Source organism: Delphinapterus leucas, chromosome 18 (assembly GCF_059928025.1).
Source record: "Delphinapterus leucas isolate spDelLeu-1000000601 "Yukka" chromosome 18, BTC_Dleu_Yukka2, whole genome shotgun sequence".
Lineage (NCBI taxonomy): Eukaryota > Metazoa > Chordata > Mammalia > Artiodactyla > Monodontidae > Delphinapterus > Delphinapterus leucas.
Genome location: NC_143146.1, coordinates 54,811,827 through 55,100,184, shown reverse-complemented (window position 1 = coordinate 55,100,184; position 288,358 = coordinate 54,811,827). Strand labels below are relative to the sequence as shown.

Below are 288,358 nucleotides of genomic sequence, written 5' to 3'. Positions count from 1 at the left end.
AGCTGGGAGGAGGGTGGTGCCATCATTATAACAGAAGGAGGAGCAGGCTTGACAGGAATCAGAATGCAACGTGTTTGGTTTGATAATTATCACAATTAATTACTGTGACAGCAGCAGACCGTGATGGACCCAGCACTGACATGGGATCTAATTTTGGCACTAATGGTCATATGACTGTAGAGAAGCTACATCAGCGGTCCCTCTATTATAGATAAGGAAACAGAGATCTGAAGAGTTAAGATGTCCAAGAAGACCGCTTCCAGCTCTCAGGTGCCAAGGTAGTAAATTCACGTAATTTTTCAAAGCCACTACTCAATGTGGGTATGCATTATATTAATTCAGTGTTTGATTCACCGACCAAAGTACTTTTACAAAAGAAAGATTTTTTTCAACAAATCTTTTAGAGGATGCCCCAATTTTCCTCCATGTTTCTGCATTTTCTATGGCCTGAGCTATTTTCACTCCATGTCCATCTACTGGTTCTCATTTTTGGACAATAATTGGGTGGGCTACTGACGCTTATGACACTAAATCTTTCTGATAAGGCAGGAAATTATAGGCCTAAAATTACTTCCAACCTGTCTTCTAGTTTTATTCCCACGTAGATTATAATTTTCAATTCAACTCCTCAAACATTTACTAAATGCCAACACATAAGGCAGGTGAGGCACTAGCCCTTGGAATTCAAAGAATAAACAACCCAGTCCTTGCTCTGGACACTTTTACTAACAACAAATAGTAGCTGACACACATCAAGTACTTACCAGGCGTTGTTCTAAGGACTTTATATTTAATACTCATTTAATTATCACAACTTGTAAGGTAAGTGCTATTATCACCCCCGTTTTACATATGAGGTGAAGAAAATTACCTATGATGATTCAGCAACCAGGTGACAGAGCCAGGATTCAAACCCAGGCAATCCTCCTCCTGAATCCTTGCTCCTCACTATTATGGAGAGAAACCAACACGAAAGCTAATAAATTCCATCTGAGAGGGCTTTTCCACTCCCGTGGGGTTAGTAAAAACAGAAGCCAAGGCCCCACCCCAAACCCCCGAGTTGAAATCTCTAGCAAGAGCGTCCAGGTAGCATTCTATGTAAAAAGCTCCACGGATGATTTTGGTCCAGTTGGAAAACAGCATCATACAGACGCTAACAGACTAATAGTGGAATTGGAAGCATGGTGGGGACACCAGAGTGGTTCAATTAGGGGAGTTCCCGAAAGACTAGCCAGAGGAATGACACATGAGCAGACTCATAAAGAGTGAACAGGAGTCTGCCAGGAGGACAAGGAGAGGAAGACGAAGGAGGTCATGCGTAGACAGGCGCAGAGGTGTCCAGTATTGGGAGACTTTAGTGTGGCTGAGTGTGACACATGGGGGTGAGCAGAGAGGTAAGTTGGAGGCTGGCCAGGCTTGGAGAGCTGTCTCAAGAGGTTTGACTTTTTCCTATGGGCAAAGAGGGTTTTCAGCAAGATAAGATTAGGATCCAATCTGCGTTTTTGAGAAATGCCTTTGACCGCTGCATGGAAGGATTAGAGGGAAGGGAGATTGTAGATGGGGCAATCAGTCTATCAGAAGCCCAGGTGAGGAACTAACCTGGGCAGTCACTGCAAGCATGGGGAGGAAGGACTGTTCGAGCGAAGAATCAGAATCAGCACAACTTAGTGATGGGTTGGAGGTGAGAGGGAACGGACCAGTCTAAAAGGATTCTACATCTTCTGGCTTCGCTAAGTTGATGGTTGTTGGTGCTATGAACCAGAATAAAGGAGAAGAGATACATTCTGGGGCTTCTGGAGAGCTTCTAGAGAGCTCAGTTTTGTATTTGAGTTTCCACACCTATGCACGGTCTAGGCATCAGGCAGCCAGATGTGTAAGTCTAACACACAGGAAAATAAAGGATAATAAGTTTTCAGGGCACATTGTCTGATGTGATGGTAAGTGGATGGTCCAGTAGACCCAGAGATATCTGAGGAATATGGGGTCTCCTTCAAGCTCAACAAATCTCCCTATCCACCCACCTGTTAGAGAGGTTCTTGATACGTCCCCTCTACATATCAAAGACTTCACTTCTTAATAAGAAGAGTTGCAAAAGACTGTGGCCATTTTGGAAACTGACCTTAGAAGGAGATGGAAGGAATAACTGAGTTTTACCACGCTGCACTCAGATTGTCCTTTTAACTTATCTTTTTTTTTTAATTTATTTTATTTATGGCTGTGTTGGGTCTTTGTTGCTACACACTGGCTTTTCTCTGGCTGTGGCGAGTGGGGACTACTCTTCGTTGAGGTGCACAGGCTTCTCTTGTTGTGGAGCATGGGCTCTTGGCGTGAGGGCTTCAGTAGTTGTGGCACACGGGCTCAGTAGCTGTCCCCAGACCCCACTCTTGTTTCTCTCCCTCTGCCCATTGGCAACCATTCTGATTTCTTCCTGTGCATCTTTTGTTTGTATACATTCCTGCGAATAGTGTATTTGTGTTTTGTGTGCACGTGCTTTTACTTTATGTTAAAGGTATTTCGTGTGTATCTCACTCCGTTTCTTACTTTACTCAGTTCTGTGCCTTTAAGATCTATCTATGATGCTCCATCTAAGGTCACTCTCGTGTTTATGGATCTACCCCACTTGATCATGATGTATTTATAAAACCATTATTGGATTCAGTTAATGAACGTTTTATTTTAAGAATTATGCATCTACATTCAACAGTGAAATGGACGCATATTGTTTTATAGTTTTAGAACATAGTCTATATGATACTAATCCTTTGGTACTTATGGTAACTCCTTTTGTGGGTTAATAAATGTTCTATTTCTTTGCCAGTCTCTTCCTGTGTCCCTCTTATAATATGTCTATGTGTGGGGTTCTCCTTATCTTGATAATGGGTCTTTTAGTCTGTTCTTTCATCTGTAATTCTAGGAAGTTAGTCTCCAGGATTTCTCCGTACATTTCTCTTTCTGCTTTTTTTATATTTTTCTCTTTCTGGGACTCCTATCAGATGCATAATGGCATTTCTACTTCTGTCTTCTGTGCCCTTGGATTTTCTTTTAAATTTCCTATTTCTTGACGCTCTCTAGTTTCCTCCTAGGAGAGTCCCTCAATCTGATATCTGAACTCACAAGCTCAGTCTCAGCTGTACTCTTCCAAGTATTTAACCCTTCTCTGTGTTACTGATTTCAACTATTAAATTTTTCATACCTGCTTCCAATTTTCGTGTTCGTTTGCTTGGTTTCTTTACTTCTCAGTCAGTCTTATTTTGTAGTACTAATACTGTCCCTTATCTCCAGGTATATTCAATCATGTGTTATGTGTCAGGGACAGTTGGGTCTCTGTCATTATATGGTTAATGCCATCTGACTTGTCTTTTAGGCAGTAACTTGGGGGCTCATTTCCCCTGGGGCCATTAGGTTCTTTTTCTGGGAATGTGTTTTTGGGAAGAACCAAAAGCCCTAGTTTGTGTCACTGTGGGGATTTTAAGGGGGTGAGGGTGAGCCCCAAGTGGGGAGCCTCAGGCACCATAGAAGCATTGTTGTTTGCTCCCTCACCAAGCAACTACTCCAGCCAGAATTTTACATTTAAATCCTTAGGACGGACACAGCTGGAAAGACATCATCTCCTCAGCCCAGGCCCTGGAAGGTGAGGGCTAGACGTCAGCAGGTCAGTCTGCACCTGTTCCTTGCTTCTTCCATCCACCGGGGCTCTCGCGCTGCCCTGCAGTCACCCAGACCCCTGGTACAGCTCTACCACTGCAGAGTTCCCTATTGCTGCTGTAACAAACTACCACAAACTTTGAGGTATGAGACAACAGGAAATGCATCGTCATATATCTGGGGGTCAGAAATCCAAAATGACTTTCACAAGGCTAAGGTCAAGGTGTTGGCAGGGCTGGCTGCTTCTGGAGGTTCCAGGGGAGAATCCATTTCCTTGCCTGTTCCAGGCTTTTGTGGCTGCCTGTACTCCTTGACGTGTGACCCCTTTCTCTATCTTCAAAGTACATCACTCTGACCTCTGCTTCCATAGGCAGCCCTCTCCTCTGACTCCTCCTGTGTCCCTCCTATATATCAGGTGCCCAGGTAACCCAGGATAAGCCCCGCAACTCCAGACCCTTAGCTCAATCACATCCACAAAGTCCCTTTGCCATAATAAAGGTAACATAGATCCCAGGGGTTAGGACGGGGCTTAGGGGCCATCATTCTGCTTTCCACAGCTATCTCATAGGAGTAGGCTAAGGAGACTAAGAAGACGCTGACATCTGCTCTGTGTACAGAGCATTGTGCTAGGAGGGCTGTTGGGAAGCACAGAGTTTATAAACAAAAGTGAGATGGTATCCCTCCCTATAAAGAAATGTATAAAACGGAGGACATCTAGAAGACAGACATGGAGGTTAACAGGATGTGGGCTGTATGTGAAATTAACCAGCTCCAAAGTTCAAAATTGTCATAGTTCAACTCTGTCCTGGTGGCATGGCTGTGCCAGAAGGACCTTCAGATTCTGCGGTATCACTGCCCCCTCCTGGACTTGACCAGGGCGGGGAATGCTCTTCTTGCACTATCAGTCTTTTTTTGTTGTTGTTGGAGGATAGGTGATTTACAATATTGTGTTAGTTTCAGGTGTACAGCAAAGTGAGTTGGTTATACGTATATGTATGTATGTATATATATATATATATATATATATATATGTTCTTTTTTTTCAGTTCTTGTTATTGGGCAGACTCTGTGCTAGGGACTTGGGATTCAGAATCAGAGAAGTGAGGTAAACATGGATGAAGCCCACCTCCTATAGTTAAAAGGAGCTCCATCTATTAGGAGAGACACACACGCAATGAATAGTGGAGAATAATGCCACGTGCTGGAGCAAGGCCCTCACCAAGGACCAGGGAGGTCTGGCTCACCACCAGACCCCAATAACAGTGGAAGCCTCACCGGTTTCCCAGCTGAGGAGGAGATAAGGGCAGCCCAGGGCGAGAGAACCACAGCTACAGAGGCGCCTGAGGCATCCTGGAAACAGTGAGCAGCGAGGCACATGGGGCCATTTCAGTGCCTCTCCCCTCCTCCTGGGCTTGCTTTTCAGAGGAGATCAGCATCAAAGCCCTCCCCTCCCCTCCCCCTCCAACCTCCCTCCTTTCTTCTCTCCCATTTCCCTAGTGGGGGAATGAGGGAGGAAGCGTTACAGGCCATCACAGTACCTTTTTCTCCCCTCAGGTCCTTACATTACAACCAACCGAATGTCAAGGGCCTGGCAAGAGAGAGAAGGGGGGAAATCAGTTGCGCCAGCATTATCAGCCCTCAAAGGGTCTCCTGACCAGCGTTTCATCTCTGGAAACTTTTATCTCACATTCTTATAGCACTTGCATTCAAAGGCCCAAGAGCCGCCCAGACACTATCCCACCCCTTGAACGCCGGCAGGCGCTCAGCCCTCAGATCTTCGCTTCGAAGATGAGAAAGGAACCACGGGGATCTCAGATCTCCTGTGCTGGTCGTTCAGGGAGCTGCAGAGTGTTCAGACCCAGAAACACCCCCGACTCTGGGCACCGGGCCCTAATGGATGGCAGAGGACTCTTAAACTACAACGTTGTTATTATAAGACAGAATCTGAAAAATAATCAGGATTCTCCAAACTGACTTCTGCCTTTGTTCTTGCTCCTCTACCCTGTTGCTAGAAGGGAAGAAAGAGTGAAAAACACCACCATCTTCCATCTCCTCCACAATACTTACTTCCACGATGTCAGAGAGATTACATTAAATTTCTCAGAGAGTGGAAAATGAAATATGACTATTGTATGATACAAATTGAACCATATACCTCACCAGATATCTTAGACCATTAAGAGTACATCTCCTTCATAAACAATGACTCAGGAGATCCACAAAGACCAAACTCACGTCATCGTTCCTTTCTGGCTAATAATGACTCCTTAACCAAACTGAAGTATACGGCACCCAGCTCCTGGTGCTAAGCCCTGTGTGCACACTCTCTTGCTGGGAGGACACTGGGAGACTGACTGTGTGGGCTGGTTTATAGATTGCTTCCTTTGGGCACCGCAGCAAGGGTGAAGCAAGCATCTGCTGTGGCCCCTGCCCTGACCTTATGGGTAGTATTCACTGCAGGGGACATGCCAATGCTGAGAAAGCTGCTTCTGCTCTGTGCACACACAAGGCACCAGCAGACCAGCATCCAGGGTCCACGTGGATTACCATAAACCGTGCATTCGGGTCAGGGAGTGACAGCACGTTGGCCGTGATTCAAGACCAGTTCAGAAGCGGAGGGGACTCTGGCAGATCTCCCATTGTGGACTGACTGGTGGCATTCAGAAAACCACCATCACGAAGTCATTATGGTGATTTTATTCACAATTTCCGTGGCTTACTTGAATGGGCTATGTTTGCTCCATGAGTAATAGAGAATGCACTGCCATGTTTTCACCCCAGATGTGGAATTAAATCATCCTACTCTTTCAAGTATCTATCTCCTACGCTTAAAAACAGAAGGTTGTTTGTATCTCATAGGATAAACCTGGGGTTTCCAAAGAGTCTGTAATTCCTAAGCATTTGATACATATGCATTTGTTGCATCCAAGGAAATATCCGAGCCAGATAATGTGAGAATTTCTAAGAATATTGATGCTCTTTGGAAGCACATTTTGCAAATTATAAGAGAACAAGTTCAATGATTTTTCAGGCTATGGCTTACAATAAATTAAGAAAGAAAGAATTAGGGGGCACAGGGCGGGGTGGGGCAGAGCAATAAGAAAAGAATAATAATGAAAAAAGAAAGAATTAGAATAAAAGCTAATCTGTAACCTCTGTGAGAGCAGAGAACCATTCCTAACGTCTTCAATTCCCTTGCATCGCTTAATGTACTGAACACAATGGGTGCAAAGTAAATGTTGCCGACATTCATTCATTCAAAAATATTTTTTGAGCACTTATCGTCAGTCAGGCACTGTTCTAGGTACTGCAGATACAACAGGGTACAAAACAGACCAAAACCCTTTGCCTTGTAGATCTTATATTTTAATACTTTGCAAACCATCACCCAAAGGACAGAAATAAAGGATAATAAAAGCATTAAGGTCACAGAACGTGTGTTTCCTTTGACATCACCACTCTCCCTAGGACTGGTGAGGTGGAGGAGGGTGTGTGGAATGGAACTTAGCAGGGAGGCAATTGATTTACTGGGGCCTGAAATTTATTGCCCCCATTTACAAGATTGTTGTAAAATAAGTTACTGCTTCTATCTTCTTTTGAGAATCTCTAAATAATTTCTTTTTCTCTGCACAGTGCAAATGTAAATTTTTTTAAATCTTATTTCAGATAATGCACAGTAGCTTGGCTAGCTGTATGAATAAAACTGGATTGGTCAAGCGAAAGAACCCTAACTCAAAATATTTAGGAAAAAAAGGGGAACTTATTTGCTCACATGATGGGGACGGTTAAGAGGTCATGCTAAGGTCAGGCTATTGGATCCCAGAAGTTCACAAGCTTATCTTCAGGATGCCTGCATTTTTCCACAATCTCTCATCTCTGCGTCCTTCCCTCTTGGCTTCATTTTTGGCAAGCTCCCACCACACGGTGGCAGAGGCGGCCTCCTATGACCCCAGCTTCTTGTGATCCTTTTCCCGTGTCATCTCAGGGACCAAAGTGGCCTTAAAGACACCAAGGAGTCCAGAAGCGTAATCAGATCATTCACTCTCTGTACCCACCCCCACCAACCTGAGCTCTGCTTCTCTCTGTATAACAACCTTATTATCCCTGCTATCAAGGCACTTCCCCAGGCAGAGAGAGAAAGGCAGCACGGGATCATAGATAGTTCCAGTTTTACATAACCCCAGCTCAGCAACTCCGAGGGAAAGAGACAGCTTGCCGTCTCTGCGTTCATATAAAATCCCTGGAGGAGCTTCTGATTGCTCTGGCTCGGGTACTAGACCATCAGGCCAATTACCATGGCCTTGGGGACAGTCTACCATGATTGGCCAGGCCTGAGTCATGTGCCCATTACTGTAGCCAGGGCAAGGGAGAGTTAAGCTCAGTTGGTAGCCACATCAAATCAGATGCATTCCTCTCCCCTACCCCCATTGGATTTGCATTGCTTTTAGGAAGATGACCCAAGTCTCTCCTAGCCCCACCTCAGTTACATTAGCCCAAGTGTAACTTTCAATTGCTCAGTAGCCACCTGGAGCTCTGGCTACCATATTGCACAGTGTAGCTCTAGACCCCTGGCCTGGCCTCTCTTCTTTTCCTCTAGGGATCTCAAAGCATTTGCTTTAACAGGAAGGTATTGTACTAGCTTACTATTGCTGCTGTACAAATTACCCTAAACTTAGTGCCTTCTTCTAAGCTTCTTATATTACAGTTCTGGAGGCCAAAGTCCCACATGGGTTCCACTGGGCAGAAACCAAGGTGTAAGAGGGCCATGCTCCCTCAGGATGCTCTAGAGGAGAATGTGTTGCTTTGCCTTTTCCAGCTTCTAATGTTGTATTCCTTGGCCAGGACATCTTCCTCCACTTCAAAGCCAGATCATAGCATCTTCAAATCCCTTTCTGCTTCCATCATCACATTGCCATCTGCCTTCTGTGTCAAATCTCCCCCTGCCTCCTTCTAGTGATTTCACGTAGGGCTCATCTGGGATAATCTCCACATTTCAGACTCCTTAACCACATCTGCAAGCTCCCTGATACCATATAAGGTAACAGTCATAGGTTGCAGAGATTTGGACCTGAATATCTCCGGGGCCATTATTCAGCCTGCCACTGGGGAAGAGGAGGTAGAATGAGCATTCTAAACAGAAGGAACAGCCTATATTAGAACCCAGTTGTGGAATGGAGAAGGTAAGTCAGTGAGACTGAAGTGTAGAGAGAAGGGAAGGGTGGATGAGATGAGGCCAGAAGAGTGGGCAAGAACCAGACCATTGAGAGTCTGTGCCTTGAGAAAGATATGGATTTTTCCCTAAGATCAGTGTAAACCCATTAGGGGGAAGGAAGAGGAATGCATTTGCATTTTTAAAAGCATCACTCTGTCTGTGTGTGGCAAAGGGACTAGAGGAGAAAGGCCGAAGAGGATGGAGGAAGACCAAGTTAGGATGCTAACGCAGCAGACTTGGCGAGAGGTGGGCGTGGCTTGCACTGCAGTGGGGCAGTGGAAATGGAGAGAATGAGACAGAGGTGAGAACTAATTAATGCAAACACTGATAGGAATTACTAATGAACTGCAGCCAGAGAAAGAGTGAAGGAGAGAGCCGTCCAAAGGATGGATCCTGGAGTTTTGGCTTTCATCAGTGACATTATTCAGAAAAACTGGGAGAAAACCAGGAGGGGAGCATTGGGAGAAGGGTAGACAGTACGAATCTAGTTTTGGACCTGTATTTGTGGTGTTCTGGAAATGTCTAGTAGGCATACTGGCCCGGAGCTCAGAGATGTGAATTTAGAACTCATCAGTATAGAAGTAGCCCCAGAAGCCCTTGTTTTAGATGGTCATGCATTTGAGGAGAGAAGGAATGAAAAGAGGTGAGGGTCTAGGACCACACCTTAAGAAATACCAACACCTGATGGCTGAGTAGAAAGGGAAAAGTCTTTTTTAAAAAACTGAAAAGAATAGTCACACAGAGGGGGCTGTGTTACAAAAGTCAAGGGAAGAGTATATTTCAAGGAGAAAGTGGTCAACAGGGTTAAATGGTGGTGAGAGGTTAAATAGGAAGAGGACTAAAAACTATCCATTAGATGTGAATGCAGCATCTAAGTACCGTATTTCTACAACCTCTCCTCGCCATGGATAACATACACACATACAGCACCTTGCACATAGTATGTATTCACTAAATATTGATGTATCACTTTAACAATATGTACCTCAAAGTGGGAGGCAATGTGGTATAATGGAAAGAGCATGGGCTTTGAATCCCAACCCATCCACTTTCTAACTGCAATGTTTCAAGCCAGTCACTTCTGTGTCTTGATTTCCTCACTGGTAAAATGGGGATGGTAGTGATGAGTTGAGAACTAGCTCTTTATTCCTCAGGGTACTTTCTTGTGCATCACGTTATTTGATCCTTAGTGCAACCCAATGATTTTGGCAAACTACAGATTAAGCGAGGTGTCCAGAGGCTGAGAGCTGGTCAGTTTCTGAACCAGGGTCTCTTGACTGCCAATCTGGTGCTCTGATAAGGAAAAAGACTCTCAGGTTCTCAGAGTTGCTGTTTTTTCCTCCTGCAGATGGATGGCTGTTCAGCAGTCATTCCGAGGACCTGACATGATGGATTCCAAGTATGAGGCTGGAGATATAAAGATGAGAGATATAAAGATGAGAGAGATACAGTTCCTACCCTCTAGGGAGTCATGGTCCCATAGAGGAGACAGATACTATAAATTGATAATTTTAAAAACATATGATAAGCTCTCCAGTGTGGAGCCTTTATGGACAAAGGACTGTGGGGACACAGTGGAAGGAATGGTAAGCTCTGGAATGTGTGGGAGGAAAAAAGATCTGGAAAGACTTGGCAAGTGAGTATAAGGCTTAAAAATACATCCCAACTTAAACTATGGCTTTCTTTTTCTTTCATTAGAATCATAGGACTTCAGAGTCAGAAAAGACCTTTTAAAATTATCACTCTTATACCAGAGATGGTGGAATTGAAGAAAGGTAACATGCCAAGGTCAAGAGGTGGAAAAAAAATCCAGGAGTCCCATGTCCAGTGCAAAGTTGTTTATGTCAGGAATGTGGTCATCTAACACAGAAGGCTCTGCTAGGTGCTCAGATGGGCTGGCCTGTCAGTTGAGGCAAGAATGGACTGCCCTCATCTGAAAGGGGCCACTTGAATCAGCAGGGCCAGAACCTGGAGGCATTGTTGAGGATTCACTGGACAGTTGTAAGAAATACATCATCGTATGTCTATGAGAATCCAACAGTGGTTTCTTCTCTTGAATAACTATGTATCCTGTATTAGAAAAATGGAAGGATGGGGAGACCTACCAGAATTTTCATTAACACAGGGGACGAGGACAGATTATGAGTAAGGAGAAAATGGCTACTCACTCTGTATAGATCAAAGTAGGAACCATTGCAACCAAATATCCACATTAAAAAAAAATGGAAATTGAAGCTCCATAATTTCAAGACTCTTCAATACAGTAATTCACAAAATGGTATAAGCTATTAGCTAAATGAAACAAAATATTAACCTCAATAAGCCAGACCCATTTAAAGAATGACAGAGAGTTAGGAAGAAAAGCTGACTCTTCGAAAACACAATAAAATCTATCATTTCAAGCAGACTAACAGACTGTTGTCAAGTAAAGCCCTCGGAAGTTGAACAGGAAGATTAGGTAAATCAGTAATATCAGACCACATACCATTTGTTTGTGAACAAATACCTGTAGCAAAACTTGATGATCCTTAAGAAGTTAGTTTCCTGAAAGTTAAACCTAAGTCATATGTTTTGTAAATGCTGTCTTTATAGACGGTAAAAACATAAGCTTCTATCAACCACTTTTTGAACCGCAAAGTCCAAATGGAATTCAAATAAATTAATTTGGAAAGTCCCTTGAATTCTTTGGAAAGGAATTAGACCTGTGGGTCATTTTTCTGAGTCTTGTCATGGCCACTACTAATATTTTATAGTGATGCTTTCTTAGACAACTTGAACAAGGAGGGAAAGTATAAGAAAAGACAGTTAACCAAGTAAGAAGCAAACAGATTTGTCTGAAGATAGCATTTTAAAAAGCATACTTTTAAGAAGACTAGATACATTAAGACCTCGTTTATCCAGCACTGTTAAACAAGGAGGTTGTCTATACACGTGCATTTTCCAGATAGCAGCTGGTTTCTCCTTTAAGTGACACTTCAAAAATAATCATAATGAAGATTATTTTAACACATAGTACACATTTCCTCACTAGCTTACTTGAGCCAATTGATTATGTCTTTCCTAAGCCCTTTTGTCCAATGACTCAAGATTCCCAAATATTAATATTTATTGTGATCGCAGTGGTACGATTTGTCCACAAGGTCGACTGGAGTTCCTAGGGTTTTGGCTGTAGACCCAACTGCTATGCTTTCTTCATTCTTATGTGGCCCTTTCCATGGTTTGTCCCTTTCTCATGAAATTGTCTGTATGCCTTTCTCTAGCACTGTTTTTCCCCTACTAATCTGATATTAAAAAATGCCTTGAGAGACCTTCAAGATGGTGGAGGAGTAAGGCATGGTGATCACCTTCCTCCCCACAAATACATCAGAAATACATCTACATGTGGAACTCCTACAGAACACCTACTGAACACTGGCACAAGACCTCAGACTTCCCAAAAGGCAAGAAACTCCCCATGTACCTGGGTAGGGCAAAAGAAAAAAGGAAAAACAGAGACAAAAGAATAGGGATGAACCCTGCCCCTCGGGAAGGAGCTGTGAAGGAGGAAAAGTTTCCACACACTAGGAAGCCCCTTCACTGGCAGAGACGGGGGGTGGCGGGGGAAGCTTCGGAGCCACGGAGGAGAGCGCAGCAACAGGGGTGCGGAGGGCAAAGCGGTGAGATTCCCGCACAGAGGATCGGTGCTGACCGGCACTCACCAGCCCGAGAGGCTTGTCTGCTCACCCGCCGGGGCGGGCGGGGCTGGGAGCTGAGGTTCGGGCTTCGTTCGGAGCGCCCGGGAGAGGACTGGGGTTCGCTGCGTGAACAGAGCCTGAAGGGGGCTAGTGCACCACAGCTAGCCGGGAGGGAGTCCAGGAAAAAGTCTGGACCTGCCGAAGAGGCAAGAGACCATTGTTTCAGGGTGTGCGAGGAGAGGGGATCCAGAGCATTGCCTAAGGAAGCTCCAGAGACGGGCGCGAGCCGCGGCTATGAGCACAGACACCAGAGACGGGAATATGATGCTAAGGCTGCTGCTGCAGCCACCAAGAAGCCTGTGCGCAAGCACAGGTCCCTGTCCACACCTCCCCTCCTGGGAGCCTGTGCAGCCCACCACTGCCAGGGTCCCGTGATCCAGGGACAACTTCCCCGGGAGAACACAAGGCACGCCTCAGGCTGGTGCAACGTCACGCCGGCCTCTGACGCCGCAGGCCCGCCATGCAGTCCGTGCCCCTCCCTCCCCCCGGCCTGAGTGAGCCAGAGCCCCCGAATCAGCGGCTCCTTTAACCCCGTCCTGTCTGAGCGAAGAACAGACGCCCTCCGGCGACCTACAGGCAGAGGCGGGATCAAATCCAAAGCTGAACCCCAGGAGCTGTGCAAACAAAGAAAAGAAAGGGAAATCTCTCCCAGCAGCCTCAGGAGCAGAGGATTAAATCTCCACAATCAACCTGATGTACCCTGCATCTGTGGAATACCTGAAAAGAAAACGAATCATCCCAAAATTGAAGCAGTAGACTTTGGGAGCAACTGTAGACTTGGGTTTTGCTTTCTGCATCTAATTTGTTTCTGGTTTTATGTTTATCTTAGTTTAGTATTTAGAATTTATTACCATTGGTAGATTTGTTTATTGATTTGGTTGCTCTCTTCTTTTTATATATATATATATATATTTCCTTTTTCTCTGTTTGTGAGTGTGTATGTGTATGATTCTTTGTGTGATTTTGATTGTATAGCTTTGCTTTTACCATTTGTCCTAGGGTTCTGTCTGTCTTTATTTGTTGTTGCTGTTGTTTTGGTTTTTTAGTATAGTTTTTAGCGCTTGTTATCATTGTTGGATTTGTTTTTTGGTTTGGTTGTTCTCTTCTTTCATTCTTTCATTTTTCTTTTTTTAAATTACTTTTTAATGTTTTTCTTTTTAACAATTTTTTAATTTTTTATTTTAATAACTTTTCTTTTCTTTTCTTTCTTTCTTTCTTTCTCCCTTTTCTTCTGAGCTGTGTGGCTGAAAGGGTCTTCGTGCTCCAGCCGGGTGTCAGGCCTGTGCCTCTAAGGTGGGAGAGCCGAGTTCAGGACACTGGTCCACCAGAGACCTGCCGGCTATCAAACAGCGAAGGCTCTCCTGGAGATCTCCACCTCAACAATAAGACCCAGCTCCACTAAACAACCAGCAGGCTACAGTCTTGGACACCCTATGCCAAACAACTAGCAAGACAGGAACACAGCCCCACCCATTAGCAGAGAGGCTGCATAAAATCATAAAAAGGTCACAGACACCCCAAAACATACGACCAGATGCAGTCCCGCCCACCAGGAAAACAAGATCCAGCCTCATCTACCAGAAAACTGGCACCAGTTCGATCCACCAGGAAGCCTACACAACCCACTGAACAAACCTCACCCACTGGAGCAGACACCAAAAACAACAGGAACTACGAACCTGCAGGCTGCAAAAAGGAGACACCAAACACAGTACGTTAAGCAAAATGAGAAGACAGAGAAACACACGGCACATGAAGGAGCAAGGTAAAAACCCACCAGAACAAACAAATGAGGAGAAAATAGGCAGTCTATCTGAAAACGAATTCAGAATAATGACAGTACAGATGATCCAAAATCTTAGAAATAGAATGGAGAAAATACAAGAAACATTTAACAAGGACCTAGAAGAAGTAAAGAGCAAACAAACAGTGATGAACAACACAATAAATGAAATTTAAAATTCACTAGAAGGAATCAACAGCAGAATAACTGAGGCAGAAGAATGCATAAGTGACCTGGAAGATAAAATAGAGAAAATATCTACTGCAGAGCAGAATAAAGAAAAAAGAATGAAAAGAATTGAGCACGGTCTCAGAGACCTCTGGGACAACATTAAACACACCAACATTCAAATTATAGGGGTCCCAGAAGAAGAAGAGAAAAAGAAAGGGACTGAGAAACTATTTGCAGAGATTATAGTTGAAAACTTCCCTAATATGGGAAAGGAAATAGTCAATCAAGTCCAGGAAGTGCAGAGAATCCCAGGATAAATCTAAGGAGAAACACGCCAAGACACATATTAATCAAACTATCAAAAATTAAATAAAAAGAAAAAATATTAAAAGCAGCAAGGAAAAAACAACAACATACAGGGGAATCCCCATAAGGTTAACAGCTGATCTTTCAGCAGAAACTCTGCAAGCCAAAAGGGACAGGCAGGACATATTTTAAGTGATGAAATGGAAAAACTTACAACACATATTGCTCTACCCAGCAAGGATCTCATTCAGATTTGATGGAGAAATTAAAATATTTACAGAGAAGCAAAAGTTAAGAGAATTCAGTACCGCCAAACCAGCTTTACAAGAAAGGCTAAGGAACTTCTCTAGGCAGGAAACACAAGAGAAGGAAAAGACCTACGATAACAAACCCAAAACAATGAAGAAAATGGTAATAGGGACACACATATTGATAATTACCTTAAATGTACACGGATTAAATGTTCCCACCAAAGACAGACTGGCTGAATGGCTACAAAAACAAGACCCGTATATATGCTGTCTATAAGAGACCCACTTCATATCTAGGGGCACATACAGACTGAAAGTGAGGGGATGGAAAAAGATATTCCATGCAAATGGAAATCAAAAGAAAGCTGGAGTAGCAATTCTCATATCAGACAAAACAGACTTTAAAATAAAGACTATTACAAGAGACAAAGAAGGACACTACATAATGATCAATGAATCAATCCAAGAAGGAGATAAAACAACTGTAAATATTTATGCACCCAACATAGGAGGACCTCAGTACATAAGGCAAATGCTAGCAGCCATAAAGGGGGAAATCGACAATAACATAAACATAGTAGGAGAATTTAACACCACACTTTCACCAATGGACAGATCATCCAAAAAGAAAATAAATACGGAAACACAAGCTTTAAATGATACATTAAACAAGATGGACTTAATTGATATTTATGGGGCATTCCATCCAAAAACAACAGAATACACTTCCTTCTCAAGTGCTCATGGAACATTCTCCAGGATAGATCATATCTTGGGTCACAAATCAAGCCTTGGAAAATTTAAGAAAATTGACATCATATCAAGTATCTTTTCCAACCACAATGCTATGAGACTAGATATCAATTACAGGAGAAAATCTGTAAAAAATACAAACACATGGAGCCTAAACAATACATTACTAAATAACCAAGAGATCACTGAAAAAATCAAAGAGAAAATTAAAAAATACCTAGAAACAAATGACAATGAAAACACGATGACTCAAAACCTATGGGATGCAGCAAAAGCAGTTCTAAGAGGGAAGTTTATAGCAATACAGTCCTACCTCAAGAAAAATGAAGCATCTCAAATAAACAACCTAACCTTACACCTAAAGCAATTAGAGAAAGATGAACAAAAAAACTGCAAAGTTAGCAGAAGGAAAGAAATCATAAAGATCCCATCAGAAGTAAATGAAAAAGAAATGAAGGATACAATAGCAAAGATCAATAAAACTAAAAGGTGGTTCTTTGAGAAGATAAACAAAATTGATAAACCATTAGCCAGACTCATCAAGTAAAAAATGGAGAAGACTCAAATCAATAGAATTAGAAATGAAAAGGAGAAGTAACAACTGACACTGCAGAAATACAAAGGATCATGAGAGATTACCACAAACAACCCTATGCCAATAAAATGGACAACATGGAAGAAATGGACAAATTTTTAGAAAAGCACAACCTTCTGAGACTGAACCAGGAAGAATTAGAAAATATAAACAGACCAATCACAAGCACTGAAATTGAGACTGAGATTAAAAATCTTCCAACAAACAAAAGCGCAGGCCAGATGGCTTCACAGGTGAATTCTATCAAAGATTTAGAGAAGAGCTAACACCTATCCTTCTCAAACTCTTCCAAAATATAGCAGAGGGAGGAACACTCCCAAACTCATTCTACAAGGCCACCATCACCCCGATACCAAAACTAGACAAAGATGTCACAAAGAAAGAAACCTACAGGCCAATATCACTGATGGACATAGACTCAAAAATCCTCAACAAAATACTAGCAAACAGAATCCAACAGCACATTAAAAGGATCATACACCATGATCAAGTGGGCTTTATCCCAGGAATGCAAGGATTCCTCAGTGTACGCAAATCAATCCATGTGATACACCATATTAACAAATTGAGGGAGAAAAACCATGATCATCTCAATAAGTGTAGAAAAAGCTTTTGGCAAAATTCAACACCGATTTATGATAAAAACCCTCCATAAAGTAGGCATAGAGGGAACTTACCTCAACATAATGAAGGCCATATACGACAAACCCACAGCCAATATTGTTCTCAATGGTGAAAAACTGAAACCATTTCCACTAAAATCAGGAAAAAGACAAGGATGTCCACTCTTACCACTATTATTCAGCATAGTTTTGGAAGTTTTAGCCACAGCAGTCAGAGAAGAAAAAGAAACAAAAGGAATCCAAACCCGAAAAGAGGAAGTAAAGCTGTCAGTGTTTGCAGATGACATGATACTATACATAGAGAATCCTAAAGATGCTACCAGAAAACTACTAGAGCTAATCAATGAATTTGGTAGAGTATCAGGATACAAAATTAATGCACAGAAATCTCTTGCATTCCTATACACTAATGATAAAAAATCTGAAAGTGATATTAAGAAAACACTCCCATTTACCATTGCAACAAAAAGAATAAAATATCTAGGAATAAACCTATCTAAGGAGACAAAAGACCTTTATGCAGAAAAGTATAAGTCACTGATGAAAGAAATTAAAGATGATACCAACAGATGGAGAGAGCTACCATGTTCTTGGATTGGAAGAATCAACATTGTGAAAATGACTATACTACCAAAAGCAATCTACAGATTCAATGCAATCCCTATCAAACTACCAATGGCATTTTTCACAGAACTAGAACAAAAAAATTTCACAATTTGTATGGAAACACAAAAGACCCCAAATAGCCAAAGCAATCTTGAGAAAGAAAAACGGAGCTGGAGGAATCAGGGTCCTGGACTTCAGACTATACTACAAAGCTACAGTAATGAAGACAGTATGGTACTGGTACAAAAACAGAAATATAGATCAATGGAACAGGATAGAAAGCCCAGAGATAAACCCACGCACATATGGTTACCTTATTTTTGATCAAGGAGGCAGAATATACAATGGAGAAAAGACAGCCTCTTCAATAAGTGGTGCTGGGAAAACTGGACAGCTACATGTAGAGGAACGAAATTAGAACACTCCCTAACATCATAAACAAAAGTAAACTCAAAGTGGATTAAAGACCTAAAAGTAAGGCCAGATACTATAAAACTCTTAGAGGAAAACATAGGCAGAACACTCTATAACGTAAATCACAGCAAGATTCTTTTTGACCCACCTTCTAGAAAAATGGAAATAAAAACAAAAGTAAACAAATGGGACCTAATGAAACTTAAAAACTTTTGCACAGCAAAGGAAACCATTAATAAGACAAAAAGAGAACCCTTACAATGGGAGAAAATATTTGCAAATGAAACAACTGACAAAGGATTAATTTCCAAAATTTAAAAGCAGCTCATGCAGCTCAATATCAAAAAAACAAAGAACCCAATCCAAAAATGGGCAGAAGACCTAAATAGACATTTCTCCAAAGACGATATACAGATTGCCAACCAACACTTGAACAGATGTTCAACATCACTAATTATTAGAGAAATACAAATCAAAACTACTATGAGGTATCACCTCACACCAGTCAGAATGGCCATCATCAAAAAATCTACAAACAATAAATGCTGGAGAGGGTGTGGAGAAAAGGGAACCCTCTTGCACTGTTGGCAGGAATGTAAATTGATACAGCCACTATGGAGAACAGTATGGAGGTTCCTTGAAAAACTAAAAATAGAACTACCATACAGCCCAGCAATCCCACTACTGGGCATACACACTGAGAAAACCATAATTCAACAAGAGACATGTACCACAATGTTCATTGCAGCTCTATTTACAATATACAGGACATGGAATTAACCTAAGTGTCCATCGACAGATGAATGGATAAAGAAGATGTGGCACATATATACAATGGAATATTACTCAGCCATAAAAAGAAATGAAATTGAGTTATTTGTAGTGATGTGGATGGACCTAGAGTCTGTCATACAGAGTGAAGTAAGTCAGAAAGAGAAAAACAAATACCATATGCTAACACATATATATGGAATCTAAAATAAATAATAATAATAATAATAATGGTTTAGAACAACATAGGGCAGGACAGGAATAAAGACACAGATGTAGAGAATGGACTTGAGGACACGGGGAGGGGGACGGGTAAGCTGGGACGAAGTGAGAGAGTGGCAAGAACATATATACACTACGAAATATAAAACAGATAGCTAGTGGGAAGCAGCCGCGTAGCACAGGGAGATCAGCTCGGTGCTTTGTGACCACCTAGAGGGGTGGGACAAGGAGGGTGGGAGGGAGATGCAAGAGGGAGGAGATATGGGGATATATGTATATGTATAGCTGATTCACTTTGTTATAAAACAGAAACTAACACACCATTGTAAAGCAATTATAAATTTAAAAAATTATAAATTAAAAAATGCCTTATTATTCCCTTTTTTCATGATGAAATAACATATGTTCACTCCATAAAACTTGAAAGATTATGGAAATTTTTTGATTAATGGAAAATTTTAAAATATTTACCTATTCATACACAGATGTTTCTTCCTTGTCTTTTTTTTACCTCATGGATTCGTTTTAAAGTATCTTAAGAAAGCAACACTTTCAGTAATAACCAATAAAAATGTGTATTTTGCTTTTTGTGCTTAATATAACAAATTGTTTTCAAAAAATACATTTTAAGGGTAATAATATTCCATTGGAGAGATTTTTTCACTCAAAAAGTTTTTCTAGTACCTTCCATGTGGTAACTTCTGCTTTTCCATATACTACCTGGAAGCTGAATGCAACACTTCACATCACATCATATCCCCCAAAGTAAATCCAACTCACCAAGCCGGAGTGAAAAATGTAGAGTTTATGGGAAAACAGGGAAGAATTTGCTTCCTAATTTACAACTTGATAACATCCATCAGAATGAAGATGCATTAAAATGATCATTGGAACGTTGCTTGTAATACAAAGACTGGAAGCAATCTTAATATTACATTTATAAGGGACTGAGTTTATGTATATATGAAAGGACAGCTACAAACCAGGAAAAAATTTTGCAAATTTCATATCCAACAAAGACTTGTATCCAGAATATGTGAAGAATTCTCAAATTTCAGCATAAGAAAAATAATGACCCGATAAAATTTGAGGAAATATTTGAATTGACTCTTCACCAAAGAAGATATATTGATGGTAAGTTAGCATATGGAAAGATTTTCAACAACAAATTAAAGTGCAAATTTAAACATTAAGATACCCCTACACAACAGAATGGCTAAATGAGAAAACAAACACACAAACAATACCAATTGCTACTGCAGACGTGAAACAACTCAAATTCTTAGCCACTCCGGAAAACAGTTTGGAAATTTCTTATGAAGTTAAACATATACTTACTCTATGGCCAGTGTACAATATTTACCCCGAACAAAAGGAAACATGTTTATCTAAAAACCTGCATACAAGTACTTATAGCAGCTTTATTCCTAATTCCCCCAACCCTGGAAAGATTCCATATGTTCCTTTTTCCCTCAGCTTGACTGAGATATAATTGACATATATATATATGAAATACTATGTTGTCCTTTAAAAGAATTATATAGGTCCATATTGCAGATAGAGAATGGTCACTAAGATATGCAATAGTCTGAAACTATAAGGTGCAAAACAATACATATATGTATGTGTGTGTATGTACACATACACATACACACATTTATTTTAGATTCAGAGAGAGGGAGGCATGTACATATACATGTTCTAGAAACTCAGACTGATTCTGGAAGGATACCCGAGAAACGTAACAGACACTGTCTCAGGCTGGGGAGGCATTTGGGAGCTGGGGGTGGGATTTTCATTGATTCTTCACCCTCTGGTACTAGCAAAGGGTGCTAGTACCCTTCTTACTGTGGTTGTTGCTTCACCATGCATATGCATTACTCTTTCAGTTCTTTTAAGACCAATATGAATAATTCATTTCGTTTTCAAAATCATAATAACGATAGTGGAAACTTATTGTTTACACTGTGCCAGGCAGTAAGAGTTTTACATGTATAATTTCATCTAATCCTCACAAGAACCCTGAAAGGTACATACTATTATAATCTCCATTTTACAGATAAAGAAAGTAAGAAACAGGGGAGTTAAGTAACTGCCCATCATCACACCTCTGGGATGCAACAGAGCTGAGATTTAAACCCAGGAAGATTGGCCCCCAAGCCTGCATTCTTAAGCCCAAAACATACAGGCTACAAGCACAGAACAAAAATAAAAGGCATAAAGCCATTTATAAAGTCAAAACAGACTTAAATAAAATAAATTATTTTCAGGGGAAAAAAAATTCCACACAGGTTCAAGGGTACTTGCATATTTTTTTCCATATCCTCTAAAAAGTTCAAAACTGGAAGTGACAGTATAGTGGTGAATGATAACTGTCTTCCCCATGAAAAGATGTAGACTATTTCTAATGTATATATAAAGTACTTTCTCTATTGTTATCACTGGGATAACTGGGAAAACTCTCCTCCACCGTGGAAGGCCTTACCGTGTCACTCCTATATCCCTTCCCAGGCCTTTTCCCATGTCTCTCCACAAGCGCCACACAGAAGTAATCATGTGGATCTTCTCAGGATCCCTGAGGACAAGCCATATATGGCCCACTCCTGTGCTCTGCTGTGCCCAAACCACTCTTTCAACCGTATTCCTGCCAGCCACAGTCCTAGACATCCTTCAAGGTCATGAACACATCCCACCTCCCACAAGAAAACTCTCCTGATCGTCTACATCAAAGCTCCCCTTTCCCTCCTCTGGAGCTTTCTTAACACTTTGTTTACTAGAAGTGCAAACACTAATCAATAATGCGAAGGAGATGTAGATTATGAAAATGCCTATCCACCAGCTCCCTCCCCTTTGCAATGTGGGTCTCAGAAGAGCAAGAACAAAACATTTCCATTATTGGCACTACCATCCTCACACTGTCTGGCACAATATTTGAATAACGATTCAATGAAGGTTCCCAAGGAATGGCATACAGGGAATGGCATGAGTCATTAAGAAAACCTGGGGCAGGTGGAAAGGCGGGAAGTATGAGCAGTCAGCCCTGGGCTCTGGGTTGTTAAGTCATCTTTGCTCTGCTCCAAGGAGATGGAGGGGCCCTTCGTGTGAGAAGCAGGGACTTGCTGCCAAAGGAAACACGTGCTTTGAAAGAAACAGAGGTGATGGGCACATGTGTCCTGCTTTAGGGGGACATATATAATGCTGGCTCCAAAACTAGATAGACCTGGGAATCCTCCAGGCTACTGGGGAATTGCTAATGGCATAAGTGACCTTCTGCTCACCCCCACCCTCTCAACCTCACCCCAGATTTTGCATTGTGTGTGTTCTGGGTGGGAAGGTCTTGGCATAATACATATCAACTTGATATTAGCAAGAGGAGTTTTGGTGGTTGCTGTTGTTTTATCTTATGGGTACTTGGCTCTGAAGTATGTTAAGGATCCAGAGTTAACAGAGCTCATCCACATCTAAACAAGAAGAGAAGCCATCCTCACTACAGGGTGAAGCAGAACCCTGAAGGAGAGAGGTAGAAAGGGCAAGTGGGCAAAAGGTCAAGAGGGAAGGGGGCTCCTGGAAACCTGTGCAAGGTCAGCTTCCTTCGTCCAAAGAAACCTCGAGAGGACCGCCCCTTAAAGAAACGCCTGCACCACGCTCTGCCTCTGGGTGTGCTCCTAATTGCCCATGAGGAAGAAAAGACGCTTTGATGATGGACCAAGCCAGCCCACGAGCCTTGGCAACCACTGCAGGCTAAGACCCGAGAGCCAGGTCTCAGCGTTTAATGCTTAGCAGTTGAGTAGCACTCTAGATGCTCTCTGACAGTTTGGGAAGAAGAAATGGGTGAGGGGTTAGTGCAGAACCCCACTGAGACCTCCCAGAGGAAGAGAATGAAGGAGGTGACTGCAAGGTCAGTGCTGGGTGGCTGGAAGCCCAGAGGAGCTTCCTTGGGGAGCAGACAGGAAAGTACCTCCTCTGTGGGGGGTAGATCTGGAGAGGAACTGGCAGGCAGTACAGAGCAGCCTGAGGCCAGGAGGGAGGGAGGGCCCAGGAGAAACAGGCAAAGGGGCAGATCCTGTGCAGGAACCCTGGGTCGCCATCCTAGAGGTAAGACCCCAGCTCTGCCAAATGCTTTGTTCAATCCAGAAAGATACTTGAGGCTCTTTCTTCCTTATTTGTGTCTCCATCCATTTGACACCAGCCCTCTTGTAAGTCGGTTGCTTGGTTTATTTACGTAGATTCTCCAGCCAAATTATCCTTATACACTTTTAGGAGCTGTATGAGATTAAAGGAGAAAAAAAAAACACTCTTCAACATCAGTTTCCTCAGGCATAAAATGGGGTGGTATATCTACCTCATAAAGCTATTATTGTGAAAGCTGAACTAGGTGAAAGGGTTTTTATCAAACTAGACAGCATTCAATGAACATTTTTATTGCTGCTGTTAACATTACTTTTATTGTCTTTATTACAGACCTTGAGTGGAAACTCGAAGGAAGTCTTCCCACTGATGGATCTTTCTAGACATAGATAATCACACAAGTTGTTAGAATTGCTGTACTGGAGTTGTTGAAGTTGGTTGGCACACACTGGCATCAGGTTATTTCAGATGTGTTTGTTTTTTCTTCTTTACTTTAGGAATGAAATGACAAATTCCTCCCAGGTGGCAGCAAGGGAACTAAAAGCACAGCCCATCTGCACTCATGCCTCAAATGAAAAAAAAAAAAAGAGAGAGAGAGAAAGCCCATTTCAAATGAATCTTTGCCATAAACTCAAGCCCAGCAACAGATGGAAAAAAGCCCTGTGAGACAAAACACACCACCCGCAATCCCCCAAAAAAATAATGAACAGAGGCTAAAGAGCTAAAAAAAAAAAAAAAAAAAGACACCACAAGTGCTTCCAGAATGCTACAGAGTGTGGCAAGAATCGTACCTGGAAGATAGTTGCTGCAGACAAGGTACCCCGCCAGGGGAAGATTACCTGGAGAGAGTCCTTACGTGCCTTCCGCAGAATCGGGAGAGGATATATGTGTTGGAAGGAGGACAATGGGGGCAGGAAGAGTGACACGGGGTAGAGAGGAGAAGAATCATCAAAATGGATAATGTGGGGCTACACATAATAATAACTAGTGATTCCTGGCCGGGAGACCAGACATTCAGCAGCTTAAAAATGCTGTGATGATTGGGGCTTCCCTGGTGGCGCAGTGGTTGAGAGACCGCCTGCCGATGCAGGGGACACGGGTGCGTGCCCCGGTCCGGGAAGATCCCACATGCCGCGGAGCGGCTGGGCCCGTGAGCCATGGCCGCTGAGCCTGCGCGTCCGGAGCCTGTGCTCCGCAACGGGACAGGCCACAGCGGTGAGAGGCCCGCGTACCACAAAAAAAAAAAAAAAAAAAAAAATGCCGTGATGTCTAGGAGTATATGTAATTTGTTGTTATCACTAATTAGAAACACTGCCAGAGGCATTCTGAAAAGGTAAACAGGTGTTCGGCAATGGCAGAGGAACCAAGGCAACTATGGAAACCAAGGAAGAGCCAGGAAAAGCGGGAGCCAGTTGCCTCCATGCTGGAGTGGTTCTGGGTACTGTGGCTGCGTTTTCATCATCACTGTTCAACAAGATCCGGAAATGGGCACTGGATGTGCCCCCATGGATTCAGTGCGTTGACACAGCATGCACGTGCTTCAGTAACAAGCTCTTGGTCTAATCCAGTTATAAAGGGTAGATGGCTGTGATCAAGGAAGACAGAAGTGTTTACCCTCTGCCAGTCTGCGCGGACACACACACACACACACAGTATCCTGTGCAAACACGAGCCACTTTCTTCCCGTTCCTACAACCCAGGCCTTCCCTGTGCACCCCTTCTCTGAGGGACACCCAGCCCAACCCCACAGCCAACCCTCAGCTTTGCTGTCCGTGGGTCTTCTCTGACCCTCGCTCAGGGAAGTCACCAGCAAGTCCCAAGGAAGCAGCTGAGATGGCTCCAGATCCTCTTTGCTAGGGACTTAGATAGCTCAGATGTGCCCGTTGCCCAGAAGCCCTGTGACTCCCAGGAAAACACTTCACTGATGATGTCTCAGGTGTTTCCTAGTCTCTTGATTGGATTTGAATATGTGCCTCTCTCTACATACCCTGGCTTTGTATGTTACAGAATAAACTTAGAGAGATTTTGAAGACACAAATTATTCTGTAACTTTTTTTTTTAACTGCCTGGTCCCACGTTCATCAATAAGCAGGCCATTTGGAAATTTCTGGTTTCCATGGCTGGAAATGATAAATCTTGAATTTTAGAGTGTGTTGGTGCCTATTAAAAATGTGGATATATTGAGGACACGGGGAGGGGGAAGGGTAAGCTGGGACAAAGTGAGAGAGTGGCATAGACATATTTACACTACCAAATGTAAAATAGATAGCTAGTGGGAAGCAGCCACATAGCACAGGGAGATCAGCTCGGTGCTCTGTGACCACCTAGAGGGGTGGGATAGGGAGGGTGGGAGGGAGGGAAACGCAAGAGGGAGGAGATATGGGAACATATGTATATGTATAACTGATTCACTTTGTTATAAAGCAGAAACTAACACACCATTGTAAAGCAATTATACTCAAAGATGTTAAAAAGATGTTAAATGTGGATATATATATATATACACACACACATACCTATATACATACATATAACTGAGTCGCTGTGCTGTACACCTGAAACTAACACAACACTGTAAATTAACTATACTTCAGTAAAAATAAAATAAAATAAATTTTAAATGTGGATTCTTGGAACATCCTTTAGTGGCAGAAAGTCCCAGAAGTGCATCCACAAAACCACAACAATGGGGATACATCAAAGTGATACAGGAGTCAACTTAAAGAGTTCCCAATGGACAAAGCTGGAGTAATTTGATTAACAAACTGGTATTGGATTATATCCCAACATCCATGAGTCCATACTGATATAAATAAATGATTGAATAGATAAAGGAGGGAGAACAGACAAACTTACCATGCAGGAGAATCTCCAATGCTACTCCCCCACCAAGGAGGTAGACTATATATAACTCCCCACTCCTTAAGTGTGGGTTACCCACAATGACTACCTTGCAAAAAATACAGTATGAAAAGGTAGGAAAAAAGAATAACTTTACAGTGGAGAAAACTGTCAAAAGCATCTCAGCCAGATGATCAAGGTAAACATCAAGAGTGAGTCATGTTGATAGTAGGAACCCCTGATGGGATGTGATGGGAAGAGCAGTTTACCTCTGTGGTCTTCCTTCCCCAAACCCATAGCGTCAGTCAAGCCATGAGCAAAGCATCAAACAGATCCCAACTGAGAGACGGTCTGTGAAATACTCTCCAGGACTCCTCAAAACTCTGAAAGGTTATCAGAAACAAGGAAAGTCTGAGAAACTGTCACAGCCAAGAGAAGCCTAAGGAGACATTTACCTGACAGTCAAATGTAATGGGGTATCCTGTTATGGAAAAAGGGCACAATGTGAACAAAATGTGGACTTTAGTTAATAATCACGTATCAATATTGGTTCATTCACTGTAGCACGTGTACCATATTAGTGTAAGATATTAATAAAGAAAACTGGGTGTGGTGTAAATGGGAACTCTCTTTGCAACTTCTCTGTAAATCTAAAACTATTCGAAAATTAAAAGTTTATTTCGAGAAATTAGGAATCCTAGGCACCCCATCCCGAGGGGCTATGATTCAGTAGGTCTGGTGCAAGACTCACCTCTACCTGGGGCAGGTGATGCCACGGCAGATGCCTGTGTTGCCTTTTATTTATTTATGAAATAAATGGAAAATTGTATTTAAGCCAAATTTGAGGATTAGAACCCAGAAAGAGGATCTCAGAAAGCTCTGAGAACTGCTCCACCCATTAGAAGTCCAGGCACACTTATATAAGTTTTTGGTGCTGTCTTTTAAAAGGCTACCTTCCAGATATATTTGAGCAGAGAAACAAATGGCCAACAAAATGTCTACTTCCCTCCACACTTGAGTGCCAGAGGCTCCAAGGTTGAACATGACCAGCTCATGCCTGTCTGGCCCTTGAGTGGTGTTCCCAGTGCCCGGCCACCCTGAAAACATTGTCCTATTATCCCATGGCCATTCACCAGAGGCCACGTTTCCTCAGGTTTTGACAACCCCCAAGTACGATCACATTCACAAAGATAAGCTTTAAACTCTGATGGTGATAACACACTGTCCTGTGTCCTCCAGCTCTGAGAGCTAGGAAAATGAAGAAAATAAAAGGAAAAATAAAAGACATCGCTTCCAGCAGCGCTCAAACTGAACATAACATTACGTGGACAAAAGCTATTGGTTCACCAGGGAGGGACCAGGAGAGAGGGTATTCTGTGCACATCTTCAAGGCTTGACCAACTGGTGCTTAGTTGTACGTGGTCTAATGGTATTCTCCAAAGCCCTAGGATATTTACTCTATATTTGGTCAATTAAAAGAAATATAATTTTAACTAATGAATGGTCTTCAACTTTAAATAGAAGCCTTGGGACTATTAAAATTGTTTAGTTGAAGAGGATAAACATATATGGCTATTAGAAATCTTACCTGTAACATTGGAATGGGTTGCTAGGGTCTGCTATGGATCCGTTGGATTGTGTCTCTGTTATTTTCTCCGTGGATAGTTAATGCCTTGATCTCTTCATTTATATAGGCTGGTTTGTTTTGCTGGGCATGTTATTCATTTCCTGTGAATATGACATTTTCATATTGACAGATGGTCAGTTACTCCCAGCCCATCTCATTTGTCTTAACTGACAGACTTTCTTGAAGCATCAGGAAAAACATAACTCGTGTGTGTGTGTGTGTGTGTGTGTGTGTGTGTGTGGTGTGTGTATTTAACCAGACCAGCCATACTCTTTGCTGAAGACAGCCCTGTGAGCAGGGGCAATGAATATGAACACACACCCTCTTCAGTTACCTGGCCATCAGCAGTTTATCACTGGTCACCCATCCCATGCCCCAGCATGGGGATCAGACTAATGGGCTTGTCCTGTGTACCAGCAACAGTCTCTCCCCCGACAACGTTTTCATGACTGACTTGCTTTCTCACTCCTGGGAATAAGTTGTAACACTCTCTGTTCTGACTAAAAGGCAAAGAATTCCGAGCCTAACCAACCTCAGAGGAGAGCTAACTGGAATATCTGACAGGCCAGCGGTCTTTCAGAGGGCTTGTGAGTGCGTTTGCTTTTGGAAAACAGCCTAGAGTTGGAGAGTTGGGGTCTGAAATAGAGAACCACGGAAAAAAGTTCATTGAAGAAGTTTAGTCCAAATCCACGTTGCCAACCTCAAATGATGAGTTTCCATATAGAAAACAAAAATAAAGACAAGGACAAGATAAAGTTTATTCCCCAGACTGCTCTACTACATGAATCATCTGAACCAAGTAACCAGGATATTTCCGTCCACAAGACCACAAAACAGACTCAAATGGCATTAAAATCAATTGTATTTCCCCATTTCTAATGGCACAAAGTTCATCTGAGTTAAGCAAATGACATTATACAGGGAAAAAAAAAACCCAGCGACATTTAGCTTCAATTTACCATGGTGGACGCTTTCAAATATGGCATTTTGGACCTCTAACAGCTTCAGAACCCCAAAAGATTCTGCAAATGCCAAAGTTAGGGTTGCAGCAAAGCAACCGATCAGAATCCCCCATCCTGTTCCCAGATAATTTGTTTCTGACACCAATTATTCCTGACATTTAAGGAATGCTTCTAATCAGTCACTAATTAATTCTCACAGCACTCGGTACTGATCAATGTACACATTTGTCTCTTTAGGCAAGCACGATGAAGGGAACTACAGGGAACTAGATTGATCATGGGGCACATCAGGGGAGAACCAAAATTTCAAATGAAGCGTTTGTCTCCCGAGTCAAAGTGGCTCAAGCCACTTGTCTCTGCATTACTGAGGAGTTGCCACAGAGATAAGAAATAGGCTGAGCAGAAATCACTATATGGAATGCTTCTTGGTATTTGGGCTCAGACAACTGAGGCTGCCTTTTGGTTTCTCTTTTTGACATCTTTCTTTCCTGGAAATGCTAACAGACCCCATCCAGGATGGGTAAGGTAGGGCAACAAATACTGGCCAAAAGGGAAAAGACCTGTTTGTTGCATCTTGTTTTCTGTTAGACCACAGTGTCTAGTTCCTTCAGGACAATTGTTCAAGGCAAATATACCGTCCTGTTGTGCCTGGTCAAAGCACCTTCTAGGGTCAGCAGCATCTGTGCATGCTCTGCAAACAGTCTCAGCGTGTGCCAGCCGCCCTGCTAGGTGCTCAGGATGTAAAGACCCACACGGCACCTTCTCTTACAGGAAGTCCAGTACAGGAAGTTGCAAGGAAGCCTGACCTGTCCTCTTGGAAACCTATACCTGAATGTCACAGTTCACCACTTAGTTGGAGAACTGTCCGCCATGGAAATGACCATCTCTTATCCTTCAGTGATACTCTATAGCAGAGCTGATCAATAGAAGTACAGTGTGAGTCACAAATGCAAGCCATGTATGTAGCTTAAATTTTCTAATAGTCACATTTTTTTAAGTTAAAAAAAAACAGGTGAAATACTCTTGAATAATTTTAAAATTTAAATCAATATATCCAAAATAGTATCAACACCTAATCAATAAGAATAAATGATTATTAAGATTTTTTTTCCATACTGAATCTTCGAAATCTATGTATACTCTCCACTTAGTGCACAGCTGAATTTGGAGCAGCCCCCTTTTAAGTGGCTAGTGGCTACTGTATTGTAGAGCACAGCTCTAGATCCCTGGCCTGGCCTCTCTTTTTTTACTCTGGGGAGCTCGAAGCATTTGTTCAAACCAGAAGGTAATGTATTATTCTCCTATTGCTGCTGTAACAAATTACTACAAATTTAGTGGCTTCACACAACCCAAATTTCGCTGTCTCACGGTTCTGCAGATCAGAAGTTGACTTGGGTCTCACTAGGCTAAAATCAAAGTGTCATCAGGGCTGCATTTCTTTTGGAGACTCTAAGGGAGAAGCCGTTTCCTTGCCTTTTCCAGCTTCTAGAAGCTTCCTGCACTCACTGGCTCTCGGCCCCTTCCTCTATCTTCAAAGCCAACAATGTCATATGTCTCCAACTCTCTCTCTCTAATCACATCCTCCCCTGACTACTGCTGGGAAAGACTCTCCCAATTTAAGAAGATTAAATTGGCCCACCTGGATAATCCAAGATAATGTCCCTCTATCAACTTTATCACATCTTCCAACTCCCTTTTGCCATATGAGGTAACATAGTCACAGTTTCTGGGGATAAGGACGTGGGCTTGAGGGGTCACTATTCTACTTACCACAGGTATCAAGTTTTGTTCTTGTTTTTCTTTCCTTATTCTAGAGAAGAGTAAACTTTTAAAACTGAGGACTTAGGAAAATCTTTCCTTTTGCCCCCAAGCTCATTTAGATTTCCACCCTCAGAAAAGAAAGAGAGAACTACCTTCACGAAGTTCTACCTATATCTCAGGATGAGTTTTTTCTCTCACATGCCACTGACCATTCACTCAAAAAAATACTTGAAGGTTTTCTAGATACCAGACACCTGCCAATCCTACAAAACAATCACAACCAAATAGCAAGAGGAAAATCATGGTATATGGTGATCATTCTTTTTCGAAGGTAACAGTTTTTTAATTATTATTATTTTATTTCAAAACCTACTTACCTTGTTGGAAGTACACTAGAAGCATGATATCTTTTTGAAAATAATGTTACTAATTTTCTAAAGTGAGGAACCTGTAGGTGTGTCTGCTATAGAATATTCTCAACCCTTTAAATAATCATAAATTACTAATTAAAAGAAATAACCCAGGGCTTCCCTGGTGGCACAGTGGTTGGGAGTCTGCTCGCCAATGCAGGGGACACGGGTTCGAGCCCTGGTCCAGGAGGAGCCCACATGCCACGGAGCGACTAAGCCCGTGCGCCACAACTACTGAGCCTGCGCTCTAGAGCCCGCGAGCCACAACTATTGAGCCTGCGTGCCACAACTACTGAAGCCTGCGTGCCTAGAGCCCGATCTCTGCAACAAGAGAAGCCACTGCAATGAGAAGCCCACGCACCACAACAAAGAGTAGCCCCCACTCGTTGCAACTACAGAAAGCCCACGTGCAGCAACGAAGACCCAACAACGAAGACCCAATGCAGCCATAAATAAATAAACTTATAAAAAAGAAAGAAAGAAAGAAAGAAATAACCCAGGAAGATCCCCAATGAAGAACAATAACTATTTTAAAAAACCCCTTTATTTGTCAGAATAATCAGAATCATTAATACATGGAGCCAGAGGTCAAAATGGAAATATAAGCAAAGACCAATACAAGAGTTTCTTAAGAAAATGGTTTTTTAAAGGCTTAAATATTATGGAGCAATTATGTGTTTATCTATATAAATAAATGCATCTTTTGATGCCAAGTTATTAATTGCAGCAGCTTCTTGCCAAGAACGCATGTTGTCTGTCACCTGGCTTATAGTCTCGGCACCTTTGGGAAGCGTAATCATAAAACCAAAAACTGCCAGGGCAGGATGCAGATCGTGAAGTCCAACCCACTCGTGTTACAGATTAGGGAACAGGCCACCCTGGGAGATGCAGTGACTTGTTCAAAGTCCACCAGTGGTTCAGCTGGAGCCAGAACCCTAGGCTCCAAACCCCCAGAACACTGCTTTTCCTACTGGTCTGTTAGGGAAAGGCAGAACTCTCTATCCATTCATCCAACCATCTGTCTTATCCATCCATCCACCCACCCATCCACCCATTCATTCAAAAAACATTTGCCAAGTGCCCACCACACGCCAGACACTGTCCTAGGGCTGACACAACAGAGAACAAAACCAGCCAAGTCCCAGTTCTCAGGGAGCTTCCTCTCTAGGGAATGAAAAGATAACAAATATATACTTATCTCAGGTGGAAAAGGGGCTAAGAAGGAAAATAAAGCAACGTCAGGGGATAAAGAGTGCTGGGAGGTAGTTGCTGTTTCCCACACGAGGTCAGGGACAACCATATTGATAAGGTGAAACTGAGCAGAGACTGAATTTGGAGTAAAATTTAGAGTACACTTAGGATGAAAGCTAATTATAAATGGCAGGGACATGGTGAAATACTAACAGAAAGTTCCAGAAAAGCTCCTGAGGTGTGACCGAGGATGTATTGGAGGGGAGGCAGGTGGGAACAGGTAAAATAAGAAGGAAGAAGGTGGCTTGAACACCCGAGGAATGCTGGTGGTGACAGTCTGCAGGCTGCTCACCCGAGCAGGATGTGACTGCATGAGGAACCCCTTGCACTTATCTCTCCCGTGTGCCTGGTACTTCCAGGGGGTGCCCTTGATGACAGGTCCCTGAAACTGAGGGGTGAACCTGAGCAGAAGTGACCAAAGAATTGAGGAAATGATCCAGATTCTGAGCGGGGATGGAAGTGGAGAGACCAGCAAGACCCTAAAAACCAGCTTGTTTGAAACAAGGAATGCCCGCAAGAGACTAAGATATGGTTCAAGCAGTCAGGCTAACTGTGTCGCAGGAAGCATTTTGCAAAGTTCTCTTTAGGCTTTTTTGTAAGCGGTAGACTGTGCTGCTGCACCACCTAGAGGCTCAAAGTAAGATTGCAGCTTTGGGAGAGCAGAGTGGATCATCCATGTTTCTGGACCGGTAGTTTGGGCTTCTGTGGTCCCTTCCCAAAGACTACCTCTTGTTGTAATAAAACGCTATATGCTCCAGGGTTGGTTACCTGTGAACCCCGTGGGAGAGGCTGCAGGATATCTGCCGAAGGACTGTGCCTCCAGCCCTGCAGCTCTATGACCAGTCCAGCCTGGCTGGGGCGTTCATGGGTACCACTGTTGAGAGAAAGCTGCCAACACGACCGCCTTAATCCAGAGCTCAAGCATCTCAGTTCCTGTTTCTTCACACTGAATCACAAGGCAGCTTCTCAGGAGATCAGCATTTCCCCACTCCCGGCTGAGGACCACACTGGCCATGCTACAGCTGTGCCCTTCTTCAGCATTCCCTGGCTAAATGGTGTCCTTTCATCTCCTGGCATTTACTCCTGCTACTGGCTCTGGCTCTGGCTTAAAGCCTCCTCTCCCTCCATCTCCTTCCCTCCCCTGCCCCACCTCCCTCCATCCTCTCCCTCAGATCCAGTCGCTTTGCTGGGCAACAGGCACTTCTGGTTAAAACACCAGGGTAGGAGGGGATAACCTAGCTGTGTCAGGAGGTGGGGTGGGAGTCCAGATGTAGGAATACAGACCAGGAGATTCAACACAGACATAGAGATAAGACAGGCCGTGGCAATAACTTCTCTTTGACTCTCCGTGGATAGCAGTCTCCTCTCTCACCCTCACCCACCCCAACTCTAAAAGGCTGACAAGCAGAAAACCTAGGTAATGTGTATGTTTTCCAGGGGACAATTCAGGATACACAGAAGAGTTTTCTGACTGGTTTTTCCCCTTAATCTTCAGTTGTGCTTAAACATCATTTTTCTTCAAAGTTGTTTTTGGAAACATTTCAGAAAACACCTAATTAATACACCCCACAGCCCCTTTGAACAAATTCTGTTGAGTAATCTGATTTGAATGAAGTTTTTTCAGTGTGAAATTTTAGAGTGTCATATAAAGAATGTGTATAATTTGCGGCAAAACAATAAATTGAACATCCAGGGACCTACCCCTCATAAACAGAACATTACTGGAACCTTAGCAGGCTCTATTGCATCCTCTCCCTGGCCTCCATCTCCACAGGTAATTCACTATCTGGAATTTTGTATTAATTATTCCCTTATACTTTTATACACATATTTGACTATAAATGGATGTATGTTTTTATACATATGTGCATGTATGTATATATAACAATATAACACAGTCATCACAGGGGATTGATTCCAGAACCCCTGTGGATCTACAATATCTACAGATGCTCAAGTCCCTTATATAAAATAACATAGCATAGTATTTGCATTTAACCTATGCTCATCCTCCTGTATACTTTAAATCATCTCTACATCACTTATAATACCTAATACAATGTAAATTCTATGTAAATTATTGTAAACACAATGCAAATGTTATATAAATAGTTGTGAACACGTGACAAGTTCAAGATTGCTTTTTGGAACTTTTTGGATTTTTTAAAAAATATTTTCAATCTACAGTTGGTTGAATCCGGGGACACAGAACCCACAAATATGGAGGGTCAACTATACAGTTTTGCCTGTTTTTGAACTTTCTGTAGATGGACTCACTCTTTTATTTTTCTGTGTCTTGCTTCTTTTGCTATGTTTTTGCAGTGCATCTGTGTTGAAGCATGTGGCTATCATTCTTCTTCACCATTGTATAAAATTCCACTGAATGAACATATCACAGTTTATACTGTTGATAAATACTGTACATGCCCCCTGGTCCTCATAAGCAAGATTCTCTCTAGAGTTTATATCTAACATTGCTGTGTCATAGGGCACACACAAGTCCAACTTAACTAGGTAATAATCATTTTCTAAAGCGGTTGTACTAATTTCACAGATCAGGTTGCCCTGGAAACAAACTAGGGTGCTCCTGTGAAGGAAGTTTATTGGGGAATTTTTTTTCCTTTGTTCCTTTGTACAAAACTACGAAGGATGGAGAAAAAAATGCAACCACAACTCCCAAGGAGTAGCCTTCCTGCACTCTTTATTGTTCCTGCTGTAAACGATGCTGCAAAAGGCTCACAGCTTTTTACTTCTTGCAGAGTATCACCAAGAGTGACTTCTTCCATCTTTCATACTTTAAAAAATGTGAGGTAATTCTTCAAGCCCTGTCCCTCACCCCCCTCTCTATCCCAGCTAAAACACAGATCACAAATCATCCCAATTTGCAATGTGCAAAACTGTTTAAATGCCATTTGTCACAACTTCCCACTCCTTTTGAAATCTTTTTCCTTTTTAGAATTACAGTCTAAGGAATCTTGCTTACTGTTGCAAAGCATTTTTTTAATTGTTTTCTTGGTGACTGGGAGGCACTCGTACCCAAGCCATTATATGCTATCATTATTTCCTAGCATTCTGAAACATTCATGAAAAGCTAGAAAATCATTCTCTAATTCCTAGGCTTAAAATACTTACAATGGAGTCAAATTCCATTAGTAATAAACAACCGGCACCTTTCAAGTGCCTGATGCTGCATAGCATGACAAAGGTCTAATCTCTATATCCTATGGAAGAAGTTCTCAATCCAGGCCAGAGAGTTTCCTAACATGCTCACATTCAAGGCAATCACAATATTCCATTGATACTTTGCACTAAAATCCACAACAAATTGGGCAAATAGCCTTCCAAGTCATTCTGTCAGCATTCAGAGGCAACTGAATAAGAACTTAGGATTCACTGTCCTATTAAAAATATTCCTAGCTTCCGTTCTTCTTGAAAACCATGTTAGAAGCACTGAGGTTGTTCAATGTGCCTTCTATCACAGCAATTCCACTTCGATACCTTTGTTTTTTAGTTCAATACTGAGTATGTTAACAAGATACTACAGATTGATAACCAAGGCCAGGCATTTCTTAAGTTTATTGGGGAATTCTTAGTTGGGAGAGAAAGATCACAGACTTAAACAACTGGAAAAAGATAAAAGAACAATTAATTGCACATTATTACAAAAGTAATTTCTGAAATGTTTATTCTGAGCCACTGCTAAAACAAAATTTTAGTTCGTATTTTGGTAAATGAACATATTAAATTACTGAAAAGCAAGAAAACAAAAAGTTACTGTTATGCAAGATCTTAATGTAGTAATTCAACACAAACAGCTACAATTACTCAAAGCTGCTTTTGCTCTATATCTGGTATATTAAACAAAAATGTGAATTACTTTTAACACTGCACAAGTAACCAAAGGTAGTAAATCCAGAAATATTAAAACCTGATATTAAATAGTATTCAAACATTTCAACAAAAACAAAACAATGGACTTCCAGAACTATAATTCTACCCATGTGAAAGGAATGTACATGGATGGTTTAAAAAAATAAATAAATAAATAAAGTGACAAGAGTGACCAACACTGTGTCTGCATCTCCAGAACAGGAATACAGTGAGTGAGTGAGTGTGTGCAGGGTCTTCCAATGAAAACGAGGAAAAATGCATTTCATTTTAGTACAATTTCATAATTCCCACGGAAGCTCTAACTTGCATGTGCTGGTGACAGGTGGACAGGGTTTTAAGTGGAAAGTATTTTCCCTACACCCTGAAGATGGATGCATTACTTTTTTAAAATTCTGTGGAAAGTTTCCCTTGAAAAAACAAAATTTAAAGCAATAGACTGATGGGAAATTGATCACTTTAATTGTGGAAGAATAATATTTGCTAAATAATTAACTAAGAAGACATCTGCATCTAGACTCTGACGATGAGTCAAGGTTAAACTTTGCACTTGGGGAACGTGCATGATATCAAAGTCACGTGGGTAAACTAGCTTCCACTTTATACCTGGTGCATTTAATTAAGTAATTAACTTCTCCTACCAGTAAAATAAAACCTTTATTTAAGCAAAATGAAAGTATTATGAATTGAATTAATTCACATCAAATATCTGAAAGGGTAAGTGGAACAGTTTTCAAAATATGAAGATGTTATCACATATATCACTGAGTGAATATTCTTAAAGATTTTATTACTCCATTAAATTGTGTCACACCATCCAATAGATACTGTAATTTTCTTCCGTGTCATTCCTTTCGTATAAATCAGGAAATATTTTCAAAATCAAAATAATACCCAAAATATAAATGTAATTTAATCTTGGCTTGGGAAAAGAAGAATATGAAAGAAGTGCCCCATTTCAGTCTGAAGCAATGTTCTAAAAACCCCGTCAGAGGCCTCCTTCACTTTCTTTCCACAGATCCTTCAATGGTTCTGAAACTGATAATTCAGAGAATTCAGCCCAAAGCACAACACAACTTTAACAGTTCTGAATATCATATTTCACAAGGGCCAAAGTGTGCAGAATGGCAGTATTACACTGTCATAATAAATCTACTTATGCCAAGTATATTTTTAACAAAATAAGACAGAGTCGTCCTCAACACACAGACCTGTTCTGAAGGCTGAGCAACCAAATAGATCTACAACGTCTTTGGAAAAATCACAAAGTGCCTTTAAACAAAGTAAGTTTAGACTGTTCTTGATTAAAAGATACTGTTATAAACTCCAATGTTTTCTCTCTATATACGGAAGCTTAACTCCCATTTCTTTTCACATCTGCCAACACTTAATATTTTTCTCTACACCCCTGCACTGAACTGACAGAAGTGTGGAGTTCCACTGTGATTAGTACTATGCATGCTAGTGTCTAAGGACTGGTCTGTCAGTCCGCAGTGGCTGAATAAGGGAATTCTGAATCCATCACAGCTCCAGATAATGCAAAGAAAACAAAGATAGGAGGAAAATCTTACCATAAGAGAAATAAACAAACATTTTCAAGTACAGAAAGTTTTACAGAACTAATACATTGTCACTTTAGCTTAAAAGAAATTCAGAACTCAGTTTTGCTGTTAATAAAACCCGTACATACATCGAAGTCAACAAACACAACTTGATAGTTATACACTTGTAAAATTTCAATCTAAGCTTAATAACCAATCAATCTATGTCATAACAACCTGGTTCCTAACTTTAAAAAACCCAGTCCAGTGCTGCTGCATATCAAGTTCTGAGAAGCTAAAGACAGAATCAATTCTGGTTATATGCATTTCCTGCATTTCTCCACCTTAAAAAAATACCTGAAGAAACTTCAGGAAAATTTATTTTTAAGGCCTGCTCTATTTCTTTATCTTAAATTGAGAAAAAAACAAAGCTTACACAGTGTAACCTTGAAATATTTAAATAGAGTTTGGTATTTTTCTTAAAAAGCAATAAAATAATTTCTCTACTGTAATTATAATTCAAATTAATGTAAGTGCCCTTATTCCTTGTCCCCTGGTGGGTGCTATGTCTTCTATACTTTGTGCAGCTTCCAGAACAGTCAGTGTTCAAGAAAAAAGAAAATGTAACAGAGCAAAACCAAAGCTTCCCACAAAAAATGATTTACTCTAGGGTTACAAAATCTGCTAATGGAAGAACCAAAAATTCACACACACATACCCTCACATACAAAACACAATCCCGGTCCTCTATGCAGGTCAACTCGCAGTTACTAAAGACAAGTAGTAGAAAATGCAGAGCCCAGAAAGACTGCATCAGAGGACTTTACAAAACAGTGCAGATACACTTTACTGGGGAAGGGATTCAGGGGAGGGTCCCATTTTTTTCTAGAAAAAGCTTATCTTTGCTAAAGTGGGTTGTTTTTTTTTTTCCAAAATCCCAACAGTGGAAATAATTATTGGGCTTCTAAATGCATTTCCAAATGAACATTAAGTTTTAAAATGTCAACATGTTTTGCACCTTTATTTTCATTTATAGGATAAGTTGGGGACCCAAAAGAGTGAATAAGAAATAAAAATTCTTACTGCACAATCTTTGTAGACATTTTATTTTAAAGCACCTTTTTAATGTTAACAGTGGGTTTCTAACAAGAAAAGAGTAAAATAAAAGAGGGCACCAACCACTAGCAAGGTAAAGTTCTCCTTTACGCACACGTGCGCGCACACACACACACACACACTCGCTTTCATGCCAGAACAATTGGTAACATTAGCAAATAATGTCATTTGATGAAAGGCTGGGGAAACTACCACTTATGATTTATAGAAACCTAAACTACTCATGTTTCTAAGAAATTAAATAACTTGGGGGATTCAAAAAGCTACAAATAGGTGAACTATGAAAATAAAATTGACCCTTAAAAATAGGACAAAAGGTGTCAGAAAAAAAATTAGCCTCGATGCTATTTTTTGACGTGAGATTTGTTATTAACAGGATACCATTTGCTTGCAAAGGAGCAAAATATAACTCCCTATCCCTGTCACCCACCCTCAGCCACCTCAGTGCAAATTCTAGCAGCACTATTTGGATGCAAAAAGAATGCTGTCAGTGAATGTCCCTGAAAGCCTTCAAATACATGTTCTTAGGGTCTTAACACACTACACATGTGTATAGAAGAATAAACGAAGATAATATTTGAGAGATTACAAAAGTTTGAACTATATATACCATGTGATGACACAACGCACTTAAAAAGCTATATTTACCTTCCTCCCAATTCACTTTAAATGTTAATATTCACTATTCAAATTTTACCCTATGCATCTTTATCTGTTCCTTCCTCTCGCAAAAGAAATAATAAAATATACTGGTCTGGAGTTTGTTCTATGCATTTTCCAAGAGCCAATCAAACAGGGACTCAGATCTCTCATCGTTGGACGTCTTCTCCATCGCCTCATAGTATTTAAGCACAGCCTGCAGGAGGTCTCCCACTTTCCAGCCTTTTTCTTGTAATCGTCTTGAAAGCTAGTAAGAAAGAAAGGTTAAGTCAAACATCAGATAAAACTAAGAATCCTGGTGTTCGCAGTAAAATACTGTTTCCCAGTTGGAACAAGGTCTTTTCCCCTAAACCACCACTCTTTACACAAATTAAACAGTTTTCCTTCCTGGCTTTTATAAGTACTCTCCTCCACAGAATGACACTTTGGGATTGCTGGAGCTAGAATCCCACAAACCTCACCCAGCAGATATACGCCCTCTGTGTGGGCGTACAGAGGCTACATTTCTACAGGAAATTCTTAACCTAACTAAATACATCTGCCATACCCTCAATTAGGAACATAAAATAATAAAGACAATGTCAAGTTTAATAAAAGGATGTGGATTTTCCTTCCACAACACATAGTGTGTTTTTTTCCCTGGAATACGCACTCTAGCCTCAACGGAAACATGGCTTTCTAAGTTAAGAAATGTTAATGTTTCAAAAAAAAAAAAAAAAACCCAAAAAAGTAAATAACTATTAAATACTGTGGTGATCATTTTGCAATATATACCAATATCGAATCATGTTGTACACCTGAAACTAATATGATGTTATATATCAATTATAGCCCAATTTTTTTAAAGTAAATAAATGCACGTTTAAATAAACTATCACCACCAATCAGAACATGTCTTCATTCATTTTTTTCTACTTAGTTCTGTAAAAACTAATTTTTTGTAATATAAATAGGCTTAACCTTGTTAAAAATAGCTTTACTGCAATATAATTCACATACCATACAATCACTCATTTAAAATATACCAGTCAATGGTTTTCATTATATTCACAGAGTTGAATGCAACATCATCACAATCAATATTAGGACACTTTTATCACACCAAAAAGAAAGCCCTACCTGTTAATCATCGCTCCCCACTCCTCCAAACCCCCTCAACTCTAGACAATCACTAATCTACTTTCAGTCGATAGACTTGCGTATTTTGGCCATTTCATTTTAATGGAATCATAAAACATATGGTCTTCTGTGACCTGGCTTCTTTCATTTAGCATAATGATTTCAAGTTTCCTCCATGGTACAGCATGTCTCTACTTCATTCCTTTTTACTGACAGATAACATTCCACTGCATGGATATTCCACATTTTAGTCATCCATTCATCAGTTAATGGACATTTAGGATATTTCCACTTTTGGCCGATTATAACATTGCCATGGACATATGTTTTCATTCCTCTTGGGTATATACCTGGGAGTAGAATTGCTGGGTCATATGATAACGCTGTGTTTAACTTTTCGAGGAACTGCAAGAATGTTTTCTTAGGTTACGTGGGGATGAGGTTCCCTTACCCCAGCACCATTACACTCAGCTCTGCCTAAGGACTTCCTTAGCCCTCAGTTTATCCAAGACTAAATAACTTGAAAATGTTTGCCTCCCTAAGGTCAGTTCTAATACTTTCCCTACCCATTCTCTCTCCTTGACAATTCACGTCCTGAGCATCCCTTTCTGTCTTATTTTCTCCTTCTGCCTCAAAACAGAAATCTATACTGGAAAAATCCAAGAAGTATAAATAAAGACAACAAAAAAAAGATTTTACATAATATCTTTTTCACATACTTCTTTCACCAGTATCTTTGTAAATTCTGAACCAGGAATCAGGAGTAACTTGATTCTTCCTTTTTTGTTGTTATTGATCATCTTACATTGGTTATTCTTTGGACTACTCTATATTACATAGTAAGATTAAACCAAAGTTCTGATAAGGAAAATTCTTGGACAAAAACCTTAAGATTGTAAACTAAAGATCTTGACTGATAAGGTAGTTGGGGACTTCCCTGGTGGCACACCGATTAAGAATCTACCTGCCAATGCAGGGGACATGGGTTCGATCCCTGGTCTGGGAAGGTCCCACATGCCGCGGAACAACTAAGCCCATACGCCTCAACTACTGAGCCTGTGCTCTAGAGCCCGTGAGCCACAACTACTGAGCCCACGTGCCTAGAGTCCATGCTCCGCAACAAGAAGCCTGCACACCGCAACGAAGAGTAGCCCCCGCTCGCTGCAACTAGAGAAAGCCCGTGCGCAGCAACAAAGACCCAACACAGCCAAAAATAAATAAGTATATAAATAAATAAATTTATATAAAAAAGTAAGGTACTTGGCACACAGTAAGTTATCAACAAAAATATCCTATTAGTGCAACTAACCTGAATGTTCCATTATCAGAACCCTATTAAATGCTCAAAGTGAACTACTGTCCCTTATTAAATGTTTAAACGTTTATTGGCTTTTGCTTATGCCAGCTTCTCACACTAATGAAACTGGATTAACAGAAGAGACACACTAATTACTAGGCACAATTATGAAGCAATTAAATATAAAGAATAACTCTATCTTTTCATATGAATACATGAAATGCTTTTTTTAAAAAAATTAATTTTCTTATTAGCCATCAATTTTATACACATCAGTGTATACATATCAATCCCAATCTCCCAATTCATACCACCACCACCACCACCCCCCCACCGCTTTCCCTGCTTGGTGTCCACACATTTGTTCTCTACATCTGTGTCTCAATTTCTGCTCTGTAAACCGGTTCATCTGTACCATTTTCTAGGTTTCGCATATATGCGTTAATATATGATATTTGTTTTTCTCTTTCTGACTTACTTCACTCTGTAGGACAGTCTCTAGATCCATCCACGTCACTACAAATGACCCGATTTCGTTCCTTTTCATGGCTGAGTAATATTCCATCCTATACATGTACCACATCTTCTTCATCCATTCGTCTGTCGATGGGCATTTAGGTTGCTTCCATGACCTGGCTATTGTAAATAGTGCTGCAATGAACAATGGGGTGCATGTGTCTTTCTGAATTATGGTTTTCTCTGGGTATGTGCCCAGTAGTGGGATTGCTGGGTCATACAGTAATACTATTTTTAGTTCTTTAAGGAACCTCCATACTATTCGCCATAGTGGCTGTATCAATTTACATTCCCACCAACAGTGCAAGAGAGTTCCCCTTTCTCCAGACCCTCTCCAGCATTTGTTGTTTGTGGATTTTCTGAGGCTGCCTATTCTAACTGGTGTGAGGTGATACCTCATTGTAGTTTTGATTTGCATTTCTCTAATAATTAGTGATGCTGAGCAGCTTTTCATGTGCTTCTTGGCCATCTGTATGTCTGCTTTGGAGAAATGTCTATTTAGGTCTTCTGCCCATTTTTGGATTCGGTTGTTTGTTTTTTTAATATTGAGCTGAATGAGCTGTTTATATATTTCGGAGATTAATCCTTTGTCCGTTGATTCGTTTGCAAATATTTTCTCCCATGCTGAGGGTTGTCTTTTGGTCTTGTTTATGGTTTCCTTTGCTGTGCAAAACCTTTTAAGTTTCATTAGGTCCCATTTGTTTATTTTCATTTCCATTACTCTAGGAGGTGGAACAGAAAAGATCTTGCTGTGATTTATGTCAAAGAGGGTTCTTCCTATGTTTTCCTCTAAGAGTTTTAGAGTGCCCAGTCTCACATTTAGGTCTCTAATCCATTTTGAGTTTATTTTTGTGTATGGTGTTAGGGATTGTTCTAATTTCATTCTTTTACATGGAGCTGTCCAGTTTTCCCAGCATCACTTATTGAAGAGACTGTCTTTTCTCCATTGTATATCTTTGCCTCCTTTGTCATAGATTAGTTGACCATAGGTGCGTGGGTTTATCTCTGGGCTTTCTATCCTGTTCCATTGATCTACATTTCTGTTTTGGGGCCAGTACCATATTGTCTTGATTACTGTAGCTTTGTAGTATAGTCTGAAGTCAGGGAGTCTGATTCCTCCAGCTCCATTTTTTTCCCTCAAGACTGCTTTGGCTATTCAGGGTCTTTTGTGTCTCCATACAAACTTTAAGATTTGTTGTTCTAGTTCTGTAAAAAAACACCATTGGTAATTTGATAGGGATTGCATTGAATCTGTAGATTGCTTTGGTTAGTACAGTCATTTTCAAAATATTGATTCTTCCAATCCAAGAACATGGTATATCTCTCCGTCTATTGGTATCATCTTTCTTTCATCAGTGTCTTATAGTTTTCGGCATACAGGTCTTTTGTATCCCTCGGTAGGTTTATTCCTAGGTATTTTATTGTCTTGCAATGGTAAATGAAAATGTTTCCTTAATTTCTCTTTCAGATTTTTCATCATTAGTGTATACGAATGCAAGAGATTTCTGTCCATTAATTTTGTATCTTGCAACTCTACCAAATTCATTGATTAGCTCTAGTAGTTTTCTGGTGGCACGTTTAGGATTCTCTACGTATAGTGTCATATCATCTGCAAACAGTGACAGTTTTACTTCTTCTTTTCCAATTTGTATTCCTTTTTTCTTCCCTGATTGCCGTGTCCAGGGCTCCCAAAACTATGTTGAATAAGAGTGGTGAGAGTGGACATCCTTGTCTTGTTCCTGATCTTAAGAGGAAATGCTTTCAGTTTTTCACCACTGAGAACGATGTTTGCTGTGGGTTTGTCGTATATGGCCTTTATTATGTTGAAGTAGGTTCCCTCTATGCCCACTTTCTGGAGAGTTTTTATCATAAATGGGTGTTGAATTTTGTCAAAAACTTTTTCTGCATCTGCATTGAGATGATCATATGGTTTTTATTCTTCAATTTGTTAATATGGTGTATCCCATTGATTGATTTGCATATGTTGAAGAATCCTTGCATCCCTGGGATAAATCCCACTTGATCATGGTGTATGATCCTTTTAATGTATTGTTGGATTCTGTTTGCTAGTTACTTTGTTGAGGATTTTTGCATCTATATTCATCAATGATGTTGGTCTGCAATTTTCTTTTTTTGTAGTATCTGTGTCTGGTTTTGGTATCAGGGTGATGGTGGCCTCATAGAATGAGTTTGGGAGTGTTCATCCCTCTGCTGTATTTTGGACGAGTTTGAGAAGGATCGGTATTAGCTCTTCTCTAAATGTTTGATAGAATTCACCTGTGAAGCCTTCAGGTCCTGCACTTTTGTTTGTTGGAAGATTTTTAATCACAGTTTCAATTTCATTACTTGTGATTGGTTTATTCATATTTTCTAGCTCTTCCTGGTTCAGTCTTAGAAGGTTATACCTTTCTAAGAATTTGTCCATTTCTTCATGGTTGTCCATGTTATTGGCATAGAGTTGCTTGTAGCGGTCTCCTAGGATGCTTTGTATTTCTGCGGTGTCTGTTTTAACTTCTCCTTTTTCGTTTCTAATTTTATTGAGTTCTCTCCCTGTTTTTCTTGATGAGTCTGGCTAATGGCGTATCAATTTTGTCTATCTTCTCAAAGAACCAGCTTTTAGTTTTACTGATCTTTGCTATTATTTTCTTTGTTTCTATTTCATTTATTTCTGCTCTGATCTTTATGAGTTCTTTCCTTCTGCTAACTTTGGGTTTTGTTTGTTCTTCTTTCTCTAGTTCCTTTGGGTGAAATGTTAGATTGTTTATTTGAGATTTTTCTTGTTTTGTGAAGTAGGTTTGTATAGCTATAAACTTCCCTCTTAGAACTGCTTTTGCTGCATCCCATAGGTTTTGGATCATCATGTTTTCATTGTCATTTGTCTCCAGATATTTTTTGATTTCCTCTTTGATTTCTTCAGTGATTTCTTGGTTATTTAGTAACATACTGTTTAGCCTCCATGTGTTTGTGTTTTTTACGTTTTTTTTTCCCTGTAATTGATTTCTAATCTCATAGCATTGTGGTCAGAAAAGATGCTTGATACTTGATATGCTTTCAATTTTCTTAAATTTACTGAGGCTTGATTTGTGACCCAAGATGTGATCTATCCTGGAGAATGTTCCGTGCGCACTTGAGAAAAAAGTGTAATCTGCTGTTTTTGGATGGAATGTCCTATAAATATCAATTAAATCTGGTCTGTTGTGTCATTTAAAGCTTGTGTTTCCTTATTAATTTTCTGTTTGGATGATCTGTCCATTGGTGTAAGTGAGGTGTTAAAGTCCCCTGCTATTATTGTGTTACTGTCGATTTCCTCTTTTATAGCTGTTAGCAGTTGCCTTATGTATTGAGGTGCCCCTATGTTGGGTGCATATATATTTATAAGTGTTATATCTTCTTCTTGGATTGATCCCTTGATCATTACGTAGTGTCCTGTCCTTCCTTGTCTCTTGTAACATTCTTTATTTTAAAGTCTATTTTATCTGATATGAGTACTGCTACTCCAGCTTTCTTTTGATTTCCATCTGCATGGAATATCTTTTTCCATCCCCGCACTTTTAGTCTGTATGTGTCCCTAGGTCTGAAGTGGGTCTCTTGTAGACAGCACATATATGGGTCTTGTTTTTGTATCCATTCAGGGAGCCTGTGTGTTTTGGGTGGAGCATTTAATCCATTCAGGTTTAAGGTAATTATCGATATGTATGTTCCTATTACCATTTTCTTAATTGTTTTGGGTTTGTTTTTGTAGGTCCTTTTCTTCTCTTGTGTTTCCCACTTACAGAAGTTCCTTTAGCATTTGTTGTAGAGCTGGTTTCGTGGTGCTGAATTCTCTTAGCTTTTGCTTGTCTGTAAAGCTTTTAATTTCTCCTTCGAATCTGAATGAGATCCTTGCTGGGTAGAGTAATCTTGGTTGTAGGTTCTTCCCTTTCATCACTTTTAAGTATATCATGCCACTCCCTTCTGGCTTGTAGAGTTTCTGCTGAGGAATCAGCTGTTAAGCTTATGGGAGTTCCCTTGTATGTTATTTGTCGTTTTTCCCTTGCTGCGTTCAGTAATTTTTCTTTGTCTTTAATTTTTGCCAATTTGATGACTATGTGTCTTGGTGTGTTTCTCCTTGGGTTTATCCTGTATGGGATTCTCTGCATTTCCTGGACTTGGGTGGCTATTTCCTTTCCCATCTTAAGGAAGTTTTCGACTATAATCTCTTCAAATATTTTCTCGGGTCCTTTCTCTCTCTCTTCTCCTTCTGGGACCCCTATAATGTGAATCTTGTTGCATTTAATGTTGTCCCAGAGGTCTCTTAGGCTGTCTTCATTTCTTTTCATTCTTTTTTCTTTATTCTGTTCCGCAGCAGTGAATTCCACCATTCTGTCTTCCAGGTCACTTACCTGTTCTTCTGCCTCAGTTATTCTGCTATTGATTCCTTCTAGTGTTAGTTTTCATTTCAGTTATTGTATTGTTCATCTCTGTTTGTTTGTTCTTTAATTCTTCTAGATCTTTGTTAAACATTTCTTGCATCCCCTCGATCTTTGCCTCCATTCTTTTTCTGAGGTCCTGGATCATCTTCAATATCATTATTCTGAATTCTTTTTCTGGAAGGTTGCCTATCTCCACTTCATTTAGTTGTTTTTCTGGGGTTTTATCTTGTTCCTTCATCTGGTACATAGCCCTCTGCCTTTTCATCTTGTCTATCTTTCTGTGAATGTGGTTTTTGTTCCACAGGCCGCAGGACTGTAGTTCTTCTGCTGTCTGCGCTCTGGTGGATGAGGCTATCTAAGAGGCTTGTGCAAGTTTCCTGATGGGAGGGACTGGTGGTGGGTAGAGCTGGCTGTTGCTCTGGTGGGCAGAGCTCAGTAAAACTTTAATCTTCTTGTCTGCTGATGGGTGGGGCTGGGTTCCCTCCCTGTTGGTTGTTTGGCCTGAGTCGACCCAACACTGGAGCTTACTCCGGCTCTTTGGTGGGGCTAATGGTGGTCTCTGGGAGGGCTCACACCAAGGAGTACTTCCCAGAACTTCTGCTGCCAGTAAGACCCTATTTCTAATATGGATTGATTCATTCAGTTCTACATCAGTGACCCAAGCATTACAGAGTGTAAAGACCATAAGTCATATGACTCATCCTTTCCATGGTTTATTTCCACAAACACTATCACTTGCCCAGAAATAACTATAATTTTGTAAATCTCTTATTTCCCCCAAGTTCTTTATGATTGATTTCCTTATTTCCAGTGCATTTGACCTGAAGTCACAGGTCCATACAATTGATAAGACAGGAAACTCATGAAATGCTTATTAAAGGCACCTAACTGAAAATTTTGGATGTGCCAGGCAGTAGATTAAGCATTTTTTTTTTACAGTATTATACTTAATCCTCACAAACCTCTGCAAGGTAAATTCTATACTCACTTCCACGGTACAGATAAAGAAACTGAGACTGGTGAACTTACCCAAGGTTACACTGCTAGAGTGTGGCGGAGCTGATACCTGAGCCCAACCACTGGACTCTATTACCTGAGCATTTACCCACTTTCTATCAACCATGTGACACAGAACATCATATACCGTGTCCTCACAACCACCCTATAATGTAGGTACTTACTTGTATAAACTCCTTCTTTGCAGAGTCATGAAAATAAAGTTCTGCAACTTCGGCCTCAGAGGCAACGAGCCACTGAAGAATAATCCTTAGCTGGGGGTCTACTGTGCATGGCTCCGTGTCAACATTCGTAATTAGCAGAGTATTTCCATCTTGCTCTGAACCTAATATTTAAATTGAAACGATATGAAGTGAAACTCATCAATTCAACTCTCAGTGCTCTGCTTTCCAAGGACATATAAGCATTTTCCATTTGTTAAGATTCCAAGGAATTCTGGAAAAAAATTCATCTTTTCTTAATTGTACCATAACATCAACTAAAGCATTACTTTGAAAATGCAAAATAATGCTAAAACAAAGGAACAGCTTTGATCATTTGTGACAGCACAAAGGCAAAACTCTATTCTGAGGTATTGAATTCAAGAGCCAATTCACAAATACCATAATTTGTGTCAAAATATAATCTATAGGTAAAGCCAAAAAAAAAAAAAAAAACGAAAATGCTACAATGACAATCAAAATATAAATAAAACACAAATAAAAACCTCAAATAAATATATTAAACGGACTTTAAGAAAGCCTTCTGAACTAAGAGAAAGAGCAGCAGTGAACACCTGTATTGCACATATTACACCCTAAGTATTGTTTTAATCTCTTTACATATACAAACTCCTCTAATCCTCACAAGCACCCTGTGAGGAGGGAACTGCTATCATCTCATTTTACAGGTGAGGAATCTGAGGCAGAGAGAGATCCAGAGTCTCACAGCCAGAAATGGCTGAGCCAGGAAATAAACACAGGCGGTCTGGCTCCACGCTCTTAATCACTTCACTCTTTAGGCAAAATACGAAGAAAAAAAAAAAAAGTCATATGCAACCACTTACCTCCCAAAAGCTAAACCAGGGAATTTTCTGATACACCCCTATTATAAGTAAGACACTGTTCTCAAGTTTATTTTTTAATGAAAATTATGATTTCAACATAAAGAAGATGAATCCCTGTTGAATATAAAACTAATGCCCGTGGACCAGTATCGTGTGTTTAACACTGCTGCTTAGTGGTGGGCCTCCCACACAAGAGGCCAGCAGTGGGGCATGCTGGCAGACATGGCACCAGTTTGCAACAGTAATGGACATTTGTTGGTGAATGTCCCTGATTCTTTTTTTACAGTTTGCGGGGCATTCTAGACCACTACCAATCATTTTTAGGATTCGTATTGACCCCTAAAACTTTTCATTTAAAAAAATTTGTCCACGCTATTCTCTTAGCATAAATGTATTATCATTTCCCTCCTCTCTCCCCTCTGACTTTCAGTCAAAAATGGGTCTGGTAGGCGGCGGTACCAGACATAGTCTTTGGGCCATTCTGTAAATTCTGCAGAGGTCATGGGGTTGAAGTGTTTTCTGTACCACTGGACTTCTCAGTTCAGGGTTCCTGGCTGCCTGGCCTAAGAGTGACTTGTCTTTGGAGAGGTTACTCAACCCTAGCGAAAAGAGAAAGAACTGACATCCTGCAATTACAAACAATAACAAAAAAAATGAAGTTTGTTGCCTTAGGATTTCCATAATTTTGAATCATTTATAAATATACATCAATCCATCTAATTTACCAATTTCTAACTTAACAAATTTGAAAGTTAGCTACAATTTTCTATATAATGAGAGATGACTATAATCTCTAAAGCTGAGTAATGACATATCTACATATAATTAACCTCCCAGTTTATTCCTAGTTACAAAAAAAATACTGAACAGCCTGTGACCAATGGTATCTAGTATTTATATCTTTGGAACCATGTTCATCAAAGGAAGAAATGAATATTTTCTTCAAATATATGTGTGAGTGTAAGACTGGAATTGAGGGAAGGAAGAATCGATTTTAAAATATCTCTTTTATTTTTACTTCTTGATTTATGTAAGGTTGACAGCAAAACAAACTGACATGTGATATAATAAATTATATCTCATAATGTAAGAATTTTATATTTTGAAAAAGATAATTATATGAAGAGATTATCATGAATTTCTCTCTCAAATAATTGAATAATTCTTTTAAAGTAGTTCGGTCTTTACACTGATGAGTACTTCCTTAGTTTAGCAATCAAATAACACAAACTGCTCAGCAAAGGATCTGACACTGGTTAGATTAGTCAAGAATACCTTGATTTGGAATATTTCTTCATCTTTCAATTCCTTTATTTTATTATCTGTACAATAAGAAATCTGGACAAGAACTTCTCTTGGGTCTACTCTAGTTACAAATTTTTGTAATTTTAATGGAAAACAATTTAAAAATAAATCAAAGTTTGTTCCAACAAATATTATTTCAAGTTACATTGAATAGTTTAAATGAATAATATTGTATTGAAGGGATCCCAAAAGACATTAATAACCAAAAGGGAAGGGAAAAAATACCATTGTGAAATGTAAAATGATTTTTTTCTCAGTTATTATTAGAAGTCTTCAGTTAGTATTTCCCATTTAATCTGACTTCATATAGGTTATTATAAATGTCTTTTATTTTTGTATGTCTGTATTGCTTAATATTCCAAGTCTAGTAAAATCTTATAGCAAATAAATCAATGAATTTAAACAAAACAAAACAAAAAAGAATACCCTGGTTTATAATGTAAAAACCCTGATTTGTAACAACCCAGCGCCTCTCTGATGAAAATGTACAAACACAAACATTAAAAACTTTTCTAAAGAACCTTATAAAAAAACATGCAAAAAATTTGAAAAAAATATTGTCAGTTAGTTACCTTCTACATCATCCTCATGCTCTTCATCTTTATCATCTGGCCCATCACTTATCGAATGAAGTAGCAGAAGCAGTTAAAAAAAAAAAAAAAAGCTTTAATTAATAATGGTACTAAAGCCAATTCTTAAAACGTGGTAAAAAATGAATGATACAATATGACATATGATATTTAAAAAGGGGAGAAATGACGATAAAAAGGAAGCTTTGCTTCTCACACCATTTCATGTTAAAATCTCAATTGCAAATGATGCCTAAAGGTAAATTATCAATAACTGAGAAGTTCTACCTGACCATGATATCTATACAGCGTCAAGTAATTACATAATAAAATTTAATTTAAAATAATTTAAAGCCAAATATTCTAATTTGGTTTTAGATAACACAGCATCTGAATATTGCAGAATGCCATGAATAATTATTTATTAATGCTTCTGCTGATGCCATTTGTATATTTTTTTTAACATAGTAAAAAATCATTTTTTTCTATACCTCTCTTATAAATAAAACTGCAAACAAAAACAAAAAACCAAAACAAAAGAACAGAAATCCTGTAGGAAGCAAGCTCTTTTTAATGAAACAGTAATTGGTAGAATGAAAAATAGCAAGCAGTGCAACACATGCATAGAATTAACACATTTTGCAATTAGATGTCAGTCACATCTTAGCATAGTTGAATTTTTTCATTAGATGTAAATTTATCAAGCAGAATCATGTCAAAATATAGGAGAAAAGCAGGTTGATACACAGTGGCACTGTAACCCACATTTTTTAAAGAATATGACTTCATGCATTAGTGGTGAAAGACTCATCAGTGTTTAGGTTTCTGGACTGGACCAACCTGTCTGATGTTGGAAAGGATAAATTGTCCTCATACAAATCTCCTTCTAAAGCAAGACTGCTCCAGCTACTGCTGTTACCATTACTGCCAGAGGAAGAAAAGAACACAGCTGAACTAGCAAATGAATGGTAAAGACGACCCTGGTTTTCCTTGGAACAGCATGCGTCAGTGGTAACAGCAGATGTTCTGAAGCTGCCACAGTGGGTGCAGCATCTGTGCAGTTACGTAAAGACCATCGCTGCTACTGTACAAGGTATTTGACAGCTTCAGACATTCGGGAGTTTTCTTACTTGTCCTCAAAAGTTCACGAAAATTATTCTAAATGTGTATTTATTTTACAGATTAAGACAATGACTTTTAGGACAGTAAATGAATGCATGAACTAAGAAGTTTCACAATGAAATTACTGTCTATGGCAAAGCTTAGGATATAATTTGTAGAAAGCCAATCCTCTTCAGTTTGGATAAAGTTTAAAAACAAAAAAACCACAGGTTAACATTCTCTCAAGTCTTTAGACAGTGCAAACAGTGATGGGCCAGGGTGGTGGTGGAGGATGGGGAAAGGGATGGGATGGCAGACACCAAAACACAGTCCCAAATAGACCTTTTCTAACTACTGGGAGAAAAGCTGTCTTCTGATTTTAAAATACTCTTATTATGTCAATCACCCTCATTTCATTAATTATGTATAATTCAGTAGGTGGCAAATAATACACATTTTCTTCAGAATATTGAATAACCAAGGTCTAATCAAGCATTACACTTGTCTGATCAGCCAGTCACTGACGCCACACAGATACCTTCTCACGCTGCCTAATCAAAAGAAAGCAACTACATTCTACAAGTGCGGCAAAGCGATACAACACAAAAAGCAACTGCGTTCAGAAACAAAACTAAATTCAGTTTTTCAGATTAAAATCTAAACATGCAATTTAAAAAAATTCTAATCATTAAAATAATTAGTAAGCACACATTAGTTTGCAGTGATAAGCAGCTATATTTTCCCATATTAGGCTAGACAATTATAAAAATTAATAGTCACACAAACCAAAATTTTGGTTCTAAAAAATGAATTAACATAAAATCATCTTTCATGCATCAGTAAATGTTGACAAGGTTACCAAAAAAGGGAATGACTATTTAAAAGTTCTAAATACTTTCCAGGCCATCTCAATAATTAACATATCCATATTAACTCTAGCACTATCAAACTGTCACAAACCATAATGCATTACAGAATAAAAGTTAAAACTGATCAGTGTCTTTTCGACATTATGTTCCAACAAATATAGATCTATTATAAAACCATTAAACCAACCAGAGTTTTTGCCCATGTAGTCTGTTCCCAGACAAACCAAAAATGAGAAAATATGGAAATACAGAATGGATAGACAGCTGTGAGCCGAAGAGAAAGAGAAAATGAATGACCTCAAACACCATATTTACTTCTATCAATAGAATGATTATCTAAGCACAGGAAAAAATTACAAAATTAAAATTCTTACCCATTTCCACACTAAAGCCATGTATCTTAAGTGTGGTCTCTGAATCTTAAGTGTGGTCTCTAAATCACTTGCTTTAAAATACTCTGAGGGATTTATCAAGCCTACAGAATCTTGGGACCCTCCAATGACCCAGGGAATCTTAATCTCTGGGAGGCAAGCACACCACCAACCCTGGATGAGCCCCACTAAGTTTTTCTTTGTGCCCGAACCTTAAGGCCACACAGCATCATTAGTTCTTATTAATTCTATAGTCAATTAAAACCACAGGTGTTTTTCTGACAAAAGGCTATCAAGTCAGGTTTTCCCCATCCTGAATTCAAATAATTAATTTTCTGAACCTAAATGCATTTACCTAGGTTAAACATTATTAGTTTAGCCTCAGCCTGATTTGGTCTTTTTGAACCTTGGTTCTGTTAATGGGATTACCTTTTCATCTTTGTTTTGAGTCACTCACAAATACTAAGTGTTCTACACCACTAATAAAATAATGCTGAAGGGGAAGAACCAAGGACAGACCTTGGTAGGTGCCTCCCTCTTTTCATCAAATTAGATAACATTCCATATCAAGTCATTCAACCAGCTACAGTCCTCTTAATGCCACTAGCCTCTAACCCTTGTTCTCCCACTTTAACACCAGGATTCTGTAAGCAACAATGTTAACCCCCAACTGAAATTCTAGAAGCCTGCTTCTCAAAGATGAGAGAAGAATTTAAGTGTTTAATATTCTACTCTAAAGTTATGGGAAGGGCCGAATGATGATCTGTGATATTACCCCCACTTCCTGCTACCAGTTTTAAAGACTGCCTTTTTGGATTTAGATCTTGTAAAATACTGGTGGTTTACGTCACATTTTAAGAAATTATGACAAAATAGATACTTTGTAAAAATATTAATACTTACTGGTTAATCCAAGCATCAGACAAAATACTCTGAGATGATGTGTTCTAACAGGTGAAAAGCCGTTTAGGCCTTAACAGAGTTAAGCAGCTTCTCTGCTGTTCTAACAGGTGAAAAGCCATTTAGGCCTTTACAGAGTTAAGAATATAAGAAACAACTGTTATAATTAATAAAATATTCCAAAACTATTTTAATGAACAAAGTTAACTGAGAAAATGACATATGAAGTGACTTTTACTGTACAAAACCATGTTTTTATAATGAGTTTATGTATTTTCAGTCATTCAAGTATAAATTGCTCAAGTTACAGTGTTCCTGAAAGGACAAGTAAGGAATCCTTCCCCCCAAAAGATACTACTTTCATGTCAAGAAAATTACAGGGCCATTTCGATGCCTTTTACAGATAACTGTTCTTTTTCCTATCCTTTAGAGAAAAAAAAAAAGTACCCTCTTTAAAGTGAGAAAGAAAATTTTTTCCTCAAAAATTCATGAGAAGTCCAAGTAAAGCTTAAAGGGTACAGAATCAGATGTATGAAGTATTTTTCAAATCAACTATTGGCACATTCAAAGAAAATTAGCTCAGCTAGTTATTGTATTTAATAAACGTCAAAACCATTAGAAACATATTGTTAGCAATAAAATACACTTTGAAAATAACAGATTTTCAAATTCAGAATTTTAAAATCAAACTCAATGTAAATTTATAGCTTACTTCTGAGGTCTGAGTACCTGAACTATGCAATTACATGCAAAATCATAGTCACCTTTCACTTAGATGATGAAAACTACTGCTTTCATCCTGGTGTTCATCTTCAAAACTTAAATTGGACCAGCTACCAGTGCTGTCATCACCAATACTGAGATTCATCTGCTGGCTACCAAAAGACTCAGTTGACTGAAAGTCTTCTATTTCTTTTGGACTGGAAAAAAAAAGTAAGGAAGAAAGAAAGAAAGTCCAAAAGCATCAGATTCTGAATTATAGGACTATCCATTTGATGATAAAGATGACAAAAACAAGAAGCGATATTCAGGAGCTAGACCAGTGGTCCATCTAACCCTTGGTTTGTGTCTGCTAATAAAGACACTTGGCAGGAGAGCATACTAACTTCAAAGTTAGCTGAGGCACCTACACATCCTAACTCATCTTGTTCATCTATTATGGATCCATCCCAAGCGTACCATTTATTTAAATTCTCTTTAAAGCAGTTCATATTTTCAACTGGGACCTCTATGAAGGAGCACAAGTTCCTAAGTTTTTGTAAGACAGTATTTTATTTGTACCAAAGATTACCCCCTTTCTGGCTTAAGAACGAAAAAAAGTAGTTCAAGGAATTCTAGTACTGTCAAGCCTATAATCAAACTAGCCAAATCTCTTCAAGATTTTGAGCTTGGATCATAACCTCTCTCATTTTTTCTCAATGAAAAGACATTTATATTTTTAGTCCATCTTCACAAGGAATGTCATTCACTGTTCAATTACTGTATTTGTCCCTTCTGCATTTTATTCTGGAGTAACAGTTTAAAGTGATATTTTAATTTTTTATTGAAGTACAGTTGATTTACAATATTAAATTAGTTTCAGGTGTACAACACAGTGATTCAATATTTTGATAGATTACACTCCACTGAAAGCTTTTACAAAATAATGGCTATATTTGTTTCCCTGTGCTGTACAATTTATCCCTGTTGCTCATTTTACACATAGTAGTTGGTATCTCTTAACCCCATACCCCTATCTTGCCCCACATTTTTAAACATGAAGAGGGAAAATGCTGGTCTTCTGGTCAAAATCTTCTAGTGGCTTCTCGTCAATCAAAATAAGGGTCCAAATCCTTATAACATACATCAGGTGTGACAACCTCTCATAACCTCCACTGGTCTCCTACTCTCCCTGGCTCCCTTGCTTTAGCCACACAAGCTTCTCTGCTGCTTCCCCAACATGCACAGTCCCACTCCTTTGCCTGGAACCCTGTTCCGCCTGATTCCCACTTACCTTATTCTCTCCCCACCTTTGGCTCTTTGCTCAAATGTTACTATGTCAGAGCAGCTTCCCTGCTACCCACTGAAAACTGCACCGCACCCCACCGGCTGCTGCCCACTGCCACCCCCAGCACTAACTCCCTGCATCTCCCTATTCTAAGATGACCAAGAAAAGAGGCAGTGCTTGTCAAGGCTTTGACAAAAGCTACTAAAATATCCAGCACTATCGTGTGGCTTAATTAAATTCCTCCTCAACTCAAGAAATGTTCTCTTTCTGTGAGACTAACAAAAATAACCCTACAAACTAATAACACAAGATGGTCCTGATGTTTTCCCGGGGAGAAAGAAGGTTAAAAGTGAATATTTTAACTAAGGCGTTAGTATCGCTGAGCACAAGACACGGTTACTGAAATGCAGAACACTGCAGGACCATCAGAAAGAACTGTCCCCTTAGATGGTGGCCTATCAAGAGGAGTGATGGCAGGGGTGGAAGTATTTGGAGAATTTTTGCTTTCTTCAGAGCACTCTTTTTAAGAAAACTTACCTTTGTGAACAGAAATAAAAATTTAATCTCACAGTAGTACATTAACATGGTGATACTCAATATTTGCTGTACAAAATTCTCCAGCTGATTCTTTGATTCAGCTTTACCTACTTCACAGCTTTGTAAACTTGGGCAAAAGGTGATTATCCACGTTAAGCCACACCTTCCAGCTCAGTGAACGGTTCATACCTTCCTTCCCTCAAAGGGCTGTTGTGGGATAATGAGACAGTGTCTATGAAAGTAACAGGCAGGCTATAAAACAATACACTAATGTAATAGGGAATATTTTTTGTTAATTTAGGATTCAAAATAATCATATCTTGCTGAACAGGACCTAAGACACAAATGATCAAGTTAACTTTTCCCTTCAGCTTAAGACCCGAAAGAAATCGGAAACTTACCTGCTAACGGCCTGACCAACATTCCTCATCACCGACGTCATTATCTCAGCAGTGAGGCTTTCAGCAAAGATGACACCGTCCTGTCCGATCCCACCATCAGCTGCCAAACTGGTACTGCTCAGCTCTCTCTCTGCCTTTGCAATCGCTTCCGCAACTACCTTCTCAGCAGGCACTGTCTTCTTATCAAGATCAGTGTGAATTTGAGGGACATCGAGAGGAAAAATCCTAGATTTCTGGTAGACGTTGCTAAATTTTGAATTAGAAACTGGCTTACTACCAGCAAGTGAATCTGGTCCGGGAAAGTGTGGACATGAATTTCCAGTGCAGTCATGGAGCTCTTTCCCATCACAATACCTGCAAGTCTGACTTACCAGGGGTGACAACTTTTCTGCATAAGTGACCCTATCGGCCGCTTTTGTGGTCTCAGACACGTGGAAGACTGCAGATCCTGAACTCAGCTCTAAAGCGTCATCCACTACTTTGTTAGCGTACTGTTCTATAGCTTGAACAACAGTCTCTCCATAACCACACCCACTCAAGCTGCCGGTACTGTGGGAAAATCTGTGATTTTGTGAGGAAGGCTGAAGAGACGCGGGAAATTCTGGCTCGAAGTGAGACTCGGCATCTTCGTCGCATCCATTTTTTTCATAAAGGCAAGAATCTGTTAAGGATTTTGGCAAGCCAACTGTAGATGCCGTCAGCTCTTTTTTAATATCTCTTGTAACGTTGTGAGCGAGAGAGGTTGAAAAACTATACAGTTCCAAGCACTCATTTCTGCATGTATCCCGTGTCCATTCACAAGTTGGGTTTTTATGAAGGTAACCTCCACTTATTTTACTTTGTCTTTTTTTATCTTCTCCTTGCTGGTGTTCTTTACTTAAGAATAGTAACAGTTCATCATTGGTTTTCACCTGTGAGCTCTGCACAGGGAACATTTTTGAGTTGCACTTCGTTTTGGCTGTCTTAGATGCTTCTTGTAATCCTGACTTAACAGACCGATAAGCAAGTCTATTGGCATACTGGTCCATTATTAACTCACTATCACCACCTTCCTGTTTTAGTATTTGGATAACGTGACCTGCGTACTCATCTGTCACACTTTCGCAGCTGGGATACTTGTACGTCAGACCTGACAGACAAGAACTTGGTGGTAATGAAAGAATAAACGAATCTACTTCTCCTGGGTGTGCTACAGCCTCTATATCCGTCTTCTCTTCTGATCTATAATCTTGGTCACTATCAACATAACTATTCCTCTTCTGCCTGAAAAGCATACAACTTCTAACTTTTGCTATTTTTTCAGCTTCTGTAATGACTTCCGCTGCCATATCACCTGCAAAATTGCATAACGTTTGTAAGTTTTCATCTAAGCAATTTAAAAAAGTAGGTGATACGCTTCTTTGACTTTGCACATTTAAGCAAGGGCTTTTAACCTTGGGTTCTTGAATTATTTTATCATCCAAATGGGAAGCTGCCATCTCGGTTGCAAGAGAAATGATGTGTATTGCTAACGCATCTGCAAACTGCACTTTCTTCCCTGAGGGCTCTGACTTCAGGTCCACTTCTGGCTGCTCTTCATCTTCACTACTTTCAACTTCTTCTGAGAGAGATCGCATGAGTTTCAACATGAACTCTTCTTTTTCTATAGTATTTTGTTCATTTTCAGACAAACTGCCAACAGACGAGTTGTGAGGTGTAGAAGGTGGTGTGGCAGGTGCAAATTCTTTTGCTAATTCCCCCTTGAGCTTTTTGGTTAACTTCTTGATATCCCATTCAGAAGCAGCCTGGGATGGGACTAGAGGAGTTGATGGAGGAGTATCAGGTATCACATCCCTGTCTCTGATTTTCTGTTTATCTTCCACGTGCAAACCATCTGCACATGTGAGCACTGGGGATGAGAAACTATGTGAATGGGCAAAAGGGTTCTCCTGCCCCAAAGGCAAGGGCTCAAGTGCTGTATCATTCAAACTATGCTTTTTCACGGATTTGTCCTTAGCAATTTCCTTCAAATCAGGTTTCTGACCTGCTGCAGTTGGACAAGGTGGTAGTGTCTCTAAAGAAAATCCATGAGCCATATAACCTTTACATTCCAGAACACAATCCTTTCTTTCTGAAAGTGAACAGTGAGTTAAGTGATCTTGAGCTTCAAGAAACTTGGGGGACTTTTCCAAGGTCAACCATGACTCATCTCCAGGAACAGGCAAGGCTTCCTTGTGGAGTACATTTTTATCTGCATTTGGGATCACTGATTTGCTTTTGTCTATGGAATGTTTAACAACAGATTTAGATAATCGGTCAGCAAACATGTCCTTCTTGCTAGCCTCACTCTGTTGCAGTGTTGCTTGATCACAGTGAAAAGGAGGGGTTTTTCCCTTTACTGTTTTAGTTAAACAATCTTTGTGTTTACCCATTGTTTTTGTAACTTTGAATGACGCCACTGAATCTAAAGTTTCATTTACTATTGCATGCACCACTGCCACAGAAAAATTGCTAATAATCACAGGATCACTTGTTACTTTTGAAGAGCTTTCCATTTCAATATCATCATTAGTTGGTTTAACATCATTCTGGTTACCCGGATGGTGTTCTGAAGGTAAACAAATATTCCTGAGACAAGCTACCTCCTCTTCTTTGTTTTTTGTGCCAACCCCTGCTTGGGTAGAACCACCATTCAAACTACTATCATTAGATGATGGATGAGACTTTGCCTGATACATAGTAGATGAAATATGATATGGGAGAAGGGCACTTCCTGCCAAGGGCACTGGTATGGAAGTAACAACTCCAGAAGTACAAAACAAGGCCTGTTGTACTGTGTATTCCTTTTTATATTCCTGGATTGGTTTTGTCACCATAACTGTTTGACCATTAAAAGTAGGGGAAAATGCAGAAGTCTGTGTCGGTGGCACTACATTTTCTGCACTCACATACTTAATGTTATCTGTGGAAACACTGACTGCTGCCTTTGTTGTGAAGGTCACGTCAACCTGAGACAGCTCAATGAACGCTTCCTGTATTACAGATTCAGACAAGTCTTTTGCATAGGACTTCACTGCTTTGTCTTCATAGTCAAACGACCGACGCTGTGGAGATGCAGGTGTTGGAGGATACGAAAACTGACACACTTCCATGATGCCTTCAAAAACAAGTTCTTCAGCAAGATCTGCAGCAAACCTAGCAACAGTGTTTGTGAAGATCTGCTTCTTTACATACTGTAAATCTTTTAGAGCATTTGCAAAAGCTTCACTCACCAGAAAGTTAGCCAGACCACTAATGGCACGTTCTTTCAACGAAAACGCTCGCTGCCTTCTCAGTTCATTAAATGCCATCTGAAGAACGGATGATGTCAATTTGATGGCTAATTGGCACAAAGCATTGGTACATGAAAAGACTCCTTTCTGTAAGTCTTTAAATGCACTGCCAAAACTTTTCTCCACAAGATCTGCTGCAAACTTCTGAATGCTATCCTTAATCACTGAGGATTTATTTTTAGATTTACTTTTTTGATCAAGGCTTCCACACTTAAGAGCTACCATTTTATTTTCTCCCTTTTTAATACTATTAATGTTGGATGTTGCATTTGTATGTTGGGTATAAAGAACCGAGCCCAGTACGTCACATGAAAGGCTATCTGCATAATCTTCATAGGTATAATAAACAGAATCATGATTTTCATGAATCCTATCTTCACCAATACCTGTTTGGCAAAAACATTCAGCAGGGGTACAGCCTCCAAGAGGACTGAAAGCAGAGGATCGAATAGGGCTAAACAAACCACTGTCTTCCCCTGATGCCTTCACTGGGCGGGGAGAATCCGGAGCATCACACAGGTGACTGTAAGGGGATTCTGGCTTACGAGGAGTTGGCTTCTTAACATTAGCTGGGAGAGCTGGACGATCAAACTTGAATTTCTGAGGATTCATAGTAGTGGTTACAGAACACAATTTTTCATGTTTGTGCCCTTTTTTGTGTGACAGCTTCCTTATGGCAGGATCTTTTAGAAATGGACAAGCAGACTCCAAAGTTTGTTCTAGTTCATCAAACTGATCAAAACTGTCGAAAAACTCACTTACTTCTGAGTCTGAATCCTCAATATCATCCTTCATCACAGGAATTTTAGGTAACTCAAGTTTTGCTCTTAAACTTTTTTGATATCCCTCTTCATCCAAGAAAATAACAGGACTTGGACTTGAGCATTCAGATTCAGACGAGTAGGCAGGAGAAGAAGAGAACAACTGTTTCTGCACATCGGCATCACTATCTTTATCGGGAGCAGCAGAGGACCTATAGAAACTCCTCTGGACCCAAGGCTCAGAAATTGATGTCGTGACTGAAGCTTTCACAGAAGGCAGTTCTTTATGTCCCAGAATACTTATTAAAGAAGCAGAAGGTTTAGCCGATGACTTCTGCCACCCAGAGCCAACCAGAACCCTGAAATCATGGGTTTCTAAACGGTGACCAGAAATGGTCTGTGAAGCAGCATCACACTGGCTCCTTAGTGCAGAAATGTTTATTCCTACAGGAAAAGAATAAAATGATTATTCTTGAACAGAATTTTTTAATTAATTTAAATCAATGGGAATAAGTAGACTTGAAGCATGAGATATTTGTTTGTACTGTGTCTTCTACACTATGTTGTTTAACAGATTCATCCCAAATCATACTTAAAAGCAAGTACATGCTTTATTTTACCCCACATCTGGGAATACCTGGTCTACAGAATGCCTAGCACACTGTCGCATGTTAGAAACACTAATATCTAGGTGACTCTGCCAGCTAAGTCTACTCAAATTTGAACTTAGGCATGTTCCAAACGCTTAATGTAATAAGGGAAACAGTACTTGAACAGTACTACCTAAATAAGAAGAGAAAGAACAACACTAAAAACCAGGTAACGACGAACTTAAAATCACAAGGAAATTAATTCCTCAATCAGAAAAAAAGATTTAGATGCTTAAACTTGATCAAATTTCAAAATAAATTTCAACTGAACAAGTCTGCCTTAAAACTTTTAAACCTGAACTTTACACCTTAATTCTCTATTTCAAGAAATAAATCTACTAAACAACAAACCATCATTATATGGCTTTGAAGCCTCTTCATCCTCTAAGTGCTCAAAGGCAGTGACAAAGTCATCTTCGATGGAAGATACTGACTGGTTAGTATCGTCATCATCTTCATTAGTGGCCTCAAGCTGGCACTTCTGATGCAAACATGTGTCCAGGGTGTACCTTATACCCATAGCATATTTACTTAGGAGACTAAAGAGAAAATCAATTCTGAGTCTTGGTAATGTAGATGACACTCTCATGACACAAAGCATTCCAGGATGATGACTCTTGGGAAAGATAAAAGATGATAAGAATAATTTTAATTTCAAAATATATTATACTTATAAGACATATTACCTGGAAATGAAGCCTAGAAATAACATGATTCCATTTAAAGAAAAAAAAAAGAAGAAGAAAAGAAACACATGCATCCTGAAAGGCTCCCCAGTTTTGTAATGTTTAATTCTTTTCCTCATTCTTTCTCTACAATACTTCTCACTTCTCAATCTCTTTTTCTCCCATCTTTCTCTTATCCAGGTATTCAAATTCTACCTATTCTATCTCCTTAAATGTTAGAGAACCTGCTATCCATTCCTTTGACAATTATGTTTTCCTGTATTATTGTACAGTCCTGTGATTTTTATTTAATCATTCACCTAGTTCACCAACTACACTGTAAACTGCTTGAGGACAGGAACCAGGTCTTAGTCTTTCTGTATCCCATTTTCCTGTAGCTTTTAGCACGATACCACATTCTCTCCTATCATAAAAGAATCGTCCCCTCCTTTTACCTAAATTCCCCTAGTATTTCAATTTACAATCATGTTTATAGCTTTGATTAAAAATAAAAGTCGCCAGATTTTTCCACACATATTATTTTTAAAAATGTAAATATTGACAAATGACTTACTCAAAAAACTAGAAATTAGATAAAATAGCTAATCACCTCTTGTATCCTAGCAAATAAAACAAAGTAAATATAAATGAAAAATATAATTAAGGAAATGAGGAGAGCAGTTCTACTTTTACCTGTAAATCTCATAACGAACACAGTGGTATTTTATACTTCAAGGAATAAGTAATTCAAATTTTAAATATACTAATAATTCAATTTTCAGGAGGGAAAACATGCACTTCATTTTTCTTTGAGGTATTAACAACAAAGCTAACACTTAATAAAGAACTAAAAGCTCAATGTCACAGAACTAAGGACCTCTCGGAAATGATGACATTTTTGTTTATAAACAAAGAACATATCTTCAGATATCCATTTTACGTGGAATTTTCTAAACAAGAAAATGAGTTAAAGTATGTTCTCTAAAACATACAGCACAATATTTACAAATTTGAAACTGGAAATAAGAGGGAAAAATTCCTATGACTTATACACAGGTAGCAGTTCAAGAAATCCAGAAATAATCAAATTTTAGAAAAAAAATTAATATGTACTTGCATACCACTTATAGAGCTTCACACATGGAAAATCTAATTTAAAGCTATGACCAAAATTATTTTACCCTTCAGTGATTTCAAAGCTTCTTGAGTTAGATTTCTTATGAATCATATTTCCTTGAGATGGCATTAAACAAAAAGAAACTTCACCCAAGCATTTAAAAGTTTAATACACTAAATCAAATGTCACTGTAAAATTTGCCAACAAAAACTCATTAGAAATAATATATAAAAGTTACCTGGTTTAGAGGACCAGTGTTTATATCTGATGATTTATTTATATCCTTCATACAAATAATTTCATTTTCATTTAGACTGCAGAAGTGCAGTGAATTCAGAAGATCTGGGAGTTCCAAAGAAACTGCAGCCAAATCCTAATTTAAAGCAATAACACAATAAATAACACTGCAGCATAACACTTTTGTTAAAGTCCCTATAATGTGGCCTTATAAAAAAATCATAAGGTCTACTGGTTAATAAATTTTCCACTTCATAATAGTTAACATACGCAGTTTACTGGCCACAATTTTTTAAAAACTCAAAAATAAAATGTACTAAAATATTTTTAAATGACTATTTCTGTAGCCTTTTAAACATAATGATACCAAGCTATAACAAAATTTTACATGGTTATCTCACACATCCACGACAATTTAGGCATTTAATAGTTTTTAGCTGCAAATGTCAACCTGAAGTCCTAAAGTTTAACCATGGAATTTTTCAAATGGGATTCTTGCCTACAGAATATACTTCTTTGGAGCTTAAGTTACATATTTATAAAATCCAAGTCTATTTTTCTGCCTTTCCTCTCTAAGGTATTATATCAGACTTTACTGAAAATGTTATGAAGATGTAAAGGAAAAGAAACTGCCTTTGCTTTTCTTCTCATTTGCCCTTCTTATGTAACTGTTTTGCCCAGTGAAAAGAATTATTAACATCTTTGACCCTTCACAGAGTATTTTCCTGGTTTTATCAGTAATTCTTAAAGAGCAAGTAGAGTATGAAAGAAATATTTTAGATACTTCTTTCAGCCTTACGTTCTCGGGACTGTATCTTCTCTTGTGCCTTCTGTCTAAACTATTTCTTTCAGGCAAGAGCACAATCAAGACACACAGCAGAGTTTTCATTCGTCATCACCTGATATGCATTATCTTTATAAATAATGCAGTGTTGCTTCTTCTACTAGGAGATGCTTTACTGCCACAAAAGGGAGCACGGCAATCACAAATTTTAAGAAGCGGTACGAGGTGAAAAAAAGTACGCCTACCACATCTACACGAGCTTCAACTCCTCTTCACGTAACTGTGAAGCTTTCCTTTGCTGATCCTAATCTCAACTGTCAGTCCCTTTATAAATACCTGCCTAAATCAAACAGGCTAAAATTTTTACACTGGTTCATCACAACTTTTTACAAATTTTATCTTTTAAATTTAACTCTATCTCAATTAAAAACATAAGAATATGACTGTTGGAGTTAGATTATAAAAACATCAAAATAAAAAAATAAATCTTTCATTCTACATTATGACAATGGAGAAAACGTCAGCCTGTGGTTTGCAACCTTCTCAGATAAGTGACTTTTGTGGTCTCTTAACCTAAAACTGCTTTCTGTCATAACAAGAACGGCTCGGTGAAAACACTGAAAGTGAAAATGTCCAAGGCACACTCAAAAATTGATCTCAAAATGTCATCTTTTAACTTTAAATAGGAATAACAGAAGAGTTTAATGTAAATTTGGGGCTAATACGGCAAATTTTCCATGCTCTTAAAATTTGTTCCACATAATCTCTCAGGGCCCTTTCCAGTTCAATAAATCGACCATACCTGTATATGAGCAGCATCTGTTTCTTCATTAAAACCTAGAAATGTGACCTGAATAAAAAAGGAATAAAGATCCATTAAAATTTTAAAGTCTTATCTCAATTAGACAGTTGACAGAGCTGAGAAACAGAAAAAAAAAGCACACAAAGCATTAAAATGCTGCTGTTGTGAACAGCATGATTAATTTTTCAAAGATGATCACAAAGTGTTTTCACCAAAGATTTGGCTCCAGAATTGAGGCTCCTAAACCTCCCCCACAGCCACTTCATTAGCCAGTTCAACCAATTCTAGTCCCCAAACGTCTCTCACATGTGCCCACTTCTCTCCGTAGCCCCTGATGCCACTTCTCACCTGTGCACCTCCAATCCTCTCCCACCTGCCCCAGGAATTATCCTGTCATTTCCCTGTCGAAACCTTTCCAGGCTTCTCAGTGCAAAGTCCTAACACAGGGCCCAAGGCTCTGGCTTAGCTGGTGCCTTCAACTTTCCCTCGCTTTCATTCATACACGTGGGCCCCTTTCTGGGTCCAGAACACGCCAGAACATTCTTGCCTAGGGGCTTCAGAGTGGTGCCCTTTCAACCCGGATCTCTATTCCTTGGATGTTTACATGCCTAGCTCCTCCTCATTCTTTAAGTTCCAACCTGAATGTTGCCTCCTCAGAGACGCCTTCCCTGGGCAACCCCAAGGCTACCTCCTGATTGACTCTTTGGGATATCATCACTTTTTTCCTTCAATGCCTTTACACAGAGATTTCTCTACAAAACTTTATGTAAATTAAATTACTGAAGAAAATCTAATGGCCTGAGGAAATGTCACATTATTAAGTAAAAAGGACAAGTTACAGAAATATGATACAGACTATGCACACAATTTCAACCTTATTTTTAAAAACATACGCATGGAAAATAATACTGGATGATAATATACCAAATTATAAGCAGTGATTAACTCTCAATGATGGAATTATAAGTGATCTTATTTTTCTCTACTCTTTTCTCCCATGGCTTTTTCTTTCTTAATTCACAGGATTAATGACAGTCATTTTCTTTCTTATGCTTTCAGTATTTCTTATTTTTCTATATGGATGATGTACACTTTTATAACCTGAAAAAGTATTATTTTAAAAATTTATATTCCCTTTATGTCTTTGACATCATAAGGAGAAATTCTGGTCACTTGAAGATAGACTAGTAAACTGTCTACTAAGCAAGTACTGTGACTAAAAATATGAAGCGTTTAAATGGCAGCAATATGGATAATCAATTCTCAAGAATTACTGGAAAACAGCATAGTTGAAATACAAAGCAACACTAGATATACTTTTGATCTCTTTCTGATAATTAAAAAGCAAGTCAAATCTTAGATTATTCCAGAATCTTTATTCTCATTAATTATGGGTACTACTTCACAGAAACGTTACAGTTAATTTCCAGGTGCCTAGGTAAGTTATTAACCTGCAGGAGCTGTCTCCTCACCTATAAAACTTAAGGTAACACACCTCCTCTCCCACAGTTGTGAGGATTAATTAGATAATGTGAAGGCAAGTGCCTAGCAGCACATCATAGGCACTCGATAACAAAGAGACACTCAAATAACAAGTTTCCTTCCTTTCTTCAAAAAGATACTTGGAGATATCTATAGCCTAAAATGAGAAATTCCTTCTGTTCTTTCAAGTTTCCTTTTACTGAATACAAAAGAGAAAATAAGCTGGCATAGGGTGTTGAAGGTGCCAGTAGAAGTTTGAATTTCCCATTGATTAAGGAATGTGGGCTCAGAGGGGCACTGTGTAAGCAACTAGAGAGAGACGGCTGGAAAACTGTTTGAGGGCAGAGGACACAGAAGACTTGTCACGCTTGGCAACAGCTGAGGATATTAGGAGTGGCTTGGCTTTACTAAAATAAAGTAAAAAAGGATAAAAAAGAGGATAACAGCCAAGTGCCACAGCACTGAGCTGATACAAAAAGAAGAGGCACAGGTCAGAGACCATTACAGGGTCTGAAAGGTGTGCCCACCATCCTACAGAACTACTTCAAATACAGTTTCTCAAGGAATATGAAAGAAAATCATTCCCAAAAATAATAATCAAGATTTTTTATTAGAACCCTGATTTCAAAAAAATTTTTTAATTCACATATTTATTGGTTTTGAGCTTCAATGACCCAATACCCTATCTCTCTTCTTTGGTAACATAAATGTATTAATGGACTATGGCAATATTGTTGAAAAAACTTTACTCCTTTTTATAGTAATAAATTCAAACAAAGGCTGGAAACGCTGATGCAACAGAGAAATAGATGAGCAAGTAGTCTATCGCATCCTTAAGTGGTAAATATCTTAATTTCAAAATAAACGTACCACTACTTTTTCATTTTGAACCAAGGCACTGAATTTAAACAAGAAAACAATAACCCAAAAAATGAATATAAGAAATAAGTATACATTTTGTTTCAGAGTAGAAAATTTTAGCATGAAAGTCCCAATTACTGAACATAGCAGAAATCATCTAATATAGTGCTGTGTGTCTGATGAGTGGTCGGTAATGCCTGTGCACTGAATTAAATGTGCTCATTATAATACACTAATGTTAACAGGTATTTAATATTCAGAACAGGTACTTCTCACACATGTATTAATGTGCAGAGATTTTAGGCATTCTAAAAATAGACCATGCAGTTCTACAAAGGTACATGAAAATACATTGTGCTGTATTAGGAAAGGGTTAGTGTAATCTGTCAAACCTCAGTCAAACTGGCATGTTCAGCCTGCTTTAAACAGTCCTCTGCTGATACACTGCATAGCTCCTTCTCACTCTGCAATAAAGACTTTACGGACTGGAACACATCTTCACTGAAGCTCTGAAAATAAAAGATATTCTTAATTGACTTAATTCTAAGACAAGGTTAAAAAATCCTGGTGATGGATTAAATGAAGAGTCACTAACTTTCCAATGGATATTCACTGGAAACCTTTTGATGTAACAGAACTCAACTCAGCTGAGAGAAGAAAGAACAAAAGGCTAAAGTAGAGCTCCACATGTTCAACACACACATACCACAGCCCAGTCACTCAACCTATTGGAGACCACGAGGTCCTCAGCCAGGTTCTCTCACACTCACCCTGCACTAAAACCTAACAGATCACATAACTGATTTCCAAGTCATTGGCAGAACAGGAGCAACAATTTATATAAGGAGATGACGTGGAAGCTAACAGTAAGGTATGCTAACAACGTGATGACTCTCATAACAAAGTTGGAGATGGAAAAAAAGAAAGATATAATAACTCAAAACACAGCTTTTCAGGGGTCTTAAAGCAGCTGTATGATGAAAATGAAGGAAGGCATTTCAGATTGGAAAGAGAAAGATGTCACAAGTGTAAAGAAACAGAGGGAGGAAAAAGTTACATTAAAAAATGGGTATTAAATTTGGACATAAACAGAACATTAATTTCTCTCTACCTTCTGATTTGTTGATCTGCTCTTCTATCAGAAATGGCCTTACTCCCCAATGTTCCCCTGTAGAAATCCTACCCATCCCAAGACCTGTGAAGACTTTCCCATCCCTTAGTCATAATAAATCTCTAAGTTCCTACTGTATTGTTTGCACATTAAGATCATTTAACCTATATCACAACATATTATAATAACTGCTTTCATATATTTGTCTTTCTTACCCATTAAACCAAATTACTGAGGTCAGAGATTGTCTTTTACTCTATTTACTTCCCCAGATTTCAGTACCTCACATACAAGATGAACTCAATAAATGTTCGCTAATTTTAATAAATTAAAAATTAGTGGAAATCTTATCCAAGAGAAGGGATACAAATATGAACTCAAAGAACTAAGAAAAAATGCAATGTTAAATTTGAACCTTCAATATGAACTCAAGATTCTTTAGATATATGTACTACATTTTCCCACTGATCCATCATAGAAGCAATGACCCTCAGCAGCAATGAGCATACCCAGCACACAGATTTTGATTTCTAAATACCATTCACCAATTAAAAGAACTAGATCCCCCTTGACAGAATGGCTGGTTCCAGGTCTGAGGCAGAAATGTATGAAGTGTGGCTGGGACATCTTATTGTGAAAGAATGCAAGGACATGCAGATTAACTGGGTTATTTCAAAAGAACACAGAAGCCAACTTGAAGGAATTCCCATTGGCCAAATTTGGGATAATCTGAGCATCAAAAAATAAAAATGATAATGGAGTGTAACAACTGAATTAAAAAAAAAAACTACAAGTCCATTAAAAGAGACAGATAAAAAGGGTGGGGATTGGGGGAGTGCGCTACTTTACATTAGAATGCTGGCTAACAGATATGAACAGAATGACAAAATTTAAAAATTCCGTTTGTAACTCCCTCCAATGTAATTACTGACTTAGGAAAGGATCACCCGTTACCCTAATCCACTGGGTTAAAAGCTACTGGGGAACAAGATACACTGTTTTGCAACATCACCTTACAGATTATTTATTAATAGTGTTAATTACAAAGGGATTATGTGTCTTTAGATTGGAGATATCTGGTGGTTACAACTTACCTACCTGGTCAAGCCTGGCACTAACAATATGCACCGCCTAATCTGACAGAGTGGAATGACCATGACATCATCTTTGAGGTGTTCCTGCTGAACCGAACCACAGGGAAAAACAAATGAACTCAGAATATGGGAATGTTCTACAAGATAACTGGTACAGACTCTTCCAAAGATTTGCCATCATGAGAAAAGAATCTAGACCATTGAACTGGAGCAGACTGGGGGAGACCAAAGAAACACAATACCCAAACACAGAGTGTCAACCTCGCTTAGATCTTAGATGAGAGACAAGGAAAAAGTAACAAGGATATTTGAGACAACTGGGGAAATCTGTGCATGGATTGCATGTTAGACAGTGTTACTGAATTAACGATTTCCTGAGGGGTGGTAATAATGATGTTCTTAAGAGACACGTGCTGATATACTAAGAAGAGAAGTAAAATAACGTCTGTAGCCTACTCTCATTTGGTTTCAAAAGGGAAGTGTGTATATATGTACACACACAGAATGGGTGTGGCAAAATGTTAACAGAGAGTGAATCTAAGTGAAGAGTATATGTGGTGTTTATTGCACTGTTTATTCCCCCAATATCTGAATATTCAAAAGTTTAAGTGATTCTGTTTTCATTAATGAGTGGAAGTTTTCAGGCTAAGATATGAACATGAACTGAAAAAAGGAAAAAATATGAAATGTGAAATCTGAACATGAGCAATCATTATAAACTCATGACAGTGAAGGAACAAAGGGCAGATCTTGATTTCTAAATACTATTCAGGGGTTCTTTGGAGAAATAGCCCGTTCTAGGTCCTAGGAAGGTAAAGTAGAAAGTGAAACTGGGTCAATTTTGTCCTAGAAAGCAAGGAAGCAATCAAAGAATTATGAGGCTGTGCATAACACACATACACATCAACAGTATATAATATAATATTTACATTCATGTATTTTTATCTAAAAGGGTTTCCAAGTATTCAAGTGAATTCAAACCAAATCTTTATCATGGGCCTAATATAAATAATGGTCTGAATAAAAAAGACATGAAATTAATAGCATAAAGTTTCAGCTGCAGCCTAATTCCTTATCTCAGGAATATATTGGTAAATTCAAGTCAAATAGGTAGGTAGGTAGTATAATGTCTGAAGAACAAGATCACTAGCTCACTACTATATTTTGTATACATATATTTCTTAGTTCTAATTATTAATTTAAAGCAATCAGTACAATTTAAATATTAATTTAAAGCTACGGGTCCAATTGCTAATCTGAAAAAAAAGTCACAATATACTCTAGCTTACAGAAAGAAGAAATAGAGAAAATAGTTTTTATCGTACTTTTTTCAAATTAAAAAGGGGACCTACTAAGTTTAAAGGTACCTGGAAAACACATGGGGCATATTACTTAAAAGTGTAATTACTACACTGTTCCAAAATAAGTTTACTTTCTGTTTTCCAACTCCGCCGGCACCTTTCGATTTGACAATCGCTCTCTTCCAGTTAGCAGTCAAATCCAAACATTTCTCAGATCTCTGAAGAAATGAGGAAATAAAGGAAAAGGCAGGCCTAGCAGCTTACAAGGACACTAACAATTAGAAGCTGGAAAGAAGATGTGCAAAGGAGACAAGTGTTATCGTAAGAGAGAAGAGAAGAAAGAAGCTGTAACGAAAGAAGTCAAAGGCCGTCTTAACATGTAAGGACTGGTCAAGAGTGTCATATAATGGAGAAGATGAAGCTAAAAAAAGGGTTCACCAAGACTGCTGACCATCCCCCAGTATTCATCCTTCCTTTCTGCCTTTAAGTAACACCCCCACGCACACAGTTTTAGCAAAGACAAAAATGTCAAGAAATGAAAGGGTAACCAAATCGTCTCAAGGGAGGAAAAGAGAGGGGGCTCTTCCTCAGACTAGAAAGCAGAGACGATCAGGAATCACATTCAATTTGCTCACTACTGATTATCCAGCCAATACCTAACATGGGGCATGGCACATGAGCAGCAGTCAAATTTATATTATATTTGCTGAGTGAATGAATGGATGGTAATATTTTGGGGTAAAGCTAAAGATGTATAAGAAAAGTCACACCTGATGCTTATATTGCTAAAAAGAAGAGAGGAAACTATCGGCTGAGAAGAAATAGGGAGATGTGATCTTTGGGAAATAAAGTTCATTGTCTTCATGATTTCATATCACTATTTTCATATATGCCAATCTTTGCGGTATTTTATCATTATTCATTTCAATAATAAGATTCATTTTAAAAACAAGAATACCATAGCATAGCTGCTTACGAAGACTTCGACTTCAAAAAAACTGATCAGCATTTTTATTACAACTATCACTAAAAGGAATCCAATACAGTGAACTTACTTTTCTGACAGATGCTCTAGTTTTCATGTGACTGTTTCTGAAAGTCTGGAAGGTCGCCATAACGGTATTGCTGCTGTAGGTAATCAGTGAAGAGTTAGTCCACAAAAGACCTAAAGAAAAAATATTAAAAGAAAATAACTGTTTTATTGATCTTAGTGATTCAAGCAAGCATTTTGTGCTAAGATAACTTCTTTAAATTCAGTCATTTACAAAAAAAAAACATAAGAATTCTGAGACGTAAAAATTTATTAAGCAATCCAACATGAATATTTGAAAAATATGAATATTGGCACCTTAACGAGATACCAAATTATTACAAAAATCTTTTTAGGTTCAAAATGATTATAAACTAGTTTATCCTTATCTAGTCAATCTCACTGCCCTTTTTTATTACAAATAAGAAAATATTTGAAAGCCTCAATAAGAAATATTTCAAAAGCCTTTTAAAAATCTAAAGCAGAGAACGTCACAAAAAGAATCTCAGCCTTCTTGCCTCCTAAAAGTCACTCTATCCCTACAGCAACTGTGAATGCTCTAAACATTCTTATTTCTTGGGCAGAAAGGTTTAATAATAAACAAATGAGAATACGAAATCTGTACATATCAAATAAAATCAGATAAAAACAAAGCCCTCATATAGGAATCTCAACAGCATACCAATGACGAGAGTTCAAAAACATCCAAGTTAAATGATTAATACCGTAGTATTTAAAACACATGCACAGACATGTGTTTATACACACACACATACACATCCTCCTTGGGAGAAACTCTGAAACTAAGTCTCAGCTTTTTATCAATGCTTTAATGAAATATCTTTTAGAGCTTAAATCAACCTGGGCATTAACCACTCAATATCCACATTTGACCACAGTAACTTGTCCCTTCATTCAAAATCTACTTGCACTACATGCTATAGATACGGAGGAGAACAAGGCAAATATAGCCCATTTGGATCAGAGTCTTACAAGGAAAATGTTTTATTACAGTAAAGGGCAGGAGTGAGAACTGAATACTAAATCACTAAACACTAAAAAAATTGAGTCAATAAAGATTTGAGAAATGGCTAATTAGTTTCAATCAAACTGGTCTTCTCAAGAATTACCTAGTTGAGGTTTTCAAGACATTTACTTAATATCAATTTATACTATGAAGACATTTATAGGCAAAACCACAACCTAGTCCCCTGCAGAACTGAAAAAAAAAAACAACTAAATTTTAGTGGAGTTCTAATTTTATATTCTTCCACAACAGAGATAAAACTAAGTGTGTGTGCAGGCAGGCACACACATGCACCTCCCTTTAGAGATTTCTATATTCTGATTTTTCACAAAGAATTCTATTTTTTAGACAAAAAATTCCTATTCTATTCTGAACTAAGAAAAATCCTAGTGGTCTCTTTAACAATAAAATTTGATTCATGACTGGAATTGCAGCAAAATTGTCAGAAAGGCAAGGGAGGTCCCAATAGCACAAGATAAAGAACCATACACCAGGATGCAGAAAAGTCGCATTTGTGTCCCTGTTGTACCTCTCATTAGCTTTGTTTCCTCTAGGTAAATTGCAATATCTCTGCATCTGTTTCCTCCATGTATATTACATAGGTGTGTATGATGTATATTACCTCGATGTATATTACCCTACTTACTGGACAAGTTTATTGTAAGAATCAAATGGAAAATTTAGGGGAGGCACTTGGGAAACCATAAAACATAGGTAGGAGAAAAATTAAATATTTACTTACGGACCAAAATGATCAAAAGGACCAAAATTCTCAAAACAAGGTGTAAATACACAGGTTTATGTAACCAAGGCAAGAAAGTAATTCTTTTCTTTGTCCCAGGCCAAGTCGCTCTCCTTTTTTTTTCAGCTGCCAAAAACCCTCAGGGGCAAGTGGACTTGCCTCAAACTTCACATAAAACATATAAAATATAGAGGCCAACACAAGGGTGCCAGGAAATTGAAACACTCAAATTCATCTCCTGAGTAAACCGGCACCACCTTTCTGGAGGGCAATTTTGTAATGCATGTCAAAACCCTGAAAATATTCCTATCCTATGACACAACCGTTCTATTTCCGGGAATTCATCAAAGGAACTGATGCTCCTGGAGCAGCGAGGGTTCTAAGGAGAGTTTACAATGCACCAATTGCTGTGCTAAGAGATTTCCTTGCACATCTCATTTAATCCTTAGGACTGGCAGAGCAGTACTCCAGTTCTACCATGAGAAAAACAGAGGCAAGAGGAAGGGGTTAACAATTCACCAGGCCCACACAGTGAGCAGTAGAGGGCTGAGATGCAAATCCACATCTTCAAATTCTAGCACCCAGGCTCTTACCCTCTTCTCTATAGTGTATATAGGCTTGAAAAGCTGTTCATCACACTTCGTAATAGAGGGAAATAAGAAGCACTCTAGATGCCAGCAACAGGAGAGAGACTGAATTACCTAGAGTGCATTCCCACAATGACAGGAGGGCAGCCATTACACACAACTTGGAAGGACAGAGGACCAGCACACAGAGCATCTTTGCTTTCTCAGACCCCTAACCTTGCAGAGAGGGCGGTGTTGGGAAAAGAGATGAGAGACAGCAATGACCTTTGCAGCTGCTGACTAAAGTCAACAAGAGCAAAGATTAAACTCGAACTCACTGGAGGCTTCACCAGTCAAGAAACTACTGACCCATTACCTCACCTGAACGTGTAGGTGCAACAGGCCAAGCCCCTGAGGGAAGAAACAGTCACACGGAAGTAGGGGAAGATCAGGGGGCTCTGATACAACATCCCGGATCTGACACCTCAAGCTACCCCAGTTCATTACCTGCAATATTCCTGAACAGCCGACCTAAATAGAACACCCTTTTCAAAGCTGAGTACTAAAGAATCCAGTATGGACCTATGAAGAATCATTTAAAAACAAAACAAAACAAAAAACCACATAAGAGATATACTGAAGAAAGAAAAACACTCCAGACAAATATACTCATGCCACCCGAAACTCACATTATCTGTTTTTAGAATAGTACCTCAGAATTTATATTAATAAAAAAGAAACTAAATTTAATTCCACGTTTACACTCGCTTCACTCATTGAAGAAAAATACACTTACTGAATCCTACTCCATAGCTTTGTGTTCAACTTAAAACATAAGTAAAATATTAACCTCACAAAGAAAAAAAACCTATGAGAGAATATCTACACAACAGTCCATAAAAGTGAATCCAGCATGAGATGACATGACTCATACTTCTGATAAAGCAAAGAAACAAAAATCATCTTTGAAAAGATACAAAGGCAGATGGGGGGAGAAAGTAACACAGTAGGGTTCCCTCACCATCTTTTATAATTGGAGAGAATGTAGTTTTAGACAGATTTCACAAATGGAGCAAAAATACAGTATTTTCCCTTGGAACACCTTTATGTTACAATAATAAACTTTTCACTTAACGCTTTTTTGTTTTGTGTCCCATTCTTGGTGAGTAAACAAGAGTCCTAAATAGGGAATAACTAAGGGTGTTTCCCTAGAGTCAAATAAATTAAAGTGAACCTGGATAATTTTTTAAAAAGCAGATCAGAGGCAAAGTACAGATGGGCAACGCAGACAACTGAAAAGTAAGCTGCTGGAGCTCAGGGAAGCCACAGGATATAAAAACAACACCATAAAATAAATGAAATGCCCTGAGAAGCAGCAAAAAAGCAGAATAGATATTACAACCAAGAAAGTTTTAAGAAATATCACAGAACGTAAAAGAAAACAAATGAAAGATAGAGAAACAATTATAAACAGTAAATAGGTATTGGACACTTTGAATATATTACACCTAGCCCTTTGATCCTGCGATTTCACTTCTGAAAATTTATCCTACATGTGTACTTGCACAAAATTCACAAAGATATATGTGAAAGAATATTCACAAAAACAAAAAAGGATGAAAAGCTAAAGATAACCTAGAAGCCCATCAATTCAAATAAATTATAATACTTTCATATGACTATTACCCAGCTGTTGGAAAGAGAGCAACACATACTGATGTGACAGCATGTCCACAATATATTAAGGGAAAAAGCAAGTTACAGAACAATGTAAATAGCGTGCTCTCTACTTGAGATTTTTTATTTTTTAAATTATATACACACACAACTGACACTCATGTGTGTGTTTGTACAGGCCCAGGAAATACTATGACAGATACAGACTAAACTCATGATAGTGCCCACTTGTGACAACCAGGATTTTTTTTAATGTCATAAAATATCAAATACCTATAATATGGAAAGATGATAGATTATTAAATAAAATAAGGCAGGTTCCAGCATGTTCACATTATCCCATTTTGTGTAAAACCTCTATGACTACATGTGTGCATTTATATAATACATGCAATATAAAAGAGAACATACGCTAGATGGGTATAAACGTTGGCTTTATCTGGGTAGATGCAATTATGTGTTTCTAGATGTGCATAAATTCTTTTATAATAAGAAAAATATTTCCAAAGTCTTTCCTCTTCTCTCCTCTGGCCTAAGTATTCAGGTCAGCATCATATATTTCTTGATCTTTTTTTTTACCATGAGCTAACAGAGCCAAGGACTCTCTGAAATTCCTTCCTAGTCCTCTATCGACAATACTGTCCTATTTTGACCCTCCTCCTCCTGCACTAGTTCTCTGACTTCAGTACCTGTATGGATCAGCTTAAATCTATTACCTCCCTCCAACAAGATCTGAATTCAGGAAGTCTACATGGAACCCAGAAATCTGTATCTTTTACAAGTACCCTATGTGGTTTCTGACTGAGAAACAGCTGTCTATCTATCTCTTTAGCCATTACATTAGTCTCCTTCCAAAATTATTTCATAACTCGTTACTCAATGACTAATAATTCTAACCTCCTCTTTGGTACTCATTTTATTTAGTCTTCCAAGGATATTTTATTTCTACCTCTGGTTTAACTATGCAAATAACTCCCCAACATATATCTCCAGTTCAGTTCTTGCACCTGAGTTTCAGTTCCTTATACCCAATTTTCGTTAGATACTTCCAAGTAAATATCCCAGTTACTCCAAAATTAGCATGTTCAAAAACTGAATAAAACTTTCCTCTCTAAACAATCTCCTCCTGTTTTCTCTGTATCAGTAACACCCAGCAAACCAGTCAAGCCAGCAGGTCTTTCCCTCAGTCACTACTGACTATCACATCTAGTCAACAACCAAACCCTAACCCATCATCCTCCTAAACTTCCCTCAGACGTACCCTCCCCTCCATCAGCTGAACTGCTACTTACTCTTCACACATCAGTCCAAGGACCTCCCTTCGTGAGAACGTTTGGCTCATCTCCTGTATCCCTCCTTGCCGGAACAAGTAGCCACCTCCTTTATGTCCCCACGGTGGTTTGTCCTTTATTCCTTTGATGCCATTGTTTGCATGCTTCCCTCCTTTTGTGAGTTTTGAAGACAAGTGTTTTTTTATTGTATTTGTATTCTAGCACAGTAAGCATTCAAACGTCCGCTGAATAAATAAAAAGCAATTATTTTTAAAAAGCAAAGCTGACCTTTAAATGTTGGAATGGACACTTCTACATTTAATGAATTATTTGTGAAAATAGAATCAAAAGTTTCCAATAATTTCTACTTTTATAATATTTATAATAAATGCCCCAAGTACATATTTTGGCCAAATCCCAAATGTCCAAGTGTTAAAAATATTCTGTTGAATATAACTAAACAGGGCAAAATATATGAAACACTGCTTTTCAAACATCAGACGAGAGACAACGCAAGACTATGATCCCTGAGAGAAGAGAAACACTTCCAGGTCACAACACAAGGAGAGGAAAGCTAAGCAGTCTGCAGTCTCACCGAGCTGCAGAAACAGAGGTCATAGTTTGGGAAGGCCAAGGTGGTTAGAAATTGCAGGGCAGATATACTGGAGGGAGAGCTCAGAAAGAGTGAGAGCTTTAGAGATCTGCAGGTGGGCTTCCCTAGGGTCCCTGACCGAATGCTGATCTGTGCCGAGTAGCTGAGGTTGGGGAAATAACTACTAGAGAGCAGTAGGCCAAAAAATACCTGGAGCCAGACAGGGCTTGGGAACAGTCCGCATTCCCACCAACCAGAGTGGGAAAACTTTGTAATGTATCAGGTAATGGATGGACTCCTCAGAAGGGAATTGCTTCAGTTGAGGAACTAAGTCAGCACTACGCGGAAGGCTGTTCTGGACTCATCCTAACAAAGCTTAAAGGCGAGCCTCAAAACAACCCAACAGATTCCAAATAACCGACCTATTAACCCCAACTAAATCCAACACTCCTAAGGATTACAACAAACCTGAGCGAGCTATAGCATAAAATTCAATGACTGGCACACAGTCAAAAATTATCAGGTATACAACAGGGGAGAAAAATATGACCCATAAGCAGGAGGAAATAAGTCACTAAGTGCAGATCCAGAAACGACAGAGATGATGGAATGAACAGAAAAGATGTTAAAACTATATTATGGGAACAAGTGTGTTCCATACATTTAAGAAGGGAGAGGAAAACATGATCATGATAAGGAAAGAAACAGAAGAGGGAAGACACTCAAATTGAACTTCTAGAGATGAAAATAAAATACATACCAGATGCAATTAATAACAGATTAGATACTGCAAGAGAAAAGTTCAGTGAATTTAAAGATATAGCAATAGAAACTATCCAAAATGCTGCACAGAGAAACTTAAAAACAAGCAAAGCAGCATCGATGACCCACTGTAAAAGGTGAATAACTGGAATCCTAAAAAGTGTCGGGGGGGGGGCAAGGGGGCAATATATGAAGACAAAATGGCTCAGAATTTCCCAAAGTTGATGAAAACCAAAAACTGATAGATGCAAGGAAGATTAACAAACCCTAAGAAAAATAAACACGAGGAAGACCACACCAATACACATCATAACCAAATTTCTGAAAACCAGTGATAAAGAGAAAAATCTTAAAAGCAACCAGACAGAAAAGTACACATTACATACAGAAGAACAAAGACAGACAACAAATTTCTTATCAGAAACTATGCCAAACCATAAAATAAGACAATGGAGCAACATCTAAAAAGAGTGTCAACCCAGATATCCATACCCAAATATCTTTCAAAAATTAAGGCAAAATAATTTGAACTAAAAGAAGCTGTGAGAATTCATCACCAGCCAACCATCACTAGAATCACTGTTTAAAACAAAAAAGAAAAAATTCCACAGGGAAAAGAAAAACAATACCTGATGGAAATTTGGGTCTAAACTAAGGGTAATACCTCAAAGGGTCTATATGAGGGTAATACAAAAAAATATTTTCTCCTTTTTTAATTCCTTAAAGAATAACTTTAAACTGAAAATAACAATGTAATATGGGGGTTAGAAGTAAAGTGTATGATAAAATAACACACAGCATGTGGTGTGCTGGAATTGAAAAAACACTGTCCCTACACTATACAAGAAGTGATATTGCTAAGTTACCTTGTAAACCCCAGAGCAACCATCACAAACCAGAATAATACCTAATAAGCAAACAGTGGTGTAAAGGGGATGCTATCCCTTTTTTGCAGATAAGGAAGCTGAGGCTCATCTTCATAGGATGGCTATGAGAATGCAATTAAATAATACATTTAAAAACAGTACCTCATATAGGAGGAACTGAAATGTTAGCTTCTTCCTTGGGTACAAACCTGCTGTCTAACTTATAAAATCTAAAAATACCACAGCTATCAGTTACTACTTTGTCTTTCAAAACAATAGTCAATCATGTAAAAAAGATGTGACTGTAACCTAATTGATTATCTATTAAGATATTTGCTTCTCTATAGTTTCCTGTATACCAACAATAAACACAACTTTAAAAAAAAAAAACCCTAAAATATTGAGGCTGTGCTTTCAATGTGAATATGCTTCCTAGAAGGTAGAGTAATAATATTCTTAACCTTATGCATAACTCCCACCTACAAGATTATTTTTAACAAAAAATATGTTCAGAATTTTAACTCAGGAACACAGTTTTCCTTATCAGTAACATCTGTGATGCACGACTCTAAGAGTATATTGCTGAAAAAGCATTTAAGCAGCTCTTGCAAATAGTAATAAGGCTCTATCCTAAGCTGCCAGCAGCAGGAATGAGTGAACGGATCTGCTTTGTAGATGGTCCAGTGCTCGGCACAGAGGAGACATTCTAAAAGCCTGTGCAGAACTTATTAACCGACAGAATACACGAGGCATAAAAACAGGAAGAGTGTGGAAGATAATTTCTAGGTTTCACGCTTGGGGAGCTAGAAGAAATAACTGGCAGACAGCATTATTTTATGTCAAGGTACTATCCAAAGGGCACCTAAAAAATACATTCAGTTGGCGCGGTGAGAGCTAGAGATCTTACTCTAGGAATCATCCGCATATCCAGAGCTTGAAAGCTGATCCTAGAGACACAGGGAAAAAACAGAGGATCAAGAGAGAATCTGAGAGGACAACCATGATAAAGGGTTCCCGGCAGGTAAACAAAGAACCACAAATAAGTGGCAGTCAAAGCAGGTGAGGTAGAGATTCAGAATTTAGGTGTCACTGAAGTCAAGAAACGGTTTTAAGTATGGAGTGGTCAGCAGTAGACTTGTAAACTCCTGAGGGCAGGAATGATATCCTTCCTTCTCCAAACGCTGCAGGAGTCCACGCCACAGTGCCCGCCACACAGCTTGCCCTCAGTCACAGTCACGCCATGTTTTTCACAACAGAAGGTGCTGTTATTGCACCCATTTTACACGTAAGAAAACGGAGGCACAAAACATTTACATAATTTGCCCTCGCACACCTAGGAGAATCTGTCCTGAAGGAGATCATTGCTGAGAGCAAATTTAGCGCAGTACTAGGGAAAAACTCAAAACTGCAGGATGTTAGAAGTACACCAGAAGTACCCACCTTTTCTCCCCTTGTTCACACCCCCTGCACTAGAGAACTTGCAGTACCCAGTCTGAAAAAGTACAAACTGTGAGACACACCTACATCTCCTCCCCCACCCGTTTTCCCATTTCCATCTTCCCCCACCCTCAGCCAACTGGACTACAAGTAGGTACCTGACCAACTGAAGTATCTCTCCAGAAATTTCAGAATTAAGATATGGAGATATCTGTTGAGAACCATGCTACAAAATCAAAATATCTTGTGTTGTCACCACAGCAAACCAAAGTTTCGTGCAAACCAAAGGTATGGAGAAGCAGAAACCAAGAGCTTTAAAGAGAGTCAATCTGAAAGAAACTGTAACAGACATTACAGAGTCATAGGGACACAAGACTATGTCATGTGTTTCCAGAGAAAAACTGGCAGAGTAACTGCCTCAAGATGTTCTGGTTTCCAGGACGCTGAGCTGGGCTTCAGAGGCAGTCCTGCAACTGTAGGACAAACGCCCTTTTTAAGTAAGTTAATTCAAATGGTTTCTGTTCCTTGCAGCCAAATAATCTCAAGACAACAGAAGAGGTCAAAGAAAAAACACTGGGTAAGCAGTCACTATGTGCTTCACAGTAACTTTGAGGTTTTTAGCTCTCCTACCAGGGATGAAGAAAAAGAGCTCCACTAACATCAATGAACAGATCTGCTGGACTCCCAAACACAAACTCTTTTACACGGTACCTCATTTTCATTCACATAACATCCAATCCATTCCAAGCCTCTATGCCATTTATCTTATTTTTTTCCCCATGAAACATTCTCAGATTAATCCAAAAATATTAACTTCTCTTCTGTCTAGTCTCTAACCTATACATTTCAAATGCCTTTATGCTAGTATTTTATAATAAAATAAACTTGTATATATAAAGATGAGTGGCAGATCTGTTTGGTTTGTTCTTAAATTGATAAAGTGTTTTTGCTTCCTTGCTTTACCAGTTTATACACCCTTAACTCAAGCCCAGGCCAGCTTAGATCTGTTCCTGACTTGTCCCACCCCTCATTTCCTCCGAATGGCTGATTTTACTACTAAAATTCAAGCCACTTTAACAGAAAAAGGATAATTCAGCTTACCTAAATATTTATCCTTCCCAAAGTGACTTCAATTACTTTTCAAAGGCACTATGAAACACGTATCTACATCCTAAGCTTGAACCCCTTGCCAAACGGTGATAAAGACCAGCAAAAAATTCCGGTTTTCTGTCCCTGAGAATCAGTTTGCCAAGATGAAATGGCAGAGAACTTCTTAACTCTATAACAGGTCTCTTTCGCCCATTCTCAAAAAGACACTGCTGAGGCTTTTCACATTTTCTCCAAGTATAGACAGCTCCACTGCCTATTTATAACTAGAAATTTCCCTAAGAATCACCTAAAATGTATCATCTGATTTGGTTTGATTTACTTTCCCAGACATTAAGTTCCTGGAATTTTTTTTAATTAAAAAAAGAAAGACAACTTAAGCGTACTATCCTTTTACCAGCCTCAAAAGGCAAAGGAAGACTTCTTCAGCTTCTAGACTTATCCCAGGAGTTCAGAAGCCAGATTTCTCACTGTGGTTCAGGGACTTCGGCAAGTCCCATATCCTCAACAGCTGGGAAATATCATTAGCCTGGAGGTAAACCACTAGGCCCTTATTAGTAGTGCAGCTATGTGGGTGCAGACACTCATCACTACCAGTTCAGCCTGTGAATCCATTTGTTCTGACTGCCTTACATTCTCTGATCACTTATAAACTGTTAGTCACAGCTATACAACTAACAGTGAAATTCACTGTCAACCTTTGGGTCAGTTCTGCCAGAAGGACCATAAAAAAGTATGCATAACCAGCGTACTAACTGAAAAACGTGACTGGGTATATAAAATGATTCATTAAATGGCACTATTTTAACTAACACTGATTGTGCTAGGAACTGTGCTGCCATTTATCCTAAAATCATAAATAATAATAACACATTAAAATCTTCTTCGCATTGCTGAGTACCCTAAATTTTCTGAGTACTCTATATTTTCTATTTCCAGACATATCAAAATCAGTATCAATCAATATAACATCCTTAACGAGGTGGAAATAAGGTAGGGAAAGCTTATGAGTTTTGCAAGGGGCTGAATAAATTACAAAGCTGAAAAGAGAACCAGAATTTTTAACTACAATCTGCACTAAAGCCATTAGGTATGTACCTCAGCAGTATTCCTCACCCTGAAATTTCCTTAGCATCTTAAGCTAAACCACCTCCAGTTTAATGAGGTCTCCGAGGAGGGAAAGCAGAACTGTTACCACGTCATACCACTGTGGTTTAGGTTCTACTGCCATTGTCATTTTACCACGTTTTTAATACTTTGGTCACATACACTTTTTTTAATAAAGCAGTTTAAGTGCCTGGAATAAAAAAGTACACCCAATCCATTCGGAACATTGATGGCCAGCATTTGAGCCATGTAACAGCGTTGAAGAAAATCTGACAGCAAATCCAAATCAAAACACTCCGAGGAGCTGCTGGACGCTTTCCGTTTCTGTCACAAGATTTGGTTTGTGCCTGGTTCCAGGGCTCAAGGGTTCTGACAGTGAAGGATGCTGTTCGAGGACAAAGTGCAATGTCCTCCTCCTCCATATGCTCCCGTGCGCGCACCACGAACACAAACTAAGCATACGCAGCAGCACGCACGGAGCGGACCCGGCTCTGAAGACCACCCTGGGGATGGAAACTAAGCTTGTCATCCAAGGGGGATGCTGCTCCGCCGCCACACTCGGATCCCTGGAAGACCCATCTCCAGCCCGAGGACACCCCTCCCCCACGGCCCGGTGCCTCGAGCTTCCTACCTCCGCCCCGCTCCTCCCGCCCTCCTCCCACCGCCGTACGAAGGCGCAGCTCGGGGCAGCTCCGAAGTCGGGCAGGGACGGCGGGTAGACGGAGGGGCTGCGGCGCCCGAGCCAGGCCGCTATATCCACCGCGGCCCTACACCCCGCCTCCACCCCAGCCAACGGCGCTGCTCACGCCGCGGGCGGATCCGCGCCCGGCTCACCTGGGGGCCGCAGCCTCCGCAGCTCACAGGCATGTCACCGGCCCGCAACGACCAGCCGCACGACCTACAGAGCAGGCGGGCGCCCCCTCCCGCAGCGGCCCCCCAGCCCTCCCCCCCCTCCCCGCCCCGCGGCCCGCCCCCGGCCTGCCCACCCCCGGCTTCCGCCGCAGCAACTCCAGCCCGCAACACCTCCTAGTCCTCACGCCTCCCACTCACTCACGCGAGAGGGTGGCACGCCTCTCGCGAGAAGAACCCCGCGCCAAAGCCCGCGCAAAAGTGGGTGGGCTTTTTTAAAAAGGAAAAAAGGAACAGGAAAAACCTTCCCACGTGCTCCAGGGCAGCTAGCAGGACCGCCCCGCGCATCATGTGACCACGCCCAGCCGCCCCTCATTGGCCAGAATCCGCTGGGCCAGGGGAGCTTTAAACTCGAGGCTGACCTTCGAACCTGCTGCAGACGTCTTGCGCGCTTCCTGGTCCGTTACCTTGGAAACTGTTTAACCCTTTCCTCTGGCAAAATATACAAGTCTTGGCTTTCTTTCTGCAGTTTTGGCTTAAGGGCCTGCCACCTTTCCTTCGTCCCCTTGGTTTTACCGCCTGGGGTCAGCTGGGCTCCCTCTTCGCCCCAGGCTAGCTTTGTTTTCTTCTGATTCCCGGGGCCCTTCTCATAGCGGCAGCCCCACCAGATCGGACGGCCCAAGAAAGGCTCATCCTTTGGGATAGCTCCGCCCCTTCTCCCCAGCATCTCTAGGGAGGATCACTCACAGCGCACCAGGCCAACTGCCCTATCCTAACCTCAACAATTAGCATCAAGGGATCTCCGGGCCCTAGTGCTCACCCTTCCGTCGTTACGCGATATCGGAATCGGGAAATAAAAGCATTGGTCACGGAGAAACCAAGCTCTAGATGAAAAGCTAATACGTAGAAACAAGGTAGCATCAGAAGGGCGAATGCAGTCTCCTCGAAGACATCTATCCCTCAAGGGTGGAAATACCTGATAGATGAGAAAGACGTTTTTAAGTGTATCCTCCTGATGAGTTTTGCCCTGGTTGGGAGAAAGGGGCAGGGAAGAAAGGGTATATTCGTATGTTCATTTCTTCATTTAACAAATTTTTGTTGAGCTCCTACATATGTTAGGCACTCCTCCAGGCTCTTGATTGAGCTGCCTCGAAGCTCGAAGACAGATAAATCTAGGTTCTAGGGAGCTTATGGGGGGGAGGGGAGGAAAATGTCTGTTAGTGTTAAGCTCTGTGCAGAGGAAATACAGTGAATGATGTGATGGTGACTGTGATGGGGTGACCCTTTTGAGGAGGAGACATTTAAGAAGTGGTTGGCTTAACAGGCGTGCAAATATCAGAGGGAAGAGCATTCCAGGCAAAGGATACAGCTAATTCAAAGGCCCTAAATAGGGTTTGAGGGGGAAGGTATGAGAAAGTAAGGGGAAATAAGCTTGGAAATGCGCTTGGAGAAGTAAACAAGCATTGGTTACATCCTGTAGGGCTTTGTAAGCCAATAAAGGAATTAGGGAGTTTATTCTGAGTGCAGTGGAAAGCACTGGAGAGTTTTAAATAGGGGAGAGACACCTATGGTTTAATTTTTTTTAAGCTCTTCGCTGCGGAGAATGGATCTTAAGGAGACCACAGAGGAAGCAGGGAGATTAGGAGATTTGTAATCTATGTAAGAGAGACTCCTGAAAATTTTTAATTTCCAATGACCTTGACATTCCTATTCTAAAATCCATTAGGTCAGAGTCCTGGTTCTGTTTGCCACCTTTTGTTAAGAACATCTAGATATCCTTCAGTTACTGCTGTTTAATTACAGTTGGAGAAATAAATGGGAAATTTTGTTACTTGGGAAAATGAATGGCCCAAAAGGAAAGTCACCTTTGATTTGTTTTCCTCCATTTACAACACACAGATAGCCACCTCTTCTGTCCAAACGTCAGTTCTAAGAAAAACCAACATAAAATGATGTTCAATGCAGATCTTTATTCCTAAGTATAAGATTTGAAAAGATAGAGGTTGAGGGCTAGAAAACGAAGATGTTTCACTAACAGAAACAGAAATCAGGAGACCTGAGTTCCAACTGGAAGAGCTCATTAACGGGTGACTCAACCAAATCAAAGTACCTTATCATCCTTGAATCTCAGCTTCCTCATACATAAAACAAGGCAATGAACTAACCTACACGCAAAGTGGTTAAGCCTGAATTACACTTTGGCATGCACACACCAGCAAGATGGAAGCTGAAAAGGGAAATGAAATGAATTTTTATAAAAACCTAACAGAGTCGTCAGCACATGCCACACACACACAGATACCAGGAATGTTTCCCTAAGAAACCTTGGCCTTCTCAGAGTGTGAAAACGGAAGCATTGCCACCTGCTCAACCTCATACTCCCTTTCTCTGTAGCTATTTTGAACCTATGTAGTATTTAGTAAATAATGATGCACATTTTCCTAATCAAGATTTAAGAACTAGAAAAGAAATGTTTAAAAGATCTGGAGCAATATTTTAAACTTAAACTTAACATTGTAGCGTTTTTTTGAAAGGAAAAGTGCTGAATGAGGAAAGGTATTATTTTAACACATTAAGATCATTCTTTTAAACTGCTGAAGGAACTGAGTACTCCTTTGAGTGCTGTTTGCAGTCCTTATAATGATTAACTGAAACAGCTGCTTGTTACTGCTAATTTAGACGAACAACGGGCTCAACTCTACCATTCTAACCTAAATTAATACAGCCATAAATCCTCCCAAGTCACACTAGCAAGACAGTCACTGTGGTGTCTCTTGCCAGCTACCATTATTTTGAATCCAACGAATATAAAGTGAGAAGAAATTAGGGTTGAAATCCATTTCTACAGGTGTCCCTAGTTCCTGGATTGTTTTTATTTTCTTTTTTAACAGCTTTATTGAGCTATAATCCACATACAATACAATTCACCCAGTTAAAATGTACAGTTCAGTGGTTTTGGTATAGTCCCAGAGTTGTATAATCATCACCAAAATCTTATTTTAGAACAGTTTTTCCCCCACAAAAGAAACCCCATACCCATTAGCGACGTCAGTCCTCCACCTTGTCCCCAGGCCTAAGCAATGACTAATCTATTTATGCGTTTATACATTTGCCTATTCTGGAAATTTCATATTAACAAAATTATCCAATATGTGGTCTTTTGTGTCTCACTTCATTCACATAATGTTTTTAAAGGTCAACCCTGTTGTAGCATTTATCAGTACTTCATTTCTTTTTATTGCCCAATCGTGATTCCATTGTATAGATATAGCACATTTTATGTATCAACTTATCAGTTAATAGGCATTGGATTGTTTCCACTTTTTGCCTATCTGAATAATGCTGCTTTGAATATTTGTGTACAAGTTTTGTGTGGATGTTGCTTATTCTTTTTTAATACTTTAAAAAATAAAACATATCCAGTTTACAAAGTCCATATTTTTTTTTTTCCTAGCACAGCTACTTCTCTCCTAGCTTTGTCTTTTTTGCCTGCTGTTTGAAATATGTGCACTCTATCCCCAGAGGGTTGGCATTTCTACTTGGGTAATTCACATCTGACCACGTCACTCCCCTGTTTAAAACCATTCAGTGGCTTATTATGGTTCGGCCCATGATCTTCCTAACTTTCTCCTCTGCTCTGATATCATTCTCCTTCTTGGACAAGTCTTCCTTTCGGTTGCTTGAAATAGGGCCAGACCCTCTCTGCTTCAGGGCCTTCCCACAGGCTGTTCCTTCAGTAGTAATGTGCTTTCTCTCTCCATCCCCCTTAGCCTCTGAATGCCCATGAATCCTTCAGCATCCTGCTCTACTCTCATTTCCTCAAGAACTCTTGTCCTAACTCCCCAGACTAAGGACTCTCTACTTTTTCTTCAAAGCATTCATCAACTTACAATGATTTCTATTGGAGTCATTATTTGGTTAATGTCTGTCTCTATCCTCTGCTAGATAGTAGGATCCCTGAGCAAGAACCACATCTGTTTTTAGTTATACATGCCTGGTACATAGCGGGTGTTAGTAGTTATTCAATAGCCATTCAAAGGAAGGAAGGAAGGAAGGGAGAGAGAGAGGGAGGAAGAAAGAGAAAGGGAGGAGGAGGGGGAGAGGGGGGAGGAGGGAGGGGAGAAGTAGGAGGAGAGAAGGAAGGAACAGGGAGGAGGAAGAAGAAAGGGAGAAAGGAAGGAAGGAAGAAAAGGAGTTCTAGTTTACCTGTTTTACTAGAATTGAACTAAATTTTAGGCTCACGATGGAGGCTCTTGGGCCCACGGTGCCACCTCAGCAAACCAAACCTTAGAGAACTTTCACGTCCCTGTACATTGTCCACTAGACCAGAAACAGTATATCCAGTCAGCCAATCCCCAAATGCCAAGCCAACTCTGGACTTATTTCCTTGTTCCTTCTCTCCCCAAGCAAGATCAACTCTGTGGCCCCCCAATCAGATATTTTCTATTTTTCTTTTCCGTGTTCTTTATTCGTTATTCTATAAAAAGCTTCCTGGCTTCCACTCCATTTGGCAGTTCTCCAAATGGAGACCGTCTGCTTCATGAAGAGGTAGTTTATTTGTATCACCTAAATTGTTTTCTTTAATCTTTTTTTTTAACACCGGGAATCTTCAGTAAAGCCTTGATAAATGTTGTAAGCCCAATCTGTGCTGTGGCAAAGGGAATGAGTAGAAAGCCTGTCCCATGCTTGAGGTGGTGTAGCAGGGGACACACATGTCCCCTGCCCACGCTCCCTGCAGAAGGGGGTGTAGAGAGGGGAAGGCCAGTGGTGTACAGTGAAGCTGAGGCAGCAGAGTGACAAGTCAGAGAACACAGGCTGTATCTAAGTGCACCTAACATTATGCCTGGGAAAGCCTCCCATGTCCCCAGGACACATTCTAGTGGGCTCATTTCTAGCAATCAAGCTAGTAGCTAGTGGGGTCTCCTCCAAAGTAATTCTGCTATTTAATGGAAATGTTACTTTCATTTGTTTACATAGCCTGACGGAGCCAAGACGTTTGGTTTATCAGCGCATGAAAGAATTATGGCCCAGCACGGATGAATGATTTGTTCTTGATCACTGGGGGCACTAAATGTCATAGTTCTGACTAAAATTAGCTGGTTCAATCTGGTTCTACCTTTCCACAGACCTAGGCGTGCTGCACAAAGCTAGCTACTCATTGTAATCCTCCTAATGACCTTTTGACTACAAAGGATACAGGAAAAGATAATAGAGCAGACTACATTTTCTGGTGGTTGCTTTACAAACATTATTTAGTAATAATAAACCAACGTAAAACATTTGGAAAGTGGGAAAATATGAAAATTATAATTTCATCATCCATTTAAAAACAAAAATGCTTTTTAAATTTAAAAGGTGAAGTTTCTCATTCATGACTGTTTTACTAGCATGTATATTACACCACAGTCTGTTGTATCGTTTATAACTTATGCTTACTTTACTCTTTTGTAGTGAGTCTCTTGAAGGATAAAACTCATCTTAACCATTCTTATAACATGATACCTAGTAATTTTTTTTACTGGAGTTGATTTACAATGCTGTGCCAATCTCTGCTGTACAGCAAAGTGACTCAGTTATACACATACAGACATTCTTTTTTTTTATTTTCGCAGTACGCAGGCCTCTCACTGTTGTGGCCTCTCCCGTTGCGGAGCACAGGCTCCGGACGCGCAGGCTCAGCAGCCATGGCTCATGGGCCCAGCCGCTCCGCAGCATGTGGGATCTTCCCGGACCAGGGCACGAACCCGTGTCCCCTGCATCGGCAGGCGGACTCTCAACCACTGCGCCACCAGGGAAGCCCCAGACATTCTGTTTTAAACATTCTTTTCAATTATGGTTTATCCCAGTAATGTTTATATATATACATATACAGGTGATAATTCAGAAGTGCCACTCCAAGTTAGACATCTTGAATTAGCAAAATAAATTTGAGTACTATTATATATCCTACTCATATATAATAATTCTTCTGATTTAAAACATCATAGGCATAGCTAAATTACTAACTTATCTTCCAATATGTAAAATACAGATATACCATCTTTTAAGAAAACATAATGTGTAATTGTTTGAAATTCAAAAGCAAATAATCATGTCTAAATGTAATTACTTCATAAGACAGTTTTTAAAATATCAGTGCCCTGCTGATTTTAAATAGTTGGCATAGAGTTAATTATAAAATAGAAGAGCAAAGGTTCATAAAACACTTATGTTACAGACCTTTCTAATTCAGGGAAGCACAAATGTAATCAAGAATTTTTAAAGCATTTAGTATAATTAAATGGAAAAATAACTTACAAAAACATTTATGTACAACTTTTCAAAAATGTCATTTGCAAAAGGTGAAACAGACTTCCTCTTCATATGAGCCAACAGCATATATGTTTATTACATAAAAAAAGATATTAGATGACTTACCCTGGATTAGGTATCTAAAGGGCAAGGGAAGTCCTTTGAATATTGTCATAACCTTATGACAAGAGAAAACAGATCCTAGAACAAGTTGTTCCTGGGACTATCAATCCTTGTTGCTTGGCTGCTTTGCTTTTCAAATGAAACATTAACTTAACATGAGATAAGAGCATCCGTATTCATTAGTTAACTCACATGAAATTCAACAGAAATATCCTTATGTGATTAAATCTTTAAAAGTAGGTAATACTCATACATGCGAAATATGAATACTGCATGCCTACTTCTGGCCCCAGAAGCACTAAACACTGTAGTAAAAATCTAGGCTGAAAAATCACAGAAGTTTTAAGATACCCTGAATGCTTCCTAGGCTTTAAGAAATCTCTGTTCTTTGTGGGATTTTAAGCCATTAAATTGTGCTAGAGATGTCTAGTCTAGCCCCATACTAGTTTTTTGTTTGTTTGTTTGTTTGTTTGCGGTACGCGGGCCTCTCACTGTTGTGGCCTCTCCCGTTGCGGAGCACAGGCTCCGGACGCGCAGGCTCAGCGGCCATGGCTCACAGGACCAGCCGCTCCGCGACACGTGGGATCCTCCCGGACCGGGGCACGAACCCGCGCCCCCTGCATCGGCAGGTGGACTCTCAAGCCACCAGGGAAGCCCCCCCATACCAGTTTTGATCCCTATTTGCTTTGGATCCCCTGGGGTTGTCCTAGAACGGATTTGCTCCTCTTCCCCGCAATGAAACCTGTGAAATCAGCCAACCTTCCAGAGGATAACTAGGAGCCCTCATAGTCAGTTCTCATGAACTTCAAAGCAACCCACCATCTCTGCTTTACTGGCCTACATCACTTCATGGTTAGCAGTATCCTCTTCCTCTGAAGGATGTGGCTACCGAAATATAAAAATGCAACCTTAGGCTACATGAATGCTAGTATGATGCTCAGAACAAAAGAGGTGGTGGCCCTACTCTACTCTAAGTTAGTCAGTCCACACCTGCATTAACCAGTGAGATATGACCAGAGGTGAGGGGGTAAGAAAATATGTCATAGGTAAAATTTCACCTGTGTATTTCACTTGGAGAAGGGAAGATTCACAGGGATATAATAAACTGAAGTCGAAATACTGTCATACAAGTAATGTCTTAGACTTCTGTTCTTCCAGAGGGAAGGGAGTAGATCTGAGTTCAAATATAAAGCGGAAAATAATTAGCAGTGTCTTAGAATGCAATGGGTTATCTTTATAAATAGCGGATGTCAAATTTCTTGAGCTCTGTGCAATTTTTTATTTTTATATCTTGTTTTTTTGTATTCTTTTTTTTCTTTTTTGGACTAAGTACTCACATTGAGCTTCACTTCCTCATGCTCATGCAATTTATTTTTAAGATACGCTTTTTAGAGCCCAAATTGGTAAGGGCCTAATCTCTGACTTTGTCATATTTTGCTCTTATTTCTAAATTGATTTAAAAGGTCTTCCTTTTTAAAGCCTGTCCTTATCTCACAGTTGATTGTGCAGGTTGCTATCCTTATCAGTTGCTGTAATAAGATTCTTACAAAGATCTTGTCATCTCGAAACATCATGCCTAAAGGCAGGGCATAATGGGTGTAACAAGATTCCTACAGAGGTCCTGTTTTACACTCTAACCACCTGTAATTCTTGCTCTCTTTTTCAGATGGTCAGTAGCTATTCTGAAACTCCTGTATAAACTCTTGATGAAAATAAGATGTTCAATAAATAAAATATGATAGAATACCACACCACCTTTTGTGTATGGCTTGAGGAAATGTCATTCTTTTATGGGAAAGAGAAGTCAGCATTTTACAAGGTACTACTTGGGCTTTAGTTTCAAAGCCTGTGCCCTGCCAACTTCAATATTAGTCTGAATTTTTTATAACTGTTCTTAATTATCATGAACATTTCTTGCTCACTTTACGTGATTCCAAGAATTCAGCTAAGTTCCAAGAGGAACAAATGTCCTCAGCTGATGTCTGCCGAAATGTACATTATCCTATTCGATTCTGGATCATTAATACCTCTCCACACCAGCATCCTCTGAAGTGCTTGCATTTCTACCTGGTCTCTACCGAAAAAGTCAATGCAGCTTTCTGCTACAGCATCCCTTCATTAAAACACGACCGGACAATGCCATTTTGCAAACAGAGAGCTCTTTCTGCAGAAATAATTGATTCTCAGATACCATTCGGAACCTGTACACCAGTCCCTTCTGCCAGGACGCGGCAAATGCTTCCTCTCCTTGTTTTTAACAATCTGATTCACCACCTCCCCCGGGGACAGGGTTTTGTGACACCACAATGTTCCGTCCTCTGATCCAGCCTGTATTCCACCTCCTGTCCCTCCTCCTGAAATGGCAATAATATATGAAGAGACCAAGCAAATCCTCCACCTGCCCTCAGGGAGAAGTCTCTCAAATTACCTGCAAGCCATAGAAGATTGTCATGAATCCTGCCCTCTGTTCATTTGTTCACCTTGGCCAACTTGGGTTCTACTTTCCCTGACTCACGATTTCTGATACCTGCAGGTCAAAGGTAAAAGTTACAGGATGTAATGATGTACAATATATACGTAAGAACAAACACCTGCTGGGAGAAGCCAAAGGCTTTCTGTGCCCCCTGCCAAGCATTCAGTTTCCCTAGGCCACCTTCATGACGGATTTCCTCATTAAACACCCTGCCTCTCAGGGATATAACACCAACTTCATGGCTGTTCCAATAACAAGTGGCTCACTTCCACCTATGCCAGGAGCCACTGGGATACTCATATTGGTCATGTTTTACCTCTATAAAGGCATCAACAAAATTGCTCCAGCCTGAGGACCACTCCCTCCCCCCCAGGCCCCAGTATTTATATTCAGGGTCACTTTACATCCTGTTTTTGCCTGGTACAATCATACACAATCCTGGTATAATCATACACAATCCTGGTATAATCACAGTTTTTGCTGTTATTAATGCCTCTTTTCTTTCTCAAAAAAATCTGTTCGTAAACTAAATTATAATGACATCCTATTTATATCCTGCCTTAGACAGGCCCTTTTTTTACCTGCCAGGTCAAAAAGGACCTGTCTCGGATACCACCCCAGACTGCTAGCCAGACAGAAATAACCACCCAGACCCTAAAGCTATATCTTCAGCCTCACTCTTCCCACTACCAAGGTAACTAATTGGTCATTTCTCCTTCCCACCATCTAAATTGTTTATTTAAATGTCATCCACCCTTACCTCAGAATATCAAATATACATGAACTACATTTTCTAACCAAGGTGCTTCTTGGATTTATTCCTCTTTGTCAGTGTCTGTAGCTATAGAATATGTTGAGGAATTCTAAGCCACAAAGGGTAACTGACAAGCTTTCTCAGGGAAGCCAAAGTGACCTTCAAATGTTATGTCAGCAGTGGTACCCAGGGGCAACCCTACTGGCATGTTACTAATCTCAATAACATCCTGGTAATTTCACTCCTTACAACCTTTCACAAAGCTACATGGCACCCTTCTCATCTTCTCAGCATTAAGCCTATCATATTGGTGACCTACAACTACAGCTCCTAAATGCTCTCAAATTCTACAATTCTCAAATCTAACAGCCTCTCCTTTATCCTGCCAAATTCAAGTCCCACCCTTCACACTAATAAAAGATATTTAGGAATACATAGTTCATGTCATACAAGATTCTTGGATGCACTGGAAAAAACTCCAGTATTTCAATAAATGGTATACAAGCAGAAGACCAGAGCTGAGAGCCTACCATCTCATCTCCGCTTGTCATTTGGAGTCTTTGGCCACTGCCCTACACAGAAGATGCAGAATCCCATAATGCTGAGATGTCTACTGCCATCTGGTGTCTAGAAAACTAATTCGTCCACTTGGAGGAAGTGGCATCACCTCCTATCCCCAAGGGTCTGACTCCCCCTGAGAACTCCTGAAAAGGCATTTGGCAGGAAGCCTCCATAGGATAAATTTTTCTCCACACTGACTCTGCCTAGCTCCTGCTTCACCCATTATCTTTGCCTCTATGCAACCTACTTGACAGCTGTGCTACTTGAAGGCAGGCAGGGACTGTGTGTTGTTTATAATTGATGTTTCCTCTGTCACAGAATTAGGCAATAGGCATCGTTTGGGCAGCAGACTCATCTCTGCTGCTCCACTATATCTTTTAGCCCTCTCTTTTCATATGCTGGTCTGGAGGCTTGGTGTGAGGAATGGCAACAAAAAGTGGAGCTCTGGGATCAGAGTTAGTAGCCTTGAGGATAGTGGAGCTGCAGGGTGCGGGTGATCCAGTTGCTAATGAGTCTAAATCAGGCATGAGCTGTAGTAGTCTCTAAAAGTGCGATAAACAGAGAGGTCTTAGAAGAAGACACCTAGGTAGAGCCAAAGAGGAATCTTCAGAGAGCAGAAAGACCACACTGTTCAAATGCAGGGCTATTCAGGAGATCTAAGGCAAAGGGTTGCTGACATGTTGTATTTCACAAGGCAAGTAGCTTGGAAGCATGCCATCCTGGGTGTACGCTTAAAGGACTCATGATGCCCCAGTCATCTCTAAGACAGCATTATATTTCCAAGAAATATAGACATATTATAGACCTTTAGGTCTAAGGAGTGAGGGAAGGTTAAGAGAGACAGCTGTGTCCTAATAAGTGATTTTTATTTTGAAGGCCTGGATCTCAAGAGCATTTAATTTGATCAGTCTGACACAGGTTAGAAAGGAAGTCTGAAAGCTTAGCAAGTACTGAGAGCTGTGACTTTTCATCACTCTTAGCTGGGCTATCTATTACACTCATCCACTAGATTGGGACAGGTTTTAGACAACAGAGCTGGGTGGAAATCCAATCTGGAACTCAGAGTTCCATATCCCCAAAATAGTTCATGAATGCAGCAGGTGTCAAAGGATCTAACAACGAGTATAAGAGGTTATCCAAAAAGCGGACAAATCCAAGCTCAGGGAACCTAGGCTCCGGAGACACTCAGAAATCCAGGCTGACAGCTGGCAGGAACTAAGAATGTGTATCAACAAATAAAATAATCTCTATCCATATGGGTGCAGAAGTAGGACATCAGTTGAGGAAGAGAAATGGCCCAAACAAGGGAAGCTTACATTCCTGGATCAACTCCTTAGTTACCAAGGGCCTCAGGTTCAATGAAAAGAGAGGAATCAATCGTATGAATCAGCAACCAAGTTATTAAATGGAGACATAAGATCAGAGTGAACAGAAGTTTTGAAGTTAGGATAAATCCTAGAACCTGGCTCAGGTTGTTTTGCCAGGAGAATATGGAGGTAGATGATGGGAGCTATAGTTTTAAATTATGAAACATTTAAAATAATAAAATAAACCAAAGGTAATATAACAGATTTTTTTTAAAGTAAAATGTTCCAGGTACAGTTAAAGCTTTATTCTCACTGTGCTTTCTCCTTCCCTTCCATAGGAAACCACCATCCTGAAATTGATGCATATCATTACCACAAATGTTTTTATACTTTTACTATATGAATTCATAAACAATATATGCTATTTGAGTGTTTAAATTTTTACAAAAACGGTATCACGTGGTGTGTACATATTTGGCAATCTGCTTATTCTTTCACTCAACACTAAAAAATCCAACATACTGATTGATGCATGTTTATAGGATTCATTGATTTGTATTAATAGACACGTTTATTTATGCACTCTCCTTTTATTAAATGTCTCTATTTTTCATTAATACAATCTTGCAATACACATTCTCGTACATATCTTTGTGCCCATATGTACATACCTAGGAGTGGAATCGTTTGGTCATAGACCAGAGGTATCTTCAACTAATAAGGTACTACCAAATAGGTCTCCAAGTGGTTGTACTGATTTACATTTCCATTTGCAGGGTGTACGAATTCCCATTTTCTTTTATCCTTGCCAAAACCTGTGTTATCACACAGTTTTACCAACCTGAGGGGTCTAAAATGATATCTCATTTTCCTGCATTTTTCTGACTACAGTATTATTGAGCATATTTTTAGATGTTTGTTGATATTTTGCTTATTCTGAATTCCTTTGATGGAAGTTGCCTGTTCGTACAATTTGCCCATTTTTCTAATGGACTGTTTGCTTTCTGAAAATCATTTTATGTGAATTTTTACAGAAGTCAAAGCATCATATGAAAAGATCATTAGTCAGTAAATAAATGCAGAGTAAAGTCACAATGAGATAACCTCACCTACTAGAACTTACCTATTAGAACCGCCTTAAAAACTGACAATACCAAGTATGATAAGGACAGGAGCAACAGGTACAAATACTCATTCATCAATGGTGGTATTGAAAATGGCACAGCAATTTGGAAAACCGTTTGGTAGTTTATTATAAAGTAGATATAGAGGCATATATCTACCATATGACCCAGCAATCCTATGGCGTTTACCGGAAGGAAAGGAAGATACATGTTCATATAAAACCTGTACACAATTTTTTATGGTGGTTGTATTCATAATCACCCCAACCTGGCAACATCCCAATTTCCTTCAACAGGTGAATGGATAAACAAACTGGTAAACCCATATAGTGGAATCCTACTCAACAATAAAAAGGAAAAACTACTGATATAAGCAATGAGATGGATGATCTCAAAATATTTTTTATGCTAAATGAAGGAAGCCAGACTCTAAAAGCTATATACGTATGATTCCATTTAAATGACATTTTGGAAAAGGCAAAAATATACAGAGAAATATAGATCAATGATTGCCACAAGCTGTGGGAGGGGGGATGGGTTGACTGGAAACAGGCCTTACAGAACTCTTTTGCAGATGAAATAAATATTCTCTACTTTAATAATACAGCTGATTGTACAACTCTATGCATTTGTCAAGATTCATAGGACTGTACGGAATAGGATGCGTTTTCCTGTTTGAAAATTATATCTCAATAAACCTGACTGCTTGACATATATACACTAATATGTTTAAAATGGATAACTAATAAGAACGCACTGTATAAAAAAATAAATAAGATTCAAAACCTCAATAAACCTGACTTAAAAATAAAATAAGTGATTTATAGGATATATGTATATATATTATATATACATGTATGATATGTGCTTATATATCATATATACATATGTGTATATATATAATAGATACTAACCCATGGTAGTTTTTATGTTGGAAAGTATTTTTTCCAGTCTGTGGTCTTTTAACTTTTGTATGTTGTTTACTATTGAACAGAAACTTAACATTTTTATTCAGTGAGATTTTGAATCCTTTTTAAAAAATGGGCTACGCTTTTTATGCCTTACTTAAAATAATCCTTCCATAGCCCAACAACACAAAATATTCTCTTATAATTTCCATTTTTTTGGTAACATCTTTATTGGAGTATAATCACTTTACAATGTTGTGTTAGTTTCTGCTTTATAACAAAGTGAATCAACTATATGTATACATATATCCCCATATCTCCTCCCTCTTGCTTCTCCCTTCCACCCTTCCTATCCCACCCCTCTAGGTGGTCGCAAAGCACAGAGCTGATCTCCCTGTGCTATGCAGCTGCTTCCCACTAGCTATCTCTTTTACATTTGGTAGTGTATATATGTCAGTGCCACTCTCTCACTTCATCCCAGCTTACCCTACCCCCTCCCCGTGTCCTCAAGTCCATTCTCTAGTCTACAGTATTAGTATTACAATTTTTTATAGTAGTCTTGAGATGTTTAGTATTCTTATTGTCAGCTTAATGGGCATTGGCTTCTGTCCTTTAATTGGTTGTCACTTTTGCTGAATTTCTGCAGGGATATGTATTGAACAAATTATAAGAGGTAAGTTTTATGCTCTGTTGCATATTTCTTGTTATTAATTTCCAACTTAACTGCACTGTTGTTGAGTCCCTAGTTTGTATGACCTGGGTTCTTTAAATTTGTTGATAATTGCTTGAAGCCCAGAAATCAGCCTTTCGAGCTCTAGTTTATTTTCTGTAAACTAGGGGCTGAGTGGAGCAGTTAGATCAGATCAGTGATTCCTAACCTTGGTCAAAGGTAAGAGTCATCCAGGGAGGGTGATCAAAATGGCGCCCTGACCCCTTCCCCAGAGATTCTACTTCCATAGGTCCTGGACACTTTTTAACATGCTTTTCAGATGATTCTTGGGAAGTCAGCTGAGCGTTGGAAACTGTTGAACCAAGGTTGCATTTTTAAAACTGTAGAACTATGGGCTGTGACCTGTTAGTGCAGTGGTTGGGCTGCCGTCTGTTTTTGTAAATAACATTCTTTTAGAACACAGTCGTGCCCGTTATTTACATGTTGTCTGTGGCTGTTTTCCTGCTGCAGTGGCAGAATTGAGTAGAACTGGAAAAGCCCCACATGGCCCACAAAGCCCCAAATATTTACTACCTGGCTTTTTACAGAAAAAGTTTGCTGGTTATAAAATCATTTTAATAGGTTGCAATCGGTATTTAAAAAAACAAAATAGAAAAGAAAATATTAAAGCACATTGCATGTGCATAAGTGCTGCTTTGTTAAACTTGTTAATGTGTAAACGTATATGTTTATACATATATATGCACACACACATATGTATACATTTGTATATACTGGGAAAAAAACGTATCTCTCACTGTGAGTAGCAGTTAAAAAAGCTAAAAAAAACCCTAAACGGTAAGATCTTTGGTCCCTTCCCTTTGCGGACCTTCTCTCAGTTGCTAGGGTGCTATGGCAGCGTGGACTGGGGTGGGAGGGAGGTCTAGCTGGGAGAGGAGACATGCAGAGAACGTGCTTTACTGACACCATGCTTCTAGGAGCTGCTTCCTACTTAGTAAGTCAGTGTCTCTCCTTTAAGGAAAGGTAGTGCTCAATGCCCATATTTATCCATAATGTCATTGCCAGAAGTAGGACCAATCTGAGTCGTGTGAGGGTGTGAGGACATTTCAGATGGGACTAATACTAAACTTACAGGGTTGTGATGAGGATCAAATGTACATATAGTGTCTCAAACTAAGAAGTGCTATACAATGCCAGGACGCTACAATTTTTCATCTGTAGCCTCTCATTCTTGTGGTTGGAATCCACACCCCAGCCATAGACAAGTTCCAGGATGTTACCAACCATAGCGCTGATTGTCACATTTTGTGAATGTACCAGCGGTGGCACGAGGACTGAGGGAGACAAATATCAAAGCTAGAGCTAGGGAAGGAAAGACAGAGTCAGATTCTTGGACTACTGTGACAATTCTTATTTCTAAAATAATAATAATAATGCAGAGAAATCTACTGTATTTAGATTTCCCAGTGAAAATTTAATTTCCTAGCACTATTCCATGGTCTGAATGTTTGTTGAAATCCTAACCCCCCAAGGTGATGATATTAGGCGGTGGGGCCTTTTGGAGGTGACTAGGTCATGAGGGCTATGCTCTCATCAGTGGGATTAGTGCCTCCCTCATATAAAAGAGACTCCAGAGAGCTTCCTGGCCTCTTCCAACATATGAGGACAGAGGGAGAAGATGGTCCTCTGTGAACCAGAAAACGGGCTCTCACCAGACACAGAATTTCCCAGTACCTTGATCTTGGACGTCTCAACATCCAGAACTGTAAGAAATAAATTTCTGTTGTTTAAAATCCACCCAGTCTATGGTATTCTGTTACAGCAGCCCGAATGGACAAAGACAGACGATAAACTGTTAGCTGCCAAGATTAGGGAATTGACCTTCTGATTAATCAAGAATTATGGCTATATAAACAAATGACTAAAGAATTATTACAGAATAACATATAATTTGCCTTTTAAAGTATAAGTAATTTAATACGGTGACTCAGAAAGTCCTTCAGAATCAGGCAGTGTCTCAGGGTCACCATGGAGATGCATAAAAGTTTTGGTTACTAGTGATTTGTTTTTAAAAGGAAGCTGTATAACAAGCTTTCTTTGGAGTTCAAACTCTGATTCATTTGTTTCCTAATTTGGTTAGGATTCTGCATAGTTTTCCTTTATATATAGTCAACTGCAGAATTGAAGGGGACCCCAAGATGTTCTGGTCCTATGGTGAAAAAATTTTCTTCCCTACACAGAGTTCACATTCTCTCAGCCTCTGTTTGAACCCTTCTCTCAAAGGGGAACTCATTCAATGAGACAGTCCAGGGCATCTTTGGATATCATAGTTTTTCCTGTCAATTTCACTTGCTTGTCTCATTTAAAAGTATCCATCAATAGATGAATGGATAATAGTATGTGTGTGTGTACACACACACACAATGGAATACTACTCAGCCATAAGGGAGAATGAAATTTTGCCGTTTGCAGAAACATGGATGGGGTTTGGAGGTCATTATGCTAAGTGAAATAAGCCAGACAGAGAAAGACAAATACTCTTTGATATCACTTATATGTGAAATCTAAAAAATACAACAAACTAGTGAATATAACAAAAAAGAAGCAGACTCAACCTAGTGGTTACCAGTGGGGAGAAGGAAGGTGCAATACAGGGGTGGGGGGAGTGGGAGGTACAAACTACAAGGATGTATTGTAATAGGCTACAAGGATGTACTGTAAAACATGGGGATATAGCCAATATTTTGCAATAACTGTAAATGGAGCGGAACCTTTAAACGTTGTATAAAACTTGAAAAAAATTTTTTTAATCTCAAAAATAAGGATGAGCAACCAACATACCTACATCTTACAGAACACACTAACAACCAATATTTTGTAATAGCTGTAAATAGGGCATAACCTTTTAAAATTGTATAAAGATATAAAAAATTTAGAAAGAACTTATGCAAGTCCAACTCCCCGCAACGGTCCCTCAAATACTTAAATCAATTCTACGTACAACCTCATCTCCTCCCACCTCTACCCCCTTTCCCCAACCCTAAAGTTTCTCTTTTTCAAGCTAAGAATCCTCCAGTCCCTCAACTAATCCTCCTGGGGCAGCGTCTTGCCCCACTGTCCACTGAATGTAATAAAGATTGCTGTTCTTAAAGAAGAGTGCCTTATTAGACTAAGTGGCCACTTAAGGAACTGTTACCTCTCAGCTCCCAGTACACACTTTGATCGTCTGCTCTGCGATGCTGGGGTTAAGGCTCTTGCAATACAAATGGCATTGCTCCCTGCCAGCTGGTTTTCTACCCGCTCTGCCAATGGGCTACACAAGAGGGAAATTGGAAAGTGGGAGGGGAAAAAGCTTACTCTTCCTGTTTTGTTCACTGTTGCTGCCGACGTCGCCTGGGCGCCAGTTCTCACCCTGGAAGGGCAGTGGGTCCCATTCTCCAGCCTAGAACCAGCTTCATCACACCCATCTCCCAGAAGCACCATCTGGAAAGCAACCCCTCCTCCAAGGTATGAGTCCTAGATCTGTGGAGCCCCTTTTCTGAGTCCCTGGGGGTCTTTCAGGACAACTTCATCTTTTTTTTTTTTTTTTTTTCTTGTGGCCTCTGCGCAGCTTGCAGGATCTTGGCAGTTCCCCGATCAGGGATCGAACCTCTGTTCCCTGAAGTGGAAGCACCGAGTCCTAACCACTGTACCGCCAGGGAATTCCCATAACTTCATCTTCTCTAATGGCTTCAAGCCACCAGATGAGGCTCCCAGATCTGTATTTCTTTCCCATGCCTCTCTCCAACATTGTCATGTATCTTATGGACATCCTACAGTCGTCTTAAACCCATGATGCCCGAATATGAATTTGACCAAGGTACTTTCCTTTTCAGTTGGTAGAAACCTGGAATTCTTCTTTCCTTTTTGTTCATCCACCGCCAGTCTCCAAGCGCAGGCCATTTTCATCTCAGTATTTCTCAGATCTGTTCCCTCCTTTCCAGTTCCACTAAAACTGCCCTAAAGAAGTCCCTCAGGGCTTCCCTGGTGGCGCAGTGGTTGAGAGTTCGCCTGCCGATGCAGGGGACACGGGTTCGTGCCCCGGTCCGGGAAATCCCGCAAGTCGCGGAGCGGCTGGGCCCGTGAGCCATGGCCGCTGAGCCTGCGCGTCCGGAGCCTGTTGCTCCGCAACGGGAGAGGCCACAGCAGTGAGAGGCCCGCGTACCGCAAAAAAAAAAAAAAAAAAAAAAAAAAGTCCCTCATTATCTGTTTCTTAGACCTCCAGCTGATCTTCCTGTCCTTAGTCCTCTGCAGGTCAATTCCACCCACGGAGGTCAAATCTGATTGCACTGTTCTGCCCTCACCTACGCAAGTTCCATCTCCGGTCTCTTGCTGTACTCCTTTCATGCTCCAGCAACACCGAGCTGTACCCACCATGATGTTTCGCTGTCTTCTGCTGCACTGTCACCCCTGCATCACACACACTCACTTTGCCTGGCTAACTGCTTGAAGACTCAACTCAAGGTCACGTATCCAGGAAGGTGCCCCTAAACCTCCTCTAAATCCTGCCTTCCTCTGTGCTCCCCACATACTTGGTTGCAGATTTTCATCACTGCACATAACACTCTGTGTTACAATAAGCTTTCTTTCTCACTAGACAGGACTATTCATAGATCACTTCCACTGGAAACACCTGTCACGTATTTGGTTCTTAACAAGTGTTTATTGGTGAACTTCAAGAACTCATTAAGGATAAATTGAATTATGTTTTTACCATGAATTCCCCCACCGGGTGGGATATTACTCAGCAATAAAAAGAAACAAACTATTGATACATGCAACAACCGGATGAATCTCAGGAAATTAGACTGAGTGAAATAAAGAAGTCACACCCTGTATGATTCCATTAATATAACATTCTTGAAATGACAAGATTATAAAAGTGGAGATAGATTAATGGTTTCCCAGGGTTAAGGGTGGGAAGTGGAGGTGGGAGGGAAGTAGGTGTGGTCATAAAAGGGCAACACGAGGTATCTTTGTTATGGGTCCATGTGATGAGAAAATGTTTCAGCATCTTGACTGTGTCAGTGTCAATATCCTGGTTGCAATATTGTACCATATATAGGCTTGCAAGATGTCATCACCAGGGAGAAATGGGTAAAGGGTACACAGGATCTCTCTCTCTCTCTCTGTTATTTTTTTACAACTATATGTGAATCTACAATTATCTCAAAATAAAAGGTTTAATTTTAAAAAAAAGAGGGATTCCAACCAAAAAGAATGGAGACTTCACACATTGTCCAAATGCATTCTTTTTATTTGAGAAGGACGATCTCAAGGCAGTGCCCTTTGGAAAAGGCATCTCTCATCATCATGTACATCGAGATCAACCATTACTCTCAGCAAAGTACAAAAATACACGCATCAGTGACTTTCATACAATAAATACATAATCATGCATCCCACAATAAAAGGCACAGAAACCTGGTCACTTAGTAGTCATAAAAATTACTAGCTACATTAACAAAGCCACCCAAATTATCAGTATAAGGAACTGTAACAATATATTCCAAAGGTGAAAACACATAAAACATCTTTAAAATAGTATGCAATAAATATCTCAATTGTATATATTTTAAAAATTATGCCATTGTAAACAGCATGTAAACAAACAAAACTCACGTTTTCTTACCATTATTAAAAGTCATTAGAGCTAAAGTTCTAACCTCTGCTCTGTCAGGTATATTTCACTGGCAAGTCTACTAAAGAGTTTAAAGTTTCACTCTTTTCTGCAGCAAACAGAGCCCACTGTGTAATAGATAGATAGGATCTCCATCTTTCAGATACAAGTTTCAAAACAGACTACCAAAATGTAGTAAATTCTTATCTATAAATAATACGGCAAAGGCTAGATCCCAACTGTCTTCTGCAGTGCAAGGGACAAAAGGAACAATATTGTTAGGTTTTCAACATGATGATAAAGAGGAGGTAAATCACGACTGATTATCTTTTGAAAAAATATTTATGTGGTTGCGACGGGTGTTAGTTGCAGCACGTGGGCTCCTTAGTTGTGGCATGTGAACTCTTAGTTGCAGCATGCGTGTGGGATCTAGTTCTCTGACCAGGGATGGAACCTGGGCCCCCTGCATTGGGAGCTCAGAGTCTTAACCACTGCGCCACCAGGGAAGTCCCATGACTGATTATCTTTATTGAAAGGTAGAATGAATGTGCTGAATATGACGGTCAAGTGTCCAGCCTTCTGAGCCTCTTTCTTTTGTGGTCCTTTTACAACATCGAACGAAGAGTAAAGCTCTATCAAACTAAGAATTTCCTTTTGCTAGAGAACATAGAAATGGTTGATACTTTATACTGATGGAAAACGGTGACTTCCAAATATGCCTATCAAAATGTAAATGTACATACAAGTAAGGTTTTTTCCATACTTATCGACAATAGTTTTTTCCTTCTCATAAAGGAACCCAATTGCCTAACCATCAATAAATATTCAGAGGAGTTAATTTTTTATAACTCACATATTTTTGTTTTGTTTCATCTATATATCAGTGCATTGTGGCACAAAAATACCAGTAGTAGATTTACTATATGCTTAGATAAGTATGCTACCTGTTAAGTAGTATTACTCCCTACTCCCCATTAAAAATAACTGAGGTGGAAACATCAACCCATAACTTCAAGTGAAGCCTTTGAAATATACCAGAAAGCACTATTTACTTTCTCCCTCTACTGTGGGTTCCCAATGTATACTTCATATATTTTGGTGTGTGTGTCATTAATGAGGATATATGCCTTCCTAAAATGGACTTAAAATTGAACTTGTGTCCTACAAACTCATTAGTCACTTGGATCACACATAGCACCTATGGTTGTGGAAATGGGGTTCTACAGGATTGATGAAAGATGTACTTGACAAGTGATGGTCAAAAATTATTTGTGGTTGACCTGAAAATACAAAAACTGTGGACAGAAGAATATAATCATGAAAACGAACTTGAACTCTTTCAGACAAGAGCTATGTCTTATTTTCTTTGTATCCCCAGCATTAATCAAATGTCAAGTGTAGAGCAGGTAGAAAAATATCTATTAAGTGAGTGAAATAAGAGGCCATTTAATTACATGCAAATTTTGGATTTATTTAATTTTTAAAATTATTGACGTTAAAGGGCTGTTTTTTTTTTAGGGCGGGGCCATGCCAGGTGGCATGCAGGATCTTAGTTCCCTGACCAGGGATCGAACCCATGCCCCCTGCAGTGGAAGCGCAGAGTCCTAACCACTAGACTGCCAGGGAATTCCGATAAAGGGCTTTTTATGTTAACCTTTATCATAATTTGGAGACATGGAAGAACGCCTTTATAGAATCACAAAAGAGAAAACAAACCCTTAGGTAATAGTTTTTAGTCTTTATGTTCTATATGGGGTGATAGCAGTGGCAAACAAGCCTTCTTATATTTGCATAATAAAAAATGAAATAATCATTAACTACAGATGACCTGATATTGCACAAATTCAGTCTCTATCTCTGGTTGAAAACTATTTTTCAGAAAATTACACTTTCATTACCTTTTTAAAAATTCTTTCTCAAGTCTCATTATTTTGTGTAGGTAATTAGTGTATGTATTTATGTAGATTGTATACACTGAATACCTGCCAAAGAGAGAGATCATCTTTAGGGCATATTTATGGATTATGAATAAGAAGTCGGCGGTTATGTGAAAATTTACTAAGCTTCAATTTTAGAAACAAGAATTCAGATTTGGTAAATATTTCTCATGAATAGCTAACAAATGATTATCCTTCACAAAGCAACTGCTCTTCCCTGCTGTTTCTCTTCTGTTGCTTCTCCCAGAGTCCATGCGGGCTTCTGAATGCACATCCCCCTCATGTGGACTCTCAGGGAAGTCTAAGCGTTCATTTGTGAAAGTATAAAAACACAAAGAAGTTTGGGCGCTATATTACCTTCATTCACTCAACATTTATTAAAGTCCTATTACGTGCTAGCTAGACACTGAGACTACAAAGAGAAATCCAGTTGTGGGCAAGCAGATATATATATATTGAATTACTGAAATGTGATATATATATATTGAATTATTGAAATGCGATGTTATTTTAATAGAAGAAGTTTCAAGAGACTATGGAGCATGGATGAAATACTTAACCTGCCTGGGAAGTCAGGTAGAGTGTCATAGAAGGTAAAATTTGAACTGAGTCTTGAATGAATTGATCTACAGCATGTGATTATGCCAAAGCACTGAACTGTGAGAAGTTCCAAACTCCTGGGTTACAAAAGGTCTCTAGAGGAAATGGTGGGTGACAATGCTAAAAATGGTGGGAAGAGGCAAAGTCATGGAGACCCTTATCCATCACGCTAAGGAGTTAGGTTGCCATGCTGTAAAGGAGGGAGAGTCTAGTTAAGAATTTTTAGCAGAGGCATGACAAAACAAATCTGTGTTTTAAAAAGACCAATCTGTCAACCATGTGGAAGATGGACTAGAGGCAGGGGAGAATGAAGGTAAGAAAACTGGTCGCTGAAAAACTTTGGCAAAAGCATAGGAGAGGGGCTTCCCTGGTGGTGCAATGGTTAAGAATCCGCCTGCCAATGCAGGGGACATGGGTTCGAGCGCTGGTCCCGAAAGATCCCACATGCGGTGGAGCAACTAAGCCCGTGCGCCACAACTACTGAGCCTGTGCTCTAGGGCCCGTGTGCCGCAACTACTGAGCCTGCATGCTGCAACTACTGAAGCCCGCACGCCTAGAGTCCATGCCCCACAACAAGAGAAGCCACCGCAATGAGAGGCCCGTGCACTGCAACGAAGAGTAGCCCCCGCTCGCCACAACTAGAGAAAACCCGCGCACAGCAAAGAAGACTTAATGCAGCCAAAAATAAATAAAGTAAATAAATTTTAAAAAAATTTAAAGCATAGGAGAGAAAAATGGTAAAGGTTTGTACTGATAAAAGTCTGAACCAAGGCATTAGTGCTTTGCTTTACTGCAACTAATTAGAAATACAACATAAAATGTCAATTCAATTTTTGAGATGGACAAAAAATAAAATATGCAACTGTATAAATACTAAAAAAACACTTTGATATAGAAAAGGCTTTGGCTTATACAATTCCAAAGCAAGATTAAGTTAAGCCTGTGTTTTGTTCCGTATTTTAGCTTATGAGTGTCTTGGCAGAAAAACATAATCACATAATGTTGCTATGAGAACTGTGTCATCTCTCAAAAGCTTTCTGAAAGCTTTTCAAGTAAAAGGAGGCAAGGAAACAAAAGAACTGCTCAAGTTTGCAATTCTTTCATGCTCATCATTATGTATATTTAAAAATTGCTGCAAAATGGAAATCTGTAAACAGGGTAGGGTCTAATTAAAATGATAATTAATTTTAATTATACTAAGGTCAACTGTATATCAGGTCATTGCAGGAAGCAAATTTCCAGAAAAATAATTTTTTCCCATCACTGTACCAAATCATTCTGGAATCATCATTTAGAGATCTGTTATTATGAAAACTAAGTTGTGCCATTAAGACAGATCAAAATATATGCAAATGAGCTCTGATTCAGTCTCTTCCCTTATGTCGTGCAGCTTACACTCTCTTAAAATTCCAGCATTTTTAGGGGAGGGGGATGTAGCAGGAGCTCCAATGTCGTAAATAAATACCAGATTTAGCAAGGAAATCTTTAAGTCAAGGATCAGACAGTGACTGAATTCAAATGTCAGGGGAAAATAAAGTCAATATTCATTTACCCTTATCTATATTTAATAATTTTAACTAGGTTGTTCGAATTTTTTCCCCTTAATTTTACTTAGATTTCCATTATGGTAATAATTAAGACAATCTCTAGCTTAGTTTCTTTACAGGAAGTTTTGAAGGTACTTTGCATGAGAGAGTACCATTCCATGGCCAAAGAAGGTACATAGTGATGCATGCTTCAGATCAAACAGCAAGGAAACCGTTTAGAATTCACGTAGTATAGAAAGTAAGTGACGTCACAGAGTAAAACAAGGTACGGGAGTCCGGGTATTCCTTTTTTAAAAACGCTGATTTAAAGAGACATTTTCCTCTTTGGGGAGTTAATCTAAGAAAAGATGTGAAAGTGTTAGCTAAAATATATATATATATATATATATATATGTATATATATTTATTTATAAAATTGTTGTCTGGGGTGAGTGTAAAAAAATTAAGTTACTCTAAATTTCTGAAGATTTTAGAAGTGAGTTTTTAGCCTATACTAAAATGAATAATATGAACCTGTAGTACACAGATGAACATACCCATAATCTTCTCTGGTGCTGATAGTACTAATGTAACTTCACTCATTTTAAAAATGAACAGGAAGGGATATTAATTTGGGCTTTTAATTTTCATGTGATGGGATAAAGTCTGGGAAGCTTTTCTACACATCTAGAATGACAGTGGGAAAGAAGTAGTAACTTTAAGTATGATTCACACTTACCTAGTTCCTTTTGTAAAAGAAAAATTAACAAGTACTTATAATTGATAATATTGTGTGCCATTTCTAATCAGGGAAACCAAGGCGCCAAAACATCTAGCTCGTAGTAAGGACACACTGAGCCAGCGCCAAAGTCAGTTGAGGAACCCAATAAACCTAAACCATATTCCTATCTCCAGAATCACAGAATTTAGCTATTTATAATATTATAAATTTGAATACTTTTTTATTGTTTCAAATGAAAGGAAAATCCATCCTTGCTAACAAATTTCAAGGCTCTAAGCCTTGAAAGGTTCATGAAAATCAATCTCTTTACTCTGTATGGTCTGGTCTGACCTACATTTACCAGAGTTCTTCTTTGGGAAGTTGCTAAGCCCTTCTGACTAGTTCTCCCTACATCACTTACTAAGTTGAGAAAATACAGACATTTGCCTCATGTAATAAACACAAATGATCAGGTTATCCAAACTACCTGCTTAATTGACTTCCAAATTTCAACAGTAGAACGGGCTCCCTAAACTCACTGGTTATTTTGAAAAGATACAGGTACAATCCCAGACTTCACCAGTGTGACATTTTTTTTGTTTTTTGTGGTTTTGTGCTCACCATACATCTCACACGCTTTGCATTTTTATAATATAAACTGAAAGATACCTATGTTCAAACTCTCGATTTCCAAAACTTTCACAAATTACCAAGCTCCTTTTCCCTTTAATTTCCATATAATGTTTCTCATATATTTTCTTTTTTCCTGCCTGCAATAATTGCTTGTGCAACAATAAAATTAATATAAAACTATGTCTTTTAAATTCTAGTAAATTAACTCTTAATCTTCTACTACAGTCCTTAAATAGCTTACATTTCATCTACTGCTTACATTGTAAACCAATAAAACCGTTGAATTTAGGGCTTATTAACGTGATTTCTTTGGTATATGACACAGCCTCATGGTAAATCAGAACAGTTATTTTTTCTTCCTTGAAAACGTGATTTTATTCTGTGTGGCATGTTGTGCTATTATGTTTAACATTTTTAGTTTTTTAGAAGTTGAACAGACAATATTTTCAAACAGAAAGAATTCAAAACTCAATTAAAATCTCACTGACTTAATTGACAGAAACAGACAAACCATTATTCCTCACAGGTACTCTGACTAAAGCAGCCCAGAGTCAAATGCAAACCTGTTAAAAATATACACCCTGAAACCTAGAGCTGGAGGTATGTGAAATTTGGAGGGTTCCAGATTTTTAATGTTCATTCAAATGTCATATTGGCAGTATAATCAACTGAGATCTCTTTTACAACGAAAATTGAAAATTTACTACAGAAAAGCAGTCCTGACTTGAAGATAAAATATATATTGGCAAAATATAGCATGATGAATCCCTTGGTTACAGTAAATACTTAATATTGGTGATTTCATTTTTGGCTTTATGCCTTTTTCCATATTTATTTTAAACATGAATTTTTTTTTTTAACAAACTCCCTATTACTTTTCAGTTATCTATGATGGTAAAGAATCAGATTTTTACACGGAAAAAAACTGGGCATCTGTTTGACAGAAATGAGTACTTCAAGTACGTAAGTAAATCATTAACAGAGCTGTTACACTCTAAGCAACAGCAATAACAAAGAGAAGATCTAGAATAAGCATTTTGTATAAAGATTACATTTCACGACATAATAAATAAATGCACTGATTTATACAACTTGTAAAAACCTTCTACTGATGATCATGAGTAATACTGTCTATTACTGACTTTGCTGATATCAGCACTGCCTCGCATAGAGTTTCAAAAGGTAAAATACTTGCCCCCAAAGCCACAAAATATACAAAGCTGGTTTGTTATTAAATACTTTGTCTGCCAGAAGTCCTACAAACTAAAATACATCTTGGCAGTTTGAATCACCAGCGTGACCGGTTTTTTGGTATAAAAAGATAAGAAAAATTTTAATATGAAAATTAATAAAACCAGTAAAAGGAGAAACCTGTTGTATAAATAGACATTTTAATGTAAAACTGAGACTTTCATTTCACTTAAGAGGAAGAAAAAATTCGATACAACTTACTTGAAGATTTGAAAATAATTATATTTTCCCAGCTCTAGATAAATATATTACTCCAATTTATTAGTCATCTTCAATATACAATATATAACTCACAAAACTGGGAATGTTACAACGCCAAAACCTTTCACAGCACTAGTTACCAGTTACCAGAACTGTAAGAAATCTTTAGCTACATGTCAGCTTAATACTTAGGATATAGAAACAGGTATGGCTAAGCAGTGGCAAACAAGAGTGCAAACAGTAAGGACAGCAAAATATATTTGTTTTCCTTTTTAGCTTGAATATCTAACTGCATTATCCTACTTCAGTGGCATTGTCAACTGAGTATGAAACTTACGTTAATCCATTGAGAAAGTAACCCTATGTTCCTTTAGGTTTGATTAACTTGCTCTTGAAATGCAGTTCTATGAAATATCCAGGCTATTCGTAAATTCCTATACAATGAATAACTTGTAGCTAAGATGAAATATTTTATGTGGAGTTTTTATAACGTTTAAGTAGTGGCTTGGTTTCTATTTTTCCAACTAAAACTTGGAAGTGCATACAAAATTAAGAGGGAGAGGATATAAATATATGTAAATAGAATCTTAATTACATAAAGGGAATTAACCTGTTCATCTATATTAGTAATATGGGGTTTTTCTTAAACATCGTTACTGAGTTTAAGGCAGCCTCAGTTACTCTGTTAAACTTCTTTTCCTGAAAATAACAGAAAGAAGTATACAAATAGGTACAGTCCAGCTGTCTTTTTATGTCTCTGTTCTCTGTCACGATAAACCTTTACAGTTTTTTATTCTAAAGGAGATGTCTCTCAACAAAACTTGGAGGAAATAAAGAGGAAACAATAATAACAATAAAAATGAATGCTTTGTGTATTAGAAAAATCAATAATCATTGCCTCTTTAAAGTTTTGCTTGTTTCTTTAGAAGGCATCCTATTGCAAAGGCAACATATTACCCAACTGACACAGAGATTGCTATACAAGAGTCACTGGGGAGATGCCATAGCAGAGAGAAACAAGCCCCAGGCCCCATGGCACTTGGCGTGGGGCAGTGAGGGCAGAGGCATGGCAGCCGAGCTCTGGAAACCACTTGGGAAGCTATTCCATTGACCAATAATATTGAGGAATCTTCACTTCTTACTCTTTTCAGCTGATTTAAAGAACTGCCACTAATATCATCAATCTCTAAACCCATTGTTTCATCCAACCTGCATTTGAAAAATGCAGGATAAGTTCATTTTGGAAGGAGCGAGCAGGAGAGATCCTAGATGTCAAGGTTGAAAGATGTAATGTTTCTACAGCTTAATGAAAAGCGGTATCTTTAAAGAATTCACATCTATACAACAGAAAAGTCCACTATGTTGTCAACCCAGTGGGAGATAATAGGTAATTTACTTTAGAAATGATGTAGAGACGTTTCCACTCTAATTTTCTAAGTCATAGTTTTGCATGGGTATTTCCTTCCTCAATTCCTGTTACAAATAACTTCTATGGAGATTAAAGTAGTGGTCTCTTTATTCATTAAAATTAGCTAAAGAATCTCTAGGCAATAATGTTTTGGTCAATTATATAACTATGTAAAAATTAAGTAAAGGCTTACTGACCACGTGTCACACTCGGACAGATCTTATTATAGAATTAAATAATTTGTATTTTGAGGGTCAAGAATATATTATTTTTCAGGCACTATTTTAAGGAATTATTAACGATCTGAAAATCAGGATAAGTTAGCATAATAAGAAAGCCAGACTTAGTCTAGCAAAACATGCCTTCTTTTAGGGTCTTAATGACACATTCACTTTACTTGTAATCATTTTGGGTCTCTCTTTTTTTTTTTTTTTGTATGCCTAATGATTCGTTTAATGTGTGCATGCTGCTATGTGTCCTCAAGCATGAACTATGTCAATAGGATAATCTACTGATAAACGAAAGTGAGAAGTACAAGTTGTTGGAGATCAACCCGGTCTTTACTTATCTCAGTACATATTCTTCTGAAATGTTCCCTGTGACTTAAGTTGTGAACAAATGAGAATGTCACATGAGCAAATTCAGATTGTTAGTGACTTAGACGTGGGGTGAGGGGCTGGAGAGAGGCCAGTTGTGTTGGCCAATCTCCTGTGTGCCACCTTATCTACCAAAATATAACCAAAATATATACTGGGTAGGTAGGGCTCATCTAGAACCTGGATTAGGAATAAGGATTGAAAAGAAAACTCAGCTGGGTGCTGAATGAGTTTCAGCTCATTTCTGGGACTAGTTGGAGAAGGGATAGGAAACAGTGGGTTGGACAGCAAGCTATTCTGAGAAACTTCAAAGACCTCAGATCCCTCCTAGCTAGGAGGGAGAAAAATGCCTCTAGGCCAGGGCTAATCACCCAACAAATCTTATTAAAAGGAAGATTTTGACTCAACAGGGCTGGAATGGACTGAGATTCTGCATTTCTATAAGCTCCCAGGTGATACGGATGCTGCTGGTGCATGGACCACATTTTGAGTAGCAATGACGCAGAGCAGTGCTATCCAGTAGAATTTTTGCAGTGATGGAACTATTCAACATCTCTATTGTCTACTATGGCTGTTGAGTGATTGAAATGTTGCTAGTGCAACTGAGAAACTAAATTTCTAATTAAATTAACTTTAAACAGCCACATGGAGCTAGTGGCTACAATGTAGGACAGCACAGATCTTAGACATTCAGGGATCACCTCTTCTCAGCCACAGCAATATATGTGATGGTCCTCAAATGATCTAATCCATCAATTCATTTAGATTAGTAACTTTCCTTTTATAAAATGCAAACTGTAAAATCAGTTTCTTTACATTGTTTTCTTCCTAACACTTGGCTAGATGACCCACAGTGGGTGCTAAGGTGGGGCAAGATAAAAGGAGTCCGTTTGTAGTGGGACAGTTGATGAGGAAAGGGTAGTACGTGGCAGTGAGAATTTGAGCAACCATCTCTATTGGGCACGGGGAAAAGTGGGAAGCCAGGAAGTAAGCAAGAAACTCAGAAAGTGAGGTGGAGGGACAGATGGAAGAGAAAAATTGAGTACTCTGAAATTTTATTTTGGCCTGACCCTGTCCCTTTCTTGACAAGTAAGTTGTTCCTCAGGAAAACGAGCAGTGAAGGAAAATGAAAGGAAGTGGATGTGAGCTGTGATTCCCCTCCAGCCCTCCCAAATTATCTACATGCAGGAGAGTCTGGTGGGGAGGAAAGACGGCAATTACAGCTGGCAATCAGGCCCAGGCTTGAGCTTCTCACCTCAGCTTATGCATGGACCAAGGTGCAGAGGCCCCACCTGCACTCCCCAGAGCTGGGATCAGGCCACGTGGGGAAGCTCTTCCTCTCTTTGTTGTAACCCCATCTACCATGAGAAGCTGATTCCTCTGCGAGGCTGACAGTGGCCTCTGGAGGCTCTGAGGGCACCATCCTGGCAAACAGACGTTGAGTGATGTCCTTTGGGTCCTGCATAGCTATGCACAGACAATGCATACAGTGAAAAATGCTCTTATTCAAAACCCATTTGCTGGAAAATTCTAGCTAAGGATTCTGTTAACTGAGGTTCAACATATATAATGGATGTTACTCAAGAGTGAAAAAGCAACATCAAATACAAAATCTAATCATTTACATCTTACTCTTAAATTCTGAACATGTGATAACTAGATAATCTTTCCTATTGGCAAAGGAGAATTTGGGGAGAGTGAAAATCGGTAACGATTTTCGCGTTAATTCATTCTTTTCTAGGATTTCTTGCCTCCTTGCCTCCACCTTTCCTTTTTTTTTTTTCTTTTTGTGGACAGGGATCCGCAATCTCAGAGAGCTCTGAGAACACAGGGAAGTGCTTGAAAGAGCAGGATACTTTGCAGGGTGAGGGACTCTGAAAGGGACTGGAAAGGAAGACCTTTGATTTCACAGGCGTGGATAACATTAAAATTAACTGAGTAGCTCTTTGCCCTTTTAAGCTACCTGATACAATTCGCTTTGGAAAATTTCCATTTATTCACAACTTAGGTAAAATATATAGTCAGACACACTTGGTCAGGAACCTATCAAGTTTCATTTATTTTTCAGGTGCCCAAATTTTGTGATTTTTACTAGTAAATACCCAAGTTATAAATAAGGATAAGCATCAAATATTTAAACCCTTCTGATATAATTAAATTATATGTCAGACAATAGCTCATTTTAAATGTTTTCCCATCGATATTTCTCTTTAAGCATCTGGAAAATAAATGTCTAGAAAATATCAATGAGAGTATAGCTCAGATTACATGTACACAAGTGTGAATGTACATGTATATATATGTATATCTTTTGAGCACCTACCTAGGAGGCTACTTTATGAAAATTGTTAACCACTGGGTCAGTACCCTGTTTACTTCTCTTATATAGAAGATTTTTAAACATTAGAATTAATTTTTTGGTATATAATGTCTAAAGAAAATTTATTTAAGGACATTTTTGTGACTTTTTGATATGTATGCCTTTGGCTTTCAAAGATTTTGATCACTGTAATGTTGACTCCTCATGCGCTAGACTGTAGTGGTTTACAAAAAGGAAAATAATATCTACCTGATAGGATATAAGAATTAAGTGAGATAATAATAAATAATGGAAAGCCCTTAAGAAAAAATTTAAACCTCTTTTGTTGGGAAGTTTGTGTCAGGAGTCCCTTTAGCCAGTGGACGAGTCTGGGTGGCCAATCAGTATACCAATCCCAGTTGAGACGTTGGGGAAATTCCTGGATGTCAACAGTCTGCTATATTATAGATGCAAACAGAGTATTAAATAATTATTTAATTGAAATGAAAAATTTAAAACAGAATGTGGGAATTTTGGTACGGAGAGCTATAATAAGTTTTGTTAGGCAACAGAACATATAATTTTATGAAAATATCCAGAGAATTTTCTTAATGTGCACACCTACTCTTTATGATAGGTTGGTATAAAATTGGCTTGCATAAGATATATATCATTTGTTGATTAGGGCACAGACACATGTTCACAAATTCTTAGATATAGAATATTTATGCAAAATTCCACATCAAAGAACAGAAAAGTGCCTTTAGCCAACCAAAAGGTACTTAGGTAGTAATAAATTAAATTCCATTAAAACTGACATTAAAGCTAAGTGTTACATATTAAATGTGACATGCAAGAAACAGAAAGACAATTCAGGCAGGAACATCGTGCATTAAGATTTGCATTCATTCATAGTATTTGAGGGGTTTTAACCATATTCTTTGACCACTGAGAGCTAGGAATCTGAGGTGATACCAGTTCAAAACACCACTTAATTTACATCTTAGTCTTCTAGCCAGTGATTTTAAGTAAGAAGCCAATGCCTCCAATAATGAAACCCAAGAAATTTCAGCTACATATTGTTATGTGTTTGCATGGTAAGAACATTCCATCTGACCAGGTTAAAGGAAAGTAAACATTGTGCAATTCCACCTTTTGGACAATGCAATTGTCTCAGATTCCTCCCACCTTTTTACTAATATGAGCATATTTGAATGTGTCAGGTTTGCACAATAAGAAAATGGCTTTGTGGAATGTATTTTTTTGGCACAAAATATTTTCTAATACCTCAAATCAAAATTTTCACCCATATCAAGCCGTAGAGGTGCCTCAGTGGTGCTTACTTATCTAGGCAGAAAACTACAAGAACAGCCAATGGCTCCCAAGGACTTTGTATTAAGTAGCAATTACTTTCCTTCCAAGGAACAGCACCAATATGATTACACCTCAGACTGGGGGTGTGCTCCTTCCAAGCTCTTTAATTCCCTGGAGAATTCGCTTCATATGACCCACTTTCGGTATCCCCAGGTCCTAAAAATAAAAAAAAAGGAAAAAAAGGTAGAAGGAAAGAAAAAAGAAAGAGGAAGAAGTTTACTGACAAGAGAAAAACTGAGGATTAAATATTTAACTAGCTAATAACACAGTTAGCATTCAGCTCATTCATTTTAGTTTACATTCAATGATTTAGGAAGTAAAAGTTAGAAAAGTAAGTTTATAAAACCAAAAAAGCCCTGACATTAAAAAATTGCCGACCAGTAAAAAAATCACATCTTACACAACTCTTAAATGTAACATTCTCATAAGTTATACACAAGGGCAATTCTTTAAGAGTCAAAATTACTTCCTCTTTTTTTTTCTTCTTTTTTTTTTGCTTTAAAAAACACAGGTCCGGGCTTCCCTGGTGGCGCAGTGGTTGAGAGTCCGCCTGCCCATGCAGGGGACGCGGGTTCGTGCCCCGGTCCGGGAGGATCCCACATGCCGCGGAGCAGCTGGGCCCGTGAGCCATGGCCGCTGAGCCTGAGCGTCCGGAGCCTGTGCTCCGCAACGGGAGAGGCCACAACAGTGAGAGGCCCGCGTACCGCAAAAAAAAACCCAAAAAAACACAGGTCCTTTTGTGATCTCTGAAAGAAGCGACATGTGACACCAGGGTATCCACAATTAGTCTTAAAACAGCTATACATTTCCTTGCTAAAATATTAAACTTACAAGTGAGGCCTGATCCTCAGGGAAGACTCCAGTGCCCATGACCTAAATGTGGAATCCAAATGCATTTGAACTTGCATTTAGAGCCTTTGATTTGAGTGAAATATTTAAATATTCCTTATACTTTGTAATGTATAAGTATAAACAATTACATAAACATTGGTATGTATCTGGGGGTTGATGCTTTTCCTCAAAACACTTTTGACTCCTTCCCCTCAGAATTCTTGTTTCTTAAAGGACTATCTTCCTAAAAAAGAACCAAGGAGCCAATATTTAGTTTTCAGAAATGAATGGTGATTGCAGAGTGCTTGGCACAGAGCAGGCGGCTGGCGAACAAATACCTGTTGCAGTGATAAATGAGACCCATCCAAGAGAGCCATAGTATTCGCTGTCTGAAAAACTAAAAGAGATGGTGAAGGCCTCCCTATAGCTTCTTTAAGCGCAATAATCAATTTGTGTGAAGTCAGACAACATCTTCACAAAACAAAGAGTGTGAAATATTTGAAAATTAGGAAAAAGATGACTTTCAAAGCAGCCTAGAAAATATAAGGTACCACAAGATTATTTGTCTGAGAAGATACACACACACGCGCGCGCGCTCTCTCTCTCTCCCATATAGTTTATGATCTCCTTGAATTCTATAGCAGCAATGCTACTGATGATTCTGAATCCTTCTGGAAAATACTCCTTCCACAGCCAGTGCTCTTTCTGAGCTTGAGATAATGTCAGGGTAACATTTTTACAATATTTAACTGACCCTGAAAAATATTTGCTCATATGATACCAGGTCATCCGCAATTAGTCTTAAGGCAGCTATACATTTCCTGAGTGTGTGCTAAAACAGCAAACTTAAAAGCAAGGCCAAACCCTACAGGAAGATAGAAAGGCAGATGCATTTACAGAGGCATTTAGATTCTTTGATTTGAGTGGAATATTTTAATGTTCTTTATACTTTGTGATAACATAGTTATCTGATTAATATCTTGAATATTAAATATTTTATTTTAGGTCATGTGCACACTGTATTCTCAAGGATAAAAACTTCTTTGAGAGATGCAGACTCTACCCAGAATTATTATTTTGGTGTCTCGAGATGAATGTTTTCCCTAGAGTTACACTAACTTCTTAGCTATATTTTCTTTAGTTTGAGTTCAATACATTCACATCTTCTAGGAGTTAGGCTGTGATAAAGTTATGCCATGATGTTTGTTATGTATTTATTTTTATCATATTCTTTAGTGTTGACTTTTTCTTTCTTTGGATGAATAGCTTTAACTTTGCAGAGGCATGCTTTGTAGATACTGTTATCCTTCTACGCAAACATATACAACTTTCCAAATGGAGAAAACAAAAAACCAACCAAACAAAACCCCTGTGTCTTTACCATTTGCTTTGTTATCCCTCACTTTTTCCTACTGCCTTCTAGGAGGTAAAATAATGCAATCAGTTTATCTGTCTGTTAAAACACATTAGCGACAGTTCCCCTTTCCCACCTTTAGACTGTCACATTGCTACCTCTAGTTGTTTTGATGATAAGGAAGTAACACCTGAGCCAAGATCTGAGCAGAGTTAGCCAGGTGACGGGGAGGGGGGGAAGCATACCATAGGAGGGTACACCCTTAAGGTGAGAGAGGTCAGTATTTTTAAACAAATGAAATAGGGCCAGGGTGGAAGGGTATATAGCCCAGCAAGGGCCAGTATTCCATAGCAGGTTGACTATATAGGCAGACCTTGTAGGCCTCCCATAGATGCGAGTCTTTTTTCTAACTGAAATGGGAAGCCACTAAAAGGTTTTAAGCAGAAAAGTGATACACCTGATGTTAAAATGTCACTGTGCAATGTGGATAATGGACGAGAGAGGGCACGAGTAGCAATGCGAGGGCCAGTTAGGAAGCTACTGACCTTACACAGGCACGAGGAAGGACTGTGGAAAGGAGAAAGAGAAATGTATGGAGATTAAAGTCAAACTTTGTGATGGGTTTAATGAGTTAGGGGGGAAACGATAAGAAAAAGGAAGGTGCTAAATATGACCTTGGGTTTCTCTAGCTCACATCCCTGAGTTGCTAAGATGTAGAGCACTGGAGAAGGGGCAGAATGGGAGTAGGAAAGGAGAGTAGAAGTTTGGTGTGGACACGTTAAGATTGACATCCTGTGTGATGGCCAAGTAGCAAGTAGAGTTGGTGATATAATCCTAAAGTTTACAAATGAGGTCACAACCTTGTGAACCACTGATATATTCAGACAGTATTCGAAGCAATGGGAATGGACAAGATTACCTAGGGAGTAGGTAACCCTTCACCAACATTAAGAGACTTTCCTCTGAAGGGTCTGCTCCCCCGTACAGCTATAACCACAGAGCACAAGGAGAGCTCGTTCTCTAGCTCGGTTTTGTGCCACTGAAGGCTCTTTCTGTAAAATTACTTTCCTTTCCCATTGCCCCACACCCTGTTTTAGAACCAAAAGAGTTAAAATGGACTATGTCAATAAAACTTCTAAAAGAAGTTTGAAAGGAAAGAATGTAATTTGCATAAAAAATAAAAACAACAAAAAAGTCTCATGAAAAACTAAACAGAAATTTTACTAACGTGATTCTTAATGAGCAGCTCCTTTGTACCCTTATTTTTTTTCCAGCCAGGTCCTATCAGTCTAACTTTGACTTTTCTGTGTGAGCTTTGTTTTTTCACTCTGCAAATAACTGCTTCACTCACTGTGTGTGTGTGTTTATATATGTTTGTATGTACATATATGCAACATATACATGTCATTTATATACACACACAGCCTTTTCCTTGAACATATGATTATTCACGGCAAATGGAATGCAAGCTTCTAGAGGGCAGATGCCACCTAGAGAAGCTGGCATAATACATTAATCCGTAGCTAGTCAATAAATATTGCTGCCTGCCAAGGATACCAGAAGCTACACAAATATGTGCTATGGAATGATCCTCTACGTTTATTTTTTGGTGTATTCAAGTGTTGAAGACAATTTTTACTTTATGAACTGTAACACTATATATTTTGCTATGTTCCAGATTTGGGACTCTCAACTAAGATAATCAGTTAATCTATTATTCTATTATTCTTCTGGCTAAAAATGTTTAGGTATAAGTGGTGTCTACTTTTGATGTGCTAAAACTTTATGACTCTGCTTTGTAAAAATCTATACTTTAGGTTACCCATCATGGGGTCAAAGATCTCCGCTAACGTATTTGTAGATAAAGGCACAACCGTTCATGAATTTATTAGGAATTTACTGTCTCATAATTCTATGCATTTTAGAACCTGGTCTACAGGAAAGGAATCAATCCAACAAATGTTGAAGGCTTTGTCACTTGCTTATGAATCAGTCTTGGAATTTTTAAATGGCAGCGTGGGGTAAGAAAATGTAACATTACAAAATCCTACTTCTAACCCTGGGCCAGAATATGCTTCTTTGGCCATTTCTACGGTCGAGTCTCCACCCAAAGGATAAAAGGGAATTTGCTGCAGACCATGAATTAATACTTTTCATTCCCTGTCATAAAAGACAAATAGGCTTTGGGCTGCCTTCTAGCAAAAACAAGGCATAATTTTTACTTCATTTACTAAAGAAAATAACAAAATTTATTTTTGAGAAGAATACAATTTTAATAATAAGTCGTGGAAAGGAGATTTGAATTTACTTGTCTAGTTGTTCACGTGACCTCTGAAAGCTCAATTTTGAAACACAACCAAATCATAGGATTCCAAGTAGCCACTGCTGTAAGTCTCTCATCTAGTTCCATATATTAGAAAGGCTTTGTTATCGGTATTTTGAATTAATTTTTAGTTGTTAACCTTTATTAGATATTTTCAGCAACAAATATCACCTTTCACGTTGATCCAAAAAAATGAGCTGATGGAAATATGATCCATTTGGAAATATTAGCACAGGAACAGCCATACCAATGGATGCAGAGAAAACTTACTAAGTTCATGCTAAGCTTTAGCTATAACAGTCAATGATTTTGACAGAAAAATATTGCTGACATTCTTGTTTCAAAATGCATACCAGGAACTCAGACCACAGGACAATGCATATTAGATTACTGCACGTTTGCATAACATAAGCCAAGCTATAAGCACAGAACAGAACAGCACAGGAGAAAGGAGTCTGTTTTGCAAGAAAACATTTTAAGAGCAGAAGTAGCACAAAGGAAATACCTTAAGATCTCGCCTTTCCAGATGCAAGAGTTCAGCCCCTCTGATGTCATGACGGATGAAGATTTCTTTGTACTCTCCCAAATTGAGCAGATCCAGCCAAGCAGCAACTTCCTCTGTGCCCCATTTCTGAACTACCAAAGTTAAGAGCAAAACCCCCTTAATTTCTACATGCTCAATGCATTACAAAGCACAGGTTGGCCAAAGAAGATGCGAAACAGAGTACAGCGGCAGTGCTGGCAAAGGGAAAGGTTCAAGGTATTGTCTCAACAAAACTGCAATTCCACTTTTTCCCATGCAAGTTTCAGACTATCAGTCAACACAAGGACCTGACTCTACAAGGACATTCACTGCTGCGCACCTGTGCCTTTCTCTTTAGCTCAATTTCCTCCTTAAAGCCATGCAAACTGCACAGTATGTATAAAAAATGTATCTCTCATGATTAGGATCAGCAGTACAAGGTCTAAATAAGCTCTGATGATTTCCTTAAGGACCATATGTGAAACTTATTATAGTTTAATTAGCTACAAATGCTAATTTAAAATTTAAAATCTGACACAGGGTACAATTTTACACAGATTTCTGCTTCAGGTCTCGCTGACTTCAAGGACTGCCTTTATTGGTTTTGATGATTACCATAACTGATAATTATAGCAATAAATGTATTGTTAAATCAATTTAATGTCATCTAAAAACCGTCAACACCGCCTTCTAAGATTAGTTGGGCTGTTATTTTACAGTATGTACAATCACTCTTTTATACATTTTACCCAACATTGATTAGCTTAATAAAAGTCTCCTTGTTTGCCACATTTGGTTTTAAAATGCCCTTCAATAGTTGCTTTACGATGGTCAAAAATAAGGTCATGTATCACTTTTCAAAATGAGATGGCTAGCTCAGAAGAGTTACAAAATGATTTGATTATGAAAGGCACCTACCATCGTATACACAGAACTTGAAGGTCTTTAGCAGTAGTACAGCATTAAATTTAATCTCTAAGGAAAGGTGGAAAGGGAACTTGAAAGAATACCCAAGAGAGAGTTTAATCTTTGCTTGAGAATACAAGTGTCACAGTGGACTGTCATTACTGAGGGGCTGAAATGGCATCGTAAGTCCTTAAAAGAGAAGGAAGAGAATATATAACTTGAGGTGGAAAATATATCTAGCAAGTTAAAGGAGTAAACGAAAGTTTCTACGTTCCATTTATCAAAATGATATAGATTTTGCACATTGAAGAAGGAAAACGAGTTACAAGCCTTGAATTATTGTTAGCAAGACGAAGACCCATCTAACAGACATGCTGACATTCACTCAGCAAAGTAGAAGCAAATCGGCAACCACCTTGTTAACTGCATGACTACAGACTCCTACTTCGGATTTATTTTAGGTGTGATATGACTTTTTTCTTATGGTAAAGTGAACATAAAATGAAATTCGCCATTTTAACCATTTTATAGTGTACAGTTCAGTGGTATTTAGCACATTCATAACATGGTGCAATAATCACCACTCTCTAGCCTCAGATCACTTTCATCCCCTCGGTGATATCACCTCAATACGTTATTTTCTTCATAATGTTATCCTTTCCCTTCCCGTGTGGATCACCTACCAGCCTGTGAACTTGTCTTCTGCTTCTGAACCTTTTCCTTTTTGAATTTGGGCACAATACGAAATACTGTGCTTCTGCTGTTTCTCTTGGTGCAATCCATGGGGGGCTCCTGTTCGAGTCGAGCAAGAAGAGAATTTTCTCAGGATATTAAGAGAAGGAAAACCCACTCTGATAGCACAGATAACATAGATGTAAGTTATCCACACAAAATATTGTTGAAATGATAACTTCTTCCCCAAAAGTTCATGATGTTACGTACTCCTGAAAAGGTACTGATTCCCATAAGATGCCTTTGTTCACATAAAAGCTTTTTCTCGTTGGTTCAAGAAAAGTGCATCTGAAAGTAGTCTCCCCTGACCTGTGGTTTCCCTTTCCGCGGTTTCTGTTGCCTGCGGTCAACCACGGTCTGAAAATACTACATGGAAAATTCCAGAAATAAACAATTCATAAATTTTAAGTTGTGCACCGTTCTGAGTAGTATGATGAAATCGTGAGCCATCCTGATCTATCCCGTGTGGGATGTGAATTATCCCTTTGTCCAGCGTATCCCATCTGTTGGTCACTTAGTAGCCATCTGAGTTATCAGATCAACTGTTGTGGTAGCACAGTGCTTGTGTTCCAGTCACACTTATTTTACTTAATAAGGGCCCCGAGGCACAAGCGTAGTGAAGCTGGCAATTCAGATATGCCAAAAAGGAGCTGTAAAATTGCTTCCTTTAATGAAAAGCTGAAAGTTCTCAACTTAATAAGGAAAGAGAAAAATCGTATGCTGAGCTTGCTAAGACCTACAGTAAGAACGAATCTTCTGTCTGTGAAATTGTGAAGAAGGAAAAAGAAATTCATGCTAGTTTTGCTGTTGCATCTCAAACTGCAAAGGTTATAGCCACAGTGCATGAGAAGTGCTTAGCTGATATGGAAAAGGCATTACATTTGTACAATAAGATATTTTGAGAGAGAGAGATACCACATTCACATAACTTTTATTACAGTATATTGTTATAATTGTTCTATTTTATTATTCGTTATTGTTGTTCATCTCTTACTGTGCCTAATTTATAAATTAAACTTTATCTTAGATACATATGTATAGGGAAAAACATAGTATATATAGGGTTCAGTACTCCTCTGAGGTCCACTGAGGGTCTTGGAACGTACTTCCTGCAGATAAGGGAGGACGACTATATTCAAAATGTATTTTCCCCTGAACAACTCTTTTTCAAAGGATGCATTCAAATTCTATTGTCACAAAGCGTACACATTTATAAAGAAACAGGACAAATTTTACATACCTCATCCTCATTTGGGTGTAAGATATAATAAAGCCAAGGGATCTCTGTTAATTTCTGTAGCTCCACCTCCACGGAATGCAAGGCATTGGATACCCGCTCTTCATGTGGAGATTCCAACTGCTATTTGACCAGCAGATTAAAAACAAAATAAAACAAGCCTCAGTGACCAACCTCATATAGAATAAATTATTTTACTGACACTGAACATCCTCATCTCTTATCAGACAAGGCTAGACTGTTGTTGGTTTTAATAAAAAAGAATATGGAAAAAAGAACAAATTATTTTATACTGAGTTCATTTAAGCAAATCTGAATAGATTTATTCCTTACTTCCCAAAGTGATATAAGTAGCTAGTGTGACTTTAATAATTTCACAGAGAAAAGTATTACTTATGGTGATGCTTTTTCTATGTAAATCCAACCCTCCTCCCTTCCTATCCATGCATCCATCCGCCCATTCTGCCGGCTTGCACTAGGGAGTAATCCCATTATTCTACTTCTTTGTGGCAAAAATCATTCTGATTTACATAGGTCGCTGTGTGAACAAAAAATAATATTTTAAATTGGTCAAAAATATGTCATATAATAAGAACTGCCTGGCACAAAAATCCTCTGGATAATTAAAATAACAGGTTAAAAAAAGACCCATGGATCTCAGAAAAATTTGTGACAAAAAGTTGTTGTACAAATCAGGGCAAAGCAAAAAGCTAAATGGCTTGTAACCTGGAAGAGGGCTAGCAAACTTTAAAGAGAATTTAACTGGTCACCTATTATCCACCCATTTGAAGCAGTTATTAAAAGTTACTTACAAATTCAGTAAATGAATAAAGGTGAAACAAACACTGTTAGGTGCAGAATTGAAAGGGAGGTGACTGAATTCTAGTCCTGGCCTTTTTACTAACTATGCAACCAAGGGAAGATGAACTGATTTCAGGGGTCTTAAGTTTCCTTCTCAATAAATAGTAGAAAGCGACTACACACTTTCTAAGATCTCTTCCAGCTAATCAATACTTTTATAAACTACTTTAAAATTGTAGAGTACCTACATATAGGTTCATAGAATTTTAAGCTGAAAGTTCAGAGAGAATATTACTGTTATTTATTAGGGACATTATTTTTCCCCCTCTGTTATTCAAGGGATCTAGCATTTCTAGAAGTTAATAAAATTATGGAGATTTTCCACCAGGTCAAATAAAATTTACCACTTTCCTTTAAGTCTAAGAATATATGTCTTACAAAATTGATAAAATGGTTATTGCATATTCATTCTACAAGCAAAATGAAGAATATAACTTAGTTGCTCTCAAACACGACTATTTTGATATCAATATTGCCAAATATTAAAAAAAAATTCACTGGTATATATTTCAAACCAAACATCCATATTTGACAATGACAAAAGAATTAAAAGTGGAGGGGAATCCTTATATATTAACATAATTGATTAATATTAACCAAGTAACATTTAATGGGTACTTTCAGTGTAGAGAGCTAAAATACAGAGTAAGTTATGCTTTTAGTTCTCGTCAATCAGAAATTATCTTAAATGTATTTCAAATAACATGAAAAAAATACATGTCCTTCATCCAATAATTGGGGCCAAGGTCGCAGCTCACTGGCTTTCCTATAGGACTAATTTTAGAAGAGCAGCAAGAATTCAGGTTAATAATAGAAGTGCCAAGAATAGTCAAGAAGATTTTCCCATTGGTTTTATCAGAAGAGATATTCAATGTTCCTTCCTAAAAATTTCTCTTCACGACCATAGCAGAGGCAGCCACCTCTGGCCCCAAGGAAGTTATACTTGAGTTTCCCTCGGAGGTGGGTAAAACCAATGGACTTCATGCAGCCTTTAAGCTTCTCTTCTAAGAGCAAAGGATGCTCCAAGGGTGATACATTTCACTCTGGACTCCAGTCAAGCAGATATTCCAACCAATCACTTACAGTTGGCTAGGCTATGGAACACACCTCTCGTTCTTCCACTGTGCCAGATACTATGACTTTTATTCTCACTTTTATTTAGATGTATAAAATTTCCCAAGAAACAGATAAAATTACAGTAAAGGGAAATGTTTTAAGATCATCACCTATCAATTAATCAAAATTGTTACAAGGAAGAAAACAATAGCTAATGTATCAGGCCTTCTACAGTGACAACAGCATGTGTGAATAACCTACAATGGAACACTAGGTGGCGAAAAGACCCAACGTGCTAGAACATTTCAAGGGTGAGGGAAGAAAGGCCGATTAGTAAAGGACTGTGGGCAAACCAGACAGAAAATCTATGGATTCCTAGCACTTAGGCCTGAGGTCCATGAACTTGCGGTCTGATTCAGACTTGGCTGCAACTTGATTTCCAACACCAATCTTGGGTTAACCTACGAAGAGGTCTAGTTCTTGAAATTTAGTTCTTGAAACACGGAATCTAGAAAGCATCATCTAAGCAAATCTAGAAAATAACAATCATATTTCAAATGTTAATTCCGGGAACACAACCCATGACTTCCTCTACTTTTCTGCATTCATGGGTTAATGAGTCCCTAGGGAATGTCTACCACTCTCTGTAAAGTTCAAGATTCTCAAAGCTGACTGGGGGGAACCTATGTGTGCATGTGGCTGATTCACTTCGTTGTACAACAGAAACTAACACAGTATTGTGAAGCAATTATACTCCAATAAGGATCTATTAAAAAAAAAAAAACAACAAACCACGATGAGGGGAAATCTCTACTCCTGTTAGCCTAAAGTGTAACTCCCAGGTGTAGCCATAAATTTTCTTGAAGGCAAAAGCTAGGTAAAAAGGAAGCTCTAGGGATGGAGGCCGGAGCCTGCTTGTGCATTAGAATCTGATGAATGCATGCTCCCTAATGAACACAAGAACCATACATTTATCATCATTCTGATGTTATCCACCATTTCTTTTCCTTACCAAAGGAACCCTGCCAACTAGTAAAGACTCTGTTTCATTATACAGGGCCTTCACATTGATGGCTATTTCAGTGGCAGTGTCTCTCGTAAGACTCTAGGAAAAAAAAAAAAAAAAACACAACATCAAAGACAAGTAGTTCTGTATTAAATTGGGATCCAATCACCAGCGAGTACTTTACACTTTACTCTTCCGATTTAAATTCACATTGCAAATACTTTAAAAAGTCTACCAAAATTCCATGGTAATTGCAAAATTTCACACTCACGTTCCTTAGCATGATTACCTCTTCTAGTTCTGTGAGCACAGAGCCAGAAGAATGCACTGACTATAGTGAATACACCCAGGACCACATCTCCTACACACGAACGTGTATATGCTGGCGACAGCAGACACATATTCCCACAAGAATTAAGTCAAAGAAAATTATGTCTTAAAAGGGACATTATCTGATCATAATTAATTCTATCCATTGAGTATCACTCTCCATAGTTCCAACCGGATTGATTTTTAGATTTTAATAATCTTGAGGACTCACACTTATTTGTATAATAACTTAGGTAAATCAACTGAATAACTGAAAGGGTAAAAATAATGTTACCAGTTTTCTCTATGCCATACATCACATTTCATCACATTTCTATTCTATCCACTCTATTATTAACTTCTACATTAGAAAATTAACTAAATTTACTGATTTAGTAAAACAAAATGGAGAATAATTTCAGTGGACAACCTCAAAAATGCATGAACAGCTCTAGTTAAATGCATGATATCTAGGCTTGCGCTATATGAAGGTGCAGGGGAGAAGGTAAAAAAGAGGAATGGTAGTACTTAAAAAGAGAAGGAGCACAAGGAAGATGGGAAGGTGACAAGTGATGGAAAGTGAAATAGAAAAAAAGGAAGCAAATTAAAGAGCAGGAATGGAAACACAGCAGAAAAGGAAAATAAAGAAAAACCTGGCCACAAGTGAATGATAAGCTTCTGGCTGAGATGCGTATAGACTAGTATTATGTTCTTTCAAAGGATGTGGCACATTTTGTATCAAGCTATATGTGGAACACCAAAAAATCTGCGGAATGGGCATTTACCATTGGCTCCTCACCTCTGGGAAGCGTGGGTTGGCTTTGTTCAGTGCGTGGGAGCATGCATTCACTGCGTGCGCCAGCTCTTGCTCCAAAAGACAGTGGATGGTGGCTGCATCACAAATCCTGAAAGCAAAAACGCGGCAAATGGGCTTCCCTGGTGGAGCAGTGGTTGAGAGTCCGCCTGCCGATGCAGGGGACGCGGGTTCGTGCCCCGGTCCGGGAAGATCCCACATGCCACTGAGCGGCTGGGCCCGTGAGCCATGGCCGCTGAGCCTGCGCGTCCGGAGCCTGTGCTCCGCAACGGGAGAGGCCACAACAGTGAGAGGCCCGCGTACCGCAAAAAAAAATAAAATAAAAAAAAGGTCATGAAAGGAAATTTATTTAATAACTGCTCGATTATGAATGGCATGGGGTAGATTTACAAAATTCAAACCCTATTGCAACAAAAAATACTAACCCCAAATCTTTTATATAAAAAAAGTTAGACCTAGAATCAGAGATAAGCATATTGAGGTGTTATTTGGAAGAAGAGGGCATAGTAACATTTCATTTTGCTGTATCACTGGAAAGTTGACAGGGGTCCCAAATGTAGAGTGTAGACACATCTTTTATTCACTGAAACTTCAACCAGGCACAAATACAACAGATTAGGGGAAAAACATTGCCACATATATCTTCTATATGCTAAGTGCTTTATATTCATTATCTAATTTAATATTCACAACCTAAAAGGTAGCTGTGGTTACCTTTCTCCACTTTATAGATGAAGACATTGAGGCTCAGAAAGATTTAGTATGTGATACTAAATCACATACTAAATCACATACAGTGATAGAGCCAGGATTTGAATCTACGTCTATCTAACGCCAAAGCCTGTAGTGCCACTGTCCTTTGGAATATAAACCTTCAAGAACAGTCCTAGAATGACACGATTCTGGAGGCAATGAGGCCAAGAAGAAAAAGGGGGAGAGAGACTTCCAGGTGGTCCAATGGTAAAGAATTCGCCTCCCAATGCAGGGGACACGGGTTCAATCCCTGGTTGGGGAACTAAGATCCCACATGCCACGGGGCAACTAAGCCCGCGTGCCACAACTACTGAGCTCGGGAGCCTCAATGAGAGAGCCCATGTGCTGCAAACTACAGAGCCCATGAGCCACAACTAGAGAGAGAAAAAAGAATCCCGCATGCCACAACTAGAGAGAAGCCTACGCGCCACAATGAAGAGCCCGTGCGCTGCAACTAAGACCTGACACAGCCGAAAAAATAAAAAGGAGGAGAAGTTCTACTGATTGCTAGAAAATGATGTAAGCTTTACAGGTGACAAGAAGGTAAGACTATCCTAATCCTTTTGCTTCTAACATCTTCAAGGAAAATGATCTTCAATCTGGAAAGGGAAGAACAAAAGAAGAGACAGAAGCCCCACATGGCTGAATCAAGAGTTTAATTCTTAAGGATCATACGTTGATATCCAAGGCACAGAGGAACTTGCAAATGTCACCTAAGCATCCTTACCAATAACGTTGAGAAATCATGAAGAAGAGGTTATTAATAAGAAGAACAGAGATAGATAAATGTTATTCTAATTTTCAAAGAAAAAGAAAGTTGTAAATCAACTTCAGATTAACATTTTCAACTGCTAACTGAATCTCCTCCTAGGTATTTCTAATGTAACTGAAATTCTGTAAGTCCAATATGGAACCCATCATTTCCCCTCTCAAAATCTGTTCCTCTTCCTGAATACTATGGCTTCATCAAAGGCAACTTAGTCTAACCAGCCATTCACTAGAAACCTTAGGATCATCCTGAACATGCCTGTGTACCAACTTTAGACCCTAACCTATCTTAAATCCTTCTTCTCCTTCCCATCTCTACTGCCTCAGTCCATTGTTTCCTAACAGGACCATTCTGACAGTGTTCACCCTTGCCCCAGCTTTGCTGTTCTGTGAACAGTGCTTCACATTGCTTCCAGAAACATCCTGATAAAGATCTGCGCCTCCCCCCACTGCTGCTCAACTCTCTGTCCACATTTTCCACACTCTCAAATATACCACGTTAACGTTTCAGTCACTCCAAACACCCTGAGATTTCCTAAAAGTACCATGCACTCACACTCCTCTGGGTTTTATTACCCAGGCTGGCTCCCATTCTTAGATTACTCCTCTTATTCTTCTTTCAAGACTAGGCTGAGAAGTCACTTCCTCCAGGCAGGCCTCCCTCACTGCCTCTGGCCTCCTCTGGGCATCCACAGTGCCCACTGTGTGACCTGTGACAGATCTTTGCCCACACGTCTCCCTCCTACTACTCTGCCAGCAAATTATGAAGAGGGACTGCAGTCATCGTGGCATCCCAGTGCCTAATATGATGGTTGGCACACAGAAGAGGCTCAAAATTATCTGTTGAATATTGAATGAATATATTGTGAAAATTAATGAGTGATCCTGATTTTCATCATTTGCAAAATTTATAAAGAGATATGGGGAATCAAACTAGGTAGACCAAAAGCAAATCTGGTCAACCTTCACTTTTTTTTCTTTCTTAAATTTATTTATTTATTTATTTATTTTTGGCTGCATTGGGTCTTCATTGCTGTGTGTGGACTTTCTCTAGTTGTGGCGAGCAGGGGCTACTCTTCATTGCAGTGCGTTGCGTGGGCTTCTCATTGTGGTGGCTTCTCTTGTTGCAGAGCATGGGCTCTAGGCGTGACGGCTTCAGTAGGTGTGGCACGTGGGCTCAGTAGTTGTGGCATGCGGGCTCAGTAGTTGTGGCTCATGGACTTAGTTGCTCCGTGGCATCTTCCTGGACCAGAGCTCGAGCCTGCATCCCCTGCATCGGCAGGCAGGTTCTTAACCACTGCACCACCAGGGAAGCCCCTTTCCTTCTTTTCTATTTCAACATTTTGATCAGTGACCAGGTGAAGGTGTGGGAAAAATATGAGAGTGACCATGCTCAGAACACTGAATACAGCAGACATGCTGACATAATAAGCACTTCACATGGTGGGTCTCACTTAACCTTCAGAGCGACCTGGTCAGGCAGCTTGTATCCCCATTTGGCGGATAAGATTTAGGTGAGGAGGAGATAAGAAACTTGCCCACCGTCCCTCCTCCCCCCTGAAGTCTGCCCCTGGTCATAGTGATTTTTAGCCGTTTTGCATTCACAGAACTTATTATTTTTATCTTCTCTTTCTGTCTCCTAAAATTAATTTCTGTGGTCTCACAAACTCTGTGATACATCTGCCAGAAACTGATTCTTGGACTCTTCCCACGTTCACCCCCTGACTTTTTTTGGGTTTTTTTGCATGGTTAATGTTTGCATTTCCTTCTACCTCCCATAAACACTTAATAATTATGAGGCACCATATAAGTGAGTAGTATAGTGTAAAGATTATGTGTAAACTGGGGAAATAATAATGGAAGGGTTATATATAATATATATAAATTATATATATATATATATAAAACACGACAGGGTTCATTAGGCGAGTTCTCCATCGTGTTTCAGGAAGTCAGAGATCTGGCCTGTGGAGAACACAGGTCTGTGCACATGTGTGTTGGAGGGGAGCTGATGAAAAAATACTGAATACTAAGGCATAAATGAGGCAGCAAATGAAGAAGGAGGGTAAAGGCATCCCTTCTAGATACCCCAAACAACTTCAGTGATGTATTAAAACTACAAAAACCAGGCTTTCCTGGTGGTGCAGTGGTTAAGAATCCACCTGCCAATGCGGGGGACATGGGTTTAAGCCCTGGTCCGGGAAGATCCCACATGCTGCAGAGCAACTAAGCCCGTGTGCCACGACTACTGAAGCCCATGCACCTAGAGCCCGTGCTCTGCAATAAGAGAAGCCACCACAATGAGAAGCCTGCGCACCGCAACGAAGAGTAGCCCCCGCTCACCGCAACTAGAGAAAGCCCGTGCGCGGCAACGAAGACCCAACGCAGCCAAAAATAAATAAATTTTATTAAAAAAAAGTACAAATATCAAAACTGGCCAAGACCAGCATTCTCACAGCTCCCAAGGTTCACAGGACTTCAGTACCTGGTGATGAGTTCCTCTGCGGCCTGTGAGCACAGCTGCATCTGAGACACCTCTTCTGTCGCCAGGTCAACTGCATGCTGGATGTACAAATGCGTTCGAAGAACTGGTTTACCAGAATCACACTTCTGCTTATCTTCCCAAGATTTCAGAGTGCTTTCAAAGGCCTATTTAAAATCAATATTGCAATGAATTGTTAGTTTAGAGCTCCGAGGCCCAAATAAATGTGCATTTAGATAGTACATGAATGACTTTGAAATTACTATCGTTTTCCCTAATCTAACACCTCATTAAATCTGTCGTAAGTACAAAAAAGATATTTTAAAGTTCTCTAGTGGATTGCAACTAATAAAAAGTAATGTAATTGATGACGATGATTATATGACTGAAAAGTTTTAAAAAAAGACAGCTTCAATTGATGCTGCAATATTTACTATTACATGCGTAACAGACAGGATGGATATTGCAGCCTTATTTGTTATGGGTGTGGCCTTAATTAAGAATACATATTCTGGGGAGTTCCCTGGTGGTGCAGTGGTTAAGAATCCGCCTGCCAATACAGGGGACAGGGGTTTGATCCCTGGTCCAGGAAGATCCCACATGCCATGGAGCAGCTAAGCCCACATGCTGCAACTACTGAGCCCACCCGCTGCAACTACTGAAGCCTGTGTGCCTAGAGCGCCAAGAGCCCGTGCTCTGCAACAAGAGAAGCCACCGCAATGAGAAGCCTGCACACCACAACGAAAAGTAGTCCCCGCTCGCTGCAACTAGAGAAAGCCCGCGCACAGCAACAAAGACCCGACGCGGCCAAAAATAAAATATAATTTAAAAAAAATACAGATTTTGGAAAAGGCAAAACTATAAAGACAGTAAAAAGATGGGGTTGCCAGGGTTGGGATAAGAGAGGATGGGTAGGTGGAGGACAAGTGATTGTACATTTGTCAAAACCTACAGAATGTAGAACACAAAGAGTAATGTAAACTACTATTTTAGTTAATAATAATGTATCAATAGTGGCTCATCAGCTGTAATAAATGTACCACACTAAAGCAAGATGTTAAGGGGAACATACTAGGGGAATATAATAGGGGAATAGGAGGTGAGGAGGTATTTGGGAATGGAATCAGAATTCTCTGTAGTTTCGGCTCAATTTTCCTCTAAACCTAAAAAAATAAGCTAATTATTTTAAGAACTAAATAAATATTTGTTCATATTTTAAAGCACGATCTAAATGTCAGACTTAAAAGACAATTTAAATCTTTTCCCTTGGTTTCTATTTTTCAAAACAATTTAAGATGTTTTTTAAAGGAAAATTTAGAAGAATGTTTTTTTGTTACATACCCTGTCCCTTGTGAGCATCTGAGCTCTGTTTTTGTGCACAATTTTGATAATCCCTGGAGGCTGAACCCATGCTTCGCCATCCACCTGCACTGGGACTCCCTCATCACCAAATATAGTGATTTTTACTGTACGGCACTGAAATAAAACAAGTTATTTTAGAGTACAAATCATCCTGAGAAGCTGACACTCAGTCTTGTATTCACACTTGACTTTTAATCCCTTCTGTGGAATGTAATGTTATGCTTTTCCACTTAGGATAACACGGTAACAACTGACATGACAAGAAAGTCCATTATTTTACAGATGAATATACAGTGTAGGAGTCATTTGGAATAGCTTTCTCAGTGGCCCAAGTAGAGAAGTCAGGTTTGAGTAGAGAAACCAACCTGGGCTATTCGATGGTGCTGCAGTTTAATGACCCTTGAAACTGCCATTTGCACGCTATCAAATATTGCAACGACTTCCAGGATCTTGTCATCAAATGATGGTGCAGCAAATATCTGAAAGAAAAACCGACATTACACTTCCATTGATAAAGTTAAGGTTTAGGTGAAGTGGCACTTCAAACAACGTAAACTCTGCAACAGACATATTTTTAAAAACTTATAAAAACCATTAGCAGAAAGGTAAGTAAATATTATTAAGAAATGATAATCCAAGGACAAAAAATAAATCACTGAACATAGCTTAAAATAAACAAACACAATAAAAATGTTTTAAAACCCACACAGATAAAATACTCCATGCCCCTTTTATAAAGCACTCGTAGGACCAAGGAACTAATATATTTCCAAATAATTCATCTTGATATAAGATGTATTAAATACCTGTTCATACTAACTCAGATATCTTGATACAATGATGCATGCAACTTTAGGAAACTTTAAAGTTTCAAAAGGTGATGCAGATTTCATAAAGTTAAAGCTAATGAACATGCAAATTATGATCCAATTCACTTGATATGTTCTAAGGGAAATCTTTCAGGGTGTTACAACCAATGTGCGTATGTGCTTTATATCTACAACAACTTTTCAGCGCATTTGAGAACATGAAAAGAAATCTCAAAGGATGAAAACACGTGGGCTTACTTTGCTTTGATGTTAAATGCATTTTTACAAAATCAACTCAACCTAAAAATTTTCAATTTCAGCTGTATTACTTTGTTCCTTTTATGTCCTCTTTTACTATAACATAAATAATTGTGCCTCTGAAAAAATATTCAGTATAAAGTAGTATCATAATTAAAATTTTTACTGAAAGTATCAGGACACAAATTTGGGAACTTTTCGCTATCAGACTGCCTGGTTTTAAACCCTGTCTCTTCTACTTATGAACTGAGTGAACTTTGTGTCAGTTTCTTCACTGATAAAATTTAGATAAAAATTGAGGGTATTAAGTTATGAATGTGAAGCTCTCAGAATCCTGTCTGCCTATCTTTATTTATCTTAATCTCACTGATTTCTTCTCCTTAGAATATTTAAGAGTGATGATGGGCTGACAATTGGTTGCTAATTTAAATTTTTATACTCCAATAGGATTGGAATATATTCACATTATGAAAATTAAAAATACTTTCCAATTTATTTTATACTTTAATCCCTGCCTACACATTTAAGAGCCCTGAGAAATTTGTTCAGTGGAACCACTACATCACGAGCTTCAAGTCAAAGGGCTTATCATTCAGTGTATGTGACTCTCCAAAGGCCACGGTAAACTTCTCATTTTTATTGTTATATATACTTTCATAATTGTGCCTTCTCTCATTATCTTTAGGACAAATGCATTTTTTTTTTTTTGGTGCGTGGGCTTCTCATCGCGGTGGCTTCTCTTGTTGTGAAGCACGGGCTCTAGGTATGCAGGCTTCAGTAGTCGCAGCATGCAGGCTCAGTAGTTGCAGCACACAGGCCCTAGAGCACGCGGGCCTCAGTAGTTGTGGCGCATGGGCTTAGCTGCTCTAAGGCATGTGGGATCTTCCCAGACCAGGGCTTGAACCCGTGTCCCCTGCATTAGCAGGCGGATTCTCAACCACTGCGTCACCAGGGAAGTCCCTAGAACAAATGCATTTCTTAGGTTGTGTTTTTTCTTTTTTAATACAGGAAAGTATAAAAACAAAAATAGCCCTAAACCTCAATGGCCAAATGAGTCCTTTGACATTTCTAAAGATTAAAAAAATAATAATAATATAAATCTGGGAAATTAAAGGTATAGAAAGGTATTTTGGTAGGCAGAATAATATTCTCCTCCCTGCCATCCAAAATGGCCATGTCCTAATCCCTGGAACCTGTGAATGTTACCTTACATGGCAAAAGAGACTTTGCAGATGTGATTAAATTAGGGACCTTGAGATGGGGAGATTATGTTGGATGATCTGGGTAGGCCCAGTGTAATCACAAAGATTCTTAGAAGTGGAAGAGGGAGGCAGAAGAAGAGATCAGAGTAAAGCAACGTGACAAGGACTCAACCACCTTTGTTGGCTTTGAAGATGGAGGAAGGGACCATGAACCAAGGAATGTGGGCAGCTTCTAGAAAGAGCAAGGAAATACTTACATCATCTTCTTTAGTTCCGCCCCAAAAGTTAGTGCCTCCGGCGTAGCTGGGAATGTTCAACACTGCTATCCCTTGCAGACTGGGGAGAGGAATATACTGCCCATCACACTGTAAGGTCAAAAGCTTAGAGGTCAGATAAAAAGAGCAAAACCACAAGTTTGGAAGATACTAGAATACCAACGACAAAGGACGATGGAGGAAGGTTTGTGCATAATGTGTGCTTTCCTGTAAATATATTCCTCCACATTACCTTTATCTTATTGTTTTAATTTAAAAATTTTAAAAGGGTAAATAATTATAGCCGAAGTTGTTACAGAAAACCAAATTGAAAAAAATGTTTTACAAAACAACCGAAGTGTCCACTGACAGATGAATAGATTAAAAACGTGTGATATTATAAACTTGTGATATATATATAAATGGACTATTATTCAACGATGAAATACAAGGAAATCTTGCCATTTTCAACAACATGGATTGGCTTGAGGGCATTATGCTTAGTGATATAAGTTAGATAGAAAAAAACAAATACTGTATGATCTCACTTATATGTGGAATCTAAAAACAAAGCAAACAAACAAGTAAAATTAAGCTCATAGATACAGAGAACAGCTTGATGGTTGCCAGGGGCAAGGGGGTAAGGGGTGGGCAAAATGGGTGAAGGGAATCAAAAGTACAAACTTCTAGTTATAAGATAAATAGGTCATTGAAATGTAAAGTACAGCATGGCGACCATAGTTAATACTCTGTTGAATATGTGAAGGTTGCTAAGAAAATGGATCTTAAAAGTTCTCATCACAAGAAAAAAAATTCTGTAACTGTGTATGGTGAAATTTATTAACTAGACTTATTGTGGTGATCATTTTGTAATATATATAAAATACTGAATCATTATCCTGTACAGCTGAAACTAATATAATGTTGTATGTCAATTATACATCAAAAAAAGAAAACAAACGTTTTACCTCTTCTTTCCTCCAAAATCAGGCAGTACTTTTCATGAGTCTCTCCCAAGTCACTTAAGATATTCTTAATTGCATCATAGTTGTCTTTGTTCTTACTTTAAACATTGAAAGCAGGCTCTTTGAGGGTAAACTCTGGCTCCTAACCATCCCACCTAGCACCTCTCACACTCTCTGGTAGTTTGCTTGTGCTCTGTAACTAACTGATGACTAGCTGAACTCAAGACTGAGCTTTTTAAGGAAAAAACATGTATGTCAGAAAGCACTTTACACTCCATGCCTTCTAATTAATCACGTAAATGAAAATGAATTACCACTTAAATTAAAAGAAACATACAATATCACATAGCTGGCAAAGTAATTACATATGACATATGAGTAAATTCTTACCGAATAGAAGGTTTAAGCCTTCGTTTTTAAGAGAGGAGTTTGCAGATGTCATACTTAAAACAGATGCTATATTTTCATTAAGTAACTCCCAAATTTAAAAATAATTAACATAATTTTAGAAAAATTGCATTTTAATGCCCAATGAAAATTATCTTCAACCTTTAGAACAAATGAGAATCTGGTCTGAACCCACTTTTCAAATATTTTAAGTAACTGAGAATACTTCCTAACACTAACCCTTACAGGTGTTTTTACAACCTTTCTCTTCTTTTACATAAAAACACATTCAAAGGACCACACTGTATCTAGGCACCTAGGGCCATTCCTGACATATAACTGGTGATCAATGTGTATTTGTTAAATGAAAATATTTAGTGGAATAATAAACGTTTTTCTGAACCCAGAAATTGAACAAATATCTTTGTGTGCTTTAGAAAAAAGTCATATGGCTAACAAAGGAAATGGAAAATATGCTATCTCTGTAAATATAAAAGGCATATTTAAAAAAAAATTCAGAGCAGTCCTTAAAGATTTTATAATGGATACACTATTTGCAAGCATAATATGGAAAAAGATGAAAGCTGTCAGAAGTTCCACATACTTTGCTGAGTTTAATATATATGCATTAGGCAAAACACCCATGGTTAAGAGCTTACTATCCATTTCATAGAGTCCCATAGGGAAAAAGGAGCAGTACAGATTAAATAAATTAAGGTCACCTGACTCAACTGTTTCTCTCATATTTGGGAGTAACTTCAGTAGTGTTACATTCTTTTATAATCTTCTCTATCTCCCCACATTTCCACTTGTGGTTCATAATGTGGCAAAATGCTTTAAAACTGCAGCTACACTTTTTTTTTCTGATTAGTGTCTGCTTTTTCTGCTCCTTTCACTAGGCAATGTGGTGTAGTGGGAAGATAGTGGGCCCGTTTTGAATTCTGTCTTTATTTGGGCAAGAGCCTTAAACTTTCAGAGCCTCATTTTGCCATACCTTGTCCATATAGTGTGGCCAATAAGGTAAGGGGCAGGAAAGCATCTAAAACACATAGTAAGGAGTCAGTAAATGTCTTTCTTCGGTCACAATTACGAATTAATGTTTTATGGGGAAAAAACATTGGAGTTGAAACTTCGGCTTCTCCAGTTATCAACTGTTTGATTTTAGTTAGGCAAGTGACTTCATGCTTCTGAAATAACTAATAATACCTGCCTCATAAAGAATGAAAATAACTACCTCATAAAGTTTAAGAATTAAAGGTGATTTGTATTGATAGGAAGCATTTAGGAAACTTCAATTATTATGACTTAAAATATAGCTATAATAATTATTATTGAATGAACTAAACAAAGATAGAAAGTACTATTATATAACAAGCCAAATTTAACAAATTATGGAGACATGTTATGAGATTATGGAAATATGTGAAATTACAAAAAACATGAAGTAAAAAACATGAATTAACTATTTGTTATCATGTATTTCATTATAGATTACAGGTGAACATGGTTTTTTTCTTTCATGTATCTTAGTATCTTAGTATTTAAAGGACTCAAAACATTATTTCACTTAAAAAACAGAACAAGCTGTGAGATACATGTAAATTAGGTATATCTGGACAAAAAAGTCATCCTTAAGAAAAAAATTTGAATCTTAACGACAGTTTTCATTCATAGGTCAAAGGTGTTTCTACTCTAAAATTAGGAAAATTTGATGTTACAATGTTATTCTGCATTTCTGGCATTCCCATGATTGTAGAGAGGATTATAAACCTTACTCAAATGTTCTAAAACTCCGGTATGTATCAGATTCACAGTTTATGTGGCTTGAAAACAGGGTTTATATTTGCATAATTCTTTTCAGTTTAAACTGTGATTAGGTTGATGAATTATGATTCTGCACAAAAGCATTATTTTGTCCATTTTGCAGATGGAGAAACCAAGGTTAAAGTCTTTCTTCTGCACAAAGTCAAGACACGACTTCTTCCATACAACACAACAGGGAAAGGAAAACTTCTGAGCAAAAAGTTAAGAGTTTGTTTTGCTAACAACTGGCACCTGGTGAAAGGGACCTTTCTGGGCAGAGTTTCCCAAGCCTTGGGTCTTCTTCTCTACCTTTATCCCAAGGGATCCGGCATCAGGGAAATGAATTTTTAAACAACGGACCTTCCATAGTCCTCAGGGGTAGCAGGTGTTTTGTTTGTTTATTTTTAACTCTGTCAAAGAATTCTCTAATTTTTCTACTTTACCTTTTGTGTATATTAACATGCTTTCATTTATCTTGTTTTACTAAATTTACTTTCCTTTTAATCATTCAACATAAACTTCTATGTTAAATGTTAATGTTTCTTTGTGGACAGATTCAGATAGATTGAGGGGTCTGTTAACTGGAATGGTAAAAACTTATTTCTTATGGTCAGCAACCTCTGAAATTTAGCATTGCGCTCAATTATAAATGTAGATAGCAATCCACATATTAGCAATACCTGTGACATCATCACCATTAGAAACAGATGTTTTCTATTATATTACAGATGTTTCAGATATCTCTTAAGATCTCTGTTCATCATTACTTCAAAAGTATGGTGCTTATTATATATGCTGTTGGAGGTTTGTCATTTTATGTGGCAATGAAGAAACACATATAATACTCTATAACACTTTAAAAAATATTTCGTTAATTTATTTCAATATTATTTTCTTTTGTATGTATATATATTTAACTAATGCTTTAAAAATAATATTCTGAGAAGGAGTCCATAGTTTCACTAGCATGCCAAAGGGGTCCACAGCTCAAAAAGTGTTAAGAACCTCTGCTAAATGGAGATTACAAAACAGCTGTGTAGGGTATTGTTCAGAATTTGGACCACCAATAAAAAAAGACAGAAGTAGTACTTCTGCAGAGCTGAGGGCTCTTCCAGAAATAAAGGCAATGGAGTCATTCTGAATCCAGATAGTTCCCTAAATCTTAAAGATGCCCAGCTACGGGTCTTGATCACAGCACTTAACAAATCAGGGTAAAATGATGATCTGCCTATTTCCTTCTCAAGTCAGGGCCAGGAACTGTGCAAGACAACGGGGATAACAAAGATGAACACAACTTCCTACCTGTCCTTAAGGAGAGTGTGGCCGACTAGGGGATGTTAATAAAGAAAATGAACGATTACGCTACAATCCATAGGCAAGAACCCAAGTTGAGTGACGGATGGGGCTGCCAAGGATAGTGTTTACTAAGCGTGAGCCTTCCTCATTTTGTACCTTTTCAGCCAGTAACATCTATCTTAATTTTACAAGCAATGATAAATCAAACCAGCTGATCATGTAGTTATGCTCTAGAGTGGAAGGTAGAACAGGCTTATCTTTACTAGGACATTTAGTTGATCATGAATGAGCCAGGCACCTCTTGATAGTCTACGTTCCACTATCAAGGTAACACCTAAAATAAAAACGTCCTGTTTAATACACTGAGTTGTCAACTTAAGATTGGCACACTTTTCTGTATGCAGTCTATACCTCAATTTAAAATATCTAGTTATAAAAAGATACAAGATAGGAAAGACATGCTTATCAGCATAAACAGTGAGCCCTGGATCAAAGGTGAAAGAAAATAACATTCTAAGAAAGCAGTAGACTTTTCAGAGTCATGTCCCCAATTTTCTTTTTCCTGTTAATCAGAGATTAAATAACTTTTGCTGTCCTTAATTTACTATTTAAATTAGTTTAAAAATACTAAAAAGTTTAAATGCTCAAAATCCCTTTTCATTTAAGTAACTTGTTAGAGATAATTAAAACAAAAAATACATTTAAATTAAAAGGTTCTATTTACTATGATACTTTGAGGGATTTGTGAAACTTCAGGCATTATAGAATTGGGTCAGAATTTGGAAAATTAAAATGGAAAAATCTGTTTAAAATGCTATCCTGGGGACTTCCCTGGCGGTCCAGTGGTTAAGACTTCGCCTTCCAATGCAGGGGGTGCAGGTTTGATCCCTGGTCAGGGAGCTAAGATCCCACATGCCTCTTGGCCAAAAAACCAAAACATAAAAAACAGAAGCAATTGGGCTTCCCTGGTGGCGCAGTGGTTGAGAGTCTGCCTGCCGATGCAGAGGACACGGGTTTGGGAAGATCCCACATGCCGAGGAGCGGCTAAGCCTGGGAGCCATGGACGCTGAGCCTGCGCGTCCAGAGCCTGTGCTCTGCAACAGGAGAGGCCACAACAGTGAGAGGCCCGCGTACCACAAAAAAAACCCAAAAAACAAAAAACAGAGCAATATTGTAACAAATTCAATAAAGACTTAAAAAAAACACTATCCCATATATATGTACTCCCATGGCCCTACCATTTCACAGAGCACCTCAATTCCATAGGAACATCCAAATTTCAGGATCTAATGACAATTGTGTCACACATATCCAGTGTCTATATCTCCTTTGGTGTAAAGTTGATAACCACTTTTATTTTTTCTCCTCAAGTGTTTAAACACTATTCAAGAGAAACTGAGGCCAAATCAGCTCCACAAATAAATCTTTTTTTTTTTTGAAAGTAAGATAACGTGAAATGCCTTTACTTCTAGATGAACTTACCTCAAGTTGAACTCTCTGTTCCAAATTCTTGTACGATCTCTGTAATAACTCCCGGGTTCCAAGGACTCCATACCACATCAAGTTTTTAGTTCGGCTCCTGAAAATAAATGTTGGCAGAGAACTTCAGTATAACTATTATTTATTTACCCTTGAAAGGCAGAGAGAGCAAAAGAGGTAATAAACGAAATTAAAGTAAAATTGCCTTTGCATAATTACATTATTGCTATTACCAAAATTACCTGCATTTTTCAGGGTGCTCCTCTCTCTTATTATTAAATTCTAATGAAATTTTTGCATCTAATCCAATCCCAAAGTAATTGTTCATGACACATTTTTCAGAATATCCATCTCTATAATAAGGAAAAGTACATAAAAGTCAATTTCTGGTTCCTAAAAACAATTACAATCTGCACACAAAATAGCGCTTAACACCATTCAAGCCTCCGTTTCTTATAGAAGAGAGGGAAGCTTAGCAGGAATCATTTCCTATTCATATGCCATGCGCACGACCCCAGTACATGTCTGTGATTTTCAGTACATATGATGTAAAGTGATGGTGGGCAGGGCAAAGCAGAGACAGAGTCATGGTAAGGCTTTTCTATTAATTGTAACAAAATCTTCATTCTACCTCCTACATAAGCCCCTCACTATGCACACAAATGGGAGGGCCTTGCAGTCAGATGTCAATTGTCCTCTTTTTTTAATTAGAAAGTCTCCTCCACACTTGTACTTTTATTGAACATTTATTGAGCAGTAAACAACTAGATCGAGTCCCTTCTTCTAGGTGCTCTGGAAAGTAAATACAAAGGAGTAGTGTCCTTCAAGAGTGTCATTAGAGAAATGAGACATAGCAAAAGCAAAATTTAATATGGAAGTAGAAAGAAGTACATACTGAACAGCTAATTTTTTTAAGGAGTTTTGAGAAGGGAAGGGACCAATGTGGGCCAGAAGCTTTCTGAAATAAGTAAACCTAGAGGCCGAATGTGGACAGATGGCAGAATTGGCAAGACGGAGAAAAAATGAGGTGAAAGGAATAGGCAAAATGTGAGTATGAAGGCAGCGATGAATAAAATATTCCAGGGAAAAGTGTGCAGAGCTGTGACTCACTTCGCCATTGGGTTGTTATCCAAGACCACAGACTGGAAGGGACCTACCTCAGATCATGAAAACCACTGTATTTCAAGTGGGTCAACGTACTCATCATTATCGACTTTTGAACTTTTCTGATGATCCTTTTTGGATGTGAAACTATATTTACTGCAATGCATTTAAAATGTTACCATTCGTATAAAGCAGAAACAAGGAAAGCCAAAACAAAATATTTGCAGAAGTATTTTCTTACACTGAATCTGGATCTGGGTCAATAAATGGCGTTGCACCGAAAGGATCAATATTTGCTAGTAACATTTTGTTGATAATAGAACTCCCAGCAATTGAGGCAGCTAGTCCTGCTCTTAAACCTGGACGGAAAAAAATACAGGATCGCGCATTAAGAGAAAAACAGAAAGAGCCAGTTCATTGTTTTTAGACCTAATCAGAAACACCTTGCTCCCAAAGCATGGCTTTCAGTGTCTGTTCTTCTCATTAATCATAACTAAGAACTATGACGTTGGTAAATACAAGGTTTTTTTTAAACTTTTTATTTTATATTGGAGTCTAGCCGATTAACAATGTTGAGATAGTATCAGGTGCACAGCAAAACAACTCAGCCATACATGGTAAATACAAGGTTGTTGATGCTTCTTGGATGGTTGTCGTCATAAAAAATGAAGCAGGTGAGGACCTAAATAGGAATCTCTTTGTGACAGTTTCTTATTTACCATCAATGATTCTGTAACTTCAACAAGTAAATATTACTTCCTTTTTATTAGCAAATAAGGCAGTAAGCCTGTAAGGAATTTACAATAAAGGCTGAATTATCCAGAATGTCATAAGAGTTATCACTTCCATACTCTCAAAGCATAGATAATGATACTCAAGTAAAAATGTTGACATGCTAAGGTGAAAATTCAGTTTTGGTGTCAAGAATAAGTAGCAAAATATCAAACACAGGTATTTATGAATTTTAGAAGAATACAGTATTGAACATAAAAATGAAGCATTTATATTACCTCTAAATATGCAAAACTTCAAATTCATTTCAACAACTAGTTAGCTTTCGACTAACTAGTTATGGTATTCAAAGCTAACGAAGTTTATGATCTACAAACCCAATATTAAGGCTAGAAGCACTAAAGTCTGGCGAGAAGACAAAGGAATAGGGACCCAAGGGAACAGATCGACAAAAAGGAAAGAATAGTTCAGAAAAATATGTCATGCAATTGAGAAACACGAGGAAAAAAAGTCCTTTCGTTAGCAAACATTCCTTTCCTCAACAATGTGCTCCTCTTAGAAGACGTTCATTATTTAACTACAAAGTTTAGCTGATTATCAAATAATCAAGATGAATTTTATTCTGTCATTTAATTTCATAGTTTTGAATATGCAATGGTATGCTCTGCTATGACAGTTCCCTTTATGTCTAAATAAGTAAACAGATGAACAAAACAACCATGCTGGTGAGAGAAAAGAACAGTTTGAAGAGGTGAAGAGTCATATTTCAGATGCCCCATAGAAAAGTACAGTATTTTCTAAAATGTTTTAAGGTTAGCCATATTTACAGCTTCAGCCCAGAAAGGTCCATCCCAGGGCTCCAGGTTTGAAGAGAGATATGACCTCTAGACATGGAAGCCTTTCCAGAACCAAATGTGTTCTGGATTTATCTTTTTTATTTTAATATTTTCATTAAGATATAATTTACATACCATAAAATTCACTCCTTTAAAGTATATAATTCAGTTAGTTGTTTGTAGTATATACACAAAGTTGTGTGGTGATCACTATTAATTGAGAACTTTTTATTACTCCCCCAAAGAAACCCCTTACCCATTAGCAGTCATTTTCCATTCCTCCCATTGCCCCCTGTTCTCAGATCCTGGGAACCACTAAACTATCTTCTTTCTCTGTGGATTTGACTATTCTGGACATTTCATGTAAATGGAATCATATAATATGTGCCTTTTTGTGTTGAGCTTCTTTTGCTTGGCATAATGTTTTCAAGGGTAATCATGTTGTAGCATATATCACCGCTTCATCCTTTTAACGGTTGACTAATATTCCATTGTATGGATATACCACATTTTGTTCCTCCATTCATCAACTGATGAATATTTGGGTTGTTTCCACTTTTTGGCTACTATGAACAATGTTGCTAAAAACAGTCATGTACTAGTTTTTGTGCAGACATGTATTTTCAGTTCTTATGGGTATATATGTAGTAGTAGAGTTTCTGGATTATATGTTAACTCTGTGTTTAACCCTTTGAGGAACTGCCAAACTGTTTTCCAAAATGGCTGCACCATTCTACATTCTAACCAGCAGTGCATGAAAGTTCCAATTTCTCCATGTCCTTGCCAATATTTGTTATTATCTGTCTTTTTTTGATAGTCATCCCAATAGGGTAAAGTGGTATCTCATTGTGGATTTCACTTCATTTCCCTGTGAGCAATGATGTTGAGCATCTTTTCATGTGCTTATTGGACATTTGAATAACTTTTAGGGAAAATGTCTACTCAGATCCTTTGCCCATTTTTAAATTGGGATATGTCTTTCTATTGTTGAATTTTTAAGATTTATCTATATATCTTGGATGCTAGTCCTTTATCAGATATATTATTTGCAACTATTTTCTCCCATCCTGTGGATTGGATCTCACTTTCTTGACAGTGCCCTTTGATTCACAAAAATCTTTAATTTTAGTGAAGTCCAATTTATCTTTTTTTCTTTTGTTGTTTGTGTTTTTGGAGTCATGGCTAAGAAACACTGCCTAATCCAAGGTTATGAACATTTATGTCTATGTTTTCATTTTATAGTTTCATATTTTTAGCTCTTACCTTTAAGTCTTTTATCCATAATGAGTTAATTTTTATATGTGGTGTGAGGCAGGGGTCCATCATAATTCTTTGCATGTGAATATCTAGTTGCCCTGGTACCACTGATTGAAAAGACTATTCTTTCCTCATTAAATAATTGTCTTAGCACATTTGTTGAAAATCAATTGACCATAAATGTAGGGGTTTATTTCTGGACTTTCAGTTCTATTCTATTGATCTATATGACCATTTTCATGACAGCACTATGCAGTTTTGATTACTGTAGCTTTGGAGGAAATTTTGAAATCAGAAAGTGTTTTTCCTTCAACTTTGTTCTTCCTTTTCAAGACTTTTCAGCTATCCTGAGTTCTTCGTATTTCCATTAAGAATTTTAAGGTCAGCTTATCAATTTCTTCAAAAAAGGCAATTGTGATTTTGATAAGGGTTGTGTGGAATCTTTGGCTCAATTTGAGGAGAGCTGCCATCTTAGTAATATCTAGTCCTCTGATCCATGAACACAGATGTCTTTCAATTTTGTTAGGTCTTTTAAAATTTCTTTCAACAATGTTTTGTAGTTTTCAGTATTCAAATAGTTCAGCTTCTTGGTTAAATTTACTCAGTTTTTTGGGTTATTTTGGATGCTATTGGAAATTATTTTCTAAAGATCTTCAGATTGTTCATTACTAGTGTACAGAAATACAATTTTTTTTATATATTGCTCTTTTATCTTGAAACCTTGTTTTTGTTTATTAGCTCTAATTGTGCGTGTGTGTGTGTGTGTGTGTGTGTGTGTATTCCTTAGGATTTTCTATATACAAGGTCAAAGTATGAAGAGATACAGTTTTGCTTTCTCCTTTCCAGTTTGAACGCCTTTAATTCTTTTTATTTTGCCTAATTGCCCAAGGTAGAAGCTCCAACAAGGCTGAATAGAAGTGGCTAGTTTGGACATCCTTGTCTTGCTCCTAATATTAGGGAGAAAGATTTCAGCCTTTCACCATTAAATATGAGGTTGGCTATAGGTTTTTCATAGATGCCCTTCTCAGGCTAAAGAAGTTTTTTTCTATTCCTAGTTTGTTGAGTGGTATTACCACTGGAAGGTGTCGAATTTTTTTTAAATGCCTTTTCTGTATTTATTGAGATGATTGTATAGTTTTTGCTCCTTATTCTATTAAGATGGTATACTACGTTGATTAATTTTCATATGTTGCATCAATTCTGCATTAGTAGGATACTATTCACTTGATCATGGTGTATAATTCTTTTTATATGTTGTTGGATTCAGTTAGCTAGGATTTTGTTGAGGATTTTTGCGTTACTATTCATCAAGGATATTGGTCTATAGTTTTCTCATGATGTCTTTGACTGGTTTTGGTGTCAGGGTAATACTGGCCTCATAGAATGAGTTAGAGAGTGTTCTTTCAACAACAACAACAAAAAGACACAAATGATCTTATTTCCAAAGCGGAAAGAGACTAACAGACAAAGAAAACAAACTTATGGTTACCAAAGGGGAAAGGGACATGGGGGGAGGGATAAATTAGGAGGCTGGGATTAACATACACACACTACTATGTATAAAATAGATAACCAACAAGGATCTACTGTATAGCACAGGGAACTATACTCAATATTATGTAATAACCTATAAAGGAAAAGAATCTGAAAAAGAATATATATATGAAACTGAATTGCTGTGCTATACATCTGAAACTTACATGATAATGTAAATCAACTACACTTTAATAAAAAATAAATAAAACGTAAGTTAAGAAAAGTGTTCTTTCTTTTTCTAGTTTTTGGAAGAGTTTGTAAGGGACTGGTGTATTAATTCTTCTTTAAACATTTGGTAGAATTCACCAGTGAAGCAATTTGGGCCTGGGCTTTTCTTTGGAGGAAGTTTTTTGATTACTAATTCAATCTCTTTCCTTGTCATAGATCCAGCTAGATTTTCTATTTCTTCTTGAATCAGTTTCAGTAGTTTGCCTGTTTCTAGGAGTTTGTCCATTTCATCTAAGTTATCTAATTTGTTGGCATGCAATATTTTATAGTTTTTCCTTACAATCCTTTCTATTTCTGTAAGGTCCATAGCAATGTCTCCTCTTTCATTCCTGATTTAAGGAACTTGAATCTTCTCTCTTATTTTCTGGGTCAGTCTAGCTAAAGGCTTATCAATTTTGTTAAACTGTTCACAGAACCAACTTCTGGTTTTATTGATTTTCTGTAATGTTTTATATTCTCCTATTTCACTTATTTCCACTAAAAACTTTATTATTTCCTTCCTACTGCTCGTTATGGGTTTGTTTACTCTTATTTTTCTAGTTTATTAAAGTGGAGAGTTAGGTTTTTGTAGTCATTCTACTTTTCAAATATAGACATTTAATACATTTCACTCTAGCACTACTTTAGCTGCATCAAATAAATTTTGGTATGGTGTATTTTTGTTTTCATTCATACCAAAGTATTTTTTAAAATTTCTCTGTGATTTGTTTTTCTTTGACCCACTTATTTCCACATATTTGTGCATTTCCCAAATTTCCTTCTGTTATTGATTTTTAATTTCATTCCATTGTGGTTGGAGATCATACTTTCTATGATTTCAATCCTTCTAAATTTATTTAGAATTGTTTTATGGCCTAATATATGGTCTATCTTGGAGAATTTTCCATATGCACTTGAGAAGAATGTGTATTTTGCTATCGTTAGGTGGAGTGTTCTGTAGACATATTAGCTATACTTGTCTTACGGGTTTTTCAAATTTTCTATTTCCTTCTTGCTGTCTAGTTGTTTTATTCATTACTGAAAGTGGGATAATAAAGTCTCCAACTATTATTATTGAATTATGATTCACCTTTAAAAATAATTTGTAGGAGAAATTGATTTTCAGGGTGTAATTTGGGTTCCAATCTACTCTGGAACGAATCTGGAAAGTTTTCACTGAGTCAAACAAATGGTACTTAAGGAGACCTCTGAGACATCTACATCTACATCTACATCTACATCTACATCCCATCCTTTCCACACAAGTCCTTTGGTTTCTGCTAATATTATCCTAATCCCAAGTCTTTATCCAGGGAAGGCTATGGAGATACATAAAAGGTAGTAGAATATAAGATCAAATTTACCATGAGTACTTACATGCAGATTCCTGGGCTCCACTCTAGAACTACTCAATCAGAATTTCTCAGGGCAGGGTTCAGAAACACTTGCTTTAATACTTCCTAGGCAACTCTTGTACACACCAAAGTCTAAGGATCTGGACTCTGACTGACAAGAGTACCAGGAACATTTTCTTAAAGGAACATTTACCTTTAAGAACACATTTCTAGGGACTTCCCTGGTGGTTCAGTGGTAAAGAATCCGCCTTACAATGCAGGGGACACAGCTTTGATCCCTGGTCAGGGAGCTAAGATCCCACATGCCGCTGGGCAGCTAAGCCCACGTGCCGCAAACTACAAAGCCCACGTGCCCTGGAGCCTGCGCACCACAACTGGAGAAGAGAAAACCCGCACACCACCACTAGAGAGAAGCTTGCGCACCACAATGAAGAGCCCACACGCCTCAACGACAGGTCCTGCATGCCTCAACGAAGATCCCGGTGCCACAACTAAGACCCGGCACAGCCAAAAATAAACAAAAATAAATAAATAATAAATCTTAAAAAAAAAAAAAAGAACACAGTGCTATAGTTCAGGAAAATGAGTACTTATACGTTTTCACGGAAATACTTAAAAATACACCATGTTTCAGAATCTGTACTACCTGGGCAGATTATTCTGGTATTGAGCACTGGGAGGTTTTCTTTACTGGCTGCCACAGCAGGACCAGAGCCAGAGTCAGTTTGGGAACGACTTGCCCGGCCATCTGGAGACCGAGGTGCAGTTTTAACTGTTGGCAAAAAGTCCAGATTAAAAGGAGATAAAGTTATAAAAAGAAGCAAGTCCTTACACACTCAAGACATAAAATAATTTCATACATGTTTAATCAGTAGAACCAAAAATAATTACATTGTGTTTATTCTTTTACCATTTTCTGTTCATTTTCTTGGGATTTACTGTGTGGAAGGAGTCTGCCACAGTTAGAAGTCTTGATCTCCCATTTTGAACAGATGGCAATTAATAAAAAATAGATGCTTACCATAATTAAAGGTCAGTGATACTCATAATTTGAATGTGAGAAACCCATTATTTAAAAAAAAGGAAATTCTGAAGCCTGACAATTTTTGAAAACGGAACATGTGTTGCAGTGTATACTACCAATGCAATCCTTTTCTCAAAAATGTTGGATAAATGATAAAATTTAAGGAATGTAATTCCCAGAGCTAACAGTGAAACATGAGTGACATTTTCTTCTACACTTGGAAGGAAAAATATTATTTTTTCAAATGAAACCAATATACTTTTCCTGTACTTCCCAATTAATTATTTACTCAAGACAATGATTTGTCCAAAACAGTTTTATTATATTTTTATAAAAGCTCAATATGTTTAAAAAATTATTCCAAAACAGAATTACTCTCAAAGTAAACAACAAAAAGAGAGATTTAATTCTATCTAAACTGGGGCAATTTAATGGAGAGCAAATAGTATCTTTAACTAATTTAGGAGCGATTGGCAAGTGTTTAAAAAAACAGTAATCCTCAAACTCAATTTAAAAATACTCTAAAACTTAATTATCTTTACTCTCCCTAAGACTAATTACAAACTAACTATATTAATCTTACACACTCATCTCTCTGTTCAAAAACAGTCCAGGTGCACTAAAGAAAAGTAGCAGAACAGCCACTCTTTTTTTTTTTTTTTTTTTGACAGATGGGAGCCCTGGAACTAATTTCTAATAAAAATAACCTTTTGATATTCATCTCTGATAAAAAACAGAGTGTGTTCTAGTGACTAAGATTGATCTTCCATTGCAGGTAACTAAATTAATGTTTCATGGTTCTTGTTAAACATAACATCTCATTGATCATATTAATGTGTATTTTGCACATCTCAGATATACGAATTATTATATTATTCAATGATAATACAATGAATATTCTTCAAAAAATTAATGATTAATACAGAAACACTTCTACTGCTACTGATTCCCACTGAATTGGATTACTAGCCAAAAAATAAGATCAAATACTGCTCCATAAAGACTTGTATAATCTATGCCTATTTCAATAACAATATCTACACCACTACATCTGTATTTTTTTGGTTTCCTTTGCAGGCTATAATGGAAGTGTCAAATTCATGAGAGTATAGTAAGGTGGGATGGTAGCTGGTTAGAAAACCATTACCAATGAGTGCTGAAAAACCAATCCTCCAAAGAGAGCCATTCGTTATGGCTCATTATGTCCAGAATGAGTAGTACAGGTATCGGAGTATTCTTGCATTACAGAAATATCTGGAGAATATTGCTGAAAACGGAGCATTGTATTTTAATGGGGTATCATAGTGACCAAATGGGTGCAACCAGAAAAAAAAAGTATAAAATCATCAAATTAGATTGGTAAAACAATTTAGGAGAGAGAATCTGGAAAAGGAGATATAATGTGTGGGAAGAGACTACGATGCCATGAAAGCTGTTTTCAGTATCATTTCAGGGTTGCCGCACAGCAGAGTCATCTTCAATATCGTGAAATGATGTGTGTGAAATTGCTTTTAAACTAGCCATAAAGCCCTACACAAATGTCAGTAGTTGTTACTGTTAACATTATCATACATAAAAGTTTATTAATAATAACTGTAATCATGGGTAGAAATTTAAGGAAGAATATATAAAGCTCAATACATTAACAAAAAAAAAAACCTCCTAAGAATTAGAGCTGACCATAAGAGGGGGACGAAGTGAAAGTGAGCAGTCCGAAGGCTCAATGACCGTCGGTCAAGGTTGTAAAATATGCCTGCGTTGGATTATATCCTGCAATGGGGCCATTTAAGGTCTAAAAGATCTAAGGTTATAAAATTGGGTTGTGTGCTGGAATAGGTACACATTAAGGTCTAAAAGGACTAAGGATGTAGAATATAAAAGCACTGGTTGTATGTCAGACATGTGGGGTCTATAATATGGTCTAATTTCAAAGTTTCTAAGAGTTTTAAATATAATTAAGAACTACTCTTTCAAAGTTAGTGTAGTTAGCAACAACAGCGGAAGTAGTAGCAATAATCATAATAGTGATAATGACAGCAAACATTCCTTTACAGCACAGTGTACCAGGTGCTATTTTAGGCACTTAATGTGTGTTAACTTATTTAAAGGTCGCAACAAGTAGGTACATTATTATCATTTTATCACTATTATCATTATAGCATTTCACAAATGAGGAAACCACAGAGAACTTAGGTAATCTATCCAAGTTTATATGTAATGAAAGTAAAAGCAAAAATTTAATGATGGCAAACAGTTGTGATATAATATCAATTGATTTTCATTAGTACTATGTAATTATTTTCATATTATCTTCTCATCTTCATTAATATTTCTGCTTGTTTTATTCTAGTAAATTAACACTTTTTCCCTCATACAACATGAAAAATTAAAAGTATAAATTCATTTTCAATTAAAACCTAAAAGGTAGAGAAATAGTTAATATTATTCAAGCAACTACACAATAATTTCCTGGCAAAAATAATTTCAGTAGAGATAGGGTTGTAACTAGATGTCCTATGATTTAAAAACTTAATTTAGCGATAAGGATTATCAGCCATCTAGGCTGATCAATGGAACTCAAGGGACTGATAAATTATTTAAATGTCAAGTTTTATGCATGTGAGGCCTGCAGCTTCCATATTATTCTCAAAGGAATCTGAGGGTTAAAATAGGTTAAAAACTGCTGTTTTGGTGTTTACTCTTTCTTCAGGAAAATTAAGATATTTAGCCACATTTGGTCCCCAAATCCTTAGTTTATTATGATGATTTCTAGATCATGTGATAAAAAAGGGATGTGAGAGTATTTGACAACGGTCTAAATAATGTTACCTTCATTATTTTAGCACTCATGAATATCTAAGCTTTAACTTCTGAAAAACCTTGTTAAAAATAAAAATGCAAAGAGTTTATTTCAAACTGACAGGCCTTTCAAAAACTAAAAGCAGAATTACATTTTATTTAATTCCAAAATAATTTTATCACAGTTTTCTTACCAGTTAATGACGCTTTTGCATCATCTTCTTTTGATTCATCTTTAGACTCATCTGTTTCTGTGCTATCATAATCAAATGATTGATTAACTGGTTCAGAGGAGTGAACTGTCTGGTCATCCATCACTTTAAGTACCCAGAAGAGAAGTATGTTTGAACAAGCAAAAATAAGATCCATAAATATTAAAATATGCTTAAAAAAGGAAAATTGAAATAGAAACCCAAAGAGATTCCACATTCACAAATAAGCACTGATTGGCAATGAACTTTGGGGTCATGTGATGTCTGTTAAGTACTAGATTATAAAAGGAAATATTTTAAAGTGTCAAAATTATATTTTTAGTGGAAGAGAAAAATAAAATATAAGAACTTTAGAGAATGAAATACAAGTCCAATTACAAGTTACAATCTGTTTCTGAATATTAATTATTTGTATTAAAGTTAACTTCTAATCTACTACTAAAATTCTAAGAGAAGTATACATATTACATTAATACAAAAAAATAAAATATACGTGTAACTTTTATAAACTCTTAAAAAAGCAACATCAACATTTAGGAAATAAATGTTAAAATATTTTCAAAGTAGTTTATAGGTTTGATATTCTTTAAGAATTTAACAGATTCCAGTTTAAAAAACTTTTAATTTTAGAAATATGATTTAAAGGTAATTTTTAACTTTATTTTAATGTTTCCAGTGTACTTTATCTCTGAAACTTTTTAAAGTGTGTCCAGACTGACCAATAGGAAAATTCCCTTGTGCTTGCCACGGGAATGCTGCTCCCTTCTTCAGAAGTTACTTTTGTTAATGTGTACCTTTTCCGGCCTCTTCAATGACTTGCCTCACTGCTTTCTTTAAACTGTTTGCCCGCAGCATTATTTCCCTCGGTTTGACAGTTTTCTGGGAGGAAGGTTTTGTAGTGTCATCCAAGAGTTGTTCCTTGCTTTCACACAAGGATTCTTCGCTGGACGATTCCACAGGATCTTCTTCTACAATGAGAGGGCTGATGCCCGGGAGAACCGGACTAGCCTGGGAATCTGTGTGCAAAGCCTGGAGCAGTTGTTCAAGCTTCTCATTTAGAACTGAACACTAAGAAAACAAAAACGCGGTAATGAATCTTCATTTAGTGGAGATGGAAAGTGATAGTTTAAATGAATGGTTTTTGATTTTTAGAGGAAAGATGCCTACACTGATGTTTATCATTAATTGGTTATCTATTATAAATTATACCTTAGACAGCTATGGACTTAATAATTTATAATTTTTTAGAAAACAGCACAATTATTCTGTAAATTTACTGATTTATACTTCCAGAACTATTCAAGCACCACTGCACACGTGAAAATCTTTACAGTCTTCCAAAAGCTATTTTTCTTCAAAAGAAAACAACGAAGCTTCACGATAAAGTGACACATTACATTGACAATTTACACATTATACAAAATTTGCTGTACATTATACAAAACATTGCATAAACTTTTTTTTTTAAGTAATCAACTTACGGCACTGCCAAGCCTGTCTGAGTCTTGTAAACACAAACTGCCAAGTCTGGCTGAGTCTTGTAAACTCACCTTCAAACCTTTGGCTTGCAAAGGAGTGACAGTACTTAAGGGATTATTGGCTCAAAGAAAGAGAAAAAGGAATATGCACAGGATAAGGAAGAACGATGCAGAACGATGCAGAAAGAAAACAGGTACTGGGCCCTTGTTTCTTTCTGCTTTTCTTGAATTCCTAAGAGTAAAGAAACATTTAGAACTGGAGCTATTGACGCTACTGCCTAATATACGTTTTACCTCCACACAATTTCCAGTCCCTTCCGCCTCCCTTTATTTTTGATGACGTGCCAAGAGAGAGTTACAGCAGAGATAGTTATGAGAAAAAAGTGTGACTACAGAGGGTTTCTGTTTCCTGAAGCTCTCCACAGAGCAGAAAAACAAGAGAAAGAGGCTGAAAACTTCAAATGTATATTTCTATTTTCTTTTCCTTCCACTCAATCAAACCACCATCTACAGCTGGGGAAGATCATTCCTTTGCAAAGCCCAAGAGAGCCAAGCCTTTTGTGAGAATGCCCTGTCGTGAACAAATGAAAGCAAAGATGGTAGCATTCAAGGTTCAGTAAACGATTCTTATTTTAGCCTCAGAAAGCTCACAACGGAAAAGAAATACCTATAAAGAAAAAGGCAAAGCAAGAAACAGAACCCTGAAAGAGGCCGAGGATCATAACATCTGGGAAATCCAAGCAATGATGCTGGGAGGGAACTTGAGTGGCCAAGGTTTGCCTGGAAGTGGAAAACCATTACTCTTCCCACTGGAAAGCCAGCTTCCCAGCATTTCCCCCCATGTGACCTGACTACTGTGCATTTCTCCTTCAAAATGTCAATCAGTGGGAAAAAGGAGTTGAGTTATCAAGTTCGGCGTGTTGGTCTTCAGCAATGCAGTTTTCCTACATATTAAAGGGACTAACCATAAAGCATGTTTTAAACCCTCCTATCTGATTCAAAAGTAATTTTTCTCTTGGTTTAAGATATTTTGGCAGGAAAGCCACTTAATCAATTTAGCTATAAAACACAGTTCAATATTAACACTGTCAGTAAAAAACCTTCCTGTCCTGAACACTTCCCGCTTACTTTATTGGCCACGGCATCGGCTGCAACAGCTTTTTCCAACGTTTTTTCATGCGCCTTCTCTACTTTGGCAACGAAATCCTTTACAGTTTCACAAAGTACCCTTTGAAGAAAAGAAATTGTGCAATTCAGGAAACTCGGTAGGCTGATTTGCTTCAATTTACAAACATATTTAAAAATAAGCACAATTAAGTAAACTGTTAAAATATCGGGATCATTTGTTTAGAAACCCATACTTGTATTTGCTGTGTAACATGTCCTATAGAAGTTCAAGACATTAGAAGTGATAAACGGATACATGAATAAACCTTGCTCTACATAATTTAAATAAGTCATTTTAAGGTTATAACAAGCCTTTCTCAAATATTTAAATTTTTAAAATTCTTGAGAAGAGTAGTTGTAGACCTTATTTAAAAAAGAAAGCATTATCTTCTGTACCTTATGTATCCTTATAACAGGACTTTCAGTGTTGAGCAGACAAGAATAAATCTGTCACTAATGGTGTCACTGTTGCTCTCCTATTCATTATATAGGTAACTATATTCTTCCTGAAGAGGAAAGAGGTTGTGCGTTATGCTGGAAACCAACCTGCCTCTTGACTTGAGTTATAGTCTCTGTAAATCCATTCATTTTTTTCCTTAAGATAACCAATGTAATACCATGCAGACTAACTGGATTTAGGTCTTGTTCGTGTCAGCAATATGGTTTACTTGTTTGTTTCTTTTAATTACATTTGGTTTCTTTGCAATAGAAATAGACTAAAAGAAAAAAATCTGAAACATCAAAAAATTTGTCAAAAGTCTTTAGAATTGGTGTTGGATTAGAAACTACAACCAACAGAATGGTATATGACCAGCTTTTTGTAGCAAGCACTTATAAAGTGATTTTGAAAACAAAATCAGACTATTTAAAAATAACAATATTTCTCTTTAACATTGATAAAGGTTGAGGAATTTTAGGAAAAAAACCCCCAGATTACAGCAATTATTTTTTTCTATTATACTCACAATTTTCTCTGGTATGGGAGTGACATAAACTTTCCAGATACTTAAGTATTAGGAAATTGAGCCATTCAATAGATACAGTACACACACACACACACACACACACACACACACACACACACTCTCTTCAAACCTTCACACTTATCATCTAAGAAATAAATGAATTACTCCTAACATTTTTTGTTTTGTTTGTTATTTTTGGCAACCATTTCTAGATTTCACTTGGACAAAAGGTAATACTTCCTAACCTTTAACCTTTTTGGTTGGGCTTTTAAACAGATTTCTACAGAGACTCTAGCTAACCATTTACTAGAGATTCATTCATGTGTTTCATGTCAAGTTTGGTCTTTTTTGTTCATGTATAATACTTTTATGGAATTTCTTGAAATATTCAGACAGGCTACTATGAAATTTCTTCTATGAACTTTACTGAAAGTTCTTCTAAGACGTCCCACGTTTAAGAAGAGGAAACAATGACATTCCCTCCTCTTTACGGAACTCCAAAATAAAAGTTTTCCTTGTTATTATTACAACACTGTGTTGATAAATTTTCCTCTTGGATTTGTGAAATTGCATAGTGCCATAACATTATCATAGATACTTTTGCTGGCGCTTCACTAACTCCTAGGGACAGAGCCTGTCGGTCCATCAGTCTAGGAATGAAAGGGGCAGCAGAGGTGCTTCCTCACTTGTGCCATGCTGCTGAGGCAGACAGAGGCTCAGGGAGAGAGGAGGATACTGTGTTAGGGAACGCTTGCCACTTAGTTTGGGGAATCTTATGGTGCACTAAGTTCCATATTCCAGAAGACAGAGGATATTTATAATCTGGAGGAATGAATTCACTTTTTGTTATACCTAAATGGTGAATGCAGAGGTTTTTAAAATAGAAATAAAACATATACTTAAAAGCAGTGTGATTTCAAAGTCACACCAACTAGGAACTTGCAAACTTGGGGAAAAACAGTTTTAAGATGTATTTACTATAGTAACACAAAAAACATCCTCCAACTGATACAGTTTCCCACTTTAATACATAAAGACTTCCAGAAAATATGTGCAAAAATCAAATGAATGAAACTGGAACATGGATCTTCACATAGAGCTAAAAATATTCTAAATTCCTAATTCCACGTTTAATTAACATTAGTTATCATTTTGATGAGGTATATCCAGCACTGTACTTCTTTAGTTTTGTTCTCTCTCTTCCAAGCTGAACATGGTCAAATTATTCAGTTGAAGCTAACAACAGTCCACACAGCTAGCATGCTTTATGATTTCCACTATCATCTTAATTATGTTATATATGGGATCTATACTTATCACTGGTAACAGCGTCTTCATTTATCAGTTTTCCACTTATTTTTAATAGGGGTAAATGACAATAAAACATGCAAATGCTACACTAAGAAAAATACGGCAATGGTGCCCAAACAGAACCACAAGTTGGTAGTCAGTACCTGAAAACTTCATTTTTAATCTGATATTTAAAAGTTCCAATCAGAAACTAAAGGTAATTTACAAACATCAATGCATAATATCTTAAAACCCCTAGCTATCTATGTGCTCTGAGGAAAGATTCTAACTACATATCTTACCTCATCTATTCAATGAGGGCGTTTGCCTAAATTATCTCTAAGATAGATCCTAAATCTAAAATTCTATGGTTCTATGACAATGGTTCCAATTTTATTATTTTTTCCTGCTAATGATCCCATTTTCTGAGAGGTTTTTTTTAAAATGTTTATTTATTTATTATTATTTTTTTGGTGCATCAGGTCTTAGTTGCAGTGTGCAGGCTCTCTAGTTGTGGCGCACAGGCTCCAGAGCACTGTAGACTCTGTAGTTGTGGCGCGCAGGCTCCCGAGCGCATGGGCTCTGCAGTTTGTGGCATGCGGGTTCTCTAGTTGAGGCACAAGCGCTCAGTAGTTGCAGTGCATGGGCTTAGTTGCCCCGCAGCATGTGGGATCTTAGTTTCCCGACCAGGGATCAAACCCGTGTCCCCTGTATTGCTAGGTGGATTCTTAACCACTGGACCACCAGTGAAGTCCCTGAGAATTTTTGTCTACAGAATAAATCGCATTTACTTAATAACTTGTTTTTTATTTTTATTAATAAATCACATCTATAATGACTAATTAGTCCTTCTGAATCTCAGAAGATAACTCATGTTACCATTACTGAACTGACAAAATTACAAAGTCAAGGAAATGTTGACTTTATGTTGATGAACTACATTAGTTAACCTACTTATTAGCTATGCTGATGAAATACAGCTTTTCCATCAGCATTTTCAACATTTTAACATGGTTAAAAATAGCTTAAGCTACTGGGAATTACTATTTTATGAAACAAATATAAACATACACATTCTGCCTTAATGTATCATTCAACAAGTAAATGGCATTAACAAAAGAAGGGAATTCTTTATTTTATCTAGGTGGTAGTTAAAAGAATGTAGATGTAAATGTGTGTGTGTATTATCTTTTTCTAATCACTAAGCTGTACCTTTATGATTTGAGTACTTTACTGTGTATATGTCGTGCCCCAAATAACACAGTTTTTTAAAAGTAGGGAGAACTACTATAGATTTTCTAAGTCTTAGAGACATAAAACCCAAATGCAATACATGCCCTGTTTGGATTTTGATTTGAACGAATCAATTGTCTAAAAAAACTTCAAGAAAATTAGGGGAAATGGAATATAGGTTGAGTAATTATTATTACTTTTATTAGATTTTTTAAAAAGATTATTGGATATACATACTGAAGGTGGAATAAAATGATTTCTGGGATTTGCTTAGAGATACTCCAGCAAAAGAAAGTGGGGAGTAGATGACAAAATGTTGATAAATACTGAAGCTGAGTGATGGGTATGGTGGGAAATCATTATACTAGTGTCTCTACTTTTTTGCATATTTGAAAAAAATCCATAACAAAAGTCAAAGTAAAAATATACTATATCACTGGTACAAAGTTATTACATATTGTCCTCTCTTTTCTCTCTTGAACCTCTTTATGGCAAATCCCCCAGAATTTTAATCTGCTGTTGTACAGTTCAGGCATCTGGGCGGGCCTGGGAGCTCAGACAAGTGACAAGAGGGGACCAAGGTTGTAATAGAATCTGCTTAAAGGCAAATGAGCTAGTCAGGGAGGAATCCAAAGCCAAGCTAAGAGTAGACCCTAGACAAGGAGCCGGGCGAAGGTCAAGGAAAAACTGTGAAATGCAGTTGGGTAAAACATGAGGTGAGGATACCATAATTTAATATAGCACTCTGTAGTTTATAAGCTCTAATTTTATTTCATTACTCAAGTTAATTCCCCTAACAGTTCCATGAGGCAGGAAGGACAGGCATTCTTTCCATTCTTACACTTGATAAAACAGGCATAGGTCACAAAGCCAGCAAATGGTTGAATCTCATCTAGGGCCTCAGACTGACATAGTACAGCACTGTGACTTATGTCAGTGGTTTTCAAGCTGTTTTTCAGAAATATTTCAAGGATTTCACGAAGGCTTGATTAAAATTTCATTTAGAAATGTAGAATATAATTTTTTAAATGTTCTTAACATTTTAAAATAACTGTTAGGTATACAAGAGAACAATACTATGTTAACTTTTACTTTAGAATTCACTATCTTTTGTGCAAATCTCGTACTATATTTAATGCAGTTTCCAGTTATTTCTGTATTTCATGTTGGTTACATGGTCGTAAGGAAATTGTCTTCAATTAAATAAAAATGGCATCCTTACGACCATGTAACCAACATAAAATACAGAAATAACTGGAAACTGCATAGAACATAAAACTAAAACTGCCACCTATAACCTTATTGCTTATTTCTCTGTTAAATAACGAATAATTTAATCCTATCCTATGTATTAATGCCAACAAAATAAAATTTTAGTTTTTTAATATTGGGATTCTGCATAAAATTTTATTTGAAAAAAGACAGTTATAAGTCAATTATCATCTTAAAGAAATAAAAATAAAAAACACATAAAATGTAAAAGAGGCAGTAATCAAACACCCAAAAGCCAATATTAAAGCTTTGCTAACATCTGAACTAAGAAAGGTGGCCAAATAAAATATTTACTTAACTGTATTAAAGAATAATTCTATAACTTGTTATACCTTTAAAAAGTTTCCATTGCAACTTTCAATCTTTTCTGGCCACGTTCTCTAAAATGTCCCATAAAGAGGCACTTGACTCATAGGGCAAGGGTGGCAAATGTAAATGTCTTCCTCATAGAAGTCACTTAAGAAATACCAGAGGAAGTAACTTTGGTATGTGAATTTGGCCCAAGATGAGAAAGACGATAGGGAGTGCTAAGGCCGGGACAAAGTAGAGATTTGTACATTTCACCATAAAGCAATATAACTAATTAAAAAACACCCAATCGAGGCATCAACCAAAAAACCCATCAGCATCACTGCCCATCAAATAAAGCACATCTGGAGCCCACTAATCCGGGCAACCAGTGTGCTTCCCTTGCCTTTTGCTGTTAACTCTTTTCCTATCGCTCAGTCCTATCTCCTGTTGCTGAAGGTTATGGCACCAAAAGCAACTGTCACTACATCTGCGCTTTGGTCACAAGCAAATTTGTTTTTCATGATTTATTTTGTCTTTCCTTGACTTCTTTGCAAATTAAGTATGTAACATGTAAAGTTTGTGTATTTTTCCCTCCATCACTTCCCCACTCCCTTTCTTTCCCTTCCCTTTCTCTCCTCTTTCTGTATATCAGTAATATTTCCTTGCTAAGCCTGAATCCTAAAGCATGCTGTTACTTTTGCTCATCAGTTGAAAATTTCAGTGGGTTTCACTCCTTCCTGTAGTTGACTTTCCAGTTCTCATGACAGCAGTATAGGGTGCTTCAAGACTAAATCCTAAATTCCAGCCAGGCCACATTCGGGATAATAAAGTCAAGGAGCTTTGGCTCCATGTATGGAATCAACTTAACTAAAATCTGATAACTTTGAATTCAAATATAATTACATCATTTAAACATACTGAGAAATGTCATTTTGAAAAATCTCATCATTATTTTCCTTTTCCTGGTGTAAACAATCCCTGAATAGTAGTGTTTATGGAAATAATGAATTATAGTGAAATGTGTTTTCCACATCATAATTAATCATAAATGTTTCTTTACATAAGAACTTAGATTAATCAAATTCTAAACATTCACTGTACCTTTTTGACAAAAATGTTTCGAATTAAGCCTCAAAAAAATAGCCTCTAAATAAACTCCACTGCAAATAAGATGTTAAGGTGGTTTTTAAAAAACCAGTGCAAATTTAGTATATCTAGTTCTATAACCTACTTCACAGATATTTTGGGGGACGGAAATCACGAAGAAATGTCATAAGTGGTAGGAAACAGCTTTCCTTTCATTTTCACCATATAACTATATCATGACTTGAACTCCACAACTCACTTGGTAGATGATATGACCACTGCATGTTCATCAGAATTGAGGATTTTTGTAAGATGAGCCGCAACTGAATCTTCATAAATTGTCATCTGAAAAAATAAAAAACTCACACTGTATTATTGTTTCTGGCATTTGTACAACTCAGTTATTACTGCTTCAAAAATGGGACCATTTTGACTCATCTGACACATGGCAATGGCTGTCATGAAATATAAATGGATTTAATGAAATAAATAATATATATGAAAGAGTCATTATACAAAATGGATAAATATTTCCTTTCTCTGAAAGGCTCTTTGTTTCTGGAATTCTTTAATTCATATTCTTAGAAAAATCCATAAAATCCATTAAAATTTTCACTAATGTCAAATAGCTGAATATATAAAAAAAAACTCTTACAAGTCAGTACAAAAAAAGCAAGACAATCTAATAAAAATTGGCAAAAGACTAGAAATTAAAGAGGAAGATAGGGCTTCCCTGGTGGCGCAGTGGTTAAGAATCTGTCTGCCAATGCAGGGGACATGGGTTCGAGCCCTGGTCTGGGAATATCCCACATGCTACAGAGCAACTAAGCCTGTGTGCCGCAACTACTGAGCCCACATGTCACAACTACTGAAGCCCGCACGCCTAGAGCCCATGCCCTGCAACAGGAGAAGCCAGCGCAATGAGACACCCGCGCACCACAATAAAGACCCAACGCAGCCAAAAATAAATAAAATTTTAAAAATGAAAAATAAATAAAAACATAAATAAAGAGGAAGATATACAAGTGGTCCATAAGCAGATGAAAAGGTGATCAATCTCATCAGCCATCAGGGAAATAGAAACTAAAACCACAATGCAACACCCCTGTATATCTGCAGAATAGTTAAAAGGAAAACAACAGCAATGACTGGAAAATGCCATGTGCTGGCAAGGTTGTGGAGCAACACAATTCTTGTACACTGTGGTGGAGGCACAAATTGATACAAACACTCTAGAAAACTGCTGGGTAGTATCTATTAAAGCAGAACGTATGCATAACACTGTAGGATTCAGCCATTCAACTTCTGTTTATACTCAAAAGAAAGGCAGGTGTGCTTTCCCAAAAGACATGTGCTAGAGCGTTCACAGCAGCATCCATTCAATAGTAGAATGGATAAAAAACTGTAGTATATTCGTGCAACAGAATACTACAGGGCAATGAGAATGCATGATGTACCACTATGTCACAATACAGATGGATCTCACAGACATAATATTTAGGGAAGGAATTCAGAAATGAAGGAGTGTACACATACAAAATGATTCTATTTTATAAAGTACAAAAACAGACAAGATTAACCTATGCTGTTAAAAGTTAAGATAGTGGTTACTGGGGTGGGAGGTGGGGTGATGAAAGAAAGGGGGACACGGGGCGGGGGGGGGTACCGGTAATGCTGCCTTGTGTCTGGGTGTTGATTACATGGGTTCATTTAGTTTCTGGAAACTTACCAAGCTGTATGTTTATGATACGTGCACTTTTCTGTATGTGTAATTCAATAAAAAGTTTTAAAAATGCTGAATGTATGTCATTCGATCATGTAAATAAGTATTTCTCTCAACGAAATAATCAAAATGCTAAAGGAATCCCATATCCCCTGATCTATTTGACTCAAACTTTAACATCCTGTTGAAAGAACACATCTTCCTAATACGTAAAAATGTGCACGATATTTAAACAGCCTCATATTCAGAGCCTTCCACCAAATGTTTGCCTCTACTCTATTCCATGTCACACAGCTCAAAAAAGTCCATTATAAACTATGTGCTCTATTCAAGCTGGCCTCCAATGCTCTTCTGACTCAGGTAACCTTTCATTGCTTTTTACCAATCAGCATCAGTTTATTCACACACAAATGAAGATTCGATTACCCGCCCCCCTATAAAGCCTTCCTGACTAGCTTCTTCCCAAAGCAATCTCAGTCCTGCTTTACACCCATTGCCACGAATGGCAATCAGTGTGCTACTGATTTAAATTTCTATCGTACTGCCTTCAAAGGCAGAGCACATATGGAAAAGAAATTTTACCTGAAAGAAAGGAGGAGAGAGGAGGAACCTCAAAGTTTCACACAATATTGTATGGACTGATAAATCTACTTACTGATCCCTGGTCTAAACATTAAAAACTACATCTTTACAGTTAAGATCAGAAAAATGAAAATGTATCTTCTTAAAAAAGCAAAGGAAGGGGGTTCCCAGGTGGCGCAGTAGTTGAGAACCTGCCTGCCAATGCAGGGAACACGGGTTCGAGCCCTGGTCTGGGAAGATCCCACATGCCGCGGAGCAACTGGGCCCGTGAGCCACAACTACTGAGCCTGCGCGTCTGGAGCCTGTGCTCTGCAACAAGAGAGGCCGAGACAGCGAAAGGCCCGCGCACCGCGATGAAGAGTGGCCCCCGCTCGCCGCAACTAAAGAAAGCCCTCGCACAGAAACGACCACCCAACACTGCCAAAAATAAATAAATAAATTTATTAAAAAAAAAAAAAAAAAAAAAAAAGCAAAGGAAGGAAATACTCTTCCAAAAAATTGATTTTATTTCTTTTCCCTACAGGGTAGACTGTCATAGCACATAAGAGGGTCGAGAAAAACTATCAATTCCATTTGAATTTACATTTAAAAAATCCAAGTTTTTGTCCATTAAAAGTAACCAAAGGCATAGAGTACAACCTTTTCCAGAGGAAAAGGAAATAACCTCTATATCCAAGGATAAAATTATTATTATTATTTTTAATAAATTTATTTATTTTTGGCTGTGCTGGGTCTTCGTTGCTGCACGCAGGCTTTCGCCAGTTGAGAGCACAAGCTCAGCAGTTGTGGCGCAGGGGCTTAGTTTCTGTGCGGCATGTGGGATCTTCCCGGACCAGGGCTCGAACCCATGTCCCCTGCGTTGACAGGTGGATTCTTAACCACTGCGCCACCAGGGAAGCTGGGATAAAATTATTGATGTCACTTATTAAGCTATTATGTAGTCACTTAGCAGCCTTAGGAAGGTAAAGTAATAACAGTTGACGTTTTTTATTGTGTACCAGGCACTGTGATTAAATACTTTGTATGTATTTATTCTATTCATTGTCCTGTTTTACAGCCAAGGCACCTAAGGCTCAGGTGAGTGATTTGCCCAAGAACCACAGCTAATGAAGAGCAGACAAGCTACAAGTAGGGATTCTGGAGCTTATTCCATCACACGCCCCACACACACCCTGACCAAGCAAGTCTTGGTCTTTGCCTAATTGTATCTGTCAAATATAAATTTCATAATTGATCAGGTGTATTACTATAAGAGCCTCCTGGTTGGGCTTCCTCTGTCTCTCCTGCCCCTTTTCAAACCAGTCTCCACTTCACAACAGCGTGATTTTTTTTTCTAAAGCACAAATCTGATCATGCCACATCCCAGCTTAACATGTCTAAGTTTTCTAGAGAAAGTCAAAAGTCTTCAGCTAACATGTAAGACTCTCCATGATCTGAACCCTCCTTTCCTCTCCTCTGCCCTGTCTTTTGACGCCCTTCCCCTGCACCACATGCTCTAACTCTACAGAATTACTTGTAGTGCCCCAGATGTACCAAGGTCCTTACTATCAAGCTCTGCGTAATGCTCTTTTTCAACTCGCTAATTCTTACTTCTCTTTTTTTGTGCTGAAAACCCAGTTTAGGTACAACCTCCTCTGTAAAGACTTCACTGAACTTACCAGGCTAAGAACCCGCTCTTCTGTGCAATCATTATACCCTGAAAATAACTTAAACATTGCTGGTCATTTCCTTGTCTGGCCCTCCCACTGGACCAGAGATTCCCAAACTTTCTGGGCTCATGCATCCTTAGCGTCTTAGTAATTTCGTCACAGTGCCCCTGGGCCAAAAGAAATACTTAGTAGTAGTTAAGTCCAAACAGCTTAATAAGTATTTATGTCCTGACAACTTAATAACGATTTGAAAAAATAATACACATAAATTAAAAGAAAAGAAATACCTTATTTCATTCTTAAATAACTAGTTGTGAGCTGTGGGCACTGTATACATCTCAAACCTTAGAATCAGATTGGACCGTGATACCCTCATTTCCTATTCAACACTAATTTTTGTGTGGAGTTTGCTTTATATCACAGCAGCTACTGAAAATCCAGCTGCACAAAAACATAATGTCATCAAAAGGAATGTAGTGCAACCTAACATTTAAACTGTGTACTACCTCAAGCTAGTAGCTTCGATGTCCAACAGATGTCGAGTATTACAATGTTTTCTTTGAAATTTAAAAGAATCTCATGGTAGCCCTCTGAGTTCACTGAGGTGCCTGGCATACAGCTTGGCAAACATAGCTCTAAGCTGATTGAAACTAGAGGGTAAGTCTTTTATTTCCAGTCCCAGGTACCAACAGGCACTTAATATTGTTGAATGAATGAAAGAAAACATAAAGTTACAACTTCATAGCATGCTATTACCAAGCAGCTAGAAAACAGACAGAATTGAGGGGAAAGAAGTTTTATTACTCAGTAAGAGTAAATTTAGAAATAAACTAATCAGAAGATTTTCATTTCCAGAAATTTGAGGCCATCCTCTCCTGTGTTTTCAGGGAGTTGACTGGGGTACAGCAGCTCACACCTTCTCTTTGATTACCTTGGCATTGATAACAAGCATCTGTAGACTTACTAGACTTGTATGATTGGGGAATGATACAGAAGAGACCAAAAACATGACCTCTGCATCAAAAGGCTTTTAATCCAAAAAGAAAGCAGTAGGAATCCGGCTTCCAAGGAATACATAAGGCCAGAGGGCTTTGATGTCAAGATGTCCACTGTTCTAATACAGTTTGGTATTTAGATTAAAAGAAATTTAACAATACGATTTTTTTTTTTTTTAAGCCATGCTGCACAGCCTGTGGGATCTTATTTCCGTGACCAGGGATTGAACCCAGGCCACAGCAGTGAAAGTGCCAAGTCCTAACCACTGTACCTTCAGGGAATTCCCTAACAATACTAATTTTTAATTCACTGTCTACTTTGTGCTAGTCATCGTACCGGATGACAATATAATTAATGGTGAGTGACAATATAATTAATGGTGAGTGAATAATATACATTGCCTGATCCTTACAGTGTGATAGCAGTAAGATGATGGAAGGTGAAGGGGGCTGTGGAACTACTGAAGAAAGACACAGACGTAAGACTTGGGAGATGAGGGATGACCACTTGGAGTGAGTGGTGGACACCTGGAATGAGTGATACCTAAGCTGAGACTTGAGGTGAGAACAGAGTGAACTAGTATGAGGCCAACGGAGAGATGCATATTCATTCGCCAAGGGGTAGAGGAGAGAAGAACCTGATGGCATGGGGATTTTACATTAAATGTAAACAATACATTTTCTGATAGTGAGCATTAAGCAATAGAATCATTGTTACTGAAGGAAATCATGGAATCACTATTCTTACAATGTTCAAAAAGTACAACAAATAGAATTACTTAATTATGGCCATAAGGAATTAATCAATAAAACTGTCATAATTCCTTAAGCTCTATAATTCTATGGCGCCAGCAGAATGCTAACAGTTAATAAGAAGATCAACCACATTTTGTGGAAAATCGAAAAAAACAGTAATTTCACAATCATGCATAAGGGAATCCAAAATAAATATTTTACTTAAAAAATATAAGCTGGAACATTAGATTGAGACTACGAAGAAGGAATATTTAGCTCACTTTTATTTCAGTTTTCAAGGCAAAGAAGTCACACAGTGACTGGTCAGAGTGACAAAGAACACTCATTTAACCTGTAATCTTAAGGCACACTGCCTCTTTGTTATGAAATACTTTAATAAAAAAGCAAAATACATGAAGTTTCATTCAAAACTCCTTTACACTAAAAAAGAGCTTTCTTCCATGTAGTTACAATTGTACCTCATATTTAGTGACTACATATGTGATAAAAGTAAATTGTCTGACTTTATCTTATATGCTAGGATATGGACATCTTGAAGTAAGAAGAGCAAAATAATGCCCCTTTTGTCCCTGGAGAGAAAATTAATAACATTTAAAAAATACTATTAAGAAAAAAGATTGGTTCCTATGAAAACATGTTTATAGTTGAATAAAATAATAATATAAACAAAAATGCTGCTGGAAAGAAAGTAGTAAATATATTAATCTTTCATAGTAATTACCTCTGGGTGGCAGGACTGTAAATAAAATTTTTACCTTCTTTTTTATATATTTTTGTATTTTCCAAAAATTTTAGAAGCAGTTTTTGCTACTTTTATATCAGGGAAAAAATTTAAATACAGTTAGCTTCTTTAAGGAAAAGCCCATGTTTCTAGTTATCATTCCTTTCCTTAGTTTTGACATGATCCTAATTTTCTTGATGACAAAACAAAGATTTCAACTGTAAAATAAACAGATGAATTTTCCTAGAGGGAAAAAAAAGCTATCATAGATCAAATGGTCTTAGTGAGTCAGAGAATAATCCTTTGAAAATTAGGTTGTTTTAAATCTCCAGTGCTCTGAGGTTTAATCAGAATGCTGAATCTTTAAGAACGTCTAAAAACTGCAGTTATTAATGGTCTGTAGCAGGGATGGAATGAAGTGCACTGTCTTCCTTTGTTTTATCTTGATCCACAGACTTAACCTAGAGGCCTGTCCTGATGCATCCTCAACACAGCAGGGAAAGCAGGAAGAGAGAAATTCTAATACAATATTCTGGTGACGAGTAAGTATTGATGTGTGTCTGGAGCTGGGCAAACATCTAATATTCAAACAGGTGCTCATGGGTGAAACAGAAGATGAGTGAAAGCTAACAGGAGCCTGGCATCAGCTGGCTTCCCTGGAGTCCGGTTGGTACGAGTAAATAGGCAGGTGGAATATTCAGGGAGAACTATCAGGGTGGGAGCAAGGGAACCTGCATGTCTGGTGCTTTCCTCATACTCATCACCTCCTTTAATCCTCCTAACATTGCGGTCTCCTCAACAGCTGAGGTCCATGAAGATGTGACCCACAAAGGCGAGTGATGTGGCTGAATTCACACGCCCAGGGTGGTTGTCATGGAAGGACACTAACCTAGTTGGTAAGGATTCTTTCCTCTGGAGAAGACCAGAAGCAGTCAATGAGACCAAACCCCAAACAAGAAAAATTACCATTAAGTGAACATACTACCATATCTTATATGTTTTTTATTGTTCAAGACACTCACCCCCGTTTTCAAATGACAAATAGATAAAGAGTTAAAGTCTTACATAAAATTCTTCAGATGCTTCTGGAGGTTCTGGAAGTAGAGAAGCCTTTGCTGGCAATTTGAGTTCATAGGTCATTATACTCCACCTGAAGGGAGAAAAATCTTTGGTCTAAAATTCCTTTAAAATTTAATAAACTGACTTTGTTCTTACCTCACATACACACAGATGCACATATATTCATGAACTATGGTTTGCTGTGTCTAAAATAACCAAATATGGGAAGAGATGGACTTTTGGTAATCTCATAAAATGCTGAATTCATAATTTATGATTTCCATATCTTACCAATTCTCTGATTGGTGACTTCCAAACATTTGAAGGCTATGGCCCACAGTAAGAAATGTAGATATGTAACAAGACCTCTCCTCTTCACTAGGTGCAAAGCATTCTGACTTTTCTATTCCTTTCTGTTTCACTTTTAAAATGATGCTCACTGCAATTTCTAACTAGATTATGTAAGTTGCTAATGGGTCACAGCCCCAAATTCTAAAACATGTCCTAGATTAAACAAACGCGTAGCACCTACGAAAAATAAATCATTCTGCACGTAACAATCTGTCTTGCCAAGTCAGCTTATACAGACATGAAATGAAAATTAGATAAATAGTCCTTCTTACATTAAGAAAGTAAGCATGGGATTGAGAGGAAAAAATTAATAGAAATAATACTTAATTGAAGCAACTTTATTTCAATTAGCTGTAAATATTAATTTCAAACCAAACATTGAATCATTTGGTGTTAGAGAAAAGCAGTCAACTCCAGATAAATCCAGTCTTCTATCTAAAATAATTTTAAAATTTGGGAAGAACAATTGGGTAGAGACATTACTGTTGTCAGTAACAGGATGTAAAATAAAAGGTCTTTCAAAGACACAAAGCATAATAAGAGCAGTACTGTAACACATGGATTTTAAGAAAAGCATATCACAGTGGATGCCAGTGATAGAACCTAGAGGAAAATCCCAAGATTAGCATCAGTATGTAAAGACAGCCGAGTGTATCATTCAGACTAATAAGTCTTTGCATAAAAATTCAAATTCTGAGAGAATTCCCCAAAAGACACAGGTTATATGTTAGGATGTATAAGTGAAATAGATGTGTATAGCTACTATTCAACTCTTGACATGAATATACTGTAAATACACATTTGAGCACAAAGTCATCCATTCTTTCATTCATCCACGCAACAGGTATGTACTGAACGTCTCAAAGTGACAGTATTCCAGGGCCTGGAAATACAAAATTGAATAAGACTTCTCTAATAAAGCTTGTATTCTAGTGCAGAAACAGATGTAATACAAGCAACAAATAAAATAATTAAACTTTGTAAACTTTCAAATAGGGGAAATCACAATTGGAAACATGAAAGTCCAGTTCCGTATATCTGGCGACACTTATCTGGTCAAAGGATGGTTAAAGAATTGGGAAAGAAATCCACCCAAATGTCCTTGCACCTTCCATGCTATACCTCCTCCCTTTATAGGCAATGACTGGAGCTGATGAAACAGGAGAAAGTGGCAGCACAAGTCAGGAAGGGATGCTCATTGGTACCAGCTAAGCAGAGTTGAAAGCAGAAGTTACGGACCCATTTGGTGAGTATGTGCATTAAACAGAGAGTGCAGTGTTGAAAGCCCCTGGGAAGTAGAGTCTGGATTTCATTGCAGACAGCCAGTTCAACCACTTATTAGCTATGTGACAGTGCTAATATAAAAACCTCCTGAGCCTTTTTACCTGTAAGATGGAGATGATAATGACATTAGCCATTTCTAAATGTACAGTGAGGATTAAAGGAGATGATACTCTATCAAGTAAAGTAACTAGAAGTGCCAGGCAGACAAAAAATACTATTCATTGTTACTCCACTGTCTCTGCAAGACTCAATTTTCATCTTTGTAAAACAGTCATAACAATGCTTTTCTTAGCCAGTGTTGTTTTGAGGGTCAAATAAATTAATATATATGAAAAAGCATATATGATGTGGAATATTATTAAACATCAATTTTTTCACCTGTTCTTTACAAATGGTATTCTTAATTAGTAAGGAAAGCACTGGAACAAAATATTCTTATGTTTCTAAACAACAGTCCTAGCTTTTTAAATCCCCTTTGATTTGTTTTTTCTTGTGTTTTTTTTGTTTTTTGGGTTTTTTTGCAGGTCTGTATTAAGGAATTTTACCAAGGGGGTGTTGTTTCTCTGCTAACAACCTAGAGAAATTAATTTTTATAACTTACAAGGGAAAAGCACACACCTAGAGCAGAGGAAATGCCTCACAGCATTTCCTAGGTTGCGGGGAGAGCGGTATTTAAATTTACAACAAAAAGCCATTTAAAATACCTTGGGGGGTTTGGTTAGCACTGAACTGGGCAGTCATCTGGGAAATCACCTCCAGGCTCTTTAAAGACTGGAGACTGAGTCCACTTTATGCTCCCAAACTACTGGGGGATCCCTCCCATGACTGGTTTGGGATAAACACAGACAAATGCTTGCCAGCCCAGCTTTCTTTCTAAATACTCTGTCAGCAAAAGAATCAGCCATTACAACATTACCTTATGTCAGGCAAGGTTACAATTAATTAGGTTATAGCTTATTTTAGAGTAATTACATTTTAGATTGGTGGCTCCCTGATGAGATTTCGTTATTTTCGGGAAGAGTACCACAGATGGCTAATCCTATCAAAGTTGTTTTGATTCATGCTAGCTCAAATTTATAATGAGATTTTGACATTTGTGTCCCACTTATGATGGAGGTTACTGCTTACTGAGCCCTGGTTGCTCCCTATACCCCAATTCTAAACACCTCCTGCATAATACTCAGGGCACACACACTGCGATTGCTTTTTTACATGTGGGGCGTTTAGAGAGAAAGCAGTTAAGAGATGCAGTCGAGGATACCATAAAAACAGTGATAGTTCCTTCATGTGAATCTGTCTTCCTAACACTTCCCTGTCCCTGGGAAAAGATTGTTTTTTAGTATTTTGTTGGTTCAATTCCTTCTCAATGTGTATAATTAAGAAGAGATATTCTAAAAAATCTAAAGTTTATATGTCTTTCTTAGTTTTAATGAAACCAGAAGATGAAGGGACCATACCTATTATACTCATCAAAAGCCCCCCCACTAACTATTTAAGCTTTCTGAGCCAAATAGCAGTTAAAAGTAATTAGTATCATCATAGCCTTCTACATTATCTTTAAAATAATGGATTCAGGGCTTCCCTGGTGGCGCAGTGGTTGAGAGTCCGCCTGCCGATGCAGGGGACATGGGTTCGTGCCCTGGTCCGGAAAGATCCCACATGCCGCGGAGCGGCTGGGCCCGTGAGCCATGGCCGCTGGGCCTGCGCGTCCGGAGCCTGTGCTCCGCAACGGGAGAGGCCACAACAGTGAGAGGCCCGTGTACCGCAAAAAAAAAAAAATAATAATAATAATAATGGATTCATTAAACCAGTTTCCTCATTTTTTTTTTTTTTTACAATTCATTCATTCACTCAAAAAAACATATTTATTGAGTGTCTATTCTGTGCCAGGCTCTGTTCTAGACCTCAGGGGTGGACCCCCCGTCAGGGGTTACCGTCAGTACAATTTTACTTATCAAAAAAAGATATCAGTATGCCACTTTCGATCTAATTTTAGAAGAGAATTTGTTATTACCTGTCCAACATTTTGGTGCTGGCTCGTTCTAGCTTCTCAAGTATCTGAGGAAGTTGGGTGTCGTCATCGTATGAGCCTCCCCAGCCAAGAACCCGGGCAAGGTCATTTCCTGTACCCAGAGGCAGTACTCCCAGCTGACACTGAAAGACAGCCCCACAGGAGACCTCAGACAAGTTGACACATAGGGACTCTGACATTTCTGTACATCACTGGTCAGCAGGTTAGGATAACTAGCAGTGAAAGGAATGACCACTTGCCTGTTTATTCAAGTTGAGCTTATCAATTTCTGACAAAACCCAACCTACACTTCCATCTCCTCCACAAACAAGAATCCGGAAATTGTCAAACTTCTGGAATAATCTTAAACTGAAAGAAAAAAGTATTTTATTTTAGTGTAAGTAAATAAAAATCACGTTCCCCAATTCTTTGTCATTCTGTTAGTCATTGGTATTCATGTTCAGATTAAATATAAGAACTCTTACATATGAATTATACTATAAAAATCAATTTGAGTGCAATGTGTAACTCAAGAAAATGTCTTAATCATAAAGTGGAAAGGAGATTATAAGTAGAAACGGAGATAAAATTAGGAAAAATGGGGAGTGAGAAATGAGAAAACAAAAAAGAAGCAGAATCCAGGAAAGAGAATGAAAGGTAAGTGATAGGAGACAGTAAGAGTACTGACTTTTCTCTTTACTTCACAAGGATATGTTATTTCCATGAGTAGCATATTACAAACTAGGGCACTGATGCTCCTGAGTGGCACAGGGGCAGTTCCTCAAGAGACCCACCAAACCTTGCCCAATGTACCCCTGCCATACTCCCAGTAGCTGTTTTGCTTCCTCTTTTCCTATTCTCAGGTCAATCTTTCTACTTCTGTCTTCCTTCATCTCAAATTTTGACACATTTCACCCTGCGAGTGTACCTTTGTACACCTCAAGTATTGTGGAAAATCGAAAAAATATGGAGACAATCTAGAGAAGTTTCACAAAGGGAGCTGCTTAGAATTTTAGAGGATGGGTAGAAAAAATAAATGTCAAAAATATAAGATATTGGAACCATCGAGGATTATAAAACAGATATGCTAGAAAGGGGGACAAAGCTAACCAGCAATGGGAGAGACAAAGGTGAGGAGAGAGGCTAGATGAGGAAGTGCCAGGACACATGCAGGAGAAAGGAAGGGAGGTACAAGCACATAAGGAAAGAGCTGGGTTTAAATGAAGAAGACCAACACTCATGGGACCAGAAGGGCTTGAGACAGCAAGAAAAAGGCAATGGAAACAAGAAGGAAGACCCTGAAAGGACACAGTGAAAACAGGCACAAAGAGAGACTGAGGAGAGAAACAGAGAAGATAGGAGAGTGCTAAATCACAAAACACAAAGGCCTTCTCAGGAACTGGTATCTAAAATCTTCATTTCTACTTCTAAAAACATATTCAAAGTGCCTCAAGGCATATTTTCCCTCTTGAAAATATATTTAAGCTTTTCCCCCCAGATTTTAGGTTATGTGACATTCCAGTTTGAAATGAACATGAACAAAAGTACTCTTTTGTCATGTATGGGAACTGAGTCTGAAATCCTTGAGGGCCTGTCCTTGAGGCCCGCAACAGTATCTGTGCTTTGGTTAAATAATTGATTATTTGTATTATATACAACTCAGTACTACCCTCCCATGCAAATCATTTTCTCAAGTTATTTTTTGTATTTCTATCTTTACACAAGTTGATCTACTTTGTAGAGCTAAGCGAACAGAATTGTTTGATGTAGGATATATTCTAAAACATTTTCTAAACAAACTTTAGAACTTTCAGCACCCAAGGAAGATGTATAAATATCAAAAAGTTTATGTTAAAATTTATAATCAGAACTTTAAAGAAAGGGAGATGTCAGAAGATCAACACAGAGATGTCTAGATGAATCTGCAGTTTTCATCAGCTGAAAAACCAAGTGTATTTCGTGCTCAGTGCTACATATCATTCAAATGAGATTTATCAATAATCAATTACCCTAAATGAGGACCGCCATTCATCAAATCAAACACCTGAGCTGGATTTAGTAACTGTTTAAATCGGCGAAGAAACTTTACTCCCTGATTATCTCCACTCTTAGAATTGACAAAAACCAATAGAGGACTAACACAGAATGAAAATGTTGCTCTACAGAAACCTGTTAAAAAAAAGAAACAAAACACAGCACAAGATCAATACGTACAGCTTTCTCTTTTCAAACTCTTAAAAAAACTTCAGAGGAAAAAAGATAAATTCATAAATAAAGAACCTTGTTTATTACTTTAACAATGTTATCATTTAGCGCCCCCAAAAGGAGATAGGTTTATTATTTACATACTAAGACCATAGAACTTATCTTTTAAAATGTGCACTATAATGAAAAATCATACCAAAGATGGTAAAAGTATTAATCATAGATAAATTGAGATCTACCACCTGCCTTAACAACACTTAATTATTAAGAGAAACCAATCATAGTCTATAAATTCACAATTGTTAAAGGATTCATGTTCATTTTCGGCATTATATTTAACTCCTCCTTGATAAGGCCTTAGAAAATATTTTTAAATTTTATAATAAATAACAGAACTTTGATATATCAGGGTTTGGTTGGGGGGCTGTTAATAACACAGGTTAACAAATCATTTTCTGCAGCTTATAATATCTATGATATCTACTGGCATCATTTACATAAAAAGTTTGAAAAGCATAAGGCACTTTATCGATGCAAAACATTGATAAGAGTTCATGATAAAAGCCTTTTGTAATATGGTTTGCTTACAAGGAAGTTATTAGTATGCTATTCCAAAACCAGTGCTGTAAACAGGTTCTTCAGTACGTACAATTAAGTTGTAAAATTCCAGAAAAAGTGAATGAATTTATAGGAGTATAAATTCCTACAATGAAATGGTAAGAAAACACATTTCAATAAGAGCTATGCTAACGGGCAGCTTCAATTACGGAGGGGGAAAAATTGCTTATAAAAAATTAATCTTTTCATATTGCATTTTGTTACAGAATAACAATGTTATTTTATTTGCTGAAATGTAAATCTTATACACTGCAATTTCACCACTGTGTTAATAGTTATGTTTTTACACCTTAATTTTAAAACGTTCTTTTATAAATTAAAAGTGCTGTTCTGCAATTGAAATTGAATTATTATATAAAAACTAACCAGAATAACCAATTACAGTTCTATTTATTCTAGGAAAATAGATGTACATATCAACATTTGATATACCAGGAATATACATACTTACACTACTGCTACATACCATCAGAATCGGTGCTGTTCAGTGCAATTGGAGGTATGACAGATACTCTACATTGGCCAAGTGGACATATAGGATGATATAAATCTTTGCAGGCAGTGTGTACCTAATAACAATGAAATAAACCTTCAGGAATCATAAAAACACATCAATGTTTTATTATGGTATGAATTATATCTAAGGAACTGGTAAATGAAGATCAAGTGCATCCCAAAATGTTCAGTAATTCATAAATTACTTTAATGGCACAATACTTATACTTCTAAGGAATGGCCTAATCATTTTAGAGATGGGAATTTGATTTGGTCTGTACAGCCTGTTTTCATGATTGTCTCAGGCAAGTAGTATGTAGTCAATAAATGCCTGGTGAAGGGAAGGAGAGCGGAAGAGAAGAGGAAGAAGTGCAGAGGAAGGGAGGAAGGAAGGGAGGGAGGAGGGAAGGAAGAAGGGAAGCGAACCAGTGAGTGTCAATATAATTGTCCATTGGAAATGATAATGACATTTACCTTATAAAATTCTTACAGAATTAAATGAAGATTAATACAATCTGTAATGTGTCTGCTCTCTCTGCAGTGATCTATAACTTTCTATTCACACATCTTTTATAATATTGTCATGTTATTATAGTTATAAGTACATCCGTGCCTATGTTCTCAGCTAGACTTCTGGCTCTGTAAGGAAAAGGAAAAGGTTCTATTATTGCCCCCTCATCTTGGAAGATGATACACATCACAGGCACTAGCAAGTGTGTTAACTCTGTAGAATAAAAAGTTTCAAGGTCACTCAAGCAGGGCAAACATATCAAGTAGGACCCAGGCAATTTAGAATAATTTATGTACTCAACTAGAGAGCCTTTAAATGTTTTATTAGTAAGATGCAGGCACTTCATAAAGCACTTATTTAATAAGGCTTTATTTTATTAGTCCTTTTAGAAAACTGGCATGTCAATTAAACATGTATTTATCAAAACTTTTGAGAAAATAATTGAAATTTAAAAGCGATTCTTGTTCTGCTGATGACCTAATTTTGGACCATTTCCTGTTATGACTTATAATCATTAACAATCCAAATGGATTTTAGAAAAATGAGCAGGCACAGATAGTTTTAAAAGGAATTTAAAACGTATGAGAATCACAGGGCATTTTGCTCTATGATTTACAACAATGTTAAATGAGAAAAGCAGAGATAAAATTGTATCTTCACTCTTTTATAGAAAAGGTAAAACTATACCCAGAGATTGGACAACAGCTGGAAAAATTAAGAATTATTAGGATTGTGGAACAATGGTTTGGTTTTGTTTTGAACCAGGTGACTATGTTTAGACACTAGATGTTTTGCTGTTAGAAACACATATTTTAAAGGCATCATAATATTATAATGGATAAATGATAGTGTATAGGAAGTACAAGATTAAGAGGCATGTAACAAAAGTGATGGTGGCCCAGAAACCTGCATGTCTAACTGACACATGGAATAATTTCATGCGAAGGTGATACTTAAGATTGCCAGGAAAAAAGAGGAAAGACATTCCAGAATCATCCCTTCTACAGTCTGTAATAATACTTCTGTCCCATTTGCGAAATTTTAAAAATGTGGCAGAGGGTAGAACAAGCAAGTAAAAAACCTAATTTAACTCCTACTGCTTTTCTAACTCCTACTGTTAAACTTAATAAAGTTTAAAAACTGCTGACTAATTTATCCCTCCCCCGCTTTCCCTTTTGGTTACCATAAGTTTGTTTGCTATGTCTGTGGGATAAATTAGGAGTGTGGGATTAACATATACACACTATGATATATCAAATAGATAACCAACAAGGACCTACTATATAGCACAGGGAACTATACTCAATATTTTGTAATAACCTATAAAGGAAAAGAATCTGAAAAAGAATACATAAACATATATATGTAGGTGTAACTGAGTCACTGTGCTGTACGCCTGAAACTCACACAACATTGTAAATCAACTACAATAGAAAAAGACAACTACTGACTAAACACAAGTAGAGACATATATTGCAGGTAAAGACAACTTACATAAAACCTTTCTAAAATAATTCATCACACAGATGACCTGCTTTCTTTTCAAAAAGTTAGAAAAGAACAGCTGAAGTTCCAGAAGTAGAGAAATAGACTTCAGTAAATGCAAACTAATAAAAATAGTGGTAGATGCGTACATCAGTGGTTGTCCCCCCAAAAAAGAAATCTTAGGTGGGATGGAATCTTGATTTAAAATCCTGTTTACGTGAGCACTCCTTTAAAATAAGGAACAGCAGAAGGGGGTTTTCAGGGTTAGGGTTGCACCAAAACTCCAAAGAGAGGTATCTAATATAGTCTGCATATTATATTAAATGGGATAAAAGAAATAAAAAGTAACATCTTTGTCAATAAAAGAGGCAATCGATGAAGAATAACAAAAGCATGGGGATGAAGAGAATCATGTTCGATTCAAAAATGAAAAAGAGGGGACTTCCCTGGCAGTCCAGTGGTTAAGACTCCTCGCTTCCACTGCAGGGGGCGTGGGTTCCAACCCTGGTGGAGAACTAAGATCCCGCGTGCCAGGCAGCGCGGCCAAAAAAAATTAAAAACAAAAACAAAAAAGAAACACAAGATTGTCTATCAGACCTGACTAAAAAATTATACGACTTCTTTTTCTCTGTGGCCTATGGACTCAATCTCATTGATTATGAAATCAACATATCACACGCACATCTCTTGCATTTGCTCATCTTCACCGTGCTTATTAAAAACAATGGTTTTCCTTCTTTTTGTTGGGGAGAGAGGGGCTGACTTCCAAGACTCAAAACACGACCAAACAACTCTGCCCCAAAGCAAGGCAATCAGCATCGTAATCAGACAGCATCACCCGGCGCTCAGGTGAGCACTCACTGCCTCCTCGTCCTGCTGTCTTTTAGCCCCACATCACCCTCTGAGGGGCGTGAGGTCACCCTCTGAGGGGCGTGAGGTCACCCTCTGAGTTCCTGCACCGACTGCCCTCCTGCAGGATGGAGGCCCAGTCCTCACACAGTCTGGCAGAGATGGGACCCTTGCTTGCCGTTGGCTCCACGTTATGCTGTGTCTGCTTCTCACCACTTTCTTGCACATGCAAAGAAGTTTTAAAATATTTACTTATTTATATAACATAAATGTATATAATCTAAATTATACCAGTGCACAGCCTACTGAACTCGGCTTCTTTCTCTCGGAGAACACACACGGGATTGTAGCAAACTTACACTTGGCCTGTTAATCAAAATTTGGTGGCTTTCTGTGGGCAACAGGTAGTAAAGCAGGCTGAAAACCACTTAAGTGTGGCTAAAGCTTGATGAAAAACAATAAAACTGTGGGAAAGAGGTCCTCACACAAAGGGACAAGAGTAGGTGTCACAAAAAGGGCATTTGCAAAAGTAACCAGAGTGGAAGGAACGCATCTTGAAAAAAGATGAACCTTACAAACGGGTGCGTGTGCTACCAGGCTCTGCTCTGCCATAAATTCTTAGCTTTGTCTCTAAATCACACAGATGAAAAAGGTACAGAAAGAAACATTTTAAATGGAAAATAATTATAAAACTCTCACCATCGTTTTACACCAAAGGCATCTCCAGTCTTGAAGACGGAGAACGCTGCCACACGTTTTTTCACAGACAGCACACTTGGCACTCACGGGCAAGTTACCCTCGAGCCACTGGTGGGGCATAGCCAGCTGTGCAGCAGGAAGAAAGGGCAGTCAAATTAAAGACCATGGAGGACATCATTCTTAGCCAAGGGAAGAGATACAATGATTTCTTACTCTATGGAATCAGCACCATGTAACATTCGTGGCATACGTTCATTTCCCCCACATTTATTGAGCATCTATTATGCCCTGAACACTGTAGGGATATAAAGATACTTAAGTAAGACTAAACCCCTGCCCTGCAGGATTTGCAGTCTCACTGAGGAGAAAGGCACATAGAGAGAATATCATAAAGTGACCACGAAGTGTTATCAGCGATTCACATGCAAGGCAGTCAAGGTTTTGAAGGTGGGCGGCACCACTGAGAGGAGGCCCCAAAGTCTCAGGAGTGAACATCTGAGTAAACGGCTGAGCTGAGCCTTAAAGAATAACTTAGTTGGCCAGATAAGGGTCTACAGCACCAGCCCAGCACAGCAACCACTCCTAAGCCCTTACACAACATTCCCCTTGAAATTTAAGAGCTGAAGGAAGCTACAAAGAACTGGATTGAAAATAAAAAGTCACAATCAACCAAAACCTTCCATCTAATCATAATAATAAACACTCCCCCTGAACTCTCTGTCGTAATTGAACTAATAGACGCTCCCACTTAATTTCCACAGGAGAGGAGAATAAAAGAGCGGAGGTGCCGGGGAGAGATGGGAGAGAGTACGAGCTTACCCCATCCTCGTTCTCTATGATGTCCTTCCCGATGGAGGCCAGGGTCGTCCACTTGCAGTTATTTGTTGCTCTCACTGCACACCTTTTATGAGCCTTGAACTTACACACTAAAAAAAAAAAAAAAAGTGAACCATTGCTAAATGAATATGCACTTTTGGACCAACAATGAAAGGAAATCACAGCATGAAAGTTTAAAGTGGTCGGGGGGCAGAAGAAAAACAATATTTGTAAAAGCTTCTATTACTCTTCAATGATATTCTAAAAAGCAAATATGGCTATGTGTTTATGAAGCACTTTGATCAAGCTATAGATTGCTACTTAAAGAGATTCCACTTACTCTAAAAGAAGAAAGGAAATAAATGCAAAAAAAATAATTATTGAGGAGAAGGGAGACAACATACACACAACAGAAGAAAATAAAATACAGGAGGGCTGGTAACAGCCAATTTCTAAGTCTAGGTGCTGACTACATGAATGCGTTTAATTTGTGAAAATTCAACAAGCTGTGTACACTTCTGATATTTGCTTTTTTCTGTACGTATAATATACTTAAATCAAAAGTTTGAAACTACCAGAGAGATAAAGACCAAGATAATTCAGGGGAATTTTAAAGTGCAAGTACGTCAAGAAAATATCCAGGCATCATGGGAAATAGGTTGACGAGGGTCACAAAGATGGCACTGTCTTTTGAAAGTATCCTGTTGGGATGACTACATGACAATGTAGAAGAAAGGAATGACGAAGTGACGTTCCTACTACAGGCATCGCTAATTCTCCCAGGCCATATTATCAGAAAGGTGCCTGCAAAGGAGAAGTAAGAGGAAACAACCGAGACAGAAGCCGCACATACATGAAAAAACAAATAAACCACAGATGATTTGAAAAATTAACCCTTGCTTATGAAAATCAGAACTTGACTCCTACTAAGCTTATCCATCCCTCTAGGGACACACATTATCCAAGCGTTAATGGATACTGATGTTATAAAAGGGTTTCTGACTTTTCAGGCGGCTCCTTATCACATGGTTTTGGAATTTCTACCAGTAAATCGTTAACAAATTTGAAATGACGGGTTACGCACCATTCTCTTTAAATTGTCCTAGTTTGATGTAACATGAAAACGAAGGGGTCAAGTAAAATAACTAAGATGCCTATAGCCAAATGTTCAGAATGCTTCAAGTATCATGAATAGCCGATATATAAATGGCCACTTAAATTGAGCTGGTTTTTCCTTTAAAAATATCAGTCTATAGACACTGGCAATGTTTCATTTACCTGCTCTTTTGTGTACAATGACAAGTTCTTTCCTAGAAATCATACTATTTTCGTTATAAATGACTTTGTGACTAAGCACAGACTTTGTATAGAAATCAAGTTTTCAACTGAATTTTACTGCTGATAAACAACAGTATAAAGAAACAGCACCATAGGAAATTAGCTTAGTTTGAAACAAAAATTTAGCGTGACCTGTTCCTTTTTGCTCCAAGTGACTTTTAAATTATTTAATATTTTAAACTATTTAAATGTTGTCATCTGTTACTGTATTTCTCAAGAGCATGGTTCTAGTTTTAGTTCTAGTTTTAAAAAGCAGGCTGCTTTTTAAGTACAAATAAGTACTTGATATTAACAGTCAGTATTTTTTCTAAGAGGCAAAGAAGGAAGTAAAAAGAGGGCAACAGAGTATAATTTCATGGCTTTTTGAAGATTTTGCCATTAAAAATCAAACACCTCATTAAAAATAAAAATCACTTTTGTAATAATAAAGTTTTTCATGCAATGAGCCTTGAGAATTACAAAGTTGCTTAATACAAATATACAACATACAATGATAAAAATAAAACAAACTGAGCTGTAACTATGGACACTAAGGAATGCACTTGATTACTAGGCACCTTAATTTGTGCCTAGTAATTAGCTGACAATTAATTTTCTCCAAACAAGTTATTCTGAAATAAGGCACTTTTTCCTGACCTGTAAATTCATTATTTTAAAACCATAAAACATAAAAAATACAGCGACATGAAACAAATTATGATTCTTTATTGCAATATTCAATCTTTATCACTTTGTAAGTGTTCATGGGTACTTAACATAAAAATAAGTACCCATGTGGAGATATTTATGCTGTTGATTAAAAAAAAAAATCACCACTTAACTTTTTATTCTTAGAGTGCTGTACAAATAACTGTGAAGCACAATTATGCTCTGAAATTATAATTAACATTTTCAACTGACTTAGGGGATTATTTATGAAATGTATTTTCTGTCTTCTATTTTTCATTCATATATTTTGTATATGCAAGGCTTTAAAATCATAATTTTAGTTATTATTCAACACAAGACAAATCAGTACAGACTCTTTTTACTGTGAAAACAAGGGCAGAAAGATTAAGTAAATTTAGTGGTGGCGTTACACACTGGAAGCGAGATTCCATTCTAATACAATGTTATTCATTGTCATTGTTGAATGAATTTTTCCTGTATTTGCATCTCTGTTATAACTTTTAAAGCGTCTTGTATTTTAAGCCCTTAGTTTTATCAAGCAATAGTTTATTCAGATTTCAAGGGGGTTTCTGGAGTTTAACTTTGCTTACAGTAAAAATATCCTAAATAACCAGCCTCATAAAATAAAAAGGCAACTTTTTTGTATATTCATAACACCCTTGGGATTTTTAAAACCTTCTGCTGCAGTTTTAAAAATACTCCATGGGCAAGACGCTGCAGACTTAAAATTTTTATTAGCAGAGAAAATGAATACTAACATATATTCCCCTAAAAATATAATTTAAAAATACTATAATTGAGACTTAAAAAAAGTCAGGAACTTACTTAGTAATAGAATAATGTTAACACATGTATTTAAAGACTTTGAAGTTTTTTATTCTCACCAGCTAATATAATTTTCATTTTTCTTTTAAAATGCTTAGAAAAATATTCAGTCATCCCACTATTAACTTCAATTCCTAAACAGTTAACTATATTTAATAACACATAACTCTCAAAACAGAAGGATACCACAGATCAGATCTAAGGCTATTTTGGATCTGATTTTTTTTTTTAGCATTTTGAGGATAATAGACTATAAGGTAATAGTAAAAAGACCTTCAAAATAACCCCATATAATATTACAGCCCTAGTAGAGTTACAGGAACACTTTTAGATCACTAAAGTCATAAAGACCAATTATATCTTTGTTTGCAATCATTCTTTAAATCTAAAAAAAACGTTTAATGCTTCCTCCAAATTCTCATTTTCATGAATTTTAATGCATCAAGCCATGATGCAATCTGTAATTGTTTACTTGGTGAACTTCTTATATAACGCAGTTACAAATGTCTACCATATATTTGACTAGAAAAGTAGCGTTATTGTATGTACTCTCTCATTTCATTTTCATAGTATTCTGTGAGGTATAAATGACTATTATCCCCATTGTACAGATGAGGAAGCAAAAGTCTAAAAGGGTTAAACTACTCCTGGTCATAGTTTGTGGTGGTAAAACTGGAATTGGAACCCACAGGGTTTAACTACAGAGCTCTATTCTTATCCACCAGGCTGTGTCATTGTCATATTAAATAGCTGAAATACTGACATATCTTGGATTTTGTAATTTAAAATGAATTAAAACTATGACTCCATTTCTATTTTATTATTTACTTATGATATAGTTTTATTACAAGATTACCTAAGAATTTTTTGTATTAGAGAGAAAAGCTAAATAATGGTATTATATGTAGTTCAAAAGTAGTACACAGTGATGGAATCACTGAGGTATTAAATTAAATAAATCTAAAGAACGTATGAGTTTTCTCTTGTTGACTATTAATGTATTTCTTTTAAGTGGTCGCTGTTCTTAAATTTAAAAATAACCCACAAATCCTGCGATGAGAACAACAGCATAGACCTTATTTTTAGAAAACTTTAAAGAAATTTAAAAGGATGACATCCGTTTAAATTAAACATAAATGAAATAAAACATTTAAAACAATGCAACATAAGTAACAATCTAAATCCTGCCAAAAAGTATATACTGTCCTCACAGAAAGTTTTGTTCTCTGTAATTAAACAGAACAGAAAAAGAATACTAGAAAATTAAAATGATACACAAAGTCTAAAGAATTTTCTTTAAGGGTAGTTGCTAGTTCCTCAGGAGGGAAATGCTACATTTTGATTTACACGTCCCTTCAAATGATTTTATGTTATCTTTTCCTGAGCCAAAATATTTTCCAAGTTGGTCCTATGTGTGCAGAGCTTCACTTTAAGCCACAGTAAAATTAAAACACTCTGGTCCCACTGACACACTCCCAGCTACTGCTTCCACCCAAGGGAACTGTCTTCCTATGATGATGTTTCTCTGTTCACAGATGCACCCGTGGCAGCGTGTTTACAGTAAGGTCAGTGTCAAGGGAGAACAAACCCTGGATGTTACTGTACCTTCGCAGGACAGGCCATGGGAGGTGACCCCTGAAAGACTCTCTCGGCAGACGTTACAGAAAGTGGGTCGGGCATGGGAGCAGGCGTACCAGTTATGCATCCCTGAGAAATGTTCCACATTAAACTGGGCCACCTAGAAATGAGACGTTAGCACAGATTTGCAAAACAAGAGAACAGGACTACGTTTGGAATGTATATAGTTATGATTACAATTTCAAATCCACAATTTTTTTTTTTTTTTTTGCGGTACGCGGGCCTCCCACTGTTGTGGCCTCTCCCGTTGCGGAACACAGGCTCCGGACGCGCAGGCTCAGCGGCCATGGCTCACGGGCCCAGCCGCTCCGCGGCATGTGGGATCTTCCCGGACCGGGGCACGAACCGGTGTCCCCTGCATCGGCAGGCGCACTCTCAACCACTGCGCCACCAGGGAAGCCCTCAAATTCACAATTTTTAAAACTAAAACACTTTGCTTTAACTTAAAAAAAAAATCAGTATCAGTTAAACAAGTTGCTAAATGAATCTACACATACTTTTTTTTTTCACAGAATATAGCTTTAGCGCTACGGTTCACATTTATTCTCTAAGAACACGAGATGACAGGAGAGAGGCTACCTTACCTCGTAAGTTTCTCTGGTCTGTACAGACTTCAGCGAGCTGATCCAATCCTCCATCTCTTTCCTATTCTCAGCGCAAAGCATTAGTCTTCTGAATGGAGTGATTATCTGAAAGGGATAGTACAACCTGATTGTTATTAACCAACAAAGAGAGATTACTGCAAGACCTAACAGCTTACAAGGTGGTACCATTTCTAATCTCTTGAGTCCTTACTTCCTTGATGAAGAAGTAAGATTCTCTGTAAGGTAAATGGATTTAGTTCTCAGTGTGATACAATGTGGTCCAGGAAAGAAAAAGTCTAAGGAGACTTTTCTTCTCTTTGCGCTCATTGCTATTTACTTATCAGGCTTTCTAGCCTTTTACCCAAGGCTATGAACTCATATAAGCAGAATATTCTTATTTCATGTAATATATCTTGAAAATGGATTCTAAATAGAAATCAAAATAATTCATAGTAAGCTAAAATTAACCCATATTTTTCAATATGGAAATTTTGAAAAATCAAAGGAATGCAATATTAAATGATTTCATAATTGGTTTATAATAGTATCAAGACTATTCTACTTTAAATAATGTTGGGTTTACAGATCCTTTCCATGGCCTATTTTAATATGATTTATGTGATGGATTTTCTTCCCATTGTGTAGAACTCCACCGTACTACTTTTTAGTGAGAACAGGGAAGAAGAATTAGCATATAAGTCCTTTAGTTGGCTTTAAGGGATGAAAGTAATTGTGACTTTCATCTTTTTATCATGTTACCAAAGAAGGCGAATTAATTATATCAAGAATCTTAAAGCAAGAGGAATAAAACTTCATGCTGTTATAGCACCAGAAACTTCCAAGTAAGATTCTGAAATGACTTGAAAGCAGGCCCTATTTATGTGTGAATACAATATTCTGGTTGCAATCTTGAAGTTGCTAAATCTTAAGCATTTACTTCAAAGAAGAGACCATTTACTTGCTTGTGAAAGAAAAGCAGTATGGTACATTCCCACCTAGAACCTATTTCCAAATAATAAATTATATATTTACTTGTAGAGAAAATTAGACATTTTCCCAGGTTAAAAGCCATTTGATCAAGTGATAATCTACATATTGCAGTAGAGACAGCAGATTTCCCAAGTTATGGAAGAGCAATAATTATCTCTAAAAAAAAAAGGAACCCTTCCCAAAAGGAGTAAACAAGCAAGCCTCAATCACTAGTGTTCGTCTTAGAAAATAAGTCCATTATTCAAAGCTATAGAGCTCAGCGCAGTTGTAGCTACTCACCAGTCACTGCTTCCTCTCATCTCTCATTAGTTTAGGCTACACAATCCTTCCGTAGACTAAGGGGCCTTTAATACACTGGACAGGCACTCATGCTTAAATACAGCCAGCCAGACGTCACATGGACGTCGCATTAACCATTCAGCACTGGGTATTTGTTAATTGCATATGAAATGGAACAGAACCTCACTTTTGCATTTTCTTCTGTTTTCCACTACGGCTCCTTGGATAAAGCTTATTAGCAATTGGTCACTCCTCTTCCTCAATAAATAGTTAATGCAAAGAGCAATGCCTCCCTCATTACTTAGGAGCCAAATGGATGCTTTATTGCTTCAAAATGTTTTTCTAGGACAGCTCATGAAATGCCGCAGAGAGGGACCATTAAATCATAATACACCCCTGGCTCTGATGACTGGCACAGCACTCCAGAAATCTCTGTGTGTCAATGGACTGACTGAATCAATCTGATATTTATCTGAATAAATATCACCACTAACATGTTTCATTTAAATTTTCTGCTATACTATATGATGTAACGCTAAGGATTCCCTCTCTCTCACTAAGATCTTAGAGTGAGTGAGACATGTATTACTTAGGTAAATAAACCAGGCTTTCTATTTTATTCTTCAATTTTGTTTTTTTGTTGAATTCTAAGTAAAGCAGGATGTCTGATGGTTTTAACTATCTTTAATGCCTTTCTATTCTTTAAAAGCCATTGTGAATTCAATAAAAAGAGGGGAAAGGATAGAGAAATAGCTTCTAATTTTTCTTGTAGCTTTTGGAACTACATAAATGCCTCAACTCTAAAGGATTTCGGCAACATAAATCATGCATGTACCTCATACGCTGACGAAGTAAAACGTTTACATTTGCAATTTCTCCTTTTTTTAAAAAAATGTGTTTTAAAATAGGCAGTAATAAGTAAAGATCATGACATATTCTTAAAATAAAAGCTAAGTTTCTAAGAGTCAAACAGAAATTATAAATAATTGTGATTTACAAGCCTTGTGATTAAGAAATCTATTATAAAGTTACATTATAAGATGTTGACACAAGGAAAGAAAATCCTTCATAAATCGTGCGATGCAGAGATGTCTCGCTTTGTGGCTGCAGGGTGAAAAATACCTCAGGGAGCAGCCTCGGCCCAACTGAAGACAAGGCTGGTTTACCAAGCAAGCCTGTAACATCTCCCAGATTGCCCCTTTCCTCTCTGGGCTAATCATTCCTCAGGCCTCCAATGCTCTGAGTCCCCTCCCCAGCTTTTACTTAAATTCTTCCTCATCGCTGACCTTTGTAGAAAAGAATATGCCAACAGTCCCATCTGCTAACTGACAGGCTCTAGCTGTATCCTCACTGAACCTCATTACACTACAGTAGTTCCTCATCCAAATCTTTGTCAGGAAAATATCCGAGGAGCCGCAGGCTCTGAAAAGTATCTGGTTCTTATTCTGAAAGCCTTTTTATTATGACAAGGGAGTAGGGTGGGGAGATGGAAGGATAGAGGAGGGGGCTATTCCCAGGGAAGACTCTCTGAGCCTGTTGGGGGCCAAAGCCAGGATGTTTCTAGAACTAGAGGACTCTTTAACTTTCTTGAAGGATCTGCAGTTTATCTATCCTAAAGTGTCCACTAGCCCCTGGCCTCATCTTAACCCTTACTTTTACCCTGTCTTCCCACTACCACAACATTCCCAACTGACTTTTTTCAGGCACATCTGAACTTACGTCAGTAATTAGTTTCTTCAAACTATAACCACCACTCCCATCTCGGGTCCTGGGAAATACACCTGTCATCCACCCCAGCATTTATTGAGTGTTTACTGCATGCCAGAGCCTGGGCATACAAACCAACCATATGGGCTTTGCCTTACCAATCTATAAGGGAGATGGGTAACTAAACCAAGATTTGCCTGTCCGAAAAAGTGCTATATAGGATGGAGTACAAAGGAAAGACATCTAAATTCGTTTTCTAAGTGCTACTTCAATTAATATACAAACTCCACAGGAATAGAGATATTGTTCTACTTTGAGAGTTACTGGCCTCTAAGGGTTAATCCAACAACACTATTATGTTGTATAAGGATGAAGAATTTCTCAGTCTGGGAAAGCATGTAAATACATAAAACAGATATAAAACAATCTGGCATTAAATATATAAAATTCCATCAAAGAGTACCATTATAGTTAAGACTTTAAATATATAAACATGCACAGGAAAAAAAAAAACCAAATACCGTACTGGTTATCTTTCAGTGAAAGAATTGCAGATAATTTAAATATGATTTTTTTGGTTGGTCTATGGTTTCTAAAGTAAATAGGTAGTGTTTCAGTAACAAAAACATTCTTTAATTTTTTTACTAACAGAAGAATGGGAATTTAGAATTTAAAACTTTGCACTGTTCCAAAGCTGGAGTGTTCCAGCTTGGCTGCACTTTAAAATCACATGGGAGACTTTTAAAAACCCCAATGTCCAGGCCACGCTCCACACCAATGAACTCAGAACCTATGAAGGTGGGACTCAGCTACCAGTTTTTGCTTTATTTTTTTTAACTCTCAGGTGATTCTGAAGTGCAGCCAACTTTGAGAACCTGTGTTCTAAAGATATTTTATTGCAAATTCCCAACTGGAAACCACTCATGTAACAGCACAGTGATTCAGTGCCTAAACCCTGGAGTCAGACGGACTCAGGATGAATACCAACAGCATCCCTTCTTACGTGTGTGGCTATGAACGTTTCCTTGAGCCTCAGTTTCGTATCTGCAAGAGCTCTGCTGTGTGTGGTGTGGATCAGAGAGACAACCCAAGCAAAGCCTTCAGCACAGTGTCTGTTACAAGCCAAGCCTCACTAAATATTAGCATCACAATTATTCTTAGCGCTGACAGGGATGATGTACATATTTACAGCTTTCTTCTATAAGGTATATATTTCTTGTGTAAGTGCGGTACACAGACAAAAGTAACAGGAGCTTAGGACAAAAACGGAGGCATTTTGCCAACGGAATAGTCACTGACTAGCAAACCACCAAAATAGAAATAAAGATAACGACCTATGCCTTAGAAGACATTAGGAAAACATCAACAAACTCATTAAGAAGAAATGGTCTCCCCTCCCCTTCATTGCACTGCGTCTAACCTTACCCAAAGCAGGAATATAACGGCAAAAGGCTTACCAAAGAGCATGAGATCCCAGTACAGCAGTGAAAGAGTTCAGAATGCCGTCTCTAGTAGGTATCATGCCTAAACTGTTCAAGATAGAGGGTTCCTCCTTTTAACTCAGATTTCTGATTCTGCAATGAAGGAAATTCTGCAACCTTCTGTGTAACTTTAAGGGTCCAACAACTTCTTCTGTTCAAAAATTCTTATTTCTAATCTAAAGTTGTTTACAACATACTGATCACAGCCGCACCCTGGCATACTTATTGTTGTGTCTTTAGTGATTAATCCTGAATAGCCCTGACTGAAATAAGGATTCATTTGCAGTGAGAAGCCTTTCTTGGAGAGCAGGACAAACAAAAAGTTTAGTTGTGCTATAACAATGTTTGTTGTCTATACTTATTATAACTTAGGGGATATAATTTGACTTTTGTTAAAGCCCCATCAGGTATAAACACGTGTCTTTTTAACACTAGGTTTGCTATACCTGAAATTGCCTAAAGCTCAGTCTTAATATTCCTCTTCCATCCTTCCTCATAAAGTCTATATCCATCTCTTAAATTATGTATGTTCCTTTTTTTTCCATTCTTCATTTTTGGAATGAAGTAATTCACTTTAACAGCTTAAATGTGCCAAACTGCAACGTAGTTGCAAAACACTACACACATATGTAGTGTTCTACAAAATACATCTTATGTATTTTGAGAGCAGAGATACTTCAAAGAGTAAATAGGGATCACTACATCCAAGGGCATAGGTCTTTAATGATGTGTTTGTACCTGAATCAAGACAAGAGTTTTTTCAAAACATAGCCAACCACGCTCCAAATTAGATTTGGTGAATCAAAATCTTATTTTGGGGGGAGACGTGGATAATTTCAGATGTAAATAACTGTATATTGGCAAAGCTATACAGGTAATTCTGGTGCACACCCATTTATCAACCACGAAGGGTAGGTAACAGAAGCATCCAACTTTCCCATTAGTCAAAGCAGGATCTGGTCTAAAATAATGTAAAGAAAGTGCTCTTAACCTTTATGGGCCCCATCTCCCTTTTCTGCACCCTTCTGCTCCCAAATTTCCAGTGTCTCATCTGCCCCTAGTAATATTTCTTTGTGTGGGACCCATCTGTAATAGCCTCCCACCTATAGCACCCCATATAACAGAGTTTACAAAGTGGTGATCTCCGAGGTTTTTGTGGCCATTTCTGTTGAACCATGAAGTGCTGTGTTGTAAAACAACAAGTTAATATCCATCACATTAGACAGGTTCTTTGCTCATCACAACACAAGCAGCTTAAATCTATTTTCTTCAGCTGGCCACTCCACACACGTAACGGGGCATCTGAATTTGCAAATCCTATACAAACTCCCATGACTCCTTCGCCTTCTAGGGTCAGTGCTTCCCTATTTTATTACAGTCGCCTCAAGCCCCATCGGTTTTCTCAGGTGACAACTACTGATCTAAAGAGTAATTTTTTCTGAGGTGTTGATACATGATAAAGGTTTATTTTCTCCTAAGGGTGCCTGAATTTTAACAGGAGACTAATAAAAGTACAGAAGGTCACGACGAATGTATTTCTGGCACCAAGACCAAAGAAAGTGCCACAGGTATTTTCAACAGATAGTGTAATTTAAATCAGATAGTATAATTAAAATAACAGAATTTTAGATTAGGAAGAGACTTTCTCATACTGACGCAATACCATAAACATTATTCATTTTATAGCTGTAAACGCTGTGGAGTCTGCATTAAGTGCTCACGATGAAAGAGACTTAGGTTCCATGAAATCCTGGAACCCAAATTTCACAACATCTAAAATAATGTAAAATAACTTATAAAGATGTAATGGACTAATGGTAAGACCGAGATCAACAGGTAATTCACATACACGTGAGAACCTATTGATCTACAGCTGGAATTTATAAAGAAATTTTGCTCTGCAGGCAGCGCACTACGTAAATATCAATAGGATGCTAATTCATATTGCTTGGTAGTTGAACTAAGGTCTTCCCTACTCTCTTTCAGAATGATCTAAAAATCTTTTCATATGCCTGTTTAGGACCATGTTTAGATTTATAAACAAACACACACAGACCCTTTATGGAGCGTATGTAAAGAGTCAAAAAGGATATCTGAAAATCATTCTACACTTTTGTTTTTAGCTGAGTGATCATCCTCCTAGCCCATGAGTCCTTTCAGCTGAATAACAACCTACTGATCTTAGTGGGCATTCCTGGAATGTAGAGTAGGACATATCAAACGTCCCCATAGGCTCTCATAATAAAGGGGGAGGCATTAGTCATGATCTTGAGGAAACCTGTCTCAAAGCTGCTTATTATCCTATCTAAGAAGAAGGTATATATCATCTGGATATGATATTAATTTCAAAAATCAAACTACAACAATAATTACCTATACATTGATATAAATATTTGAGAATTTTGTAGCATAGATATGAAACGTTACTCCCTTGGGGCAAGATTCTACGAAAACATGCAAGTATTGAAAAAAATAAATTCTAACGGAAATGTGTTTGTAAGTACATAAAACATTTATTCTGAAAAATCTACAAATTATAGGAAGGGAAAGACTCCTGAATGAGAGCAGAACATCTTTGCTAGGAATATGTGTCTTCTTATCTACAAGAACACTTGACTACAGACTTATGGCAAAAAGGCAGTAACTCATTGATTCTTCAATCATCTCTGTAAATTAAGTATGGTGTTAATTTTGTTACAACATATTGAAGAGCAAAAAAAATCTAGCAGCTCAATGAGTTGTCCACAATTACTTAATCCACTTCCTCCATGAGGAGTTTAAAAAGTGTTACAGCAAATTAAAAAAAAAAAAAAAAGATTACTCCTTCACTGTAAAATACTGAATTGAGTAACTATGGTCAACTCACTAAATCTCTTTCACAGCTTCTCAATACCTAGGCTTTGTTTGAGAAGAAAGATGGAAAAGAGGTAGAGCTAAAACTGGCAACCATATTTTGAGGGATGCCTACTGAAGAATGAGGGGCCACTACAATGATGTGAAAGATCTGCTTTAAAACACTTCACATAAAATAGGGAAGAGAGAACAGATGAAGCAAGTGTGGCAACATCTAGATAATAGTAAGAGCTGGGCAGTGGGCATGTGAGGGTTCATCACAGTTATCCTGAGTCTGTGTATATTTGAAATTTTTCACAATTAAAAAGAAAAAAAATGTACCAAATGTTTGGGAACCCCGAGCAAAACCCTTCAAGGAACTAAGAAGATGAGGGACGTGGGTATCTTAAGTCTCAGCTTGCAGGCCATACCCACCAGGACCCAAGCCTCTGACCTCCTACCTCTTTCTCCCATAGCAAACTCAAATTAGATGAGTAACGTGGTTCCCTTTCTCAAGTGACCTAAGATGTCCACAGGAGCTAGTGAAGTAAGACTTCTGATCACTGACTGAGATGGGGTGGAAATAAGCTGCAGAGAGCTGTGCGAATTTTACTTCCATCTAATTCTGGAGTTTCAGTGACTCTGCTTAAGATTAGTTCTGTAGATCATAAAACTTGACTAAGGAATCATGGCTTTCTAACAAGGTCATTTTCTGTGCTAATTTGATTTTCCTCAAATATAAATAAAACATAAATTCTGGTACCTGTTTCCATGAAAAAAGGAACCACAGATGTCAATACTATCAGTACCAATATTCTCAGTATTTCCACAGGATCTCACTTTCTAAAAAGCAAAGTTACCCTTTACTTGAATTTAAAAATATAAAATACTCTAAAATCAAAATTTTATTGAAAAGCATTTAATGAAATGTTAACACAATAAAACAGAGACGCGTAAGGTGGCAGAACCAAAATATTTTTCAAATGAGCAACTGAACTCAACATTATATAATTTATACAGTCTTAGAATCCTTACAAAAACTGTAAAAGAAAGCAGCCTATTTAACATCTTTATGGGAATATCTTGTCTTTAAGGCTTTGTTTCATAGTAATGGTCCTAACCGTCACTTCCCAGAAGCATCTGGTTCACTAGAGAGCCAAAGGTAGAAGGACATAGTGAAATCTTACAGGGTAGAGACGACAGTCCCTTTGAGGTTGTGCTCTTCTCCCTGCTCTCCCTGGAAAAAGAGACAAGGCGAAGGCTTCAGGGAGTCTACCAGGAAAGGCTATAAGTGTTACCTGCTGGAGTATGCTACTGTATCATTTACATAGATAAATTACTTGTACAATGACAAACCACTGCTTCTGTGAAGACTAATAAAGTTTGGATCCAAGTCAGTACTAAAAGTCTCTTAGAATTCAAATGAACTATAATTATTAACGTTAGTCAATCCCTGTTGTATTAGTTTCCTATTGTTGCCATAACAAAGTATTCTCATACAGTTGTAGTAGTCAGAAGTTTAAAATCAAAGGTGTCAAAGGGTTGCATCCCTTCTGGAGATGGTAGGGGAGAATCTATGTCCTTGTTTTTTCAGTTTCTAGAGGCTGCCTGCATTCCTTGGTTTGCGGTGCCTTCCTTGCATCATTCCAACCTTCTGCTTCCACAGTCTCATCTTCTCTGACTCTGATTCCTCTTGTCTCCCTCTTATAAGGACCCCTGTGATTACACTGGGCCCACTCCAGCAATCCAGGATAATCTCATCTCAAGATCCGTAACATAATCACAACCACAGAGTCCCTTTTGCCATATAACGGGGTGTTCACAGGTTACAGAAATTAGGATGTCAACACCTTTAGGGTTCATTATTCAGCTTACCACACCCACAAAGTAAATATAATACATAGTCATAACTTTTGATATTGCAATAATGAACTGGTAAATCAATGACACCTCTACTGTATTTTCTTATTATAGTCACAATTTTAATTAATATCCATGGATGCAAACAACTTTTCTTCAAAGGAATTAATAATTAAGTTCCTTAAAAATAGGAGGCTCTCATGTTGATAAATAAACAGAAGTATTACTCCTGCAGCATGCTACATTTTCAGAGTGCCTTGCTGTCAATATGGTCACATACATTATCTCAGTTAATCATCCATGTATATAGCTGGCCTACGTGATAGATAAAAAGAAATTTAACTTGTTTAAAATCGCAAACTCGTTAAATAGGAGAGCCAGAGTTTACAGTCAGAACTTCCGGCTTCATATCATAACCTCTTTCCTTGTTAAACCAGACAAGTAGAGCTTGTTTCTCAGCTGCCTTTATGTGCACCATACAACCCTGCTGAAAGTGAAATCTCTTGTGCTATAATTTGACCTATCCAACTCTAAGAAACCAAGTGTCATCAAAACAATTATGTCGATTGCAAACAAAAGGGTTAGGATAAAGCAAGTTTCAGACTAGCAATAACAAAATAATATTTCCTGTAAATAATTAAGCTACAGCTTCATTTAACTATATAATAGTATTTATAACTAAAATATCGCTAAAAATACACTTAGCTCACCAAACTTGGTTTAAAATGAGATCTAAAAATTACTGATCAACATTCTAAGAGGAGACCAAAATCAAGTAATACTTACACTGCCAATATAAAGCAAGCCTATTTCACAACTACCAAAGGGAATTAAAAGAATTCAGAACTGAAAGCCAGGCCACACAAATCAGCTATGTAATTCTGTGTAGTTTGCTTAGTGTTTGCAAGTTTGCAAGCTCCCCATGAGTCCAACACCCAAGTGTTTGAAAATCAGAGCTAATAACCTGATAAGCTTATCTAAGGTCTCCACTTTCACTCTCCACCACAAGGTGCTATTCTCCCCTTTATAGCACTTTTCTCCACTTAGATAATAACATCTGATTATTTTCTGACTCCATCCACTTCATGTCTGTTGCACAACTGTATTCTAAAAGTCAAACACACACACACACAAAACATAAATAAATAATAATAAATACAAGTCAAACACAAGTGTAGCACAGAGCATATTAATGTCTTAAGCAATGGGCAAAGATAATGGGTTAGATGAGCTATAACATTACGAGAAAAGTGCTGAAGGTTACCTATGGTGATAGTTTAAAAACTTACACTCTCTATTTGAATCCATCCATCCAACTACTCATTCAGTCACTAGGAAATGTAAAGAGTGCCTTTTGTATGCCGAGCAATATTGCAGCCCTGGAAATACTCTGTCCTTTCACTTAAGGAGCTCATGGTACAATGGGGAACACAGATACGTAATTTCAATATAGTCAGTTCCTGTCATCTTCCAAACCACTTGGCCTGACTTAAAAGATCCTTCAAGATCTGGACCCTTATCTATGCTCTCAGCACCCAGGGTGCAACTAGAATACAGTGAAAGGGCAGCTAACCAAAACTGAAGGATCAGGGAAAGCTTTGTGGGAGATGACACTCAAGCATTTAAGGATGAATGTCAAGTAAGATTTCGGAGGGGATGGGGAGGAAGCCAGAGAAGGGGAAAGGAGGAAGGGATATTGCAAATGAAGGGACACACAAACACACAGATGAAGAAAGGTCAAGGTAAGGAACGGTATTTTAAGTAGTGTGATATGACAATCACAGGTTGCAGAACAAAGAGAAACCAGAGAGGCAGTTACGAAAAACCTTTTAATCACACTCAGGAGTCTGGATTTGATCTTCAAAGTGACAGAGCACTACGAGAGGACTGTAAGCAGGAAAGAGACACAAAATACTTTATTTTAGAAAGATAACTCTGGCAGCAATGGGGTGGGTCAGCTGGGTAGTCAAGAGACAGGGGAGAAGACTCTTACGAAACTGTGGGAAAGGCAAGACAGGACAAGAGTTCAGGGTGGCGATGGGGCTGCTGTGGAGAGAAGCCGTCTATGAAGACTGGAGCCAACAGCAGAGATGATTAAGGGTTTAATAGCGTTTTCAGAGGCAGCATTAACGGGCCTTGGTGACTGGCTGTGAGAGATAATGAGGGAGCAGTTTAGATGATTCCAGTTTTCACTTTTAGAATGAAAATCAGTTTAAAGCCCAAAATACTATTTATGGAGTAATTATAACAGGCCAGGACCTGTGTGTGCTAAAATATATCATATCATATATCATATATCATTTCATATATCATAGCATACCATATCACATCATATATCATATCGTACCATATCAAATTTCATCCACACAACTCAAAAAGTAGCATCCATTTTACATTTGAGGAACCTAAGGCTCAGAGAGGTTTGTAACTTGTCCAAGGTCACAAAGCACACGTAGAATTTGAAACTATATTGTGTCTGCTTTCCTAGCCATCTACTAGAGAATGAAAGAATAGCAAAGAATTTATTGGCATTATCCTAAAAGGACAGACAGAACAGGCTGTACAAGCTACTCACTTTTTCTCCCCTTAAAAGATAATCAGTGATACTACAGTTATATCTCAATCCTATATATACTTGTACATTCTTTAAAGATGAACAAGAAAAGGTACTGGTAAAATAATAATAATAAATTTAATTTACTAATATAGACAGGTTTCTGCAAACCAGACACCTTTGGAGAACAAAATTTTGACGAGATTAGATAATCATATGTAGCACTGTATTTGAAGTATTGCACTGTCCATGGGAAACTGAAAGGTTTTTCTGTTTGTTCAGTATTAATTTTAATAACAAGGAGCACAGTGATTTCAGAAATTCTTTACGGAGGCTGTAACACACACTTCCCCCGTAAACTAGCAGTGACTGTGTGTTAATGGACACAGTAAAAGTTTTACCACTCATCTAATATTTTTCGGCTGCACCAGCAGCTGGAATGACGCATTGGCCGCATTCCCTTGGCACCGCTCCTTTGGTTTGTAACCACACATTGCTCTGTACAGAACTCATATGCGATGGGAATTGTCAAAACAAAATAATCCTCTTGTTTGTACTGGTCACTACAACACTAAAACATGTCTAAAATCAAAATTTCCATTACACCATAATCATACTTAAGGAATAGGGAAGATGTTTGAATATGTTAGAAATGTAAAAAGAGCCAGGAAAACGATACTTTAAAAAGTACTTTAAATCGTTTTAATAGTCTTTAAAGCATCTCCATCAATCACCTCCTAGACATCACCAGGATATCTTACCATCATTTTAAATTCTCAGTGTCCGATTCACAATGTCTTCTTTTCAGGCCCCACAGACCTGCTTGTATTCTTGTTTTCGACCCTTAATTAAAGGCATCATTTACATACCAACCCCCCTAAATTCAACAACCCTACGTTAGTTTGCTCCTCTCCCTTCTCCCTTCCCTTTGGCCATAGTTCTCCTGACTTTCCCAAAACAACTCTCATCCATCCCTCCCTTCGCTCCTATTACAGGTGCTCTGATATGTACCCTTACCATGGTTTCCTTGACACTGCAGCAGTGTCCAACTTGGGCTCCCTACTAGATCCATCACTCTTGTCAAATGCATCTGCTAGGAAGCTGTCAGAAAGGGCTCCCATGTAGCATCTAAAATTTTTTTGAATAAGTAATTTGTGATACAAAAAATATTTCAGGGCTTCCCTGGTGGCGCAGTGATTGAGAGTCCGCCTGCCGATGCAGAGGATACGGGTTCGTACCCCGGTCTGGGAAGATCCCACATGCCGCGGAGCGGCTGGGCCCATGAGCCATGGCCGCTGAGCCTGCGCTCCGCAACGGGAGAGGCCACAACAGTGAGAGGCCCGCGTACCGCAAAAAAAAAAAAAAAAAAAAAAAAAAATTCAAAGTATATTTAGAAGGAAAAGTACCTCTCCCTTTTCGAGCGTGTCCCCAGCTACCAAGTTTCCTTGCTGAAGGCAAATATCTGTAAGCTTCTGTTACCCCTCCAGAGACATTCTTTGCACTTACAACACATATGTGGTCTTTTGAGGTTTAAATGCATGTGTGTATGCACACACACAGAGTGACATTTTATACATGCATGCTGTTTCACATCTGGCTTTCCCACTGAATAAAACTTGGAGTTTGGTGTGTATTGTTACATAGAGAGCTGATTCATTCTTTTTCATGGTTGCATAACATTCTACCGTGTGATATATTTCATCATTCATTTCAACCAGTCTCTAATTTGCGCATTTGGATTGTTTCCAATCTTTCCCTATTACAATGTGCAATAAATATCCTTGTACATATGTCTTTGCACACATAATTGGTACATTTCATCACCTCTGCTAATTCTGGATGATGTGGGCAGTAAAGGTATTGATGAATCTAAAAGACTTGAAAAAACTTTCTTTACAATCTACCCCATAAAGTATGTATCTTTTTTTTTTTTTTTTTGCGGTACGCGGGCCTCTCACTGTTGTGGCCTCTCCCGTTGCAGAGCACAGGCTCCAGACGCGCAGGCTCAGTGGCCATGGCTCATGGGCCTAGCCGCTCCGCGGCATGTGGGATCTTCCCGGACTGGGGCATGAACCCGTGTCCCCTGCATCGGCAGGCGGACTCTCAACCACTGCGCCACCAGGGAAGCCCTAAAGTATGTATCTTGATCGTATTGTGTTAAGGCCCAAGTTAAAATTTTTTTCAGTAGTCATTTTGGGTAGTCATGTCAGTACTTGCTGGTGGGCATGCTCCTACCCATCCTGAAAAGGAACATGCAACCTAGAACATCGTCACAGGAACAACACTTTACCTGTACGAAAACAAAACAAAACAAAACACTCTGATTTTTACAAAGGTTTCCAAAGGGAGAAGGATTTGCTGCTTTGTCCTGACAGCCTTTCTTATATTATGAGCCTAACAAATAGGGAAGTTCTAATTGAGCAGCTATGAAAAATTCATTATTGTTGGCATCTTTCACTGATGGAACTCTGAAAGAGAAAATGGCCATTTGTGCAGAAACCAGACCACAGAGGCCAAACATTCAACGCTTATAAACATGAGATCCATAGAATATACATCCATACAACGTAGAGAATACTGTGACTCTTCCCACTTGAAATATTAGCAGCAGGCCCATAGGACTTCTGGTTACTATCCCAGTAACTACCCACCATCAGACATTCATACTGTAGAGGGTTGTGCTAGATTATTACAAAGCATTAGTGAAGTGTGTAAAAGCATCCCATTTGCAGGGACAAGATACCCTACCAACTGACCCAGACAGACCATGTCATTAGGTGATGTCCGGTGTCTGGATCAATGGAAGACATAACTCAACCTTGCTGGAAGGGGCCCAATTAAGCGCTGATGTCAAGGGCCAGGTTATCCTATGGCCACAGCCTCTACTCTAAGATGCCAGCTCTGTTTAATAGCGTCTTGATAATAATCTGTTTCTCTCCAAGATTTAAAGACCATCTTCTGCCTTGAGTCCCATAGCGGGGGGCAGCTTACAAGAAACTTCTGAAAGTATCCTAAGACAGCTGTCTGATCTTTCATAAACCCTGGTCAGCTAACACAGCCTGAGTGTCAGGACTGTCCAAAAGCCTTCAGATCTGCTACCAGCAAGTCTCATCCTGTGATAACGAGAAAAACTAAAAAGGAAAAATATCTCCAGCCGGAGAGCAATCCACCCGCGTGTTGTCAATAGGAAGGTCTTGCTTCTGATGCCCCTTGTCTGTTGCTGACTAGACTGTAATCTGTCTTCCAGGAGTAAAAACCTACCTTTGCCTGCATGCATTGAGATTTGATCTTGGCAAAGTTGAAACTGGGTCCATAGAAACGTTTAAGGCAGAAACTACTGAACTGAAAAATCTCTCCTTTAAACACTTTTTTGTTGGAAATTAAATTCTTACCAGAGGCCTGTCACAATGCAGAGAGCAATCAAAACTGCTAATCCGGGCTTCCCTGGTGGCACAGTGGTTGGGAGTCCGCCTGCTGATGCAGGGGATGCGGGTTCGTGCCCCGGTCCGGGAAGACCCCACATGCCGCAGAGCGGCTGGGCCCGTGAGCCATGGCCGCTGAGCCTGCGCGTCCGGAGCCTGTGCTCCGCAACGGGAGAGGCCACAGCAGTGAGAGGCCCGCGTACCACAAAAAAAAAAATTGCTAATCCTCTCTCTTCCATTAAAGATAATTCACCTAATGACTATCACCAAAATTGACCTTGGGTGGCAACCAAGCAAGCAGTCTAATCATTGCTAGCTGGTACACCGGTCTACACACCCTTCTTTCCACCTGTACGGTAATGAGGATTCACTAGGAATGGCCGGACTGGACTAAATCCTATTTAAAATGTTGATTACTGCTATTGCACTCATAAAATTCCAATATGCTATTCATCCTCATGGAAAAATCACAGGCTTTAAATATGAATGATCCTACTTGTTAACTACATAAATTTACGAAATTATGTTCTCTGAACCTCACCTCTTCATCTATTGAAGGGAAGGAAGAATAACTACTTCATGGGGTTAATGAGATAATGGAGTGAGATATAAACTAAAAATTACTTGCTATGTGCTCATTACTCCTTATTGCAGGTTACAGGACCGACCAAAGAGGTTTTGGAAATGAATAATCATTTATTTTTCTTATCTATATTATAAACACCTTAAATTTTTAAAACATGTAGAATAATAGCCTTTCCTTAGTACTGTTTTAATATTTCATTAACATTCAAGGAGGACTTAAAACTATTTTAATATTAAAAAAAAATAAGTGGTTGTTTTAAATTGTCTAATGGAGCCAAAATCTGAAAAGCGTAATGACGTGTTCTCATTTTTAGAGCATTTCATGCCAGATGCAAGGCCAGATTCTGAAGTCATCAATAAGACCAGGTGTGATGAACAAAGCACCCCTTTTTGTGTGCACATCATTTGGGTTTTGTCAGGGTGATTCAAGACTGCAGGAGGCTTGGACCACTCATAAGGCCCAGGACGGCAAACATCTCTGGAATTTTCTGGAGCGTTTGAGCACCACCACGGCTCTTCATTATTCCCAGTTTCTTAACAGGGAACCAAGGATTCTGACTTCCTGGGAGATATGGAACGCCAAACTCCTTAGAAAACAGGACTCTACCCTGCTGGTCAGTATAGAACTTCCAAGATACTAAAACTCTTCAAGATTCTGCTGTTTCAGTCAGAGGCCACAAGATAACAGGATATCTTTAGCTGATATCCAGACATTGATGATGGTTTTGGTTATTTTTGTTTTAATTTTTTTTTACTAGTAGTTTATTTTCCCATGTTAGGCCTCTATTCCAGGTACCTCTGTGAGACAGGATATGATCTCTTACAGGGTTTGAGGTTTCCTTCTGTACCACAGACGGGGATCAGAGCTAACCTAAATCAGTATGGAACTAAGGAGCCTTCAACTAAGAGGCTTCAGCCACGTTAAGACCACAGTGAAGACCAAGTAAATCGCATAGCCCTTCTCCAAAAGGGGCATGGCGAAGCAGCCAGGCTGGCAGCATGAAGAGATCTCCTGTGGAAGTCTGCACAGCTTAGAAGCCTCTGTACAACTGGATGACTGGTCAGCCTGGGGCTGCTCTTTTGAAACTTGAGCAACCCTTGCCCGTCATCACGCAGAATCTCTCAAAAGAGACAATGGATCTAGAAGTTTAAGTCCACGTAGCTACAGCTGCTGTCTCCAAGATCATGGCGTGAGTGACAGCATCAGCTCAGGACCATCTAGTTGGAACCTGGGAAAGGCCTAGTACGTGGAACATATCAGTGAAATGCAGATTTACAACTAGCCCAAGAACAGGAGGCTGTGCAGCATGTGGCCATTCACTGGGAGCCTCAATACGGCACGGGCACTGTGGAGGTCAACCCTCCATGATACAGGCCTGACCTTTCATCTGGGTGGACGTCTTCCATTGGCCATCCCCAAGATGCCTGAGGCTAAGGCTTCCCAGGGAACCAGCTTCATAAAACACTGGTGTTTAGGGTCAGGAATAAGCAGTTCTACATGGTTCACCATATTTTGGTGGCAGAAATACTGACACCGGGTATGTGTTTGTGGAGAAAAGCAGATGAAGCAGTCCAGAGGATTTTGTCTATGGAATCCTGAATGGTCAAAGAGTTTGCGTAATCTCTTCTCTTTCCTGTAACTTGGGCCCCTGTGATGACACAGTTTCTAGTCTTAGTTGGGAGGCAGTTCATTGCTTTTTGTATCCGAAGAATCCTATTCTAAGGCCACATACTTTAAAGACAGGGACCTACTCCTGGAGGCTTTTAAACTTTTTCAAAATATGGTACTCAGTGGCCAATTCCTTTTAGTCACCACTGTATATCCAGAATCTAGCACAGTGTCTGATATATACAGCAAGCTTTTGATAACTATTTGCTAATGAATGAATGAATGTCTAAGGGCAGTTCTGGAAGTGGAGGACCAGGTGGGGAGTGGGCTGCTGTGCAACAGCCTAGGGGGATAGGAAAGGTATGGAGGCAGCAGGTGCAGGTTACTGACCAGGAGCGCCATTCTCTCCCTGAGTCATGGATCTTCAGCAAGGCCAGGACAGGGTAAGGGGCAAGTGGTAATGCCAAGCACGGCTACTTAACATGGTACCCTGTCTGGACCTCCAGGGACACAGTTCTCTCGACGATGAGCCCTCTTTCCCAACATTTTGATGGTGTCTATTCATATCATCATTCATCAGAGGGTCTGTCTGATGAAACTGATCTGGAGACCCATGGTCTGATTATGCAACCAAGCCCAGGTTCCCAGAGCTCCCGAGCTGCCAGAATACTCAAGGACATGCTCACTGGTTCTTGCCTTACTTTAGAAAGTCCATTTGAAAGATGTATGGAAGGTTACTAGCGATGGTGGAGACCTCAGTTAATCTATTTGAAAGGTTCATGGAAGAGTACTAAGGAAGGTGAAGACAAAGACACACTTCTCCCACCCACACCTTATTTCCACCCCAAGATTTTAGTCTAGCTACAAAAGGACCAACATTTTCTTACCTCCTAAGACTTTGGCCTAAGGAAGCTCACCATAATGCTAAGAAGTATTTCTCTGGGTTATACTCTTGGAAAAGATCTACACCACTCAATGAAAAGATAAACATGATACTCCCACAGAAACAACGATAAGACGTTTCATTTCTAAAAGCCTGGTGTCGAAGTTATAGAAAACCAAATACCAATTTCAAACTTAACGTATAAATTATCAGATTCATAGTATAAAGTCTAACCTAAACTGTATATAAGTCAACTTTAAAAGGGAAAACAATAACCCCTCAAATTGCATGAATGTGGTATCACTTGAGAGTGCAATACAATATTTTAACCAACATAGACATTAAAAAATATGAGGTTTGCTACTATCTGGCATCTAATAATTATGTGGAAATACTGCAATGGTTAATCATAGGCAAGAATCATGTTTGTAAGACTTATTGTTGGTATAAAAATAATCTGAGTCATGATGTGTAGATTTCAAATAAGGATACACATGTTTATGGGTATATTATAATACTACACCACGGGGGAAAATTAGGAAACTATGCTCTCTAGGCTAAAACTTGAAATAACACCTTTCTCTCAAAGAAAAATTAGAGTTTACAAATATCATTTATTCCTTCAACAAGACACATTCCTTCATTCATTTAACAAATATTTATTGTCTTTCCACTCTATGCCTGGCCCTGTGTTAGCCTTGAGGATTCAGTGGTGAAGAAGACAGTCTTTGTGCCTAAGGAAATTTCAGTCTCCTCCATCTCCCCTCCCACATACACACACCATGCAACACTCTCTCCAACAGCATTCTTGAAGGAAGGTCCCTTAGCTCCTGCTGTGTCCTATAATGAGACAGAGTGTGTAAAATGTCCAGCATGGAGTCGAGCAAGCTCTACATCCACTGCTCCTTGCCTACTCCCAACAAACGCCAAGAGCTGAGAGCCCCGAATTCTGTACTAGCTGCACATAGCTGTCAGTCATCCAACCTTGAGATAGTCATTTCAGCTCCTTGAACCTGAGTCTGCTCTGAGGACTCTCTTCTTGAAGGCCACTTTCCGATCACAGGGAATGAGATGACTAGAGATTTCTAATAATGGGCAGAGCCATTACCTCACAAGAGGCCAGTTCTATCAGATGACACAGTTATAAAGTACTCTTTTGTGTAGAGCTGAAACGGTCCCTCCGTGAATTCAACCACGGATCTTTGTCCTGTACGCCAAACCTGTCTACTGCTTCTTATCCATAATAATCCCTCAAATATTGAAAAGATGTCACATCTTCCCAAGTCTTTAAAATAAAAAGTGCCCTTTGGGCTTCCCTGGTGGCACAGTGGTTGAGAGTCCGCCTGCTCATGCAGTGAACACGGGTTCGTGCCCCGGTCCGGGAAGATCCCACGTGCCGCGGAGCGGCTGGGCCCGTGAGCCATGGCCGCTGAGCCTGCGCGTCCGGAGCCTGTGCTCCGCAACGGGAGAGGCCACAACGGTGAGAGGCCCGCGTACCGCAAAAAGGAAAAAAAAAAAAAGTGCCCTTTAATGTCAGTCAATCCCATTTTCCGGACCTTTTTTAATAATATTAGTTACCTGCCTCTGTGAGGTCTTTATCAACCTTTCTATTTAACATGTAGTGCCCACAATAAAATACAGTGCTCTAAATTTGTAGTACAACCAGCAAGTGCTTGTGATACATCTAGTAACACAATATAAGACTCTATGATTGGGCTTCCCTGGTGGCACAGTGGTTAAGAATCTGCCTGCCAAAGCAGGAGACACGGGTTAGAGCCCTGGTCCGGGAAGATCCCACATGCCGAGGAGCAACTAAGCCTGTGCGCCACAACTACTGAGCCTGCACTCTAGAGCCCGTGAGCCACAACTACTGAGCCCACGTGCTACAACTACTGAAGCCCACGTGCCTAGAGCCCGTGCTCCACAGCAAGAGAAGCCACCGCAGTGAGAAGACTGTGCACCACAACGAAGAGTAGCCTCCACTCGCTGCAACTAGAGAAAGCCCACACACAGCAATGAAGACCCAATGCAGCCAAAGATCAATAAATAAAATTAAAAAAAGAAAGACTCTATGATTGACTTGGAGGAGAAAAGACAACTGAACGTGTAAAAAGCAACCACAGGAATACTATCTGAATCATACTCATTTACAACTCCACAATAAAGAGGCAGGATAGCAGAGCAGTCAAGAGTACAGACTGAGGCCATTTAACCCAGATGGGTTCAGATTCTAGCTATTTATATGTATTGGATGTTAACCTCTCTGTTTCAGATTTCTCCCCTATAAAATGGGAAGCATAATAGAACCTACCTTATAAGACTGATATAAAAAAGTGAATGAGTGATCAGACATAAAGCAGTTATAAGAGGTACAGAGTAGACTAAATATTATCAAATAAAATAGGCAACTTATTTATCTAAGTGATTATGTATTAACATGTTTATCTAAATGCCTGTTTTGCAATGTGCATTCACAAATGATATAAAAAGAAAATAACTTTTCATTATTCCCATGTATCTAAAGATTGAGTTATTAATGGATAAAAGTAAATTGACACTTCCTTAGGTTCAAAGGATGTGATCTCTCTCTTAAGAGAGAAGACGAAGTGAATTATATTAACAGAGAGGAAGCTAAGAGGAAAACAGAATAAACAGAAAGTAAACATGAAAGAAACAAGTTCTTAACATTTTCCCCTTCCATGAAAACACAGTCTGCTCATTTCGACTACACTATGAATGCATACTTTTCTGCACTTTATGTGCAGTAAGAGTATTCTCTGTATTGGTGTGTTTTTATGTCTACTTTTAAAAACCTCATCAGAAGAGTCATCATCTAATGCTCATCAACTTCCGGTCATGTCTACCTTGGCAAGTGACCCCTGAACTAAAATGATGCTGTTTCAGTGCTCATTTAGTTCTAAAAATACGTGCTGCCACACAGCATCTGTTTCCATACAACTAAGCCAGCATGGATATGAAGTAACCATGGCACTTCAAACACACTTGTAGATCACTCACTAACAATGCTAAGGGTGGTTAAATAACCAAAATAAATTACCTCTGTATTTCTTTCTAGTTCAAAAAAAAAAAAAAAAAAAGCTCTCTTTACAAACCTTCCTAAGAAGTTTTACCAATGTTGATACAATTTCTTTAAAAATGATGACTCATTTATTTAAGGTTAAGCCCAAACTTCATTAAAATTTAAAGAAAACAGTCATTTGAACAATACACTTTGAAAGCCTAATGTATACCACATCATTGTGATGGCTTTCAAATCATTAAAAAGCTCTTCTTTAGCAAATAACATTTACCTAACAAGGAACAACTGTATTCCATTTGTTACAAAATGGTTGCTTTTCCCAACAATACTTATTAATATTAGATAAAAGTGGAAATAAATCTTCACTACACCTCTGAGAAATAGGCAGCATGGAATGTTTTCTCAAGATAAAGTTCATCCATATTGTCTTTCAAAATTCCCAAACTTTTAAAAGTTGGCAATACTGTCACTTGTGAAGGGAATCAAGAGATAATAAGTTTGTGATAACAGTTGCCACCAACATGTATCAAACTGTACGTGCTCATCACTGTGCTAGGTATTTTGGTGCATTAGCACATTTCATTTAATCCTCAGAACCTATGAGGCAGATACCATTACTACCCTCAATTAAAGTTAAGGACACTGAGATTTATAGCAGTTAACTAATTTGTCTAGGGTCACCTAACTAGACACGGCCAAGCCATGACCCAAACCCCGGCTGTTTGACTTCAGTCTTAAGCTCTGCAATTAGAAAAATTTTAAAAAAGCTGGGGATAGACATGCCATGATTAGTGAGAAAGAGACAAAGAGAGCTGTGGGTGTGAGAAGAAAGAGAGCAGAGGCAAAGACTCCAGATGGAAAGAATACGGTGCAATAGGAAAGAGCCCTGAGTTAAACAGGAGATCTGCAATCCCTTCCCTGGGGGGCAACAGTATGACCAAAGGGAAATCAATTCTCTCTAGTTTAATGTAAGAAGAGCACATTCACATACAGCACAGAGGTATGTTAAAGATAAAAAGGTTAAAGTGAAAATAAAACTCCAAAACACCATGCAAATATCAATAAAAGAAAACAATTAAAAACGGACAAAAAAAATTAAGAATGTTTCACTGATTCCACAGTCATAGAAAATGTCACGGTAGAATTTTAAACTACAAATAAATTAATTGTGAACATTAACCTAAACACTCATAAAATGCCAATAAGGCTGTCTGGAACTGTTCTTTCCTGTTCCCCGATCACATCACTGACACCTAACATCACAGAAAATGCATTCAACGTTAGTAGGTTTTGTTGTTGTTGCCTACTGCAGAAGACACTTGTAAAACCAGAAATGCAAACTTAGGTCAAAATTAGCCCAATGTAGGGTAATTAAAAAGTATATACGTATGTGCACGTGCATGTGTGTGTATTTAATTTATCATGCCTATTTATTTTGACATTGTGAGACCTGGAGCAGAGGAATCCAGCTATTCTGTGAAACCAACAGACACTGTGAGATAATAAATAGGCATTGTTTTACGCCACTAATCTGTTACGAAACAACAGAAAACTAATACAATACCTGAGGCAATTTAGACAACCCAAAAAACAAGACAATTATTAACTCCAGGGATGGGAGCATAGGCCTGTTTAAAAGTAATCATCATGTAGGTATAACCATGTCTGTAGATCCTTTGACACCACCCTCAAGATGTCTGTGTCCCCTCCTCTGGAAGCTCAGTCAGTCTCAGTGCTTGCTCATAACCACAGAATGACTTCCGCAGCTAAGTCAGTTTCTGCCCTGCTCTCTAGAACACTCCCTGTAGAACCCATTTTAACAGAGTTTGACACTGGGTTTTTGGGTAAAGCACAGCTTTTCCACTTTCCATTTACTAATTATAGATTTTCCATTTACTATTATCCCTTGTCAATACATCATCCTCAGGGACTTCAAGGCAAAGTGTAGTGGCTGTAATGAGGCAGAATTCAGCTGTCGCTGGATTCCCCAGCCATAACACCACCGAACTACACCATTAACCTCTGACGCGAACTGGCCAAAATAACACCACGAGTAGCAGTCACTGGAACCCAGGAAGGTGGAACATTTAAATATTTAAAGATAGGGAGGATTGTCAATTACTGGTTGAAAACATACCTCTTATTCCATTTTATACCCTGGAAAGTTCTACCAAATTGATTTGCTATAAACCTCTAAGCAATCTGCCTAACAGTTTAGTCTCGCATTTCTCGTCCAACAAACTTCAGAAACGAAGTTTGGTTGAGTGAAACAGTGGAAATTTCTTGAAAATATTTCAACGAAAAAGTCTCCTCATGCTCCAAATGAACTTCCATCTTATTAATTAAAATCAACAAATACTTATGGATAAGGTACTATGAGATAAAAATGTATAACAGTGTCCCTATCCTCAAGAAGGTTATAAGAAACATAAGTACTTAGCCAAACACAAGGCAGAATATAGTAAGTTCTATGAGAAGGTACAAAAGGAGAGACTGCATGCAGTTGGAAGTCCAAGAAAGAGCTGTACGAAGGATTTGAATAACCTCTCCCAAATCTTAAATTTCGGAACCCTCACTCAGACTAAACTCTAGATCCTTGTCGGGGAGAACCCCTTATCCACAACCCCACCACGAGTCTCCACGGAGGGGAGAAAACTATTGCTCACTTCCCAGGGAAGACAAGTGGTTAATCTGATAGGTTAATCGCCTTACCTGACCTTCACCAGGGAGGAAGGAAGAATAAGCAACATTTTGCCCTCCGGCCTCCAACAACTTATCAGAAGCTCTGTATTTAGTGGTTACTGGATCCTGTTCAGCCATTAATAAAGTCATCCCATATTCCTTATGCTCCATTCTCAAAAACCGAGAACTCAGAGGGGGAAGATGGATCAGTTACTGATCCCTCAAACATCCAACAATCCCTTTTTATCTTTCTGTCCAGTATGCCCTATAAATCATCAATCCTGGGCCAATCTAGTTGTTTTTCTTTACTCCTATCTTTAAGAAAATGCTATAGGCCCAGGAATTAAGAACATTACTTATCTCCAATCTCTGGTGGACACTATCTACTACCTAGTAATCTTCTACTGGTCCCTGTTCAGTTTCGATTCTTATTTTCTATAGAAGCTCCTCCAAACCCTCCTAAAGTCTTATTCATAGCGTATGACCTAATGTGCAATTTCACTGAGAAAAGAGTAGTGTTTGGTTTTGAAATATATGAACTTCCTGCCCACACCTACTTCCATAAGCCTTCTGTCTCCTATTCAAGGCTAATCTCTTAACCTGTGCTCTGGGTCCCAGCCCCTGCAGTTTACTCAGCCATCACGCTCCAACAATTATTCCCTTTCTCTCCTGCAGCTTCAGCTTTTGATTCTAACAATTCTTTCCTCTCTTCATATAGACACACTCAAAATTCATTTTAAAAACAAAGCAAAAGATCCTCAACAACAACAAAACCAGAACTGCCTCTTCAAACCTAAACATTCTTGTTGCTACGTGTCTGCTCCTTTTTTTTTTTTCTGGTACGCGGGCCTCACTGTTGTGGCCTCTCCCGTTGCGGAGCACAGGGTCCGGACGCGCAGGCTCAGCGGCCATGGCTCACGGGCTCAGGCGCTCCACGGCACGTGGGATCCTCCCGGACCGGGGCACGAACCCGTGTCTCCTGTATCGGCAAGTGGACTCTCAACCACTGCGCCACCAGGGAAGCCCTACTCCTTCTTTTAACCGCCAAACTTGTAGGACAAGGAGTCCGTGCTGGCGCTCTCTGCCTTTCCACTTAGCATTTGCCATGTAGCCTACTGCATGCCACCCTCCACTGCAGCTACTCACATCAGTGTGACCAAATGACCTCCTGATTCACAAATTCAACAGACACTTTTCCTTTCTTCTTTGACTTGACCTCTCTACAGCATTTGATGTTTAACAACTTCCGTCTTGAAACTCCCTTCCACTGGCTTTTTATATATCACTGCCTCCTGATGTTCCTTCTATACTTCAGAATGCTCTCTCTCAGTCTTTATTGGTCAAACCTTACATTTTAACTTTTTCCCAGGATTCTATTCTTGGCTGTCCTCTCTCTTCTCAAACTCAACGGTCCCTGGGGAGGGGGTGGGGGAGGAATATTCACAGCATGAATTATCGCACATGCCCATAAATCAATAAGACTAAATCCGAACTCATTTGTTTCTTCTCCATCCCCTACCCTTACCAGTGCTTACCTCCATCATGGCACTGCTCTGTATTTGTTTATCTGTCTGTCCTCCCTGCCCTGGCACGCCTAGGGGATGAACACAAAACACTGCTGTCCATAGCGGAAGCTTCCTAGGGCAGGGGCTAGGAGTGTGGAAGGGGTCAGCGACCTAGCAAGAACAATGCGCCTGAGAGGACCTAAGGAAAATGTAGCTGTAAAAGTATCCCAGGGACCTCCCTAGTGGCACAGTGGATAAGACTCCACGCTCCCAAAGCAGGGGGCCTGGGTTCGATCCCTGGTCAGGGAACTAGATCCCACATGCATGCTGCAACTAAGGAGCCCACGTGCTGCAACTAAGGAGCTGGCGAGCCACAACTAAGGAGCCCGGGAGCTGCAACTAAGGAGCCCACCTGCTGCAAGGAAGACCTGGTGCAACCAAATAAATAAATAAATATTTAAATATTTTTTTAAGAAAAAGAATCCCAGATGAACTTCACTGAACTACACCATGAATATCTTGAGAGAAGTGATATATATATATATATATATATATATATATATATATATTTTATTTCTCTGAATCCCTTGTGTTTATTAGCACGAGTGCCTAGCAATGGTGGATCCTCAATTCATATTTAATTCATATTTTTGTAATCAAAGAAGTAGAAAAAGTATGGGATAGCTGAGATAAGCTTTGAAGAATTGGTAGAATTTCAACAGCTGTTGATGGAGGAGGGATCATTTAAGTCAGAGGGAATGGAAAAAGCATTAGGTTCAGACAGAACTGCTGGACTGGTGGGATGTATAAGGACAAATAATTATCAGTATGCTAGAATGCTGAGGAAGGATTTTACAGGACTTTACAGCGGAGTTACAGATGCAACCTGACAGGCGGTGGCAAGCCAGTGAGGTCTTTTAAGCAATGTGATTTGCAATTGGAAAAAAATTAACTGGAACAGAGGACACTTCTTTAAATAGCTGCCAAATGAATTACCTAAGTGAGAAGAAACAAAGGCCTGAACAACAGCAACTAGAGTAACTGTAGATTGAAAGGAGAAAATATTACTTTTAAGATTGAAAGTAAAAAACCAAACTTTTTGAATATTTAAGAACAGCGGAATTAGTTGAACATTAAAGGGAGGTGAAAATTTTAAGGCACTAAAATTAGAAGGTCTAAAAAGAAAACTATATAAATACTTTAAAAAAATACATTTAATACATTGGTTTATTGACCCAAACAATCATGACACGTTGGGTGTTAGCGTCTACAACGTACTTATCAAGTTTACTGTTCTTGGTGAGAACTCCAACACGTGTGACACACAGCCGGCAATTAAAGAGGGCGTTCAGTACAAGCTCACGAAAGATCATTCTATAACTTTTGAGGGGGGAGTTACCAGAGTATAACCATACCGTGAAGCTGTTGTTAGCATTTTTTGTGCTTGCTTCAGCTACACTGGCATCTGAGAGGTCAACTTCATCAAATATCAGAGACTGTTAATGAAAAAGAACACAAACATGTCAAGTGCAAACCTAACAAACTGTAAAGGACTTTAAAGAACTCCCCTGGCATATTGTTTCATTGAAAAATGCTCTGTGCTCTCCAGAAGCATCGTTTATGGGAAACCTACTACTCAGTGTATGACATACACACATACTCACACACTCCCCACAATGAGAAGAACTAGTCCTGGCTCAGATCACGGACAGTTACTGAACTTTTTGAACGTGACCTTCCTCATCTGTAAATGTGTTCAAATGAGATGGTGCATGTGCTCTGCAAATATAAGATGACGTTTCTTTTATACTCTTAAAAGAAGTTTTATTTATTTAATTTTTTTGCAGGCTCCAACATTTTTTTTTTTAAGCTTAGAAGTGATTTTAATCAAAAAAGTTTCAGTGGTAAAATCTCCATAGAACTAAAATCTTTAAAATGGACAATTGAAAAATTAGGAAATTCTAGTAAATAAATGTATCCTTCCCACTCTGAGTGAGTTGGTCCTTGTTCACAGTCATTCAATGTTCTTCCAGTGAGGCCGGTATAACACCACTCCTCTAGGACTGCTAGAAAAAGAGGCTTCCTTATCTAGTAACTTTTACCACCCCCCAAGATCTCCAGGGGTTTATGCAACTCTACTTCAACCCAACCAATCTGACCGTAAGACTTGTTCCCTGACTGCAAGGAATTTATAATCTAGCACGGGAGCTGAAATAGACACAACTTGTTTTAAGTAAGGGAGACTATTAAAAGTGGAAGAGCAGACACTACAAAATGCTATGGAAGGTCACAGCAGAAAACAAATGCTTTCTCTTGTGAATAATGGAATGAAGACAATTTTAGGGGGACCTTAAAGAAAATAGGGAATTTCTTTAAGTGGAGATAGAGGAAAAATCATCCTGGGGATCGAAAACATGGGGCAAGGCTGTAGACTATCGAGTGGTCAGTGTTGTCTGGAGATAAATGTGAGAGGTCAGAATGGAGCCAGATCAGGGATAACCATGAACATAATGACTTTTAAAATAAGATTATTCTATTTTGTTATTACTTCCACAGCTGCATAAACTAAGAATTATGTTTGTTTATTTATTTATTTTTTTAACCTCCTGGTGTATAACTCTACTAATTATATCACAAACACGTGTTTTTTAATATAGAAATGATCAATTATCCTACTGGCACAGTAACAATAAATCTTACTATTTTTAAATTGAAGTATAGTTGGACATACAATATTATGTTAGTGTCAAGAGCACAACATAGTAATTTGACAATCAAATACATCATCAAATGATCACCATGATAAGTCTAGTAACCATTTGTCATCATACAAAATTATTACAATATTATTAATTATATTCCGTATACTATACATTAAATCCCCATGACATTTAACCCTCCCCTCTGGCAACCACCCATTTGTTCTCTGTATCTGTAAGTCTCTTTCTGTTTTGGTTTGTTTGTTCATTTGTTTTGTTTTCTAGATTCCACACGTAAGTGAGATTGTACGGTATTTGTCTTTCTCTGTCTGACTTATGTCACTCAGCATAACACCTTCTATGTTCATCCATGTTGTTGCAAATGGCAAGATTTCATTCTTTATGGCTAATATTTCATTATATTCATTACGAATAATTGGTCTGTTCAGATTTTCTGTTTCTTCCTGATTCAGTCCTGGAAGATTGTATGTTTTGAGAAATTTATCCAGTTCTCCCAGGTTGTCCAATTTGTTGGTATATAGTTTTCATAGTAACCTCTTGTGATCCTTTGTATTTCTGTGATGTCAGTTGTAACTTCTCTTTCATTTCCGATTTTATTTATTTGGCTCTCTCTCTTTTTTTCTTGATGACTTTGGATAAAGGTTTATCAATTTCATTTATCTTTTCAAAGAACCTGCTCTTAGGTTTTTGTGGGGTTTTTTAGTCTCTATTTCATTTAATTCCGCTCGTAACTTTACTATTTCCTTCCTTCTACTAACGCTGGACTTGTTTATTCTTCTTTTTCTCGTTCCTCTAGGTGTAAGGTTAGATTGTTTATTTGAGATTTTTCTTGTTTCCTGAGGTAGGCCTGTATTACTATCAAATTCCCCCTTAGAACTGCCTTTGCTGAGTCCCAAAGATTTTGGAACACTGTGTTTCCATTTTAATTTGTTTGAAGATATTTCTTGATATCCTCTTTGATTTCTTCAGTGACCCATTGGCTGTTACTGAGTTTGTTGCTTAGACGCCATGTGTTTGAGTTTTATTCCAGTTTTTCTTGCGGTTGATTTCTAGTCTCATACTGTTGTGGTCAGAAAAGATGCTTGATGCAATTTCAGTATTTTAAAATTTATTGAGATTTGTAGCCTAATAAAAGATCTGTCCTGGAGTGTTCCATGTGCACTTGAAAAGAATGTATATTCTGCTGTTATGGGGTGGAATGTCCTGTATATATTATTAAGTCCCATCGAGTCTAATGTGTCATTTAAGGCCAGTGTTTCCTTATTGATTTTCTGTCTGAATGATCTAATGATTATATTACATTGATGTAATGAGGTGTTAAAGTCCCCTACTATTATTGTATTACTGTCAGTTTCTCCTTTATGTCTGTTAATATTTGGTTTACATATTCAGGTGCTCCTCTGCTGGGCATATATATATATTTACTAGTGTTATATCTTCTTATTGGATTGATCCCTTTATCATTAGGTAATGCTCTTCTTTGTCTCTTGTTACAGTCTTTGTTTTAACGTCTATTTTGTCTGATATAAGTATTGCTATCTCATATTTCTTTTCATTTCTATTTGCATGGAATATAATTTTCATCTCTTCACTTTCAGTCTGTGTGTGTCTTTAGATCTGAAGTGAGTCTCTTGTAGGCACCATATATATGGGTCTTGTTTTTTGTATCTATTCAGCCATGCTGTGTCTTTTGATTGGTGCATTTAGTCCATTTAGATTTAAAGTAATTATTGATAAGTATGTACTTATTGCCATTTTTGTGAATTGTTTTCTGTTTATCTTTGTTGTTCTTCTCTGTTCCCTTCTTCTCTTGCTCTCTCCCCTTGTGATTTTTTTTTTTTTTTTTTTGCAGTATGTGGGCCTCTCACTGCTGTGGCCTCTCCCACTGCGGAGCACAGGCTCTGGACGCGCAGGCTCAACAGCCATGGCTCACGGGCCCAGCCACTCCGCAGCATGTGGGATCTTCCCGGACCGGGTCACGAATCCGTTTCCCCTGCATCGGCAGGCGGACTCACAACCACTGCGCCACCAGGGAAGCCCTCCCCTTGTGATTTGATGATTTTCTTTAGTATTATGTTTATATTCCTTTCTCTTTATTGTTTGTATATCTGTTATCAGTTTTTGGTTTGTGGTTACCATGAGGTCCTTATACAACAACCTCTGTATATAGCAGTCTATTTTATGTTGACAGTTGCTTAAGTTTGAGCATGTTCTAAAAGCACTACATTTTTACTCCATCCACCATTTTATGTTTTTGATGTTATCTTACTTTGTGTATCCCTTAGCTAATTATTGTAGATATATATGGTTTTACTAGTTTTGTTTTTTAACCTTCTTACTAGCTACACAGGTGGCTGATCCACTACCTTTACTATATTTTTGCCTTTACTGATGAGATATTGTCTTTCATAATTTTCATATTTCTAGTTATAATTTTTTCTTTTCTGTTTAAATTTCTTTAACATTTCTTGTAAGACTGGTTTAGTGGTGATGAACTATAAAGTAGACAAGCTATTGCTTGCCTGGGAAACTCTCTCTCTCTCTCAACTCTGAATGATGGCCTTGCTGGTTAGAATATTCTTGGTTATAAGTTTTCTCCTTTCAGTACTTTGAATATATTGTGCCACTCCTTTCTGTAAAGTTTTTGCTGAAAAGTCAGCTGACAGTCTTATGGGGACTCCCATGTATGTAACTAGTTGTTTTTCTCTTGTTGCTTTTAAGATTTTCTCTTTAGCTTAACATTTTGGCATTTTAATTATAATGTGTCTTGGTGTGGGTCCCTTTGGGTTCACTTTGTTTGGGTCTCTCTGTACTTCCTGGGCCTGTATCCTCCACCAAGTTAGGAAAGTTTTCAGCCATATTTCTTCAAATAGGTTTTCTGTCCTTTTCATTCTCTCTTCCCCTTCTGGGACCCTTATAATGTGAATGTTGGAATGTTGGTATACCTGATGTTGCCCAAGAGGTCCCTTAAACTATCCATTTTTTGGTTTCTTTTTCTTTTTACTGCTCTGATTGGGTGATTTCCACTACCTTATCTTCTAGACCACTGGTCCTCTCTTCTGCATCATCTAATCTGCTGTTGGTTTCCTCTGGTGTATTTTTCATTTCCATTATTATTTTCTATCTCTTTGTTGAAATTCTCACTCTTCTATACTTCTACTGAGTTCAGTGAGTATCTTTATGAACATTACTTTGAACACCTTATCTGGAAGTTTGCTTATCTCCATTTCATTCAATCTATTTCTGAGGGTTTGTCTAGTTCTTTCATTTGGAACATATTCCTTTGTTTCTTCATTTTGCCTAACTTTCTGTGTTTGTTTCTACATATTGCGTAGATCAGCTACGTCCCTCGGTCTTGAGAGAGTGGCTTTGTGTAGAAGGTATCCTGTGGGGCCCAGTAGCATGGTCTCCCTTGGTTACCAGGCCCAGATGCTCCAGGAGTGTCCCCTTTGTGGGCTGCATGTGTCCTCCTGTTGTGGCTCGGCTGCACTTGCTGAGGGGGTGCTTGTACGCAAGGATGGACCCCAGTGTGGCTGGCTGCAAGGCCCAGTTGCAACTGTTGTGGGTACTCTGGTGTGTGGGGCTGACCCCTGGGGCAGGAGCCACTTTAGGGGGACACTAGTGTTGGCCAAAGGTGTCCACCAGGTCTAACAGGGCAGGGGGCTGTTTTGGTGGGGCTCCAGTGCCAGCTGAGGGTACCCACCTTAATGTTTATTTTTGAAGGAACAGTAAAATATCCATTTTAAATGGAAGCTCATCATTACAATTTTTTTCTTCCAAAGCTACATCATTCTTATTTCATTCAATTAGTATATAAAAATTATTTAAGCCTTGATTTTATTTCACTGTGATTTTTATTTCTAAATGTTAGCATAATTGAGTGATTGTTTTGTGCCAGGTATTATGTAAGCACTTCATGTATGTAATTTCATTTAAGCTTCCTCTCAACAACATGCTGTCCACAGCCACTCCACTGGAATGTGCTAGAATTGGGATACAAACTCTTGTCTGAAACCAGAGTATGAACTCTTAGCAACTACAGCAATTCTCTCTCTCATTTTCAGGAAAAAATGTATGGGGTAAAAAGTAGCAAGAAAGGGGGGAACCCAAATTTAGAGTTTATTATATATAATAAGGTTACACTTAACTGTTCATTTTACTTGGAAGGAAAAAAGAAAGAAAGAAAACTGCACTAGGACCATCCTATAAGATTGTCCTTAGGGGAAATGGCATGAAACTGACTCAAATAGACCCCCTTGGGATTTGGTCCAAGATGAATCACATTTATATGGAATTTATATCAGAGCAGTAATGATAGTGAGCCCCAAGACAAAAACAGTTTATAGAACCAAAATTTCAATTCCATCTACAGCCTTCGAGGGCTTGCAACTAGTATTCTCTTGAATTACCTTTGAGTCCTTTGCATAATAAAGTGTACGACCTCGAAGTTTGAAATATCGCTTTTTCCATCTTTGGAAAGAACTGGTTTGCTTCAACAGCTGTCCCTCTTTAATACTGGTCTAGGGAGAAGCAGAAACACAACAACATCATTAAAATGAAATTCAAAACCAAATAAATTTCAAAATTAATGACACACTATCATTAACATTTTGAATATTATTTCTCATGCTTTGCAAATTACATGAGAGAATATTTTATTCTCCCCATTCAACAAGCGAACACATGTGCAAAGTCCCAAAGAGCAAAGGTGAATTCAACATGGTGACTCAAAGCAGTCATAAACACTATGGAAGACACATGCACAAAACTAATACTTTTCAATACAGTGTGATGAGTACATGTACATATATAAGTACATATATACTTGTATATAGTAAAGTGGTGGAAGGGTGGAGGTGCAGTATAATGTAATGGTTAAGAAGGCATGGGCTCTGGAGCCAGAAACCTGTGATCAACTCCTGGTGCCACCACTTAGTAGCTGGATGATCTTAGGCAAGTCAATAAACTTCATGGCTTTATTTATTCATCTATAAAATGGGGATGACAACAGGACATACCTTATAGGGTTGTTGTTGTGAGAAATTAATTTTAAAAACACGTAAAGGTATTGACTGCATAGCACATATTAAGTGCTCATTAAATGTCAGTTACCATCAGCTATGTGTTATTGTAACAAACACATACTCAAAGCATGGTACATGGCAACCCAAAGAAGGAAGCTCTGCCTCAGAGGGAGTCAGTGATGTTGTCCTCCCAGAGGAAAGCCTTAGGTGGGTCTTGAAGGAGTTTATCAGAATGATAAGGAGTGGGAGAAGGGTATTTTATGTGTGTACAGAAGTAGAAAGGTATAAAACAGCACAGATATTTGGGGAATCTTCACAGAGTTTCTGGTTATAAACACAGGGTAGAGCTTGTAACAGGGAGCAGCAAGAGCTGTGGCTGGAAGAGGTGGGCAGGGGCTCTGGGAATGTGGGCTAGACCCTGTGCTAAGTGCTTTATGTATACAAGTTCATTTTATTGCCACCAACAACATCCTTGGAACCCCTCTGACTTCATCTAGTATCTCTCCTTCACTTGGTCACCTCCATTCACAACGATGCTTTGCTTTTAAGTGGTTGTGCATGCACGTCCCTTAGGACTGGACACTACCTATTCTCTCCTCCTGGACTGTTCTTCCCTCAAATATCCATCTGATCAACTCCTTCACCTCCTTCAAGTCTCTCACCTTCTTGACGAGACCCACCTCACTGACCTCCTATTGCACATGCTCTCCATATTTTCCCCCATCCAGATCTTATTTACTTCCCCACACAAAGTACTTTCCATCTTCTAATGTATAATGTAATTTACTTATTTAGTTATTGTGCTACCCCTATTAGAATATAAGTTCCCTGAATTTATTATATCTAATAAAGTTAAATTTAATGTTTCATTTCAACTGGAAGGAAAAAAAAAAGGAAGAAGGAAGGACACTTTATTTATAGCAAACTAAACTTACAGCCTTCCTATGAGACTGTCCTTAGGAAATATGTCATGGGATTGACTCAAATAGATCCCCTTGGGATGGGGGTCCAAGATGGATCACATCTATCCTGAATTCACAGAAGAGCAGTAATGCTACAGTGAATCTCCAGGGCAAAAACAGCTTACAGAACCAACATTTTATATCCATCCCACTGGACTGCACACTGATGTGTCTCAAATACCTAGAACATTATCTGGCACATATGATATGGAGATCCATATGAATGAATACAAGATGCTGAGATTAAACCCATGTCTGTTTGAACTCCAGAGTTTATTTCCAACTTTTACACATACTGTCTTTCATTATCAACAAGACATAAAATATTGAGAAAAGTTTGTTGTCTCTGATATGGTAGTTAGGTCACACTCATGTTTACTTTCAGTTTCATTAAAAGATTCCCTCTAGAGCCTGCTCTCAGATGGTCCTCCAGGAATTGTGAGAGCATTAAAATTTAATGATAACAAAATACTTTTGAAACTTCAGTACCAAAGAGCCCGACTTAGAATCAGACAGACTTCAAGCCAGGCTCCGCTACACGCTAGCAGTATAAATCTGCGTGAGTTACTTCAGCTCTCTGTGCCCAGTTTCCTCCCCTAAAATATGGAAATAATAACGCCAACTTCACAAGCTTGTTGCATCTAATTTAATTATACGATAATGCCTGGAGAGCACTTAGCACACTGTCTGGGTTACAGAAGATATTTAATAAATGGCAGAAGTGTTATTATGATATCGTTATGCTATTAAGTTCACGGAGTATTTGCCAGGCACCAAATTATAAGAGCTTCTTGGAAGAAGTGAATAAGTGTTTGCAGGCCTCTGTGAGAGCAAATAACAGCTGGAGCAGAAGGAGAGTGTCAAGAGATGAGGTTAAGGGAGACAACAGCCAGGCGATGCTGGCCACAGAGGGGAGCTTGCTTTTTATTCAAAGTGCAAAAAGCTAGTGAACTGTCTGAAGCGGGACAGTGAGAATGGGGAAATGGGTGAGATCCAGTGGAGGACCAATTAGGAGGCTGCTGCAGGAGTCCCAGGGAGAGACCAGGGAGGATAGAACTAAGGTTGTAGCATCACTGAGACCGACAGAAGTAGAGGAATTTGAGACGTTATTTTGAAGGCAGAATCTACCGGCCTCGCTGATAGACGTGAAGGGCAAGAGAGAAAAAAACCAAGGGCAAGTGTAAGCATTTGCCTTGGGCAACCAGATGCAAAAGATTGCGAGAGAAAAGGGTATTAATAAGGAAGACTTAAGTGGTGAGCTGCCCTGCTGCAGCATCCAAAGTTACCCAGGGTAGAAAGTCTATCTTCTTAAACTTGATCACAGAGTCTTGAAATGCTATAAAAATATAACTCATCCAGAGAACACATCTTTTGGCAATTCAAATTATAAAAGTGGGTGTTTTAAGATTTTTGTAAAGTTCTGTTGAAGGCAATGAGGAAGAAAAGTTAATGTTTAGTCTACTTATGTTCTATCAGGCTGTTTCTAAAAAGCATAAATAATCTAATATTTCTTCACATGGTTACTAGAGTAATTTTCTAATATGAAAACCTGATTACATTATGCCACTGCTTAAATCCTTCCTTAGTTCTATCTTTTTTTTTTAATCAATGTATAGTTGATTTACAATGCTGTGTTAGTTTCAGGTATACAGCAAAGTGATTCAGTTATACACACACCCACACCCACACACACACCCACACACACACACACACACACACATTCTTTTTCAGGTTCTTTTCCCTGAAAGGTTATTACAAAATATTGAGTATACTTCCCTGCGCTTGTCTGTTTTGTACGCAGAAGTATGTATATTTTAATTCCACACTCCTAATTTATCCTATCTCCCTCTTTCCCCTTTGGTAACAAACATAAGTTTGTTTTCTAGGTCTGTGGTTCCTTTTCTGTCTTGTAAATGAATTCATTTGTATCTTTTTTTTTTTTTTTTTTTGCCTGCAGCATAAAGTCCAAACTTCCATATGTATCAGAGAAGACCCCTGCATGATGCTGTCCAAGCTTCTCGCTTGCCCCTCCTGCCAGAGGCTCCTCCCTCTGCCCTAAATGCCCCCTCCTCAATCGCCTGTCTTGAAAGCGCCCAATCATTTCAATTCTGATCTAGTGTCACCGCCTCTGGAAGACTTTCCCACCCCCTAGGAGGAAGTGAACACTCCCACCTTTGTCTCTCGAATGTGTTCTTCTCCTACCTGTATAACAGCACCTATGACAACTGAATGGCATGTTTGTGTTCCCACCAGGCTGTGACCTTCATGGAGCGAAGACCATGTCCTACGTATTTTAATAATATCACCAAATAACACGTTAGCTGACACTTTAAGGCCTCCATAAATGTTAAACCAAACAACTTTTAAAGTGTAAAATGGTATATAACTTTGTCTTTTAAAACGAAGATAGAATTAGGAAAGAAAACAGGAAAGAATGGCTATAAATGATTTTATGGTTTCCAGCATTCAGCAGGTCTGCTTCTTTTCACTGCATATAAAAAACAGCAAATACAACGCAAAAAAGTATATATGGACCCCGAGGTGCACTCCCTGGGTGAGGGTTTGGGGAGAGATAGTCAGAGGAACAGGAAAATGTCTATCTATCCTGGTTTTATGGCTATTGATAATTTAAAGATGCTCCTTACATAGTCACTTTCAAGGCAAATAATTTATCTGTGTTTTACTATATAACTTTATGTCCTTTAAATCTTGCACAAGCATGGATTTATTTGCAGTGTGTGAGGCTGAGGAGAATACATGCATTTACAAACTTCTCTATGTTATAATATACAAACAGTCAATTTTAAATTCTTGAAGAAAGAAAAGAAAGAGAAAAACATCTGAAGCTAGCTTGCTTTCCTCTAGAGATGTGATTAAAAAGACTTAACTAGGAGGCAGTTTTTCACATGAAAGTTAATCCTTAAAATAAACGTCTGTTTATATATGGCAAGTTAAACAAACACTTCTCATAAAAGAAGGAGCATACCAAAAATGATTAATCTGTAACAGCTCCTGCAAATATAATCATATAGGCAAAGCATGGTTCAGAGAAAAATGCTGTGGTTTGAAAAATCTCAAAATAAGGAGCAAACTAAAGGAAGAAACAAGGAATCTTTCCTGAAAATCAAAATATTTATTATATTCACTATTAATGTTCAACTAGAATAACAAATTGAACTTAGTAACAGACATAAGAATTAGCTATGATCCGTTATTATTAACAATCTATGAAAAATAAGCATTCGATTTTAATTTTGTTCACAATTTCTAGGATAAGGGATAAGCTCTCCCCTCCCTCAAAATAAGGCTTAGAAACATTTGCGTTTAACGGCCATTTCATCATATAATCTGGTAGAGATTAGTTTAGTACAATCTGACCTTCATGAAAAATCAGTGAAGTTGTATAGCCCCTAACCGTAATCCAATAACCCAGTTTCCAAAATATTAAACACAAGAAGTTAAATGAATTTGGCTTTGAAAAAAAAATCGCTTCAATAAAATAAGCTTTAAAAGTTTTAAGATCTCTCTTCTATCTGGCTTTCTGAGACTGTTTGCTGTCCAATGTCTTACAGCTGTGCAATTGCTCATTTCGCGCCCCTCGCTAAAAGCAAACAAAAGTAACTTCTCTTTTAAATTATACACACATGAGTGCTCTAGGATTTCACCTAACATTTCAGAAACACCTCTGTGTCACAAGTTGAAGTTGTTTTGATGGCATACTACTTCAATGTCCTGAGAAGAGTGCAACTTTACAAACAGCCCTTCAATGAGCCTTTTTGTAAAGCTAAAAATCTTTGAAAACGTCAGTTACTGCCTGATTTATCCGATAAATGTACATTTTCCTATGTTGGCTTTTGGGGGGACATCAAATAGGTGTGGTGAAGAGCCTGATGTGGAGAACTGGAAACGTCAGTGATGACTCATCTTTTACAGATGCCTTCAAAAATTCCAGAAGAATCTCGAGCTTCTCCTAGTCTTGCCCCAACACGACCCCTTAATTTCTCTTCTAGGGAAGGGGAATGGAATTTGTTGTGATGGCAGATGTGGGCTGTTATGGACTAAATGTTCGGGGGCAATCCTAACCCCCAATTTGATGGTACTAGGCGGTAGGGCCTTTGGGAGGAGATTGTGTCAGGAGGGTGGAGCCCACATGAATGGAATTAATGCCCTTATATGTGAGACCCCAGAGCACTCTCCTGCCCCTTCCACCATGTGAGAACACACCTAGAAGATGGCTATCTCTACCAGTACATTGATCTTAGACTTCCCAGACTCCAGAACTGTGAGACATAAATATTTATTGTTTAAGCCACCCAGTCTTTGGCATTTTTGTTACAGCGGCCTCAACAGACTAGGACATGGGTCAAGAGAATTTTCACCACTCTATACTTTGTATGTAATCACTTCTTTCCTATCTCTTTTAACTCTCTATCTACTCCACCCTCCCAAACAGAGAATTAGTCTTTGTCTTATACCTTTCTTTGCCATATCCATTTTGTTATATAAGGTCCAGGAAAGCTGTCTATGTACAGGGTACCTGTACAGAACCTGTAACATCATGGGTCTAGACTTCCTTGAATGGTAAGCATCTTTAGTTTTACAGACTTTAATTTCTAAAGTGGAAATATCCTTATATGCTGTATATCTTTATGTGCTGTTGTGACATGTGAAACAATGGATTTGAAAGGATACATAATTTTTTAAAAGGCTGGTATGACAAGATACCATCATCATTAACATTCGTCCCCGTGCTAAGCATTATTTATTACAGAACAGATCTTATCTTTCAATCCATCCCTTTCCACTCCTCCTGCCTTTGCCTTAGTTCAAGCTCCTCTCACTTCCTTGAACTCAGCAGTACCCTACATGTCCTCCAGGCGATCAGTTTTTCCCACCACCAGTCCATTGTTCCCACCATGGACAGAATTATCCATAAGAAATATTTTTGATCCCGCCAAACTCTGCTTTAATATGTTCAGTGCTTTCCTATCACCCACAGTGTAATCCCAGACTTGTGAGCTGGGCACACACTCTTCCTTCCATAAATGACCCACTTTCTGTAACAGCTTCATCTTCAGCATTCCTCCTAAATTCCTCTAACAGGAGAGGAAAAGATAAGTACCTGCGAATCCCCAAATCCTCCATGCTTCCCTACGTCCAAGCTTTTACACGAGCTCTTCCTTCTACTCATAATAGTCTCCTCTGCTTCTTCTTAGAAACCTCCCACCCCATCCTATCATCCTCCAAGGCTCAGGCGGCCACCATATCCTGGGTGCATCCACAGCACTATGCCCACACATAACTTATAGCATGAATCATGTAGAATAGGAATTTTTAAAAATTCATGGCTCTCTGTCTCCTGTATCTTATTGATTTTTCCATCCTACACATATAACCATGGACTTGATACTAAGAAAGTAATGACTATATGTTAATAAATGTATTCAATAATTAGGAAACAAAAAGTAAGAAATTAAGAGGATTAAAACATTTTTTTCTGATGAGAACTTGAGGAATTAAGTGGAGAAAAATATTTCAATTTTTCTCTCTCCAGCAAGTCAATATACTGTCAGAAAGCACAAAGGAAATAGACCTGACTCCCCAAAAGAGGCCTGGATTGAGTTCCATTTCTGGCTCCATTTACTAGATTTGTGGCTGCAGATGAGCAATAACATTTGTGAGCCTAAGTTTCCCTACCTGTAAGGTGAAGATCACTGTCACCTGCCTTGTATTCTTCAGAGTTGTTAGGACAAAACAAAATGAAGTATAAATATCTTTCATAGACTCCCAAATGCTGTATAAAGTGTCATTAATAAGCAAGGTACTATTTTAACAGGTCATACTTGTGGGAAAAGGTGTTTTTAGTGGGACTGACACAGTTCAATAAAGACAGACCATTTCTGAACAAGAGCCCAATGCTTATATTTAGAGAAATTATCCCACAAAGATCAGCTTTAATCACATAAAGTATACAGTTCCAAAATGTATAGTTTTCTGAACATTTACATAAGAGAAATCAATCATGGAATTGTATTTAATAATGGAGCAGAGTTTAAAACTGCTATATAGTGTTAGTATTTTACTTTTTTAGAACATCAGTCTTATTTACCAGTAAGAATTAGAAAATGATGACAACTGCTGTCGGATAACTCCACCTGGATGCCACTGACTCTTCAAAATTCAATTAGGCTCCAACTGATCTCCCCATTAGAGTAGGGCCAGGCCCACCTTATTCACCACTGTAGCCCCAGCACTTACCATAGTTCCTAGCACAGAGAATAGCTCTTAATTGCACAAAAGAATAAATGAAGTGAAGACTGATATTCAAATAAAGCAGTTGAATGTCTTTTAGAGGAAACTTGAACTGTACACTATCTTAAGAGCTTTTAAAGGAGAGCCTGGGCAGGAAATGGACAGCGTTCTAAGAACTGCACCCAGAGGTGCTTATTTTGTGGCCATCTCTTTCTCATTTGAAAATGTCCCTGCAGCAAATTTAAGCAATTAGTTGTTGACTATTCTCTTGGGTTTTTCTTTTTTTCCCAAATTGAAAGCCATTCTGCTTTTATTCACTACCATTCCATCATTGCTAAGGAAGGCCATCTATCACATCAGCATTAATATTGTATTTGGGTGGTATCCAGACTTACATCTATAAAATGTGTAAATCAATGATTATTTGTAATAAACTTTCTATCCTTCCCTATTCTATCCAACAGCTAAACTTACATTTGCTTGAAAGGTCAAATGCAAACCACACAGATCTGAATTCTACTCTACATCTCTAAACTAAAAGTCTGTCTTCATCACCAGATTGCACTTTAATGTATGCATCTTCTATGACAATATCACTTTGTTCTTTTATTAGCTCCTCTATGTTTTGCCTGATTATAAAACAAGAACTATTTTTCTCCACACATATGCCAGAACTTATATTGAATGACTACTGCCCATCACCTTTTTTTAAAATTAATTTATTTTATTTTATTTATTTTTGGCTGCGCTGGGTCTTCATTGCTGCGCGTGGGCTTTCTCTAGTTGCAGCGAGTGGGAGCTACTCTTCGTTGATGTGCGCGGGCTTATCATTGCGGTGGCTTCTCTTGTTGCAGAGCAGCACAGGATCTAGGTACGCGGGCTTCAGTAGTTGTGGCTCACGGGCTCTAGAGCACAAGCTCAGTAGTTGTGGCTCGCGGACTTAGTTGTTCAGCGGCATGTGGGATCTTCCTGGACCAGGGTTCGAATCCGTGTCCCCTGCATTGGCAGACAGATTCTTAACCACTGTGCCACCAGGGAAGTCCTGCCCATCATCTTAAGACTTCGGAACGTAAACCATTTGGTGTCATTCTGACCCAGTCTGTCAATCTCTTTTACCATCCAAGTATTAAATTGATTAAAGCCTGCTTTTTCTATGAGCCTCCAAATTTCCCTCAGTTCCTCTCGATTCCAGACCCTTTGGCTTTGTGCCTTGTATTCTTCTTTCCCCTTCTGAATTTTGTCCCACCATGAATTTCCTACTGTCTTAAAAACAAATTTAAGCCTCTTTGTTAAATACATTACATTAAGCTCTATCAAATACACCAGTTATTCTAAAGTTTGGCTGATCATCTGAATCACATGGAGAACTTTATAAACATGAACAGCCTCGGTTCATCTGGGACTTTTTAAAATTGAAGTATAGTTGATCTACAGTATTGTGTTAGTTTCAGGTGTACAGTAAAGTGATTCAGTTATATATATATTTTTTTCAGATTATTTTCCATTACAGGTTATTACAAGATATCGAAATAGTTCCCTGTGCTATACAGTAAATCCTCGTTGCTTATCTATTTTATGTATAGTAGTTTGTACCTGTTAATCCCATACTCCTAATTTGTCCCCCCCACATTCCCCTTTGGTAACCATAAGTTTGTTTCTTATGTCTGTGAGTCTGCTTCTGTTTTGTATACAGATTCATTTGTATTATGTTTTAGATTCCACATATAAACGATATTATACTGTATTTGTCTTTCTCTGTCTTTCTTATTTCACTTAACATAATGTCCTCTGAGTACATCCATGTTGTTGCAACTGGCAACATTTCGTTCCTTTTTATGGCTGAGTAATATTCCACTGTATATATACCCCATCTTCTTAAGCCAATCATCTGTTGATGGACGTTTAGGTTGTTTCCATGTTTTGACTATTGTAAATAGTGCTGCTATGAACATTGGGGTGCTTGAATCTTTCCAAATTAGAGTCTTCGTCTTTTGCAGATATATACCCAGGAGTGGGATTGCTGGATCGTATGGTAGTTCTATTTTTAGTTTTTAAAGCAAGCTCCATACTGTTTTCCATAGTGGCTGCACCAATTTACATATCTGGGACGTTTTGATTCAACAGGTCTGGAGTAGGGTATATGAACCTACACATATTAAAATCTCTTTTTGTGGGCTTCCCTGGTGGTGCAGTGGTTAAAAATCCGCCTGCCAATGCAGGGGACACGGGTTCGAGCCCTGGTCCGGGAAGATCCCTCATGCCGCGGAGCAACTAAGCCCGTGCGCCAAAACTACTGAGCCTGCGCTCTAGAGCCCGTGAGCCGCAACTACTGAAGCCCGCGTGCCACAACTACTGAAGCCACGTGCCTAGAGCCCGTGCTCCGCAACAAGAGAAGCCAGCGCAGTGAGAAGCCCGTGCACCACAACGAAGAGTAGCCCACGCTCACCACAAATAGAGAAAGCCCACGCGCAGCGACGAAGATCCAATGCAGCCAAAAATAAAAAAATTTTTAAAAATCTCTGTTCGTCATTATGATTATCAGTCAGTTTTAATAAACTCTCATAAACATATTTAAGTATAATAATTTGTATAAAACCTTGAAAAGATATAATTTAGCACTTTAATTGATATTCAGTCTGATCATTTACTCTTACTTAGCTTTGAACATTTTACAGATTTGGTGTTAGAATCTTTCTAAAATATGGTTTTAGGAAGTACTGTATCTCTATGTTCAAAATGTTTCTTTCCTCTGTATATGGAACCCCATTAGTGTACCACTCCTGCCCTCTTTCCACCCCACTGGCTCTGCTCCAGCCAGTGGGGGGAGCCATTTGGGTTTAATAACTGAGCATGCTCACTCAAGCTCTTCCCTTAAACAGATTTGATTTGCAGAAGGAGGCTAGAATAAGACCTCTGGATGAGGAAACGAGGAGTTGGGATCCGCACTGGACACGACCATGTGCCGGGAAATGGGGGGCTGGAGCCGTGTAGACAGAAAAGAGTAGCCCTAGATGCTTAATCTTCCCCGTTCCTGAATAATGTCTCCAGCCTGCACCACCACCCAAACCCATGCTGGCACCCGCCTGACCTCACTGAGAAAGTGAATACTGGCAGAGGAACTGCAGTGGCAATGATGAGGACATGTTTCCGTCAGGAGCCAGAGGATAATGCAGTGAGCCAGGAAGATCCCAGCGTACAGAAGAATGGAGACAGCATGTGTTTCCGGAACCAGTATTTAAGGATAACGCAGTAAGGTGATGCAGGTGCTTTGTTTACACCACAAAATATTTCCCTTTCTCTAAACTGCCACTTGAAGCAGTTGTCCTCAAGCAGTTTTGTGTATCAGAATATATGACCGTGCGCTTTGTTTTTTTATTTTATTTTTTTAAATTTATTTTATTGAAGTATAGTTGATTTACAATGTTGTGTTAATTTCTGCTGTACAGCAAAGTGACTCAGTTATACATATATATTTTTTTCATATTCTTTTCCATTATGGTTTATCACAGGATATCGAATATAGTTCCCTGTGCTATAGAGTAGGGCCTTGCTGTTCATCCATTCTACATGTAATAGTTTAGAATGCACTATATTTATAAATTAATGCATTCTAACAGACATTATACCAACATATTCTAATTACCCTCTATGTCAATAGACCATCTAACGATTATGAAAGTAGTTTGTCCCCTACACTGGTTTGTAACTGTCTTGAGAAAAGCTATAGATATGATTACCTTCCTGAGACTGTGGTTATTTTGTGAAGTTTTATTTGTTCATTCCTAAAATTAAGCTTTCTCTCCATTTTTAATATGTTCCTTCTTTAGGAGTTTCTAAATATTATTTTTTGGATTAATATTAAAGTGATAAAAATATATGGTTTTATAAAGTGCTCTTACACTTTTATTCAAAGGAGAAGGAACAAAATGTCCATGCTGTGTACATATCAGATGTACTTTTTTTCATGAAACACCCTGAACTACAACACATTACCACAGGGTGGTAGTGGTGTTATACCCGATGCCCACCTTTTTCTTTCAGAGCCAGGAACATAGATGGACCTTTTGTCAGAGTTAGACGGATCCTTGCCTAGATCCCATGAGTGGCACATAATAACTCTGCTGTGAAGGGGTAAACAAATCTATCCTTCTAATCCTGAATTCACTTCTTCCTTTATTAAAGGAAGGATTCACTCACTTCCAAGAATAATCCCTTTGCCTACACATGACATTTTGATGTAACTAATTTCCCACTCGGCCACAATGACACAACTATTTTGATGCAGGGGCATTTTGATGCGGCTAAAATAAAGCACTGAACATTACTTTTTTTTTTTAACTAGTAAGTTTGCATAACAAACGACCTCACGTCATGCCCAAGTGTCGCAATATTGCTGCCCTGTGTTCCCAGTTCAGATGGCAGTGCAGCCGAAGGGTCAGTGGTCAAAGGGTCCAGACAGTCAGGGATGGGACGGGAAATGGGGTGATGCTCCATTTCCTCCTAGAGTCCTCTGGTTAGAGGACTCTAACAAGGAGTCCTATCTTTACCACATATATTTATCTCAGAAAGGGCTATTAACCAATCTGTGTAAAATATCTGTTTATTTTCTGGAATTTCAATTGTAATCTTCAATGATCTGCTCTTCAAGTTCACTGGTTCTTCCCCAGAGATTATCTGGGTCCCAAGTGCAAAAGAAAATCTGTTACATTTCTGCCAGTTCTCTGAATTCATTGATAGATGGGTAGGTAAGTAGATGGGTAGGTCAGTAGACAGGTAGGAAGGAAGGAAGGAAGGGAAAAGAGGAGGGAGGGACAGAGGAAGGAAGAAAGAAAGAAAAAAAGAAAGGAAGGAAGAAAAAAGAAGGAAAGAAAGAAAGAGAGGGAAGGAATGAGGGAGGCAGGGAGGGATTATTTTTAAAATCATAAACTCCACTCTAATGATGGTTTCAATTGGCAGGACTGATACCCCTAAAAGGATAACTCGGTTCTAGTAGATTTTTTAAGACCATCTTAATTGTTCCCCCAAATGAATAAAAGCAAATGTGACTGTCCTCTGTGATCAGAACAGGGCAGAGTAAAGGTGAGAGACGAAGTCTGGGCAAATCACTAAGTAAGACGATAACACACACACGAATACCAACACGGGTTCCATACTTCGGTCATGACAGTGTGCTCCTTTATCAGGATCCATTTCCTGTCCTCCATTTATTCCTCCTCTGAGATCTTCCCTGCCCTACTCTATCCCCTGCCAGAAAAACTTAACTCCTCCCTTCTTTGTGCTACGTTTGTGCATTGTTCTTACTTCTCTCTTTGCCTTGTAGTGCAGTCATCTGTTTGGCGTGATGCACAGGGGTGCAGAGCTGTACAGTCTGGGTGCAAATCTCAGCTCCACAGCTGACCAGTTGATAAAGACCTGGAGCAAATTACTTAACCTTCCTGTGCCTGAGTTTCTTGTCCTTTGAGCTGTGGATAATAACAATGATAACTAACTTGTAGGGGTGTGGTAAGGACTAAATGAGCCAATGTATTCATATAAAGTATTTACAACACTTCCTGGCACATAGGGCTCAGCAGATATCAGTTGTTCTTATGTTATTCTCGCTCCTGTGCCTTATGAGGCAGTAACTCCCCAAAGGCAGGACTGCGTTTACTCCATCTTTGTATCCCTCGTACCCAACACCATGCCCATCACCTCAGTGGTACTTATAATTTGTTTGTTAAACGGAACCGAACTCTTTCCTCTGCCTTCCATCTCTGATTGTTCCCTCTCCACCCGTTCTTTGCCCCAGCATGTCTGCTCTTAAAGAGTATAAACTTGTTTCACCTCTTGATTATGTCCCAGATTCCAATCTATGCTTGCCTCTCCTTTAAACTTCCTTTAAAGTTCTTTTTTTTTTTTTCAAAAGTAGAGTATTCTTATTGCCTCTTTCATCTTCTTCAGGCTTAATGCCTAGCTTTCACTCCTTCTTCAAGAAAACTGCCCCTTGGCTATTTCCAAATACAGCCCACCTGCCAAATCTCTCTGGGTGAACTTATCCTCCCATTATGTCCTCTAAGTAGATACAGATCTCCTAAAACAAATTTCTCCATTTATTCTCAGTTCTTTAACTCCAGCTCCATGAAGATGCTATCACCAGCTGAAACTCAACAAGTATATTTTATTTCATGTAATATATGTTTTTGCGTAATTTTAAAAAACACATTTGTCTCGTCCAGGAAACCTAGATCCTAATTCTGAAACTTCTGGGAAATAACTACACAACACTGGGTAAAAGTCACCCAATCTGGAATTCAAAACGAACTCGGCACCTTCCCACGGCAGCTCTGCTCCTCTTCCTGTGACCCCATCTGTCAGCAGCCACAGCAGTATTTTCCTAAGCACATAATCCCCAAACTTCTTTAATTCTCTCTTGCCCCTAAATTCCTTAGTTTGCCATCAAAATGATTTTGAAACACGGTCTTCCTGTCTGTTCCTGCTGCCCACGCCCCAATTCTGGTAGCTCCGTTATTTCTCACCTAGACACCTCTTATGATTTCTCCTATGGAGAAATCTCCATAGGAGAGTTCTATGGAGAAACTAGATTTCTCCTATGGAGAAATGAAGAACAGCAGTCCAGGAAGAATCTCCTACTGGAGACAGAGCTGCACCAGCAGCCAGCCTGCCACCAGTACCCATCCTTCATTTGGAAGTGACTGCTTCCCCTTAAAGTCTGGCCCGAGTGTGGAAAACAGCTCCACTCTTAATAGCCCATAATAAAATGGGGGCAAGACAGAACACCCAAACAAGTCTTTACCAAAGACTGGCAATAACAAAAGGACGAAACACAGAGAAGACCTTGCCAGACAATATGAACAAAATACCTCTTGTCCTCCAGGCTTGTGAGCCCAAAGAGGGACCCAGGACCTGTGTGTCTTGGCTCTCCCAGCAGGTGCACACCAGATGTTCCCTGACCGCCAAGGAGCACAAGCTCAAGAGGCACCACATTCAAGGTCTCCAAACAAAACCCACGATGAGGAACCTTTCTCGCAGTTGTTCTTCACTCACAGGGATGCTGGCTTACTTCGAAGGCCTCAACTGAACAGCACAATCCAACAAACGTTCCCTATTGTTCATAAAAGGAAATCTAGTCCCCGCTAATTAATTCTCTAGACTCCTTTCCTCCAGAATTGTTTCCTTAAGATACAGCTCTCATCCTGTCGCTTCCCTGTTCAAAATCGTGGTTGGTTGTTCATAAACCACAGAGTAAAACAAAAACCTTGTGTCTGAGGCCCTTGACTGTCTACATCTTTACTTGGCTTCGTAGCCCCCTCTCTACGTGCAGCGTCCAGCCTCACTGGTCCTGCAGCTTATGCTCCCGGCTTACTGGTCTACCTGCCATTTGCTAAACAAAACACGGACCCTCCTATCTTGGGACCCACGTCTACATGTCTTTCCAGAGGCCCGGAATGCTTTTCCCCAGGATCTTTCCTCCTCACTGACTCACCTCTAACTGTTGGGCTTAAACACCCTCCTTTCCAAATGCACCACCTATGTAGAGCTCACTCATTTGCAATTCCATGTGCTCGGTCCTCATGGAGCCCAATTTGCAACAGGTAATGGATTCGCAGAGGAGAGCAATGTGCTAAGATTATGTTTACTCTAAAAAGCTTATCTCTCATTTTCAATATTATCAGTGGTACGTGAATTCTGAAAAATATATTAATTACAGTATGAGAAAAAAATAAATCATAAAACAGATCAACTTACCCACTCAGTCTGTAGACGATAGTTTAACCCTATCTCCCTAACCCCCGAAAGTCATTCTAGGATCCAAATTATTTTATTTCTTCCTCATCCTACTCAAACTCCAATCCACTTGAGAAAAGCTGTGTTGAGAAAAGTGAATGTTTTGTTTTTGGCCTGGAGTGGAACATTTCCTTTTTCCCTCTCTTCAATTCACACATCCCTACATCTTGATGCCTATGTTAGGCCATATCACATATGTGTTACTTTTATTGTACACAATTCTCCGTGTACACATAGAATTTGTCTGCTGAGGTTAAACAGAGCCAGGGAAGATTCTAAGGCTTGCTGTACTTTTCCCCTGGAAGGTGAGGCAACCAAAGACTACTTCGCTCCGATGCCTAATACAAATTCCTTAAGTTCAGAGGTGCCAATCAGGTTCTATGATTCACACATGAAATATATCGTATTTTACATATCTTTTCATTCTTTTAACACATATTGAATGCCTACTACATGTCAAGAACTGTTCTAAGCCTTGGAGATAGAGCAGTAAACAAAACAGATAAAAATGCCTGCCTTCCTGGAGCTAATAGTATATTGGAGATCAAACTTAAGGTTCTTCACAACATCTAATTTCATTTTAACCAGAAATGAAAGGTGTGTATAATCTACTCATTTACTTATAAACCTCACTAAACTAGTTTGTAAGTATGAACCCAAAAGTCTGAAAATAGCATGCAAAAGAATACATATAAAAGTTTAGGACAACATCCTATGACCACTCAAAGAATGATTTCCTACATGAGAAAGTAAGTTATCACCTCAGAGTAGCAGAACCTAAATCCAAATGGGCTACAGGAAGAAAATTTACCACTCACTTCCAAAAAGATGCCTGCTTACTTTTATCAAATGTATAACCTGAGGTTATAAAAGTTTAAAAACTATGCACACATACAAACACGCACACAACTATACACATTGTTTTAGAAGGCCAAGGTCATGTATATGTTTTTATGAAAAGCACCTTCAGAAAAATGTTTTTCATAATGACTCTACTAATACTGCTTTACTACTAATATCAGTTTTTCCTATGGTGGAAAGATGGCAAGTAACTAAAGTCGGAAACGTTATGATGGGGGACTATAGGTCTTAGGCATTATATAAAAATTTGTTAATAAATAAGCAGTCTCAGGATAGAAAGATTCTATGTAGATCAGAGAGAAACCTTTTTATGAGAGAAACAGCTAGTGGTCTACCACAGTCCATTCTTCCTTTCCCCAGTGCTTGGCCTTCTAGCTACAAACTCCATTTCCTGGCCTCCCTTATATGCAGCCATGTGACTAAGTTTAGGCCAGTGGGAAGTGAGTAGAAGAGATGGGGGCAACTCAAGTGTCATCCCCTTAGAGACACTCGGCCTAGATTTGGACTATATTTTCCCCAGTTTCTGCTGGCTGGCAATGGTGATGACTTGGGCAACCTTGAAATGTGCCCACTGATGCTGCATTTCCCAGGTGCTGAATGTTTGTGTCCCCCTGAAGTTCATACGTTGAAGCCAAACCCCAATGTGATGGTATTAGGAAGTGAGGCCTTTGGGATGTGAATAGGTCTCTACCCTCATGAACGGGATAAGTGCTCTTATAAGAGAGACCCCAGAGAGCTCCCTTGCCCCTTCTGTCATGTGAGGACACAGCTAGAAGATGGCCATCTATGAACTGGGAGGCAGGCTCCCACCAGACACTGAATCTGCTGGCACCTTGACCTTGGACTTCCTACCTGCAGAACTGTGAGAATAACTGTTTTTTGTTTATAAGCCACCCAGCCTACGGTATTTTGTTAGAGCACCCCAAACAGAATACAACACAGACTTTTCACAGTTGGATGAACGCTGTGGCTAAGCTCTTGCACATGGGATTTGAGCAGAGGTAATGAGTGCCCTCTGGCCTAGGCCTTGATACATGGGCCTCCCTCCTCCAAGTTTTCTTCCTCCGCTTTCTGGTTGGAACCTGGAACATAAGGGACCCCCCCCCCCCGCCCAGGTAAGGACAATCCCTTGGGGAGATGGCAAGGAAACAACACAGAAGGAACCAGGGTCCCTGAGTGGCCTCATGTAGCAGAAATACTCACTCACCTCAGAAACCTTCCTTGGACTGTGATGTAAGAGAGAAACTTCTTTGTTCTCTCAGTCTCTGAATTTGGGGGGTTTCTTTGTTACTACAACTTGGCAACTCTAATATTCAAGCTATGTTAGAGTCATCGCACCAGCTCTGGACCACATGCCTCTGAACTGTTACTGGTGAGAGAGGAATACATTTCTATATTATTTAACCCACTATATTTTGGGGGTTTTTTGACAGCAAGTTAGTCAACATATACTACGTTCCTACCATCTAATCTGTAATAAGTCAGTATATATAATTCTAGGAATAGGTACAAGACTCTACCCAGCATCCAATATCTTTTTCTCCTTCCTCACAGAACCCTGATTAGAGACCTCCTTTTTCTCTGCAAGTCATATGCTTAGGGGATGCTGAATCTATTCCTAGCTCTAGCAAGTACATATTAATTAGTTTAATAAGTTGCTATGAGGATTCCTTTCCCCGTGCCATCTGTAATTAGTTCAGAAGTGGGATGAGACCTAATTCCAGCCAATGAGATGTGAGTGGAGGTCTGGGGGTGGGGAGGGACTGCTTTTGGTATACTGGAAAAGAGAGCCTGTTTTCTGTCTGCTGTCTGGATGTGACACCTAACTGATAAAGTATAACAAGAGTCCCCATAGAACAAACATAATAAATAAACCAATCCTAAGAACAAAATAGAAATAATATACTACCCCAGCCTAATCATGAGCTGAAAGAAACGTATTTAATTACTAGCCCCCTAATAGCCTTAAAAGGCACTGGAACCACCACAGACAGAAAAGAACTCAGCTGTGTTAAACAGCGTCTTCCATTTGCTTTACTCTTACCTCAAAATGGCAATCCACAAAACTGTGAGGCTTGAAAATGCCAAGACTAAAAACCTCAAATAAATCTATAACAGTCTCCTGCTTATCCCAGACTACAGAGTACTCACGGAAAGAGCAGCAAAAATCCCACTTGCCTGATCCATTAATCCCTGTTGTTTCTCTTCAACGGAGCACATTGCAGGTTATTATCCTTTCGCTTACTTCTGATTAATTCTCAACACAGTCTCTTAAAAGCTTCTCTAAACATTCTGTACTCTCATCAAACTCCTAAATCAGTATAGCCATTACCCCAAATAAATAAGGCTCCCTGGAGTGCAAGCAGCAAAAACCTTTATCCACTGCACCTTTAATCCAGTCAGAAGCCTATTCTTCCCCGTCATGGATGAAATCCATTCCAAAGCTTTGCCAGTCATTCACAAAAATGAAAAGTTCTCTGGTCACCTTTAGTCACAAAAACCATTATATTTCAGTCAGTAAAATGTCCAGCCCAAACTCCAAACTTTATTAAAAGTTCAAGATTCTCCCCTCCCCAGTCCAGGCTGTTCCAGGCATGGAAAGGCTTCTTCTCTTGAATATGTCAGCTCCTTCCTTCAATTTACTACCCACAGTGCCTGTCTCCTCAAAGGGGCCTCTTCATGGGTTCTGCAAAGATTTTCCTTCTGGAAACATCCTTGTGCAGCTCCCCCCAGTTTGGGCTCAAGCAAAGCCTCTTCAGGTGATCACTCAGAATGCCTGCCCACCCTCCAGCCTCTGTGTCTGATGGGCACACCTCTAGCCTGTACTGCAAAGGTCACACTGTCCCTGGTAGGAAAGGCTCTTGAGTAGGGCTACTCTTAATTTAAAAGATCACCCACCAGGCTTTCTCCTGGTCCGTGGAAAACAAATCCTGCTGCCTTGTTTTTTGGTTTGGTTTTGTTTGTTTTTTATTGAAGTATAGTTGACTTACAATGTTGTGTTAGTTTCAGGTGTACAGCAAAGCGATTCACTTATACATACACATATACCTATTTTTTTACTCTTTTCCCTTACAGGTTATTGCGGAATATTGAGTACAGCTCCCTGTGCTATACAGTAGGTCCTTGTTGTTCATCTATTATATATATATAGTAGTGTGTGTCTGTTAATCCCAGACTCCTAATTAATCCCTCCTCGCCCCCTCCCCTACCGCTTCCCCCTTTGGTAACCGTAAGTTTGTTTTCTATGTCTGTGAGTCTATTTCTGTTTTGTATGTAAGTTCATTTGCATCATTTTTTAGACTCCACATATCAGCGATATCATACGATATTTGTGTTTCTCTTTCTGACTTACTTCACTCAGTATGATAATCTCTAGGTCCATCCATGTTGCTGCAAGTGGCATCATTTCATTCTTTTTTACAATATTCCATTGTATACATATACCACATACCCTTTATCCATTCATCTGTTGATGGACATGCTGCCTTGTTATTAGCGAAAGCACAGCTGGCTCCAGAGCAGCTGAGCCTCTTTGCTCTGAAGCCAGGCAGGCAGGTAGAGCTCCAGCATTTGACCTCTAAACTTGTCTAGTCCAGAGCCAGTGTCCACACAGATCATGTCAAGAGAGCCAAGTGGGGCTTCCCTGATGGCGCAGTGGTTGACAGTCTGCCTGCTGATGCAGGGGACACGGGTTCGTGCCCCGGTCCGGGATCCCACATGCCGCGGAGCGGCTGGGCCCGTGAGCCACGGCCGCTGAGCCTGCGCTCCGCAACAGGAGAGGCCACAGCAGTGAGAGGCCCGCGTACTGCAAAAAAAAAAAAAAGAGAGCCAAGTGATCTCCTTCTAACACCCTCACTCAGGTGAAAATGGAAGCATCCCATTTCCTCCCGCCCTCTCAGCCCCTGTCTTGGTCTCTTCAAGCTTGACCACACCTTCAAGGTGATGAACTAAGAGGTGCAAACCTTACTTAGGAATGTGGATATCACTGCCACCTATGGTTTGCAGTCTTCTGGGGCGTCACCCAAAGCTGAAACAGAGTGAAACCCATGCCAACGTCCTGTTTCTCTTGTTTATCCCAACATCCAATATGTCTACCTCTTCGTACTTACTCTTCCTCCAATGTCTAGAACAGATCCAGTCCTTCTGTTCTCACAAATTTTTTTCCACACACCTCTTTCTACTTGGCCATTACTTGTTCCCCTACGTCTCTCCCTCTTGCCACCGTCAAATCTCTAGGACCAACTGTCGAAACTCATCTCTTCTGTTTTTTCATCAGGCATTTCCTCTGACCATCTGTAAATATATTTTTTCCTCCAGAAGTCGCTGAAACACAACTCAAAAGTCACCTGTGACCTCTTAGACCAGGGCTGTCCCATAGAACATCCTGCAACGATGGAAACGTTCTCTATCTGCACCATCCCAGAAGCACTCGCCACACGTGGCTATTGAGCACCTGAAATGTACTAGTGAGACTGAAAAACTGAGCTTTTAATTGTTAATTTTAATTGATCTTAATTGAAATAGCCACACATGGCTGGTGGCTATTGTGCTGGACAGCACAGTCTAGACAAATCAAGTGGCTTGTTCCCAGTTTGCAATCTACCTTAATGCTACATCATTTGGTACTGCCAACATTCCTCCAAGAACTTTTCTTTAACCATTAGTTCTAGGAGACTAGAACTAATTAATAATAATAACTAATAATAACTAATTTAATAATTTAACTAATTTAAATAATAATAATAACTAATTTAATAAAGTTTTTTTTTCTTTTGCAGTACACGGGCCTCTCACTGTTGCGGCCTCTCCCGTTGCGGAGCACAGGCTCCGGACGCGCAGGCTCAGCGGCCATGGCTCACGGGCCCAGCTGCTCCGCGGTACGTGGGATCTTCCCGGACTGGGGCACGAACCCGTGTCCCCTGCATCGGCAGGCGGACTCTCAACCACTGCGCCACCAGGGAAGCCCCTAGGAGACTATTTTTAAAGAGTGTGCATAATTTAAATCAATGGCCGAAAGTAAGAGGCCAGAATGGGCTGGGGAAACAACATAAATATATGCAAAGAGTAATTAATCAGCAAGCGGTGTGTGCTTTGGGGAAGGGAGGAGACAGGAGTGAAGAGGATGAGCAGATTAGGGCACATTCTAAGGGCAGGGATTATTGGGGGCGGGGCGGGGGCACTGGGTGGGTAAGCTAGACACGGACCGTAAGGACCACTGACACAGCTTGGGGAAAGAATCATGGAAATAAAAATTTAGAGCAGAGAAGATACCTACAGATGAGAAAACAAAGATGCGCTTAAGGTCTTGCTTTCCCCCACAATAGGGTTTGAGTTTCAAGCATTTAATTAAAAGCTTCAGCGCTTTAAGAAAATTAACTCGGGCTTCCCTGGTGGCGCAGTGGTTAAGAATCCGCCTGCCAATGCAGGGCACATGGGTCCGAGCCCTGGTCCGGGAAGATACCACAGGCCGCAGAGCAGCTAAGCCCGTGCGCCACAACTACTTAGCCTGGGCTCCAGAGCCTGCGAGCCACAGCTGCCGAGCCCACACGCCGCAACTACTGACGCCCGCGCGCCTAGAGCCCGTGCTCCGCAACGAGAAGCTACCGCAATGAGAAGCCCACGCACCGCAATGAAGAGCAGCCCCTCTTGCTGCAAGTAGAAGAAAGCCTGCACACAGCAATGAAGACCCAGTGCAGCCAAAAATTAAAAAAAATAATTTTAAAGAAATTTTATAAAAAAAGAAAATTAACTCTAGCAGTGGGATGCAAGAGAGATTAGAAAGGAGAAAGTCTGAAGGTAGCTCTGATAAGCCAAGAGGAAGGCAAACTGGATTCTACAAGGTGGTTTTCAAATAATTTTAGTAGTGGATTCTCAGTGTATATGTGAGATGTTTTATTAAAGTAAATTCATCTTTCGGTTTAAGTGGTTAAAATTGTATATTACGATATGAATAAAAATTGTATATTACAACACGACCAAACTGTTTCAAAATCCAGGCCTTTTTCCAAACGTGACTATTGCCTTGGCACCAGTCAACACTTTGGTGCTATCTAATGTGTAAAACTTCATACATACTTTGTTTGCCCATGCTGTTTCTCATTACTGTTATTGAAATGTTTTCAAACATATTAAAAAAATGAAATCCAGAACGAATGCTTATTGATCCCGTGAAGCACCTCTGCAGCCCCCAGCATTCTGGGGAATACAGTGTGAAAATCATTCAGCCACAGGTTAGGGCCCAAGATATCCAGCTCCATCACTCTGCTTTACGGCTTTCCATCACAGTTATCACCTTCGAACATGACGCACAATCTATTTATTTATTATACTTATGCTTTTCATATGATGATACATGATTTATATCTATATATGATTTTTATATGTCTTGTTCACTGCTGCATCCAATTGTGAAACAGTTGCCTGGCAGACAGTTGATGCTCAATAAGTATCTGTTGAATGAATGAATTCAATATCTTCTGAGCCTCCGCCCTCGCTTACTAGCGCTGCTTCGCCTGCAGTGAAAACAGCCTCAGACCCACCACCTTCTATTCCAGCAAACACTAAACTACACCCATTACACCCTCTGTTGTGTCAGACCTTCTCCCCCAGTGGGTAAACACCAACCTTCCATGCTGCCGATAGGACCCTATGCAAAGCACTTTCCTAACACATCCCACATTTTTCCTGAAATTTTCAAGGTCCATATCTCTGTACCCTGAAGGGGTACAGGCTCCTTGATGGCCTTTCTTCAGCCCCAGTACTTTGCACACGCCCTGGCACATATCAGTTACTTAAACAAATATGTTGAGATGCTAGAATTGAATGGGCAAACTGGAGACACATTACAAAGGAAGAATCAGCAAGAACTGATAACATGGGATACAGAGAGTAAAGAAGAGAGAGAGGAGGACGGCAAAATTGGTACTACCATTACAGAAAGCAGAGACACTAGAGGGTGGCCCAAGCGCTGTGATGCAGGACAAGCTCTTAGTGGGGAGGTTGTGGGTTGGAATGAGCCAGGAAAGAGCTGGTGAACTGGGTACCTTTACAGTTACTCACAAACCTTCTACACTCTGTCAATCAGGGTGGATGAGAAGATGAAGAGCTCAATTTTAAACATGCATTTGTGACAAAAGGCTATCCGAGCCGAGATGAAGCATCCTTTCGTTATCTTGGCCCAGAAGAATTTCTCTCTACTGTGACGTTCTATAGCACTAATATAAAATTTAGCATTTCATCATGTTCCCTGTGAATTTGTAATTGTTCCAACGAGAAAAGTTTTTGCTAAACCCTTACACACTTCAGTGTACTCCTGGGATGTGCCCTTAAATATATAAAACTTAACTTTTCTCAATTAACAGTAGCTCTGAAGCACAGCCTTTAGCTTTAGAATAGCTCACATAGCACTAGCACAGATACGCGCTCAAATATTTATTTAATTATTGGATTTTTAATATAACTCATTTTAGAAACACATACTACTTTTATTTATTTATTTATTTATTTTTGGCTGCGTCGGGCCTTCATTGTTGGGTCTTTCTTGCTGCGCTGGGGCTTTCTCTAGTTGCGGCGAGCGGGGGCTACTCTTCATTGCAGTGCACGGGCTTTTCATTGCAGTGGCTTCTCTTGTTTTGGAGCTCGGGCTCTAGGCGTGTGGGCTTCAGTACTTGTGGCACATGGGCTCAGTAGTTGTGGCTTGCGGGCTCTAGAGCACAGGCTCAGTAGTTGTGGCACAGGCTTAGTTGCTTCACAGCATGTGGGATTTTCCCGGACCAGGGATCGAACCCGTGTCCCCTGTGTTGGCAGGCGGATTCTTAACCACTGAGCCACCAGGGAAGTCCCAGAAACACATACTACTTTAAAAAAAGTTAGGAGTAAATTATTTATACTACTGAAGTATTCATCGCATATTTAGATCACAAAGAGAGTAGCATTACGCTACGAATTTAAAGAACGTGAACACATGAGGAATCATATACTTAAGAATCTTCTGATCTATTTTGGGGTTGTCATCAAAAAGAGTGGCTCTTAAAATATGGTCCAACGGCCACTACACACTAGCAAACTTTTAAGTATTAATTTTTAAATTAAGACATTCATTCCTTGAGATACTGCCAGTTACAGCAACACTGGATGGATCTAGAGAAGTGAAGTAAGTCAGACAGAGAAAGACAAATATCATATGATATCACTTACATGTGGAATCTAAAAAATGATACAAATGAACCTATTTACAAAGCAGAAACAGACTCACACATATAGGAAACCAATTTATGGTTACCGAAGGGGAAAAGGGGTGGTGGGGAGAGATAAATTAGGAGTTTGGTATTAGCAGATCAAACTACTATATATAAAATAGATAAACAACAAGGTCCTACTGTATAGCACAGGGAACTATATTCCATATTTTATAATAAACTATAATGGCAAAGAACCTGAAAAAGAATATATATGTATCACTTTGCTGTCCACCAGAAACTAAGGCAACATTGTAAATAAACTATACTTTAATAAAAAGAAAGATATTCATTCTTTTACCACCTCTATGAAGTTTTAACTTCCCAAATTCCCAATTTAAAATGGCTGATTGAACACATGCTTTTAGCTCTACTCATTCTCAATACTTCAAAATCCCAGAAAGGGATTTCTAAAAAGGCATAAAACCACAAAGATAAACAAAATGAGAGAAGACAACAACTGCAAAATTCTGTAAATGTAAAGCAGATGGATGAGTGGGGATCTACTTAGCACAATGTAAGACAGCAATGAGGAAAAGGTGAAATCAACCCCCTTGAGCAAACAATCCCCAAATGGCTTAAGAACTGACAGCACCTGGTGCCTCGATGCCAGATAAAGGTGAAGCTAAAAGGAAGTGGTTGAAAAATCTATTTTAAAATCACTCAGCACCCCCTTTCATCCCTGCATCCCCCAACACCTCCACCCTCGATCTCTTCAACTTCAGCCTAGCAACTGCCCTCCCCAAACCTGGAATAAGACAGGAGGTTTATTCTGGAGAGGATCACACAGAGGATGCCTAGAATTGAAGCCCACGCATAACTGAAGGCAGAGATATAATATTAAAAACAGGAGAATTACACAAAAGACTCTTTCCTCAATGGATGCTGGCAGCCAGGACTACAACTTTCCAGTGGAAGAGTCTTCTTGGGGGGATCTGACAAAGTGAAGAGAAGACTTAAAGATAATGGTATCAGAGGCCACCAACAAAATGGCCAACCTGATTATACCATGACAAGCCTCTACCCGCCTGCGCACACACACACACACACACAGAGAATCCACTCAGCTTCAAGGTTCGTTCCCTCTCTCCCTCTCTCTCTCTCAAGCTCCTCCCCCAAGCCCCCACCTCCACATACAAATACACACACACGTACATACATATATACGTGTATATGCATCTAGCTAGCTAAAGACAGGAAAATGTAATAAAAGAGCTGGAAAATAAAGTTGAGAACATCTTCGAGAAAACAGAACAAAAAAACCGAAAAGATGGAAAAGGGGGGAGGGGAGGGGAATAGGAAAATGAGATGATGAGTGGAGAAGGTCCAACATTCACATAATAACGATTCCGAAAAGAAAGAACAGAGAAAACAGAACGGAAGAGATCATTCAAGTCAGTTTCCCAGAACTGAAGACTGAAAGGGTGTAAAGAAAAGCCCACACGGTGGATGAAAATAAACCCACATGAATATTGCTATGAAGTTTCAGATTCCCTTGGAAAACAGAAGATCCTTCAAGCTTCCAAAGTGAATGGGGAAAAAGCTATATACAAAGCACCGAAAGTCCAGATTGTAAAAGAATTTCTCTGTTCTGGAAACTAGAGGATAGTGGAGCAATGCCTTCAATGTCCTGAGGGAAAAAATAATTTCCAAACCAGAATTCTAAACCCAGCCAAGCCATCAACCTAGTGTGACTGAAAAACAGAATCACCTTCGGACATGGAAACCCTCCTGCCCGGGACCCTCTCCTCCCACATGCTCAGATGCATCACCTGTCTCTGTATAATCTCTACACACTCTCCTTTCTCCTGTGGTTTTCCCCACTCCACCTCAAATGATACCTCCTCCTCGAGAGTGCTCAGTCAGGCAACCAGAACATTCTCTCCCAGTGGTTTGGCAACTTTAATCATCTTGCAAATCCCAGTAAGCATAGGAGAATGTGCAATGTATTACATTATTAAATTAGAGTTACTGAAATTCACTGGTGGGATAGAATAAGCAAGCCTGGAGTGATTGTGGAAAACTTACCACATAAATGGGATCTGAACTAAATTTGAAGTTTCTCAAAAATGACTTGTCATGACCTTAAACTACTGAATTTGCATGTCAAAATAAAATTATTCATAAAATAAAAAGTTTCAACTCTTAAGAAAATAACAAACAACAGGGCTTCCCTGGTGGCGCAGTGGTTGAGAGTCCGCCTGCCGATGCAGGGGACACGGGTTCGTGCCCCGGTCCGGGAAGATCCTACATGCCACGGAGCGGCTGGGCCTGTGAGCCATGGCCGCTGAGCCTGCGCGTCCGGAGCCTGTGCTCCGCAACGGGAGAGGCTACAACAGTGAGAGGCCTGCGTACCGCAAAAAAAAAAAAAAAAAAAAAAAAAAATATATATATATATATATATATATAAATCATAAAATTTCTAAATAAGTCTAATTGAATCTCCTTTTTTGAGATTTATTTTTTTTTATAAAGACACTTCTTTTTTTTAATTGAAGTAGAGTTGATTTACAGTGCTGTGCCAATCTCTGCTGTACAGCAAAGTGACTCAGTTATGCACATGCAGACATTCTTTTTTTGATATTCTTTTCCATTATGGTTTATTACAGGATATTGAATATAGTTCCCTGGGCTGTACAGTAGGACCTTGTTGTTTGAATCTCCTTTTTGAATAAGATTCTTAAATGGCACACTGTTGCACACTTGTCTCTTAACTCTACCCGACGGATAACAGTCATTTCATTACATAAATCTATGTCAGTGAGAAACAGGAAAAATATAAACCCTTTATGAAGCATGAAAATTCAAACAAAGCATTACTACAGAGATACCAGGACAAATCTCTGTGAACTCTGTGGTGCTTTTCACAGACCCACACTAAATTCTGCTTTCTAATTCATGACTGAAAAAATGTATCTTTAAAGATGAATGTCGTATTACAAATCTGAGTCACGGTTTGCTTCTTAAAGCTTCTTAAAATCTAGAAGTGTAACCAAATCCGATAAATTGTTGCTGAGCGCTATTTTAACAATCACCTTTATATAGTTTCTGCAAGCTTTTCTAAGTTGTCGTAAAATACACATAACACAAAACTGACCATCTTAACCATCTTTAAGTGCACAGTTCGGTAATGGCTGCTACACTCACATTGCTGTGCAACCAATCTCCAGAACTCTTTACATCCTGCAAAACATAAACTCTATATCCGTTAAACACCTCTCCGTTCTCCCATACCCTCAGTCCCTGACAACCGCCGCTCTGCTTTCTGTCTCTATGAGTTTAAGAACTGTAGGTAGCTCATATAAGTGGAATCATACAGAATTTTTCCTCTTTGTGACTGGCTTAGTTCATCTGGCATAATGTCCTCAAGGTTTATGCATGTTGTAACATGTATCAGGATTTCCTTCCTTATTATGGCTGAATAATTTTCCATTTTATATATATATAATATTTAACACATTTTGTTTATACATTCATCCCTTAGCATTTGGAATGTTTCCATCTTTTGGCTATTGTGAATAACACTGCTGTGAACATGGGTGTACATATCTTTTTGAGACACTGCTTTCGATTCTTTTGGGTGTTTACAGAAATGCCTGAAAGATCTCTATTTTTACTGCTCTTAGAAGAAAATTAAAGTCTAATAATAAGTGAGCTAAAAATACAGACATCACACAAACACATCACTATGTAGTAAATATCTTTGGAAAGGTACTTCTTAAGTGCTACAGAAATTCAGAGGAAAGAGCAAACTCAGATTATGAACTTTAAATATACCTGGATCTTCCAAGAGTTGAAATAATTTTTAAAAACTCATATTTCAATTTAAAAACTCTGCCTACACTAGCCTCAAAAAAAAAAAAAAGCATAGGACTATGTTTCAGAGCCTTAAATTCTAGCATTGTTTTTTTTGTTCTACTTTACATTTTTTTCCCAAAACAATCCATTCCATCCACATAAAAGACAAGCTCTGCTGCAAAACTACCACCTTTTAACATTTCAAGAAGTACGTCTGCTACATCATAGCAGCCTCATTGCGTCTATTTTGAGAACTATCAGAGCTTTCAAACCACCTACTGCCACAAACTCCAAATCACAATCACTGTACCTTTCCCCTTACATCGATGTATCTTAAAGTGTATTCCATGGAGCCATGACCATCCTGGGCAGTTTATGAAGGCAGGATTGCCATTATTTTGTGGGAGTTGGAGGGAGGGAGGGAGGGAGGGGAGGGAAATCTTTGAAACTATTTTATTTACAGACATTTTACAAATATGAAATGAAATATTATGATTTACAAACAGTTATTATATTCTCAAAGGTTCCCTATGTCCTATCAAGATAGTGTTGGTCAGTGCACCAAAGCTATTATTTAGTTGATGATCCAGCATGCCTCAGCTAACATTTTTATAATTTTACATTAATATAACTTAAATTTGCATTTTTTCTTATGTTGCATCATATTCTCAATTCATTAAGTGGATCAGTAGCTCAAAATGGATGACTGCTAGTTATTTCAAAGCAGGGATAAAAATAGCAACATAAAGTACCATGAGCAAGAAGAATAGTAAACAGAAATCCAGGGTGCATACACAATATCCATTTATGGGATTAAAGGTTATTTTATACTAACAGAGAATAGGCATTATGAAAATTTTCACTGGCTTAATATAGCAGGATTAATTTGACCACTACCACCTGTTTTACCAAATTTGCTATACTTCTCTGTTACATTCAGAACCTAGGCAGTTATAAAGTCCTTGTAATTTTGTCAGGACACTGACAACCCAAATTATTATAAGTATATTGCAGAAAACTAAAATCTAGCATGTTTAAGCTACTAATCTGGAAAAGACAAAAATCGAATCCTTAGCTACCCCTCTACAGCCTACAAGGGTAACTATATAAAATTGCATTCTAAGCCTGTATTGGTTGCATCAAATATAACCACAGAGGTTATTTTAATATTAGTTCAGGATGAAAAGAACATAGGCAGTGCTCTGCTGAGCTAAAGCTTAAATATTACATTAAGGTAACGCACACTTTATTATGTTTATGTAAAGTTACCATTACTATCAATTTTTTGAAATAGTAAAGCTCTTTAAGATGAATGAGGCTATTGTGAATAACTTCCTGAAAAAAATCCTGGTAGTTTTAAATATTTACACCTAAACTAAAAACACACAAGCACTCTTATTTACAACACTGAATAGCAGATGGGATCATTTCCTACAATGTAGTAGCGAAGAAAAAAAGAACAGATTGTACTATTTCTGTTTGGAAAGCAATAAGATGAACAGCAAAGAACTTCCAAGAGATACCTGTGAATAAACAATTCAAAAAATTTTTGTCTTAGGTCACTTTATGGTGCAAATATTCATAAACACATAAAGTACACATATGTATAAATGTCTATGTCCTTTATATTAAATATTTAATATATTTACATAAATGTCAATGACTAGGAGTTCTTGTATCACTATGTAAAGATTGTTATTTAAGTCTGGTCACCAGTTTCTATTATTCTACTATTCACCTTAATCTGCTCTCATATTTGATCCTATGCTGTGGTCACCACTTCTACTTGGAATCCCCAGTTGCCCCTCTCCATGTGCCTCCTGCACTTAAAACTGGGTATAACACCAAGCTCACTTTTATTTCTTATTCTGTATAATTCTTGAGAAAATATGTTGGCTTCTGGGGTATTTTTTTTTTCAATTTTTTATTTGTTCCTTTATTTGGGGGAAGGGGGCTTGTTTCATTTTCAGTATTTCTTTTACGCTTTTAAAGACAGAGAAAGCCATCTGTCCTAGCTCGGGTGCCCGAGAAAACTGAGCCCCAGGCAGCAAGAGGAGATAAAGGATAACGCGAGGAAAGCAAAAGGGGTCACCAAAGAGAAGCGGGTGGATAGGTGGGCCAGCCATGAATTCGCAACCAGTGCGTCCGGGAAGCAACAGACACCACAGAGCATCCCATAAGGGAGAGGGCTGGGCCCTATCCCTACCCCTGTTGGGTTGGGTTAACCACCTTTCCCAACCTCTGGCAAGTGTCTGGGGCGGGCAGGGCGCCCCCTGCCGGGCTGGCATCTGCAGCGCCAGGTGAGGTGGCAGCTGTGAATCCCAGGAGCACCGGGTACAGTCAGCCCACTGTATCTGCGATGCCAATCCTGTGTATACCGAGAGCCAACTGTACTCTACCAGTTTATATAAGGGACTTGAGTGTCCATGAGTTTTGGTATGAGGGCGCTGGAACCAATTCCCTGGATACCTAGGGATGACTGTACTCCCTGCATTCTGAATGGTAAAATAACACAGCCTTGCATTCTGTAACTCTTTATGGTTTTTAACGTATCTCCATTTGAATCTCACAGCTGAATAAAACAGAGAGGACGGCACGTCACTCGTTTACAAATGGAAAAAAGAATTTCAGTGACCTCACAAGTGTCACATCACTACGTACTGGTTTCACTGCCCCCTTCAAGTCTCAAGTTCCTTGAAGCAAAAAGCAAATCTTTTTAATCTTTTTTTTTTTTTTTTTTGCTTCTCAAACATTTTAAGATGCTGACAACTGGCAGCATACTTACTAAGATCCTAATTTAAATTCATTAGCTTTAAAAAACTTCCCATGATCTTATCTAGTACTAGTCTTGCTAATGCAGACATTTCTAGGCTTTTTTCCTAGACCAAAAATAGGAAGAGTCTGGGCAGCCAGAGCCTCTGGCATAAATCCTCTCAACTCTCCATTACCCCAAAGATCTAGAACTGATGGCTCATTTTCACACTCTTCAATTCATTTCAAAAGACTTGCACCAAGCCCTATGCTGGGCCCCAGAGATAATTAAACCAAACAAGCAAAGGCTGGGGATTCTAGTGGGAAAACAAATATAAATTGACAATACAATTTGTGGAGTAAAGAGGAATATGGAATATTATTGATGCCTATGGGGGGGGGACACTACCTCCTCCAACAGATATCAACTTGGATATCTCTTAAAAAATTAAACAAACAGCATTCTAGAACCTGGTAAAAATGATGCTTTGAAAATACTAACGTGACTACTTGGAACAAGCCAGAATTATTTTACACACATTAATTCTACTACAGGACAAGCAATAAGATCGAATGATGCATGACATCCAACAAAAACACCTATAAACTAAAATATTAAACTTGAGCCTTTGCCTCTGAAAGGTATTAACATTGAGGAAAAACCCTATCTATAATAATAAAATGGAAATTGATGGGTAAACATCATTTCAGATAATAAGGCAAACAACACAGGAAAAAAATATTAAGGAATATGAAAATCCTAAGAACATAAAGGTCACTAAAAATATAGTTGGAAGGTCTAGAAAAACATTTCAAAAGACAGCTTTACTTTTTACTATTATTTCTACCAATAAAAAAATGTTTGCCTTTCCTTCTTTACTAATTCAGTTCAAAAGCCCAGCAGGTGGGGCAGAGCAAGGCGGGCAAGTAGGAGCTATTGGAGGTCAAGCAGGGTGATGAAGGTCTGTCTCTATACAGCCCTGTGGGGGAGCATCAATGGCTTATAACCCACTGAGTAAAACAGAAAGTCGTAAGTCCATACTGATGTGTGCAAAAACTAAATTGAAAAATAAATGGAGAGAAGAGAAAACATTTCCTCAGTAAAATAGCAACTAATAAATATAGAAAATGATGAAATTAGAAAATCCAGTTGGCAAATACCAAATAACTGTCCCCCAAAATGCTACAGCATTTTAAAATATGTATATAAGATGATAAATGTGGAATGAAGAATGATCCGAGTTTTTGTTTTCCCAGCACTGCGTGAGTGAAGCAGCATAAAAATTAGGAGTCCAGCTCTGTGACTTACTGCCAGGACTTAATTCTTAGTTACTTCTCTGATTCTTGGTTTTCTCACCTGTAAAGATATATGAACTAGATTCATGGTTCTAAATTGTTAAATTCGAGAAATCTTTTTTTTTTCCTCCCCGAAGCAAATTTTATATGGAAGCTACAGTCTATAAAATTTAGATAAGCATCTTGGGGATAAAATTTTCTGAGGGGAATTTAAATAATCACTAAAATGGGTATACTTAATGAAAAATGCTCAGAAATCTGGAGCTTTCAGATGTCAAGAAAAATATGTAGGGCAAGAAAAAAAAAATAGACATGAAGGGGCTTCCCTGGTGGCGCAGTGGTTGAGAGTCCGCCTGCCGATGCAGGGGACACAGGTTCGTGCCCCGGTCTGGGAAGATCCCACATGCCGCGGAGCGGCTGGGCCCGTGAGCCATGGACGCTGAGCCTGCGCATCCAGAGCCTGTGCCTCGCAACGGGAGAGGCCACAACAGTGAGAGGCCCGCATACCACCAAAAAAAAAAAAAAAAATAGACATGAAGGATTCTGTTATAACTTAATATTGCAGACCTGACATTTACAGTAGTCAAGTTCAGTGGCCTTCCTAGAATCTAAAACTCTTAGAGAAAGATTTCTAAAAGGTGAGTTGGTTCAGAAGCTAGTTTTCAAAAGATTATCAAGAACTGGAACTAGTTCATTCATTTTCTTTACAACAAGCATAATTAGCAAAGGATTTCACCTGAATATTGCCTAGTTACAGGCTGATACTGGAAGTCACAAAATACTAACTGAGGAATATCAGAGCTGGAAGGGTAACTGGTCACATAGTCCGATCTTCTATCCCAGAGGACAGAAACCCAACCCATTCAACAAGTACTCACATATCTGTATGGCAGAAAACTCAGCATCTCATAAAGTACAGACATAAGGTACAGACTAGATCTAGAACTGGAAAGTTAAATACTAATACTCTTTCACTTGGTCTGAAAAACATAAGCTATTCTGTGTAATGCACCATGTCAAAAAGCGTAAAGGAGGCTTCCCTGGTGGCGCAGTGGTTGAGAGTCCGCCTGTCGATGCAGGAGACGCGGGTTCGTGCCCCAGTCCAGGAGGATCCCGCGTGCCGTGGGGCGGCTGGGCCCGTGGGCCGTGGTCGCTGGGCCTGCTCGTCCCGAGCCTGTGCTCCGCAACGGGAGAGGCCGCAGCGGTGAGAGGCCCGCGTACCGCAAAAAAAAAAAAAAAAAAATGCGTAAAGGAAAAGGACACCAATAGGTGAGATAAAGAAATCTAAATAACAGTGTTTAAATAGAAACATAATTTTTCTATTTGGGTATAGGGAAAACTAATACATTACATAATTTAACTTCAAGGATAAAGAAAGAATTATTCAGACATCCAGATAGAAAAAGCCATGTGAGGAAATCAGGCCGCTCTAAGATTTTTTCCACAATACAGAAGTCGAAGACAATGGAACAAAATTTGAAGGGAAGGAAAATGGGACTTATATTCTGCCAAGTGATTCATGTAAAAAGACAACAGGCAGACATTCCCAAACCTAAAAAGAAGTTAAAAAAAAAAACCCGTGCGCCATTCTCAAAAGGACTCGTAGGTATAAGACAGCTGCAGCAGTAGCAGAGGTGCTTCTAGTAATAACAGCAGCCTCCGGACCCCTGATGGCACCGAAACACTTCCAGTCCAGTGGTCGCCTCTATTTTTTACTCATCCAGCCTCTCGGGGATTTTTGTAAGGACCCAACTCCCTGAATTAAATCCCTTTCTGTTCAAAATACCTAGAATGTTTTGTTTCCTGCACTGAAACCTCACTGGTACAGTACTTTACTGTATTTATTTTTATTCTTTACAATCACATGTATCGTATTTCTTTTTGTAAAAACAATACAGTGATTTTGTTTAAGCAAATTAAAAAAGTGGAAGCAAATATGACAAGATACTCATGCTGTTCAGTTCTGAACAGTGGAAATATGAAAGGCTAATATCTTCTTTTAACTTTTTCTATACCTTTTTCCAAAAATATTTCTCTTTGAAAGAAATAAATAGATCATTTCACCTGCAGAGAGAGGATTAGAGGAGAAGGAAGGCTGGAACTGGGAAAACCACTGAGAATGCTGATGCGATCATCTTAAACTGCCCTTGCAGGAACACGTATAGCTAGATATTCTCATCCTAATTCTATCTGGTGGAAATAGAAGTAGGTAACATTTAAATCTTGATGGTCAGCAGTCTCTTCTACTTTCTTTAGCCGGAAAAGCAGATGACTGCCTTGAACCAAAAGTCAAACAAGTTTGAGATGTTTCTAAATAGGCTGACCTTATTCACCCTAACATTTCCATTAAACAGATAAAAGTTCAAGGACAGGGCCAAAGATGATAAAAATTACTTTCCAATTTCTGTTCTTATTCAGATGAACAATATTCAGAAATCTGTATTTGTCATTCCTTATTAATCCTTTTAAAATTTTCTGGGTAAACGACTTTATTATTTCTTAGTATTGCAACATCAAGCCAAGTGCCATCAGTAATAATCAACAGTAAAGTTTCATACAGGCTTTCAAAAGCTCTAAAACAGAATTTCACTAATTATGTATTTCTATTCTGAAGTTTGCAACATCGTCCTTTTAAGTATTAATAGAGTGATGATCTAAACCATATCAGAAAAAAAGTGTTAAAAATTCATAATATGGGCAGATTAATTAAGACTGGAAGCATCTTCTAGTCTTCTGATATACTATAGTTTCTCAAGGGGTATGTTAAAGATTTTATTAAATGGTCAAGTGGAGGGATTATTACAAATATAAGTAACTTAAAAGCACCAAAAAGGATGTCTGAACTGCAGCGCGAAAAGAGTGTGAATAAACATTACGGAGAAAGAGAAAGTGGTGCATAATTCTATATTCATTTTAACAGGATACAAGTCTTAGTTACAAACCACCAAAAGAAAAACACACATACACACATTTAAAAACACATAAAACATTCTAATAACTTCTTTCTCAATGCTATAGAAACTGGAGTTATATCAAATTATTTTAACTAGCAGGCCTTAGGTGCTTCCCTTGGATGAATTGTACTGGCACATCTGAATGGCACATTTTTTAAAACAATATTCTGTTCCTTATGTATTCTTGGAAAATAGCCATAAATTACTTATAAAGTAATCAAATTCACAAGACTATATGTGAAAACTCCACAGTCACAAAAAATAGAAACAAAGAATAGTCAACTGTAGGGAATACATGGTTAACCTAAATGTGAACAGCAGTAAGATTTCGAGAAAATGGACAATAAAAAAGATTATAATGTTTTCTTGCAAAACACTCTACTGATATAAACATTTTGTCTTTCGCCTTCCAGCTCTATGTTGGAGGTTGATTTTTCTCTTCTTTCTTCAGCTGGTCATTGTCCAAAAATCCAGTGCAGAAAGTTTTCCATTACAGGTAATAGAAAATAAATTACTATGTTAGCACAAATTATACATCCAAATATACCACACATTGAATTTTTTTTGTTATATAATAATTCTCTTGGTCCATATGGGCTGTTATAACAAAATGCCATAGACTAAGTGGCTTATAAACAACATAAACTTATTTCTCACAGTTGCAGAGGCTGGGAAGTCCAAAATCAGGGAGCCAGCAAATTCAGTGTCTGGGGAGGGCCAGTTTCCTGGTTCATGGACAGCTGTCTTTTCACTGTGTCCTTACATGGCAGAGGGGGTAAGGGAGCTCTCTGGGGTCCCATCAGTAAAGGCACTAATACCATTCATAAGGGCTTCACCCTCACAACCTAATCACCTCCCAAAGTCCACCTCCAAATACCATCCGCTGAGGATTAGGTTTCAACATAGGAATTTTATAGAGATAAAAACATTCAGTCTATAGCAATAATACTTTTATTCTGTAGCCCAATAAAGAATTGAGCTATTTCCTTTCCAACACAGCTGTCTGTTACACAAGCTATAAACAACATGAATAACAATTTTTACTAGCCAAGTAATTTTTTAAGCTTATTTTAAGGAGGATAGAGTCTTGGTTTTGTCAAATCATAGACTGAATTTTGAGAAATTTATTTATAAAAGCCATTTGTACAATATTTACAATTTCCATCTGCAATTTCCAAAAAAAAAGGTTATAAGAGGATTATATACAGTGATCCAAAATGGAAAGTGGAATCACATTGAAAGTGGGCTCATATTAAAAGGAAAAAGCTATTATTTTTTAATACATCTTTATTGGCGTATAATTGCTTCACAATACTGTGTTAGTTTCTGTTGTACAACGAAGTGAGTCAGCCATCTGCATACATATATCCCCATATCCCCTCCCTCTTGCATCTCCCTCCCACCCTCCCTAACCCACCCCTCTAGGTGGTCACAAAGCACCGAGCTGATCTCCCTGTGCTATGCGGCTGCTTCCCACTAGCTATCTGTTTTACGTTTGGTAGTTTCTGAATATCACAAGATTTAAAAACAGAAACCAGTTACTTCCTTTTATGGGGTTATATTAACAATTAGTTAAAATTGAAAATGATACATGTAATAAATTATATAAGAAGTGGTTTTCATTGGTCTTGACTGACGGATGCTTATAAAAAAGCTGGTTGAGTTAGAGGTAAACACTGCCCCTACACAATCATGAGGAGGAATTCTGAGTACACCTTGGTTGTTGGTGGCATTTGTTTTCTCACTGGATCCATCTCCATGCTTCCTTGCACCCCACAGACTATTTTATCAGGCTGCAGTCTGTGTGTTTTGAAAGTCATAAAACTTTGTACTTGAATCTGCTCTGAGTTTAGCCCACGCTTTACTAATACTAACTCCGCTTCTATTCATTTTTGGTGAGCACCTTTTCACATTTTCAAGAATAACTGTTCCAAAAAACTTTTCATTACTCCACAGAATTCTCACTACAACTTTTTCTTCCTTTAATGAGGAGACGGCGAAGATTATTTGGAATCTCTGTGAACTTTGCTGTCTCACCCCATCTGTTACCTCCTGAAAAGTGCTCTGTGCATCTGCTCTCTGCCTTCCCTTTTGTGTCAGAACTTGTATCCTTTCTCTTTTTTCAAGGCCAGTTCCTCCACATGTGCTCATCTTTCCCATGGCCTCTTCCTGTTTCATTTACCTTTCCTGAATCTTTCCTTCTCTCCATGTCTACAAACATTGAAAGTCTGTTCTTCCTTAAACTATTCTGGAAAAAGCTATTGAGTGAGATTTCAAGCTTAGTACATTATACATTGTTTAAAATGGTTCAGGAGATTTAGAGCCTTCAAAAATAAAAACAGGGGACTTCCCTGGTGGTGCAGTGGTTAAGAATCCGCCTGCCAACGCATGAGACACGGGTTCAAGCCCTGGTCCGGGAAGATCCCACGTGCCGTGGAACAGCAAACCCCGTGCGCCACAACTACTGAGCCTGCACTCTAGAGCCCACGAGCCACAACTACTGAGCCCACACTCCACAACTACTGAAGCCCGTGCACCTAGAGCCCGTGCTCCACAACAAGAGAAGCCACCGCAATGAGAAGCCCGCACACCACAGCGAAGAGTAGCCCCCGCTCGCTGCAACAAGAGAAAGCCCATGCGCAACAACGAAGACCCAGCGCAGGCAAATAAATAAATAAATAAAAACAGGAAGGTTCAATTAGGAGCATAGAAATCAAGGATGGAAATAGTTAACAGGGATGGAACTGAAGTGCCAATGAGTTTGTAGAATGTAGATAGCAGCCTGAAAACAGGAAAGAGTAGGAAGAAGCTGCTGAAACAGGTACCAGCAAGTGCTGATGTGGAAACTATGATAATGGATGAACAGCCATCGGTGTATCATGCCGTTACTAAGAGAGTCCCCACCTTCACCCTCCTTAAATTTCAGTTGGTGGCTCCAGCAACCCATAGACATTAGTAAGTAACATTTAAGTAGTCTAAACAAACGGGCAGAAGCTATGGGGACTAGTTGACAAATCTACTGAGGGCTAAATTTCAAAGGGGCTTCTGAAAGATTTGCAAGTTAAGGGAAGAGAATGACAGCATTTTACGTACAGATTAACGACGGTACAAAAATAATGATGGCAAAAGTCAAGCCAAGTACATATTGCACTTTTACACTTAGATGTCTTATTCATTGATGTCCTTAGTCCCAGGAGACACACTTTTATGATCAAGTAAATATTTTAAAGTTCCTTCACTTTAAACAGTGAGACACAATGTAGCAGCATAACCACCATAAACCTGCCAGCCTGAAAATTAATATACTAAATGTATTGCCAAATTGGAAGGATTACTGCACTTTCAAACAACACTAGTACATTTTTTTTAACATCTTTATTGGAGTATAACTGCTTTACAGTGGTGTGTTAGTTTCTGCTTTATAACAAAGTGAATCAGTTATACATATACATGTGTTCCCATATCTCTTCCCTCTTGCGTCTTCCTCCCTCCCACCCTCCCTATCCCACCCCTCTAGGTGGTCATAAAGCACCAAGCTGATCTCCCTGTGCTATGCGGCTGCTTCCCACTAGCTATCTATTTTACATCTGGTAGTGTATATATGTCCTTGCCAGTCTCTCACTTCGTCCCAGCTTACCCAACACTAGCAAATTTAAACGTGAACTTATTTAACATGTTGCAGAAATAAGACCTAAAGCAGGAAACTGTACAAAAGACACAGACAGCAAACTGAAGCTCACTTTTCCAAATTTCATCTCATTTAATCCTCATAACAACCCCAAAAGATGAACTGAATTATCTCAATTTTAAAGTTAGGAAACTGAGGCTAAAAGATGTTAACTATCTACTATCATACAACTAGGAAGTATAAGAGGCAGAGGGCCTTTGTATGTCCTTAAAAACTCAACACTATCCATTACCATGCATCGCCTCTCGAATGCTGGGTGTGAAACAAAGCACCAGGTACTATTCATTTCAAGAATGACATATACCTTCATATATTCAATTCCATTTTTCCAAAATTTGTTTTGTTAAGATCAAACTATGGATTTATTAGAAGCAAGTTCTGAGATATTATTCAACATTAAAAAGTCACATCAGATAGTGAACAGCTAAAATGTAGGAGATGTGTTTTATTAATCTTTGTAATTCCAGAACATAAATAGTTCCTATGTCCAAGTTGTTTGGGGATAAGTGGATGGATGGATACTGGACGGTAGCCTGTTTTGAAACATTATCTGAGTCAGGAGATACACAGATACGTTATAGCGCGCAAGCCAAGGTAGGGTAAGGATGCGTTTTTTTCCCTTCCATATGCAGATTGTTTCAAGTGTCTTCTGAATAGTTATCTTAACATGCCACTGATAAATAAAAAGTTTCCAAATATTTCTTTTGTTTATAATTTATTCCAAGGAGAAAGGGAAGATGAAATTTAGTGCTTTTCACAACTGATTTTGAGTGAGATACCTGAACTTCCATCATCCCCAGGATATAGATTTTGGTCAATGTGGTGACCTTACAGAAGATATGAAACTGTACGAATAATAGGGTTTAAATGGCAAAAATCATGTTTTGAAGAATTACTTAATATGCCTAAGTTACTCTTTCAGAAACACACGTAACTTCTGTAATAGTTCTCTATGTCCAAAACACAAAGATGCAAATAAACCAGCATCCTTCAACTGTTAGGGATTTTCTACTGTGTATCTTAAAACCATAATGGCTCAATGAAAAGAAAAATCTTTAATTCAAATAGATCATAATGAGTATAAAGCGAACTTAGTAAATTTTCTAATTACTCTTTCCTGTTACATACAGTCTAACAAAAGCACCATGGTTCTGTGTGAACACTTGAAAAAGGTTCCATGAATTCAGTGGACACTAAAAAATAGCGTCTTAAGGGAAGGGTAACAAAGTAATTATAGCAGAGTACTAGAAGAAAAAGCCAGTATGCAGTTCAGTCTTGTCAGAATGCCATTCTTCCCTGGTGCCTGACTTCTAGTACTCACTGTTCAAGATTCACTTCAATGTGACCTCCCCTGGAAGCCTTCCACCCAAGAGTGCCCTCTACGTTTGCCTCTTATAGCATGCATCAGTCCCCATATATACATATATTACATCTGTACTCATGGCTGCCTCCTCTGATGAAAGAAGGGAACATGTTCTACTAACTTTATATCACCAGCACAGAATGAACCCTTAATAAATGGCAAAGAAAAAAAAGGGATTAATAGGCTTCATACCCTACTATAAAACATTGAGAGTGTCTATCAGGCAGATCCTGGTCTAAAATTGAGTTACTCTTACTACACAGATATCAAAGGGGAGGATGAATATTACCACAACAACTAAAATATGTGAAAGAATTTCTCAAAACTATACCTATTTCCTTATTCATTCAACAAACACTTTTTAGGCAACTGCTATGTGACGGGCAGTGCTCTAGGCACCGGAGACAGAGCAGGAAACAAAATAGACAAATATCTCTGCCTCCATGGAGTTTACATTCTGGAGTTAGAAGATGAACAATAGAGAAAATAAATAAATGTACGACGTAGGTATCAGACAGTAATCCGTGCTAAGGGAAACAAGAGAGAAGGAGGAAATTGGAGCATGCCAGACTGGGTGGGGTTTGCAACTTTGCATGGCTTTGCCAGAGCAGGTCTCACTGAGAAGGAGACATCTGAGGGGAGAAGAGAATCTTAGATATTTTTTCCTTTGTTTAAAAACTCAATGGTAAAAAACATTATGTCCTATAAGAGGTTGATTATAAACAAAACTACAATAGACAATGCCTTGTCTAGGCTTTCATAATGAGATTTCACAATGTAGTAAATTTAGAAACTCTTTAAAACAGAACTAATGGGATGCCACTGTCTGATGACAATGGGCAGATCTATGTTTCTTTGCAAAGTAAACATTCTTTTTTCTTGATCATCACACAGTAAAGTTTCTTTTGGATGCTGATTTTATTTTAAACATCAAACTTGCTATGGTACATTATCTATATTCCTTTAATATTAATATAATAACTGACCACTATTAAGTACCAATTATGTTCTGGCCACTGTTCTAAATACTCCTATTATCTTATTTAAATGCTCACAACAACTCCATGAGGTAGGTACTATTATTTTCCCAATTTTAATGATGAGATTGCTTGAGAGAGATTAAGTCACTCTCCCAAAGTCACTCAGATAGTAAGTTGGACAACTGGGATTCAAGACCAGGCCTTTCTCAAAAAACAAAGTGTCCTTAATCACCACACTCTACTGCCTTAAAGGAGCAGTTATGTTATATAGCATTTCAGTATACCTGCTTATTAACTGTCCAAATATAAACGTAATACGGAAAGAGACCTCATAATAAATTTTTTTCTTGTAATTCAGATATTAAGTAATATGAACTTGCAGAAGCAAAATAATAGCCCCTATTTTTAAAGACCGCTTCAGGAATCTATTACATAAACACAGTGAGTAGTGATCCCAGAAGTGTCATTATGATATGGAAAAGGAAATAAAATGTAACTGATAAAAACAAAAGTAAACTGTATCCTTCTGTCTCTAAGAATATATCTAGTATCAGAGTAGTTCCTTTTAAATTAAACCAACATAGGAGTGAGAAATGTATAATTGATTGCTAGATCAACTGTAGCAATAATTAATAATTAAACCCAAAGATTAAGAACTAATATAAAGTGTTGAGGTCAACACACACAATGATATCTATTTGTTATTTCAAGCCTTTATGATCTTTCTGGGACAAAAGCCATTTTTCTATGACATGAACAGATTATCTCAAAGTCAAATATGTGTTTGGTGTAGAGAAAAATGGGTCCTCTTAATGAAATGAGTAATTCTGTGTTCTACCTTCAAAATTCCTCTTTTGAGTGTGTTGAAAATTAAAACACAAACTAGTTTCTCTTCTGACAGAACAAATTTTTTCAGTACACTATTCTGATTTGATGGGTTCTGAAGTGATGGGTTTCAACTCAAATACTGGCTTTGCTTTCATGGATAATAAAAAGTACTTTTAAAATCTCTGATATTTCTTTTCTCCTGAAGAACAAAAAATAAGGAGCTCAACAAAATTAAGTATTTGAATAAATGCTTTCTTGCAGAATCATTTTCTAAACTGGACTCCATAGCACATTTCAGTTTTCCTTGAAAAACATAGACATTAGTGATATTCTTCCTTTCAAGTGGTTTAATATACAGTTGATTCTCATTATTTGCAGTAATGTCCTATATAGTTGCCATGGAAACAACAAAAGACCCCAAATAGCCAAAGCAATCTTGAGAAAGAAGAACAAAACTGGAGGCATCATGCACCCTGATTTCAAACTATATTACAAAGCTACAGTAATCAAAAGAGTATTTTATTGGCATAAAAACAGACACATAGATCAATGAAACAGAATAGAGAGCCCAGAAATAAACCCATGCATAAATGGTTAATTAATTTACAACAAAGTAACCAAGAATATACAATGGGGAAAGGATAGTCTCTTCAATAAATGGTGTTGGGAAAACTGGACAGCCACATGCAAAAAAATAAAACTGGACCACTATCTTACACCATACACAAAAATCAACTCAAAATGATTTAAGACTTGAATGTAAGACCTGAAACATAAAACTCCTAGAAGGAAACATAGGTGAAAGCTCCTTGACATCTATCTTGACAATGATCTCTTGGATCTGACACCAAAAGCAAAGACAACAGAAGCAAAAATAAACAAGTGGGACTACATCAAACTAAAAACCTTCTTTACAGTAAAAGAAACAATCAACAAAATGAAAAGACAACCTGCAGAATGAGAGAAAATATTTGCAAATCATATGTCTAATAAGGAGTTAATATTCAAAATATATAAAGAATTCACACAATTCAATAGCAAAAAATAAAAATATGATTAAAAAATGGGCAGAAGATCTGAATAGACATTTTTCCAAAGAAGACATACAGATGACCAACAGGTACATGAAAATGCACTCAACATCATTAATCATTAGGAAAATGCAAATGAAAACCACAATAAGGTATCAGCTCACCTGTTAGAATGGCTATTATCAAAAAGACATGAAATAACAAGTGTTGGTGAGAAAGTGGAAAAAAGAGAACCCTTGTGCAATATTGGTGGGTATGTAAATTGGTGCGTCCCCTATGGCAAATAGCATGGAGTTTCCTCAAAAAATTAAAAATAGAACTACCATATGATTCAGCAACTCCACTTCTGGGTATTTATCCAAAGAAAACAAAAACACTAACTCAAAAAGATATATGCACCCCCATGTCCATTGCAGCATTGCTTACAATAGCCAAGATTTGGAAACAACTTAAGTGCCCATCGATGCATGAATGGACAAAGAAGGTGTGATCACATCTTCTTTGTCCATTCATGCATCGATGGGCATACTGTTCAGCCATAAAAAAGAATGAAATCTTGCCATTTGTGACAACATACATGAACCTCGAGGGTATTATGCTAAGTAAAATAAGTCACACAAAGACAAATACTGTATGATCTGACTTATATGTGGAATCTAAACAACAACACAAGAACCAAAAACCAAAAAAAAAAACCTCACAGATACAGAAAACAGATTGGTGGTTGCCGAGGGCAGGGCAGGGGGCCAAATGGGTAAAGGGAGTCAAAAGGCACAAAAACTTTCAATTCTAAATAAATAAGTCATGAACATGATGTGATGTACAGCATGGTGACTATAGTTAATAATGCTGTGTTTCATATTTGAAAGTTGCTAAGAGAGTCAATTTTAAAAGTCCTTATCACAACGAAAAAATATTTGTAATTCTGCATTGTGACAGATGTTAACTACACTTATAGTGGTGACCATTTTGCAATACATTCAAACAGTGAATCATGTGACACTTGAAACTAATATAATGTCAATTATAACTCAGTGAAAAATTGTTTTAAAAATATAAAACTGAATAGGACAGAAACAAAAGAAAGAAGAAAGAAAACACCTCAAAACTCAAAAAAAAAAGTTGCTGTGAACACTGAATTAGCAAATACTGAACCATAGCTCCAAGGGGAAATGCAGGATTAAGCTCCTATAAGACATTCCATCGACTGATCAATACATAACCTTGTTTTATGTGTTTCTTTTAAAACATATTGTTGGTCCATTAACGTTGAACATATGGCCAATAGCACTATAACTCAAGCGTGAAGGAAGCTTAGCCAACTCACGCATTTTTTTCCATAAAGTACACTGCCGCCTTCTTGCTTTTATAAACTAGAGACAGCATTTCAGCACTGTTTGGGGGCCATTTCAAACAGCGAGATCATCAAGAGACAACACAAAAATGTGAAAAATATCTCACTAAACAGATCACACAAAGGACACATGTTGACTGTATGGGAAGGCAGGTTTTCACCTGGTTCAGTCTCAGCTGGGGCCACGCACGTGTAGCAACTCAAATTTTCCACCACTCTATGCATGTCCGGGAATGACCACCAAAGCACCACAAGTACCGACTTTGGAGTTACAGATAAATTTTAGCAAGTAGGTGAATTAGCAAATACAGAACCCATGTGAATAATGAGGATCCATTATATAAAATGTTAAGTAAACGCATGTAGTATTGTTTATTATGTGAAAAATTATACTAAATGTTGTGCTGTGTTACACAATGATGTCAGCAAGTTGCACTGAAGGTTGCCGGATACCTGAAGGTATGACTTCTGCCCTCACAGTGACGCAAAGGCAGCAATTCACTAATATCTGTCATTTGACACATGTTATCACTGACTTGGGCCATGTATTTTGTCTTATAATGTCAAATTATTGATAAATTTTAATGGTTTCTGCATATGAAGCATTTCTAATTGACATGCTTATACTCTGTGTCAGGGGCTGAAAGAAGGGAATTTTTCACAAAAGGAGTACATTTTGTCAGACAAGTTCCTATTAGCGTTCTTTCAATACATTATAATTTCCTAAGTATTTTTTGTTCAAATAAGTTTTAGAAATGTTACCAATAGCCAAGGCTTTTTATTATCAAAAATTTGAAGAGTTAATATTCAGTTTATTAAAAGAAACAAATTAAAAGCCTAGGTCAGTCTTAAGGTATGTTCAGCTTACAAGCCATATTTACAAATCTGGCAAATTTTAACCACCCTTTTTAAGGGCTATTGATTTTATTAGGTTATGCAGACTTCCAGCTTCTAACATCTCAATAACATCTTTATAGTAATCTTATTTATAAGTATGGATCACACCTGTAGGGGTTTTTTGTTTGACTTTGCTTTTACAGAAATGATAAATTGCTGAATTATTATTCAATTATTCCTTTATACAGAAGAAGAAAAATTAATGCATGCTGCTAGGTGAATAATGCCATCCACCTTTGATTATTCCTACAGAAATGTTTAATTCACCTCTAGAAATATGAAGAATTATGCCACTTATTTATCAGACACATTTTATTAATGCACACTGAGTGGTATCTGAATTCCTTTGGTGTATGAGAATTCAAAAAATTTTTTGCATTTTTCTGTAATAAGATATATCCAAATTTAAAAACTAAAGTTATTTCTTATTACAAACGCAAACATGTAACCTGTAAAAATAATTTAAAAATAGAAATAAAGAGAAAAGAGTAAATATCCAGAAATCTATAATACAATGAGAAACCACTGTATCTCTGTTATCTCCTTCCACGGGGCTACACATGGCTACACATGGTATTATAATCTCCTTTTTCTGTCCATTATATTGTGGGCATCTTCCATGTCAACATGATGTGAATTAATTTGTCTATTTGTTCATTTATGTACCTCCTGAACAACTTCTTTCTGCCAGGCACTGTGCACCTGAAGGAACAGTGATTTTTTGATATGGATATAGCATAATCATTTAAACAATGCTTTATTATTGGACATTTGTGTCATAAACATAATATGAGAATCTTTTTTAAATTTTTATTGGAGTATAGTTGATTTACAATGTTGTATTAGTTCAAGTGTACAGCAAAGTGAATCAGTTATACGTTTACATATATCCACTCTTTTTTAGATTCTTTTCCCATATAGGTCATTACAGAGTACTGAGTAGAGTTCCCTGTGCTATACAGTAGTTCCTTATTAGTTATCTATTTTATATATAATACTGTGTATATGTCAATCCCAATCTCCCAATTTATCCTTACCCCCGGTAACCATAAGTTTGTTTTCTACATCTGTAACTCTATTTCTGTTTTGTAGATAAGTTCATTTGTACCCTTTTTTTTAGATTCCACATATAAGCGATATCATATGATATTTGTCTTTCTCTGTCTTAATTCACTCAGTATGATAATCTCTAGTTGCATCCATGTTGCTGCAAATGGCATTATTTCATTCTTTTTTATGGCTGAGTAATATTCCATTGTATAGATGTACCACCTCTTCTTTACCCATTCCTCTGTCAATGGACATTTAGGTTGCTTCTATGTCCTGGCTATTATAAACAGTGCTGCAGTGAACAATGGGGTGCACATATCTTTTCAGATTATGGTTTTCTCCAGATATGTGCTCAGGAGTGGGATTGCTGGGTCATATGGTAGCTCTATTTTTAGTTTTTTAAGGAACCTCCATACTGTTTTCCATAGAGGCTGTACCAATTTACGTTCCCACCAACAGGGTAGGAGGGTTCCCTTTTCAGAATGAGAATTTTTCTAGCTAAACACAGGAGTAATTTGGGAAATCATCTGCCTTGCGGCTTGGTTCATGGTGAGTTTCAATATGTCAGGATTCAACAAGCTTTTACTTTCTGTTTTCTTCCTTAGTATCACATTTTAAAATTGTCTCCAACCCTGAGACTATGCAATTACTTATCTTTATGTATTCTAGTACTTTTATGATTTAATTATTATAAATTTGATCTTTAACCCATCTGGAAACTATGTAGTCCATAGTGTGAGGTAAGGATTGGGCTTCCAGTTTTTTTAATTGAATGGTGAGCTAGTTGCCACAAGAGGAATTACTGAGTAATCCATCTTTTTCACCACTGACTTGAAATATTATCTGTATAGTAAAATATATTCTTATATATTTACGGGCAAGTTTCTGGACTTTTTATTCTGTTCCACTGATCTCTCACTTTATTCCCATATCAAAGCCACATTAATTTTTTTGTGCTAAGTTTAATTACACCTGATTGGTTAAGGCCCACTTCATTACTCTTCCTTTTCAATATGTAACTAGATATTATTGTATGACCTTTCAGATCATTTCAGTAAGCCAAAATCCCAATAGCAAATGTATTTGTAATTGTGTAAAATTTACAGATAAATTAGGTAAAACTTAGACCATTCATTTGAATTTTTTGTCCCTCAGCAGAGTTTCATAGTTTTCCTGATGTTTGAATAATTGTCTTGATGTTCTGCACATTTCTTGAGTGTTTCACTAAAAAATTCTTGTAATATTAGTATTTTAGTTTATAGTGGGCTGCTCCTGTGAAGCTTGCTTTATAATTTGTTTTAATTGTGGTAAAATACACATAATGTAAAATTTACCATCTTAACCATGTTTAAGTGTACAGTTCAGTTGTGTTAAGTACATGGATGTTGTTGTGTGACCATCACCACCATCCATCCACAGAACGATTTCATCTTGCAAAACTGAACCCCTGTACCCATTAAACACTAACTCCCCATTCCCCACTCCTTCCAGCCCCTGGAACCGACCATTCTATTTTTTGTTTCTCTGAGTTTGACTACTCTAGGGACTTCATGTAAGTAGAATTATACAGTAGCTGTCCTTTTGTGGCTGGCTTATTTCACTTAGCATAATGTCTTCAAGGTTTATCCATGTGGTAGCAGTGTCAGAAATTCTTTCCTTCATTAGGCTAATGTCCTATTGTATGTATAGACCACATTTTGTTTACCCATTCATCCATCCGTTTTTTTTTTGGCTTCTATGAATAATGCTGCCATGAACATGGGTGTACACTGCTTTATAATTTAAATATTTTATACATAACATGCTCATAGTATACTATCGATGGTGAATTAAAGTGTACATCAAGTCCCCAGGCTTTATCAGCCTGTAGATATACATGGAGTCACAATGATGACAGTGATCCATATTTTACTGGCTATTTCTCTTACTTGCTCACATAGGACCCCAGTCCTCTTCCTTTGCCCACATATTTCCCAAGGAATGTCTCACATATGCTCACACTTTGCTTTAAGAATAAATCCAAGCACATGTGACTTGCTGTTCATTCCAGCCTCTCAGTTATACCACATACAGTAAGACCCTTAAGGTACTGATGCCGTATAGGGAATTTCTTCCTGTCGGTTCATCGTATCTACTCTCCTGCTCCATAACCAAGGAGAATGAAGAAGCTGATCCAACAAGCTAGAGTGCTCCTTCTTTAAGAGGAGGAGGGGAGGGCTACCGTGGTGGCGCAGTGGTTGAGAGTCCGCCTGCAGATGCAGGGGACACGGGTTCGTGTCCCGGTCCGGGAGGATCCCACATGCCGCGGAGCGGCTGGGCCCGTGAGCCATGGCCGCTGAGCCTGCGAGTCCGGAGCCTGTGCTCCGCAACGGGAGAGGCCACAACAGTGAAAGGCCCGCGTATCGCCAAAAAAAAAAAAAGAGGAGGAGGGGAAAGACCATGAATACTCAAATGGGAATAATTTAGAACTGTTATGACAGGTACGGGTGATGATAAGGCAGAAGTGGTACCAGGGGAAAGTTGAATCTCCTCCTTCAACATTCCTCCCTTTGCTGTGGAATCTTAACTAGATTTATGATAAAATCTCTGTAAACTTCCCAACTTAACAAAAAGGTTTACAATCAAACAGCTCTGAGCTCTGGCATGCCAAAGGCAGAATAAGCCTGACATTTTTTTCACTATGACTGAAGATTTCACTAGCACCTCACTCACTTATATACTTGTAAGCACAGAGGCACCTTCTTGAAAAAGGGCCATTCACCTCAAGATGCTTGAATAACATAGCTAACATTTACTAGCGTTTACTGTGTGCCAGGCATTGAACTAAGGACTTGATCCTCACAAGAGCTTTAATACAAGGAAACCAAGGCTTAGAGAGGTCCTGTAAGTTAACCAATAAGAGCTGGAACTGGGACTCACGGGTTACTTCATGCATGTTAGGGTTTCATTGGCATGATTTAAAAAAATTCCAAACCAGATCTATTTATTTCTTTGAGGAACTGTTTGTTGCGTGTTCTACATAAAATATTCTCTGTACTTTACTGATGGAGGGACACAAGCTGTGAGTACATGATCTCAAGATTTCCCCAGGAAAACCTATTAGTAATGCATCTGTAAAACAAATTTTAAAATAATTAAAACTGGACAGCTTCTTTTGGTAGTCTTTCTTTTATATTCTTTCTTCTTCTTTTTTAATTTGAATGACTAAAGTTTAACTCTGCAATGATTTTCCCTTCCACCCTTCCTTAGCTGCTGGGTCCCACCCTTACTTCCTAGGACCTGCTTCAAGCACTCATTGGATACCTAACACAAATGCCAGGGCTTGTCATGATAATCTCTCCTCCAGTATCCACCCTCAATTTCCCCATCCCCTCTTGCTTTGCCATATTTACAGAGACAAACCTTAACCCTGGTTTAATCCAATTCTCCACTTATTCCGTGCTTATACCCTTGCAGCCAAACATGGTCCCATACCAGGCTGGCAGTGCTTACCTTAAACTCACGGCCCCTTACTTCAGGTGTGCCCTAAATGCCACGTGATACTCACACCATATTTCTCTACTCCATTCACTTTCTCACTCTCCCATTCAAGTATTTCATACCTTTTCCTCTCTCTTCAGATCGCTAATATCTTCTCAGCTGAGGACCCAGCTTCTTATTCCACTAAGAAAACTGAAGGAATCAGCAAAGAACTTCCAGAAACGCTTGCCACTGCATCTACCCAATACTATGGATAAACTGCCCTGCTCCCAGCAAAGGAGCTCCCAGCTACTCACAAGATCCCATCTTGCCACAGGTATTTAAGAACATTGCTCCAGGAATTTTCCTCTCTTTCCTGCATCACCTAATCTTCCCTCTCAACTGGATTATTCTCCTCAGACCACCAATATTCTCTTCTTTCTCCTAAAAAAAAAGAATCATTTCACTATTTTAAAGAAGCCCTCACTTGACCCCTAGGTCTCTCTCTACCTATGGCTCCATGTCTCTCCTACTTCTAAAGAGTTTGTTTTAGAGGCTGCTTTTATTTTAAAGATCAAACTTGCAACTGTATTCCTTTAACAGTACTATAGTAACTAGCACCTATTAAATGTTAATTATGTACCAGCCACCAGGCTAAATATGTATATTGTCTCATGGAAATCATCACAACATGTCTGTCGTCCCCCTGACCTCTCTTGGGGTCTTCCCTGCTACTTACTCCCCCCGCCGTCACTTCGCTCCAAGCCACCCTCAGCCTCCTAACATTTTTGGACTGTCTCAGGTATGTTTCCACCTCAGGGCCTTCGCATTTGCTTTTCCCTCTGCTTGTTCTGCTCTTCCTCCAGATATCCTCCTGGCTCGCTCTCTCAAAAAAAAAAAAAAAAAATCAGTCCAGATACATTGTGCAAACATAACAATTGTCAAAGTGTCCCCAAGACCTTTCCAGGGGTCCATGAGGACAACACTCTTCTCATAATTTTCCTAAAACATATACATGTTTTTAATATTCTGCACTGCACTCATAAAACACTGCAAATATAGTTTTTAAAAACCTAGATTGTAGAACCATTTTATTAGAGATATGAAGTGAAGAACCACCGAGAAACATCAGATTTTTCTTTCTAGATCAGCTAAAAACATACCACTCAATCCCCTCTTGTCAATAGCACCTGAATAAATAAATAACAACTTCAGATAACCTGAGATGCTACAATACTTTGAAAGTATTTCAGCAGACGCCCAGTTTAACAGGAGTATTGTCTGAAGTACATGCCATTTATTCAATCTTCAAAAATATTTTGGATTTTATGCCTGGATTTAGCCATAACTAAAACTGCCTTACTTAAATCCCCTCCAGAACTGCTGTCATGAAGTTGCCGTTTAGATCGTGTCCGGACCTTACAAGGGGAGACACTGTAAGGACACCTCTAGCATTTGTGTTATGATGTAGGGGAGTGTCTACCTCACCCCTTAGTAACCCACCCCGTGAAGACTGGCAGAACACAGCACATTCTTTGGGATCTAGAAAAACGTTTTTTCCTGCTAAAATCTAGAGGGCTTTTTCACCACTGACAATAACATTTTGTAAGTGATCCTGTTGCTCTGGCTGCCATGAAGCTTGGGGCCAAATTTACAGCTTATCTTTATTCTATTTATAAAATGTAATTATATATATATCATATTATATATAAATATACAACATATCTTTATATATTATATAATATACATAATATATTATATATTATAGTGTTATAAAATTATATGTTGTGTTGTGCACATTATGTATTGTGTATAATATATAAAATATTACTATATTATACATTGTATATTATTATATTATATTATATTTTATAAAGAGAAAGAGAGAGCAGAGTCTCTGCTCTATAGACTAACCCACTAAGCTTCCTTCTGGCCCTACACTCCTAGCTACCTTTTACCTAAGCTTGATACACAGAATTGAATGTAAACCACTTCAGATATTTTCAGAGATGTGGGGAAATGATGGTATAAAATAAATTAGGCAGAGAAACAGGAAAGAGGAGGCATTCCAGGTAGATGGAATAGCTCATGCAAAGACTTGGAGGTGTGACAGCACCTGCCTGACTCTGGGAATAGAGAGGGGTTTGGCGTGACTGCCCACAGGACAACAGTGGCCAGGACTGGAGACCACAGTATTGACTCTGCCTGGTACGCTCTGACACCAGATATCTGCATGGCTCATGTCACTTCATTCAGATCCCTGTTCAAATATTACCTCATCGATCAGCTCGGTGCTTTGTGACCACCTAGAGGGGTGGGTAAGGGGGGCTGGGAGGGAGGGAGACGCAAGAGTGAAGAGATATGGGAACATATGTATATGTATAGCTGATACACTTTGTTATAAAGCAGAAACTAACACACCATTGTAAAGCAATTATACTCCAATAAAGATGTTAAAAAAAAAAAATATATATATATATATATATATATATAACCTCATCAAAGACAGTCTTTCCTGGACCAATTCACTCAAAATACTTTACACACACTCATCTGTACGCACACCGCTCCATCACTCCCTCTCCCTTTATCCTGTTTTATTTTCCTTAATTATGCTTATGAACATCTGATGTATATTTCCTTACATGCTTATTAACTTCTCCCTCAATAGACTACAAGCTCTAGTAAGCAGGCTTTTTTATGTGATTTTGCCATTCCAGCAACTACAACAGAACTCAATAAATAATGATTAAATGAATAGAAAGGTAGTTTAGCCTTAAACTGAGACAGACCTAGGAAGCGATGTTAAGAAATTTAGACTTTATCCCACCAGTAACGGGTAATGACTAAGAGCTGATGCAAAATGTAGTATGATCATACTTCTCTTTATTATGATCATACTTCTCTCTTTTATAAAGATAGCTCTGGCAGAGGAGGAGTAGAGAAGGGACCAGAGAGGAAATCCATGGCAAAAACCCAAATGCTAAATTATAAAGGTTAAGTGAAGGTTGGGGAAACAGCAATAGAAATGGGAAGGAAGGCATGAACTCACCACAGATACAAGCAGTAGAGACAGGTACGGTACTATATATCATAATAGTTAAATCAGGCATCCAGCAGGTCGCTTGATGGCTGGGTGACCTTGGGCAAGTGACTTCTCTAAACCTTGGTTTCCTTGTTTCTAAAATGGGGATAATATTTGTACCCACCTACTTAGTTTTATTATGAGGATTAAAGGAGATAATCTATGAAAATACACAACTGACCAAACTTGGTGGCTGCTAACTGAGCTCCATGAGGCAAGGGACTGTGTCTGCTTTACACACCACTGTTTCCCCAGGCCCTGGCACTCGGCCCGTAGGCATTTAACGCATATTTGCTAAAAGCAAATGAATTAATGAATATTATCAGCAAGACAAAAAAATCAGAGTTAACTACAAGGCAAATCCTTCCTATAAAAATAGTGGAGCAAAATGTGGCCAGGGAGGCGGGGAGCTTGTGTATTTAAATCTGTTTGTGAAAATATTGAGGCTGAGACGGTTACAGGACCCACCGTAGGAAATGTCTAGTAGGCAAAGGGTCCAGATCTCAGGAGAGAGCACAGGCTGGAGAAAGATGGGTGCAGCTGGTAGTCAAAGCCGAACCTAATGGATCAGATCAACCAAGGAAAAGCAAGGAGAGTGAGAATCCTAGGAAACACACACATGCAGCATTAGCAAAAGGAATCAAGGATGGAGGCTGAGAGGGAGTAAAAGCTAATGAGAAAGATAAGAGGGATTAAACCTTGAAAGCAAAAGGGGGGAAGGCGTGCGCTTCCCTGGTGGCGCAGTGGTTGAGAGTCCGCCTGCCGATGCAGGGGACACGGGTTCGTGACCCGGTCCGGGAGGATCCCACATGCCGCGGAGCGGCTGGGCCTGTGAGCCGTGGGCGTTGAGCCTGCGCGTCCGGAGCCTGTGCTCCGCAACGGGAGAAGCCACAACAGTGAGAGGCCCGCGTAGCGCAAAAAAAAAAAAAAGGGGGGGGAAGGCGTGAGAAAAAAAATGGTCAACAGTGTCAAAATTGCAAGAAACACAGCTGAGTGAAAACTAAAAAGAGACCACTGGATGTTAGCAATTAGATCATTAGTGACCTTTGCAAAAGAGGTTTTCATGAAGTGTCTGGGGCAAAAGCCAGATTGTGGGGGCTGAGGAAGAGCTGAGGAAGGGGAGAAAGGGAAGGTGTAAAGATCAGTCCAGGATAAAAGCAGACTTGGCCATGGATGCACCTAAAAGCCTACCTGGCCAATTATCTCCACTACCACCTCCAAGTGGTCGTTTGTTCTTAACAAAGTATTTTTTCCTAAGACATTTGTAGCATATCTTACTCTAGAAACAAGGTTGGACCTCATGAAAGTCATCGAGGGAGCCCATCTTCACTGCTCTGGCAGTATGGGTTTTCGTATGTCCAAAGGGTCCTGCACGGTAGCAAAGACAGTTTTCCAAATTACAAAATAACGGTCTGTAAAAATATATAGTTTTGGGCTTCCCTGGTGGCGCAGTGGTTGAGAATCTGCCTGCTAATGCAGGGGACACGGGTTCGAGCCCTGGTCTGGGAGGATCCCACATGCCACGGAGCGACTAAGCCCGTGCGCCACAACTACTGAGCCTGCGCATCTGGAGCCCGTGCTCCGCAACAAGAGAGGCCGCGATAGTGAGAGGCCCACGCACCGCACCGCGATGAAGAGTGGCCCCCGCTTGCCACAACTAGAGAAAGCCCTCGCACAGAAACGAAGACGCAACACAGCAAAAATTAATAAATTATATATATATATAGTTTTATCAAGTCCATTAAATAGTCAACAAAGGACAGGGGTCTGTGTAGCCTACTAATTACAGTATTTAGAAGGCACGTGTATCAGGAATAACTGCATTATCAGGATTTTATACCGGTTTTGGAAAAGAATTATAATCATCAGGGATACAAAAGCATACTGTGTGTTTCCTTAATCCTCATCCCTACCCTTTGAGGTCAGAATCACTATCCCTATTTTGCAAATGAGAAATCTGAAGTTCAGAGAAATGAAGTGTCTTGGTTAAGAGTATGCTAACTGTTGTAGCAAACAATACCCAAATCTCTGGGGCTTAACACAGTAAAGGTCCATTTCCCTTTTGTGTCACGATCCAATTTGCCCAATGAGGCTTGGGGGCAGGATCACAGAGGCTCTGCTCTATGAGTCAGGGATCCAAGCTCCTTCCACTGGATAATCGACATCCGTCTGGCACGTGAGAGAAGGGACAAAGCATGGAGAGTCCCACAAATGACTTCAGAAGCCAAGTGACAAACATCCTGCCCACTCATATACCAGCGGCCCAAACTCAGTTTACACAGCCCCACCTATCTGCACGCGGGAACTGAAGTCGAAAAGCGGGCCAGGAAGGACAGGGGGAACCCAGATATTGAGGGGCACAGCATTCTCTGCCACGTTAAGTAACATGGTGAAGGTCACCTAATTGCACATGGAATAGCTGAGAAGCAAACCCGACACTACCTAACTGCCCCAAGGGACCCTGCTGTCCAATGGAGTTTCTCCTTGCATTGCACTGAACCCACTCCTAATTTTAGCATTTCTCCAAAGGACAACAACAGATGGTTATAGTTCGTGTTTGTATTTTTTTCATCTGTCTTTTATTGCCTGTCCTGCAATTCCCCTCTACAAATCAGTGGTTTTAGTCTTCTGAGGGGCATACACGTGGACACAAAATTTGGGGAGCCCTCTGAAGCCCATCCAGACTATGGAATGCATGAACCCCAAGCAAGGAACTCTACACTACCTTACTGTTAACCTACTTCTAGCTTTCTACCTGCTTCCCCTCCACTCCCATCCCCCCACCCCACTTCAGCCCCACGGACCGCCTCCTTGTTGTAGCTTGTTTCTTGATCTTTGCAGCCTCTGTTCCTTCTGCCTGACTTCTTCCCCCGCCCCCACCCCCACCAGAGGTCTGCGTAGCTCATTTCCTCAAGGTCATTGCTCAGATGTCACCTTCTCAGGAAGACCTTCCCCTTCCTACCCCAACCCCGCTCCCATTCATGCTTTTTTTCTCTATAGCACTTCTCACCTTCTAATATACTATGCACTTTACATATTTATAAGTTATAAATTCTCCCTGCATTAAAATGTGAGCCCCATGAGGGCAGGGGTTTTCATCTATTTTGGTTTTGTTTACCGCTCTATCCCTGGCACCTATGACAGTACATGGACACCATAAATATCTTTTTGAATGAATTGAGGGGCAACAAAGGAGTAGAAAAGACACGGGGCACACAGGTAGATGCGTGATGTTGAAAATGTCCTCGTTCCAAAGCTGGTTCACAGGTGTTCATTTTACCACTATGCTTCACAAACCACGGAGATAGTATATATTCATATATACATATAATATTATAACATAATTTTAAAGTACTATATGAGTTTGTACAAATAATCCCACTCAAAACAGTGTGCCTGCTCAGGTATACACCCTGGAACCCTTTCTTAATCTAATTAAAAGAGTCAGGGCTTCCCTGGTGGCACAGTGGTTGAGAGTCCGCCTGCCGATGCAAGGGACACGGGTTCGTGCCCCAGTCCGGGAAGATCCCACATGCCGCGGAGCGGCTGGGCCCGTGAGCCATGGCCGCTGAGGCTGCGCGCCCGGAGCCTGTGCTCCGCAACGGGAGAGGTCACAACAGTGAGAGACCCGCGTACCGCAAAAAAAAAAAAAAAAGAGTCAGATGGAGAAAATCGGGCCCTCAAAATGTCATTTTCATTCCTTAGCCTTTTATTTAAAAGTAAATTTTACTCATATTTTTTCCTCAACTATGCCTTAATAGGCCAATGGAAAAGTACTTTATATAATTCTTTTTAGCGCTATACCATGACCTTTTAAAAATAGCATCTTACCTTATAAAAGTGAAAATAACAGTTTTCTTTGAAAATCTATTTTAAGTGTTAGATACCTATAAGCATTTCTTCTAAATTAGTCCTTCTAAAGACATTTTCAAAGCGATTCCATGATTTGCCCAACAGTAATTAAAATTAATATAAATTTCAGCTGAAATTTTTTATTCCACAATTCACTTTTCAAACATACCCTCTTTAATGTCTCACTAAAAACAGAGGTTTCGATTGCAAAAAGGCATTAGGATACCTAAAACATTGGTCACAGATACGTTCACAGATTAAACAAACGAATAAAGGGCTGCGCAGGAAGGAGGAGGGAAGGGAAGGGGGAGGAGAGGGGAATTTAGGGGAGAGGAGAAGAGGCAGGAGAGGTAAGGAGACACCCACATACATCCATACTTGTACACTGTAGATGTCAAGTTTCAAAACCCAAGAAGCTTACGGGACTTAAAAGAAGACGTTTGGAAGCCATCCACTGTTTCGAAGTCCTGCTTTTGAGTTCCAACCCTGCCATTTACTCGGCAGATGTTCAAACTTGGTCTCAGTTTTATCAGTTGTAAAATTCATACGGTTTTAAGCAACTGTTCAATGAGATCATGTACATAAAACTGCTCTGTAAACAATAAAATGCTACGGAGAAAGGTATCTTCAAATTTCTGACATAAATGCCCCAAGCTTTATTAAAAAAAGCTTTATTATACTAAATTATAATCTGGTGGTTTGAGAAAGTCCTGGTATTCAAACCGCACAGTGAGAAGGTTAGAGATTCCAGCTCCACACATGATAAAGTTAATCACATTTCCTTGGTGTAAAACAAAAGGCTTAGATAACTAATAAGGACCTACTGTATGGCACAGGGAGCTGTACTCAGTACTCTGTAATGACCTATATGGGAGAAGAATCTAAAAAAGAGTGGATGTATGAGAACGTAGAACTGATTCACTTTGCCGTACAGCAGAAACTAACACAACACTGTAAATCAACTGTACTCCAATAAAAATTAAAAACGAAAACAAGAGGCTAACAAGTCTTCCCAATATCCTTCTAACAAAAAGTGGGGGGAGAGGGGGAGGCAGGGAGGGGAATTATTGCCATATATATTCATTTGAAAAAAATAAGTGACAATCTAAAGTAGAAACAATGTACATTGAATCTTAAATTAAGGCCATTATCAACAATGGCTATTGACCATCTTAAGCCACTTAACCAAATCAAAAATACAAATGTGTTTCAAATAATTAAATATTCACAGAAAAAAATACTCCATACCCAACAAAATCAAACTAATTTGCCAAGGGAAAATGTAATGGGCATGGACATATAATGAACATGTTATGGTCTTTTTCAAAGGTCTATTTTTAGACATGAGACAAACTCTCTTTAATTAAAACCTTTGCTATATACGCATTTCCTGAGCAAGTAAAACCTAACAAATCCAATATGAGTGAAACACTGTACCCTGGAAACAGTAAGGAGCCCCGAGTCATTTACAACAGTAGTTTCATATAACCTTCCATCACTCTCACCACAATAGCAAACATGCAACCTTAAACTAACTGAAAGCTTTCTAAATTTAGATACCTTCAAATAATGCATCTTAAGTTATATGTAAAGGTTTAGTAAATTAGTTATTACTTCTCTTATCTTTAATAATGGGATATCATGTTTAACTTGTAATCAAAATGGAAAGAAAGCTGTTATACCATATATTAGTGTACCAAGACTCAGAGTTTCCAGTCTATATTTAGTTCACATTAAAATGGAAGCAAAGACGCAAACCAAGCTAAAAATAAAATGTTCTACAAAGATGAGGGTTTTAAATGGATTGAAATCTAGCTATTTTTGGTCCCCTAAACGCTGATTGCATTTCACAGCACCTTAACTTTGTAGTACTTTGCAAACCGCTTTCCATCACCTAGGATAGGGATCAAAAAACTACAGCCCACAAGACAAATCCATGGGCCATATATACTTCTGGCACCTGATAGTATACAGCCCACAAGTTAAGAAGGTTTTTACATGTGTCAATGGCTTTTTTAAAAACAGAATATTTTTTAACACATAAAAATATTATGAACTCAAATGTTAACATCCTTTAATAAAGTTTTATTGGAACAAATGTAGTCACATTTTACCACATATAGACATATACCACACATATACCACATTTCAGCTTCCTATAGGTATTTAAGTATTATCTATAGCTGCTTTTATACTACAACAGTAGAGCTGAGTAATTCCAACACAGACTGCGGCCCACAAAGCTTAAAATATTTACTACCTGGCCCTTTACAGAAAAAGTTAGCTGATTTCTGCCTAGATGAATGTTAATTATTCTAATTCAAGATATCTTCCTGCTCATCACCTATCAAAATGTAAAAACTCCTACTTGCCTTTCACATCATGTTGAGTTTCTGAACAATAAACCTGTTAATATTACTTTATTTCTTAACAATCTTCTGGCCTTGTTTCTGTTTCCCGTCCTAGTTGGATCATTACCCAATCCAATGTTTCCATGCAGAACTGTGGCTAAAAGTCTTAAATAGTATTTTCGAATCTATTCTGTTTCTGTTTTAAATACTGGATATGAATCAGCATGACCCACTAATGGGCTGCCACCTACAACCTGAAAAACACTGAGCAAGTCTTCCCTAATCTACTCTATCGAAGGTTTATGGTGAAAAATAATGTTCTAATTGCACAAATTGTACCTCATAAAGCAGTGAAAAATACAAATCAGTATTTCCATATTGATTATACCTTACCATAAAGATATAAGAGTTTACTTATACATCCTTTGTGTTAAAGTAAAACCAAGGTACCAGCTGAAGAATGTGGTGGTTATTCTTTTAATGGGCTGAAAGAGATGTCCTAATCCAGATACAATGTTGCAAAGTTCTGAATATCTTTCCAGTGTTTAGGTATGTTTTACCTAAATTTAGAGACTCATTTATGGACATTAAAATTAACTGTAAGAAGACATAAATGTCAAAAAAATAAATGTGAGCATAATAAACCAAATTAGGAAATATTTTTGACACATGAAGCTTCAAGACCTTAACCAAGATGAGTCAGTGTGAAAAAAAGTCATTGAGATGGCTCCCACTTGTTTACACTGTTTGGCTTATGACGGTTGAACAATCCTAGTCTATAAGCCTGACCAATGTTCCTCCAGCCATTCGCTGCAAAATGAAAGACTACAGTATTCATGGGCCAACAAAAAGCAAACCGACTGTCCTTCACACTCATGTTCAAAACCAAGCGGGTCTGAGGTTGTATCAGTGCTGTTTCAGAATGTCTCACTCCCAGCAAACACCTGTGAAATTCTCTACAATAGTAAATCTGAATGCAAAATCAAGCTTCTCCTTGAAACAAGACCAAGAATTTAGGGATAACAGCCAAGGGTAAAGAGAGAGGAAGAGATTTGATGAGTTACAGCTCCCTTTGGCTTCCCCACATCAGCACTATTTAAACTTGCATATAAGTGATTTTTTTTTCCTTTGGGGAAATCAAGGCACCCATAAAATTATCTAGCGTTTAGCACCTGGGTAGCTAGATGAGACTACCTGAAATTCCATTTAGCTAATACAGAGAAAGGAAAAAAGTGAAAAACAGAGAAAGAGAAAAATAGTAGAGATGACAGCAAGGCAAAGAAACAGAAGGAAAAAATGGGAAATGAAAACGGGAACAAAGAGCATACAATATGAGGATGTGACAAGGGTACTAAAATGTACATGAGCATTTTATTAAACCACACTAATTTAAAAGGCATGCCAGTCTTATTTATTCTTTATTTAAAAAGTACATCGTGGGCTTCCCTGGTGGCGCAGTGGTTGAGAATCTGCCTGCCCATGCAGGAGACACGGGTTCGTGTCCCCGTCTGGGAAGATCCCACATGCCGCAGAGCGGCTAGGCCCGCGAGCCATGGCCGCTGAGCCTGTGCGTCCGGAGCCTGTGCTCCGCAGTGGGAGAGGCCACAACAGTGAGAGGCCCGTGTACCAAAAAAAAAAAAAAAAAAAAAAAAACCATGAAGCATCTTTGACTCTTCCCTAAGTGCAGCTTGTTAACAGTTGTGTGTGTGCTTACACATATTTATTTTAGAAAATAAGGAGGCAGGTGCAAACATGAATCCACAGACACATAATAAAAATTCTATTTTCATATATGGGTCCATTAACCTTAGAAAACAAATTCTCATAAAAATAGGTATAGAATGAATTAACTTCTGCAAATTTATTCTTAAAGAGCACACATATCCAATGATTTTATTGGTTCCCTTTTCAAATTCCTCTTAAAGTCCCCCCGTGATAACTGACTCTCCGCGTGATGATTTCTACAGTATGATGAAAATTAGAGTGTATAAATAATCCTTCAGTCAGTCGTAAGCATTTGCTATATATACATATAAAATCAAATTAAAACTCTCAACTTTGAGCCCTCACAGGTCAACAGTACCTGCTACATAAAGAGTAGCACAGCATGCTAATCTCCACGTGACACAAAGAGGTTACTTTTCATTATTAAAAATAACCATGGGTGTGTCGATAAGATAAGAACACTGCACTTAGCGGCAACCTAACTCGAGGTCTGTTGTTTGTGCCGCGTTAGGGTGCGGTTAACCGCGAGCATCATTTACCAAAGGGCAGCAAAGGGGCACAGGGACTGTCAGGTGTCACCTCCCCACCCACCCTCTCAGAGTGGGCCAGGGAGAGGCAGGCTGCTGTCCACGGGAAGGGAAGGTGGCGAAGTTCACTGCAGCTCTGGCTGGTCAGCCTGCACTTCGCTCCCTGCGCAACGCACTCTACCGAGCCATTGCACGGCAGGTAGTACCAAAAATGAAACACTCCTTTTTAGATCCCTGAGTGGGAACTCTAAACAGCGTTTCCGCTTTTTCCCACGCTCCCTGGTTCCCTTCTCCTCCGCCCCTGCCCACCCATCTCCCCCGGAACCCACCCTGGAGGCCCCAGCGCGCCGGCCGGGAATCCCTTTCTGCGGCGCGCCGTCCGGCTCCCCCAGGCCCCGCCTCCGGGCCCAGGCCCCGCCCTCACCTCGGCTCCACACTTTCCCGGGATCGCCCTGCGCCCCAGGCGCCCACTCTCCTCTTCCCCGCCCGGCCGCCTCCCGCCTTCCACGCTCCCCTTGGGCCCGCCTCACCTTGGTCCGGATCTGCCCCGAAGTGGACACTTTGCGGATCAGTTTCTGGGGTCCCTCTTGCTCCGCTTCGCTGTCGGACGAATCCTCTCCGGGCCCGGCCGAGGCAGTGGCGGGGGCTACCGCAGCGCCGGCCGCGGCGGCCGCTCCTCCCGCGGCGCCCGAAGGGTGGTGCTGGCCGCCGGCCCCCGCCATCCTCTCCGACTCCTGCGGGGACGCAGCACCGCCCTGCGGGGGCGGCGGCGGTGGTCAGTAGGTGTGCTCTGCTCGAGCCGGGCCCGGAGCCCCGCGCCCAGGCGCCGCCGCCATCTTCCCCTCCCCCAGCCGGCCCCGCGGGGGAAGGGTCGCCGGGAACCAGACGCCTCCCGCGGCCGGGCCCTCCAGGATCCCGCGCTCCGCTCCCGCCTGAGTGGCGACCGCGGTGGGGCGCAGGGGACATGGACCCAGGCCCGCTGGGACGCCAGCGCACCCAGCCTCGGGATGTTACAGGGTTCCTGACCCGGAATACAACCGGCGCGGGTAGAGAGGATGGGAGCGACAGAGGGATTGGGACAACCTCCCACTTCCCCTAGGGTCTGGGGTCCCCAGGACGGACGGGAGGGCGGGGGAGACGCGAAGCCTCCGCAGCCCATCCCCGCAGGCCCGGCAGTAGCGAGGCTCCCTCCCTCGGTTCCCGGGCAGCAGCGGCAAGAACGGCCCCAGGAGTAGAAAGGGAACCTAGCTTCCTCCCGGCTCCCCTGGGTGCTCCCGCCACCTCCTGGACCCAGAATCTCTCCAGAGACACTTGGGCCTCGCCGCACAGTTCCCGCGAGTAAAAGTCCCCTCCAGCCCCGAGGTGGATGGGCGCTGCCCCCTTTGTCTCTGGACCCCGGAGCCCTTCTCGGCTGACCCGTACCTCTCCCGCCTCCGCCTAGGGGTTCGGGTCCTTTCAGCTCTCCCGACCGTGGCCTTTAGTTTCTGGCCCACCCCCACTCCCATCCAGCGCACACGGAAGAGAAGAGCATTTTCCGGGAGGTTCCACTCGGCTCTGAGAACTTTTGGTTCAGAAAGAGCGATCCCTTTGGCTAACAGGAAACTGGCCAGGGCGTGGAGAGCGCGCAGAGACAAGCAAGTACCCGCAGCCCGAGACGACAGAATGCAAAATAAATATCTAAGCTGAAGCGCTAACCGAGACTGCCTGGAAGAAAACAATGCACTGGAGCCGTGTGAACACCAGTGCCCGAGCACGAAAACATTGGAAGTCCGGGGAGAGCCACTCCCTAACCCGGACTAGAGCAGGAGGAAATGGGATCAACAGGCGGCAGGCACCGCTCACAGCTCGTCCCCCGCGAGCAGGTTGAGCGGACACTTGGGAATAGCAGCCTCGCTGTGCGTTGTGCACGCCCCGTGCCAAAGAACCCTTGTAGGTGTGGGAGGGCTTCCGGGAGAAGAGACTAAAATGACAGATTCCTCTTGTCGTCCACAGGGAATTCCAAACTGGTGTTAGCTATGTTTTTAAGTAGGGCAAAAAGTTCCTGCCAGACTATGCAGTCTCTTCACACTTAAGGAAAGCATTCAGTCTCTTTAGCGTGTTCGTGCCCTTCAGGGTTCATTCGAATTTTTTCAACTGACATGACCTTTGAGGGTCCTCCAGACTAAGGGAGGGATGTTTGAGTTTGGGGTTTTTTGTTGTTGTTTGTTTGTTTGTTTTTAGTTTCAGTCTTACTCTCAATAATTTGCTGTGACAGAACTAACAGTTCTAAGAGATTTTAAGAAGCAATATGCAATCCTAATACTACTGTCTATCCACACGGTAGATTAAATTGACTGAAATGTAAAACGTCCTGATTAGTTTGAATGTGCAAAGACAGGAGATTGCTGCCAGGTAATACTAATCGATAAAGGCTACTTCTCCGGCCTCAGCCGTCTTCTTTAGGAAGGGAAGGAGGTGGCAAAATAAACTTTAAGAGCCCTTATGGCTCTGTAAAAATGCAATTCTATATCTACAAAGAACGTACTGCTGAGAAGGGAATTCTTTCAGAGAAAAAAATAATCAAAATAATGGCCTTTATCCCAACCCAACTGTTTGGTCACTGACAAGTCCAATGGTCTGACAATGTAAATAAGAGCGCCTAGTAAAGGGCCTTTTGAAAGACTAAACCTAGTTCAGACCTCTCTTTTAATGTAAAGAACCTGAGGCCCAAAGTCACAAGCGGGACCAAAGTCAAAATCATGTGTCTTATTCTAATGTTCCATTCACCTTACCACATCATACAACAAAAGTTACTCAATTATGTTTCTGTTCACACTTTAGCCTTTAAAATTTTATATAAGTAACATTTTCCAGAAGCCAGGCAAAGAGTGATTAAAGGAAAAGGCATTGTTTAATGTCCATGCCTATTCTGTGATCTTAAAAAGAAGACTGAATACACTTCTCACTCTGATTCAAACACTGATCACTTAAAAATATTAAAATAGTTTCCCGTGCAAAAGCTGGGCAATTAATGCTTCAAAGTAAAGGTATTCGTTACTTCATAAAAAATTAACCTCACAGTTATCCCTGCTCTTCAAAGACTCCTGTAACAAGTTCTAAAATTTGGTTGTGACTTTGAAAGCACAGCAAGTCTTAGCCTGCTCATGCTAAATAAATGATCCCTGCTCTACAATTTCCCTAGCACATACTCAGAGTGAAATACTGTGTAAGCAAGTGAAGGAATGTTGCATCATTTCCCACAAAAGGCAGCTCGTGAAAAACCCTCTTTTCTTCAATCATCTCTTCTGAGGAACTGTTTCAAATAATCCCAGATTTAAAGTAGCTGACCCACTAGCAACTTCGCAGGTTTTATCTGTAAAATTTCCAGAATCAATATTTAAGCTGTATATTGTATACTTGCAATGCACTTTGCTTCCCTTAAAAATATAATAGCAATGTCAAGAGCTCAATATTTGCAACCATTTTAATGTACCTCAAAATAGCAACTAAAACAAATTTCAAATATGTGGCATATTACATTATTTCTTTAATTTGCAAGATTTCCTTGAATTTTTCCTTACTTGGTGTTTTCAGATTTTCAAATAATTTCTTAGATGTGTCTTACATATTTATTACTATTACTTTGAAATCTTTGTTTGGAACACAACATATCACAAACACACTATTACAAACTTGGACATAAGCCACATAGACACTACATTCAAAAAGAAATGGAAATAGAAGCTACCACTAAATTAGGTTTAGGTTTCTACTTAATAGGGCTTTCTGTCCCATTTAAAAAAAAAAAAAAGAACTATTATATTGAAGATGTATAAGTTAGAGCCAATTCTCATTCTGATACCAACTTTATGAATATTAACATATTAATATCTATAGAGATTTTTTGAATTACATTCTTATTGATCACTACTCATAACAAGAGGTTTAATATCCATTTGCAACTTTTAAATCTCATGTTCTATGGTTTTACATTAAATATTATATCAAACATAAATAAGTCTACATTTATATTCTGAAGAACCCAAGTACATAGGCACTTTAAAAAGAGTTAGGTTCTAGGACTCAAGTTTCTAATCAATGGGAACCATGCAAAGAACACTGCAGGTTGAACAGGTACAGACCTGCTTTCATTCAAACTTTAAAACTACTTCCGTAATACACTATTCCGCATTTAGAATTTAACATTCAAAACTTCATTAAAATTTCCTTAGTTGTTACCTCAACGAAAAAGATTTCAAAATTAATTGTGATATCAATTCCATGTACATATGCTCATCACTGTACCTAAGGCAAAAAACCTTTGGCCATCTAGACTTAATACATAAATATACTTGTAAACTCTCAGTTATGTTTTGGCCCTTTTTCCTTTGAAACTCTTCCCTTCCTAATTTTTCAGTAGTTCTGAATAGTTTCACCAGAGCCAACTAGATAAAAATCATTTGGAAATAAAAATAAATTTTAACAAGTAAAAGGTACTCTAGTATCCCTGCACTGTTTAAGAACTACTTTGTAAATACTCCCACACTCTTCTAAGTTCTGGCTAGAAATCTATCCATTTTCCCCCAGGATATTATCTACAAGTAAGGGCTGCTTGGCTAAATATCCTCCTACCCACCTATTTCCAAAGTATTTTTTAATTAATTAGAAATTTAGGTAATGTCTCTGTTTCCACTGATTTCATTACATTCCAACCTAGCATTAAAGAAAATACACAGACACCTGAATGCTAACATTTATCTTCTTGTAGGCCCAGTGCCCTAGGTGGAGTAATGATAAGGCTAACAGTTTATTTAAATGCCCTCGCTTAACTAAGTAACTTCATTTCATCTGCATGTACAAAAAAGTCACGATGGCCAGCAGCTGCTTCTCAGCTCCAGACATGGGTGCATTTCAAGTTAGACTTGCCGTTCTCTTTATTACTCAGCATCGATTCCTGATAACCATGTTTACTCTTCTGTCAGAATACTTCTATGTAGAATCACATCATTTTGGGGTCCAGCAAAAAAGGATAAGGAAAGTAAATCCTTACATGTATGCTGGCATATACAGTAAGGGATAATGCAACAGGATCTGTGTGCTGTGAATACTGCCTGTTCAATATTGAATATTCCTTTTCATAAATGTAAATGAGTATACTTTTAAAGTATTAAAGTTGCCTATATTTGAATTTAAAAAACAGATTTTAAATGACAGCAAAATGGAGTCCAGATCAAAGCAGATGTTCTTAACCCAAGGTCTTTGAGGGTCCACAGATTTGGTTTTGGGAATTCTGCGATTCCGTTGAAATGTTATTAAATTTTTATATGTATGTTGCATGCGTACATTTTGGGGAGAAAGAGAGTTCATAGCTTTGATTAGATTCTTAAAGGGATCACTGATCCAAGAAAAGTTCAGGAATCCCTGATTTTGATGAAATTTGTTTTGAAAGGAAAACTGTCCTTCAACATACTTAGATTAAGCTGGTATTTCCCCACTTAGCTCCACACGTCTGAAATAATTAACATTTAAATACTCTATTTCCCCTAATTTACCCCTTCTTTTTTCTTGTATACGCCACTTTTCAGTCATTTGGATAACTTTTCTAAGAAATTAAATGAGAATCCCCTTTATTAGTTCTTAGACTTTGTGTCAGACATAGCTGGCCACAGGGTTTCAAATAAAATCACTTTGTCAAAAGTATCATTTTTATACCACACATGAGATCTCTGAAGATTTTTTTTTGGACTCTCTGAATGTAAACTATTAATATGTATGAAACAAGACATTCTGTCTACTCAGAATGAACACTCTGTGAGGATTTAAGGATTTGTGCCTGTGCTGTCAGCTCCAACAGTCCTGGAACATAGTAGGTGCTGTACAAAATACCTGTTGAGTAAATAAAAAGGCTTTCAGTGTTTAAAGAAAATAAACCTAATTTTTTTAGGAGAATTCTGCAGCTGGACAAAGTGTCACAATTCATTCACGTATTTCTGTTCGGGCTCTAGCTTCAAAGGCTAATAAATGAACATTTTCATTTTCGTCACTATAAGTAAAGCAAAAATAAAAGTCTTCCTCTGTTTTTCTAGGCACAAAGTAGTTGAGGCATCAGCATCCTAAAGTATTTTTCATTGTGATTGGTGTTGGCTTAAAGTATGCAAGTTCAAAAAAGACTTCACATAGGAGAGTTTAAAAGTAAAAAAGTTACAAAACCAGGTCACTGAATTTAGTTCTCAGTGATCTTTGATTTAAACTCCAAAACTGAATTGTTTTTAGTTTCAAGAATAATTTAATCCCCAGGCATAACCACAATAGAAGAAATACGAGTAGATTGGCAACCTAACAACATGTTCAGATTTACAAAAGCAAAGACAGCTGCAGATACAGATGGATCAGAGTTGAAGGAGCTGGGAGTGTACATATTAGAAAAAAAAAAAAAAAAAAGGATAACCAAGCCTAGCACCTGACCTAGAAGCTCTCAACAGGCAGGGGGCCAGCCTGAGCAGATAACGCAGAGTCCCTGGGAAAAGAGCATCCGAACATGTTGAACAAAATACTGATGAGGCCAGAAATTTCGGACGAGGCTTTTCAAATAGGTTCAAGAATTTCAACCAAGGCGGAGTAGCAAACATCGAGGCAGGACGTAGAGAGCCAAAATTCGATGCCAGGGAAAAGGCAGCCCACACACGATTACAGAGCTCTGAGCGAGACGGGGGTTTCGGGGTAGAATCACTGGAGAGATGCGAGGTGATTCTGACTGAGTTGGAAGAAAGAAGTTGGAGTTTGAGGGACCAAATCCGAAGCCCCCCGGGCTCCTGATCCTTATCCTCGCACACACAATGCACACGCACACGTTACTCTGGCCCCTAAAATTACCCGACCTCCGCGTTGTATGGGCAGGGAAAATCCTCGTCGAAATCGAGGTCAGCTTCCCGCTTCATCCCTGGCAAACCCCTTGACCCCTAGAAAAGCCCGGGGCTTTAGCGGCGAACACGAGGCGGAGGCGTGGTTCTGGGCTTCAAGCCGCGATCCGCCTAGCCAGCGCGTATCTCTAGGAACCTGCGCGCCCAGGTGACGGCCCAGGGCGCGGTCTCGGGAGGGAAAACCGGTTTCCTCCGAGCCACGAACGCGAACCCACAGAGTGGGTTTCTCCTTTCCCCCTCCCTACCCACCCGCCTCGCTCTAAAATCAAGTAAAAAGTTGAGAAGTCGATGAAGCACGGAAACGGTCCTCCGAGGGCCGTGGTCAGAGGATCGCCGGCGGCCCCTCGAGGAGAGTCTCGGCTGGCCGGACAAAGGCGCTCCGGGAGGCGCGCGAGGAGGAGCCCGGGCGGCGGAGGAAGCGCTGTCCCGGCTGGGAAGCAGCTGGGGACCTCATCCCGGGCCATTTCCTGAACGGAACCCGGCCCGGGCGGAGGCGGGGGTGGGGAACAGAGGAGAAGTGGGAGGGGGTGGGCGCGGGCGCTGTACCCACCGGTTCCTCCCAGGCCGGGCTGCGGGCGCCGGGCGCGGGGCGCACGTGCTGCGGCTCCATCGCGCCGGCCCGCGCCCGCCGGCCGCCCGAGCGCGCAGACCCGGGCCCCCGCCGCTGCCGGGGCCGCTGGATGCGCTTCCCTCGCCGCGGTCCTCACGGCCGCTGCCGCCGCCGCCCCGGCTCCCGCCCGGGGCCAGCCACCGGCCCTCCCGCCGTCTCCGGCTTCCGCCGCGCTGCGCTCTCCCGCCCCCGCGCCGGTCCCTTCCTCCACCTCCACCTCTTCCTCCTCCTCCTCGGTCCAGCTCCGAGCGGTCCGCTCCCCGCCGCCGCCGCCGCCGCCGCCGCCGCCGCCACCACCACCGCCGCCACCGCCACCGCCTCCCACGGCCGCAGAATCCGCCCCTCGCTCCTTCCTCCGCCCCCGGCTCCCTCCCCTTTTCCTCTCCGCTTCCCGCCCCTCCTCCCCACCGCCCCCTCCTCCCGGCGGGCGGCCCGGGACGCACGTGACCCCCCTGTCAGGCCTTATAAGGCGCGGAACCGAAAGCGGCCGCCGGGTGGTCAGGGGCACCGGGCGGCAGTGGGGACAGGAGAGGCCTCCCCCGGGGACCGACGCCGAGCCGCAGCTGGGCGCGCGGGGAGCGGCGGGGAAAGCCTGGGCTGGGCCGGCCGATGCGCTGGCGATGGGAACGGCGGTGGCTGCGAGTCCCGGGAGACGCCTCCAGCGCCCCTCTCCCCGAGTCTCCCTCTCCCGGTGCCTGCAGCCAGTGCCCGCCTCCCTCCAGACGCCGGCGGCCCGCGCGGCAGGCACCTCCCCTCCTCTGGGCGCTGAGG

At 38.9% G+C, this 288,358-nt stretch overlaps 2 protein-coding genes across 12 annotated transcripts; both read right to left on the bottom strand.

Moving 5' to 3' along the window:
* Nucleotides 1-35,623: 35,623 nt before the first annotated feature.
* On the bottom strand, nt 35,624-84,019 carry AKAP11 (A-kinase anchoring protein 11). 3 transcript variants are annotated; one of them, XM_089899508.1, is made up of 13 exons: nt 83,912-84,014; nt 77,228-77,451; nt 71,949-72,058; nt 67,780-67,896; nt 65,045-65,092; nt 63,460-63,594; nt 61,791-62,055; nt 56,718-61,233; nt 54,557-54,712; nt 51,392-51,475; nt 50,555-50,601; nt 47,797-47,957; nt 35,624-39,518 (listed from the first exon to the last, which is right to left on the bottom strand). In XM_089899508.1, exons 3-13 carry the CDS (start codon nt 72,006-72,008, stop codon nt 39,378-39,380), a joined length of 5,730 nt encoding a protein of 1,909 aa, XP_089755634.1. In that variant the 5' UTR covers nt 72,009-72,058; nt 77,228-77,451; nt 83,912-84,014; the 3' UTR covers nt 35,624-39,377. The 3 variants fall into 3 exon arrangements, with proteins under 3 accessions (XP_089755634.1, XP_022430621.2, XP_089755635.1); XM_022574913.2 differs by lacking the exon at nt 77,228-77,451 and having other exon boundaries at nt 83,912-84,019; XM_089899509.1 differs by lacking the exon at nt 51,392-51,475 and having other exon boundaries at nt 83,912-84,013.
* A 24,010-nt stretch (nt 84,020-108,029) lies between these two features.
* Nucleotides 108,030-287,865, bottom strand: DGKH (diacylglycerol kinase eta). 9 transcript variants are annotated; one of them, XR_016388684.1, is made up of 33 exons: nt 287,528-287,676; nt 280,609-280,833; nt 218,378-218,488; nt 212,664-212,744; nt 185,820-185,924; nt 185,203-185,335; nt 180,769-180,875; nt 179,950-180,075; nt 176,377-176,479; nt 175,942-175,995; nt 175,097-175,256; nt 173,348-173,456; nt 173,091-173,230; nt 169,448-169,532; nt 162,216-162,301; nt 155,781-155,880; nt 153,969-154,242; nt 153,157-153,279; nt 149,786-149,911; nt 143,458-143,575; nt 142,355-142,465; nt 142,116-142,212; nt 136,186-136,293; nt 134,025-134,138; nt 133,639-133,773; nt 132,301-132,464; nt 128,280-128,385; nt 127,178-127,270; nt 124,252-124,371; nt 122,963-123,071; nt 121,356-121,486; nt 115,307-116,498; nt 108,030-114,136 (listed from the first exon to the last, which is right to left on the bottom strand). XR_016388684.1 is itself a non-coding variant. In XM_022574919.2 (32 exons), exons 2-32 carry the CDS (start codon nt 280,798-280,800, stop codon nt 116,415-116,417), a joined length of 3,705 nt encoding a protein of 1,234 aa, XP_022430627.1. In that variant the 5' UTR covers nt 280,801-280,833; nt 287,805-287,865; the 3' UTR covers nt 108,030-116,414. The 9 variants fall into 9 exon arrangements, 7 of the variants coding, with proteins under 7 accessions (XP_022430627.1, XP_022430626.1, XP_089755630.1 ...); XR_016388685.1 differs by having other exon boundaries at nt 108,030-115,425; nt 116,256-116,498; XM_022574919.2 differs by lacking the exon at nt 287,528-287,676 and adding an exon at nt 287,805-287,865 and having other exon boundaries at nt 108,030-116,498.
* Between the last annotated feature and the right edge of the window lie 493 nt (nt 287,866-288,358).

Excerpts from the sequence above, each read along its gene's own strand:
- AKAP11 (XM_022574913.2), bottom strand. The coding sequence starts at position 72,008 with ATGGCGACCTTCCAGACTTTCAGAAACAGTCACATGAAAACTAGAGCA. Across the intron at positions 65,093-67,779 it reads AACATGCCAGTTTGACTGAG|GTCACATTTCTAGGTTTTAA; the intron begins GTTTGACAGATT and ends TTTTTTATTCAG. Across the intron at positions 51,476-54,556 it reads TTTCATCATCTAAGTGAAAG|TAATGGTAACAGCAGTAGCT; the intron begins GTGACTATGATT and ends TTCCTCTGGCAG.
- DGKH (XM_089899504.1), bottom strand. The coding sequence starts at position 287,587 with ATGGAGCCGCAGCACGTGCGCCCCGCGCCCGGCGCCCGCAGCCCGGCC. Across the intron at positions 175,257-175,941 it reads TGGAATTTTACAACTTAATT|GTTTCTGTAGAGCAACATTT; the intron begins GTACGTACTGAA and ends TTTTTTTAACAG. Across the intron at positions 132,465-133,638 it reads AGATGCTCACAAGGGACAGG|GCCTTTGAAAGCACTCTGAA; the intron begins GTATGTAACAAA and ends GATTTTAAATAG.